Source organism: Microcaecilia unicolor, chromosome 7 (genome assembly GCF_901765095.1).
Source record: "Microcaecilia unicolor chromosome 7, aMicUni1.1, whole genome shotgun sequence".
In the NCBI taxonomy this organism is placed as follows: Eukaryota; Metazoa; Chordata; class Amphibia; order Gymnophiona; family Siphonopidae; genus Microcaecilia; species Microcaecilia unicolor.
In genome coordinates, this window is record NC_044037.1 from 304,829,778 (window position 1) to 305,118,135 (window position 288,358).

Sequence of the window (288,358 nt, forward strand, 5' to 3'; positions counted from 1 at the left end):
CGCTCCACCCACTTGTTTGGGGACATCTTTGATCAATTTAGCAAAATTTATTCCCTTCAACTCATATCCCAAATCTTTACTCCACGAGGAGGCCTGAGCGACATTAAAGCTCTATATAAGCTCGATATCGATACCTGTCCATATGCATCCCCCTCAAAAATTCACGCAGCCTATGGCCTAACCTCATGTCCAGAGCTGCCTGGTCTAGACTGAACCAATAATATATATATATAACTTACTAGAACTGCAAAGTGTTCCACCCTTGGTATATATATATATATTACACCAAGCAACAGGGTGGAACAATTTGCAGTTCTATTAAGTTTATTTGCAAAGGATGAAGTTAATGGCACTACCTATGTACATCTATGTTTATTATGTGTAAGTACATAAGTATTGCCACACTGGGACAGACCAAAGGTCCATCAAGCCCAGCATCCTGTTTCCAACAGTGGCAAATCCAGGTCACAAATATCTGGCAAGATCCCGAAAAAGTTCAATACATTTTATGCTGCTTGTCCCAGAAATAAGCAGTGGATTTTCCCCAAGTCAACTTAATAATGGTCTATGGACTTTTCCTTTAGGAAGCCATCCAGACCTTTTTTAAACTCGGCTAAGCTAAATGACTTTACCACATTCTCTGGCAACAAATTCCAGAGTTTAATTTGTTTTCATATACCCTGCCTAGGTGATAACTGGGCTATAAATATATTAAATAAATAATAATAAATAGAGAAACACTAGGATCCATATCTAAACTCTTGCATAAATGATCAAGAATGCTGATGGGGAATTTTCAATAAGGTACCTAGCTTAAAGGTAGGTGTATACTGCTAAGCCTGCTTAAAACAAGTTAGGAGATAGATTAATCAAATGCACTAATGTTAGTTATTAACGTGTTACTGCATAAATACATATTAATATATCTAGTATGTGATAACATGGGAGCGTTTTTCATAAATCTAGCCATTATTATAATCTATGTTGCATACATGTGGTCTGCCCATTTGAACACCCACCTGCATAGAACGTACCCATCAAACACTGGTGTGTCCAGAAACACGGCCTTTTGTGCATAAACGTGTCCATATATGTGGGTAATTGCATAAACTAAGCTTGCTTAGAGAATGAAAGTGTTAGTGGCTGGAAGCACCTCACTGACTTCCTTACTCCTCAGGCAGTATGAGGAAGAAGGGGGTGACTCAGGCAGCGGATTTCTTCCTCTGGCAGGACTTGAGCTACCCCACCAGACATTGAACAGGTACTGAACTTTGGAGGGTGCCCAGATCTACAAGGCCCCTCCCATCCCCTGTGGCTATGCCACTGATTAAAACCCAGCATCTCTCACTCCTTTCCTTCCCTTTATTCATAGGTCCATTATCTCTCTCTCCCTCTCTTCCCTCTCTCCAAACCCTCACCCCCCCCTCCCCCAACAAGTCTCTCTTTTTTCTTCCTTCCCTCCACCCCAGATACATTATCTCTCTGTCTCTGAGTCAAATATTTTTCCCTCTCTCTTCTCCCTCCACTTCCCTCCCTCCATCCTTCTCTCCCTCAATTTAGCATCCCTACCTATTTCCCCCTTCTCCCATGCACAGTCCAGCATCTCCCCCTCCTCATTTATCCCTGCCCACCGTTCTCTCTCTCCCCCCCCCCCCCCCCCCGGCCACACAAGATTCTCTCACAATTCCCCCCTCCTGCATTTCTCTCTTAATTCCCTACCCCCCACCGCTGCCTGCCTAAGGTTCTCCCTCCCCACCCCTTCCCACCTAGTTTACCTTTAGGTTTCTGCAAGTCTTCAGCCCTGAAGTAGTGGCAGCTGTACTGAAAGGTTGCCTGCACAGAGCCTTTCCCTCTGACCCGTCCCACTCCCTTCTAATGCAACTTGCTATTTTGGATGAGTCAGAGGGAAAGAAAGGCCTGGTGTAGGCCACAAGCAGCTTTTCAGTACAGCTGCCACTGCTGCAGAGCCGAAAACTTACAAACTATGAGCCATCGCAATTTTAGAGAATACCCTGTAGCTTGAAAATGGTCACTTACATATGTCTGTATCTGTATATGCATGAAAATGTCTAGAATACCAGCATGAACGCACATTCTTGCCGCCAGAAGGCAGCTCCTTACAGCATTATCTCCTTAATATGCATAAAGAACACAAGACAGCAAAATAACTTAATTGTAACCTCATCACCACAGAGAGGCATATGTAGATGTATGCATGTGTGTGAGTACAGATGTGTGACTGACAGCTGTTTACCTGTGAAGAAAAGATCCACTGAAAACTATTTCCCCCTTAATACAAATAAAAGTATGATGGCCGTAAAGGAAAGGAGGTTATTTATTTATTTTTTTATACTATGGATCTTAATATTTTCCGTGGTTTACATTAAAAACATAGACATCATAAAACACAAACAACATATGTGCCCAGGAATTTCACTTTGAAAGCCTGAGGGTGAAACCCCTGGACCCCTGATTCTGTGTTGCTGCTCCTGTACCTGATTATAATGCTCATGATGTCAGTGAGAAGTTGTTTCTGCTGGGCAGTTGGAGTACAGGGGAAGCTGGGTGGCAGACTGTCTTCTCCTCCTCCTCCTCCTCCTCCGGCACAGACTGTGTCTCCAGAACTGGCTTGTTTTTTTTCTCTTCCTAAAAGGGTGAAGAAGAGAGAGGGTGAGAGATGGAGTGTGTACATGCCATTTTTGAGATGGGAGTTCAGTGCAATGGATATAGCAGGACCTCCTGCCTGTAACTGAGAACTACTACTACTATTTAGCATTTCTATAGCGCTACAAGGCATACGCAGCGCTGCACAAACATAGAAGAAAGACAGTCCCTGCTCAACGAACTTACAATCTAATAGACAAAAAATAAAGTAATCAAATCAATTAATGTGAACGGGAAGGAGAGGAGGGTAGGTGGAGGCGAGTGGTTACAAGTGGTTACGAGTCAAAAGCAATGTTAAAGAGGTGGGCTTTCAGTCTAGATTTAAAGGTGGCCAAGGATGGGGCAAGACGTAGGGGCTCAGGAAGTTTATTCCAGGCGTAGGGTGCAGCGAGACAGAAGGCGCAAAGTCTACTACTATTGGAGATTCTAGATGGAATGTTGCTACTATTGAGATTCTGTTGCTACTATTTGAGATTCTACATGGAATGTTACTACTACTACTACTATTTAGCATTTCTATAGCGCTACAAGGCGTACGCAGCGCTGCACAAACATAGAAGAAAGACAGTCCCTGCTCAAAGAGCTTACAATCTAATTGACAATAAAGCAAGCAAATCAATTAATGTGTACAGGAGGAAGGAGGGTAGGTGGTGGAGGCGAGTGGTTACAAGTGGTTACGAGTCAAAAGCAATGTTAAAGAGGTGGGCTTTCAGTCTAGATTTAAAGGTGGCCAAGGATGGGGCAAGACGTAGGGGCTCAGGAAGAACAGCCCATTCTCCCACCACAAATTCACATCTTGAAGAGCAAAGTTACCAAAAGGTTTCAGGATCACATTTACTTTTCAGGCAAAAGTAGGAGAAAAAGCTGGCAAGGCATATCGTTTGCACAAGTATGAAATAGCGTTTTGTGTTTTGTTTTTCTTTACCTAACCGGGGGGGGGGGAGGTCTTTTACTAAAGAATTACCTTGAGTTATCTGCAGCAGGGCCGATTTATTCCTATGGGCCCTGCTGCAGACAACTCTAGCGAACCTTTAGTAAAAGACCCCCAATGTTTCTGAGGGCAGATCAGAAACATTATTTTTATTTGTTACATTTGTATCCACATTTTCCCACCTATTTGCAGGCTCTGAGAAGGGCGACGAAAATGATAAAGGGGATGGGACGACTTCCCTATGAGGAAAGGCTAAAGCGGCTGGGGCTCTTCAGCTTGGAGAAGAGACGGCTGAGGGAAGATATGATAGAGGTCTATAAAATAATGATGGACTTGAATGGGTAGATGTGAAGCATCTGTTCACGCTTTCCAAAAATACTAGGACTAGGGGGCATGCGATGAAGCTACAATGTAGTAAATTTAAAATGAATCGGAGAAAAGTTTTCTTCAACGTGTAATTAAACTCTGGAATTCGTTGCCAGAGAATATGGTAAAGGTGGTTAGCTTAGCGGAGTTTTAAAAATGTTTGGATGGCTTCCTAAAGGAAAAGTCCACAGAACATTATTAAATGGACTTGGGGAAAATCCACTATTTCTGGGATAAGCAGTATAAAATGTTTTTGTACTTTTTTGGGATCTTGCCAGGTATTTGTGACCTGGATTGGCCACTGTTGGAAACAGGATGCTGGGCTTGATGGACCTTTGGTCTTTCCCAGTATGGCAATACTTATGTACTTACTAGTAAAAAAGGCCCGTTTCCGAAACAAATGAAACGGCGCTAGCATGTAGTTTTTTTTTTTTTCTCCTGTAGTTTTTCCTTTGAAAGAAAAGCACTGTATGAAGCGGCGCTGTCTTTTCCCGGGGTGATTGAGGTCGGGGAATCCTTGAGGTGGGTTAGGGTTGCCTTATGCCGGGGATGTTTTTGTTGGTTGGCGGGAGAGCAGCACTGTCTGGGGCCATCGGTTTTAACGGATTTTGGTCCTTGTGGCAAGCAGCGGCGTCTTGTTTTGGGTGGTGTGGTTTTGGGAGAGTATGCCACTCTTTTGGTTTGTTATAGGGCAGCAGCGTAGGAACGATGCAGGAGGAATGCAGGACGAATGCGCAGCGGGAAGCAGCGCAGTGTGTGCATCCTCGAGGTGGGTGATGGGTTTTTTGAGGCGGGGGATGGTTTTGCACGTCCTGGGTTGCTTGGTTCGTGAGAAGGTGAAGGGGGGGTGTTCCAGTTATGTGCATGTGCGTGATAATGTTTTTTTTTTCTTTGTTGCCTCCGGTTTTGTATATTGAAGGAGTTAGCGGTTTTGTATATTCAAGCAGTTTGCCAGCCGTCTCTACCGAATCCTAGGCTGGGGAGGAGTAGGGAAGTTTCTCTACTCCTCCCCCCGCCTGGGTCAGTCTGTGATGCAGGCTAGGTCGGGTTTAATTTTTGCAGGTGGCGGCACATGTCGCAGATGGCGAGGGGCACGCTTCTTTTTTTTTTCTTTGTTGCCTCGGTTTTGTATATTGAAGGATTAGCGGTTTTGTATATTCAAGCAGTTTGCCAGCCAGTCTCTACCGAATCTAGGCTGGGGAGGAGTGAGTCATCTGTGATGCAGGCTAGGTCGGGTTTAATTTTTGCAGGTGGCGGCGCACGTTGCAGATGGCGAGGGGCACGCTGTACTCCTGTTTCCCCGGGTCCAACAACAATATTTGTGTACATACCCAGTGCTGGGATATTCTCTGTTTCCAGCGGCGTTCATCTGCTCTCTGTGCTGCTCAGACAATGAGGCATTCTACAGCTGAATGCTCCTCCCTTCTTCTGTTTTTTTTCTTCTGATAGGTGAGTTCTATGTCGCATTCCGTTGCCTGGTAACAGTTCTGCTTTGTTAGTGGGCAAGCCCCTTCTGATAGGTCCCTTCTGATAGGTCCCTTCTGATAGGTCTGTGTTATGTCGGATGGCTTCACCACCATGAAACCATGAACCCTTTATCATGTGCAGTGTTGCCAGGTGTTTTACCGGGCGGTTTTCCGCGACCCGCCGCGGGAAATTTTTGCCCGGGCGGGTTGCGGTTTTTTGGGCGGCTTTTTGGGTTTCTGTGCGGTTTTTTGGGCGGCTTTTTGCCTTTTTCGGCCGCGGGGGGCGGGGTTAGTGACGTTTTTTGGGCGGGGTTAGTGACGTGGGGGGCGGGCCGATGACGTGGGAGGCGGGGCCGATGACGGGGAGGCGGGCCGATGACGGGGAGGCGGGCCGGACGGGGAGGCGGGCCGGTGACGGCGGGGGCGGGGACGGCGGGGGCGGGGTGATGACGCGGGGGTGGGGGTGTCAGGGGCGGGGTTTGTGTTTGGGCGGTTTGGTGGTTTTGGGCTGGATTGGGCTAGAAAAAAATTTTCCACCTGGCAACCCTGATCATGTGCTGTGACTTCAGAATCTTTGTCCTCAGAATGTTCACGGTGCGTTTTATTATATTAGATGTACTAATCTCTACTCAAATCCTGCTGCAATGCCAGAGACCCCCACTGAGTTTTCTTCACTTCTTCCCCCCGAAGTTCTCTAGGTTTCTTCTAGAATTTTCTGAATTCTGTTAATGTTTTAAAGTATATCTTCCACCTCCTTTGGGAGGTTGCGCCTTTCATCTGCCACTTTTCCTGGAAAGAAATATTTTCTGATGACATTCTTGAGTTTGACTCCTCTGGAGCTTCATACCATGACCTCTTAATCCACTCACTGGAGAAAGGAAAGAAAAAGGTCGCTGACCTCTAACAAGAGGTTTCCACAGATACGTAAATGGGTGACGCCATCTTAATGGAGTCAGCACAAGTCTCTCAGAACTCGAAAATTCTACAGACTTATGACCATGCACAAGGATTCCCATATCTCCGCTACTCACACAACTCAGCAGTACAAACCAAGCTAATAGGACATTGAATCTGCAGGGGAGCGGAGTGAATTATTTTATTTATTTATTGCATTTGTATCCCACATTTTCCCACCTCTTTGCAGGCTCAATGTGGCTTACAATACTGCTGATATGAAGAACCCTGTTTACAACTAGGCAATCTCACTTTCTCTACTAATAAACAGGACAGAAAAGCAGCCATGCAACCGCTAAAGCTACTACCCATTTGGCAGGAGACTGTCCCTATGTCCTGTATATTTTGCACTGTCCGACCAAAAGAACTCTTCTTTGGACAATGATCAAGGCAACATTACATATTTCTTCTGCTGGCAGAGAGCAAAGTAGGTAGACGTAACTCTAATTTTGGTGCTTTCTAAACTTCAAAGTTGCAGACTTGTCTTTTCATAGCTACACAAACTGACAGCCTGACAAGTTAGATAAAGTTGTCTTAAGAACTGGTGATTCGAGTTTGTTGGGAGACTCAAAGTAGAAACAGCCAAGAGGCTTTTCTATGCTGTTTAGTGAACTCACTTTCAGTCTAATGGCTTCCTTCAATCCAGAGTGTGCAGGTCTTATTCTGCTTTGTTAGAAAGGGGTTTTGGGGAAACAAAGATGTAAGGATTATGGATTGATTAATATGCTGAAACTCTTTTAGCTAGGAATTTAAAAGGTGTATTCAGAGTACAGGGTATCCTGGACTAGAGCCTGCAGCTCAATAACCATCCTCACTCATTTAACTGCCACAAGAAAAGGCACTTCCAGGTTACAAACTTCAGGTGTGCCAACTCCATTGATTCCAACTGAGGGTGAGTGCTTTAGCAGGAGGTTTCTTGTTCCATAGCTCTTCTGTAAATTTTACCATCAATGGATGCGTGGAAAGTGTACTAAGGTCTGAGTTGGATTTTTTTAAAAAGAGGTAAAACAAGAAATTGAATGGGAGAGTGGAATGGGTCCAGTTGTTGAAAGGGAAAGGGACTTGATATACCGCCTTTCTGTGGTTACAATCAAAGTGGTTTACATATAATATCCAGGTACTTATTTTGGACCTGGGGCACTGGAAGGTTAAGTGACTCGGCCAAAGCCACAATGAGCTGCAGTGGGAATTGAATCCCATTCACCAGGATCAAAGCCTGCTGCACTAACCACTAGGCTAGGTTTGGAAAACTCTTCACCCTCCCTAAAGAAAAACAAAGTAGTCAATGATCCAGCCAAGGTAATTCTTTCTCACTTATCTGTCAATCAACCTGGGCAGCCTCTTCTGATGTGAACCAGGTACTGATGAAAGGCTGGTTATGCCAGATGCTTGGTTTAGACTGTACCGAGGCCCATGATTCTCCAGTCATTTCTCTCCTTGTCTTGTTCTTTTTTTGCAGTTGAGAGGAAGGTTATGACCAATAATTTTTGATCTAGAATATTGCTTATTAGACCTTCTTTGATAATACGATTGTTTTCTATAGGGCCTTTTGAGATTATTCTCCTGATGTTGATGACAAGCTTTGCAATGCTATGTAAAGATCCATGATCAAACCTACAGTTTCCAAATAGATTTTGCACCTTGTAGGCAGCTTGCATCTTGTCAGGCAAATCTTCATATAGCAGCAGACCGCTGTTCGCTTTCTTCTGCCTCTCTTTTAGATCACAGATGCTCATGTAGACCAAACAATTTGAACCAGGCCATTACCATGACCCCTCTTCATATGGTTGAGGTGCATGCAACCATCTCAGCAGCCCTCTATGCTAAACTAATATGATTCCATCCACATCCACAAGCTGTGATGAGAAGAGAGCCATCTGGTCCTGTGCTCGGTACTCTGTAGATATCTCCAGCTTTTCTGTACACTGGTGCATGTATTCCACCCTGTATAGCTGATAAGCTGCAATGTGACAGCTAAATATTGCAACTTGGAATACTGCCCCCTTGAGGTTTAAAAGATTTGAATCCTTAGCAGGTGGAATATTTAAATGCATCTTTGAATGTCTGGCTTTTTTCCCCTCAAATCTTCTGTATTAATTTTCACAGAAGAACAACTATTAAGCAACAAACACCTCTACAACCTATCCCTCCATTCCTCCCCCCCTCCAAAAAAAAGACCCTCCTTCCTCCCCTATTGAATGTTTGGCTTTTTAAGTGCAGACTTTATGGTCATAGACTGGTGTAAACGCTTGACGTGATCAAAGTCTGGACACAGCTCATTTTATAGTTAATCACTACCATCTTTCAAACAGGGTCATAACAAGTTGGAGATTGTCAGATATACAGCTGAAGCTCTTTCAGCAACTGGTAGATAGGTAATGCCATTGGGTCGAACACATGAAGGACTGAAGATATTAGCTCTAGGGTCCTCTTCCTTTTGTACTGAGTAAAAGGAACGGGATTTTTCATGTTCTTCAGGTTAAGAGTGTGTCCTGTTTATGACACTACTCCTGTAACCTTCTAAAGGGCACAATTTATGAGCCTTCTTAAGAGATGCATGGACGCCAGCTCTGTGGGTGCTTGAGCACCCCCAATATTGAACAAACGCCTTCACTGTGTCCAGGAAGGGGTAAGTTCCATTGAGTTTAGTACCCCCAGTCATTTTGAAAAGTTGACTCCTGTGTAGGGGTGAACTCACTTTTAGCAAGATATCTGACTTAAATAAGGTGAAGACTATTCTTGAAGTGCAGCTCTTGAATCCTGTAGTTCCTGTTTTCTGACATGTGGAGACATTATGCACAACTGGCAATGTCATGGTCTGGTCCCAGACTTTGTAACACAGCGAGTGCATGTTTCCAGCTGCAATTGCATTTCTTAAACCTGGTATTATGCAGGATTGTGATCCACTGTCTTTCTACTTCTCTTACTTCAAGTATTTGTGACTCTGGGTAAGTCCCTTAACCCGCCACTGCTTTAGGTACAATTTAGATTATAAGCCCTCTTAGGCAAGGTAATAAATTGTGTATCTGATTGTAACTTGCCTTGAATATGGATCTGGAAAAGATGAGTAATTCATCTAAAATTAAATCCAATGTGATAACTGTATGGCTATAAGAGCGGCATATTAAGTCCGAATAAACCATAAACATGATCACTGCAGCAGGAAAGAGGAAAACTATAAGCTTCACTAGTACGGTGCACCCCCCGAGATTCCACACACACAGTTCTGCCACTGCATCTCACTGCTGGGTGTTTGCTCCATGTGGGAAATGTTAAACCTAAGCAGTGCATCTTCCTTCTCTTACTGGTAAATGAAGTGTCTGGGGAAGTCTCCCTGGAAACCGTTGAGGAATTCATCAATGGGATGAGATCTGGCTGTCACCCCAGGTGGAGTGGAAAGGGATTGGGAGGTCTTGGTCTTATCCACATCCTGTAGGATCCTTTCCTCATCCTGTGTCGCATCTGATTATGACTGGCTGGTGGTCTGCTGATCCTGATGGTTTTGATGGGAGGAAGAGTCTGTGGGTGAGATAATTTTGTTTAATAGTTGCTATCAGATAAGAGCTTGGTTGTACACAGATCCATCACAACAAATAGGGTCAATCCCCCTTTCCCCCCACCACCACCAGTGCAGAATCCATGGGTCTGTATAGCTGGCTACAATGGTTGCATCACTTTAAACAGAGATACCTGCCATCCAGTATCAGTTGTGCCATTATGATGATGGCAGAAGTATGATATCAGGACATTTGCTCCAAGCATTGTTGTGTCCTATCAAACTTAAAGAAAATTTGCATCTGAAACCCGGAAGAAGATTCCAGGATCTCTTTAGCCTACACTAGGGGTTTCCAGGATCAGTCATCAAGGGCTACAAACAAGTCAGGTTTTCTGGATAGTCCTTTGAAATAGATCTGCGTGCATACTACCTTCGCCATATGCAAATCAGTCTCATGCATATTCAATAAGAACATCCTGAAAACCTAACCTGTGCGACCCCTGCAGTGTGTTTTTTCTAGCAAAAAAAGGTGCCGGTACTGAAATGCAAGGTCACCCTTCAGGGTGGGGTGATCACTGTGAGACCCACCCCACAACAGCCAGGCGGCCCCCTGCAACCAGTCACAGAAGCCTGAGCTCTTTCATTTTAAAATTGAAGGTCTTTGGGTCAATTTTAGCAGAAAACGGAAAAGGTGCCGGTACTCAGTACCCCCTCAAAAACAGCCCTGGACCCCTGAAGTTGGAGACCCCTGGCATCAACCAAATGCCCTGGGTTTGCCAGAGTTCATTGTGGTAAGCACCTTCATTCCTTGCACTACTTTTTGTTGGTATTTTCTTATTCTTCCCCCCCCCCCCTCCTTCTCTTCTATAGTTTAACCATTAGTGACCACCTTGACACTAGAGTTGCAGGTTACAGATCTCTTAGGAACTGTGCCAATCTCAAAAGCAAAAAACCAGCATCTCCTGTCTCATAGCACTGCCATTGGGCTACTCTGTGTTTCTTGCATATTTGGGTCCAGATCTGTAAATAGTGTATAAAAAATAGTTGCATCCAAAATAGCGCTATTCTATAAACTGCATCTAATTAAGCGTGGTTTATAGAATAGCACATAGGACCGGGGAACGCGCCTACATTTAGACATGGTCATTTATACCACTGAAAACCTGGTATAAATACCCAAACCTAAATGTAGGCATGTTCCCCCAAATTCTATAGCCATGCGCATAAATTTGAGTAACACCCCTCACACGCCAAACTCCTCCCATGGTCATGCTCCCTTTTCAGGTACGCATGTTTGAATTACACGCACCTCTTTTAGAATACACTTAAAAAGATATGCATGTTAATTCCAATTATTGCCATTTAGTGCTGACAATTGGTTGTTACTGGCCAATTATCATCACTGATGGCTTGTTACTCAATTAAGGTACCCATGCAAATTGGGCGCCTCACTGCACCTTATATAGAATCTGAGGGTTTGGGGGGAATTTGGAGCAGGTCACATTTTTGCTAGGGTATGCAAGGATTTCTGTTTGTATATACATGCAAAAGCTACATGGCAACCAGTACCTTACAGGGCTAAATTTAAAACTCTATGTTTGATTTTCAAGGTCCTCAGACAAAATGGGCCAGAGTACTTAAATAATAAGTTAGCCCTTTACACACCTTTAAGACTTGTAAGGTCCTCTCAAGGATCATCACTATCTGTACCCCAAGTCAAAAGAAATTGTACAATGTGATACCTGCCAATGAGCCTTCTCAGGAGTAGCCCTCATGCTCTGAAATTTACTCCCTGACGGGCCTACATCTAACTTGAGACTACCTCTACTTCAGGAAGCAGGTGAAATCCTGGCTTTTCCTCCCAAGCCTTTAGTACATAGGGTGACTGACTATACACTCACTCTGCACCTGGACTAGCATCCTTCACACACTATAACTTACATCAGTTCCTTATCGTTTGCTTAACTATACAATAAATTAAGTTTAACTAATCATTAAATATCCAACTCACTCTGTACCACACATCTTGTCCCCATCTATATATCTGGTTAGCTGTTATTGTTGGTTTGTTTCTTATCTAGGAGGAAGGGACTCCCTGTTCCTGATACGTGGAGTGACCTTTTAATTGATCATAAATTCTTTTGCTCTCATTAACAAGAGGTTTGGTCACCACACTCATTTAACTATAGACCGTACGTGACCCCTGACACAGGTGCTGTGCACCGAAACATGGCCTGTGTCGGGTCTTTATTGGAAAATTGTTTATTAAAGGAACTGTGTCCCGTTTCTGAAGGCTCTTGGTGCTTTTTTGCTTTAAGCTGTATTGTAGAAATCTTTAGCATCATATCTATTTTTAGTTGAATGTTCTAATGCTGCTTATTACGTGTATCATTATATATATAGAGAGAAAACTAACAACTTATAGCAGCAGCTTCAGAGAGCATTTTCCATCTCACAGATAGGCTGCAGAGAATACCTTCTCCTGCTTTAGACTTAGTCCACCCACCCTACCCCTCTACGCACCCACCCCTAGAGTGACATGTCTTATATAACCTCCCTATCAACCCACTCATTACTTTACCTCACCCATTTCTATTCTTCTATCACCTTCTCCCACTACTCCAACCAGAGTTACACCTAATCACACTGACCACCCTTCAACATCTTTAGTCCTTCTGACTGTTCTCTTGTGCTTGACTGCTTAAATATTAAATGCTTTACTTTTTGTCTATTTAGATTGTAAGCTCTTTGAGCAGGGGACTGTCTTTCTTCTGTGTTTGTACAGCGCTGCGTACACTTTGTAGCGCTCTAGAAATGTTAAATAGTAGTAGTATTATGCTAACCACGTATTATATCTCTGGCATTTCAATTCCAATGCTGTTAAATGTGTATGCTTTTGATACTATTTCACAGTTGGTTCTATTATTAGGTTTCAATATACTGTTTCAAGTTTACCTCCTTTATTGTATTTATGTTTTTTTTATTATTGTTATGCTGTTAAGAAAATTGTAAGTTTTATGTTAAAGTGTACCTACTGTACATCGCCTTGGGTGAATCTCTTCCTAAAGGCGGTTAATAAATCCCAATAAATAAAATACATTGTAGTCGGTTTTCTAACAGAAACTACCCTGACAGCTCATGGCTTAAGGAGTCCCTACTATCTGTACAGGCAGCACATTGGAGATAAAATAGGTTCTGTAGATTTTAGATGCAAATGTACATAGACTGTTTACTCTCTCAGCTTTACTACACTCCGGGAATGTCTCTTTCTAACCTAGGTGATGCCTGTGAGTACTTTTAGTCACTGAGAGGATTATTTATAACAGGACAATCTGCCTGAGGGAATACTCTTTACTAGACTAAATCCCTTTGGGAATCATTTTCTTTAAGAGTACTGCCCAGCACCTCTGTGTTCAAAGCAGCTTGTCATACCTATGACAAAACCCCAGAATCCACCAAGAAGGACAGCAGGCATGGAAAGAGTCATGGTTTCACATTTGGAAGGGTCAGAGCCCACCAATCTCAGTTTTTTTGAAAACAAAAAACATGTGCTTTCTTCCACCCATCAGGAGGAGGTAGGGGATGGGGAGGGGTCACAGGGCAGGGAACAGAGATAAGGAAGTGTGGTGGTGTGGTGGGGGGGGGGGTGGCTATATGTTTACCTTATATTTTCTGATCTCAGATACTTCATTGGATTTCCCAGTCCCCTGCCAGCTTTGAGAGGTCCTATATTTAGAAGAAATATAAGTTGTTCATTATTTACAGAATCAATTGAGGATCTTGTTTTCTTTCCTCGTCAGTCACACCACTGTGTAGGTTTATAAGTGTCATTTTCTCCCCTTATCACAAAGGTGCTCCATTAGCTACCCCTGCATAATAAAGCACGCTGAGACCCCCATTTTTCCAAACTTTAGAGCTCACACCTGAGAAAAGCTGCCATCTGCCCACACCCTTCACTTCTAGATCACCAGTGACAACTACTGTCACCCACTGCTTCACTAGTGCAGCAATTCACCTTTTCTGTACCAGTGAGCTGACAAACGTCAAAAACGTACATCTCATTGTCAGAATCTAACATACAGGCAAACTGCCCCCTCCACTGTGCCTTAGAAAACAAAATTATAGCATAACCACTATGGGCCCGATATTCAGCTGGCCGAAGGCAGCGCGTTTACTGTCTGCTGCTGACGTTAAACCCAGATTAATTCACTGCCAGGTCATATCAGGTGACCGGCATTCCAATATCCAGGTTTATTTTTGGTCTCTAAAAAATTAACCATATATGCCAATATTGGCACTAACCGGTTAACTTTTTAGCGGTCAAAAGAAGGCCTGCCATTTAAGCAGCCTATTCTGACTGCTCAACATAGCCGGTTTGGCAATGAATATCTGTGCCTAACCGGCTATCTCATGTGCTATAGTCAGTTAGCAGCTAGCCACTAGTCAGGATATTAAGCAGCAGATAACCGGTTATGTCCTGGTACATATCCGCAGTTAGGTGCTTAAACGCTATTTAACTGGCCAGGAAGCCGTTCCTGGCCAGTTAAATAGTTTTGAATATCGAGGGGTATGAAACTGACAGTATTTCCCATTACCCAAGATTTCCTGTTAAGGATAACATCTAATGTGACAGAGGGGGAAGAGCCAATTTCACTTGATATGCACAGGGCTACACTGGAGCATAAACCCACTAATTCTGCAACTCTTTCTGCCACAAAGTTCCTCAAAAGGACATTTAGGGGGGGAAGTTATCAATATGGACGACTGTTAAGATGTGCTATTTTAGTATTAACCCCAGTATTAGTAACTAGTTCTCAATGCATAAATGGGATCTGTGCTAAAATAGTGATAACACATCTTAACAGCAGGGGCGTAACTAGGTGGGGCCAATGGGGGCATGGGCCCCCGCAGATTTAGCCCTGGCCCCCTGCTTTCATCCCCCCACCGCCGACCCTCCCCCGCCACATTCGACCCCCCCTCCCGCCGCCAACCCTCCCCTGCTGCTGGACCCCCGCCAGCAAAAAGTCCTCTTCAGTGCCGGTCTCCGGCGCGTTGATGATCTGGATTCTGTTTCTGTGAGGTCTGACGTCCTGCATTAGGAACGTGCAGGACTCACCAGAAACAGAATCCAGATCAGCGAATGTGCGGGACTCGGAGACTGGCGCTGAAGGGACTTCAGCTGGTGGGGGTTGAGACCCCCCCACCAGCAAAGGTACCTGGCAGGGTTGAGGGAGGGTTGGCGGCGGCAGAAGGGGGGATCGAAAGGGACGGGAGAGGGGTGCCGGGGGTGGGGGGGTCAAAAGTGGTGGGGGAGGGGGGGGCTAAAATGTGTGCCCCTCACCTCAGGCTCTGGACCTCCCTCCCGCCGAAGTCTGGCTATGCCCCTGCTTAACAGTAACCCACATTGATAATTTCCCCCCTTAGTGTGAAGAGTTTCAGTTTCTGGCAACTAGAGCCGAAATTGTAATGTCATAATGCCTCATTCCACAATGCCTAGGAGCCGACCTCATCAGTGATGTCACAATGGCTTGATGGCCCTGTACTAGACTCACTTTATTACATATAGCAGGATTTAACCAGAGCTGATATTATGATCTCATAATGTCTCATTCCACCAATAAGAGCCAACCTCATCAGTGATGTCACAAAGGATTGCCCTGTACTGGACTTACTTTTATTACATATAGCAGTGATTTAACCAGAGCTGATATTATAATCTCATAATGTCTCATTCCACCAATAAGTGCCAACCTCATTAGTGATGTCACAAAGGCTTGATTGTCCTATACTGGATTCACTTTTATTACATACAGCTGTGATGTCCGTTTCTAGACATTTCTTTTTATTTCTTTAATTAAAAGGGGAAGTTATTTATTTATTGCATTTGTATCCCACATTTTCCCACCTATTTGCAGGCTCAATGTGGCTTACAGAGTTTTGTTATGATATAGTCAATGAAAATAGCATGTCTTAACAGTAGCCCTCATTGATAACTACACCCTTACACTTCAAAGAAGGTGTAGGCTAATATTCAGTAGTATAGCCCACATGTAAATTTTCACTATATACGACGCAGTTAATATTTAAACTCCACAATCAGCAATGAATATCCAGATATGATACCAACCACTGCTGACCAAAACAATGGAGGGACTAGTAGCACACCAATTAATGGAATACTTAATGCACTTCTCAGAGCTTCACAGCTCTCAATCAGGCTTCAGACCATGCTATAGCACTGAAACAGTCATAACCACCCTGATCACAAAATTCAGAATAATAAGCCAAGGCCAGTCAACACTACTACTACAATTTGATATGTCAAGCGCCTTCGACTTAGTAGATCACACAATACTAATGACCTTGCTCGACAACATAGGAATAACTGGAGCAGTAGCAGCCTGGTACCTGGCAAGATCCTAAAAAAGTACAATACATTTTATGCTGCTTATCCTAAAAATACTGTCAAAACGAATTAGGCGTTCTACTTGTTAAGTTATCAAAACTCAGCAAACATATGCAAAAAGTTGAAAAATAGAAAAGTGAGTGTCACACAGTACAATACTACATGAATTTTGGGGATGTCTCATAGATAATGATTTGGCTGTGTGTTATGACAAATACTCTTGTCTGTCAGCCATAGCAGTCTTTAATCATTGACCACCCCCTCCATCAAATTTTAGTGAAAATAAATATTCATATGAAGGTACTTAGGGCACACACTTATAATGGTAGGAAGGAAACTATTTAAACTACCACTTGATCAATTGTCAAAATAACTTATCTTATGTATCTTATGTATGTAATGAGGAGCATCCAGGAACCTTCGTTATCCCGACAGGACCTGTTTCGCCAGATGCTTTGTCAAGGGATAATCGGTTCCAGCTTCCTGGTATATCTTATGCCTCGCTTCCTTCCTACCATTATAAGTGTGTGCCCTAAGTACCTTTCATATGAATATTATTTTCACTAAAATTGGATGGAGGGGGTGGTCAATGATTAAAGACTGCTATGGCTGACAGACAAGGAGTATTTTGTCATAACACACAGCCAAATATATCTATGAGACATCCCCAAAATTCATGTAGTATTGTACTGTGTGACACTCACTTTTCTATTTTTCTACTTTTTGCATATCCTAAAAATAAGCAGTGGATTTTCCCCATCCATTTTAATAATGGTCTAGGGACTTTTCCTTTAGGAAGCCATCAAACCTTTTTTAAACTCTCCTCAAGCAAACTGCCTTTTACTATATCTCTGGCACGAATTCAGAACTTAATTACACATTGAGTGAAGATAAATATTCTCCAATTCATTTAAATTTACTACGTTGTAGCTTTATTTCATGCCCACTAGTCCTAGTATTTTTGGAAAGAGGTAAACAAGCGATTCACGTCTACCCGTTCACACTCCACTTCCAATCATTATTTATAGACCTCTATCATATCTCCTCTCAGCCGTCTGTTCTCCAAGCTGAGAGCCCTAGCTGCTTTAGCCTTTCCTCATAGGGAACTCGTCCCATCCTCTTTATCAGGTTTTCGTCACCCTTCTCTATACCTTTTCTAATTCCACCATATCTTTTTTGAGATGTGGTTACCAGAATTGAACACAATATTCAAGGTGTGGTCGCACCACGGAGTGATACAAAGCATTATAACATCTTCATTTTTGTTTTCCATTCCTTTCCTAATAATACCTAACATCTATTGGCTTTCTTAGCCGCTGCCGAACACTGACAGAGGGTTTCAACATATCATTAATGATGATGCCTAGATCCCTTTCCTGGTCAGTGACTCCTGATGTGGAACCTTGCATTACATAGCTATAATTCGGGTTCCTGTTTCCCATATGCATCGCTTTGCACTTGCTTACATTAAATGTAATCTGCCATTTAGATGCCCAGTCTCCCAATCTCGTAAGGTCCTCTTGTAATTTTTCACAATCCTCTTGCGATTTAACAACTTTGAATAACTTTGTGTCATCAGCAAATGTAATTACCTCACTAGTACTCCATCTCTAGATCACTTATAAATACGTTAAAAGCAGCAGTCCCAGCACAGACCCTGGGGAACCCCACTATCTACCCTTCTCCATTGAGAATACTGACCATTTAACCCTACTCTCTGTTTTCTATTATTTAACCAGTTTTTAATCCACAATAGGACACTGCCTCCTATCCCATGACTATCCAATTTCCTCTGGAATCTTTCATGAGGTACTTTGTCAAACACCTTTTGAAAATCCAGATACACAATACTGACTGGCTCACCTTTATCCACATGTTTGTTCACCCCTTCAAAGAAATATAATAGATTGGTGGGGCAAGATTTCCCTTCACTAAATCCATGTTGGCTTTGTCTCATTAATCCATGCCAGACTATTTTTCAAAACCAGAACAATCATCTTCAAAATACTATTTGGCATGTCACCGGACTACAAGCTAGACATGATCAAACTATTACCAAGAAATGCAAACCCAGGAACCACTTACTAGTTCACCTGCCCAACTGCAAAAACGTACTATACAAGTCCACCTACACGGCAGGATTTAGCTACCTGGGCTCAAAATGGTGGAACTCAATTCCCATAGTCATAGTGGAGGAGTAGCCTAGTGGTTAGTGCAGTGGACTTTGATCTTGGGGAACTGGGTTCGATTCCCACTGCAGCTCCTTGTGACTGTGGGCAAGTCACTTAACCCTCTATTGCCCCAGGTACAAAATAAGTACCTGTATATATGTAAACCACTTTGAATGTAGTTGCAAAATACTACAGAAAGGCGGTATATCGAGTCCCATTTCCATTCCATTCCATAAGAAGCATCACAAACTACCTCCAGTTCAGAAAAGACTTAAAGACAGTGGCGTAGGAAGGGGGGGGGGGCGGTGGGGTGGTCCGCCCCGGGTGCACGCCGCTGGGGGGGGGGGGTGTCGACTCGCTGGTTCCCTGCTCTTTCTGCCCCGGAACAGGTTACTTCCTGTTCTGGGGCAGAGAAAGCAGGGAAGCAGCAGAGCCGACGCAGCTCCCAGTGACGTGCACTGGGGGCGGACCGGCCCTCCCGCCTGCCCTCCACTGTAAGGTAAGGGTGCATTTCGGGGGGGGGGGGGGGGTGCGCTCCGGAGGGGAGGCGCCATGCCCTGCACCCGGGGGGGGGGGGGTGCAGCGGCGACCCGCCCCGGGTGTCAGGCACCCTCGCTATGGCACTGCTTAAAGACCTACCTCTTCAGGAAATTCTATGAGTAAAATATCCTCTCCCCCTATGTTCCCACCCGTAACCTCCGCTCTCAGGACAAATCACTCCTATCTGTACCCTTCTCCACCACCGCTAACTGCAGACTCCGTCCCTTCTGCCTCGCATCACCTTATGCCTGGAACAGACTCCCCGAGCCCATACGCCATGCGCCCTCCCTGCCCATCTTTAAGTCCTTACTCAAAACCCATCTCTTCTCCCTTGCTTTTGGCGCCTAACCACCTTCCCCATTCATGATACACTGACTACACTGACTACATAGTTTGTTACCTTTAGATTGTAAGCTCTCTTGAGCAGGGACTGTCCTTCCCCATGTTTTAACTTGTACAGCGCTGCGTAACCCTAGTAGCGCTATAGAAATGCTAAGTAGTAGTAGTAGTAGTAGTAAAATATGCTCTAATCATTCTGGAATGACACAACACAACCTCTAACTGTAACACATCTTTTTATATAAGAAATTAACTAAGACATATCTTCTCAAGAAACCCAATGACAATTCCATATACACTAATAGTTATCTTGCCAACCAATGTAAAACACAGAATAATTAAAATGTGCTAATAACCTTACCTAACTAAGGTGATACTAGAACACCGGGATTAGTATGTATGTTATGGAAAATTGCTCATAGATTAGTTCACAATATTTAATTTCTACTGTACATATAAGGAAGCAAATTATATAATACTCAGAATTCTCTTCTGTTTGATTTTCCGAGCCATAAAGACACCTTTGGGAAGAAACGTTTTATATGCTTGTTCGCGTATCAGGCGGCTAAATTCTGGAAATTTTTATCTACAAAATTATGGTCTTTATCATCTTATGATACATTTTAAGAAAGGCCTAAAGACGTTATTGTTTTCTCAATACATGGAAAGGAAATAGTTTGTTCTAATTCTGTTATACATTTTGAAAATGTTACATCCTAGACACTTTCAGGCTCATTTTCGAAAGAGAAGGACGCCCATCTTTCGACACAAATCGGAAGATGGGCGTCCTTCTCACAGGGTCGCCCAAATCGGTATAATCAAAAGCCGATTTTGGGCATCCCCAACTGCTTTCCGTCGCGGGGACGACCAAAGTTCACGGGGGAGTGTTGGAGGCGGGACTTGGGCGTGCCTAACACATGGACGTCCTCGACCCATAATGGAAAAAAAGGGCGTCCCTGACGAGCACTTGGACAACTTTACCTGGTCCTGTTTTTCTTACAACCAAGGCACAGAAAAGTGCCCGAACTGACCAGATGAACACCAGAGAGAATCGGGGATCACCTCCCCTTACTCCCCCAGTGGTCACAAACCCCCTCCCACCCTCAAAAAACATCTTTAAAAAATCAGAAATGACAAGTCTAGGGACGACCATCTCTAAGGACGAACTAAATATCAAGATTTGGGCGTCCCTGACCGTATTATCGAAACGAAAGATGGATATCCATCTTGTTTCCATAATACAGGTTTCCCCGCCCCTTCACCGGGATGTTTTGCGAGGACATCCTCAGCAAAATTTGGGTGTCCCTTTCGATTATGCCCCTCTTTGTGATCTAGTGCCTTTCTGTAATCTGCTTTAAGTAACATAGTAAATGACGGCAGATAAAGATCCGTACGGTCCATCCAGTCTGCCCAAAAAGATAAACTCATTATACATGATATGCAATACTTTATATGTATACTCGAGTTTGATTTCTGCTTGCCATTTACAGGGTACAGACAGTAGAAGTCTGCCCAGCACTTTTCTTGAACTAAAAAGTTCTGAAGCTAACATCGAAGCCCCTTAAAATTTACACTCAGCCCATCCATATCTATTCAGTTATGATCAGGGCATAGACCATAGACCATAGAAGTCTGCCCAGCACTGGTGTTTTGCTTCCCAATTACTGGTGATGCCACCCAATCTCTGATAAGATTCCATAGATCCATTCCTTCTAAACAGGATTCCTTTGTGTTTATCCCACGCATGTTTGAATTCCATTACCGTTTTCATCTCCACCACCTCTCGCGGGAGGGCATTCCATGTATCCACCACCCTATCCATGAAAAAATACTTCCTGAGATTACTCCTGAGTCTGCCCTTTTTCATCCTCAATTACCGCCTTCCTGTCTTCAGAAAAGGTTTGTTTGCAGATTAATACCTTTCAAATATTTGAACATCTGTATCATGTCACCCCTGTTTCTCCTTTCCCCCAAGGTATACACGTTCAGGTCAGCAAGTCTCTCCTTGTACAGTTTACAATGCAAATCCCATAACATTTTCGTAGCTTTTCTTTGCACCGCTTCCAGCCTTTTTACATATTTAGCAAGATATGGCCTCCAAAACTGAACACAATACTCCAAGTGGGGCTTCACCAATGACTTGTAGAGAGACATCAACACTTCATTTCTTCTTCTGGTTATACCCTTCTCTATGTAGCCCAGCAGCCTTCTGGCCATGGCCACCGCCTTGTTGCATTGTTTCTTCACCTTCAGATCCTCGGACACCATCACCCCAAGGTCTCTCTCCTGAGTCAAGCTTACTAATCTCTCCCCTCCTAATTGGTATCTTTCTTTTGGGTTTCTGCACCCCAAGTGCATCACTCTGCACTTCTTGGCATCAAATTTTAACCTCCAGACCCTCGACCATTCTTCTAATGTTTGGAGATCCCTTCTCATTGTTTCCACTCCCTCCACTCTATTGACTATCTTCATGCCATCCGCAAAAAGGCAAACCTTTCCTTCCAACCCTTCAGCAATATCTCTGACAAATATATTAAACAGAATTGGCCCAAGCACCGACCCCTGAGGAACTCCACTGCTCACCTTCCTTTCCTCCGAGCGGATTCCATTTACCACCACCCTCTGTCACCTGTTGGTCAACCAGTTTCCTATCCAGTTCACCACTTTTGGTCCTAAGTTCAGCCCTCTCAGCTTATTCACAAGTCTTCTGTGGGCGACCATATCAAAGGCTTTGCTGAAATCCAAGTAGATTACATCTAGCGCACGTCCCTCATCCAGTTCTTTGGCCACCCAGTCGAAGAAGTCAATGAGATTCATTTAGCAGGATTTTCCTTTGGTAAAGCCATATTGCCTCAGATCCTGTAACCTGTTGGCTTCAAGAGAGTTAACTATCCTTTCTTTCAGCAGTGACTCCATTAATTTTTCCTACCACCAATGTGAGACTTAACGGTCTGTAGTTTCCCACTTCTTCCTTGTCTCCACTTTTGTGAAGAGGGACCACATCCACTCGTCTCCAATCCCGAGGAACCTCTTCCGTCTTTAAAGATCTATTAAATAAATCTTTAAGAGGTCCCGCCAGGACTTCTCTGAGCTTCCTCAGTATCCTGGGATGTATCCCATCTGGCCACATAGCTTTGTCCACCTTCAAATTCTCAAGCTGTTTCTAAATTCTTTCTTACATAAAAGGTGCAATATCCACTCCATTCCCAGATATTCCCTTGGCAGCCAACCGCAGTCCTTCTCTAGGATTTTCCTCCGTGAACACCGAAGAGAAGTAATTGTTTAGCACATTCACTTTATTCTCATCACTCTCCACATAGCCATTCTCATTATCTTTCAGTCTTGCAATTCCATTTCAATCTTTTCTCCTTTCTCCAATATATCTGAAAAAGGTCTAGTCACCTCTCTTTACATCTTTAGCCATTTTTTCTTCCGCTTGTGTTTTCACTAACCGTATTTCCCTCTTACCTTCTTTGAATTTAATCCGATAACCTTTTCCGTTATCCTTTTGTTGCGTTCTTCTGTATTTATTGAACAAAGCCTCTTTTGCTCTTATTTTTTCAGCTACTTGTTTGGAGAACCGTATAGGCTTCCTGTTTCTCTCGTTTTTGTTTACTTTCCTTGCATTAAGATCAGTTGCAATATTTATGGCAGCCTTTAGCTTGGACCTCTTTTTTTCCACTTCTCCTATGCCTTCCCATACCAACAGCTCCTTCTTCAGGTGTTCCCCCATTTTATCAAAATCAGTACGTCTGAAATCCAGTACTTTGAGTTTTGTGCATCCGCATTCCGCCTTCGCCCTTATATCAAACCATATTGTGTGATGATCACTATTACATAAGTGGGCACCCACACGGAAAAAGCTGATATTCAAATCAAACCAACTGAAACAAAATAATGTCAGACTGGAAGCTGGACTTCATATTTTGTGCCAGAACTCTGTCACTCATACTGTCACTACTCTCTTCGCAAAATGCGCTTTAGAGCATCTGCAGCATTAAACCTAACTTTTCTGCCCATATTAATGTTATGTCTCTGCCTCAGTGGCATGCTCTCATTCAGCTCGCTCTCTAGTGGTCAGACCTGGTGGGTGCAATGGACTGTCTGTTTGTGGCTTTCCCAGTTTCAGAAGTCATGCCGGTCCGGTCCGGATTTTCTAGCCTGCCAGTTGGTCTTGAGACTTTTTGGAACTGAGCTGTTTCCGTACCTGGTGTACTCCCTGGCTGTTGGCCTTTATTAACCTCCTGGAAGCTTCCCTAGTTTGCCTTGCAACAGAGGTCTTCAGAGGTGTTTCTTCTGCGAGTGTTTGTTGCTGCGCTCCCTTTGCTACCCTCAGTATTCTGCTTTTAGAACTTTGCCTGGACTTGGAATTAGACTTAGACTTTGCTTGCCGCCTGCCTTTGGAACTTTTGCCTGGATCTGACTTTGCTTTTGCTCGCTGCCTGCCTTTTGAACTTTTGTCTGGACCTGACTACTGCTTTTGCTTGCCGCCTGCATAGAGACTTCTGCCTGGACCTGACTTTGCTTTTGTTTGCCGCCTGCCTTTTGAACTTTTGCCTGGACCTGACTTCTGCTTCGTCTTGTTGCCTGCCTAAGAGACCTTGCCAAATCCAGGTACGTCAGCTCTGCCTGTACTGGTGTGGGGTGAGTGTTCCTCCTGCCGCTGCCGTCCCTCGGCAGTGGCCCAAGGGCTCACTATCCAATGTTTTGTGTGAAGCGTGACAATTAAACATGAAGACTGCGCAATAAGTGACCACAGCACAGGTAAAACTCAAAGATATTATAATAAATGCTTTTTAATTCAAATAGCAATATGGGGTATGTAGGGATCCCAACAGAAATACAATTATATTTAAAAATATTTCTGCCTCAAAATGCATTCTAATAATAATGTTACAGTGAGTGGTAACTAGGCAAGAAATTGCTGAAATGCCACATGATTATTTGCTATAGCCCAACATGGGACCCCAGTCGGTCAGATTAGGGTTAATGCACTTGCATAAGGCCCCAGCATAGGTTCCCAATTATGTCCATCTGAGAGACCTTTACCACTTCGTTTGGGATCTCGTCTGCATTTGGATTTTGCTCTGTGATGGTGAATTCCACTTCCTGCCGGTCTTTCTCCTTCTCCCACTCCTGCAGCTCCTGTTCATAGCGAGTCAGAGCCTCCTGCATGAAAATCTGAGAAAGGGAAAGCAGGCTAAGAAACAGCAGGATGATGGAAGGCCTTTTCACCCCCATCCGTGTCTGTCCGCTATCAAATGTTTTCTATTCTTGTCTAATGCTGTATGCACAGAATCAACCAAATCAATTTTCAGCTCCAGGCAGATCTTTCAAGAATGTATAGGCTACATAAACAGCGACAAACTGTTGAGGCCAGATTAATATAATCACACATAATACAGCAGTTTCCCCTGATTTGTTTCAGGACTCCTGAGTGCTCTTGCGTGTACATAGAGAGTTCATGCACATGCTACACAAACATACTACACATATATACAAATACACCATTGTTACACTTGCTATGCACTCACTTACTACAACTACATCCACACTATCAAAATGCTTCATATGGTAAAATTATGCCTTACCTGCTGATAATTTTCTTTCCTTGAGTAGTAGCAGATGACTCCAAGAACTGGTGGGGTTGTGTCCATCTACCAGCAGGTGGAGATTAGAGATTACAAAGCTGAAGGCAGTGATACCAGATGGCCAAGCTCCTCCTTCACCTCAGTACATGTCTCATCACCAAGCAGAATCAGACAAGAAACCAGGAAGCCTTCCTCACCAACCATACAAAACAGAAACTTGTCAGTCTGACTTAAGAGAAACCACGACTGCGATGGAGTCCTCTTCAGTGGTTTCTGTTCTCTTTCCTCTTCTCCTTTTTTTTTTGGGAAACTAAAGACCAGAACAAGAACAGATAGGCAAAATAAGCGCGGCTGACAAAGGGCGGGATCCTGGATTCATCTGCTGCTACTAAAGGAAAGAAAATTATCAGAAGTAAAGGAATAATTTTATCTTCCTTAGAGTATATAGCAGATTAATCCAAGAACTGGTGGGCTGTACCAAAGCAATCCCTAAGTAGGGTGGGAAGTCGCCGCTCCCTGAGACAGAACCGCTGCTGCAAAGGCAGCATCTGAATAGTGAAAGCACACCTGTTCCGCCCAAGAAGTAGATAGCAAACTCGTGAAATGAGCCTGGAATGCCACCGGTGGAATGCAACCTTTCCAGAAAATCCACAAATTATCTGCAATCCAACGAGCAAAAAATCAAATCAGACCAGAGGCTGCCGTCCCACAGCAAGAACCAACGACAAAGACAAAAAGAAGATCTGAATGCTGAAAAACATGCAACATCTGCAAATACCGGAGAGCAATCTGATCATCCAGGAGACGAAGCGCCATGTACTCCATGTGAAAATCCCCCTCCCGAAAGAAGGGAAGAAAGAGAGGCTGAAAAAGAAAAGCCAAACCACAGCCAGAATAGAAAGAAGGAACCGAAAGCAAGGCCACTCCAGACTCAGCAAATTACAGAAAAAAACAGCTTGGAATGGCTGCATTAAAAATTCAGACACTCTGAGTGCCAACGAATTGACAACCAAGAACACTGCTTGTAAGTTCCTAAGTGAAGCATTCTGCAAAGGAACAAAAGGAGTCCGAAGCAATGCTCAGTAGACAAGAAACCCCAAGCTAGACTCGGAGAATACGAACGAGGTTTCAGGGAGAAGAAGGTCGCAGCAGCAGAGCAGCAAAGCACTGTGTCACGACTGTGATTTTATTCCATGCCTACACTCACCTTGCCTCCGGGTGACCGGGTCCTGTAGTTGCTGTGGACTGTTTTTTCCTGTTTCCCAGATGTCTTCCAGGTTCCATTCCGGTCCTGATGTTCCAGCTTTCCAGACTTGTCCCGGTGGTTCTGCTGTCAAGCCTCACCGGTGACATCACCTGTAATTGCCTTATTAAGCACCTGGGAACTTTCAAGCTTTGCCTTTGCAACAGAGGTCTTCAGATGTGCTTTTGTCTGAGAGTGTTTGTTGCTGCTCTAGCTCTGCTAGTATCTGCTTTGTGTGTCCTTAGCTTTAGTTTCTTTGGTTTGTTTTTGCCTTGTCTGTCTTTAACTTTAGTTCCTTGCTGCTGTATCTGCTCTGCCTAGCTCCAGTTCCTTATTGTGTCCCTGATCTGTCTTCTGCTATAGTTCCCTGACTGCTTGTTCCACCCTGGTTGTCCTTAGCTTTAGCCCTTCCCCGTTCGTGTCTGCCTTGCCTGAGTACTTCAATCTGGTTCCAGTCCAGCCAAGCCAAGTCCGCTCCAGCTTGTGGTTCCAGTCCAGTCAAGCCAAGTCCGCTCCAGCTTGTGGTTCCAGTCCAGCCAAGGCCGCTCCAGCTTTTGGTTCTGGTCCAGCCAAGCCGGGTCCGTTCCAGGTCTTGGTTCCAGTCCAGCCTGTTGGTGTTTGTCCGCGCTTCCCTGTTGGGTGGTCTTCCTGCTGTTGACAGTCTCTGGCAGCAGCCCAAGGGCTCACTACTCCAGATCACTTGCAGTGACATGACACTCTGCAAGAAATGCACCACCTCCGAGTGCAAGGCCAGGCCAGGCCCTTCTGCAACACATCCTGCAGAAAGAACTCAATCGCTGAGGAACAGACGCCCACAATGAAGACCAAGCATGGGCCGCAACCAGTCTCAAAAAATCCTCAACATCTGAGAATACGCGGTTGCAGTGGACCATGGACCACATACAAGATCACAACAGAACAATAACCATACCGCACAAAGAACTCTGTTCCTCAGAGTCGACCTCTCAAAACACCAGGCCGTAAGACCAAAGCGAGAGGGATCATCCACTCAGGAGCGGACCCAGAACGAAGAGCCCAGAGTCAAGCGGATCCAGAACGAAGAGCCCAGAGTCAAGCAGATCCAAAACGAAGGCACCACCAGGAGCCTCACTCTATCCACATACCAAGGGCACCATGGTTAATCTGGAGCTACCAGAATGACTCGACCCCGGTGGACAGCAATCTGAAAAGAACTTGGCCGCAGAGAGGCCACGGAGGAAACACTATCAAAGAATGCCCTCCGACCAAGCATGCAATAGAATGACCAGCCCTGCCAAATCACCCTCTCTCCGATGACAGAAGAAAGGAAGCACCTGGGCGTCCAGCCGGGACGCCATCAGATCTACCTATGGAGCTCTCTACCTGAGGCCATGTTGGAGAAGCACTGGTGCGGAATAACCATTCTGCCAAGACCAGAAGATGGCAGAAAAGAGAACTCACCGTAGGAAAAGCCCGCAAAGTGGGCCACATAGAAATGGAACACGAGGTCCTCTGCCCATTCCATCGGGGCGACACGCCCTGATGGCCACAGTCTGACTCCAAGTCCCACTCTGTCGAAGAAACAGCCACCGCCTCATCTTCTCCGACGACAGAAGCACCGCCTAGCCCGTAATGTGCCCTGAAGTGCTAGAAGACGAACAGCACCAAAAGCAGATCCAGGTGGGAGATCGGCTACACCGTCCCCTGTGCCATCCACCACCCCGGAGACAGAAGGAGGAGGCAAAGATCTTTCCAGTCCGAGAGACTCGCATCTGTGACCACCACAATCGACTGCGGAGGCACCAAGGCATCGCTTCCAAGGGAGGAATTGTGAAACCACCAGTTCATGCACCGGCGTACCAAGAACAGCCACGGAAGACACTACTGGCACTCCTGGAACACAGGAGACCACCCAACGAGAAGCAAGAACTGTAGATGTTGTCTATAAGCACCGCCCACAGCACTACCTCCAAAGTGTCTGCCACAGAGTCCAAGTCATGATTGTATAGCCAAGCCCGAGGAATCAGCACCCTGAGCAAACTGCGCACCCAAGTCTGAACCTGATCCTCCAGTCCTCGGTCAAGAAAAAAATCGTACCAGAGTACCAGAGCTGTCTGGAATGGGACGAGGTGGCTCATTTGAAGGGTGACCACCCAGTTCAAGGATTCCAAGAAGACCCGGGAAGATAAACTCTCGGATCTCATCTAGAGTAAGGTGCACTCTGATGCTGTCCTTGAGGAGAATGCCGCCAAATTCCCAAACCTAGGAAAAGGTGAATGGAGCCATAGCCATGCCGACAGGCAAAGCCTGGAACTGAACATGAGGGCTCAGAACGGCCAACCGCAGATGATGGGGCCAAAGAGGAAAGAAAAGAAATGCTTCCTAAGGGAGAAGTACAGGGAAAATTGAAGGAACTCTGAATATAGCTGCTGTCCAATATAAAGAAAAAGTGCAATAAAAGCCTTAGAGACACTACAACAAACAGCTAGCTAGAAGTGCCACAGATACAGTGGAAGCTGGAGCTGGAATGCAATAGTTTAATCAGTGTCAGACAGCAAAACTAGAAGAGTAGAGCTGCTGTGGGAAACCACCACTGCTAACCTTTGGCACTGTAGCCTAGTGTAAACTGTCCCAGCTACGAAAAGGGAAGTAAAATATGCCCCATAGAAAAGGAGCTGAGGGCCACAGTTTCTAATATGATGCACAAACCAGCCTTAAACCTGTGGCCTTCAGGCTGAAAGCCAACCATCTTCCAGAAAAAACATAACTATTTTGCTGAAGCTACTGCACCTGGAGCAAAAGCCCCCATGACATCAGCACTGAGGTTCCATGGTTACCATGCAGACCAGAGCACTAGCCCCAGAAAACAACAATACGTAACATTTCCCACAGAAAGGTGGCACCAAAAGCACTAAGCCTAGAAACTCCCACTTGTAATTGTAAAGGAGCAAAAGGTGCAGAAAAAAAAGGAAAACCTACTGCACCTGCTATTCCCAGGCAGTGGCATTCCTAGCGTGGATGGCACCCGGGGCGGATCACCAATGCGCCCCCCACGGGTGCACGCCGCTGGGGGGGGGTGCCGCAGCACGCGCCTGTGGGCTCCGACTTCGCAAACTTCGCTCGTTCGCTGCAGCTTCCTCTGCCCCGGAACAGGAAGTGTCTCTGGAGGAGAAGCAGAGTTCCACAGATGCAGCAGCCTGCTGCCTAACCAGCACACAGACTGAAAGCACAGCACTATGAATTGATTTGCACTTTTCTGACCACTGACAGGTCAGTTATGACCCATGAACTGCATAGCTAAAGGCTCAAACTTAAAATGCCTGAGTGCTGCATCTTTCTGCTGAAAGCTGTGAATTCGAGGTCATGCTGATCTACAGCAAGGAGCGCTCTTCCCCTCCCTGACAGAGTTGGTGCCACTGACTCTACATCACAAGGACACTAAAAATGTATACACAGTTTGAAAGCGAGAATGTGTTGAGGTTACTAGACAAAACAATGATAAGACCTGGGTCTTGGAGAAATTCCTGTGGCAAAATGACGGCTACAATCTCCTGTAAAAGAAACCTTGGACTTGTTATAAGATGCTGTGTTCCATAACATTCAGATAGTGTGTTCCATTCTATGTAAACAATGCAGTAAGACAGAAATAAGCTGAAGTTGCAAGCTGCAGGATTTGGGAGGGAATTGATGCCCAATCCATTGTACAAAAAGGTATATAAGTCACTGTTGTATTGTATTTAGGCAGAGGCTGAGATGATCAACAGTGAGTAAATCTTTACAGCGGTGGTCTCTCTCTCCCTCTCATAACAAATTGCTATTTGTTATTGGCTGTTTTCATTGTTATTATCTGGATTGGTAAGGAATAAAGACTTTCTCCTTGGAAGGAACATAGCCTCTGTCTTCTCTGCTACCCCATATCTTGGGGGTGGCTGGTCCTCTATATCTTGGGGCGGGTGTAAGGCAGAAACCCTATTGCCCCACTTGTCCAAATGGTATATTTCTTATGGTAAGTAGAAGGATCAGAGAAAGAATTCCCACATATTACAGCCTTCTCTGAGACTAGGTGGTTATCAGAGGGGACCATATAACCACAGACTCCACAGGAAACATCTAAGACAGGGAAACCCTGTACTGCCCGGTCCTGTCACAAATCTTCTGTTTCTTCTGGGGTTTTTTTTACTGGTGAGGAAGGCTAGAGCTCTAAAGACCGGGAGGCAAAGGGGGAAAGGGTGAATCAGGGACCCAGAAGACTGAGTATGCCCCCAAAGTCGGCACCACCAGCCAGACACCCCTAAACTCAACTGTCCCACAGGACCCAGGAGTATCCCCAACAGACAAATCCAGGAGCTGCTGAAGCGCCGTCCACCACCAGCTGGAGATAGAGCTGTACTGAGGTGAAGGAAGAGCTGGCCGTCAAGTATCACTGCCTTCAGCTTTGTAACCTCTATCTCCACCTGCTGGTAGATGGACCAGTTCTTGGATTCATCTGCTGCATACGCTAAGGAAACATATTACATAAACAAAAAAAGTACCCCTCCCCCATACTAGATGGACAAATACACTTTCCCACATATGCTATGTACTTTCATATGTATAGGACTTTGTTCAAAGACAGTTACCATAAGTCATGTCTCTCCTGGAGGGGGCGAGTAAAAATCTGAAATTCAAGAGTTAACCACATACATCCTTTTACCAAAACAAAAAACAAGCCCCAGAAGGAAAGGCATTCTTTCTGCTTTAAATCCATGAATTTTCTACTACGAGTACAGGTAAAATGCTTTGTCTCATGCCTGAATACCTGAGATTAGTAGCATGGAATCTTGTTGCTCTTTGGGGTTCTGCCAAGTACTGGTGACCTGGATTGGCCACTGTTGGAAGCAGGATACTAGGCTAGATGGACCACTGGTCTGACCCAGTATGGCTATTCTTATGTTCTTATCCTGCAGACCAGCTCCTTTGCTGGCACTCCAGGACTGAGTTACTTTTATATGAGCAAAATAAAAGACCAGGGTTGAAATCCTACCTCCCACTGACATTCTCAATCAGCAGGGAGGTCCTGTTCTCCCTAATGCATCAGATATGCTCATAGGCCTTGAGCCCTGCAGGGCAAGAACTTGTACTCGAATATCATTTATGTATTTCTTAGCATTTGGCTCACACATTTTTCAGTTGTAACATTCAAGTCCACTAGGTATTTCCCCGTCCTCAGAGGGTTTACAACCCAGGGGCCCTTTGATTAAATTTAGCATGCTCTAACGGAATTACTGCACAAGGCTTTAGTAAAAGGGCCCCTTACTTTGTACCTGAGGTAATGGAGGATGAAGTGACCTGCCAGGGTCACAAGGAGTGGAAGTGGGATTAACTAGGCTTGCCCTGGTTTTCAGCCTGCCTGCTGCTTTAAGTAAATGCTGAAATCAATGAAACAGAAAGAAGTACCCAAGAATGCCTGTGTGGTATAAGACCCCAAAAAGAGATTCTTCAGAGTAGGTGTGGGCAGCTCAAAACTTTCGTTTTGTGTAGTTTATGGGCATTTTTGTTATGCTTTGATTTTTAATTTTATTCACTTTAGGGGCAACCCCCCCCCCCCCCCCCCTCCAAAATATGTTTTTCCTGTTTTGGGCTGAAAATAACATGAAATATCTCCCATGTCCTTCAGATGAAATGCACATCCCACTGCAACGTCTCACCTCACAAATCAGATCAAGGCTGTAGAACATGGCATCCTCAGAAGCAGTCAGTGTCACAACACAGGGTATGCTCTCTCCAGGCTGTATGATTCCTGACTGTGGGCTGGTAACCAGGATCTGCAACAAAGAACAGGCCAGAGAATCAATGAGTCAGTCAATTAGTTCCCTGCCTTTCCAGAAGTGGCTGCACACTTTCTCTTTTAGGGGCCAATTCACTGAAACCATAAAAGTTTCATTGGACCACATTTTTTTAAAACTAGGAGTTGTATGAGGGAATAAAGAACCAAGAGGATGATATTCAGTGGGAGATCACTTGATTGTCAGCAGCACATAATCAGAAAATTCTGCTGAAAATCTAGCAAAACCAATATGGCACTTCCAGTTGGTGCTGGGGCAGTCCAGAGGGGCAGAGTCATTGCAAACCCAGAAAGTGATGCAGGCACCATTCAGTGCTGGTGCCTGGATAACCATCTGGGCAGGTAGGGCTACAAAAGTATTGGCTGGCACTCATAACTTCTGGTGGCCAGGCAAGACCCAGATATTCAGGGCAGTGTTCTGAACTCTATACATAAAGTCAACGGGCAACCTTCTTGTTTATACACAAAACAGAGAAAAGGGTCTCTCACATTCTCATTTTTTTGCCTGCACTGTCACAGTTTCCTTGGGTGGGTAGAGGTACTAGAGGATGTCCAAAGTTTCTGTCCTGGGTTCCTGCTCTGTCTCTAACTTAAATGCAACGGCTTCAGCCATTTCCCTGATAAAGTCAATGAAGGAGAGTTTCTCAGGTGTGGGATTTCTCCTTCCTCTTCACAGAACTGATAGCATGCTCAGTCTCAGACCCTAAGAAATATTGTAAAGGAGAAGTCTGGTCTCTGCTTGTCTTGATCTTTGTTCATCAGTTTGAATGGGCCTCAAATAAGACTTTTGAGACACCGATGTTCTTTTAAAAAGAATAGTATTCAGAAGTTTCCTAAAACTATCATAACTACTCAAATCCTCCAATTTTAAAGCAAGTAAGATCCAAATATTGGGAGCCTGAGACATCATCAACTGCTTAAAAAAGCCAAATCTTTTTATACATAGTAAACATAGTAGATGACGGCAGAAAAAGACCTGCATGGTCCATCCAGTCTTCCCAAGAAGATAAATTCATATGTGCTACTTTTTTTATTTGTACTGTCCTCTTCAGGGCACAGACCGTATAAGTCTGCCCAGCCCTATCCCCGCCTCCCAACCACCAACCCCGCCTCCCACCACCAGCTCTGGCACAGACTGTATGTCTGCCCAGCACTATCCCCGCCTCCCAACTACCAGTCCCGCCTCCCACCACCAGCTCTGGCACAGACCGTATAAGTCTGCCCAGCACTATCCCTGCCTCCCACCACCGGCTCTGGCACAGACCGTATAAGTCTGCCCAGCACTATCCCTGCCTCCCACCACTGGCTCTAGCACAGACCGTATAAGTCTGCCCAGCACTATCCCTGCCTCCCAACCAACCAGCTCTGCCACCCATTCATGCTATTAGGAGAAGGAACTGCAAAAGGAGAAGAATAGTATGATCTTGTACTTTTCCTAAGATCTATAAACTTCACTTGCTCTATCAAGTAGTTCGGAGAGTCTCCAGTTAGAATTTTAAACGAAATGCATGCAAATTTGAATAAAATTCTTGCTTCAATTGGCAACCAGTGCAATTGTAAACAGAACTGAATAATATGATCATGTTTTCTTAACAAAAAAAATTAATGTCACTGCTGTATTTTCTATAGATTGCAATCTACACAATTGATATTTAGGAGCACCCAACAGCAGAAGATTGCAATAATCTAGCTTAGATAAAACTAAAGACTGCACCCGCAACCCAAATTGAGAAATCTCAAAAAAATCTCCTAATGCGTCTCAATTTCCACAGTATACCAAAAGAACTCTATTATAGATGAAATTTGATAAGCCAATGTTAAAGCCTGATCAATATAAACACCTAGTAATTTAAGGGATATGACCACCATTTGGGTCTCCATAAGATCAAGTTTATAATCCAATGTGCTGTTCTCAACAACAAACCTTTTAAACAAACAGGTTATCCTCCAGCTGTCGAACAGCCAGCTCCGACCCCGGACAAGCCTACAGATGAGAAGGCCTAGGATGGTGAGGAGGAAGATCCCCGGAGGGACATGCCACCACTGGAGGGGGAAGAACAGGCAGACCAACAGCCTCCCTCCCCCAGGCATCAATGCAGCACCTGACTGCATATTGACCCCCACTGGAAACGGCTGCCATGCCCGTGGCAGAGCCCACCCTCACAGCCACCCTACGCCAGCTCCTGTTGCAGGTCACAGACCCATGCACAGATGTGCAGCAGGAGCTGGGAGACATAAAAATACTATAGGGGAAATGCTCAATGAGCCAAGGATGCTCCATGAGGAGCAGCAGCAACCTGAATAAAGGCCAGGGACTGATTTTGTTGCATGTAACATTGTTGGCATTTTTATTTAGGCTTAAAATACAATATTCCCAGTTATTTCCCTAAAAAGGTCTCTCCCTGTCTCAGGACTCCAATGCATTAATCAAATAAGCCACTACTCTGTTTTTTTGCCTTGGAGTGACCACTGCCACAAATTTGTTCAGCACAATGCTTCTGCTCCCTACCTCTCTCCCCTCCTGACCACTCCCCCCCCCCCAGCAACCCCCCTAAATTGTTAAAATTCCCTGGTGGTACTGACCCTGACCCATTGCACCCCACAAGTAACAAATCCCTGGTGGTCCGGTGGACCCCAAGGCCCCCCCAGCACCCCCTCCCGGGCCCCCCATGTAAGCAATCCCTGGTGGTCCAGTGAACCCCCGACCTCCTCTTGACCCCCCCCCAAGCAAGAATGGCCCTGGTGTTCTAGTGACCCTGACCCCGACCCCCCCCCCCCAAGGCAACAATGTCCCTGGTGGTCTAGTGACCCCCCTCCCCTCCTTCTTCTCCCTTCCTGTACCTGAAAAAAATGGAGGCAGGAGGGCTGGAGCAACACCTCCCATCCTCCTGTCTCAGGACTCACCCTGTACAAAGTGGCAGCGCCCAGCCCCGGCCTGATGAATCCTGGGATGTTCCAGCCTCCCTTTTGTGTATTGGTCACTGTTTGCGACTGGCTAAATTTTACAGAGGGAGCCATATTTTACGGCTGCCTTTGGGTATCAAGCCCTGAGAGGCAGAAGACAAGCAGGTAAGGTTTGAATGGGAGGTATTGGGGTATTGTGAGACACAGAGGTGGCAATGCAGGAAATGTGAGGGTCCAGACAGGGGTAATAAAACAAAGGTTACAGACCACTCAGCAACTCTCCACTCTTTTTCACAAATCAACAATTCCACCTCTCCATGCTCCAAAATGGGTTAAAAGACAAGTTTGGTCTTGAACTAGTCACTTTTAAAGCAAGTCTAATTCATGACGTTTTGTTATCTATCGCAAAAAAAACGATGTACACCATGTAAGACCACTCATGTCACACCCCCAAAATGCCCGATCTCAAAATGTTTTTCTTTCAGCAAATAGCAGGGGTTTTTTTTTGTTTGTTTGTTTGATTATATGGTTTCAAGGTAGAAACACGTCCATCTGCCCCTTGTGCCACTTTTTGCACGTTCTTTCCTTTTGAAAGTGTGCCCCCTGTGTCTATAAGAACATTTTTTCTCAGCTTTCCCTTTTGGCTGTAACTCCCTCTCCCTCAACCCCTGTCCATTCTCAAAATTGCCTACTGTAAACGTTAGCTACAACTGAACCAACTTTCAGTGTCATGTCAGTGGCTTAGAGCAGCTCGGGGTTAAGCTATCAATTCTGACAGCTGGTGACTATAGAATGTTGCATTACTATGGTGCCATCTGCTGGTTAATTTAATGTTTATAAAGAAAAGGGGTACGAGAAACTACAGCTCAAAGTAAATAAAGAAACTATTAACATGAAAAGATCCCTGTTTCACCACTAGATTGCACCATGCTAAGACAAAAAGATGGGCACCTTCCACTGGACATGCATTTCCCGTGTGTTAGGTACAAAGGACAACAGTCTCCTCTGGGAAGTCATCTTTTGAAATCTAAGTACACGATATGGCATACTGCTCTTGGCCAGGTACAGAAGACAACTTACCTCATAGATGTTAGAAGAACTTGAAAGCCAATTAAAATAGATGACATCATGTTCGGAAGTGTTGTTTAGGAAAATGAGACATCTGGATCTAGAAAGTACTGGAATGTTCCCAAAGTTAATGTTCTGCTTTGATAGGACGGCTACCTGAAGAAAGAAATGACACAAGGTAGGTTTATTACCACCAAAGTAAGAGATGTCCTAGACACAGAATCGTGACAAGTTGTGATATCACAGCTTGTATTTCAGTTCACATCAAGCCAAAGTTGCAAGAAAACAAAACACATTTGGCAAGAATGAAGAAGGACCCTGGGAGAGTGTTTTGGGGATCTACTAAACCTGACCCTTCCACCTCCCAAGCATCATCCAAACAACCCGTGTAAAATTGCAACAAAGATGTGAGGAAATATGAGCCTTCTGGGTTATAATCATAAATCCTTTCCGGATCACAATCAGAAACCTCACCCACTTATCCATAGCTTTTTATGTCATGAACAAAGTCTTGTCCATTTATCCACAGCCTTTTTGGACCATAATCACAAACTAATTCACTGAAGAAGCTTATGATCACATTCCAGAACTGTAATGTGTTTGAGTCAATCTCTACCTCACAATGCACTTTACAGCCTTCTGCATTCTCTACCTTACTTCTAGCACGTGAATCATGGTTCTCGAGATGAAAAAGGAGCCAGACCTTTCCAAATCTAGATTTTAATACAGTGTATATCCAAGAATTCCTCACCTGCCGAGGAACAATTGGCTTCCGAGCTCCTGTCGACAATCCTCCGCCTACAAAATCGTCAAAGGCTGCGGTGTCTCCCAAAATATGCTTATCATAGCCGATGCCTTCAAATGTGATGAAGGTAGAATCACCTCCAATGATATGTATAGGAATGTCTACCTGGTTTGCAGAGAACACAAGAGAATCAGTGACTGATCATTTCCTAATCATTAAAGAACTGTCAGAAGAAACAGACACTCAGTCTTTCGGGGCTCATTTGTGGCAGCGGTCAGAGATTTTTTAAATGCTGACCGCCACCAGTTGAATTTTGCCCTGATATTCAGAACTAGCACTGAATATCCGGACTCTGACCACACCCAGAACAGAACTGAGTCATGGGTCAATGATCAGAAACAAACATAGGCACTAGAGGCTGTTAGCGCCATACTAGCGCCTGCGTTGCTACCATCCCATGATCAGAGCCCCTGAGTGCATGAAATGCGTTTGCGGGCTCTGAACACAATTAGCATGCAAATGCATGCAAAACAGGGCTCTTAGTGCAAGCAGCATGCAAATGCATGCTAAATGTATTCCTCCCCAATGAACAGTGAGCAGCGCACCAAACACTGGCGTGCGGTCTGCGGTAAACCCTACGCTAGCTCAGAGCTGGCGTTAGGGTTTGCAGACCATTGGGGAGGAATTGTGAGCTCTGTCCAGCATGCATTTGCATGCTAGCATCCCCCCCCCCCCCGGCAGGAGCAGGCACCCCCCCCCCCCAGCAATATGGGGGCTGGAGGTCTGGTGGACTTCCAGTCCCCCCCCCCCCGAAACAAGTTCAGGGGGGCTGGAGATCCAGTGGTTCTCCAGCCCCCTAACCTCCCCTAGAATCCCCTCAAATAGAGCCCTGGTGGCCCAGTGGGCCGCGAATCAACCCCCCCCCCCCAACCTGGTGGTCTAGTGGCTCTCCTCCCCACCCCCTACCTTTGTTGGAGGAGGGAGGTGGCCTCCCATTGGCACCACCTCGAAAATGGCGGTGCCCAGCCCTGCCCAGTGCATCCTGGGATGCGCTGGGCAGGGCTTCACACTATAAGATTGTGCCTGAGCACATGCTAAGGCACAATCCTCCCGCACTTTACCCTATGATCAGAGATAATACCGCACATAAATTTGCATGCTATTATCGCAGATCATAGGGGTGGTAAAGCCCTGCACTGTTCCAGCACTATTTTTACAGCTCTGTTCAGAACAGCACGGGGCTTTCGATCATCTGCCCATCAGTGCGATATTTAGCGTGTTACTGATTAGATAACTGGGTTGTGGGCTGAATATCAGTTTGCTTTAAAATAAGCATATCCCCTCCCTCCTCCCCAACAGCAAAACCCCTTTCTGACCCCCGTCCAAAAGAAGCCCCCTCCCCTTTCTGAAATCCCCCTCAGCCTATCTTAGGCTCCCTGGTGATCTAGGGGGGTGGCTGAATAGAATCTAACCCCAATCGCTCCTGCATGTGTTAGAGGTTAGACTTCCATACAAGTTTCTTTTGAAACTACTGGTAACGGAATGACAGTAACAGAATTACAAACCCTTCCAGCTGAAATGTATCTCTCTGTAACCCCAATGTCATCCCTTGAAGAATCTAAATGGCCTTTGGTCATGTTTACTTATTGAAAAGGAACTTTTACGTTGTGGTGCCCCCTATTAATTCCCCCACACACAAATACACACACACAATATTCAGCCAGCGGCAGGCAGCGCAGTTAGCTGCCGCCACCGGTGCTGATCCTGAACATTTAATGCTGGGCCATATCTAGGGTTATTTTGGTTGGCTTTAACTGAACCGGCTATGTGGATATTCATCGCTGGCCGGTTAAGTTAACAGCAGGCAAAGACATAACTGCTATTTATGTGGTCCAATTTGCCCGCTAAACTTTGCTAGCCAGCACTTGATTATTTGCAGATAGCCGTCTATATCGCACAATATAGCCAGTTAGCCGCTAAGTGCTAATATTCAGCAGAGATAATCAGCTACCTTGCACTGAACATTAGCGCACTATTTAACTGGCCAGGAGTGCTGAATATCAGGCCCTTCATATTCTACTTTAAAGTGTTTTATTTTCCTACATTTTAGTTGTCAATTGACACAATGCTCACATCTTAGGAACAAATCTGTAGTGTGTTTAAGTCACGTTTTGTGCAATTTTCTCAATGTTTTATTTTGAAAATATGCTGCCTAGACTGACAGGATCACAAACCATGTGACACAGTTAAACAACTTAATATACTGCACATTTTATTTGGGTGACATTTTTTAAATGCTTATTGTATGATTTATTTATATGTTGCATTTTATATCATTTTAATACTGTTTCACTATATAAGTAATCAATTTCAGATTTATTTTTATGTTTATGTGATATTTTACATCATTTATATTTACGATTAGCACCTGAGGCAGCCCAAGAAGAACAAAACTTGGCCGAGTTGGGCATAGTTTATTATACCTCCCTCTTAGGACTTTCTGAGAAGCTCTGAGAAAAGAGGACATTTCTTTGAGTAAGTGAACATTTTTTGTACTCTGCACTCTGGTGATTTAAAGGTTGGGGGTTTAAAAAAGGTAAGATAGGTTTACTGATAAAGACAGAATTTTAAAAAGCAAATGTTAATTACTAGTTTCCATACCCTTTTTCCATAGCTTCTAAAACTTCAGCCACAGCATACAACATTAACAGATAGCTTCTAGAAGGCACAGCAAAGCCTAGTTCAGTCTCCATTCCTACCCACCCTCCCCAATTCCCACCCATCCCTAGCACTGCTCTTCATTATAGTCTTAACTAATAGTCAATTATTTTAATTAGTATAACAAGAAAGGAGTTTTCATTAGAGTTTAAATTACATGTAATTACTTTCTGAGAAGCAAACACTAAATAAATCACACAATATACCATATAATCTTAAGGTTCTTTATATTAATCTAATATCCCTAGTACCTTACAAAGTTTAAACAGCACAATAATAATAAGATGCAGACAACAGTCCAGCAGTAAGAGGGCTACTATCCAGTCTTTTGCACTGAGTGTCACATGTATGATTATCTCCCAGTTGGCAAGAGGTATGTGTGTTCTCGATGCAAAGAGCTCCTAGCTCTCAGAGAACAAGTATGTTCTCTTGAGGCTAGAGTAGCAGACTTGGAGGAGCTGAGGGAGACATAGAGGTACATAGACGAGGCCTAAAGTAAAAAAAGTCCCACTTCCAGTCTGGCAGTCCCTGTGCTGCCTTGGGGGAGGAAGGTCTCCTAGAAGGCCAGCATCACCCTGGTGAAGTAGGAAGTAATCCTGTAGCCAGGACCTGCCCAACAGGGGATGCAATATCCTCTCGCACTGAGAATGTGTCTCCAGGAGCTTCTGCCCAGGACGGAAGGATTACAACAGCTGTTGTAGTTGGTGATTCGATCATTAGGCATGTAGATAGCTGAGTGGCTAGTGGGGGTGAGGATCGCCTGGTCATTTAGGTGGCAGATCTCACACATCACCTAGATAAGATTTTAGATGCTTCTGGGGAGGAGTCTGCTATCTTGGTACATGTGGGTACCAATGACGTAGAAAGATGTGAGAGGAAAGTTCTAGAAGACAAATTTAGGCTCCTAGGTAGAAAGCTGAAATCCAGATCCTTCAAGGTAGCATTTTTGAAAATGTTCCCCATTCCACATGCAGGACCGAAGAGGCAGGCGGAGCTCCTCAGTCTCAATGCATGGTTGAGACAATGGTGTAAGGATGAGGGATTTAGATTTGTTAGGAACCAGACATTCTGGGGAAGGGGGAGCTTGTTCTGAAAGGATGGACTCCACCTTAAACGGGATGGAACCAAGTTGTTGGTGCTAACTTTTTAAAAGGAGATAGAGCAGTTTTAAACTAAAATAGGGATGGGGAAGCCAACAATCACCCAGGAGCACATGGTTCAGAGTGGAATATCCTCAAAGGATACTACTGAAACAGGACACTTAGAGAATTCCAACAGAGAGTTTTCAATAATGGTGAAAGAAAGCCAGGAGCGTTTAATGGGAGAACAGAGTAAAAGGATGTAAATTACCCCGTCAACTTCAAAGCAGCTTGTAGATGCTAGGAAAAAAAACACAATTTGAAGTGTCTATACACAAATGCTAGAAGCCTTAAAAAAATAAGATAGGAGAGTTGGAGTATATAGAACTAAATTAAGACGTAGATATAATAGGCATTTCAGAGACCTAGTGGAAGGACAATCAATGGGACTCTGTGTTATCAGGGTAAAAATTATAACGCAATGATAAAGTGGATCAAATTGGAGGGGGGTTGCCGCTATATGTTAAAGAGGACTGTGAATAGTGGAGTGCCGCAGGGATGTGTACTAGGACTGGTGCTATTTAACATATTTATAAATGATCTGGAAAATGGAACAATGAGTTAGGTGATTAAATTTGCAGATGACACAAAACTATTCAAAGTTGTCAAAACACATGCGTGCGGATTGTGAAAAATTGCAGGAAGACCTTAGGAAACTGGAAGACTCAGCATCTAAATGGCAGATGAAATTTAATGTGGACAAATGCAAAGTGATGCACATTGGGAAGAATAATCCAAATTATAGTGAACTGATGATGCTAGAGTCCACCTTGGGAGTTCGGAGTCGGCACCTAAGAAAAAGATCTAGGTGTCATTGTAGACAATATACTAAAATCTTCTGCCCAGTGTGTTGCAGCGGCCAAAAAAGCAAACAGGATGCTAGGAATTATTAGGAAATGGATGCAAAATAAGACCAAGAATATTATAATGCCTCTGTATTGCTCCATGGTGTGACATCACCTTGAGAACTGCGTTCAATTCTGGTTGCTGTATCTCAAGAAAGACATAGCAGAATTAGAAAAGGTTCAAAGAAGAGTGACCAAAATGTTAAAGGGGATGGAACTCCTCCCATATGAGGAAAGGCTAAAGAGGTTAGGGCTCTTCAACCTGGAAAACAGATGACTGAGGAGGGATATGATTGAGGTCTATATAAACCCTGAGTGGTGTAGAACTGGTAGAAGTGAATCGATTTTTCGTTCTTTCAAAAAGTACAAAGACTAGGGGAAACTCAATGAAACTACATGGAAACACTTTTAAAACAAATAAGAGGAAACATGTTTTCACTCAAAGAATAGTTAAGCTCTGGAACTCGTTGCCGGAGGATGTGATAATAGCAGTTAAAGTATCTAGGTTTAAAAAAGGTTTGGACAACTTTCTGGAGGAAAAGTCCATAGTCTGTTATTGAGACGGACATGGGGGATGTCACTGCTTAGCCCACAATTGGTAGCATGGAATGTTGCTACTAATTGGGTTTCTGTCAGGTAATTGTGACCTTGATTGGTCACTGTTAGAAATAGGATAATGGACTAGATGGATCATTGGCCTGACACAGTATGGCTATTCTTATGTTCTTAATTAATAAATTCTTCTTTATACTACTTTGGTTTGCTTTGGTCTGCTCACTTTTCTGCAAGTAAAGCTGTAGTACAGTTCTATAGAACATTACATTTCAAGTCAGATTTTAAATATAATAGTGAGAAGTTCATGTCGTAAGAAGGAGAAATTCTAGAGCAGGGATATGTTGTTCAAATGAAAGGAGGTTCTCATAAGTACATAAGTAATGCCACACTGGGAAAAGACCAAGGGTCCATCGAGCCCAGCATCCTGTCCACGACAGCAGCCAATCCAGGCCAAGGGCACCTGGCGAGCTTCCCAAATGTACAAACATTCTATACAATCAAGCCATTGTGACATCACTAATGAGGTTGGCTCTTATTGGTGGAATGAGCCACTATGACATCACAATAGGTTAAATCACTGCTCTATGTAATAAAAGTGAGCCAAGTAGAGGACATAAGTACATAAGTAATGCCACACTGGGAAAAGACCAAGGGTCTATTGAGCCCAGCATCCTGTCCACGACAGCGGCCAATCCAGGAATGTTTCTTGATGAAAATCCAACTTTGAAATTCGGTCATACAAAATTCTATTCACTAAGATCACAGTTCTTATACTTTAAGCAGGACACACCAGTGGCAGTGTGCCTATGCCACTACCATGAAAATTTCAACCTGTTAATATCTGAACTAGCAAACATATTAAGGAGATGCCAGCTGAGTTTCGTGACTTCTTTCAAAGCAGGAACAGCGCATGACTTCTGACTGTGAAAAGTATGCTGATAATTTCAAGAGGTATTTTCTTTTTTTTTTTGAGAAATTGGGAACCCTAAAGGACTGCTTCATCTGTCTTGAGAAGGAGCTACCATATTTTCATGAACACATGTTCATCAAAAAGCAGCAAAGTGACTTCTTCATATGGAGAAAAAAATGCAGAGTGTGAAAGTTTGGCAATTGTGCAAGTTGATTTTACTGAGAATTTCAATCTTCAGTCACAGGCTGAGATACAAAGTGCTCACTGGAGCCACAAACAAGTGACAACCTTCAGTGCATACTGTTGGCTTGGTGTGGGCCATGGTAAACGTTTTGCACTGCTGAGTGATGAACTTGAAAACAAGTATGCTATTGTGTATTCCTTGATCAAGACACACCATCCACAGTTAAAGCAGGTTGCATTCTCTAGTGATGGGTCAGCCGCACATTTCAAGCAGAAATTCTTCTGCAACCTCACACTTATAAAGGTAGCTTATTATTTAGATGTCCAGTGGCAGTTCTCTTCATTGGGAATGTGGAAAAGGGGGAGTCATGAAATGAAATTAGAAGTGGAAAACACATTGCTAATGCCGATACCTTTGCTCAGACTGCTGCCAAGAAAGCCTCTAATGTCACGTTTCTGAAGGTCATTGCAGAGGAAATACACAGCCAGTGAGATGCGCTGGATGGTATCAGGGCGGTCTGCGGCACAAAACGTACACAGTGTTTCATACCCACTGGTATCGTATTATAAGCAAGTGATATTACGACAGTATGAAGGGTGAAGCGTAGAAAGATGAAGTGACAGAGAAAATATAAGATGAACAGGAAAGAGAAGAGAAAGATGGGGGAAAAATGGAGAAAACAGTCAAGGCAATCGAGGAAAACTTGTACTTGTCAAATAATGTACAAGGAATCGAGAAAGATTTTATGGAAGACAGGTTGTTGCTGTTAGCACTAATGACAACATAATAGCGCTGTCATTCCTGTGTAAACAGGACACATTTCATTTCCCTCACAGTCAGCTTGACAGCTGTCAAGTTGTTGAGAAACTGCCTGGAACCATGTTTGCTTCATGTCACCAGTTGTTGCGGGATCATTATTGTGTAACAGTGTATACTTGCAGTCCTCTCTTTACTGGATTTTATTTAAAAACTAGTAAAAAAGGCCTGTTTCTGCCTCTGATGAAACGGGCGCTAGCGGGCACGGGAGTCCCTTCCCCTCCCCTTACGCTAGTCTCCCTGGTGGTCTAGAGGTACCTGTTCGGTCGGGGCAGGAAAGAAAGAGCCCCCTCTTTCCTGCCCGTAGCGGTGCTGCTAGCTGCCTTGCTGCATCGTGTGGGAGTCCGGCTCTCGGCGTTTCAAAATGGCCGCCGTGAGTTGAAGTCTCGCAAGGCAGCTTCAACTCTCGGCAGCCATTTTGAATCGTCGAGAACCGGACTCAGACACGATGCAGCCGGGCAGCTAGCAGCAGCACTCCGGGCAGGAAAGCGGGGGTTCCTTCATTCCTGCCCGAGCGAACAGGTACCGCTAGACCACCAGGGATAGTGGCGTAAGGGGAGGGGAGGTGACAGGGGGGAGGGAAGGTGATGAGGGGAAGAGTGTGCTACCGGGGGCGGGGCGGTACTTTGAAAGGGGCGGGGCGATTGGGCGAAAGGGGCCGGGGTGATGGGCACGTCGGCGGCGGCTGGGATTTCTTGGAAGGGGAGGAGTATACTGCTCCCCATGCGTTCATTTGCCTTGTTTTCTTGTTCCGCCCTCGACGTCATCACGTGTCGCGAGGGCGGGGCATGAAGACATGGTGAGTGTTGTGGCTTCACCACCATGAACTTACGAACCGGTGTGTGAGTGCCTGCAGTGACGTCAGTGTCCTCAGAACGTTGAGGGTGTGTTTTATTATAGTAGATTATCTGCAGCTTGAACATGATTTATGGTAGTTGTGGATTAGACAACTTTTCAGTTGCACCTGTTTGTCATTCCATTACTGTTCTTCAGTCAATTTGCTGCTATGATATTTGCATTTTGCAAATATTCTAATGTTCATACACATGTTATTGTTTTATTTGGGGGGGGGGATTACTTTGTATAGGCTGCGTAGTGCAGTTGCAAGTACTGGACTGACTTCTGCCATGTTCTAAACCCACTCTCTCAAGCTGATGTCCAAAATTTGTCATTCCGTTACCAGTGATGTTCCTGCTAGTTTCCTAAAAGCTACAACAGCCTAAAACAAACACAAAGCACTACAAGTAAGGCCAACTGCAATGTACAAAAACCATGTGTCAGTCTGTCCAGATATTCACTGATGTGTTAAAAGATTGTAGAAAGTTAGTCACTCTATTGTTCATGGAACAAACAGCTGAAATTAACCCCTATGTAAGAGTAAATTGGCAGTTGAGGGAATTGTTTGCATTAGTTCTAAGTTCTACAGTTTTTTGCAACCACATCCAAAGTGATTTATCTAGGGCAACGGAGGGTTAAGTGACTTTACCCAGAGTCACAAGGACCAGTTCCCCAGGACCAAAGTCCGCTGCACTAGCCACTAGGCTACTCCTCCACTCCAGGTTTCTAGTCCATGCAATCCTGAGGTGTGAAGCCTAGTCCTTCTATGAACGAATGTTAACCTTGTGCTGGATTGCTGTCCCTTACAGAATAAGTCTTGGCCTCCAGTGGGGAGAATATCCATTCTATGAGAGCACTAGTGCCTGGCAGGATCTCCCCTCGTGGGTTTAAGCACTGAAAAATAGGATGCTGGAAGTTCTGCAGCTGGATGTTCCTCAGTGGATCCAGCTGAACTTCATACACAACGTTCACTGCTCCTCCATTGTACAGCTCATAGATCTGCAGCCAAGACAAAGTTCATTGTTACTTATATACATGCAGTAGTTAGCAGTAGTCAATCAATTGCCAGGAAAACCAAGTTACTTACATATAACAGGTGTTCTCTGTAGATACTATCATAGGAAGTCCTCGCAATTGGGTGATGTCATCTGACACAGCCCGGCACAGGAAAAGAATCCCCTAGCTTTAGCTGAAGAGCTTTAGACTTGACAACACACAGAGGAACCTTAATACAACACCTGGTATAGGTAAGAAACTCAGTTTTCTCCTTGAATAAGCAAGACAGTAATTGCTCACTCACAAATGGGACTCCCTAGTTACAGGCTACCTTTAACATAAAAAGGAGAAACACAGGAAGAACAGACTGCCAACAGGTAGACAAGAAATATGTTTTTGTAAGCAACAGACCTTTTCAATGTTTGTGCTTTTTTTGGTTAATGAATGAAATGGCCCTTAGAAGAGATGAAGTTGGATTCTAAACCTCAAAGAAATTCCACAGAGCAGACTGACCAAACCTATTGTCTAAGGCCATAGCTAGCTATGTGTGGCTAGTGTGGGCCACACAGGATGAGGGCACCAAAATTGTGCCCCATCTGTTGGCTTTCCTTGCTGGCATAGGGTCGCCCAAATCGGCATAATTGAAAGCTGATTTTGGGCATCCTCAACTGGGTGGGAGGGGGTTAGTGACCACTGGGGGAGTCAGGGGAGGTCATCCCCGACTCCCTCCGGTGGTCATCTGGACAGTTCGGGCACCTTTGTGAAGCTTGGTAATAAGAAAAAATGGACCAAGTAAAGTCGGCCAAGTGCTCGTCAGGGACACCCTTCTTTTTTCCATTATCGCTCGAGGATGCCCATCGGTTAGGCACGCCCCAGTCCCGCCTTCGCTAAGCCTCCAACACGCCCCCAGGAACTTTGGTCGTCCCCGCGACAGGAAGCAGTAGGGGACGCCCAAAATCGGCTTTCGATTATGCCAATTTGGGCGACCCTGAGAGAAGGACACCAATCTCCCGATTTGTGTCGAAAGATGGGTGCCCTTCTCTTTCGAAAATAAGCCTGTAAGTCTAGGTTGGGACTGAGTCCTTCAGTTTTCTTCGTGACTAGCAAATACTTAGAATAAAATCCCCACCTTCTTTTCCCTGATGTAAAGGGCTTAATTGCGTTGGCCTCCAAGAGGAAGGTGTATTCCTTCATAAGTATTACCTGATGCTAAGACTTTGACCAAGATATTCTCCCTAGTTAATTTAAAAGGAATTTGAATAGATGTAATCCATATCCATTCTGAATATTCTTCCCAGCTGTCCAAGGTTACATTGGGTAAACATTTTCCCCCTAATTCTATATATAGCGCTCAAAATTGCATGCGCAAATTAAGCACACAATTTAATTGCTTAATGAGCAAATTCATTCTGATATTTTGGCACTAACATTGGCACTAATTGGCAATAATTTGAATTTACACACACATCTTTATAGTCGCTATTCTATAAAGATGTGAGCATAAAATTTTCCACGTGGATCCAAAAAGTGGGTGTGGTGATGGGAGGGGCATGGGTGGGTCAGGGGCATTTCTAGGATTTGCACACAGCGTTATAGAATTCAAAGGATGCATGTCTAATTTACGTGTGGGATTTAAACCAGGGTTCAATTGGTGTAAATCCTTATGCCCCAAACTGGGCGCAGATCCATACAGGTCCTTGACACCAATGCCATGCACTGAGCAGACATGAGAAAGCATCGACATTGGTCCTCATCAGAGAACGATGCTGTGAGCAGGGAGATTTTGGCTACTGACATCTGTTAGGCACCCACAAAGAGAAAACTGCTTGATCTCTTCAAACTTGAGAATATCATTCTCAAAGGGCCTGGGACTATTATATGCCTAACATGACCAAGGAAATATCTGCTGTAACCCATTACTACTACTACTATTTAAAATTTCTATAGCGCTACAAGGCGTACGCAGCGTTGCACAAACATAGAAGAAAGACAGTCCCTGCTCAAAGAGCTTACAATCTAATAGACAAGAAATAAAGTAAGCAAATCAAATCAATTAATGTGTACAGGAAGGAGGAGAGGAGGGTAGGTGGAGGCAAGTGGTTACGAGTCAAAAGCAATGTTAAAGAGGTGGGCTTTCAGTCTAGATTTAAAGGTGGCCAAGGATGGGGCAAGACGTAGGGGCTCAGGAAGTTTATTCCAGGCGTAGGGTGCAGCGAGATAGAAGGCGCGAAGTCTGGAGTTGGCAGTAGTGGAGAAGGGAACAGATAAGAAGGATTTATCCATGGAGCGGAGTGCACGGGAAGGGGTGTAGGGAAGGACGAGTGTGGAGAGATACTGGGGAGCAGCAGATTGAGTACATTTATAGGTTAGTAGAAGAAGCTTGAACAGGATGCGAAAACAGATAGGGAGCCAGTGAAGCGACTTGAGGAGAGGGGTAGTATGAGTAAAGCGACCCTAGCGGAAGATGAGACGGGCAGCAGATCATACCAGATATGATACTAGAAGTCCTCAAGGGGGAGCTGGATAGGAGGAGAGACATTTGTTTTGTCATCTGGCGACTCCTGCGGTTTCAGCATTCAGACAAATGGATGTCATGCCAGTTCTCAAAATTCATATGGTGCTTGGAAGTGACTGGTTGAGTGAAAGGCAACAGAGGGCAGTGGTAAATGGAGCTCATTCAGAGGAAAAGGATGTTACCAGTGGTGTGCCACAAGGTTCGGTTCTTTTTAACATTTTTGTAAGTGTAACCCAGGTCTTGCTCTACACTAGCTCAGTTCGCCTCAGGGGCTCAGACACCCCCAGCAGACCTGGGCCACAGGGATATGGTTTTCTCTCTCTTTCACAGTTTCTCTCCAACTCACACAGTCACAAAGATCCCCCTCCGAGCTTGGGCATGGGACAAGGCCGGAATAGAGAGCTGGAAAGTGATGGGGAATTAAGTGGGACTTCTCAATGGTACCCGGCCAGTCCGGAGAGCAAGCGTCCTCACTCCTGCTCCAAAGACCACACTGTACTACAAGGATTTAATATTATGCACAGTAAACTTTACTGAACTTTCTCAACAGGCAGGTAAACCTCTTTGTAAATTCTTATTTACACCAGGCATTTGTTTTTAAGTGATTCTTTCCTCCAATCAAGACAATGTACCACAGTCTCAGCCACGGCTCCAAAATTTCCAATATGAATATTAATTATGCACATATTCACAGCTCCCCCAGTCCTTTACCCATCCCTTTGGCCAAGTAATAATCTAAGGCTGCTCCTGATAATCCTGATCACAATCCGGTTCTCCTTCAGACACAGAACCTTTTGGCTGTCCTTCTTCCAGTGATGCACTTCTTAGAGCTGCACCCTGGACTTGAACAGGCTTCCTCTGCTCTGGTCCTTGCTTCCACCCAGAGCACCATACTCCTTCTCAGTTGCTACAGTTAGGAGTAGCAACTACACCATAATTCAGCCTTGGTTTATTCTGTCTATTCAAGACCTCCCTCTCTTCCAAGGGTCCCGACAGGGGTACAGGTAATCAAAAACCCTCATGCCTTGCACAATACTTACATTTATTAACTTTCAAACACCTCCCGGGCTAGATCACAGTCCACCCATTGAGCTCACTCCTTTCTCCCAGAAACTCTGGAGAGTCCTTGCATGTTCTGTTTAGTAATACCCATTTCAATGGGGTATTACATAAGTGATATTGCTAAAGGGCTGTCTGGTAATACCAAAATCTGCAATAGGGTAGACACCCCTGATGGAGTGGATAACATGAGGAAGGACTTAGCAAAGATAGAGGAATGGTCTGGAATTTGGCGGCCAAGATGTAATGCTAAAAAACGCAGGGTCATGCATTTGGGCTGCAAAAACCCAAAGGAACAGCGCAGTTTAGTGGGTGAAGAACTTTTGTGCATGAAAGAGGAGTGAGTCTTGGGTGTGATCGTATGGGATGACCTTAAGGTGGCCAAACGGGTAGAAAAGGTGAATGCAAAAGCTAGAAGAATGCTTGGGTGCATAGGGAGAGGAATGGCCAGTAAGAAAAAGGAGGTGATGATGCCCCTGTATAAGACTCTGGTGAGACCTCATTTAGAATATTGTGAACAATTCTGGAGACCTTATCTTCCAAAAGATATAAAGAGGATAGAGTTGGTCCAGAGGGTGGCTACTAAAATGGTCAGTTGTCTTTGTCATAAAGCACATGGGGCAGACTTAAAGATCTCAATGTGTATATTGTGAAAGAAAGGTGGGAGAGGGGAGATATGATAGAGATGCTTCAACTGAAAGGAAACTATGGAATGAGGGGACGTAGGATAAAGGTGAGAGGGGATAAACTCAGAAGTAACCTGATGAAAACAGTATCTGAATTTGAGAGAGCTTGGAACAAATACATAAGATCTCTAAGGGAGTGACAGTGGGAGTAGATGGCATGGATGAGCAGACTGGATAGGCCATATGGTCTTTTATCTGTTTCTATTGAGCAGTATTAATAGCACAAACCCCATAATCCCAACCACGATTAGGAATCATTTCTAAGCTAGAGGTCACTATCACTACACAGTCATGCTGTATTTGCCTGCTCAATCAGTAGCTTGCAATTAGTTATAAATTCATGTAGCAGTGAATGAGTGGCAGCCGGCCATCATGCTTTCATTTCCCTATCACTCTCACGACTCAAGATAACTCACCTGTTTAGGTGGACTGGTAGAGCCAATAACCACAGGTGTGAACTGGTGTCTGCTGGAGGTGAAATGAACATAGCGGCGATCCTTTGCCACCGTTCCTCCAATGAAATTCAACTGTGGGAAATGAGGCAAGAAGAATTATTCAAGCATGCAGGAGAGACAAGCAGGAAGCATGAGGAGAGAGAGACGGACGGAGAAAAGACAGAGTAAGAATGAGAAGACAGGGGAAGAACTGAATGATAGACTTTATAATATGTTTCTAAGATTTTTGCTAAGGTTTCCGAGAACTAAATGGTAGACCTTTATAATGTCTCCATCTGCTGGCAGGAGAGTATAAATTTATGCATCCAGACTGGTCTGGAGGATTGAAGAGGAGCTAATATTTTATAAAGAGAAGCAGGTGCCTACTTTTCCTCATAAATTAGCACCTAAGTAAGCACTCTGTTATAACATCACCCTCTAGAAAATATTTCTCACTGATCCTAGAAGGCTTACAATCTAAGGGGCCTATGTACTGATATGTGGTGCATAGTGTATTGTTGCTCTGTTATAGTGCAAGAAAACTGACTATGGAGTTCACTAATCTGCAATGCCTCAGAATAAATTTTTACCTGGATTATTTCATATTAACTAGGGATCAAAGGATCTGGGGTTGGTATGGGCTACTTCATATCAGTGGCGTAGCTACAGGTGGGCTTGGGTGTGCACAGGCCCACCCATTCTTGGCTCAGGCCCACCCAGTGGCAGAACTCCACATCAAAATCTCTCCTCCTCCCCGGCACCCCGGCATCTGTCTGCCCGCTGCTGAACCCTGTCCCTCACCGGTGTACCTTACAGGTGTCCCCAGCACCTGCAGTAATCCATTATTGCTGCCTGCGCTGGTCCCACAGGCTTCCATCAGCTGGGTCCAACCCTTGCTGATGTAATTTCCTGCTTCCTGTCTGGTGGGATCTGGCTCATAGAACCCTGTGAGATCTGCTCAAGCAGCAATAATGGATCACTGCAGGCGCCGGGGTCACTTGTAAAGTACACCGGGGAAGGATGGGGTTCAGAGGCCACGGAGAAGAGATGTTGATGAGGTAGGTGGAAAAAAAACCTACATTTTTTTTAGATCTCCGGGGGGTGGAGGGTATGGTATGGTGTGGAAGGGCCCATCCAAAATACTAGGTCTGGCTACGCCACTGCTTCATATTAATCAAGGATAGGTTTGGGGGGGTCAATTTTTACCACTGTGCCAGGAGCATCAGCTTGAGCAGGGGCTCTTAACCAAGTTCTAATGTAATGTCCCCTACCTCAACGCAAGCGGTGTCCTCGGGCTGCGCGGGGTCCCGTCGACACACACACTTGACTGACACTGCCCTGAGCCATGTGTTTGTAGTTCTTCTATGGGTTTGTTCAGAGAGCGGTGGTTGCAGGCTCCTTAATTGCTTTGCTTCCATGCACCTGTTTCTGCTCTCTCTCTCTCTCTCTCTCTCTCTCTCTCTCTCTGCCTGGCTTCCAGGCTCCTTGATTGCTTTGCTTCCATGCACCTGTTTCTGCTCTCTCTTTCTCTCTCTCTCTCTCTCTGCCTGGCTTCCAGGCTCCTTGATTGCTTTGCTTCCACCCACCTGGGTCTGCTCCCCCTCTGCCTGGCTTCCCTTGCTTCTCTCCTATTGGTCTTCCAGTTCCTCCTTCCCCTGCTCGTGTTCTATGGCTGTGCTCCTTCTCCCTGCTGGTTCCTGCTGATGTCATGCCAGCACTTTATCAGCTGAGCTCTTTCTGGACTCCATGCTTCGGCTTTTACTTTGGTAGGTGTTACTTGCTCAGTAGTTTGCTTCTTATCTACTTGTCCCTCGTTGCTGACTTTGCCTGTACCTGGATTACTCTTCTGCCTGCCGCCTGCCTACTGACTTTGCCTGTACCTGGATTACTCTGATGCCTGCCGCCTGCCTACTGACTTTCGCCTGTACCTGGATTACTCTCTTGCCTGCCTACTGACTGCCGCTTATACCTGGATTACTCTCTTGACCTGCTGCCTGCCTGGCTGATACATTCATCACCCCGCTTTCAGCTCCATCCTGTAAGTCCTGCAGGCTGCCCGCACCTAGGGGCTCAACCTCTGGGGAATGGCGGTCAGCGCAGGTGAAACTCGGAGCTGTCCAGCCGCCAAGCAGAACCTGGTCCGAGTACCGGGCTCAGCAGCGCTCTACTTGGTAAAAGAACTCAAAGTCTGACACCTAACCAGTCAGATTTTCAGGATACCCACAATGAACTGCATGAGAGAGATTTGCATACAATGAAGGAAGTGCATGCAAACCTCTCTCATGCATATTCAATCTGCCTGGCTGGGTATAGTGAAGTTTGTGTATTGAATTATTACTGTATGCTAATACTAATTGTATTGTACTTTTTGCAAATGTTTATTGTTAGCCACATTGAACTCAAACTTGTTTGGGATAATGCGGGATATAAATGTCATAATGTAAGTAAATAAATAAAATAATGCAGCTTTGCAACATTTAACACTTACTTCAGCGTGCATTTTATTATTATTTAATTATTGTTATTTATTTAGTTAAGATAGAGGAGCATTTTCGATATGACAACTAAGTCCGACTTTGGACATTTTGCTCAAATCATTCAGAATCAGAATAGCCATTGTCGAAACAGTAAAAAAAAGTTTGAAATGGCCACTTGCTAGATGTTTTTGTGCTCTGTGTGTTTATCTTTTTGGTCCACTTTCGGGAAAAAAAACCATCCACATGAAAAACGCACAAAATCAAGCCATTGGGATGTAGGAGGAGCCAGTATTCTTAGTAGACTGGCCACAGAGACATCCCAGTAGAGCAGCGGGACACCCTAGGACAAGATCTCTCTTATCTATCCTCTTCTCCTAACCACTGCTCACTTACCCTGTCCTTTTATCCTCACCTCTTTACTCCCTTACCCTTAATTGTTCTGTCTGTTTACCTGTCTTATCTAGATTGTCAGCTCTTTGAGCAGGGACTGTCTTTTTTGTGTATGGTGTACAGCGCTGCGTATGCCTTGTAGCACTATAGAAATGATAAGTAGTAGTAGTAGGATAGTACATTGAAGCACTGATCTAAAATCTTCAGGCGAAATCCTAGGCTTTTACCAATGAACATATCTGTGATGTAAAAGTTAATCGTGTATCGATAATCACACCAAGGCTTTGAACTTTGATCTACTATCTTTATTTCCTGATCTTGTATTTTAATCTGAGCAGGCACATCAAGTAAAGGGGGATCACATACTACCATCACTTCTGTTTTTCCAATATTAATCACCACTTTATTTTGTTTTAGCCACATCATGATGTTATTAATACAGAGCTCCTTTTACAAGGTGGTGCTACCAATTAGCTTGCGTGAATTTGAAGAAGCCCATGGGAATTGAATGGGCTTCTTCACATTCAGCGCATGCTAATCGGTAGCACCACTTTGTAAAAGGGAACATCAGCAATGGAAATTAGCAAGGACTCAGTACTATGTCCATTTCAAAAACCATATTGGAAAGGATCTAATACATTAGCCCTTTCCAAAAAAAAAAATCACATAATTGAAACAATACCACTTTCTCAATTATTTTAGCATAGCAGGTAACACTGACACTGGTCAATAATTAGCAACTCTAGTATTCAGCATGTTCTTTTTTTAGCAAAGTTTGAACAGTAGCTCATTTTAAAGAGTTAGGTAACAACCTCGATCCTAACAAAGGACTTACTTGACAAAGTATCACAGTTGAACACAAATCTTCAGAAGCCATAGAGGGATTAAGGGATTGTGATAACTTCCAAATCTCCTTCTCCCTGACCTTGTCAAATGAGTCCCAAACCAAATCAAAAGTAACACTTTGTTCATCTTTATCACATTCAAACTTATCAGCAATTTTCTTTGCAAAAGAAGGAACTAAACTCTTCTGGTGAGAAAAAGCCCAGGCTAGACACCTGTTGCTTGTCTTGAGTCAAATATTGTACCAATACTAAACAAGGTCTTAGGTCTATTTATCATTTTCCTTATCGTTCTCTGACAGTATTCATTCCTCACAGTGGACAAAACTAGTCTAAATTCTTCCAGTTTTAATTTATAAGATTCTGTATTTTCACCATCACTCTTTTCCTTCCATTTATGTTCCTCCTTTCTAAGTTCTTTCCTCAATTGACGTAAAGCAGAACTGAACCAAGAACAAGGACTGGTATAGGGTTAAAAGGAACGTCTTGTGCAGGTGCAGGTTTATCTAGAACAGATCTAAGTGAACTATTCCAAAAAGTCACAGTCAGAACAAGGAGTGCTTACCTCCAAACTTTCTTCACCCTTCAATGCCCAAATTCTGCCCTAAGCATTGCTCAACATCATGTGACATAGTTGGTTTGCTACCTCCATCACACAGCACCTTTGACACAGGGCTCCCAGTGAAAAGCACTGGTGCCCCAGTGACTTCACCAAGTGCATGGCTAGATGAGGAACAGTCCTGGGAGTTGACAACATGGAGAGACAGTTTAGCAGTTGAAAAGATGACACTCAGCATCGCACAGAGGTTCTTCTCTGGTGCAGGGCTCACAGTGAAAACCACTGGCACCTCAATGATGTCACCAGGAGCGTGGTTAAATAGTGAATAGTCCTGGAAATTTGCAGAGAATGATACCAAACAGAGGCTGCACAGTGTGGAGGATAATGAAGAACCTTGCAACACCTATCCTCAATGTGTACCAAGCCAATTACATTACATTGTACTGCACTTGTATCCTGCTAATACTGTGATTAATTCAAAGCAGGTCACAGGAAAATAACAAATGAACCATATCTTCAGAGGATACAAATCAGACATTTAAGCATTAAAAACTAATGAATTGGAAGCTCAAGATGATGCATTAAAAATATTTCTGAAATAGAAAAGCCTTTAATGATGTCCTAAAAAGTAAATAATTTCTCTTCATTCGAAGTTCTAACAGTAATAAATTCCAGAAAGATACTGCCTTGTAAGAAATAGAAGTTGGCAACAAACTCTTTAAACCTAACATCACGTACTGGCAGAAAACGTAACAGACATTCCAGCTTATTTTCGAAGGAGATCGCCGGCCATCTTCCGACACAAATTGGGAGATGGCCGGCCATCTCCTGAAGCCGGCGAAATCGGTATAATCGAAAGCCGATTTTGGGAGAGCCCAACTGCTTTCCATCGCCAGGACGGTCAAAGTTCCCGGGGGCGTGTCGGAAGGGTAGCGAAGGTGGGACAGGGGCGTGCTTAAGAGATGGACGCCCTCGACTGATAATGGAAAAAAGAAGGGTGTCCCTGGCAAGAATTTGGTCCACTTTATTGGTCCCTTTTTTTCAGGTCCAAGTCCCAAAAAGGTGCCCGAACTGACCAGATGACCACCAGAGGGAATCGGGGATCACCTCCCCTGACTCCCCCAGTGGTCACTAACCACCTCCCACCCTCAAAAAAACAACTTTAAAAGCTTTTTTTGCCAGCCTCTATGCCAGCCTCAAATGTCATACTCAGGTCCATCGCAGCAGTATATGGGTCCCTGGAGCAGTTTTAGTGGGTGCAGTGGATTTCAGGCAGGCGGACCCAGGCCCCCCCCCCCCCCCACCTGTTACACGTGGTGGAAAATGGGAGCCCTTCAAAACCCACCCAAACCCACTGTGCCCACATGTAGGTGCCCCCCTTCACCTCTTAGGGCTATGGTAGTGGTGTATAGTTGTGGGGAGTGGGTTTTGGGGGGCTCAGCACCCAAGGTAAGGGAGCTATGCACCTGGGAGCTATTTTTATTTTAATTTTTAGAAGTGCCCCCTTGGGTGCCGGGTGGTGTCCTGGCATGTGAGGGGGACCAGTGCACTACAAATGCTGGCTCCTCCCACGACAACATGCCTTGGATTTGGCCGGGTTTGAGATGGCCGGCCTCGGTTTCCATTACGGGCGAAAACCGATGCCGGCCATCTCAAACCCGGCCATCTCTGATATTTGGCCGGCCCCAACCGTATTATCGAAACGAAAGATGGCCGGCCATCTCGTTCGATAATACGGTCAGCCCCACCCCTTCGCGGCGCCATCCTCTGAGATGGGTGTCCCCGGTCGAAAATGCCCCTCATTGTCTCTTTAAATAGTCAGACTTATAACTACAGTAGTAGAAATACTGACCATTTTCACAAGACAGTATGGGGCTTCACCATGCAATATCCTGAAAATTAAAGTCCCTAATTTATTTTTTATTTTTATTATTTTACAATATATTTTCAGGCATAACATCCTGACAGAAAGTGAAATATTCCATAATATAAAAGGAAAAACTAACGTATTATATTCATAATATTTCAAAATTCACTCAAGTCCAACAACAAGGGGATCCAAAACTTAAACCAGAGGAATCTACAAAGAAATCATTAATACAAAAAAGAAAAAGGCTATCCGCGCAGGACTAGGTGATTAATTAAATTACTCCCGTTGTTGTCTTAGAAGCGATTAGTTTGGAGAGTTGAAGTGGATCGGTAAAGGTATATTTTACATTATCAAGCTTGCAGGGGTACCTAAAAAAAAAGGTCCCCCCCTGCTTGAATAACAGCAGTTTTCATCATGAGAAATCGTTTCCTTTTCTGCTGAGTTTCTCTGGCGAAGTCAGGAAACAGTGAAATTCGTAAACCAAGGAATGGCTTCTCCCTATGCCGGAAAAACATTTGGTAGAGCCATTGCTTGTCAGGAAATAGGGCCACTGTGGCAACCAAAGTTGCTGGCGTGGCCTGTTGGGTATCTGAGGTCTCCAGAAAAGCAGAAATATTTGATATTTGTTGCACATTTTGACTCAATACTTTTTGTGGAAGATAAAAGACCTTTGAAAATGGAGGTAAGTTGGCTTCAGGTATATTTAAATTCTCTATCAAGTATCTCTTCAGCATATCACCAGGCTTAACCATTGGTACACTAGGAAAATTAATAAAACGTAAATTCAAATTCCTGGCATAGTTCTCTAAATTTTCCGATTTAATTTTTAAATTGGTTAAATCCTTCATAAGCAAAAATTGAGTGTCCTCTAATTTTTTTACAGATTGCTCGATTTTCTCCATTCTAAGAGTCAACTTTTCAAGCTCTACCTTCTGTTTTTCAGTCTTTTCCTCCAAGTCATTAATTTTTAGGGATTGTTTAGTTGAAATTGCTAGAAACATCTGTCCCAAACGGGACATAAGATCCCATAATGAATCCATAGTTACCGTCTCGGGCTTGGTAATGAGGTCCAAAGAAAATGTAAATTCTTGTTCAATCTTCCCCGATCCAGTCGCTTGTAAATCCCCTGCCGTTTCTGGTTGGCGAGTTTCTCCTGGGGACAACAACTTCCCCTCCTCCGCTATCTGAAGCTGACTCTGGGTTTCCTTCGCCGAAGCTACTTCACCACTCAGCGAACCAGGAAGCGGGGAACTCGCTGCCATTGGCTGTGGGGGTGGGAGTCTCTGTTTGGGGCTGAGAGTTGTTTCCAGCTCAAGAGACACCGATATTTCCTCCAATTCGCCAGTGTCTCGCCTCAGAGCAGCCCCGGATTCCACACCAGTCCTCCGCTGCATGTACCGATCCAACGGTCCAGGTATTTGGGAGGAGGTCTGGGAAACTCGGGCAGCAGCTCTTCCTCTACGCTTAGGCATCTTAGAATAGCGTTACAGCAGCAGCAAGGTGCGTTAGCGTGCGGCCATCTTGGATCCTAAAGTCCCTAATTTAAACTGCACCCGCAGCTCCACCGGCAGCTAGTGTAGGTCATACAAATAAGAATTTATATGATCAGATTGACTAAGAGAATACATTTGTCCTTCTCTATAAAAACTTCTTGCTGTTGCAATGCTGCCAAGAAAGTTGGAAACTATCATAGTACGTTACATTCAGATTCTTAAAGTCCGCAATGACTTACACAGTTCTCTGCGAGTGGAACGATCCAGGAATTACATGAACATTAGCTGATAATCAATTCCTACATAACTACTAGATTGAAACAATTTAAAAATATATATGAGTAAGCTATTATCAGTTATTAGGCAACAAATATTTTTGAAACAAAAATGTCTCCACTGCTCTTCTAAATAGCACATACATTTTTTGTAGTCTAATTGAAGATGGCCACCAAATGTGGAAAAGAAGATGTTAGTAATCGCTGGTATCTGGCCTCATTAGCGGTTGGAAAGCATGGTATCATCTGATTACATTTCGTTCTTTAGATTGTAAGCTCCTTTGAGCAGGGACCGTCCTTCTTTGTTTCTTCTATGTTTGTGCAGCGCTGCGTATGCCTTGTAGCGCTATAGAAATGCTAAATAGTAGTAGTACTTTTCTATCTACACTTCTTCTCTTGGTTCATTAATCTCATCCCATGGCTTTTCCTACCATCTCTATGCTGATGACTCCCAAATCTACCTTTCTACCCCTGATATCTCACCTTGCATCCAAACCAAAGTTTCAGCGTGCTTGTCTGACATCGCTGTCTGGATGTCTCAACGCCACCTGAAATTAAATATGACCAAAACCGAGCTTCTCATTTTCCTCCCCAAACCCACCTCCCCGCTCCCCCCGTTTTCTATTTCTGTTGATGGCTCTCTCATTCTCCCTGTCTCCTCAGCTCGAAACCTTGGGGTCATCTTTGACTCTTCTCTCTCCTTCTCTGCTCATATACAGCAGACCGCCAAGACCTGTCGTTTCTTTCTTTACAACATCCGTAAAATCCGCCCCTTTCTTTCCGAGCACTCTACCAAAACCCTCATCCACACCCTTGTCACCTCTCGTTTAGACTACTGCAATCTGCTTCTTGCTGGCCTCCCACTTAGTCACCTCTCCCCTCTCCAGTCGGTTCAAAACTCTGCTGCCCGTCTCATCTTCCGCCAGGGTCGCTTTATTCATACTACCCCTCTCCTCAAGACCCTTCACTGGCTCCCTATCTGTTTTCGCATCCTGTTCAAACTTCTTCTACTAACCTATAAATGTATTCACTCTGCTGCTCCCCAGTATCTCTCCACACTCGTCCTTCCCTATACCCCTTCCCGTGCACTCCGCTCCATGGATAAATCCTTCTTATCTGTTCCCTTCTCCACTACTGCCAACTCCAGACTTCGCGCCTTCTGTGCACCCTACGCCTGGAATAAACTTCCTGAGCCCCTACGTCTTGCCCCATCCTTGGCCACCTTTAAATCTAGACTGAAAGCCCACCTCTTTAACATTGCTTTTGACTCGTAACCACTCGCCTCCACCTACCCTCCTCTCCTCCTTCCTGTACACATTAATTGATTTGCTTACTTTATTTTTTGTCTATTAGATTGTAAGCTCTTTGAGCAGGGACTGTCTTTCTACTATGTTTGTGCAGCGCTGCGTATGCCTTGTAGCGCTATAGAAATGCTAAATAGTAGTAGTAGTAGTAGTAGTAGTAGTAGTTTATGTTGTACAGCGCTGCGTAACCCTAGTAGCGCTCTAGAAATGTTAAGTAGTAGTAGTAGTAGTAGTATTTTAAAGAGAATGTGGTTTCCCCAATCCTGAGTTCTGTCAATCGCAGCTGAGATGATGGTCAAGGAACACCCTCAAGCCATATCCTGTGAACTGGGAATTTTTTTGATCCCATATGGCAGTGTTTCTATTAAACATCAGTCTGTGATCTCCTGTGACCAATGAGAAATTGCAGGTCCTAAAACACATATAGCCGATCCCTATTTTCCAATATTGCTGATACTGAAGCTTATAAACCTTGGTTTCAGGTCCTGTTAGGATAAAGTTAATGTGGTAGCCTTATAGGTCCACTTTCTTTGCTCCAAGGACCAGGAATCTTCCTCTTCTTTTTCCATGGTCAAGAGCTTACACTTCTGGCAAACCAATTCCTAAACAAACCTCGCCTTTCCGCTTTCTCACCTTAGTTTCAGCCCCCACCTTCCGTGTTCTACCCCTCCTCCTCTACATACTCTGCAATAAAAATTCTGGCATTAAGCTGCAGTCCCCTAAGTTTGCAGCTGAGACAACAGTGAGTGAAGAGACTTGCCCAAGTTACCCAGAGAGTCCGTGGAATTTGAACCCTGGCTTCCTTAGGACTAACCGCTCCTCCATTCCACTAATGCTTACTCCAAGGGATACTAGAAATGAACGACATAGCTTTGCAATGGATTTCTAGGAATCCTAACATTTCTTATAAGTGAATCACAGAGCTTTACATTGTATTTCCAGTGGCTTCCTCTAATTGTATTACAGACACAATGTTTTTTTTTTTAGTGGGGGGATTAAGATGAATTATCTCAACTCTAAATTGATGACCTAGTATACTGGCCCCCAACAGCTTATGAAGCTACACTTTCTCAATCAAGTCTATTGAAGATCATGGAACTTTAACACAGCCAGAGCGTGACAGAGAGAGGTCAGTGAGGTCTTACCAAAATCTCCCGACCATGAGAAACCTTCAGTAAGACTGGCAGTCGGTCAGTGCCGATGACGTCATGCCTTCCATGCAAGAAGAAAAAAAAAAGAGAGTATTAATTATTTCCACAATATTTAGAATTTCAAAAGAATCAAAACCTGGCATGTGGCCTACCTCTCTGTCACTACCTCCTGACTGACATGAGTTCTGATTTAAAGGCAGATAATCAAACTACTCAGGCAGTTTTGATCTGCAGGGTGTTTTGCTATAATAAAAGCAAAAATGTGTACAGGGTGGGCAATAATCAAAAAGTCCATTTAAGCAGGTAAAACTGGTCTCATTATTGCCCTTTGGAAGCTTCAGGGTACTCTGGTTCCCTTATATTGTACTAGTTTGGGAAGAACTGGCTGCCAGCGCATGTCTGAACTATTAATTTCTACTCCTTCCAGATCTCTTTTACATTATAAATAAAAGAAGGAAACCTCAGGGGAATACATGTAACAAAGACAGAAAACATTCAATGTCCTCACTGTATCTATCCCAGCTAAGACAATTCTATAGCTGCGGGCGTGAACTTACGCATGCCATGCGCCCAAAAGGGGCGAGATAACTGGCACGTAACTGCATGAGGGGCAAGGACGGGGCTCCCACTTCCATGTGTAATTTACAGTGCGTGACATGTAGCACTTAGATATGCCCAGTTATGCATGCCTACCTCTATGTGCACAAATGCAGGATTATGCTTCTATGCTGCCATTACAGAAGTGGCCCTCAGCACTTATGATCGTGGCACCTAACACGTGGTGCCCAGTTACAGAACTGCCCCCCAGACTTTATTCTGCGCAGTTTCTTTGTTCACTCTACTGTTATTTACAATACTTTGGTATGCACTTTGAACTATTTGGAAAGCTGTATTTAACCCATGTAAACAAATAGAGAAATAAAATTGGGATATCGAGGGCACGAAACATCGTAGGATCCAATGCCTCAGCCAGCTTCTTGAATCCAAACATAAAAACCTAGGACTAGATATCCCGCTCACAGATGCCCAGATCTAGAGGCCAGAAATGGGAATCTGGTTGGAATAAGAACAGACCATAACCAATGACTCAGAGGTGCTGGTGTTAAAAAGGAGGCAATGGCAAAATGGTAGAACTTTTGGTCTACAAGAAAATGTTTCCCTACCAAAGAGAAAGCATCTGAAGAAATCAGCCTAAAAATCTGACCAAACTTAATATGAATTCAGATGCAATGATAGCCGCAATCAGATTACATACACTTCTGCTGATATATAGTAAGTAATTAAACATTTCAGATGTGAAAGAGATGCCAGTCTTAGTGGTGTGCCACGTTAGGAGCTATCACTGTACCTGTATGTGAGCTGTAGGATCTGATGCTGCCCTGGGTTCAGGTTGCCCGATTTTGGAGAAATAGTGAACAGTTTACTGTCCTGGATTCTGAGATGCTGAAATTCATTGGGGTCATACTCTCCACTCTCTGCCCAGCACTCCATTTCGATCTGCTGGTCAACGGGGAAAAGAAAGGTCCTAGGAAGGCAGTAAGAAACCCTGGCTGAAACACACTTGTACTAAATCATAAAAAGGCCTAGTCACTAAGAAGCATTAGGTGTTTAAGATGGTTCTTCAAGTGCAGGAATCCTGTGCAGTAGGAATGGATCCTCAGAAGCTTAGCCGAAATTGGGTGGCAGAGCAGGTGGGGGAAGAGAGGTTGGTGGCTGGGAGGCGAGGATAGTGGAGGGCAGACTTATACGGTCCGTGCCAGAGCCGGTGATGGGAGGCGGGACTGGTGGTTGGGAGGCAGGAAATACTGCTGGGCAGACTTGTACGGTCTGTGCCCTGAAAAAGGCAGGTAAAAATCAAGGTAAGGTATACACATATGAGTTTATCTTGTTGGGCAGACTGGATGGACCATGCAGGTCTTTTTCTGCCGTCATCTACTATGTTACTATGTTACTATGTAGGTGTTTAAGATGGTTCTTCAAGTGCATTAAGTAGGTAACACACATTAAAATATCCTTAAGATGTAGGAAATACAGTTACTATGTGCTAAACCTAGATTAAATGTTAACGTCAGGAAGGGGGAAGGAAAGAGTGGAGAAAGGGCGGAAAGGCATGCACAGATATTAACGTGTGTTACCTGCAAGACAGGCTCCTAGCAAAGAGGTGCACTTAACTGCTTTCTATGGTAACAGCCCCTGACTTAACATGTGATAACTGTACATTAATGTTGCAGCTGCCTCCCCACATGCCAACACTCCCTTTCACTCAAAAACATTACCATGGAAGGTTTGCCATTAACACATGTCAAATTTTGTCATTAATCTGCATTAATTACTTTGCAAAGAGGCCCAAAGTAATGCAAAATAAAGAACCCATAAAAGGATGGCACTGAACATAAAACAATACTAGAATAAGTCCTGCATGTACTGCTGCTGATTTAGTGCCCACAGAATCATTAAACTAATGGAGCGACAGGACACCCATTCATACCAAATGGCTATTCGTTCTCCTACTGATGCCATTGGATTACTTTCTCTGGTTGCCATTAGACTTCTGTAGAACTGTATATGAAGTCTGGTGACCACATAGCTACTTACTAACCAAGTCTCTTTACCAAACCAGCTTTTATGTTATCTATTAAACACTGATTTCCCCCACATTGTACAAAATAGTGCAGAATAGCACACTGCAGAAAGAGCTCTCAGGAAATTTCTGGTTAGAGACCCAATCACAATAAGAACATAAGATCAGCTATACTGGGCCAGACCAATGGTCCATCTAGCCCAGTTTCCTGTTTCCAACAGTGGCCAAGCCAGGTCACAAGTACCTGGCAGAAACCCAAATCATGACAACATTTCATGCTACCAATCCCAGGGCAGGCAGTGGCTTCCTCATGACTGTCTCAATAGCAGACTATGGACTTTTCTTCCAGGAACTTGTCCAAACCTTTTATAAACCCAGATATGCTAACTGCTGTTACTAAATTCTCTGGCAAAAAGTTCCAGAGCTTAACTATTCGTTGAGTGGAAAAGTATTTCCTCCAATTTGTGTTAAAAATATTTCCATATATCTTCCTTGAGTGTCCCCTAGTCTTTGTACTTTTGTAACAAGTAAAAAAAAATCAATTTTCTTCTCGCTCTACACCACTCAGGATTTCGTAAACCTTAATCATATGTCCACTCAACTGTCTCCTTTTCCAAGTTGAAGAGCCCTAACCTCTACAGACTTTACTCATATGAGTGGCATTCCATCCTCTTTATCATTTTCATCGCTCTTCTTTGAAACTTTTCTAATTCCACTATATCTTTTTTGAGATACACCAACCAGAACTGAACGCAATAGTCAAGGTGAGGTCACACCATAGAGCGATACAGAGGCATTATAGTATTTTCGGTCTTATTCACCATCCCTTTCCTAATAATTCCTAGCATCCTGGTTGCTTTTTTGGCCGCCACCACACACTGAGCAGAAGATTTCAGCTATCTACAATGAAACTTAAAACTCTTTCTTGGTTGATGGCCCCCAAGGTGGATCCTAGTATCAGATAACTGTGATTTGGATTATTCTTTCCAACGTGCATCACCTTGCATTTTTCCACATTAAATTTCATCTGCCATTTGGACACCCAGTCTTCCAATTTCCTAAGGTCTTCCTAAAATATTTCACAGTCCGCACATATTTTAAACAACCTTGAATAGTTTTGTGTCATCTTCAAATTTAATCACCTCACTCGTCATTCCGATTTCCGTATCATTTATAAATGTGTTAAATAGCACCGATCCCAGTACAGATCCCAGCAGCAGATGGAAGCTAACGGATGAACTAGGGCTCAAGCACTGCGATCACACAGCTGAGTGAAAAAAAAAAAGGAACGTGAATAGAGATTGGGGGCTTCTAGCTGGCAACTAAATAAAAGGTTGGCCAAGAACACTGGCAGTGCAAAGGATACAGAACACGCACACCGGGACAGAAGATCATGAAAGGATTCTGGTGAGAATCACCACTGCAATGAAAAGACCAACAGAAGTTGAGACAAGGACTCAGTGTCCGTGCGAAATTCACTTGAATGCAATAGAAAACAAAAAATAGGACAGTTACTAGGTTCAAAATGGAGTGACTCAGCAATCTGAAATAAGAAACACCGAACCAGAACCCAAAGAGTAAAATCTTGAGAGAGAACGGTAAAGCAGGCAGCTAACAACACTCGCCTCTGCAGCAGACAAGGACTATTCAGGAAGAGGAGATGGAAGCGGAATCTCCATAACACACACGAAAGCAAGAGTGTGGAAATGAGAGACAACCCACTTTGAAGTGAAAAGTAGAGAGAATAGAAAAAGGATCCTTACACAAGGGAAAAGAGCACAAGGTTATCTCGGTGGCTGGAACCCAGGCGGCAAGCGCAAGAAGAGCGGTCACTCTCCTGGCACTGAGATAAACACCAATGCTGAGGCGGGGGAGGGGGTATTCCTTAGGATTTAACCCCCCCCCCCCAAAAAAAAAAAGAGGGACTGCAAAGAAGCAACCTGGGGGTTGAAAACACCTCCCAGGAGATGCAATGCAATAGAAATGCACCCCAAATGGACCTCTGAGCATCGTACGTGAGCAAGCTCTTCAATAGCCAACCAACCAGAAAGGAAAATACATTGTCTTACAGGTAGACACATAGTGAAAAGGAAGAGGTAAGATCCTGGAACTGCAGGTCTGCAATGAGCTTGCCGCACTGAGAGCAGAAGAAAGATGCTCTTAATGGTAATTTAGCAGCCTGGGCCTTGACCCGAAAAAAAGCAGCTCCCCTTCAACTGATTGGGCCTCCGTGATGGCGCTGGTCCAGCAGTCCAAATCTCCAGAGATAGTGACAAGCACATTCCTTGCCATGGATGGAGAGATATTCAGGATAAGGTACAGGCCACGAACGAGAACAAAAGTGCTGGAGTTGAGCCCAGTGAGACGCAGAAGAAATGGTGTACCCACTCCACCACAACCGGAGGGAGTGCTGCCCAAGTTGTTGACAAAAATCTCTGAGATAAAGAGGGCGGTATGTCTTTGAAAAGGTAGCACAGGTATCCATTTTCCCATTATAGAACTGTCAATGGAAAAAAAAAGTCAGGTAGCCATAAGGGTGAGCGTAGCCTCTCACTGATAGCTGAAACCATAATAAGGCACAGGACAAATGTCACTCGACCCAAATAAAAATACACTTGGTAGTGTCCGGCCAACTCACAAAATGGATGATCGATTTCAGCAAGGGAGAGAGGTTGGTAACCTAGGGTGACACATACCAGGCCACAGAAGAATACACTCATGGAGAACCGATATGGCTAAGGACTGAAGAACAGCCATCGAAATGAAGCTAAGGTGGCAGCGCGGTCAACTGGGGGGGCATATAGCCAAGTTGCTATAACCTCTAGCTCGCATATCCAATCACCATGGAGCGAGGCTGACAAATCTAGGTAAGCCACAAAGAGGTACAAAGATGCTCTATCCTTGGGGAGGAGGAGTAGTGACAGAAGGCACCTCCCAATCCTCTCAGAAACATCAGGGAGAGGTGAAGGAGGAGGTAGATTCCCCAGAAGGAGATTCAAAGTCCCAGGAGGTCAAATTGAGCTGTGGGTCAAACCTCCACATGGATAAGGGGGTAGGATGGCAGCTGCAATAACCTCTGCAGAAGGCAAGGTGCCACAGATGGATGGAGGTGAGAAGGTCAGATGGCATGCCTCAGGACGTCTGCTCAGAAGAACATCAGAGATCTTGTACTGATGTACCTGCGCATGTCATCGGTGTCAGGCAGGATCTGTCCTAGGGGGACTGAGACCAAAGATGCATCGGCCGAGATCACAGCTCTAATAGGGACGTCGAGGTAGTATTCCAGTCCCAAAGACGACTGTTGGTGCCGCAGGTTGCACCCAGTGGACTGACTCAAGAGGCATGGTGGACGCAAGCACCCACAACGTCGATGCCGTTAACAGGAACAAACGAAAAAATCCCAGTGTGCTGACGCAAACGCCAAGACCGTCGATCAACAAGGCAATTGATGCCGGTGCAGCATGCAATGGCACAGCAGGTCTCATCTGAGCCATGTGGACTGACTGAAGAGGCATGGCAGGCACAAGCACCCGTGACATCGATGCCCTTGTCGGGAACAAACGACAAAATCCCAGAGCATCGACACAGATGCCGTGACTGTCAATCGATGTGGCAATCGATGCCGGTACCGCATGCAAGAGCAGCACCACAGGTCTCATACGAGGCACAAGAACTAACTGAAGAGGCATGGTGGGTGCAAGCACCCACGGCATTGATGCCTTTGATAGGAATGAAAAACAAGCCCCAGAATGTCTATGCAGACACTGAGGCAAGCTGCAATAGCAGTAGGGCTACAGGCTGAGGGAAAAACCATTGAAAGGAGAAGCATGGCAGATGCAAGCACCCTGAATGCCCATGCACTCTGCAAAATCATATGCGCCCTGTAGGTAAAGCCCCGACAGGGCTAAGTGGAAAAGCATTGCTGATGCAAGCACCCTGGATGTCAATGTACTCCAAAGGACTTCGGACCCTCAGCTGCTTCTGCTTAGATGTTGTGTCATCGACAAGGTATCGAGATCTGATACAGTGCCTGGGAGACACTGATGCTTGATGCCTGAAGAGCTGGTATAGATGATGATCCTTGATGCCGAGGCATGAAAAACGACGTTGAAGCTATGTTTGATACCGACGACATCACTGCATTTCGGCACCAATCAGTCAGCACCAGCATATGAAACAAGTGGTTGGCTCCAGGGACCCCAATAGTGTTCACCGGCGACGTCAACACCAACATCACAAACACGATGTTGACATCGATGTTGAGCCGCTTTGACGTACTGGGTTCTTGTAAATATCAAAGACTCAGAGCCGTTAGAAGGCAAAAAGCCACACTGAAAGCAATTAGAAGAGGAGGTAAAATGACATAGGAAAATGTGGGAGAGAGGTTCTGGAAGCCAAATTTAGGCTCTTAGGTAGAAAGCTCAAATCCAGATCCTCTAGGGTAGCATTTTCTGAAATGCTACCTGTTCCACGTGCAGGGCCCAAGAGACAGGCAGAGCTCCAGAGTCTCAATGCGTGGATGAGACGATGGTGCAGGGAGGAGGGCTTTAGATTTGTTAGGAACTGGGCAACATTCTGGGGAAGGGGGAGCCTATTCCGAAAGGATGGGCTCCATCTTAACCAGAGTGGGACCAGACTGCTGGCATCGGCGTTTAAGAAGGAGATAGAGCAGCTTTTAAACTAGAAATGGGGGGAAGGCCGACAGTCACTCAAAAGAGCATGGTTCGGGATAAGGAATCTTTCAAAGATATCACCATAACAGGGAAGATAGAGTATCCTGATAGTGAGGTTGCAAAAGAGATTGTAGTAGATCGGGTATCCTTAAATAACAATAAAAATCAGACAAAAGATTGCCAATTAATACTGTCAAGTACTAAGCATGATGTACTTAGGAACAACAAACATAGTTTGAAATGTCTATATGCGAATGCCAGGAGCCTAAGAAATAAGATGGGGGAGTTAGAATATATTGCACTAAATGAAAAATTAGATATAATAGGCATCTCTGAGACCTGGTGGAAGGAGGATAACCAGTGGGACACTGTCATACCGGGGTACAAATTATATCGTAGTGATAGGGTGAATCGGATTGGTGGAGGGGTAGCATTGTATATTAACGAGAGCCTTGAATCAAATAGATTGAAAATTCTGCAGGAAACAAAACACTCCTTGGAATCACTGTGGATTGAAATTCCATGTGCAAAGGGGAAAAGGATAGTGATAGGAGTGTACTACCGTCCGCCTGGCCAGGACGAACAGACGGATGCGGAAATGTTAAAGGAAATCAGGGACGCAAACAAACTGGGCAACACAATAATAATGGGGGATTTCAATTACCCGCATATAGACTGGGTTAATGTAACATCTGTACACGCAAGGGACATAAGATTTCTTGATGAAATCAAGGACAGCTTCATGGAACAGCTAGTTCAGGAGCCGACAAGAGAAGGAAAAATACTAGACTTGGTCCTTAGTGGTGCTCATGATCTAGTGCAGGGGGTAACGGTACGAGGGCCGCTTGATAACAGTGATCATAATATGATCGGTTTTGATATTGGCATTGAAGGAAGTGAAACTAGGAAATCAAGTACGCTAGCGTTTAACTATAGAAAAGGTGATTACGACAAAATGAGAAAAATGGTGAAAAAAAGACTGAAAGGAGCAGCTCGCAGAGTAAAAAACTTGCGTCAGGCGTGGATGCTGTTTAAAAACACCATCCTGGAGGTTCAGGACAAATATATTCCACGTATTAGAAAAAAGGGAAAAAAGACTAAACGTCAGCCGGCGTGGCTAAACAGTAAGATAAAGGAAGTCATTAGAGCCAAAAAACAATCCTTCAGAAAGTGGAGAAGAGAACCAACTGAAAGTAACAGGATAGATCATAAGGAATGCCAAGCCAAATGCAAAGCGGAGATAAGGAGGGCAAAAAAGGACTTTGAGAAGAAATTAGCGTTGGAAGCAAAAATACATAGTAAAAATTTTTTTAGATACATTAAAAGCAGGAAACCGGCCAAAGAGTCGGTTGGGCCGCTGGACGAAAATGGTGTTAAAGGGGCGATCAGGGAGGACAAAGCCGTAGCGGAGAAATTAAATGAATTCTTTGCTTCGGTCTTCACCGAGGAGGATTTGGGGAGGACACCGGTGCCGGAAAGAATATTTGAAGCGGGGGAGTCGGAGAAACTAAACGAATTCTCTGTAACCTTGGAGGATGTAATGGGTCAGTTCAGCAAGCTGAAGAGTAGTAAATCACCGGGACCTGATGGTATTCATCCCAGAGTATTAATAGAACTAAAAAATGAACTTGCGGAGCTACTGTTAGAAATATGCAATCTGTCCCTAAAATCGAGTGTAATACCGGAAGACTGGAGGGTAGCCAATGTTACTCCGATTTTTAAGAAGGGTTCCAGAGGAGATCCGGGAAATTATAGACCGGTGAGTCTGACGTCGGTGCCGGGCAAGATGGTGGAGGCTATTATTAAGAATAAAATTGCAGAGCATATACAAAAACATGGACTGATGAGACAAAGTCAGCACGGATTTAGTGAAGGGAAGTCTTGCCTCACCAATCTAATGCATTTTTTTGAGGGGGTAAGCAAACATGTGGACAATGGGGAGCCGGTTGATATTGTATATCTGGATTTTCAGAAGGCGTTTGACAAAGTGCCGCACGAAAGACTCCTGAAGAAATTGCAGAGTCATGGAATCGGAGGTAGGGTATTATTATGGATTAAGAACTGGTTGAAAGATAGGAAGCAGAGAGTAGGATTGCATGGCCAGTATTCTCAGTGGAGGAGGGTAGTTAGTGGGGTCCCGCAGGGGTCTGTGCTGGGTCCGTTGCTTTTTAATGTATTTATAAATGACCTAGAGATGGGAATAACTAGTGAGGTAATTAAATTCGCCGATGACACAAAATTATTCAGGGTCGTCAAGCCGCAGGAGGAATGTGAACGATTACAGGAGGACCTTGCGAGACTGGGAGATTGGGCGTGCAAGTGGCAGATGAAGTTCAATGTTGACAAGTGCAAAGTGATGCATGTGGGTAAGAGGAACCCGAATTATAGCTACGTCTTGCAAGGTTCCGCGTTAGGAGTTACGGATCAAGAAAGGGATCTGGGTGTCGTCGTCGATGATACGCTGAAACCTTCTGCTCAGTGTGCTGCTGCGGCTAGGAAAGCGAATAGAATGTTGGGTGTTATTAGGAAGGGTATGGAGTCCAGGTGTGCGGATGTTATAATGCCGTTGTATCGCTCCATGGTGCGACCGCACCTGGAGTATTGTGTTCAGTACTGGTCTCCGTATCTCAAAAAAGATATAGTAGAATTGGAAAAGGTACAGCGAAGGGCGACGAAAATGATAGTGGGGATGGGACGACTTTCCTATGAAGAGAGGCTGAGAAGGCTAGGGCTTTTTAGCTTGGAGAAGAGACGGCTGAGGGGAGATATGATAGAAGTGTATAAAATAATGAGTGGAATGGATCGGGTGGATGTGAAGCGACTGTTCACGCTATCCAAAAATACTAGGACTAGAGGGCATGAGTTGAAGCTACAGTGTGGTAAATTTAAAACGAATCGGAGAAAATTTTTCTTCACCCAACGTGTAATTAGACTCTGGAATTCGTTGCCGGAGAACGTGGTACGGGCGGTTAGCTTGACGGAGTTTAAAAAGGGGTTAGATAGATTCCTAAAGGACAAGTCCATAGACCGCTATTAAATGGACTTGGAAAAATTCCGCATTTTTAGGTATAACTTGTCTGGAATGTTTTTACGTTTGGGGAGCGTGCCAGGTGCCCTTGACCTGGATTGGCCACTGTCGGTGACAGGATGCTGGGCTAGATGGACCTTTGGTCTTTCCCAGTATGGCACTACTTATGTACTTATGTACTTATGTACTTGATGGTGTCCCGTAAAACAAGGCACCAGAGAAAAAATAGAAGGAAAGCGAAAACGTGAAGAAAATAACCCTAACGAAGAAACAATTAAAAAAGGCACAAAAGAACTCAGGAGAGAACCGGACCGGTAGCTGTGAGGAGAGTGGAAAAAACACGTCCTCACCATGGAAAAAAGTAACTGATGTATTGCTCGTTGGACCCAACAGAGGCGGAAGAAATTCCTGGATATGAAGCAGGAATCTGTTAGCATAGGGGCTGTTTTCCAATTACGTTTCCCTTGTAAATGTATTTTGATATTCAAGGAGAAGAAATATATTTTTTTTGAACCTGAACAATTGAGATCATTCCTTGATATGAAAAGAGACTAGACCTTAATTCAAATAAGAGTCCCGTAAATGTATTAAATGGAACCACTGCTTGATTTTTGTTATATATTATTTCTTAATATACCAACTTCCTTTGGTTATGACCATCTTGAATCCACTTTTCTAGAGGACTATAAACCCAATTTGGAAAAGATTCTTTATGTAGCATATTTCCTTAATTCTATGTATCTAAAATGGGTGTATCTTTTCAAAGAATGTATCTTTGTATTCTTTAAAATGATAAAGAATTTAAAAAAAGAAAAAAGTAACTGATGTTCTTGCATTTGCGCGGCAGGCGGGAAGGTACTCGCGCAGGCACAGTGTAGATCCACTCACGCTCCAGAAGACTCTGTTTTTAAAAGCTTGTCACAAGCTCTGGACTGGACATGTGAGAATATTGGCCTGCTTGTCCTCGGAGAATAGCCTCTTTCACTTCACCTTTTAACCATGCTGGCTATTATTTTCTCTTCTTTCCACCTTTGCAAATACGTGGAATGAATCTGGTCTGGGCTTCCAAAATGGTATTTTTGAATAATGTCCACACCTGATTTAGTGTCCTAACCTTTGCAGCCGATCCTTTTAGCTTCTTTTTAACCATTTTCCTCATTTTATTATAGTTGCCCTTTCGAAAATTAAATGCAGCTACAGTAGACTTCCTTTGTGGGTTCATCCCAGATATTAGCTCAGACATGATCATGTTATGATCACTGTTTCCCAGAAGACCCAACACCGCCACCTCTTGCACTATGCCCTGCACTCCACCAAGGACCAGATCCAAAATGGCTCCCACTCTTGTCAGTTCCTGGACAAGTTGCTCCAAGAACCAGTCATTTATTACATCTAGATTTAAATTTAGATGTGTTATTTTTGCTCACCCTTATCCAGGGCGGGTTACAGTAAAACATTCATAAAATACAATAAACAAATACGAATTATGAAAGAACTCAACAACAGATCAAATGCAGCATCAATCTAATTGTAAAAGGCCCTAAGCAACAAAAAATCTTTCAAGCGTTTCTGAAATGTTGATTTACTGGTTTCACATTTAAGCCACAGTGGCAAACTGTTCCATTCAATGGGATCTCTGATAGAATAAGTACCCAACTTTGTGAATTCCAAATGTACATGCTGTAATACAGGAATTACAAGCAAATGCTGATGCTCAGAACGCAAGGATCAAGATGGCATATATCGCTGTATAATAGCTTTCAAGAAATTTAGAAATTTGATCTCCCTGGCACTCCCTAACACCGCCAACTCCAGGCTCCGCCCTTTCTGCCTCACCTCACCCCATGCTTGGAATAAACTCCCTGAGCCCATACGCCAGGCCCCCTCCCTGCCCATCTTCAAATCCTTGCTCAAAGCCCACCTCTTCAATGTTGCCTTCGGCACCTAACCACTACACCTCTATTCAGGAAATCTTGACCCTAGCAGCGCTCTAGAAATGTTAAGTAGTAGTAGTAGTAGTAACATTTATCCAGTCATATTGGGGCAATTGAAATCAACACTGCAAAGTTAGTTCTATATATACTTAACTTAGTATTCAAAGGCAAGTCTTGTGTATTTCAATGAAAGAATGGTGGAGAAAAAAAGACTTTAGTACTATCGGAGACAGTAGAACGTTGCACACAAGGTATAGATCCTTAGCGTCTGCAAGAAGCGAATCGCCATTTTGTAAAGTGCCACAAGAGACTAATTGGGTGGAGAATACATGCGATCTTGGATGTTTATTGATTGAAGAAGTTTTATCCCCTGAAGCAGCCTGATAAAGGAGAAACAGGGCTTCCCTGTTGGGATATCTGTGGATTATTACTACAATTAAAAGGGCATATGATAAGGAATACTTCTGCCATCCAAGATAAGTAACGATTTTTTCATGATACTATAAAATTGAGTCTCGTCCTTTTGGTATTCTTGAAAGGTGGTCTTGTTTTTGTTTCATGAATATCTATTTGGGAGTGGAGTTTTGTTTTGTAGACTTATGATTAAAAGGAGTCCTCTTTATTTATGAAGGTGTTTCATTCAAATTGAGGTGTCTCCGATAGGACTGAAGTCTTTTTTTCTCCACCATTCTTTCACTGAAATACACAAGACGTGCCTTCGAATACTAAGTTATGTATAACTAACTTTGCAGTGTTGGTTTTGAGTTCTACAGATTCCATTATTTTGAGGTAATTGAAATCACCCATTATTATAGCATTGCCCAATTTACCAGCTTTCCTAATTTCTGTAAACATTTCTTCATCTGTTCGTCCTGTCCCAGCAGACGGTAGTACAGTCCTACAAGAATACACCTTCCCTTCACACATGGAATTTCTTTCCATAATAAAACCCATCTGTTCAAGCAAGCCTACCCAAATGACCCAATTTAATCCTTTGACCCATTTACCCAATACATATCCAGGTGACATAGAGGCATATTTTCAAAGCACTTTGGGAGGCTAAGTTCCATAGGTTTCTATGGAACTTTGGGAGGCTAAGTGCTTTGAAAATGAGCCTCATAGACAATGACCCAGACTACATCTCCCACCAAATCTCCCTATGCTTATCCTTTGTCCCATCCCCTCTACCCCACCTCCAATGCTCAAATACCCCTTACTCATACCTCTCCTACTCCTCTCACCCTTGCCCATCTCTACCCACCTATCTCTTTTATTATTTTGCTATAAATATCTTACATTGTCTCTATCAATACTCTGTAATCCTTATTATTATGTAAGCCGCATTGAACCTACTTTGAGTGGGAAAGCGCGGGGTACAAATGTAATAATAAATAAAAATAATGATTCCACGCTGCTATCTGTTTCATGTGGAATGTTTATTTTATTTGAATCAATTTCCTCTTTAACATATAACACAATCCCCCCCACACACACAATTTGACCCTCTCTATCAATGTGATACAATTGGTACTCTGTTAACACAGTATCCCATTGATTGTCCTCTTTCCACCAAGTCTCTGAGATGCCTATTATATCTACCTCAAGATGGGAGAGTCAGAGTATATAGAAATAAATGATGCTCAGTGTACGTCAGGAGTGGCTATTATGCAGAATTCTACATGTTCATGAAACGCTGATCAGGAGCACTTACCAAGTAACAGGCACTACACCTCGGTTCTCCAGCATGAGAAGTACTATGGTGGGCTCCGAATCTACAGGGGCAGCCCCAAAGTTAAAATCCAGTATGGCCGGAGTGAAAACAGAAGGACATCTCCGAGTGCTTTTAGTGGAATGGAAAGAAGAAAGAGAGAAATATGAGTACACTATACATTGTGGTCAGGCCTTCTATTTTTATGGATTTATAAGTTGTAACTACATAAAATCAATGTTGATCAATGTTTTTGCAGGGCAGGTGCTATTGCTTGGGTACCTTTTTTTTTTTTTAATTTGAAAATGTTTATTGAACACAACATAATGAAAAAATACAATGCTTGCCAGTGCAGCCAACAGACTGCTCTGATATTCCAAACAATTAAAGTCCAACATCAACTGTTAATCACAATCATTTTTGAAACTTTTCCCCCCCCCCCCCTCCCTACCCACCCACCCTCCCACCTAAATCAACCCCCCGCTCCCCTTCTAGTTTTATATTCTTTTTTCATATTTAAATTTTAATTATGTCTGTAAATAAACAGTATACAACATCAAATTCAGCTTCCAACCAGCCTCAATTTTTTTGAAAATGCACAAAATGTCCTAACAGGTTTATATCCCCACAGGTCTTAGGGACACCGTCTGCTAGATTAATTATTACATCAACAACCTGGGTTCATCTTTTCCTCTATATATCCTACGAAGCTACCTTTAAGCATACATTCCACTGTATTCCAAACTATTGATAACTGCCTATCCTTTATCCTTAAAAAAAAACAAAAAACCCCCCCCCCCCCCCCCCAAACCCATGTACCAGTATTGCATCTCAATTGTCCCTCTTCCCCTCCCCCCCAATCCCCCCCACCCCTATATCCCCCCCCCCCCCCCCCCCCTTTTCCTTAGGACTTAATTTTCTCAAGGCTATTCAGCAGTCGGGACCAACTCCGCCCACGTCTCAACTCCCCATCTCGGCGATATGCCGTGAGGCGTTCCATATTTATAAGTGACTCCAACCTGTTCTTCCAATCTCCCATTGCTGGTGGGTCAGGAGAGCGCCGTCCGCGTGCTATAAGGCATTTTGCCGCGGCCAACCCCCATCGGAGTAACTTGCTCCGTTCCCAGGAGGTGCTCTTATTGTACAGTCCCAACAAACACGCTTGAGGACTACATTGCTTGGGTACCTTTGCCAGTTTATTTATGTTAGTAATTTACCTTATCTTACCTTGGGGGATTAATTACCCGCCTAATCCCTTAATAAGATTCAAAGCTGGTAACAAAAAAAAATTACTGGTACAGTAGCCAAGAATTACAATCTAATATAATCATCGCTAAAACAAAGAGAAAAACCTGTTACAAACACTTAGGAAATAAATATGATTTCATCAACTTTTGAAAATGAAAATAACACATAGAAGAGTAGATTTCATTTGGCAAGTTGTTCTAAAGTTTCACTGATAAATATGTAAATGAATTTGTTACTGACAATTTATATTTAACATTTTTAACAGAAATTATCCCAAAAGCAGATAATTACACTTATGACTTTCTATATATAAGCCCCACAAATTAATCAAAGAGACAAATCCATTGGAATAATGGCCTTCTAAGGTTTGGAAAATCAGACACACCACCTTAAAATATATTCGAGCCAGTGTATTTCTCTAAACAGTGGCGAGACATGGTCAAACTTAAACTTACAATAGAGCAACCTTGCAGTTATATTCTGAATAAACTAAATGTTATGTACTAATTAAGCAGAACTACCTAAAGAGAATTGCAGTAGTCAATTGGTGATGAAATTGACAGCTGGACAATGATTTTACTATGATCAGGAAAAAAACATGAACGCATTAAGCGTTAATTGTTCAAGTTTGAAAAAAGCTTTCTGGACCAAACTATTAACTTGAGGGGCCATCATTCCCAGGACCCTTGATGTTTTTTCTACACTAAATTAGGTTCCCTCAGGATCTGGAATAAACCTTAGCATATGATTCAAATTCGTATTAAGTTTAAGTCGAAAAGACAAAGACCATTTGCCAATGTTGTCAATGCAGATAATAATGTGAGGGTGAGGGTGTGTGTGCGCAGACATGCAGAAATGGTAAAAATCTGCCCCAGCACTATTTTGTAAATACACACATATCTTACACAGGGGTCTTTTTACTAAGCTGTGTTAGGTGTTAATGTATGCTTAACACAGCACAACATAGCCTAACATGGCATGCACTAAGGCGTCACAGGTTAGTTTTGGAATGTCTGCACGGTAACTGCATAGTAGAAATTTTTTTGAGGAGACGTGTCAGGGGCAGAGAGTGGGCATTCCTGCGCTAACCAGTTAGTGCATCGACATTGCCAGGAACTAACTGGTTAGCGCACTGGTAACACAAGAGCCCTTACTGCCTACAGAATAGGTGGTGGTTAGTGCTCCCACAGTAATTTTTAAAAATGGTTCCATGCTAATGGCAACATTAGTGCACAAACAAAAGGGATTCCCTAGTTGAGTACTACTACTACTACTTGACATTTCTAAAGCGCTACCAGGGTTACGCAGTAGTAAGCAATCTAGTGGAGATTAGATTACAAAAGGAGGAAAAAGCCTGGGATTCCTCCTCAATGCTCTGGGTCTCATCAGGGGATGGGTAACTGAAGAACCTTCTCCTTTTCCACTCACTACTTCTAACATTCTTTGCCCCACGCCTTAGGTAGGGGCCTAGTGGTTAGGGTGGTGGACTTTGGTCCTGGGGAACTGAGGAACTGAGTTGGATTCCCAGTTCAGGCACAGGCAGCTCCTTGTGACTCTGGGCAAGTCACTTAACCCTCCATTGCCCCATGTAAGCCGCATTGAGCCTGCCATGAGTGGGAAAGCGCAGGGTACAAATGTAACAAAAATAAAATAGATACTATTGGAGATTCTACATGGAATGTTGCTACTATTGGAGATTCTACATGGAATGTTGCTATTCCACTAGCAACATTCCATGTAGAAGGCTGCGCAGGCTTCTGTTTCACGTACGTGCAGGACGTCAGACTCACAGAAGCAGAAGCCTGCGCGGCCACATTGGTGATCTGCAAGGGCCGACTTCTACATGGAATGTTGCTAGTGGGACTCTGGGCAAGTCACTTAACCCTCCATTGCCCCATGTAAGCCGCATTGAGCCTGCCATGAGTGGGAAAGCACAGGGTACAAATGTAACAAAAGTAAAATAGATACTATTGGAGATTCTACATGGAATGTTGCTACTATTGGAGATTCTACATGGAATGTTGCTATTCCACTAGCAACATTCCATGTAGAATCTCCAATAGTAGCAACATTCCATGTAGAATCTCAAATAGTAGCAACAGTGGAGGAGTGGCCTAGTGGTTAGGGTGGTGGACTTTGGTCCTGGGGAACTGAGGAACTGAGTTAGATTCCCACTTCAGGCACAGGCAGCTCCTTGTGACTCTGGGCAAGTCACTTAACCCTCCATTGCCCCATGTAAGCCGCATTGAGCCTGCCATGAGTGGGAAAGCACGGGGTACAAATGTAACAAAAAAAATGTACCTCATTATCTCTTCCCATGAATATCACTACCCTTATAGTGACCTCCAAGAAACTCCCAGAGTTCTGCCCTGCAGCAGTGGGATTTCCAAGGGGGTTACACTCTTTTGATTGGTTTCTTGTTCTAAAGTCCTGATTCCTGCTCTTGATGTTTTACTCTTTTGTTCATGTTTATTGGTAATTTTATGAAATCGCCCTTAATTGCAAAGCAAATCAGAACAATTTACAATAAATCTAGTAAAATGAAGAGAACTCCATTAAATAAAAGGAAAGATACCAGACAGTCCAGAGATTAAGCACCCTAGCTGCCATGTTCTGAACTGTCTGGAGACACTTCAGTTCATCCTTAGTGATACCAGAATATACTATAATTCAATAGATCAGGCGAGATAAAGGGAAAGGGACTTGATATATTGCCTTTCTGAGGTTTTTGCAACTACATTCAAAGCGGTTTATATATATTCAGGTACTTATTTTGTACTAGGGGCAATGGAGGGTTAAGTGACTTGCCCAGAATCACAAGGAGCTGCAGTGGGAATTGAACTCAGTTCCCCAGTATCAAAGTCCGCTGCACTAACCACCAGGCTACTCCTAACAACGCAAGAAGGACTGAATGATCAAAATAAATCCACACTGATCTCAACTTGAGAAGAGCCATAAAGCCAGATTTAAGGACTGAAGAAATTTGTGAAGAGAATGTCAATTTGGAATCTAGGATCATGCCTAGGTACCTAAAACTATCTACTGGATGCACAGAAAGTCCAAAGAGAACCAGATTAGTGGATAGCAGAGAGGCTTGTCCTGTAAGCCAATAAGCAACTTTATTTTGTGGGTTAAGCACCAAGTGATTATTAGATAACCAACCTGCAACTCTATCCAGACATAGTTGTAACAAAGTCAAATCAGGTTGGTTATTAACAGTATAATAGACTATAAGGATGTCATCAGTGTACACATGAACACTTAGCCCCATTGACTGAATTAAACAAACCAGAGGACTGAGAAAAAAATGGAAATTTAATTGGAGATAACATGGATCCTTGAGGTATCCCACAGCAAAGGTTTTTGATAAATGATCATTAACAATTACCTTAAACATACGCTTATGAAAAAAAGATGCAAACCAACTGTAAACCGACCTTGAAATACCAACTGAAAGAAGTCTTCTAAGAAAGACCACAACAAAGGTAGCAGACAGATCAAGCGAGACTTCCAGAGCGATGTAACCATTGTCCAACTTACTACAGACCTTGCTCAACAATGCTGTTAGGACCATCTCTGCACTATAACCAACTCTAAAACCAGACTGATGAGGATGCAATGCTAATGCTGATTCTAAATGAGATTGCAATTGTTGGAACACTACCTTTTCAGTATTTTTGCTAGAAAGGGAAAGTTAGAGATTGGGTAGTAATGTGCTGGAACAGATAGATCAGAGTCAGGGTTTTTTTGAATATTCAGTGAATTATTGTTTTTTTTGTTAGTTTGGTGGTCTTTTATTAGACAACACCTTTGGTCTACAGGACTGAGGTCTGCGAATCAGAAAAATGTTGAAGTACCAACAGTGGTGGTGTTGCAAAAATCATCATCATAGGATTTTTCTTGCAAACCCTGACGCAGGTGCTTGGACGCCGTAACACGGCTCGTGTCGGGTATTTACAATAAAGATTACTTTTGACCTGTTCCTGGAGGCCAATTTGCGCTTTCTGATTTGGTTAAGTGAATCAGGGACAACACTATCATCCAATGAATGGGAAACCAGCTGGTGGACCAATGGCAACAAATCAAGAGAAGTCAATTTAAGCCAACTGGAGGGAACTGGATCTAAAGCACAGGTACTGATGTGCATACCAGTTAGGGATTTAGAAATAACCTCCTTCAAGGCCAAATTAAAAGAAGACCATTGAGTAGTTAGAAAAGAGACTTGGGTAATAAGGTCAGCACTGGCAAGAAAATATTGGGCCAAGGTATCAGCCGAAGAAATGTTAGCTAAGGTCGATGAGGAGCAAGGTTGTGTAAGGGTATTAAAAACTGAAAACAGTTTTTTATTGGAATCTAAAGCCTTCTTATGGCATTAGTAAAGAACATCTGTTTAGCTTTTTTCACTTGTGCTGTATAATAACACTGTTGAGTTTTACAGGCATGATGTGCTTCCAGCGTTCTATGCTTACGCCAGAAACATTCTGTATGTCATACATGGCGCTTAAAAAAAGTAAACCCACTATTATACCACGAATTATTTTTCCCAGTACCAATCTTGACAAAACAGAGAGGAGCAAGCTCACCAAGTTTATTTGATAAGAGAGAGTCCCACAGAGCAACCTGCTTATCAATAGGTAAGGTAGGAAAAAGCCTGGAGAGTGGTGATAGGGAGGAGAAATTGATGGAAGATAGTTTCCTTCTCCATTCACCAGGTTGTTGTACAAGAATAGTAGGAGAACAAATATCAAAAGAAAAAAGAACCAAAGAATGATCAGTCCAGGAAAATGGAACAGATTGAAAATTACCAAATAAAGAAGATAAAGAACCATTTGATTCAACTATGTATGTCCAGCAGACTTGGTGGGCAAGTTAACAAGCTGAAACAAGTTCAAGTCTGTAAGATATTTAAGAAAATGAGAAGAATGTGGTAGGGTAGGGATGTTAACATGAATATTGAAGTCCCCAAGGATTATTGGGTTAGAAAATTTAGTAGTAGCATCTGCTAAAGTTTGGAACACAAGGTCCCAATCAGCTATTTTCAAGGATGGTGGACAGTAGAACAACAAAATATTAGTAGGATAGTAACATAGTAGATGAAGGCAGATAAAGACCTGTACAGTCCATCCAGTCTGTCCAACAAGATAAACTTATTGTATTAGTTACTTTATATGTATAACTGACCTTGATTTGTCCTTGCTATTTTCAAGGCACAGACTGTAGAAGTCTGCCCAGCACTAGCTTTGCTTCCCAATTACTGGTGTTGCCACCCAATCTCCGCTAGGCTTCTGTAAATGACCTGATAGTTCTGCTACTAGAACCTCTGGATATGAAAAGGGATTTTGCCAGGTGGCTATTGTTGAAAACAAGATACTGGGCTTGACGGTCCTTCAGTCTGTCCCTGTATGGTGATACATGATAGACTCTAGGTCCTTATTACTGGTTGGCTTTTCACAAAGCCCACAAGGGCCTCATTCTTGGTAGCAGCTAGGTGTACTTGACACTTGGAATACTGCCCCTCTTACTACAGATAAGAATTCCTCCAGGAGTCCTTTCTCTGAAGGTAGTTTTATTTTTAAAGAAAAACCCTGCAAGAGGTTTCCGTTTGAAAATAAGTTGGAGTCCTATGGGCACAATGTACCTATGGAGTCTATTACCCCACTAATGGAAATTATCCACCGTATGGCCGTTGAGATTCTGACCGGAATAATCACTTTACCCTGTTTTGTTAGGTACTACTCCCTCCTCTCTATTCACCACAGGACCTTCAATGAGATGACTAGTTGTATCTTTTCCCAGTAGGAGTGATTCCCCCTTACCTGTGTCGCGTGGGAACCCGATAGATCAACTCTGGTGGTGTGGGATCACGTTCAAAGCATAAGTTTAGAGATTCCAAAGACATAAGCCTCCAGAGATGTCCTTTGCCAATGCCTCTTGCACTGCCAGCAGCGCAAGCATCTGTGATGGACAGCGTAGGGAACACACCTTGGGCTACTACGTGGCATAGCAGGGTCTTTTCAGGAAAGTCCTTGACATCCACCGCTGGAAAGAGAAACAGAACCGCTTAGGATGGGATGATGGGAGGCACAGCAAAGTGGCCTACCTCTAGCAAGTATATTCTCCATAAACAGCATGGGAATGCAGTCACATCAATTGATGATGTCACCTAGTATAGCACAGTTCCACATATATTCTACTAAACTTTTAATATTTTTTAAAAATTTATTCTTAAGCCTTGGATCCATGAAATTGAAAATGCATCATGACTCAACCTGTGAGGGGTTGGTCTTGTGAACAGAATATTTGACATTTTGAATTATCCTGAGGTGCAAATAAATCTTGTAAATAGATTTTGGATGACTGTGTGGTTGAGTGACCATTCATGCAGATCTAGACTGTGACTCAGTTTGTCACCTCTCTGATTTACATCAACAGATAGATAAACCACCTGAAGAGCTGCTTACACAGTGATAGTGAATTCCCAAATTTTGCCTGCCTCTTTGAATAACATTACTAGTTGGTTATCTGTTTGAATTAGAACAACTTCTCGGGAAATCTGTTGCTTGAATACCAGAAGGGCACAGTAATCAATCAACATTTTAGTTGATTAATGTGAAAAAGCTTCTCCACGCATGTCCAAAGTCCCTGAGTATATAGGTGAAGTAGTATGCCCCCCCCCCCCCCCAGCTTGCTGTGGATGCATCTGTGCCTAAGAAAGTTCGTGGAAGAAGATACTTTGCTTCACAACTTTGTTGTGCTTGAAGGTCACCCTTTAAAGGTACTTTTTTTTTTACTCCATACATTAAGAGCCATTTTAGACTCACTGGCTGTACATTCTCAGACTCCTGATGCAGGCAGTAACACCAAAGCACAGCATTGTGTCAAGCCTCAGAGAGGTTTTATCACAATAAACTCTTTATTTATTTGGATTTTATATCTCCTTGTTTTTGTGCTGAAAGTTAAATCGGATACTCTACTCTTCTGTTTTCCTGGCCTAACTTTGGGTGCCATTTACTGAATCCAGTCCTTAGCATGTATCATCCTGGCATTTAACTATGGGCACCCTATACTGAATGTCCTCATATATACTGTCCTATAAGACAAAGTTCAGTTCAATGCTATCTCCACCTGCTGGGAGAAGGTCATAACCCACAAGTCTCAGACTTCATCTGCTGCAGACACCAAGGAATGGGCAAGCCTAAAAGTATATCGCCATCGTTTTCTATCAGAGTGGCTCAAACATTAGTAACATAGTACATGACGGCAGAAAAAGACCTGCATGGTCCATCCAGTCTGCCCAAGATAAACTCATATGTGCTACTTTTTGTGTATACCTTACCTTGATTTGTACCTGTCCTTTTCAGGGCTCAGACTGTGTAAGTCTGCTCAGCACTAGCCCTGCCTCCCAACCACCAGCCCTACCTCCCACCACCGGCTCTGCCACCCAATCTCGGCTAAACTTTTGAGGATCCATTCCTTCTGAACAGGATTCCTTTATGTTTATCCCAAGCGTGCTTGAATTCTGTTACCATTTTCATTTCCACCACCTCCCGCAGGAGGGCATTCCAAGCATCCACTACTCTCTCCGTGAAAAAATACTTCCTGACATTTTTCTTGAGACTGCCCCCCCTTCAATCTCATTTCATGTCCTCTTGTTCTACCTCCTTCGCATCGCCAGAAAAGGTTCGTTTGTGGATTAATACTTTTCAAATATTTGAACGCCTGTATCATATACTACTACTACTACTACTTAACATTTCTAGAGCGCTACTAGGGTTACGCAGTGCTGTACAATTTAACAAAGAGAGACAGTCCCTGCTCAAAGAGCTTACAATCTAATAGACAAGTGAACGGTCGGTCCGATAGGGGCAGTCAAATTGGGGCAGTCTGGATTCACTGAATGGTAAGGGTTAGGTGCCGAACGCAGCATTGAAGAGGTGGGCTTTAAGCAAAGACTTGAAGATGGGCAGGGAGGGGGCTTGGCGTAAGTTTCTTCCAGAGTATACATGTTCAGGTCATCAAGTCTCTCCTCATACGTGTTGTAACGTAAATCCCTTACCATACTAAGGAACAATAAGCCGATTTAACGTTGTGTGAATCAGAGAGATCAGTATGCTGAATATGATCTGCTGATTCCCTGTCAATTTCTGAATCATCAGTTGAGTGCTGAATAGAGATAGGTTTACCTTTTACATTTTCTATTGTTGGATTATTATGCTATTCTGAATTGCTTTGTGATACCTTGTGAATAAGTTGCAGCAATCCACCAGTGCTCTAGTCTTGTATCTGAGGATTTAGGAGCGGTAGAGAAACACAGTGAAGATTCATCTGGCAAGGAATCATCATGTTGAATTTTTATTTCTGTGTTTATGAAACCTATTAGTAGGATTGTATCCAAGAAACTACTGCTTAAGGTGACCTTGGAGCTCATTTTCAAAAGAGAAAAATGTCCAAAAAGTGGCATAAATCTGCATTTGGATGTTTTTCTCACAAAAACGTCCAAATTGATGTTTTCAAAACCAATTTTTAGACGTTTTTCTATGAACTCCATCAGAAGTGTGTTCAAATTAAAATGGGACATGTCAGACCAGATGTTTTCCACATATTTACAAAGGTGGAAAGAAGAGAAAACGACAGCTAACATGGTTAAAAGGTGAAGTGAAAGAGGCTATTACAACCAAAAGGCAGTGTCTGAGTGTACAGGTGAGACAAACTGTAATAAACTACTAATTACCCTATAAACACCCCGGAAGACAGGTGAACGGTTGTACGTTGTAGGAGCGTACGTTTCCGGGATTGATCCTATCGGACATTTCTTTATCCAAATATTGGAGAGGAATATTTCTCGAGATAACTTCAGACTCCCCATACCCACAATGATCAGATTTGCTAATCTGACAACTGAAGAAAAATTGGGACTCGAAATGGGTTACCAGGAAAAAAAATGAATGGATGGCATAGGTAATTTATACTACTGGAGAAATGAACAAGTCTGACTGTGTGGCTTGTGCTAAGGCAAGACCTTCCTTAGGAACCATACCCTTCAGATTGGGTCTTGATGATCCTGAAGGATTGCAGTGCATGGTCCAGCTATATAACAGAAGTTATAGACCCAGCGGAACCTGCCTTATAATGTCGTTATCCTTTGATATTTTTTATAAGAATAAATACATTTTTTGGTATCCTAATTTGTTCTCCTCACTTTTTGTTACATACAAATGCAAAGTGATGCACATTGGAAAGAATAAACTGAATCATAGTTACCTGATGCTAGGGTCCACCTTATGTGTCAGCACCCAAAGAAAAAGATCTAGGTATCATAGATAATACATTGAAATTTCTCGCTCAGTGAGTGGCGGCAGCCAAAAAAGCAAACAGGATGCTAGGAATTATTAGAAAAGGGCTGGTAAATAAGACCAAAATACTGTAATGCCTCTACATCGTTCCATGGTGTGACCTCACCTTGAGTATTGCATTCAGTTCTGGTCACCATATCTCAGAAAAGATATAGCACAATTAGAAAAGGTTCAAAGAAGAGCAACCAAAATGATAAAAGAGATGGAACACCTCTCATATAAGGAAACATTAAAGAGGTTAAGGCTCTCTTTTTTTTGTTACATTTGTACCCCGCGCTTTCCCACTCATGGCAGGCTCAATGTGGCTTACATGGGGCAATGGAGGATTAAGTGACTTGCCCAGAGTCACAAGGAGCTGCCTGTGCCTGAAGTGGGAATCGAACTCAGTTCCTCAGGACCAAAGTCCACCACCCTAACCACTAGGCCACTCCTCTCTTCAGCTAGAAACGAGATGGATGAGGGGAAACATGATTGAGGTCTACAAAATCCTGATTGTGTAGAATGAGTAGAAGTGAATCCATTTTTTATTACTTCCAAAAGTACGAAGACTAGGGGACACTCAAGGAAGTTATACGGAAATACTTTTGAAACAAATAGGAGGAAATATTTTTCACTCAATGAATAGTTAAGCTCTGGAATTCTTTGTCAGAGGATGTAGTAACAGAGGTTGTCAGAGGATGTAGTAACAGAGGTTAGTGTATATGGGTTTAAAAAATGTTTGGAGAAGTTACTGGAGGAAAGTCCATAGTCTGTTATTGAGACAGACATGGGGAAGCTACTTCTCGCCCCAGGATTGGTAGTGCGGAATGTTGCCACTATTTGGGCTTCTGCCAGGTACTTGTGACCTGGCTTGGCCACTGTTGGAAACAGAATATTGGGCTAGATGGACCACTGGTCTGACCAGTATGGTTTTTCTTATTTTCTTAAGGGCAGGATCTGGGCGTTCCTAACACTTAGACGTTTTCAGCCATAATGGAACAAAATAAAAGTGTCCAGGACTAAAACTAAGACGTTTTGAGTTAGACCTGTTTTTATAACGAATAAGGCACAAAAGGGTGCCCTAAATGACCAGATGACCACTGAAGAGAATCAGGGATGACCCCCCCCAATACCCCCCAGTGGTCACTGACCCCCTCTCCCACCACCCACAATAGTGAGTACAAATATGATTTAGCAGCCTCTATGACAGCCTCAGATGTTAGAGCAAGGTCTATTAGAGCAGCATGCAGGTCCCTGGTGTAGTGTAGTGGTTAGTGCAGTGCACCATAGAGTGGGGGACTCTGGTCCCTATCTCCATCTACCTGTCACACTTGTGGTGGAAACTGTGAGCCCTCCAAACCTTACCAGAAACCCACTATACCCAGATAGAGGTGCCCCCTTCACCCATAAGGGCTATTGTGTACGGTTGTGGGCAGTGGGAGCAACGGTGAGATGTGTACCTGGGAACATGTTTATGAAGTCCACTGCAGTGCCCCTTAGGGTACCCCATTTATCTCCTGGGATGTCTGGGAGATCAGTCTACTAAAAATGCTGGCCCCTCCTACATCGCAATGGCTTGATTTTCTACGTTTTTCACATGGACGTTTTTTTTTTTTTTTGAAAATGGACCAAAAAACAAAACGTCCAAAGTACAAAACCTTGTTAGAAACAGTACTTTTGAAAACAAAAGATAGATGTTTTTCTTTTTGGAAAATTAAGTTCTTTCTTATTCAGATTTTGGATGGTTTTTGCAAAACGTCTAAAGTCGGACTTAGCTGTCATATTGAAAATGTCCCTTCACGACAGCAAGGTTTATCAATGGGAGGCAATCTGGGAGAACTCACTAGTTTGCTGAGGGAGGAGTCACAGTCTCAATGGAAGAAACTTATTTATTTATTTATGGCATTTATATCCCACATTATTCCCACCCATGGACAGGCTCAATGAGGCGTACAATAGTCTATTAAGCAACATTAATACAAAATACAGGAATTAGCGTCAGAGAAGGGAAAGAGGAACAACAGGAGGGAGAGGGAGAGAGGGGAAGGTGACAATTTGTCGATGTGGCTGCCGTGGCTCAGAGGGATGTAACACCAGGAGGGCCCACAGCATATGCTCTACCGAAAAGGAAGGTCTTGAGCCGCTTCTTAAAGGTCGGGTGATCTGGGGTGAATTTGACCACTTGGGGCAGTCCGTTCCAGGATTGAGTGCTGTGTTCATTGCTGTCAGTCGCTTTATGTTTTTTTAACTAACCTCCAGTCTTCATCTGGACTAGGAGAAGGAGTTGAAGAACTGCTGTCCTGGTGAGCCTCCTTGTTATGGTTCCTCGCCCTTTCTTCAGCTGATTTTGTGCCCAGGGGAGGGTTAGAGGTCTTTTTCACCTTTTTATGACCCACGAGTGCCTTATTTAGGCTTGCGTGGAAAATAATTATATCAGATCCATGCTAAGAACTCTTTTGGGTACCTCTCTCAGGTCCACTGAGAATTCATAGTTAAGCAGTTGTCTATCCTGCTTATTTTTGAATGAGAAGGGCCGGCCATCTTCCGACACAAATCGGGAGATGGCCGGCCTTCTCCTAAAGCCGGCCAAATCGGTTTAATCGAAAGCTGATTTTGGCCAGCTTCAACTGCCTTCCGTCGCAGGGCCAGCCAAAGTTCAAGGGGGTGTGTCAGCAGTGTACCGAAGGCGTGACGGGGCGTGGTTAAGAGATGGCCAGCCTCGACCGATAATGGAAAAAAGAAGGCTGGCCCTGACAAGCATTTGGCCGACTTTACTTGGTCCCTCGAAAAGGTGCCCAAACTGACCAGATGACCACCGGAGGGAATCGGGGGTCACTTCCTCTTACTCCCCCAGTGGTCACCAACCCCCTCCCACCCTAATAAAAAAAATTAATAAACATTTTTTCCAGCCTCTATGCCAGCCTCAAATGTCATACCCAGCTCCATCACAGCAGTATGCAGGTCCTTGGAGCAGTTTTTAGTGGGTACTGCAGTGCACTTCAGGCAGGCGGACCCAGGCCCATCCCCCCCCTACCTGTTACACTTGTGGTGGTAAATGGGAGCTCTCCAAAACCCACCCGAAACCCACTGTACCCGCATCTAGGTGCCCCCCAGTTACCCTTTAAGGGCTATGGTAGTGTTGTACAGTTGTGGGGAGTGGGTTTGGGGGGCTCAGCACACAAAGTAAGGGAGCTATGTACCTGGGAGCAATTTCTGAAGTCCACTGCAGTGCCCCCTAGGGTGCCCGGTTGGTGTACTGGCATGTGAGGGGGACCAGTGCACTATAAATGCTGGCTCCTCCCACAACCAAATGGGTTGGATTTGGTCAGGTTTGAGATGGCCGGCATTAGTTTCCATTATCAGCAAAAACCAATGCTGGCCATCTCTAACGCCAGCGATCTGTAAAGGCGGCCCAAATGTTGAGATTTGGCCAGCCCCGACCGTATTATCGAAACGGAAGATGGCCGGCCATCTTGTTTCGATAATACAGTTGGGTACGCCGCTTGACGGGGCCGCCCCCGTTCGATTATGCCCCTCTATGTTACTTCCATGGATTTCTGTGTCTGGTCCCACCACATGGATGATTAAGACTGGAACTTAACTGCCATCAGGAATGCTGGCACTTAATATTAAAGTCTTAGCAAAGGGTGTTTGTAAGTATGCCGTCCTCAAGTGACATCATCAAATTGTGTGACTGCATTCCCCCATTGTGTATGGAGTAAATAAAATAACCAGCCACAAGCGGTGATGGTGCAAACACAACAGGGTTTCTGACCAGAGTTATTAAACAGGGGCAATTGAGGGTGAAGTTACTTGCTCAAAGTCACAAGAAACATTGACAGGATTTGAACCAGACTTCCCTGGTTCTCAATCTGCTACTATTTATATTCTGCCACAGACTCTGTGCTACAGCCAATTTTAAAAGTCAGTTGATGAGTAGCAAATCTCTGAGGGTTCCTTTTACTAAGACGCAGTAGTGATTCGCGGCGCAGCAAATGCGCCGAAGCCCATTCAATTCTTCTGGGCTTCACTACATTTGCCGCACAGGAATCATTACTGTGGCTTAGTAAAAGGAGCTAACAAAGGTCAATTTGCTACCAGCCTTTAATTGTCACACCCACCACTATTTGCTAAGAAATATTTTTAATGGGTCTGATAATGGACTTCTGTAAAGAACAAGACACTGACCTTTCTCTCAAGGAGGTGTTGATAATAAGAACATAAGAATAGCCATACTGGGTCAGACCAATTGACCATCTAGCCCAGTATCCTGCTTTCAACAGTGGCCAATCCAGGTCACTGACAGAATCCCAAAGAGTAGCAACATTCCATGCTACCAATTCCATGGCAAGCAGTGGCTTCCCCATGTCTGTCTCAATAACAGACTATGGACTTTTTCTCCAGGAACTTGCCCAAACCTTTTTTAAACCCAGATACGCTAACTGCTATTACCACATCCTCTGGCAATGAGTTCCAGAGCTTAACTACTCTCTGAGTGAAAAAAATATTTCCTCCTATTTATTTTAGATCCAAACTGCTAAACCAAACTACAATGGCATTAATACAAATTACAGGCTAGTGATCTAGTCCTACTCTAGTACACCCGCATTTCCTATACCATTACGGGGATGATTGCGTCCAACCCATCGTTCCTATCTATCATTTAGAACCCTAACTGGGACATTCAAATCTCTAGAGTCATCTTCTATGTTCATTTGAATATTTTTCAAGTTTTCTTCCAAATATATCAGAAAATCCTCATTATTGGGAATCGCCATGTGTTTAGCTATAGTATTCTGTGAATGTTTCAATAATTTATTTACTACTTGATAATGTCCCCAGATGAGTTCTATGCACTAGCAAAAACATCCAGGCTCTTTTCTGAGGGAGTCTAAGAGAAGAGGACGTTTCTCTGGGTAAGTGGACATTATTTTGCTCTGTGCTTTGATGACTAAGTTTAGGATAGAAGAGAATTTGTAGGTTTATTGATAAAACCAGTTTAAATATCAACCTCATTTATTAAATTGTTTAAATAGTCTAAAACTCTTTTCCCCATAGTTTTAAATGTAACTGTTGCGTCCTAGAGCATTATAAGATAGTAGATAGCTGAGCCGGGCCTAGTTCTCATGCTGTGAGTATTTCTTCTTTCCCCTATGTCAGTAGTTCCCAAACCTGGTCCTTGAGGCACCCCAGCCAGTCATGGTTTTGGGATATCTACCATGAATATTCATGAGAGAGATTTGCATGTGCTGCCTCCACTGCATGCAAATCTCTCTCTCATGGTGGATATCCCAAAAACCTGACTGGCTGGGGTGCCTCCAGGACCAGGTTTGGGAACCACTGCCCCATGTATCACCTTATTGTAAACTCTATATACACCCTTTTCTCTCATACTGATTTTCTTATGTCTGTCCAATCCTCATTTCTCATTCTTTAGCAATAGTAGTTCTTTAGAGAACCATGATACACCTCTAATTTTCATATTCCTTCTTATGCATAAAGGCACAGTAGCATCAAAGGTAATACCAAATCCTTCGTTCCAGTCATCTACCAACTGCTGCATATTTAAATGCTCTGATACAGAAATTATTCCATCTATTTCTGGTTTATAACTTTTCATTCACCCTACCACTTATCCATATTCTAGTATGCCGTTCCTCTTACCTGTGTTTTTATTACCATCACAGTGGACTTATTCTATAGAATAAAAAGATGCAAGTGTACTTTGGATAGTTAAAGGTCATTCATTTAGTTCCCTAGAAATCTAAATTGTAACTCCAGATTTAGAGAACAGTCTGCAAACCCTATTCTTACCTTTTGGGGTAAGCATGGTGTAGCTAATTGACCAGGTATAGAAGAAGCGTCGAATAGGTCTGATAGTTGCTTTCACAATACATTTTGTCCTGGCAGGAATTGTCCCTTTGGAATATTCTATCTCTAAGGCTGAAAGAATAAACAGATTAGTGCTTGATTAAGCTCTGAGAACATAAATTCTCTATAACAAGTGGTGGGACTGTGAGAATATCTTCCTTCTCTATGTGTGAGGAATGGTAAGACTTTGAGAATGATCATTTATTAAACACTTACTATACTGCCTTGGTCACGTGAGCAAGTCTAAGTAGTTTACAAATACAAAAATCTAAAAAGAAGTTAAAAATTAAAAAGAAAAGATCATCATTATAAAATAGAAAAAAGCACACACAGAGAGAACATTCAATCACCACAGGTTCTTCTCCCCTGCACCTGAGTCAAGACACCTCTCAGGGGATTACCGACCCTCATAAGCAAACAGAAATAGCGAGTCTTAAGGTTTGATTGGAAAGCCTTGAGAGACGTCTCAGCATGGCACATAGGTGGCAAGTTGTTCCAGATGTAGGGGACCTAAAAAAAGAAAACCCTACTCCTGGCAAATTCTTATTTAGATTTTGATGGACCAGGGAGTACCAGTTGATGGTCATTGACTGAATGCAGTAATTGAGGGGGAAAGTAAGGTATCGCATGAGGCAAAACAGATAAATCAGGTTTCCAAAGTGCAAGACTTTAAAGGCTAGAACCAACATTTTGAATTAGATCCTGTGAGAATCTTTCCTCTCTGCCTGAAAGGCAGTGGGTCTAAGAAAAGGTCTCCTCTAAGTATGAGGCATGATGAGACTGTAAGAAAGCATCTTCATTGGAGGAGCAGTAAGACTGTAAACAACACTTTCCTTCTGCCTGAGTGGTGATATTATAAGAATATCTCATTGCCATCATCCCATCTCCACTTCTCCTCCTGCTCTTCTTCTCCTCCTTCTTTCAGCTCCTTTTCTTGCTTCATCTGTGCATCACAACCCATGAGCTTTCCAACCTTCTCTCTATCCCCTTCCTTCCTTCCTATCTCTTCTCTCCCTCTTCTCTTCTTTCTTGTAGAATGCCTGCCTTTGACAGAAACCTGACTTTCCTCTGCTTCTGTAGCTGCTCTTTGTCGAGGAAGCTTTCATTTTATCCACAAACAGTACTCAGTTGGTCATGCTAGCAGTATTGGGCTGCTATTCTCTTCCTCTTCTTGCAAGATTCAACCCTAACTTCCACCTCAAGTCCATTCATTCTCTTCATTTGAGGTCCACTGCATCCATCTTCTCATCCCACTTTCACTCCAGGCAGCTGTCATCTATCATCTCCCTGACAAGTCTCACCACCTTCTTTGTTCATTTTGATTCCTGGCTTTCCTTCTTCCTAGAACCATCTTACCCTTCCCTTATTTTAAAAGACTTTAACTTCTACTTGCCACAACTTCATTTGATTGGCAACTATGCTCTACTGCTCCCACTCACCAACATGACCACCGCTTTCACATAGTCCTTTCAACTGCTGGTAGGAGTTTAGAGCTTGGCCTGGGTTAGGTTAAAAAGTTAAATTCTCCTCAGCAACTTCCCCAAATTCCTGGGAACAGATAATGTCCAGCTTTCATTTCTATCCTGGAAGGGTCCAACAGTCATGGTAAGAGATCAGATTTGGAAACTTGGTGTGGAATTAAGACAATTCATTGTCAATTTAACCACAAATAAACATCTGTGGTTGTCTTGTTTTTTGTTTGGATTTTTTTTTGGGGGGAGGGTTCTCATTTATGTCAGCTGAGGAAGGCGGGAGGGTTTTATTAGATTATGTAGTGATCAGTACTCAACTTAACTACTGTAATCTTCTTTGTATGAGTTTGCCTAAGAAAAGTATATGCCATCTGCAGTTAATTCAAAAAACAGCACCATGAGTTTCAACGTGAGTTGCTATTTACATAAGAACATAAGTGTTGCCATATAGAGACAGCGCAATTTTTAAATTGCTGAGAATGAGAGAAGAGTGAAAGCGAAAAGAAGAGATGTAATCAATAAGGTATTTTTGTTCCAGGGTCATCTACAAGTTTTGTTTTGTTTTTTTTGCAAAAAGGTTTTGTTATTGATTTTGAACTAAATTCAAAAAACGAGCACTAAGCACTATTCTATAAACGGCACTAAACGATTTACAGAATAGCACTTTGGGCATGAGAATTTACACCAACTGAACCATGTATAAATCTACATGCCTAAATTAGTCATGGATCCCCTGAACTCTATAACACTACGAGCAAATCCTAGAAATGTCCCTGACCCACCCATGCCCCTCCCATGGCCACGCCTTTTTGGATCCACGCAGAAAAATTTATGTACGCATCTTTATAGAATAGCGACTATAAAGATGTGCGTGTAAATTCCCATTATTGCCAATAGCACCGATAATTGATTAGAGCCCAATTATCAGTGCTAATTGGCTCATTAAGCTGTCGGAGACGGAGTGCTGGGCTTGATGGATCTTTGGTCTTTTCCCAGCGTGGTGGTGCTTATGTGCTAAATTGCACACATGCTCAAATTTTTGCACGCAGTATTGAGTGTTATTTACAGAATTAGGGGGTTTGTGTCTCCTGCTCCAGGTAGCCATTTAACCCTGATGCAGATATATTGAAATGTGGATCCATGTTGGTTGCTGGCTCCTGGTTAATGCAGACAGAACTTTAAGAGATATAATTATTTTTGAATGAACACTTACTCAACATAATGCTTTGTAAACAATAAAGATTATTAAGTGCTACTGATTGTCCTAAGAGGAATTAAAGGCATCACAAGATCTTGGCCTCTGTTCCTGAGATGAATGCTATTGATGGTCCTTGAAGAAATATAATTCTATATTAGTAGATGGACTATGAAAGTTATTATTTTTCATTATATCTCCTACTATATAAGATTTTATTAGTTACAAGTTTGCCTTGGTTGTTTTATAAATTTGCATGTAAATCATGACTGCATCCAAATTCGTCCCTCTAAAGTCACATAAACTATGAACCTAATTGCCCCATGCATATGTTTGTGTCAGAAGTAATTTTACGTGCATAGACTGGCATAACCCTGTGAAAAATCCCTTAAATTCCTTTTTAAATGGGATGAACCCAAGGAACTTAGGGGACAAGCTACACAGGTATATCCCAGGGTACAGCTTTGTTGCAGATCCCAGGTATGAGTATGACTCGTTTGGTGATGGTGTGTGATTGTGCATTTTCAGTTATTCTAGTGGAATAACCTTCCCAGACTGGTGCATCAGTCCATAGATCTACTTTTCTATAGGCAGTGTTTTCACAAGTATTTATTTTGTATTTTTGAGTAAATGATATAGGTGCTAAGATGTGTGGTGTGGCTTTACTGCTGGGTTAATGCTGAGCTTGCCAAGTTACGGACACTGTTGTGATAACTGTTAGTCTTTGTATGTTTGTTATTTTATTTGTGTTTTATTGTAAACTGCCATGGGCTTTGTGTAAGGACTGGATAAACTACCAAATAAGTATGGTCCTAAAAATGTAAGATCCTTCAAGCTCTAAATTTGAACATCCACATATGTACGGAATTGCTATTGTAAAGTTAGCAAAATCATTGTCTGAGATTGTCGAGTGTTTGTACATACCAAGAGGATCACTGATTTCTTCATCTGGGTCATTGAGTCCTGTGATACTCTGCTCCACGAACAGCTCATAGTCTAGAGAACAGTTCCCACTGTTTATCAGCACCAGATTACATGACTGCAAGGTGCCAACCAGAATGTTCCCCAAATGTAGATTTTCCTGTTCAGCCTGGGAACACATGCAGAAGAGAGTAGAGTTGACCATATCCACACCAAGCCAGATGGTTATAGAAGCTGCACTTCAGCAACTAGAAGAAGGGTATTTCTTGGGAGAAGGAATATTCACTGGGTACTGGCTGCAGGGGAAAGAAGTGAGGCAATTTGGCTGTGACCTGGGTTGCCTGGGCCACCAAGGCTCCCACTGACATCATTGTAGGACATCTCCAGTACCATAAAAATGTGCATCGCTTGGCTCTTATCTTAATATTGTGCAAAAACACTTATCCAGCTCTTATCTCTATTAGAAAAAAGCTTTACTACATATCTTAAATCTGCCTTGCCAAAACAGCTGCAGCACAATCGTCAAACAGCTTTACCTTCCAATCTGACACTGCCAGCATTTTGTGGCTGACAAGCCGCTGCGTCAGAGAACTGTTAAAAGTGCTGCATCGCTCTCTTCATTTGGTAGTGGCATCCCTCTTCACTCTTTAGAAGATAAAACTCTTTCAAAACTGTACCTCACCTGTTTTGGCAAGGTGGATTTAAAAAAGAAAAAAAAAAAGGAGGTAGCTTTTTCTATAGTCCAAAGGATCCACTTATGCTCTGAGGCTTTTTGCTAGTCCAATAAATCTTTAGTAGGGAATTTGGAAAAAAAACTATAAAAAGATCATTATGACGTGGTGAATAGTAAAAAATGATTACAGTTAGTTCGGATGTAGTAGACGGAGTGATTGAATATTTGGGGTATCTCTATACCACTGGAGTATACAGAGGACTTCTTACCAGCTGGAAAGTGCCATATTCAGTTTCATGCACACAATATATCCACACATTAACCATCCTAGAGAAAAATGGCACAGGACCAAGCAGGACATTTCTGTAATGAAGTATACTGTCACATCTCTCGCCTACACTGAAAGGTGAGAAAAGGTGTCGTACAATTTTGTTTTGTTAAGTTTTATTTGGGAGCCGCTAAGTAATCGGAGTCAAAGGCACTGTTTTGAGGAGTCCTTACTGAAATGGTGCTACTGCAGCCTTCGCCGATAACCCTGATGGTGTAACGTTTTCTCTTTGTAGGCTCCGGGCCCTGGTGCTCCTGGACACCCCACACCAACACACTGGGTTTAAGCACATACTTTATCTGCTCTCGGGGAACAAATGACCATGTCTGGGCCTGCAAACAGAAAACAGAGGAATTCTTTTTTGGCAGATTCACACATAAAACCCATTGCCACATGTCATCATCCTAGAAATGGGATTGGTAGTACAGATATATATAATCTAGCTGCAGTTAAGGACTATAAGCTCAGCCTACTCAGCCCAATTTCATTCCTGGTAAATGCCACAGACTCCAGTAAATCTTTGGCTTTTCCTTTACTTTTTTACCACTATGAATCTAACCTTCTTCATCGAAAATACTGACCATTTAGCCCTACTCTCTGTTTTCTATCTTTTAACTAGTTTTTAATCCACAATGGGACACTACCTCCTATCCCATGACTTTCTAATTTCCTCAGGAGTTGCTCATGAGGTACTTTGTCAAATGCCTTTTGAAAATCCCCATGTTTATCTCAATAGTAGACTATGGACTTTTCCTCCAGGAACTCATCCAAACAACTGTAATCATATCCTCTGTCAACAAGTTCCAGAGCTTAACTATTCTTTGAGTAAAAAAATATTTCCTCATATTTGTTTTAAAGGTATTTCCATGTAATTTCATTGAGTGTCCCTTGGAGGGGCATAATCAAAAGGGACGCCCAAGTTTTGCTGAGGACGTCCTCGCAAAATATCCCAATGGAAGGGTGGGGAAACCTGTATTATCAAAACAAGATGGACGTCCATCTTTCGTTTTGATAATACGGTCGGGAACGCCCAAATTGCAAAATTTAGGTCGTCCTTACAGATGATCGTCCCTAGACTTGGTCGTTTCTGATTTTCGGCGATAATGGAAACCAAGGACGCCCATCTCAGAAACGACCAAATGCAAGCCCTTTGGTCATGGGAGGAGCCAGCATTCGTAGTGCACTGGTCCTCCTGACATGCCAGGATACCAACCAGGCACCCAAGGGGGCACTGCAGTGGACTTCATAAAATGCTCCCAGGAACATAGCTCCCTTACCATGTGTGCTCAGCCCCCACCAAATCCCCTCAAAACCCACTACCCACAACTGTACAACACTACCATAGCCCTTACGGGTGAAGGGGAGGACCTAGATGTGGGTATAGTGGGTTTCTGGTGGGTTTTGGAGGGCTTTCATTTACCACCACAAGTGTAACAGGTTGGGGGGGGGGGGGGGATGGGCCTGGGTCCACCTGCCTGCACCCACTAAAACTGCTCCAGGGACCTGCATATTGCTATCATGGAGCTGGGTATGATATTTGAGGCTGGCATAGAGGTTAGCAAAAAATATTTTAAAAAAAATTTTTTGAGGGTGGGAGGGGGTTAGTGACCACTGTGTGAGTAAGGGGAGGTCATCCCTGATTCTCTCCGGTTGTCATCTGGTCAGTTTGGGCACATTTTTGTGCCTTGGTCGTAAGAAAAATGCAACCAGGTAAAGTCATCCAAGTGCTCATCAGGGACGCCCTTTTTTCCATTATGGGTCGAGGACATCCATGTGTTAGGCACGCCTAACTCCCGCCTTCGCTACGCCTCCGACACGCTCCCATGAACTTTGGCCATCCCTATGACGGAAAGCAGTTGGGGACGGCCAAAATCGGCTTTCGATTATACCGATTTGGGCAACCCTGTGAGAAGGACGCCCATCTTCCGATTTATGTCGAAAGATGGGCGTCCTTCTCTTTCGAAAATAAACCTGCTAGTGTTTCTACTTTTTGAAAGAGTAAAAAATCGATTCACTTTTACCAGTTCTTCAACACTCAGGATTTTGTACACCTCTATCATAACCCCCTCAGTCATCTGTTTTCCAAGTTGCAGAGCCCTAACCTCTTTAGCCTTTCCTTATATGGGAGGAGTTCCATCCCCTTTATCATTTTGGTCGCACTTCTTTGAACCTTTTCTAATTCCACTATATCTTTTTTGAGATACGATGATCAGAATTAAGCACAATACTCAAGGTGAGGTCGCACCATAGAGTGATACAGAAGCATTATAACATTCTTCATCTTATTTTCCATCCCTTTCCTAATAATTCCTAGTACTCTAGCTGCTTTGTGATGTATGCTCAGTGCTGTGCTATGCTGTGCTTTTTGTAGGAGGGTTGAACTCACCACGGTGTCATTAGGCTGGATGATCCCTGTGGCAGGTCTGACTGACACCACCTCCCGGTCACAATGCTGGATTTTCCACTCAAAGTGCACAGGCACACGAGAGCAGTTCTTCACTGTGTAAGAGCGTTTTGAGACATTCCCCACACAAGTAGGTTTAAGGAGCAGTCTCCCTTCATTTCCAAGGAGCAGTTGTGGTTCTTCAACCCCACTCAGCAAGAGAATCACCTGGAGGGGTCAAATAAGAGAAGGACAATGTCACCTTTAACCTTCCAGGGCTAAAATACAGCCTTGTTTAGCTCTGTATTCATTAAAACAAAATACCCTGTTTTCCCGAAAGTAAGACATCCCCCGAAAATAAGACCTATTAGAGGTTTTCCTGAATTGGTAGATATAAGGCCTCCCCCGAAAGTAAGAGCTAGCAAATTTTTGTTTGAAAGCAGGGCCGCCGAGAGCTGGACAAGGCCGCCCCCCCACCCGAGGTCGCCGGGCCCCCCCTCCTTCGCTCCCGGAACTAACCTTAAATGCCTCCTTTCACCTTCGCAGCAAGCAGCAGCAGGGCAGACCTCTCCTTCCTTCCGTGCCCCGCCCTCGCGCACGTTACGTCAGGCGAGGGCGGGACACGGAACGAAGGAGTGGCCTGCCCTGCTGCTGCTTGCTGCGAAGGTGAAAGGAGGCATTTAAGGTTAGTTCCGGGAGCGACGGAGGGCGGGCGGGCCAACCCCGATCCAACCCCGATGTTTCCCCAAAAAATAAGACAGCCCCTGAAAATAAGATCTAGAGCATTTTGGGGGGCAAAAATTAATATAAGACAGTGTCTTATTTTCGGGGAAACACGGTAGTAAGTTTTGCTACAATTTTCAGCTAGAATGTAGCCCTAATGAAGTGGTTTATGAGAGTAAAAATATTTTATCTTTATTAATTGGCTATCTGAAATTTGCTCTCCCTTAATTCAGCTTAAAGCCTATTTAGTATTTGAAAACTGAAAACATGCCTACTATTAACTGCACTGAGAGGAAGCATTCCCAGGGAAGTGGGCATGATGGAAAGGAAAATAAAGTGCATAGATTGCATTTTCAACTCTAGGTACAGTATTTTCTGTGGAAAAAGCATGTGCAAATGTCCCCTGAAGCAAGTTTTGAAGAGAAAGTACATGCAGCACCCTCAGCACGGCGAAGGGAAGAGCAATGCTGAGGGCTCAAAGTAGCATCCTCCTCCAATGATGCCAAGAGGATACAAACAGGCTTATTTTCGAAAGAGAAGGGCACCCATCTTCCGACACAAATCGGGAGATGGGCGTCCTTCTCTCAGGGTCGCCCAAATTGGCATAATCGAAAGCCGATTTTGGGCACCCTCAACTGCTTTCCGTCGCGGGGACGACCAAAGTTCCTGGGGACGTGTCGGAGGCGTAGCAAAGGCGGGACTGGGGCGTGCTTAACGGATGGGCGTCCTCGGCCGATAATGGAAAAAAGAAGGGCGTCCCTGACGAGCACTTGGACGACTTTACTTGATCCATTTTCTTTCACGACCAAGCCACAAAAAGTGCCCGAACTGACCAGATGACCACTGGAGGGAATCGGGGATTACCTGCCCTTACTCCTCCAGTGGTCACCAACCCCCTCCCACCCTAAAAAAAAAAACTTAAACATTTTTTTTTTGCTAGCCCGTATGCCAGCTTCAAATGTCATACCCAGCTTCCTGACAGCAGTATGCAGGTCCCTGGAGCAGTTTTAGTGGGTGCAGTGCACTTCAGGTAGGCGGACCCAGGCCCATCCCCCTACTACCTGTTACCCTTGTGGTGGTAAATGGGAGCCCTTCAAAACCCACCAGAAACCCACTGTACCCACATCTGTGCCCCCCTTCACCCCTTAGGGCTATGGTAGTGTTGTACAGTTGTGGGGAATGGGTTTTGGGGGGGGGGGGTTGGGGGGCTCAGCACACAAGGTAAGGGAGCTATGCACCTGGGAGCAATTTGTGAAGTCCACTGCAGTGCCCCCTTGGGTGCCCGGTTGGTGTCCTGGCATGTCAGGTGGACCAGTGCACTACGAATGCTGGCTCCTCCCACGACCAAATGGCTTGGATTTGGTCGTTTCTGAGATGGGCGTCCTTGGTTTCCATTATTGCTGAAAACCGGGGACGACCATCTCTAAGGTCGACCTAAATGTTGGGATTTGGGCGTCCCCGACCATATTATCAAACCGAAAGATGGGCGCCCATCTTGTTTCGATAATACGGGTTTAACCACCCCTTCGCCAGGACTTCCTTAGAGATGGGCGCCCTTAGAGATGGTCGTCCCCGTTCGATTATGCCCCTCAAAGGGTGTCCCCTGATAATTACATGATCACTGACAGTCCCCTTGGTTCTGCACGGTGTACCCAGGCTGAGCAGTAGAAGCGGCAGGGTGAGGCTGCCTGTTACATCTGCCTCTTCTGATGGCTTTGAGTACGCACAGTCTATCTCTTTGAAAAATGGTGAATATAAAGAACCTTCAGACTTTTTCCCTGTGCAGATCATTTGAAAATTGCACTCCATGATATCACACTGCCATGATCTTCGCACTATAATCTACTGCTCTCAGCTTTATAGCTATAGCAATTCAGGAACAAGGACTTCTTTGATAGAAACTACAGAGATCCATATGTCTCTCACTTAAGCCGTGGAAGACAGGCAGTTTCTAATCCCCATTCATATCCTGTCTTTCTACATACAGACACCACATGCATAAGAAGTAACTTTATAAAAGATTTTTTTAAGAATATACGGAAAATGTGGTCTTACTGCTAATTTTCTTTCATTGAATCCTTCCAGACCAATCCAGAATGGTTATGCCCCTCAACCAGCAGATGGAGATAAAGAACAAAGACCTGTGAGCCCTGCCCGATAGAGGGCACTGTGCAGCCACTTATTCTTCAGTATCTCTAGAACAAAATTAAATGGAGGAAACAACATCCCCAGACCCCCATATGAAGGGGGGAATCCAGGGTTTCAAACATATAAACAACTGCTCACCTGAGAGACCCCAACTGAGCCCCTGGTAACTCATCCCACACTTAAATATGAGTAGAATATCCCTTCTACAAAACAGAATAAAAAAGAGCAGGACAGGACTCTGGCCTGGTCTTGTAGGGTTCAAGGAAAGAAAATTAACAGGTAAGACCAAATTGTTCCTTCCTTTTCATCTACCAGACTTCCCTTTAGACTGGGTAGGATTTTGCAACCCCTGCTCTAAGCACTCGTGTTTCAAAGACTGTGTCCTCCATGGCTATCATATCCAGTCTATAATACTTAGAATATGAATGCAAAGAAGATCATATCAAGACCCTACAAATCTCTTCAGGAAACCCCACTGTGCCTCTAGTTGAATATACACAGATGATTCTTTCAGCCAGCATGCAGCAATGGCAGTAGTAGCCAAACAGAACAGTGATGATTTGGGTCACTTTGAAGCAGACAAGAAACTGAAGCTGGTGAACAGCCATATGTCTCTATCACAACAGACTGCTGGTCATCCCATGGAAAAATTTTAATTGGAATGACTCTCTACTGGATTGATACAGTCTTTAGAGGAAGTCTGCATGTCTGGCCTTAAGGCTGAAAAGTTCCCATACATTTGACATTCTTGCATTAGTTCTCAAAGATATTCAGAGTTTGCCATCAGCCGAAAAATTCTTAAAACATCAGCAAATGATTCCAAATTTTTGAAAGCCTTCTTTGTAATTGGACAGCATGACGATGATGATGAAGATAAAGACACGCATGGTCCATGTATCCTGTCCAATGTTTTGATGTCATCCTGCGCTGTGATTGGCTGAGAGAGACCTGAAGGGGCATAATCAAAAGGGAGGAACATCCAAATAAGTGGAGCTGTGGCCAAGTGGTTAGAGCACCGGTCTTGTAAATATAGAGGTGGCCAGTTCAAATCCCACTGGTACCACTGAAAAAGCCGAGCAAAAATACTTTTGATTTAGGACGTCCCTGACGAGCACTTTGATTGTTTTGGGGGGGGGGGGGTGGGAGGGGATTGGTGACCACTGGGGGAGTAAGGGGAGGTCAACCCCGATTCCCTCCGGTGGTCATTTGGGGCTCCTTTTTGAAGCTTGGTCGGGGGGGGGGGGTGGGAGGGGATTGGTGACCACTGGGGGAGTAAGGGGAGGTCATCCCCGATTCCCTCCGGTGGTCATTTGGGGCTCCTTTTTGAAGCTTGGTCGTGAAAAAAAAGGGACCAAGTAAAGCCAGCGAAATGCTCGTCAAGTCTGGCTTTTTTTTTCCATTATTGGGCGAAGCCGGCCATCTCATGAGCACGCCCCCGTCCCATCTTCACTACCCTACCGACACGCCCCCTTGAAATTTTGCTGGCTCTGCAACGGAAAGCAGTTGAAGCCGGCCAAAATCGGCTTTCGATTATACCGATTTGGCCAGTTTCAGGAGATCGCCGGCAATCTTCCAATTTGTGTCGGAAGATCGCCGGCGATCTCTTTCGAAAATAAGCCTGATAGTTACACTGAGAACTGCACCATTCCAATTGTTTTCACATCACTCCTAGCACTCACTGACCAGTACTTTGCTGTGAAATTTAGCCCACTGCATCCAACACGCCTATTGTGACTTAGGTTTCCAGGGAACACTTCAGTGAGTTGCTGAAACTCGTTCCCAACATATTAAATTATTCAGCTGCAGCTCCCCTGAATGGTACTTGCCTTCTCAGCAGGAAGAAAAGCTTTTTTTTTTGGCTTGTTAAACAGAAGGAAGGGGAAGTTGGGGAGGGGGGGGGAGACAAAAGAAGAAAGGAAAACATCTTCTTTTGGCTTATGAGAGAATAGGACCTGGACTCCTCCAAGTGTCCCCTGATAGTTAGGCTGGCCCTGCAGAACCTTGAATAACTCCTGACCAACCTGCCTCAACTGGATGACCATGAGCAAAAAAACACCAGCTCCAGAACCCAGATGCACAATATGCTCATCACTATCTGCTGGAGACCAGGAATACTGAACAGCATGTGGCTGCACAGTGCCTGATATAAGGCATTGTTCACAAGCCTTTGTTTTCTGTCTCCAGTGCCTATGTATCTTTATAAAATAAGCTAAAAATAGGCAGCTAAGCGGCTTTCACACATAAGCGACCTGTTATAAAATTACCTCCTGTAAAACACAGAACATGATGGCAGAAAAATACCTATAGCTCATCTGGTCTGCTTATCCACATCACCAGTTCAGTTTTACGATCCCTCCCTCAAACATGTTTGTATACAATTAAATATAAAGGACACAATTTTGTAAATGGCACCCAAAATTGGGCATTAAAAAATGTGCGTTAAGTGCTATTCTATAAACGGTGCTCCAAATTGGGGGCCATTTATAGAACAGCACTTATTGCCTGGATCTGCACCCAATTTGGGGTGTGAGGATTTATACCCTGGTGGATTCCCTGAATTCTATAACACTGTGTGCAAAACCTAGAACCACCCCTGACCCGCCCATGCTCCTCCCTTGGCCACGCTCCATTTTCAGATCTGCTCAGAAACATTTATGCGCACATCTTTATAGAATAGCGACTATAAATATGCACACGTAAATTCCAATTATTGCCAATTAGCACCAATAATTAATTTTTAGAGACCAATTATTGGCACGAATTGGCTCATTAGGCAAATTGAGTGTGCGTCGAAATCAGCAGGAGCAATTTTGAGCGCTATTTATAGAATCAGGGGGAAATGTGGTTATAAAAATATTTTGACCCCTCAAAAATGACTTTAAGTAGGATCTATGACAGGGTTTAAATTACTTAATGCTTCTTCTCAAAACCACAAAAAGGCTGGTAGCATCTTACAGACTAACAAATTAATGAAGCCTGAACTTTCAAAGACAAAGGGAAAGGGAGATGGGACTTGATATACTGCTTTTCTGTGTTTTTTGCAACTAAATTCAAAGTGGTTTACAGGTACTTATTTGTACCTGGGGCAATGGACGGTTGAGTGACTTGCCCAAAATCGCAGGGAGGCACAGTGGGAATCAAACCCAGTTCCACAGGATCAGAGTCCACTGCATTAACCAATAGGCTACTCCTTGTGCTCAGATGCAGATGACAAGAGGGCAGGAGGAGGAAGATAAAGAAAGGACATGAAGAGATGCAGAGCAGAATAAGGGAAGGGAGTGATAATTTCAACATAGTTAAACTAGTTAACTCCAAATGGATGAATATGATTAGGGAAGCAGAGTAAGAGTTCAGTCTACCAACACCACTGACAATTTCTTTTTTTTAAGTTTTCATAGGTTTACCCTCTCACTTCAAAAGGTATTATGCAGTGGTGTGCTGGAGTCGGCTCGCACTGGCTCGCAAGAGTGCTTGTTAAATTTTGACAGCTCTTGCAAGCCGGCTGTTCTTCGGGGCGAGCCGGCTCCATTGCACGAAGTAAGCATGGCAGGAGGGCGCATCACAGGCCATGCTTACCTCCCCTCCCGCTCCCAAACATGTCCAGCGAAGTCCTTCGCCCCCACCCTCTCCTCCCGCTCCCATCCGTCAGTTTCTATTACCTCCCTCAAAGCGCCAAGTTATTTAAAGCCCTGCTGCCCGTCTCCAGCCTTCCCTGCTTGCTTCTGATGAGTTCGTGCCCTTAGTCCCGCCTTCTGACATAATTCTGACGGCATTTCCTTTTTCCGTGAAGGCGGGACTGAGGGAACGAACGAACTCATCAGAAGCAAGCAGGGAAAGCTAGAGACGGGCAGCAGGGCTTTAAATAACGTGGCGCTTCGACGGAGGTAATAGAAAAAGATGGATGGGAGCGGGAGGAGAGGGTGGGGGCGACGGAGAATCGCTGGACATGGATGGGAGCGGGAGGGCAGGGGAGGGAGGAGAATCGCTGGGCATGGATGGGTAGAGGGGGGCAGGGAAGAGAATTGCTGGGCATGGATGGGTAGAGGGGGGCAGGGGAGAGAATTGCTGGGCATGGATGGGTAGAGGGGGGCAGGGGAGAGAAAGTTTCAGGACATGGATGGAGGGGAGGGCAAGAGAAATTCTGGACATGGATGGAGGGGAGGGGAGGGGAGGGAGAGAGAAGAAATGCTGGACATGGAGGGAAGATAGAGGAAGGAGATTAGATGAGGGAAAAGGAAGTGAGGAGAGAAACTACACATGGATGGAGAAAATAGGCAGAAGCTGGATCCACTGTACAGTCAAGTCTGCGGAGGGCCAGAAATGAAGAAGAAAGGAGGAAAGAAAAGAAATAAATGGAAAGGAAGCCCTGGAAATGGAGTCAAGGGAACAGATAGAGAGCAGCAGAATCAGATACTGGGCCAACATGATCAGAGAAACAAAGAGGCATATTTTCAAAGCACTTGGACTTACAAAGCTCCATAGATTCTATGTAACTTTGTAAGTCTAAGTGCTTTGAAAATGAGCCTCAAAGTCACCAGACAACAAAGGTAGAAAAAATAATTTTATTTTCATTATAGTGTTTGGAATATGTCCACTTTGAGAATCAGGTGCTGAACATTAAAGTTTATATTTATTTACTTATTTATGGCATTTTATCCCATATTAAACATGAATTAGATTGGAATCTGGGATCATTTAATTTGTTTTCCCTTGAGAGAGTAATGCATTCCCCCCCCCCCCCCCGGCTATAGCCAGCTCTGCAATTTGGGGGGGGGGGGGCGCAGAGGTGGATGGGCGGGGCGCAATGGTGGACAGGGGGGCGCCGAGGTGGACCGGGGAGAGAGCCTGTTGTTAAAAATTTACCAGCACACCACTGGTATTATGCCTTGGAGAATAAGTAAGAACCTCAATACTCAATAAAACTGCCCTGTTTTTGTTTAAAAATGTTCTTTCTCCATCCCCTGATACAGAAAAATGATGCAGTCTTCTCCACCCCACTGACTGCATGTTCTCCCAATTCATGAACAAACCTGAGTATAATTTTCACAGGAATTGAACTGCAAAGACAGGGTTTGTCTCTCTATGGTCTTCTCCTTTGGACTGTTTCTTAGCAGAATGATCTGGTGAGCTCCAGGAAGGATGTAGCCAGAGGTGGGTTTGACCATGATGGAGGGGCAGCTGGCCTGGTTCAGAATGAAGGTCATAAGTAGTGTTCCAGTGTTCTGGAGAAGTAAGCTGCGCTGACAGACACTGTTCTCAATCACTGCGGGAAACAGCTAAAGAGGAGAGAAAGAGCTTCACATATCCAACAACTATCAAGCAAAACAAGTTTGAGTTCAATGTGGCTTACAATAAACAGTACAGGATACTTAGCAAAGAATAATGCATAAGAAAGTAATTTGTTGTAAGAATTCAATTTTACAATACAGTATCATAAACATACTGGGATAGCAATCGATGTTTAGCATTTAGAAAATCTATTATGAATGAGAAATATTGTACATGAAGCAAAGAGAAAGTTAATGGTAAATAGTGTAATAACCAATTCAGGTAATAATTAGTTGTCTGAGATATGGTTCCATATTCAAAGTAATTTAACTGGCCAGAAACGGCTCCTGGCTGGTTAGTTTGCTTGTTTGGGGATATCTGCTGATATTCAGTTACTGCTGCTCAATATCATCACAGACCACTATTCTGTGGGCAGTCCATGGACGGAGTCAGCACTTAACTGCCTAAGTAAAGCTGCCAAAAAGGGGAAAGGGAAATGGGACTTGATATACTGCCTTTCTGTGGTATTCTGCAACTACATTCAAAGGGATCAAAGTCCACTGCACAAACCACTAGGCTACTCCTGCACTCCCAGTCAGTCCTATCTTTATGTGGAAGATAGTTCTCGTGAAGAACACAGATTTATTGGTAAATTAAAAACTCCCAGGAGCTCAACATACACTGGCCATGTTTTTCCAGAAATACAGGCTGAGTCAGAGGCAATGGTTACCAGCTGGTGTAAAACTTCAAAAATCACCTTGGCTGGTCAACTGATAAAACCATGGCAAGCAATGCTTCTGTTCCTGGAAACGTTTGATATTCGGCACTGGATATCTAACGATAACAGCAGTGGCAGGCAAAAAAAATGCTCACTGCCACTGGTTGAATATTGACCCCCTTTTAGTGGCTAAACCCAACCAACTGTCGCTGTCCAATAAAGACAGATTTGGAAAGAAAAACTTGGTCAGGGACAGAGAGAAGCACACATGTCAAAAAGAGCAAATGTGCTTGGTGTAGGTATTTCTAACAGTGATGCTGGGAAGAACTGGAAAGCTGCAAAGTAGGTGCATTGCTTTATAAAATGCATGTGAACACACAGATACTACCTGCAGAAAACTACATCTATGCACTACTGGAGATGCAGGAGCCTAGTTCATAAAGGTGTATAGCTGTCCAAACTCTATCTGGATAACTATGCAGATAGCGGATTGGAGATTCCCACTATCCATTCTACAGATATTCAACGCTATTGAATACCTGTAATTTAATTTAATTTAAAATATTTATATCCTGTATGATTCCAATGTACTTGGCGGCTAACAAACATCTAATATAATAAAACGCACCGTGAACGTTCTAATGAGGACAACGTTCTGAAGCCAGTCACTCCCTGGTTCGTGGGGTTCGTGGGGTCCGTGGGGTTCGTGGAGTTCGTGGCGTTCGTGTTGTGAAGCCATCCAGCCGTCTCTGCCCCGCCCTCGCGCCTAAACAAGCAAATACGGAAGCGAAGCGTCAGGGAAGGAGGCGGCGCTCCCGACGTCTAGCCTTCCCTTCGCTGTGTTCCGCCTTCAAAACAAGGCGGAACACAGCGAAGGGAAAGCTACACGTCGGGAGCGCCGCCTCCTTCCCTGACGCTTCGCTGCACAAACCGCCACGGAGGTAAAGTTAAAAAGAATAAAAAAAAAAAAAGGGATGCATGGATGCGAAGGGGAGGGGGGCATGGATGCGAGGCATGGATGCGAAGGGGGGGGGAGGCATGGATGCGAACGGGGGGGGAGGGGGGAGAAGAGGGCGGGCCAGGCTGGGACATGGGAGAGAGAGTAGCATGGATGCGAGGGGAGGGGTCATGGAAGGGCGAGAGGGGACTTGCTGGAAAAGGATGAATGGAGGCGGCAGGGGACAGAGGAGCATGGATGGGTATGGATTAGGAGGGCAGGGCACAGGGAGAGAGGGGAATTACTGGAAATGGATGAATGGAGGGGGCAGGGGACAGAGGAGCATGGATGGGCATGGATTGGGAGGGCAGGACTCAGGGAGAGAGGGAAATTGCTGGATAGGGAAAAATGGAGGGGCCAGGTGACAGATGAGCATGGATGGGCATGGATTGGAAGGGCAGGACTCGAAGAGGGGAATTGCTGGATAGGGATGAATGGAGGGGACAGATGGGCATGGATGGATATGGGTAGCAGAGCAGGCCTCAGGCAGAGAGGGGAAATGCTGGATAGGGAAAAATGGAGGGGCCAGGTGACAGATGAGCATGGATGGGCATGGATTGGAAGGGCAGGACTCAGGGAGAGGGGAATTGCTGTATAGGGATGAATGGAGGGGACAGATGGGCATGGATGGATATGGATTGCAGAGCAGGCCTCAGGCAGAGAGGGGAAATGCTGGATAGGGAAAAATGGAGGGGACAGGTGACAGATGAGCATGGATGGGCATGGATTGGAAGGGCAGGACTCAGGGAGAGGGGAATTGCTGGATAGGGATGAATGGAGGGGACAGATGGGCATGGATGGATATGGATTGCAGAGCAGGCCTCAGGCAGAGAGGGGAAATGCTGGATAGGGAAAAATGGAGGGGCCAGGTGACAGAGGAGCATGGATGGGCATGGATTGGAAGGGCAGGACTCAGGGAGAGGGGAATTGCTGGATAGGGATGAATGGAGGGGACAGATGGGCATGGATGGATATGGATTGCAGAGCAGGCCTCAGGCAGAGAGGGAAAATGCTGGATAGGGAAAAATGGAGGGGGCAGGTGACAGACAAACATGGATGGCCATGGATTGGGAGGGCAGGGCTCAGGGACAGAGGGGAATTGCTGGAAAAGGATGAATGGAGGGGGCAGGGGACAGATGGCCATGGATTGGGAGGGCACGGCTCACACTGTCTCTCTCATATACAATGTCTTTCTGACTCTCACTCTCACACACTCTGTCTCACACAGTATCACATTCACTCTCTATGTGCCACACAGTCACTCACACACTCGCTTGGTGTCATACACTCACTCTCACAGAGAATCTGTGTCTCACACACACTCTGTCTCTTGCCCACACACACACACTCTCTCTCACACTGTGTCTCACATACACACTTGCACACACTCTCATTCTCACACACACTCTCTCACAAACACACTCACAACCAGAGTCACTCTCTCTCTCACACACTCACACTTTCACTCTGACTCTCAAACACTCACTCTCACATACACTCTCCCAAACATACACACTCCAAGGAAAACCTTGCTAGCGCCCGTTTCATTTGTGTCAGAAACGGGCCTTTTTTACTAGTCCTATATAATAAAACGCACCTCCAACATTCTGAAGCCGAGAAAGTAAAGCCTTCAAGCATTCCTGCAACGTTCCGGAACTACGTGTCGTCAGTTGAGGAGATGGAGCCTTACAGAGCGCACGAATGCTTCAAGGCTTCACTTTCTCACACACACTGTCTCTCTCTCTCACATACACACTCCATCTCAAATATACACACTCCGAGGAAAGGGGGGCATGGAACTCCGAGGGAAGGGGGCATGGAACTTGGAGCCCCACACACACACACACACTCTCAAAACATGCACACACAAACACTCTCTCTCTCTCTCAAACATGCACACACACACTCTCTCAAACATGCACACACACACTCAAACATGCACACTCCGAGGAAAACCTTGCTAGCGCCCGTTTCATTTGTGTCAGAAACGGGCCTGTTTTACTAGTTCATAATAAAATACATAATTAAAACATTTGTTTTGTCACCTGAGGCCAATGTTAACCTTTTCTGATTTTCGGAATGTAGTGCCAAATATGGTGATATCAAGGATTGACTGTTACAGTTTCCTGTATATGGGGGTTTCAAAAGCTAGAGTTAAAGCATCGTAGGTGGTGCAAAATACAGCTGTGAGGGTGTGTCAAAGTGGATGAAAATGACTCCTCTATTGAAACAGTTACATTGGCTGCCTGTGTGTTTTAGGATACAGTCCAAAGTTTTTGGCCTGCTTCATCACACTACCATGGTATTCATGGTCTAGGATAAGGGAAAGGTAAGAGAACTTGATATACTGCCTTTCTGAGGTTTTTGCTACTACATTCAAAGTGGTTTACATATTATATACAGGTACTTATTTGTACCTGGGGCAATGGAGGGTTAAGTGACTTGCCCAGAGTCACAAGAACTTGCGGTGGGAATTGAACCCAGTTCACCAGAATCAAAGCCTGCTGCACTAACTACTAGGCTTGTCCTCCACTCTGCTGGGGGTGGAGGGGGGGAGTAAGATCTGAAATTCATTGCCAGAGAATGTGGTAAAGGCGGTTTGCTTAGCGGAGTTTAACAAAGGTTTGGATGGCTTCCTAAAGGAAAAGTCCATATACCGTTATTAAATGGACTTCAGGAAAATCCACTATTTCTGGGATAGGCAGTATAAAATGTTTTGTACATTTTTGGGATCTTGCCGGGTATCTGTGACCTGGATTGGCCACTGTTGGAGACAGGGTGCTGGGTTCAACGGAACTTTGATCTTTCCCAGTATGGCAATACCTATGTACTTATGCGCCCAAATTGCACACCAGGATTTCTACCAGGTTTAAGCGGGTGCAAGTCCTCATGCTCAAAGTTGAGCACCAGCCAAATCCGGCACTCAACACTATTCTCTAAAGAGTGCTCATCCCGAAGTGTCCCTTATAGAATGGCGCCATTTATAGAATTTGAATAAAGGTAGGTACCAAGTTCTAGAATAAGGGGTTTCATGTTCCACCTCCACTTTAATGAGTATTGCATTGACATCCTACACTATAATATGTACTGTCATTTGAATATTTTTACCACCTACGTCTGAGCTATACATAGGGACGACTTTCCTATGAAGAGAGGCTGAGAAGGCTAGGGCTTTTCAGCTTGGAGAAGAGACGGCTGAGGGGAGATATGATAGAAGTGTATAAAATAATGAGTGGAATGGATCGGGTGGATGTGAAGCGACTGTTCACGCTATCCAAAAATACTAGGACTAGAGGGCATGAGTTGAAGCTACAGTGTGGTAAATTTAAAACGAATCGGAGAAAATTTTTCTTCACCCAACGTGTAATTAGACTCTGGAATTCGTTGCCGGAGAACGTGGTACGGGCGGTTAGCTTGACGGAGTTTAAAAAGGGGTTAGATAGATTCCTAAAGGACAAGTCCATAGACCGCTATTAAATGGACTTGGAAAAATTCCGCATTTTTAGGTATAACTTGTCTGGAATGTTTTTACGTTTGGGGAGCGTGCCAGGTGCCCTTGACCTGGATTGGCCACTGTCGGTGACAGGATGCTGGGCTAGATGGACCTTTGGTCTTTCCCAGTATGGCACTACTTATGTACTTATGTACTTATGTATACTTGCTGTACACTGCCTTCAAAAAGGCAGTAAGTCAATCCTAATAAACAAATGAGCACATACATGCATTCATTAAGCTCACCACTACTGCTGAAAATTAACCTGATAGTTTTCAAAACTAAAACATCTGATTTCATATTTCCGATCCCAAGCCTTCAAAAACTCCCAGCAAACATTTCATCAACTTCAGTTGAAAACAAATTTGAAAGTGTGAAAAACAATATTCCCTCTTTAAATTAAAACTGCTTTTTCTTTGTGGAGCTCCCGCTGTAAAAAGAGTTCTAAAGCAGGGCCATTCAACCAATCTAAGCTGCACTGCATCCTATTAACAGACTTTTGATATCTTTTCACACTTACCACCTTGGGAGAGTCGAGTATGTAACTGGGAATGGAATACTCGTGCCCTGCTTGGAACGTGTGACCTCTGGCCCAAACTGTCAAACACCAGGGAGGGCAGACGGCAACGTCCTCAACACTGCGGTAATCTCGCTGCACCTACATCGGCCAGTGTGTAGGAAGGAGAAGCATGGGCAAGAGATGGGGAACAGAGAAAACACAGTCATCTTATAAGAGACAGACCTGCAAATGGTGTCAAAATCTGCAGAAATACCCACCAGCTATCTAACTGGACTTTTCAATTGCTATTTTTAAAAGATTTCAAATATACTTCCAAGACAAACTAACAGATTCAATATAAACCTTTTATATCTTAATCTATAGATAGCTAGATAGATAGATAAAATCAACATAAGTTATTAAAGGCAAGGCCAAAAATACGGGGATTCGAGAAAGTCAATATTGAAAATGATTTATATATTTATTACATTTGTATCCCACATTTTCCCACCTATTTGCAGGCTCAATGTGGCTTACAGAATACCGTAAAGGCATTCGCCAAGTTCAGTAGGGGACAAGTACAAAAGAAGTTATGGTGATATAGGGAAGATAAGATTCAGTCACATGGGGTTAAAGGTAGGAGGGTTTGATAATGTTAATAGTAAATGACAGCTGAGATAGAACAATACGCACATAAAGTCTGCCTAAGAAACTTGTTGTAGTTGAACCTGTCACAGTACAGGGTATTTTCCCCATGCTTGTATTGTTGAGGGCTGTACCTGTCGCACAATAGAGATTACTTTTCCCACAATTTTACAGCTGAATTGCTCTATGCTTGGTTCACATTTTCTTGCCTTTTAGGATCCACTGTTTATATCCAACTTCTTTTTGAATTCCTGCATTACTTTTGCTTCCACACCCTCTTTAGGGAGGGGATTCCTGGCATCTACTATCCTTTCATGGAAACATTTTTCCTGACGTTGCTTTTAACTCTAATACCCTGTAACTTCATATCATGTTCTCTAGTTGTACGGCTTCTCTTCATTTGGAAAAAGATTTCTTTTTTGCAATAATTTAAAGGTCTGTTTGATATTCCCTCCTCTCCTTCACAGCCTGCACAGGGATTCCTCTCCCTTGATCAGTCTATGTTCTAGATAGCTAATGACATCATCAGTGGCTCTGCGTGTTCAACCTGGCTAATGGCAGCCACCTTGAGTCCTAATAGTTTGAGGACACTGGCTCATTTCTCTGCTGAGTTGTTCGAGTCTCTGGACTCTGTCATCTGTAGAAAAAGGTCTTGCTTTCCTGGTATTTATGCGTGCTCCTATGAAAAGTATTGTTTGTGAGAAAACAGGCATGTATTTCTCTTCATTAATTAGGAATCCTAGAGTTTAGAATGCAGACAGTTTCTTGCACAGACTGGCGGACTTGTTCTGATTCTCCAGATAAGAACAAGTCATATGGGTAGACACATGGGCCAATGTTCAGAAAGCGACAGTGCATTCTTTTAAACATTAACACCTGCTAAATTAACCCCTGGATATTCAATGCTAGGCCATGTGCAGGCACCAGCACTGAATATCAGGAGCTAATTGCATTAGTCCTGGCTGCCAAAACTTATGCAGGTCCTGGACAATATTACCACCACTACTACTACTAATCATTTCTATAGCACTACTAGACGTATGCAGTGCTGTACACATTATCTGCAGGTACTTTCTCTGTCCCTAGAGGGCTGATAATCTATGCTTTTTGTACCTGGGGCAATGGAGGGTTAAGTGACTTGCCCAAGGTCACAAGGAGCTTCAGTGCGAATTGAACCCAGGTTGCCAGGGTCAAAGCCTGATGCGCTAACCATTACTTTTTGCGTTACATGCTTGATATTGACTGAATGAAGGAAATACTGACATTTTGGCAAGATGGAGGACTAGTTACAGCTAAGCAGATGATATTTCTGTATTTCTTCCAATTCGTCATTATGCAGAGTATATTCAATTGAGACAAGGGATTGCATTCGACTTATTAAGATTTGGATAGGGAATCACTATCTTAAAGTAAACAAAGAAAAAACTAAATTCCTATTATCAAAATAATGTTTGGAAAAATAACATTCTAAAATTAAGCAATCTTAAATGTATCTTTGAAAACACCATTAAGGTATTAGGAGTTTCCTTGCCACGTTCACTCTCTTTAGATTCACAGACTAATACCCTGGTGAAAAATTTATTTTTACTTAAGAGGTAATTAAGAAGAATTCAGATTTTTGGATGTTTCAGCTTTTCAGTTTGTAGTAGAGTTTACTTCTTTCCATGCCATATTATTGTAGTGTCATTTATGTTGGCTGTCAAAAGAAGTATATAAGAAAAATCCAAACCGTACAAAGCACCACAGCAGGGCTATATATGGCAGAGTTACTACATTGTTAGTACATTTGCACTGACTACCAACAGAAGCGAGAATTAATCGTAAGATCTGTGTTATCTGTATGATATGATTCAATTATGCTCCAATGAATATCAACATAGGGATATGATGTTATTATGTTTTCCAAATCCACGAGAGTTAAAATATAAATCTGACTTTTTTTCATGCTTTGTTTCCTTTGATCTGGAACTCTCTGCCTTCTAATATAAGATATGAACCATGCTTCTCACTATTTAGACGGCTCTTAAAAAGATATTTCTTTAAGAAATTTCTACGTATGTGATTTTATTGTTACTTAAGTGCATTGTGTTTTTTCTTGGATTGTACAAATTACCAGGGACTTTACAGTCTTCTACTCTTACTGTAATCTGCATGAACTGTAAAGGTACCTGCGGAATGTAAAATTGATGCTATTGGACATAATGAAAACACAAAAGCTCCAGACAGAAGGCTTTAACCAACTGTCCACTGAGAACCCCTGTTACAGTTAAGCAACATTGCTTTATGGCCCAATGGCTTTTCCTTACATTGGTTTTTGTAAGTGGCTCAGCTTCCTTCCCCACCATCTGTTTGAGGTAGGACACCTGTGGAAAGCTTATTTTTGTTTGATTTTGCCTTGGTTGTAGCTTGGAGGGGCTGCTTGGGGAGGGGAGGAGGAAGGACTTTCTTTGCAGTCTGCAGTTGTGTAGGACATAATTCAGCTGTTCAGTTGAGTTACAAGACGTATGAGGAGAGACTTGCGGACCTGAACATGTATACCCTGGAGGAAAGGAGAAACAGGGGTGATATGTTAAAGACGTTCAAATATTTGAAAGATATTAATCCGCAAATGAACCTTTTCGGTAGATGTGAAGGCGGTAGAACTAGATGACATGATATGAGAGTGAAAGGGGGCAGACTCAAGAAAAATGTCAGGAAGTATTTTTTCATGGAGAGAGTGGTGGATACTTGGAATGCCCTCCCGCGGGAGGTGGTGGAGATGAAAACGGTAACGGAATTCAAAAATGCGTGGGATAAACATAAAGGAATCCTGTTCAGAAGGAATGGATCTCCAGAAGCTTAGCAGAGATTGGGTGGCAGAGCCGGTGGTGGGAGGCGGGGCTAGTGGTTGGGAGGCGGGGCTAGTGCTGGGCAGACTTCTACGGTCTGTGCCCTGAAAATGGCAGATACAAATCAATCATTGGAATTGAGAATTCAAGATTAATGAAATAGAAGCCGTATTAAGAATGACGGCGTGATCACTAAGTTTTAACATCACGTTCACACATCCATCAAAACACTGGCTACAACTGGGCAACAACTCGACAACAGTATAACAATTACGAGCAGCACCAGCCCGCAGCTAAGTATCCATTAATAAATGGTACAGCGTATCTTTATATATTCTAAAGATACAGGAGGCAAGGGAGGGCTGAAGTGCGATGATGCTTAAATAGACATATTATTATTCTCCAGTTGACTCACCAGAGTAATATGCATTTCACTGAGCACTTTTAATACTATAAAGCACAGTGTGTGTATGTTTTGATTCACAGCATAGTAAAAAAATTTTAAAAAGACAAGCGTAGAAAGAGTACAACGGTTTTTATGTATTATATAGATACAAATCAAAGTCAGGTATACACATAAAGCAGCACATATGAGTTTATCTTGTTGGGCTGACTGGATGGACCGTACAGGTCTTTCTCTGCCGTCATCTACTACGTTACTATGTAAGTGAGGGTGGAGCAGCAGCCTCAGTGCCACAGAAGCGGTGCCATTTGCAATACCTGCTGCCGTCAACATGAAATCAACCATTTGCTGATTCCTCTTTCTGCAGGAATTAGATAGGTTGATACTGGGATCTTTACTACTGTATACTCAAAGTCTGAGGAGAGAATACAAGCTGACTGCATCTGCCGATTGAGGGAAAGGAACCCCTGTGCAGGCTTATCTGAGCTGAAGGAGAGCTCCAGCACATTGGTTCCACTGGTGGCATTACCAAAAGGTGTGCCTGCATCCTCCTGCTTGTCTGTGGAGAATAATATTGATGTTTATGAGAGAAACAACACATGATTATAATGGATGTGCATTAAAACCCTGTGCACAGCTACAATGTTCTCGATACCAGCAATAGCATTACAACATATGCACATTACAAGCACATGCAACTCTGAGTGTTGATACAGTTTGAATTGAGGTAAATATTCAGCCAGCGGCAGTCAACGTTTTTTCCCATGTCCAGGAACCTAGTATGTGCGGCTGGCTCTCTCTTATCCAGTAAATGCGATATTCAGCACTTAACTGCATAAGTTAAACCAGATGAAGATAGAACTGTGCTTTATACGGTCCTATTTGTGCGGTTAAGTGCTGAATATTGGTACCAATTCAAAAAAATCCCGAATTTTAAGTACTCTGGCAATCTAAATTACTTAACAAAATACAAACCAGATACTATAAAAACGTGGATACCATGATGACAGTGGAAGCTTGACCTGGCATTCAGTTCAAACGCTGTAAAAATCAAACATTATTTCCATAATATAATATTTATTATGGAAGGTTCTCAGAGTATTAACTCACCCAATGTGTGACTGTATATCATACTAACATTCTCTACGGGTGGTTGAGCATCTCAATCATTGAACCCTTCAGTGGTTTTTTATTTTTTATTTCTATCGTGACTCAACCAAACCACTCTAAGGTGCTCTAAATATTATAAATCGTGAAGTCCACAGCGTTAAAACTTAATGGAGCTGTAAATAATGGAGCCGCTCATTCTGCCTCGCCTCACCCTATGCTTGGAACAACCTTCCTGAACCCTTACGCCAAGCCCCCTCCCTGCCCGTCTTCAAGTCTTTGCTTAAAGCCCACCTCTTCAATGCTGCGTTCGGCACCTAACCCTTACCGTTCAGTGAATCCAGACTGCCCCAATTTGACTGCCCCTATCGGACCGACCGTTCACTTGTCTATTAGATTGTAAGCTCTTTGAGCAGGGACTGTCTCTCTTTGTTAAATTGTACAGCGCTGCGTAACCCTAGTAGCGCTCTAGAAATGTTAAGTAGTAGTAGTAGTAAATACTATATTATGGAAATAATGGTTGATTTTTACAGCGTTTGAACTGAATGCCAGGTCAAGCTTCCACTGTCATCATGGTATCCATGTTTTTATAGTATCTGGTTTGTATTTTGTTGAATATTGGTACCAGCCACAGAATCACTGGTTTCAGGTATTGTGTTAGTGCTGGTAAATGCCATGGAAAAACTGCCTCTCCTACCTGGTTAAATCATTTTGTGTGAAAAATATAGCTGCTGCTAGCACAGACTCATGTGCACATGGATTCAGCACGCTCTCCCATATGTGTGTGCAACTTATTTGCATATTACATATTTAAAGTTATTTCACTGAGGGGCAAATGCAGATATTAAGAAACCATGAGCTGCACTTCAGCGCACGGTTCGAACACATGACTTTATCCACTGGCCCCTGAGAATGAAAGTCAGGTCTACAGACTTCCTTGCTTTGTATCTCTCCTCACTGCTTGCACTGACAGTTCTGAATGTTCTACTCACCTTATAGCAGACATAAACCTCCAGCTCAGCTGCATACACAGTGTTAAGCTGAGTAGGCTGGAAGGAGAGTCGAAAGGCCATGGATTTGAGAGGCGCAATATCTGAGGACTCTGGTATCACCCTGAATGGACCCTCAGGGTTAAAGATCCAGGTGATGGTGACTTTCCCTTTTGTGTGATTGGTCAGGGTCAGTGGAAGGGGTTCTACACACCGAGTATCTGCACAGCACCCAAAATTAAAGTCCCTGGTGCTGATTGAGATGTGAGGGGACAACATGGTGCTCTCACTGCTTATCTCAAAGAATTCCGACCCTTGGATAATGTATGGGTGGACTTCATGTAAGCGGTCTTCGGGATCCTAGAGGAAGGAAAAATATGATTCAAGACTACAAGTAAAAGTGAACAATGAAAACAAATAAACACACTAAGCCCATCCAACTCAGAATGATAAATGTGGGAATAGTTGACAAGTCAGATTGGCACCAGCATATGGGACAGTACTGACACTGCACTGTTAGGACAGTAAATCAGACTAAATTGAATAGTGCTGTTCAACATGTAGCTAAGAAAATAGGGTTACTGATCTGTGGCCTTGGTACTCAGAGGAAAGTCCTTACTGATTGGACTTAATGTATCTGGGAAAAGCACTCCACAGAATCTGCTGAGGATTGGTAGAGATGAGTGAAATGCAAAACATTTTAAAATAAATGTACTGGCATGCCAAGTCTCTTGGTTCCTGAAGTATTTTGACTGATTATCACATCAACCATGTCTGAGGTAGATATGGAATGAGGAACGGATGTGTGAGAACTGCTTCTCTAAAAACTGGCATTACACTTCAAGATCTTAAAAGGCAATATTCAAAGCCATATCACAGGTGAAACAACATTGTACTTGCAGAAATAGATTTTATGAAATCTGACCACCCTGAATGTGGACAATTATCCTGCATACTGTAGAAGCATTCCTAAGGAGCAGTTAGGTCAGGGGAGGCTTCAAAATGTGTCGTTTTGGATTTTTCAAACTATACAGCTAGTTCCTCTCTAATTGCCGAAGCCTATCATCTGCTTACACATAACAGCAATGCCAAGGCTCTCAATTATTACAGAAAAAACCTCTGCCTGATTGATTACTCCCTGCCACCTCTTGGAGCTAGACGATCCCTAATTTGGTAGCATAGAGTAACAATCATACTGGGTCAGACCAATGGCCTTTGAGCAAGCAGTGGTCAATTACCTGGAAGACCACTTCCCAGATGTAGAAGGCTGTCTATCTGATAAGTGTCCAAACCTTTTTTAGACCCAGCTGCTATCTGTCCCTTACTACTAATAATCATTTCTATAGCACTGCTAGACGTACGCAGCGCTGTAAACACTAAATGCAGGTATTTTCTCTGTTCATAGAGGGTTCATAATCTAAGTTTTTGTACCTGGGGCAAAGGAGGGTTAAGTGACTTGCCCAAGGTCACAAGGAGATGCAGTGGGAATTGAACCTAGGCCGCCATATTAACCACTAGGCTACTCCATACCACTAGGCATCTAATAGATGCACCAAGTAAACCACTCTTCAAAACAAAGCACTGAACACAGAACGTTTACTGCGTCAGCGGCTCGAATGGCATTCATCCATTCTTCCTTATATAACCCCAATCTGAAAATGAAAGCTGGGGTAACAGAAGGAAGAGTGGACGTGTGCCATTTGAGCTGCTGAAGCAGTTACATTTTCACATTCAGTGCTTTGTATTGAAGAGTGTTTTACTTTGTGCAGTACTGGTGCAGCTATAAATATTTTACCATACATCTCAATTATAGCTGAGAAAATGTTGGTACAGACTCCTGAGGTAGGCCCATACTCCTCACCCGGTTGGCCACGGATACGGTGTCAGGCTACTACTCTCACCCTCTTGTAGACTTCAGCCTCTTCTTCCACCTCAGTCTCACTGCTTTTCTTCATTTGAAGTCCATTCCACCCGTCTATTTACTCCTCCAGCTCTCCAAGTAGCTGTCATTTATCGACCCCCTTTCTTCCTTTTTCACTGACTTTGATGCTCAGCTTTCCTTCTTTCTTGAACCTTCATCTCCTTCCCTCATTCTTGGGGATTTTAACATTAATGCTAATGGTCCCTCTGACTCTTATGCTTCTCAGTTTCTCGCTTTAAGATCCTCCTTAAATCTTCAACTGTGCTCCACTAACCCTACTCACCAGAATGGCCACTGTCTTGATCTTATCTTCTTCTCAAACTGCTCACTCTCCAGTTTCTGAGCCTCAGCTCTTCCCCTCTTTGACCATCATCTGATAGCTTTCACACTTAAACACCCTCCCCAACAGTCCCATCCAATCTCCACCAATACATTTAGGAATCTTCATGCTATTGACTCTTCTACTCTGTCCTCCAGTGTTTCAAACCTCTTGTCAACCACTATTTATTTTATTTATTTATTTGGATTTTGCTCACACCTTTTTCAGTGGTAGCTCAAGGTGAGTTACATTCAGGTACACTGGATATTTCTCTGTCCCAGGAGGGCTCACAATCTGTTTGTACCTGAGGCAATGATATCCAAGTCTGTCAATGAGGCTGTCTCTTCCTATAAGACTATTCTCTCCTCTGCTCTGGATTATCTTGCTTCTCCAATTCCCCATTCTGTAAAGCGTACCAAATCCCAGCATTGGCTGAGCTGTAGAATCTGATACTTACATTTCTGTGCCCAATCTGCCAAACACCTTTGACTGAAATCCTGTGCCCATGCTGACTTCATACATTTCAAATTCCTGCTGACCTCCTTCCAGTCTGCCCTTTCACTTGCCAAACAAGACTACTACATCCAGTTGACAAACTCTTTTGCCTCAAACCCTCGGTGTCTCTTTGCCACACTAAACTCTCTCCTCAAAGTGCCTTCACCTCCATCTCCCCCTTCACTTTCTCCCCAGACTCTTACATTCTTAACCGTCATCCCCACTTCTCCTTCCCTCAGTCCATTCTCTCAACCCCTCTTCAACCCCTGCATCCTATTCCTTTTCTGAAATCCCTGAAGAGGAAACTGCACTTTTTCTTTCCTCCTCCAAACTGACTACCTGCTCCTCTGCTCCTATTCCTACCCATCTACTTAACACTATCTCTCCTACTGTCATCCCTTCTATCTGTCATATCCTCAATCTTTCATTTTCCACTGCAATTGTTCCTGATGCCTTCAAACATGCCACAGTTACACCACTCCTCAAAATACCTTCATTGAACCTAACCTATCTTTCTAATTATCGCCCCATCTCCCTCCTCCCTTTCCTATCCAAGATACTGGAACGTGCTATTCACCGCTGTTGTGTTGCCTTTTTTTCATCTCAAGCTATTATTGATCCACTTCAATCTGGCTTTTGTCCTCTTCACTCAACTGAAACAGCCCTTGTTAAAGTCTCCAGTGACCTGGTCTTGACCAGATCCAAAGGTCTCTATTCTATCCTCATCCTTCTTGATCTATCTGCTGCATTTGACAGTGTTGACCACTCCTTGATATACTGTCCTCACTTGGATTTCAGGGTTCTGTTCTTTCCTGGTTTTCTTCTTATCTCTCCTATCGCACAGTATTCATAATGGAGAAGGATAGTTAGTGGGGTTCCTCAGGGGTCTGTGCTAGGACCGCTGCTTTTTAATATATTTATAAATGATTTAGAGATGGGAGTAACTAGCGAGGTAATTAAATTTGCTGATGACACAAAGTTATTCAAAGTCGTTAATTCACGAGAGGATTGTGAAAAATTACAGAAGGACCTTACGAGACTGGGAGACTTGGCGGCTAAATGGCAGATGACGTTTAATGTGAGCAAGTGCAAGGTGATGCATGTGGGGAAAAAAGAACCTGAATTATAGCTACGTCATGCAAGGTTCCACGTTAGGAGTTACGGACCAAGAAAGGGATCTGGGTGTCGTCGTTGATAATACACTGAAATCTTCTGCTCAGTGTGCTGCTGCGGCTAGGAAAGCGAATAGAATGTTGGGCATTATTAGGAAAGGTATGGAAAACAGGTGTGAGGATGTTATAATGCCGTTGTATTGCTCCATGGTGCGACCACACCTTGAGTATTGTGTTCAAATCTGGTCACCACATGACGGTCAAGATGGCGTCAGGAACGGAAGTGAGGCACCTTAGCTCCTGAGACTCGAAAACGCTCTGGCGCGAGGACTGATCTTCCCGATTTTATTATGGGGAAGAGAAAGGGGAAAACGACGGCTCCTTCCTCCGTGGTTCCGCCGTCAACCCCCGCCACTCGCCAGATGACCTTGGAGAGCTTTCGAGTGGTGCCTCTTGGAGAACAAATGCCCACTTCGATTGGCTCGGTCTCTCACGGTACCAAGCACAGCATAGAAGGAGTGACGCTAAGTCCTCCTTCCTTCACTGCACCTCCACGACCCGGAGGCGATTCTTTGCTCGTGGGGTCACGACAACCTGAGGTTCTGGATTTACCCAGACCGGTGGTACTCGTAGAGGGAGGACCTATGAGCACTTCAACCCCGGGAAAGGAAACATCATTACAGGACTCAGTGCAGGCCGCTGTTCCTGTCTCTCGGGAGATTGCAGCCGCGTCTATCGGAGCTCTAAAGAGACCAGCAGTGGTAACTATGAATACACTTTGGGATGCCATTCAGGCAATGAACAATACTTTACTCTTGATGAATAACTCAGTTAAAAGTGATATAACGGACCTGAAACAGGCCAATCAAACATTGTTAGCTCAAACTCAGGAGCAGTAAGTTAAAATTATGAAAATAGAAGGAGAGGTTGAAAAACTACAGAATATTTCCTCAGTTTTGATTAAAGAAAGAGAAATCCAAGATAGAAAAATGGAATATCTTGATAACAATGCGCGCAGGAACAATTTGAGACTTTTGAATTTTCCGAAATCACCATTGATAAATCCTACAGATATGCTTAAGAAATATTGTACTGAGGTATTGGGGATTCCAGTGGAGGGGTTTCCCCCCATAACGAGAACCCAATACATAACTGGTAGATCTGCTCAATTAAACGAACAATCTCAAACAGCTCCTGGCACTACATTAAATTTAACAGAATTCTTGGAGAACTCTCTCAAACTGATATCTGAAAGAACTACATTGCTGGTAACTTTTGCCCTAGAGTTTGACCGAAACAATATTCTTCGGTTATATTTTCGACATATTAACGATTCTTTCATGGGACAAAAGATTCAAGTGTTCCCAGATTTAGCAAGGGTCACACAGAAGAGGAGAAAAGAAGTTCTTTTGTATAAATCTAGGGTGTTAAAATTAGGAGGCACATTGGTGCTGAGATTTCCCTGTAAATGTTGTATTTCAATTGATCTGGTGAACTATGTTTTCTTTACTCCCAAGAAGTTATTGGAGTTTATTGAATCAAGGGAAAAGGCTGTTCCTACCGTGGAGGCACTCCCTTAGTTTAAATATGCTGAATATCGGCTGTGTACATTTGTTGCTCCCATCTGTTAGTAAATTGTTAATTTACCATAATTTTCCATTTGAACTATTTCTTAGTATCTTGACCAAATAATTGTGGACAAATTATAGAACAATTTTTTCCTTATTTTGTTGAATGATATAAAGTATTATGTCATACATTTTATTATATTTCTGATATTTCAATACATTTATGTTTGATGATATAAATGTCAAAACTTATAAATAAAGAATTAAAAAAAAAATCTGGTCACCACATCTCAAGAAAGATATAGTATAATTGGAAAAGGTGCAACGAAGGGCGACTAAAATGATAGCTGGGATGGGACGACTTCCCTATGAAGAAAGACTAAGGAGGCTAGGGCTTTTCAGCTTGGAAAAGAGACGGCTGAGGGGAGACATGATAGAGGTATATAAAACCTGGAGTGGAGTGGAACAGGTAGATGTGAAGCGTCTGTTCACGCTTTCCAAAAATACTAGAACTAGGGAGCATGCGATGAAACTACAGTGTAGCAAATTTAAAACAAATTGGAGAAAATGTTTCTTCACCCAACGCATAATTAAACTCTGGAATTCGTTGCCGGAAAACGTGGTGAAGGCGGTTAGCTTGGCAGAGTTTAAAAAGGGGTTAGACAAGTCCATAAACCACTACTAAATGGACTTGGGAAAAATCCACAATTCCAGGAATAACATGTATAGAATGTTTGTACATTTGGGAAGCTTGCCAGGTGCCCTTGGCCTGCATTGGCCGCTGTCGGGGACAGGATGCTGGGCTCGATAGACCCTTGGTCTTTTCCCAGTGTGGCATTACTTATGTACTTACTCTGGCGGACCCTCCTCCACTTCCATCCCACTATCAGTTAGTGTACCTCATGGCTCTGTCTTGGGACCTCTTCTTTTTTCCATCTTCCCTTGGTGCTCTCCCATAGTTTTCAGTATCACCTTTATGCTGATGACTCCCAGATCTACCTCTCCACACCTGAAATCTCAGCAGGAATCGAGGCCCAAGTATCAGCCTGCCTATCTGACATTGCTGTCTGGATGTCTCACCGCTACCTGAAACTAGACATGACCAAGATTGAGCTTCTTGTCTTTCCCCCTAAACCCATCTCTCCTCTTCCCCCATTCTCTTTCTCTCTGCATAACACTCTCATCCTCCCTGTCTCATCAGCTCGTAACCTTAGGGGTCATCTTTGACTCCTCTCTCTCTTTCTCTACACATATCCAACAGACTGCTAAAACCTGACGTTTCTTTCTCTATAATATCACCAAAATTCATCCTTTCCTTTCTGAGCACACTACCAAAACCCTCATCCACACTCTTATCACCTCTCACTTAGACTATTGCAACTCGTTTCTCACAGGTCTCCCACTTAGTCATCTTTCTCCCCTTCAATCTATTCAAAACTCTGCTGTACGAATTATATTCCACCAGTGTCCCTACACTCAAATTAGCCCTCTCCTCAAGTCACTTCATTGGTTCCCTATCCATTTCCACATACAGTTCAAACTCCTCTTATTGACTTACAAGTGCATTCACTCTGAGGCTCCTCAGTACCTCTCCACTCTTATCTCTCCCTACACTCCACCACAGGAGGTGGTGGAGATGAAAGCGGTAACGGAATTCAAACATGCGTGGGATATGCATAAAGGAATCCTGTGCAGTAGGAATGGATCCTCAGAAGCTTAGCCAAAATTGGGTGGCGGAGCAGGTGGGGGAAGAGAGGTTGGTGGTTTGGAGGCAAGGATAGTGGAGGGCAGACTTATACGGTCTGTGCCGGAGCCAGTGATGGGAGGCGGGAAATACTGCTGGGCAGACTTATACGGTCTGTGCCCTGAAAAAGGCAGGTACAAATCAAGGTAAGGTATACACATATGAGTTTATCTTGTTGGGCAGACTGGATGGACCATGCAGGTCTTTTTCTGCCGTCATCTACTATGTTACTCCTCCCCAGGAACTCCATTCACTGGATAAATCTCTCTTATCTGCTCCCTTCTCCTCCACCGCTAACTCCAGACTCTGTTCCTTTTATCTTGCTGCACCATATGCCTGGAATAGACTTCCCGAGCCAGTATATCAAGCTCCATCTCTGGCCATCTTCAAATCTAGGCTAAAAGCCCAACTTTTTGATACTGCTTTTAACTCCTAACCCCTATTCACTTGTACAGTACCCGTGTATGTTTTATCTTTCCCACCTAATTAATTCCCTTATCCCTTACTTTGTTCCATTTATCTGTCCTGATTAGATTGTAAGCTCTTTCAAGCAGGGACTGTCTCTTCATGTTCAAGCGTACAGCGCTGCTTACGTCTAGTAGCGCTACAGAAATGATAAGTAATACTAGTAATAGTAGTAGTAGAAGCTATGCAAACAGGTAATAAAACATATCCAACAGACTGATATATCACGCAGTGCAGACTAAGAAGTCATTTGTACAAGGCATCACTATACCTGTTGAAGCAGCTGTAGGGCCCCATCTGCATCTGTCTGCAACTTGCCCTCCCGTCGCATGGTGCACAGGATATCTGGTGAGTAAAGAGTCAAGCCCCTTGCCACGTGGGTCCTATATAGGGAGATGTGCTTTGGATGCAGGATGGCTGGCTTGACCTTGATGGAGTGACAGGTACCAATCAAATCTAGGAAAAGGGCACCCTGGGAAGGTACAGAACATTGCAGATTCTCCATTACTATCTAGTCAATCTCTGACTACAAACTACCTAAAATCATAAAAAAGAAGAGCTGGAAGGAACTTCAAGTGACTGTCTACTTAATCCTCTCCTTAAAGACAGGATCTAATATAGTTAAGTAATCCCAGAGAGATGTATGTTTAACTAGCTCTTAAAAATCTCCATGTTTTCTCCAAGTTAAACACAACTTCGGGAATACTGGAAACTAATGGTTAGAGCAGTGGACTGAGAAGTAGGAAGCCAGGATTCAAATTCCACTGCCACTCTTGTGATCTTGGGTAAGTCGCTTAACCCTCAACCATCCACTGCCTCGGGTACAGATTCTGAGCACTCCAGAGACAAGAAAATACTTATCTTACCTAAATGTAACTCGCCTGAAAAAGGAATGAGCTAAATCCTAATCCAAACCAGGCAGTGGAGGACAATTTTCAGATAGGTCAATTTACCCAGGTAGATCATTATTTAACCAGGTAAATGTCTTGGAAAAGTGCCCTATCTATTCCACATCCAGTGCAAAAATTCAGCATATCAATGAGCGCCAAATATCACTGCGTGTCTGAAGGTAACTGTTATAAGTGTGTCCCACAGTGAATTTGAATCCCTGTAATGTTATATACTAGAGTTACTGCTGGAGGAATTCTGTGCAACGGAAAATTTATGCAGAACTCCCAACATCAGAGGTGGAGTATAAGCCTGGAGCTTGGGGAGAAGGTGGGGTGCATTGGGGGGGAACTCTGGGGACACACAGGATTGGGGTCTTGCTAGGAGATAGACCTGATAGCATGTAAGGCTGAGGGGTGGGGAGATAGAACTGCCACTGGAGCAAGAGAGAAAGTTGACTGTAAAGGTGATATCCAGACTTATGATGCAGCAATTCTGAACAAAAAAATGTAAAAATAAATTGAACAGAATTTTGCAGAATTTCAAAATATTATGTAGAATTGTCAAAATTATTGTACACAATTTTAAAATTTTTGTGCAGAATTTCACCAGGTATATAAAGCAATCAATGAACTCTCAAACCTCGGTGCAATGTAGATAAGATGTGCTAGAAAACATTCTGCAGTATTACCCTTGTACCCTTATTTCTCTGAAATGCATTAACTGCCTTTCCCTTTACCTGATGGTGGATGAGGCAGATCACTCTCCGGTAGTAACTGATGGGATGTTTGGGGTTGAAGGTCACTTTCAGGATCTGAGTAGAATTCCCCTTCAGAATCCCACAAGGCCAGTCTACACTGAAGACGCTCTCCTTGCAGTCAATAAGAAACTGGTAATATGCAGAGGCACTGGATGTATTGCTAATTTCCAGGGTGCGAATCTTCTGCTCCCCGAGATTTATGAGGCCAAAGTATACTACAGGATACTGCAGTGACACACATGGACCTGGAATAGCATGGAACGTAGGAGAGCTTTCTGAGTAGTGCTGTGCTAGTATCCCCAGGTGAACATTTACTAATGGACAGCCACCTCCTCCATAGGCTCTATAATCCATTTAATTTATTACCCAATAAACAACCTATGCAAGAAACAAGATACATAAAAATACAACATTTTACAGTCATAAATAAATGAACAAAACAAAACAAAACACATCCCATAGCCTCGTCCTCCTACAGAATGGAATTCCATGATGCCTTCCAGGGCCCTTCCCTCTAGCCCCACTCACACGACACCTTTCAAGGTCTGCCTTCCATGGCCCCTCCTCCCATTTCTAGCCTCCACACTTCACCTCACCTCTTTTGACTAGTAATAGGAAGGAAGATCAGCAACAGCCATATCAGGAAGTGTATGCTCATGATCCCCTGAAGTGGCCCCACTCCTTACAGTATATAAGTTTTCATGGTAACAGGAAGAGGAGGTTGGGCTGCCACCTGGCACACCTTACATTGGCTTTCTCTCCTATGACGAATGAGGGCGATCAACTGTTTAAGGGCAGTGGGTCCCCTTCCTTCTTGGATCCGGCACTGCAGGTGCGGAGCACCCCAATATTAAGCATCCTTCTTCACTGTGTCCAGGAAGGTTGTTTCGCATTCCCAATCATCTTGAATGTTGCTGTCTATGCGCTTGGGCAAAATTCAATTACTGCCTTACATCTGGCAACACTGATTCTATTTTGCTAACAACCTAATTTGTTATATGTGGAGGGGCATTTTCAATATGATGTCTAAATCTGATTTTGGACATTTTGTTGAAAACACCTAAAAATCAAGTGAACATGACAATTTTTGAACCAGAAAAATGTCTATGTTTTTGTTTCAAAAATGGCCATTTCCTAGACATTATGTACATGTTTTGTGCTCAGTGCATTTTTCTTTTGTGATCATTTTCGAAAACAAAAACATTCAAGGGAAGAACACACAAAAACAAGCAACTGGGATGTATGGGGAGTCAGCATTCTTAGTAGACTGGCCACACAGATATCCCAGCTCTATAGACATGGGAACAAAGGAGGTCGCCTTATGTCACGTCTTATAGCTGTTAAGAAAGGGCATTCAAGGATTTTGTCTATGAGAATGAGTCAGGGGATTCAGGTCCATACCGATCAAGAGATCTGTAACATATTCTATTCCTATTATCAACGGCTTTATGAGGCACCGGAAGAGGGGGGGTCTCCCTTGTGATCTAAATAATATTGAGGTACTGGGCCTGAGACAGGTAGATGGAGAGATGCTTAACCAACCTGTTGATACAGCAGAGTGCCCTGTCTAAGGCCCCGGGAGTGGATGGTTATAGAGCAGAATTTTATAAACTTATGAGAGAGTCCAGCCTCTGGTAAACATGTTTAATGTCTTAGTGGATAAGGAGCAACTGCCCTCGCATCTCAACACTGCTCGAATTATTGTAATCCCAAAACCAGGGAGGGACCCAGAATTAGCGGAATCATATCGACCTATCTCTTTATTGAACTTTGAAGTCAAGCTACTGGCTAAAATAATGGCAAATCATTTGGAACGGGTTCTCCCAAAGCTGTTACAGGATACTCAAGTGGGTTTTGTGCGTGGATGCACGGTGGAAAAACATATTCGAAATGCAACTTTAGCCAAGTACGGTTTTTTGGGGCGGCTTTTGTCGGCGGTGAGAGCCTTATACTTGTCCCCCAGGGCGCGAGATTCTGTTAATGAGACGGAGACGGATGATTTTCAGAGGAACTAGACAGGGGTGCCCCTTTTCGCCCCTTCTTTTTGTTCTAACGTTCGACCCCTTGTTGAGAGATACAATGAACGCACCGTCGGTGGGTGGAATAGCGATTGGAGCACTGTCTTTTAAAGTGGCGGCCTTCGCAGATGATATTTTGTACACCTGACACAGCCAGGAGAGTCATTGCAGGCCCTCTTAGAGATCTTTTCAGAGTATGGGGACTATGCTGGTCTGCATTTAAACCTGGGAAAGTCTGAGGCTTTTTTTGTTGTTGTTACATTTGTACCCCGCACTTTCCCACTCATGGCAGGCTCAATGCGGCTTACATGGGGCAATGGAGGGTTAAGTGACTTGCCCAGAGTCACAAGGAGCTGCCTGTGCCTGAAGTGGGAATTGAACTCAGTTCCTCAGGACCAAAGTCCACCACCTTAACCACTAGGCCACTCCTCCTCAAAGCAAGTGTTGAGAGATACAATGAACGCACCGTCGGTGGGTGGAATAGCGATTGGAGCACTGTCTTTTAAAGTGGCGGCCTTCGCAGATGATATTTTGTACACCTGACACAGCCAGGAGAGTCATTGCAGGCCCTCTTAGAGATCTTTTCAGAGTATGGGGACTATGCTGGTCTGCATTTAAACCTGGGAAAGTCAGAGGCTTTTTTTGTTGTTGTTACATTTGTACCCCGCACTTTCCCACTCATGGCAGGCTCAATGCGGCTTACATGGGACAATGGAGGGTTAAGTGACTTGCCCAGAGTCACAAGGAGCTGCCTGTGCCTGAAGTGGGAATTGAACTCAGTTCCTCAGGACCAAAGTCCACCACCTTAACCACTAGGCCACTCCTCCTCAGAGCAAGTGTTGGAGAATTGGAGTGAGCAGTTTCCTTTGCGCAGGGCAAGAAAGCTTTTTCGATACTTGGGTATATTGTTACCCATGGATGTGGGGCAGTTGTACCGACTAAATGTTTCACGGCTGCTAGAAGAGACCCGTAAGGTGCTTCAGGGCTGGAAAGATCTCCCTTTGTCTTTGTTAGGGAGAGTGAATTTAGTAAAAATGGTAGTGTTCCCCAAATGGTTGTATGTTTTGCAAACCTTGCCTCTCTGGTTGCTTTGGAGAGATCTGAAGGCCTTTTACATGTTAATCTCTCGGTTATGCTGGGCAGGCAAGAAACCCAAGGTTAAATTCTCGCACTTAATTGGGAGTTGGGGTCGGGATTGGTTGGGTGTCCCAGACATGGAGTTATACAACCAGGCCTGTCAATTGCATCACCTATGGGATTGGTGTTTATATCGCCAGATTTATACCCCGTAGATTTTGAGGGTGCTTATTATGCCCCTTACCAGTTGTTATCGTTGCTTCATCATAGCCCAATGCAGCTCCCCTCAAAGCTTCAGAAGAGTACGTTGTTGATTCCAATGTGGGCCGTGTGGAAAGTAATTATAAGGCACTTAGGAGGAGACCATGGTGTCACGGGATCTACTTACACTACAGGGTAATTGTGCCTTTCAGCCAGGGCTTACAAGTAAAAGTTTTGTAGACTGGGCCACCCAGGAGATTTCTCGCCTTGAGCACCTGCTGACAGAAGAGGGGAAGCCCATTTCAGCTGAGGAAGTGGTTATTCAAGTGGGAGACTCTTGGGGCAATAGGTTTGGAATAGGGCAAATGTGGCACTACATCTCTACATTATCGAGGAGCTCCCTGAGCGGGGGCGTATGGGGAACAAGCTTAGAGATTTTTTTAATTCTCTTAGAGAAGGGGAGATCTCAATATTGTTACTTTACAGAGCTTTGAACAAATGGAACCCCCCCCCAAGACCACATGGCTTTGAAAAACAAGTGGGAACAAGAGGTGGGGACCTCTTTAGCACACTGGGATTTATCTAAATCAGTAGCTTGTATACCTCTATTAGTTACAGATGCTCGCCTAAGAGAATGTGCATATCGCTTTATCTTCAGAGGATATATTACTCCCTCCCAGCTATTTCACATGGGAGGACTTTCTGAACCGTCTTGCTTAAAGTGTGGAGGGAATCAGGGATCGTTTTTACACGTTTTGGAGTTGCCCAACCTTGAGAATGTTCTGGGGATATATCCAGCACTTCCTAGACCTAGAGTTAGGGGTTCTCATTTTGGGGACGGTAGATCAAATGCTTTTAGATGTTCCAGGGGCATTTAGAGGTAGAAACAGATTTGAAAATTTGTTCCTACATAAGATGTGTCTGGTTGCCCGCAAATGCATCTTACAATACTGGACGTCATCTGAGCCCCCGACCTACTGGCACTGGAGGAACCAACTACACCTTTTAGTGTCTTGGGAAGCGAGAGACTCCCGGCTCTCGCCAAAAAGGAGGAAAAGCTTTCTCGCCATTTGGGGCCCATATCTACAGATTCTACACCCTTGAGGGAGTAGTTTACTTCTGAATGAAGGATGAATATATGCAGTTCTGTAAGCCTGGGAGGAATATCTAGTTCCTAGTAGGGGGGGATCGGGGGGAGAGAATTTGGAGTTTATGATGTTGGTGAAGCGGGGGGGGGGAGGGTTGGGGGGAGGACAGGGGAAGGTTAGGTCTCTCAGAATGGGGAGGGGAAGTAATATGGCTTTATACTATTTCTGGTTACATGGTTTATTGTTTTCTAATTGACAGTCGAATGGGGATGGAGGAGTCTTGTATATGGGGGGAAATGGGATATATGTTAAACTTTGATGACAGGGGAGATGGTTCGCAATGTAAAATGTCTTTTTGAAGTGTATATTGACCTATGTCATCAATAAAAATTCTTGAACATAAAAAGATAATTTTCAAACCAAAAAGATAGGCGTTTTTCAGGTTATAAAATGGCTATGTTCACCACTTGATTTTTGGATGTTTTTAGCAAAACATCCAAAATCGGACAGACTTTTTATCGAAAATGCCCCTTTAAATGTAATTTAGAAGGAAACTGAAGAGCAATTTATTTGGTAAAAATCTATTATGTCATGAAGAGAACTGAACTGTGAGAGCTTAGGTAGGCTTCAGCTTTGTTAGAAATTTAAATAAGGCCATCAAAGTTTAGTACAAGGCTTCTTTGGAGTTACTAAATGAGATATTATTTGTTGTTATTCCTGGTAAATGACTAGTTGTTTTTTTGTAATCCCCACAGAACTAAGTCTATAGTAGTTGCGGAATAGAAGAACTAAACTGTATTGTATTGTACCAATGACTTTGGTGCCTTGGTGCTCCCCATGTTGTGCTCTAATGAGGTGCGATATCAATGCACCCTGGCTTCAGCCTGGTGTTCAGCATCATAAGTAGTTGGTGTTGATGGAATCATTCCTCTTCTCATACTAAACTGGAGTCCTGATGGCCTCTATTGATGTTCAATGTCAAGGATGAATAGTGCACCAGCGATGCTGATGCATCCCCAGTGTCTGATGCAGCTCTGAAACTCATGGAAGCCAACACTTCCAATGCCAAAGTCAATGGACTGAACTTCTCAGCATAACTTATAACAAGAGGAATAGGTTATGAGTATCTCTAAAGGATATGATCCTGTTGCACTAAGTGCACATTTTAAAGCCACTGGGGGGGGGGGGGGGGGGGGGGGGGGCTTTTCTTCTGGGACATCTCATTTGGAAAAATAGCTGCTTCAAAATCAAATGACTTGATTTTAAATAAATGTACCTCAAGTGAGACCAGGCTATGTGAAAAACAAGAGGAACCTTGAAAATAATAAAAATATCTAGGTAAAATGGTAATGGGGGAAAAAGTACTTCATACCAGTGGCAGGACATTTATTTATTTATTTTAGTGTGGACACTTGAAATACCGCACCAAGGACCGGACGTAGACATCTAGGTGGTTTACAATAAACAAATGATTACATGAAAAACAGAGCCTACACAGAGGCCACTACATTATTTACATGAAAAGCATAACAGAAAGAAAGGAGAACAGGTAGAGGGAGAAAGATTAGGTGGAAGGTGGGAAACAGGTAGAGAAGAGGTGGATTTTAAGGACTTGTTTAGAAGCTGATAGGGAGGGTTGGTTCCTCATGAACAGTGGTAGGTTGTTCCAAAGCTTTGAACCAAGGTAACAGAAAAGAAAGAGGAAAGGCAAAGTTGCATGGGAGAGGGGAAAGACAGGAGATTATTATCTGCAAAGTGAAGGCAACAAAGATGTGAGAAGATTGTTGAGATAAGCAGAGTCAGAAGGAAATCTTGATTTATAAACTAGAAGTAAAATCTTGTATGTGTTACGAGCTGAAACAGGTAACCAGTGATCAGAACGGAGAAGGGGGGGGTGGTGACATGATTGAAATGGTGGGAATTCTGAAGAAGTTTAACCTCTGTGAACTGAACCAGTTGAAGACACTTCAGACAGGTGAGTGGGAGACCGGCATAGAGAGTTGCAGTAGTCTAGGTAAGAAATAACAAGGGCCAAGATAAGGGGACAAAGGTGAGAGGGCAAAAGAAAATGTAGTCTAGAGTATTCCTTCCCCTCCCTGAACCCCGACTCATCATCCACCTCAGAAGGACAAAAGGCAGGAGCAATGCCCACTCGATCCTGCCTCCAGTGCCACCATCATTCAAAACGGTGGTGCCTGACCTCTAGTAGTATCCATTCTTAATTGGTAGACTTACCACTAGCAATCTGGTAGACTTCTGAGGTGGGTGATGAGGGTCCACAGCGGTTTGGAGAAGGGAAGGGGGTACACTAGACTATAACAGATTTTTTTAAATGTTGGGGCAGGGGTTCAGGTTGGGAGAAGAAAGGGAAGCTGCTAGACTACCAGAGATTTTGTTTTTATGTCAGGGGCAAGGGGATCTATGGTTGGGGAACTGCTAGACTCTGGCAGTAAATGTCTTGTCTTGTGTTTGCCTTAAATTGTCATGTGTATTTCTCTGCACTGCCACAGAATAACTAATAGTCTCCTTACCATACATGTTACTATGCTATGTGTCAACATCTACTGCATAAGTTAATTTCTGTGCTGCACCACTTTCTGCATTGTATGCCTGGTAACATGCATGCAAACGACTTGTTAACTGCGTGCTTCTGCCCATAGTAGCTTTCTGCATGGGCTCCCCAGTAAGTGCATATCAATATCTCAATTTCTCACTGTGTACCCCTGCCTTTGATATCTACATACTTGTTTGCATTAAATCTTTACTGCTACGCACTGGTTCACTTCTCAAGTTTTCCCACATAATTTCTGCAAGTTTCTCTGAACTGGCACAGAACAGAACATATGATGCACTGAGATGCCTACAAGGAATCTGGCTTAACTTCACAATGATACCCAAAGAACTTCACCACAACTTATGAAAAACGCTTTTCAACTAACATCAAATGTGGTTTAAATTCCTTGTGTTACATCTAAATCAACACACCAATGAGGAAGAAGAAAAATGAATGAAGGAAAAAGTCTCTGTATATCTGCGGTACTTCCTTCTTTAGTAAAGTATAGTCACCAGCAGAACTTCAGTTCATCATTGGCTCGGACAAACCTCCATCCACTTTCATTACTTCACTCTTCTACTTTATTTCATGAAAGTGGATGGAGGTTTTATAGCCAACTAGTAAAAAAGCCCCGTTTCTGATGCAAATGAAACGGGGGCTAGCAATGTTTTCTTCTGTATGCATGTGGGAGTGTGTGTGTCCCTGCCCTCTGGCCTCTCTCCCCTCCCCCCTCTGAGTCCTTCACTGTTACAGAGCCAGCGATTTGATTTCGTACTCTGCTGTTTTCCTTCACTGACTGTGTTACAGAGAGGGCGGGGCAGACACTCATAGGGAAACCGGATATCTCGCCCCCTTCACACTTCCGGCTGGAGGCTTCATAGAACGTTGGTTTTGCCTTTTATATAGAGAGATGATGAACTGAAGTTCAGCTGGTGACTATACTTTACTAAAGAAGGAAGTACCGCAGATATACAGAGGCTTTTTCCTTCATTCATTTTTCTTCTTCCTCATTGGTGTGTTGATTTAGATGTAACACAAGGAGTTTAAACCACATTTGATGTTAGAACTGAGGAACTGAGTTTGATTCCCACTTCAGGCACAGGCAGCTCCTTGTGACTCTGGGCAAGTCACTTAACCCTCCATTGCCCCATGTAAGCCGCATTGAGCCTGCCATGAGTGGGAAAGCGCAGGGTACAAATGTAACAAAAAAAAAAAAAAAGATAACTTTACAGTGAACAATAATGAAGATGGCTGCCTACCTCTGACACACTCAGCTTCTTTATTATTATTTATTTTTTGAGTAGGATTTATTTAGCACGTTTTTGAAGAAATTCACCCAAGGCGGTATAATGCAAGAACAATCTGGACATAGGCAATAAATAATTTCAGCAGAAAAAAATATTCAAATAACAGTACATAGTATGACATCGAGGGGCATTTTCGAAAGAAACGTCTGTCGGAATTTGGACGTTTTACAAAGACGTCCAAATTCGGAGGCGGGGAGAAGGTCATTTTTTTAAAAAGATGGATGTCCATCTTTTGTTTCAAAAAATACCAAGGACGTCCTTAGATTTGGACGTCTTTGACTTTCGGTGATTTTCAAAACCAAAGACATCCAAGGCAAAAACGTCCAAATGCAAGCCATTTGGACGTGGGAGGAGCCAGCATTTGTAGTGCACTGGTCCCCTTGACATGCCAGGACACCAACCGGGCACCCTAGGGGGCACTGCAGTGGACTTCATAAAATGCTCCAAGGTACATAGCTCCCTTACCTTGTGTGCTGAACCCCCAACCCCCCCAAACCCACGACCCCCAACTGTACACCACTACCATAGCCCTTACGGGTGAAGGGGGGCACCTAGATGTGGGTACAGAGGGTTTCTGGTGGGTTTTGGGTGTCACTGTTTTCTCCACAAATGTAACAGGTAGGGGGGATATGGGCCTGAGTCTGCCTGTCTGAAGTGCACTGCATCCACTAAAACTATTCCAAGGACCTGCATGCACTGTCATAGACCTGAGTATGACATCTGAGGCAGGCATAGAGGCTGGTAAGTAATATTTTTAATAATGTTTTTTGAGGGTGGGAGGGGGTTAGTGACCACTGGGGGAGTAAGGGGAGGTCATCTCTGATTCCCTTCAGTGGTCATCTGGTCATTACGGGCACCTTTTCGTGCCTTATTCGTAATAAAAACAGGTGTGGGTGAAAATGTCCAAGTTTTACTCATAGACGTCCCTGCTTTTTTCCATTATGGGTCAAAGACATCCAAGTCTTAGGAACGCCCAAGTCCCGCCTTCATCACGCCTTCGATACGCCCCCTTGAAATCTTGACGTCCTTGCGAAGGACTTCAGTTAGAGACATCCAAAATCTGGTTTTGATTATACCGATTTGGACGTCTCAGATAGATGGACGTCCAAGTGCCGATTTCTGTCACTTTTTGGACGTCCATCTCTTTCGAAAATGAGCCTGATAGTATGCTACTTACAATGACAACACAATACACAGTAAAACATCTTAAAAGAAAGCATAAGCTGTAAGCAAACATATAAGATAGAGTAACAGGAGTTAGATAGAAAATACCGGTAACTAACTTAAGGAAAATTGCACACAAAGTCAGAAAGGTGCTTGAATATGATCCCAGCCAGGTTAGGAATGGATATCATTTCATAAATGAAATAAAACTGATCAGCCATGCAAATCTGAACCTATTTGTGAGGAATGAGTAAAAATTGGAAAGTTGAGTCTAGCTCTCTGCATCTATTTGTAAGTGAGAAATGAAGCAAGGTTGGAAAGCTGAGCATAACTCAAGTGAACTGCAGACGGCTCCATACCTTGGCATAATCCGGTCACCTTTAGCACAGATTTGGTGATGCCCCCAAGTGGAATCACAGTAAAGTAGTCTATACTCTCAACTCCCACTGTACGAGGTGTGTACTTCACTGGGATATGTAGCTTCCTATAAGCTGGTGCCACTGCCTGTACAATGTCGCAAAAAAACACATAGTCTTCAAGTGCAGTTGGCGGCTTTACTCTCTCGATGCAGAAACGAGCATTAACCTGTGGCACAAAAAGCATTTAAATCTCAGGATTTAGCAACAATGTGGGTCTTACAATCTAAACTAACGTTAGCTTGGATATATCGACATCATTCTCTGAAGCACACTGCACCAAAGATCAGGTATTTTTGCATAAACTTAAAGTACAATTTATGGTCCAGTACTTAAAAGAACTGTGCAGTCTGTGCCAGAGCCGGTGGTGGGAGGCGGGACTGGTGGTTGGGAGGCGAGGATAGTGCTGGGCAGACTTATACGGTCTGTGCCAGAGCTGGTGGCAGGGCTGGTGGTTGGGAGGCGGGGATAATGCTGGGCAGACTTATACTGTCTGTACCAGAGCCAGTGGTGGGAGGCGGGGCTGGTGGTTGGGAGGCAGGGATAGTGCTGGGCAGACTTATACGGTCTGTGCCAGAGCTGGTGGCAGGGCTGGTGGTTGGGAGGCGGGGATAATGCTGGGCAGACTTATACTGTCTGTACCAGAGCCAGTGGTGGGAGGCGGGGCTGGTGGTTGGGAGGCGAGGATAGTGCTCGGCAGACTTATATGGTCTGTGCCAGAGCCGGTGGTGGGAGGCGGGGCTGGTGGTTGGGAGGCAGGGATAGTGCTGGGCAGACTTATACGGTCTGTGCCAGAGCTGGTGGCAGGGCTGGTGGTTGGGAGGTGGGGATAGTGCTGGGCAGACTTATACTGTCTGTACCAGAAGCCAGTGGTGGGAGGCGGGGCTGGTGGTTGGGAGGCAGGGATAGTGCTGGGCAGACTTATACGGTCTGTGCCAGAGCTGGTGGCAGGGCTGGTGGTTGGGAGGCGGGGATAGTGCTGGGCAGACTTATACTGTCTGTACCAGAGCCAGTGGTGGGAGGCGGGGCTGGTGGTTGGGAGGCAGGGATAGTGCTGGGCAGACTTATACGGTCTGTGCCAGAGCTGGTGGCAGGGCTGGTGGTTGGGAGGCGGGGATAGTGCTGGGCAGACTTATACTGTCTGTACCAGAGCCAGTGGTGGGAGGCGGGGCTGGTGGTTGGGAGGCGAGGATAGTGCTGGGCAGACTTATACTGTCTGTACCAGAGCTAGTGGTGGGAGGCGGGGCTGGTGGTTGGGAGGCGGAGATAGTGTGGGGCAGACTTATACGGTCTGTGCCAGAGCCGGTGGTGGGAGGCGGGGCTGGTGGTTGGGAGGCAGGGATAGTGCTGGGCAGACTTATACGGTCTGTGCCAGAGCTGGTGGCAGGGCTGGTGGTTGGGAGGCGGGGATAGTGCTGGGCAGACTTATACTGTCTGTGCCAGAGCCAGTGGTGGGAGGCAGGGCTGGTGGTTGGGAAGTGGGGATAGTGCTGGGCAGACTTATACGGTCTGTGCCCTGAAGAGGACAGGTACAAATCAAAGTAGGGTATACACAAAATGTAGCACATATGAGTTTATCTTGTTGGGCAGACTGGATGGACCGTGCAGGTCTTTTTCTGCCGTCATCTACTATGTTACATTATTTTGGGTTTTTTTAAAGGGTTCCTCACCCAAGGAACAGCTAACTTTTGGAGGGTTTTGCATGAGTACTGCCTTTATGCTGATGGTTTTGTGGGGGTCTGACCTGTCGAATCAGAACTCCGTTCACTGGGTAAATCTCTCTTATCTGCACCCTTCTCCTCCACCGCTAACTCCAGAGTCCGTTCCTTTTATCTTGCTGCACCATATGCCTGGAATAAACTTCCTGAGCCGGTCTGTCAAGCTCCATCTCTGGCCGTCTTCAAATCTAGGCTAAAAGTCCACCTTTTTGATGCTGCTTTTAACTCCTAACCCCTACTCACTTGTTCAGTACCTTTATTTTATCATCCCCACCTCAGTAATTCCCTTATCTCTTATTTGTCCTGTTTGTCTGTCCTAATTAGATTGCAAGCTCTGTCGAGCAGGGACTGTCTCTTCATATTCAAGTGTACAGCGCTGCATACAGCTAGTAGCGCTATAGAAAAAGCCTTTCTTACTCTTTGATGTTGGCAGGTAGTACCAGCCATTATTTTTGAGAAATCTAATAGAGGGATAACAGTGCATTTATTGTTTGTATGTTTGTGATTATAATAATTATTATGTTTCTTTTTGTTAGCCGCTTAAGTTTAAGTGGGTTATAAGTTTTTAAAATAAATACATAAATAATAAAAATAATTAATATAGCTGCTGTATTCAATATTCAAAGTGATTTAAATCACTTGTCCAATGCTAATTGGGTATATTCAGCAGCTGAATATACCTAGTTAGCCCCTATGTGGCCCGGTCCAGGGCTGTAGTCAGCACTTACCTTGTTAAGTACTAATATTCATCACTTAGCCAGGTAAGTTAACTGGATAAACAGGACCGCATAAAACACAGTCCTATTTTAATCGGTTAAGTGCTGAATATCGAACTTAACTGGATAAGTGTTATTCTTTGTCTTTCAATTACCTGAACTGCTCAGCGTCCCTCCTCTTCCCCTCTCCATTGCCTGCATTAATGCCAAGTCTGCAACTTGAATAAAGAGAATTATCTGGTTTTGTAACTATGAGAGCTCTGTACTTGTAACCATAACTCAAACAGCAAACAAAGGACATTGACAATTCTATAACATGAGAGCTGCACTGTGGCCTATCGCATGCTCTAAACTCTCCCTTACTGCTACACAACTGATTATGGAAGAATGGCAGCTTGAAAGAGGAACCGTACCTAATAACAGCGAGTCATAGCATCATTTTAGAGTCTGCCACAATGGCACATCCACACCTCCTCACCTTATGAGCTCCTGTGACACCATGACCTCTCCTCACCATCGGTGGCTTCTACCCTCAGGGAGGACTCTGTTCTGAAGTCTTTAACAGCACACATTTAGGACTGACAAATGTGCTAAACCCAACTGACTTAAATTAGCTCCAAAAGCTTTCACATGCATTTGCCTAGCCCTTTTGAGTACATAGGGTGGCAACTTACCAGATAACTTAGTGCATAATCCTTTCCCCATAAACTATAATCTGTCTAGAAAACACTGTACTAAGAAACACCCTAACTGTAATGTCAGATACCTGCTAAACAATGCCAATATATACCATCAGAACACTACTATGGTTTTCAGACCAGAACCAAATAGCTAACATTTGACGGCCTAAAAAAAACTCATTACCTTTTGAAATTACCCAAACAAGTCTCCCCTTTGGAACACAAGTCTCAAATCACTCCTTTCCCCACCATTTATATCAATGCCAGGTCTGTGGGGAACAATGCTCTCGAACTCAGGGATCTGCTAGAATCTTCAGATCTGGGATTTCTGTTTATCTCAGAAACATGGCTCACAAAAGCTGATAGTCCAATATTGCCTCATACCTATCCACCAGGTTATGGTATTCTTCACTCTCCAAGACAGGGTAAAAAAAGGCTGTGGACTTGCTCTTAGTTTGACCACTTTCAACTGGATTTCACCATTGATATCTGTATGTCAAGCTTAACCACGCACAAGTCCTCTAAACTCATTTCCACCAGAGGTAAAATCAATTAGGTCACTTTCTGGTCTGAACTAACAGATTCCCTCATTCCTACACATAGTTTGATCAAATCCCGCTGGGATAACAAGGTGAAAGCCAATAAGTCCAATATGTACAATAAGTATTGCCACACTGAGACAGACTAAAGGTCCATCAAGCCCAGCATCCTGTTTCCAACAGTGGCCAATCCAGGTCACAAATACCCGGCAAGATCCCAAAAATAAGCAGTGAATTTTCCCCAAGTCAATTTAATAATGGTCTATGGACTTTTCCTTTAGGAAGCCATCCAGACCTTTTTTAAACCCCACTAAGCTGCCTTTACCACATTCTCTGGCAACGAACTCCAGAATTTAATTACACTTTGAGTGATAAAAAATTTTCTCCGATTCGTTTTAAATTTACTACTTTGTAGCTTTATCGCATGCCCCCTAGTCCTAGTATTTTTGGAAAGAGTAAACAACCGATTCATGTCTACCCATTCCACTCCACTCTTTATTTTATAGACCTCTAATATATCTCTCTTCAGCCGTCTTTTCTCCATGCTGAAGAACCCTAGATGCTTCAGCGTGTCCTCATATGGAAGTCGTCCCATCCCCTTTATCATTTTCATCGCCCTTCTCTGTACCTTTTCTAATTCCACTATATGTTTTTTGAGAAGCGGTGACCAAAATTGAACACAATATTCAAGCTGCGGTCGCACCATGGATCAATGCAAAGGCATTATAATGTCCTCACTTTTGTTTTCCATTCTTTTCCTAATAATACCTAACATTCTATTTGCTTAGCCGCCGCAGCACACTGAGCAGAGGGTTTCAATGTATCATCAACAACGACGCCAAGATCCCTTTCTTGGTCGGTGACTCCTACATGGAACCTTGCATGACGTAGCTATAGTTCGGGTTCCACTTTCCCATATGCATCATTTTGCACTTGCTCACATTAAATGTCATCTGCCATTTAGACGCCCAGCCTCCCAGTCTCGTAAGGTCCTCTTGTAATTTAACAACTTTGAATAACTTTGTGTCATCAGCAAATTTAATTACCTCACTAGTTACTCCCATCTCTAGATCATTAACAAATATGTTACAAAGAAGGGATCCCAGCAAAAATACTGAGAATACTGACCATTTAACTCTACTCTCTGTTTTCTATCTTTTAACAAGTTTTTAATCCACAATAGGACACTACCTCCTATCCCATAACTCTCCCATTTCTTCTGGAGTCTTTCATGAGGTAGTTTGTCAAACGCCGTTTAAAAATCCAGATACACAATATCACCCCTTCAAAGAAATGCGATTGGTGAGGCAAGATATCCCTTTATAAAATCTACAGTGGGGGAAATAAGTATTTGATCCCTTGCTGATTTTGTAAGTTTGCCCACTGACAAAGACATGAGCAGCCCATAATTGAAGGGTAGGTTATTGGTAACAGTGAGAGATAGCACATCACAAATTAAATCCGGAAAATCACATTGTGGAAAGTATATGAATTTATTTGCATTCTGCAGAGGGAAATAAGTATTTAATCCCTCTGGCAAACAAGACCTAATACTTGGTGGCAAAACCCTTGTTGGCAAGCACAGCGGTCAGACGTCTTCTGTAGTTGATGATGAGGTTTGCACACATGTCAGGAGGAATTTTGGTCCACTCCTCTTTGCAGATCATCTCTAAATCATTAAGAGTTCTGGGCTGTCGCTTGGCAACTCGCAGCTTCAGCTCCCTCCATAAGTTTTCAATGGGATTAAGGTCTGGTGACTGGCTAGGCCACTCCATGACCCTAATGTGCTTCTTCCTGAGCCACTCCTTTGTTGCCTTGGCTGTATGTTTTGGGTCATTGTCGTGCTGGAAGACCCAGCCACGACCCATTTTTAAGGCCCTGGCGGAGGGAAGGAGGTTGTCACTCAGAATTGTACGGTACATGGCCCCATCCATTCTCCCATTGATGCGGTGAAGTAGTCCTGTGCCCTTAGCAGAGAAACACCCCCAAAACATAACATTTCCACCTCCATGCTTGACAGTGGGGACGGTGTTCTTTGGGTCATAGGCAGCATTTCTCTTCCTCCAAACACGGCGAGTTGAGTTCATGCCAAAGAGCTCAATTTTTGTCTCATCTGACCACAGCACCTTCTCCCAACCACTCTCGGCATCATCCAGGTGTTCACTGGCAAACTTCAGACGGGCTGTCACATGTGCCTTCCGGAGCAGGGGGACCTTGCGGGCACTGCAGGATTGCAATCCGTTATGTCGTAATGTGTTACCAATGGTTTTCGTGGTGACAGTGGTCCCAGCTGCCTTGAGATCATTGACAAGTTCCCCCCTTGTAGTGGTAGGCTGATTTCTAACCTTCCTCATGATCAAGGATACCCCACGAGGTGAGATTTTGCGTGGAGCCCCAGATCTTTGTCGATTGACAGTCATTTTGTACTTCTTCCATTTTCTTACTATGGCACCAACAGTTGTCTCCTTCTCGCCCAGCGTCTTACTGATGGTTTTGTAGCCCATTCCAGCCTTGTGCAGGTGTATGATCTTGTCCCTGACATCCTTAGACAGCTCCTTGCTCTTGGCCATTTTGTAGAGGTTAGAGTCTGACTGATTCACTGAGTCTGTGGACAGGTGTCTTTCATACAGGTGACCATTGCCGACAGCTGTCTGTCATGCAGGTAACGAGTTGATTTGGAGCATCTACCTGGTCTGTAGGGGCCAGATCTCTTACTGGTTGGTGGGGGATCAAATACTTATTTCCCTCTGCAGAATGCAAATAAATTCATATACTTTCCACAATGTGATTTTCCGGATTTAATTTGTGATGTGCTATCTCTCACTGTTACCAATAACCTACCCTTCAATTATGGGCTGCTCATGTCTTTGTCAGTGGGCAAACTTACAAAATCAGCAAGGGATCAAATACTTATTTCCCCCACTGTATGTTGGCTTTGTCTCATTAATCCTTGTTTTTGAATATGTTCTGTAATTTTGTTCTTTATAATAGTCTCTACCATTTTGCCTGGCACCGACGTCATCACCATACTAGACAAAATTGTTCCATTTACCACTAAAAAGGTCAAGACGTCCAGAAATTCACCATGGTTTACAGAGGAACTATCCATCCTAAAAAGAGAATGTTGATGCCTTGAAAAGCAATGGAGAAAGAACAAAGATACTACTCATAAATCCAAATGGAAGTCAGTCTTCCAATACTACAAAAAAAAGGTAGCTGATTCAAAACGTCAGTACTATAGCAGCCTAATAGGTCAAGATGATCTTGACAACAAAACACTTTTCTCCTTAGTTAAAAAACTAGCTTCCACTAATGACAATGAACATTCACAGAAAGCATGTCCCACCACCCAAGACCTAGCTGATCATTTCGCCAATAAGCTACTCCAACAGAGGAAAATAGTCCAACTTGTAGTTCAGCCTCAATCACCGGAGAACCTACAATCCAAGGACTCAAAACTGACCAAAACTGGAAATCTTTTCAACCACTAACAGTTGGGGATGTAAGATCACTGCTGTTGAAATGCTACCGAGCCAACTGCTCCCTGGATCAATGCCCAAAATACCTACTCAAATCCATAAAATGTCATAAAATTCTTCATTTAGGCACACCACTCTACCTTAAAAAGGGTCTGGGCGGCTTCCTAAAGGAAAAGTCCATAGACCATTATTAAACTGACTTGGCAAAATCCACTGCTTATTTCTGGGATAAGCAGCATAAAATGTATTGAACTTTTTCGGGATTTTGCCAGGTATTTATGACCTGGATTGGCCACTGTTGGAGACAGGATACTGGGCTTGATGGACCTTTGGTCTGTCCCAGTGTGGCAATACTTATGTACTTATGTAATCATTTCTTATTCACCACTTCAATCACTACAATCCATGGATTCTACCGACTTGTTTTACCTTCCCCTTATTTGCATCTTATGAGTCAACCAGAAATCCTGCCTTTTATGTTTATGGCATCTAAACTGTGGTATAGTCTTCCTCCTTCTGTTAGATTAGAAATCTTCCTTTTGTAAATTTAACATTTTCTTAAAAACTAATATTTTTTGAACTAGTCTTTGAGGTCAGTTTACCAACTTAAGTTTCTCCACATGTGTCATGGCCACGAGTTCCACACTGGTACTGTTAGACTTTTATTGAATATATTCTTTCTTAGGTATGGATGTCGTCTGGCCTGTAACATACTGGCGTTCCTTTTAATTTTCTTATATTAGTTTTTATTGCTTTTTGTAACCCACCATGATCTGTGCGTCAGAAACGGCAGTATATCAAAAATGTTAGGTCAAATGTTGCATTCATTCAATAAGGTATTATTGAACTCTGCTGATACACAGTTCTCCAACTGAAGCAGGAGCCACTGTGCTCAACTGACACACAATTATCCAACTGTATGAGGAGCTATTGCCACCAGACCACACCAGGGCTCTACAATAAGGTAAGGAGGGAGGGGAGGGGTAGTGAATGGAGTCATATGGGTGAAGGGAGGCTGGAAAATTGGGGAGGGGATACACATGGGGGGAGAGGGAATCTGGCTTTCTTTGAGGGGGGGTCAAAGTGACAGTGGGCGGAGCAGGGTGTGACAAGGGTGGGCAGTGCGCCTTCTTTTTTCTTACGGCAAATATCCTAACTCTATCCAGAACAAACTGCCTTACCGCTGCAAAAAACAACACTAGGTCAGAGCACACATTAGGGTGTTGGAAAAGAGGATTTCCTATGATTCTCATGCTTTCTCGTGATTCTTTCTGCAAAATCTTCCAGTTTTGATTGCCTTTGGAAGGAGAAGAAAGCCCATGCAAGCCCTTAAGTGCTGGTTGTGAGAAACACATATTGGTGTTTGGTTCCTACATCTAAATTTAAAGCGTCCATGCTATAAAAAAAAATAAACGCACCCAAAGTGAAAACACACATTGGCATCCGTTTCCTGCATCTAAATATAAGAATCCAAGCTATTTTACCAGGGACATGCGCACAGGAGCTGAGCTTACTGCGGAACTCTTCTGCGCATACACCAAGCACAAGCCTCCCACCAAACTCCCTATCGTTCAACGCTAATGATAGTTGCATCTCATTAGCATTCAGTATTAGGGTGTTGTACTTCTATGGTGTTCTGGAGATATTTTTACAGTGCTATTTGGAACAGCGCTGGAGTTTTCAGCAAAGGGGCCTACGAGAGAGCTGCTGAAGTTAGAGTCAGGTTGGACACTACAGCCCAACCAAAAGCAGCCTCCCTGACTGAAGGCTGATCCAAGCACTTATGAGAAATGAAACTATAAAGTGAGGACCAATACACAGTTTTGCATTTTAGACATATAGATCCCAGCTTTGTAAAATAGGCATTTAGACATGTGTGCAATGTACACATCTAAATGCCGATTTATTCACACCTAAACTGTGAACAGTGCTTCTAAAATAAACACCATACTGTATTAGAGCAGTCCAAATGGCAGGATCCCACCACGTTGGGCACATACCGGGGACACGTTGACTATTTCCATGTATTTCTCTGCAGTGGTACCAACAGCAACGGGCCCAAAATGAAGCTCAGAGTGCTGCTGCCCTGCAGTGACAGATCCATCTTTCAATCCTTTAATCAAGAGATGTGAATATTTAGCTACAAAATATAATAAAAATATAAGTATTAGAGTGCAGAAAAATATCTATGGCTTCTGAGGTGCACACAATCCTTGATACAAAATACCTACTGATACTACTGCTAAGCTGGTTCTTCTAAATTCATGACTATTAATTAGAAAACCTGTCGCTTGTACATGCTGAAGATGTAACATAGAAATCATCATAAGTGGGTGTAGAATAGGTAGGGGCTGTGCCTTGTAGTTTACAGGGGAACGTTACCACGCATTAACTGCTAACACAGTAAAAACACTACTACTACTACTACTTATCATTTCTATAGCGCTACTAGGCGTACGCAGCGCTGTACACTTGAACATGAAGAGACAGTCCCTGCTCGACAGAGCTTACAATCTAATCAGGACAGACAAACAGGACAAATAAGGGATAAGGACAAAGAGTAGCAAGATTCCGGAATCCCAAAGAGTAGCAAGATTCCAGAATCCCAAAGACTAGCAAAGATTCCGGAATCCCAAAGACTAGCAAGATTCTGTGTAGAATCCTAAAGAGTAGCAACATTCCGGAATCCCAAAGACTACTACTACTAATCATTTCTATAGCGCTACTAGACGTATGCAGCGCTGTACACTTGAACATGAAGAGACAGTCCCTGCTCGACAGAGCTTACAATCTAATTAGGACAGACAAACAGGACAAACAAGAGATAAGGGAATATTAAAGTGAGGATGATAAAATAAGGGTGCTGAACAAAGTGAATAAGGGTTGGGAGTTAAAAGCAGCATCAAAAAGGCTGACACAATAGGTCGCAATAGCTATTTTGGGAAGGCAGTCGTAAGAGCAGGAGTGAGTAATGTGGAGGGGCATAATCGAACGGGGACGACCATCTCTAAGGGCGCCCATCTCTAAGGTTGGTGCCGCGAAGGGGCGGGGCAACCCGTATTATCGAAACACGATGGACGTTCATCTTTCATTTTGATAATACAGTCGGGGCCAGCCAAATCTCAACATTTGGGCCGACCTTCGAGATCACCGCCGTTGGTTTCCGCCGATAATGGAAACTAATGGCGGCCATCTCAAACCCGGCCAAATCCAAGCCATTTGGTCATGGGAGGAGCCAGCATTTATAGTGCACTGGTCTCCCTCACATGCCAGGACACCAACTGGGCACCCTAGGGGGCACTGCAGTGGACTTCACAAATTGATCCCAGGAGCATAGCTCCCTTACCTTGTATGCTGAGCCCCCCAAAAAACCCCAAACCCACTACCCACAACTGTACAACACTACCATAGCCCTTAAAGGGCAACGGGGGGCACCTAGATGTGGGTACAGTGGGTTTCAGGTGGGTTTTGGAGGGCTCCCATTTACTACCACAAGTGTAACAGGTGGGGGGGGGGGTGTGGGCCTGGGTCCGCCTGCCTGAAGTGCACTGCAGTACCCACTAAAAACTGCTCCAGAGACCTGCATAGTGCTGTGATGGAGCTGGGTATGACATTTGAGGTTGGCATAGAGGCTGGCAAAAAAATGTTTATATTTTTTGGGGGGTGGGAGGGGGTTGGTGACCACTGGGGGAGTAAGGGGAGGTGATCCCCTATTCCCTCCGGTGGTCATCTGGTAAGTTGGGGCACTTTTTTGAGGCTTGGTCCTAAAATTAAATGGACCAAGTAAAGCCAGCCAAGTGCTCATCAGATCGGGCCTTCTTTTTTCCATTATCGGCCGAAGCTGGCCATCTCGTAACCACGCCACTGTCCCGCCTTCGGTACCCTGCCAACAGGCCCCCTTGAACTTTGGCCGGCCATGCAATGGAAAGCAGTTGAAAACGGCCAAAATCGGCTTTTGATTACACCGATTTGGCCGGGTTTAGGAGAAGGCCGGCCATCTCCCGATTTGTGTCGGAAGAGGGCCAGCCTTCGTTCGAAAATAAGCAGGATAGTAACATAGTAGGTGACGGCAGAAAAAGACCTGCACGGTCCATCCAGTCTGCCCAACAAAATAAACTCATTTTACATGGTATGTGCTACTTTGTATACCTGACCTTGATTTGTATCTGTCATTTTCAGGGCACAGACCATAGAAGTCTGCCCAGCACGAGCCCCGCCTCTCAACTCCTCCTAACCACTGGTGCTGCCACCCAATCTCTGCTAAGCTTCTGAGGATCCATTTCTTCTGAACAGGATTCCTTTATGTTTATCCCACGCATTTTTGAATTCCGTTACCGTTTTCATCTCCACCATCTCCCACGGGAGGCTTCACTTTTGCCGCAACCGCACCATCAGGGGTTGCATGGTTGGGGGGAGGGGAGGAGGGCTTGGAGTCGCTTCAGTGAGGCGAGGGGGATCGGAATGAGAAACTGGGGGGAGGAGGGAAATCAGAGAGCTTCTGCAGTTTTTTGTTTAAATGCAGGTCCCAGCCGATATTCAGCTGGGGCCTGTATAACCGTCTTATGTGGGCCCTAGCTGAATACCGGTCAGGACCCGCTTTAGCTCAGGCAGCCAGCACTGGGACAATTAGCCCCGGATATTCAGTACCAGTACCCACACATGACCCAGCATTGAATATCCGAGGCTAATTTAGCCAGTGACAGTCAGTGTTTTAAAAAAATGCTGACTGCCGCCGGCTGAATATTGACTCGTTTCAGTTAACATCTTACCAATAGATGACAACTGGATGCTCTTTTCCAGGTCCCAGTTAACTCCATACTGACAGACTGCTTTCCCATCATATGGCACAGCCTTTTTGGGCTTGAAGACAACCTTTATCCTGCATTCCTTTTTTGGCTCCAGCATGCCAGTGGTTGGTGATAAAACAAAAGGTTCTGGTACTTCCAGCCTAAACTTTGTCTGCACATCACTGGAGAGGGAATTACAGATGGTTAGATTCCAGAAATGTAAGAAATAACAAAGGATGAATCACCCAACATCTTATGAACGGTTATGGATTGCACATGGCATTTTTCTCTTTCAGTACTTCACCCCCTAAGAGTCAAACACTATATCAGAACTTGGGGACGTTCCATGAAACTAACAGGTAGCAGATTTAAAGCAAATGTAACAGAGTATTTTTAGGCACCCTTCTACCAAACTGTGGTAAAAAGTGGCCTTAGCGCATCCTTACGCGGGTCATTCCCGCATGCTATGACCATTTTTACTGCTGGGGTAAAATGGCTGATATTTCCATTTTTGGTATTAATGGCCATGTGCTTATTTTCCCAGTGGCCATTAGCATATAAACCCCAACCGCCACCCATTATGAAGGAAGTTAGTGCATGGTAATGTAGCTGCGCTAAGTGATTAGCGCAGAACATGTGCACTCTCTACCTCAGACCCACTCTCAGCACTAAAAAAAATACATTTTATTTTTTAGCGCGGGGATAGTGTGCGCACATCCAAAAATGACTGCGGTAGTTAAACTCAAAAACAGGGGGGGTGGAATGCTTGGGTGCACTTAGGTGCTATTCTAGAACTGGGTGCTGAAGTGTTCTAGCGTGAAACTGCAAAGGACACGTTCCGATGTCAGGGGCATGGGAGGCCCATGTGCGTTCTATTTCAGGTGCACTTTACTGAATGCTGCATTTAGGCGCTCACACCTGCCACATAGCTAAATCTTGGTACCTAATTGTTGACTCAAACCAGCATTCTATAACACATTAAGAACACAAATTTACACTTATAGAACACTAGCTTAGTACCTAACTTTTAGCAGCTTTTCGTGAACTGGCCTCCTATAAGTGTTCACTTTTTTGTGCAATGTATCTCGCGTGGCATGAAAACACTGTTGTAAGGCTCCAGAAGCCTTCAGGCACTCACCCAGTGTTGTGTATGCTAAAGAAAGCCTCCGAGCGGTCACCGACTGCACAGATTGGCACATGGAGACTCTCTGGAATCTGCAGCTCACAGTGTGGCAAGGTGGCACACAGGGAAATAGTAAACCTGCCCTCTCTCATATGAAAACTAATGCAATCTTCATATGCTCGCTAGAAATGAAAGAAAAGAAGGGGTGTTAATAGGTCTTTCCCTACGTCACATTCATAGTGGACTGCCTAAACTACTAGCATGCATAACTACTCTGTTTATATCTTAGCATATATCTGTCAATCCACATTACTAGCAATCTGTCAAACGTGTCAACATGAAGGCTTACGACAGTAGTACAACTACGTCTGCTAGAATTAGAAAGGCCTCCAGTAACAACCTACAAAGGTCTATCAAGATCTGCATTAGCAGAACACATGCCCACCTCTTGAACACATTAAGCATTCTGCACAACACCCTCAGATATAGCGTACCCACAACTGTCATAAAGCCTTCATACTGCAGGATCCAAAACAGCAGCACTGACATTTCAGGACCTGCAGTGCTGGAGGGCTACATTTCAGCAAGACTGGACCATGAAAGCATAGACATATTTATTTACTTAATTAACTAAATGTATATGTTTATACAGTGGTGGAAATAAGTATTTGATCCCTTGCTGATTTTGTAAGTTTGCCCACTGACAAAGACATGAGCAGCCCATAATTGAAGGGTAGGTTATTGGTAACAGTGAGAGATAGCACATCACAAATTAAATCCGGAAAATCACATTGTGGAAAGTATATGAATTTATTTGCATTCTGCAGAGGGAAATAAGTATTTGATCCCCCACCAACCAGTAAGAGATCTGGCCCCTACAGACCAGGTAGATGCTCCAAATCAACTCGTTACCTGCATGACAGACAGCTGTCGGCAATGGTCACCTGTATGAAAGACACCTGTCCACAGACTCAGTGAATCAGTCAGACTCTAACCTCTACAAAATGGCCAAGAGCAAGGAGCTGTCTAAGGATGTCAGGGACAAGATCATACACCTGCACAAGGCTGGAATGGGCTACAAAACCATCAGTAAGACGCTGGGCAAGAAGGAGACAACTGTTGGTGCCATAGTAAGAAAATGGAAGAAGTACAAAATGACTGTCAATCGACAAAGATCTGGGGCTCCACGCAAAATCTCACCTCGTGGGGTATCCTTGATCATGAGGAAGGTTAGAAATCAGCCTACAACTACAAGGGGGGAACTTGTCAATGATCTCAAGGCAGCTGGGACCACTGTCACCACGAAAACCATTGGTAACACATTACGACATAACGGATTGCAATCCTGCAGTGCCCGCAAGGTCCCCCTGCTCCGGAAGGCACATGTGACGGCCTGTCTGAAGTTTGCCAGTGAACACCTGGATGATGCCGAGAGTGATTGGGAGAAGGTGCTGTGGTCAGATGAGACAAAAATTGAGCTCTTTGGCATGAACTCAACTCGCCGTGTTTGGAGGAAGAGAAATGCTGCCTATGACCCAAAGAACACCGTCCCCACTGTCAAGCATGGAGGTGGAAATGTTATGTTTTGGGGGTGTTTCTCTGCTAAGGGCACAGGACTACTTCACCGCATCAATGGGAGAATGGATGGGGCCATGTACCGTACAATTCTGAGTGACAACCTCCTTCCCTCCGCCAGGGCCTTAAAAATGGGTCGTGGCTGGGTCTTCCAGCACGACAATGACCCAAAACATACAGCCAAGGCAACAAAGGAGTGGCTCAGGAAGAAGCACATTAGGGTCATGGAGTGGCCTAGCCAGTCACCAGACCTTAATCCCATTGAAAACTTATGGAGGGAGCTGAAGCTGCGAGTTGCCAAGCGACAGCCCAGAACTCTTAATGATTTAGAGATGATCTGCAAAGAGGAGTGGACCAAAATTCCTCCTGACATGTGTGCAAACCTCATCATCAACTACAGAAGACGTCTGACCGCTGTGCTTGCCAACAAGGGTTTTGCCACCAAGTATTAGGTCTTGTTTGCCAGAGGGATTAAATACTTATTTCCCTCTGCAGAATGCAAATAAATTCATATACTTTCCACAATGTGATTTTCCGGATTTAATTTGTGATGTGCTATCTCTCACTGTTACCAATAACCTACCCTTCAATTATGGGCTGCTCATGTCTTTGTCAGTGGGCAAACTTACAAAATCAGCAAGGGATCAAATACTTATTTCCACCACTGTATGTATCTGGATTTTCAAAAAGCATTTGACAAACTATCTCTTGAAAGACTCCTGAGGAAATTAAAAAGTCATAGGAGAGGAGGCACTGTCCTATTGTGGGGAAAAGATAGAAAACAGAGAGTAGAGTTAAATGGTCAGTATTCTCAACGAAGAAGGGTAAATAGAAACAGGAAAGATGAGGAAGGTGATCACATTTGCCAATGAAACAAAGTTATTCAAACTTGATAAATCACAAGAGGATTGTGAGAAATGGCAAAAGGACATCGTGGGCGTGGACGATTGAGCATCCAAACAGCAGAAGCCATTTTCCCCCCTAATTCAATTATATAGCGCTCAAAATTGCATGTGTGCACAAACTGTGCACGCAGTTTAATTGCTTAACAGGCCGATTAGCACCTAGAATTGGATGCTAACAGTTATTGATGCTAATTGGTAATATTTGGAATTACACACGCATTTTTATAGTCGTAAATTCTTCCATGCAGATCTGAAAAGGGGCCGTGGCCATGAGAGGGGTATAGGTGGGTCAGGGGTGTTTCTAAGATTTGTGCGCCGTGTTATAGAATTCAGGGGATCGCCATCTAATTTAGGTGAATAGGGTTCAGCTGGTGTAAATCCTGGGGGCACGGATCCCAGCGCTAAGTACTAGTCTATAAACAGTGCCCGACTTGGAGAGCCATTTATAGAATGATGCCATTTACAGAACTGAGGCCCAGATGCACTAAACGTTTTTGCTTGTTAATTGAGCCTTTAACGAAGAATTTTCTACCCATTGAATGCACTAAAGCCCATTTTCCGACGATGGTAGCAGCTAACGAAAACGGAATGCAGATGAGCAATTAGTCTACAAACCCTATTGAAATGACATGCACTAACATTTTCCGATTAGTTTAACGCACGAAAAGTGAACAAAACACCGTGAAATCTAACGAGAGATCTGTACCTCTCGTTAGGGCTGTCCACTAAAAATTTTAATGTAAACCCCCCCCCCCCCCAAAAAAAAACGAGGGGGCGAAAACGCGCGTCAGGGGCATCCTTTATTGATGCCCTGGTCGCCGCTGCTCCCCTCTCCGTCTACACCAATATAAAGTACAAAAAAAAAGGATCGGGAGGGGGGCAAGGGCGCTTGTCTGGAGCGTCCAGTATGAACGGCCTTGCCCCCCCTCGCTGCTCCCCGCTTTCCGCCACTTCCCCCCCCCCCCCACGAAAAAGCGAAATTTTAGTAGCCCCGCTCCCCCTCCCTTCCCGTTCCTCTGTTTTGCCAAAGTTCCGCCTCCCGTCATTCCTCCACCCCTTGCCCCGCCCCCGCCGCCCCCCCTGAGGTCGACTACGCCGCTCCCCCTTCCATCGAGATCCCCCTCCGTATTACTAGCCCGAGCAGCGCCTCTCACCTCTTTCTGAAGGCGCTGCACGGGCAGGAAAAAGATCTGTTGCATCTGTTGTTGGTCGCAGAGTCTTCATGACGTCTCTTCTTCCCTGGATTAGGCCCACCTCCTTCTGACGTAAGGAGGCAAAACAAAGGAACAGGAAGGAAGGGGGACCGGGGCTACTAAAATTTCGCTTTTTTGTGGGGGGGGGTGAAGCGGTGGAAAGCGGGGAGCAGCGGGGGGGCAAGGCCGTCCATACGGGACGATCCGGATGAGCGCCCTTGCTCCCCTCCCGATCCTTTTTTTTTGTACTTATTGGTGCAGACCGGGTAGCCACGTGTATGTGTTGTGGCTTTTTTTTGTTTGTTTTGATGTTTGCGGCATGCGCAAAGCAGCCAGCATAACGCTTGGCTGCTCTACGCATGCTTTAGGGGCCGTTTAACGACGGGGATTGCGAATGTGTGATACATCCTTCTTTCCAATACCGCACCGAACATTTCTGAAGCGTTTTTTTTGAGCATTCTTCGTTTTTTCATATTCGTTAAGCACTTTTACGATTTTGATTTTTTAACGTTTGTTGATGCATCTGGGCCTGAGTACTTAGTGTGAAAACGTGCAAAGGAATGCATGTAAGGAAGAGGAACCCAGACTATAGCTAAGTGATGCAAGGTTCTACATTAGGGGCCCTGTTTACTAAGTTGCGTTAGCGTTTTTAGCGCATGCTAACTGTGTAAACGCCCATATGAATATTATGGCCATCTGCATGCCTCTAGTGCAGATTAATAAACAGGGCTCTTGGAGTCACCACCCAGGAAAAGGATCTAGGTGTCATCATTAATGATAACGTTGAAACCCTCTGCTCAGTTTGCAGCGATGGCTAAGAAAGTAAATAGAATCTTAGAAATTATTAGGAAAGGAGAATATTATAATGCCTTGGTATCGATCCATGGTGCAACTGAACCTCGAATATTGTGTGTAATTCTGGTCACCGCATCTCAAAAAACATATAGCGGAATTAGAAAAGGTACAGAGAAGGGCAATAAAAATGATAAAGGGAATGGGATGACTTTCCTGTGAGGAAAAGCTAAAGAGGTTAGGGCTCTTCAACTTAAAGAAGAGACAGCTGAGGGGGGATATGATAGAGGTCTATAAAATAATGAGTGGAGTGGAATGGGTAGACATGAATCACTTGTTTATTCTTTCCAAAAGTACAGACTAGGAGGCAGACAATGAAGTTACTAATTACTACATTTAGAACAAAACAGAAAAAAATATTTCTCCATTCAACATATAATTAAGCTCTGGAATTCACTGCCAGAAAATGTGGTACAAATGGTTAGCATAGCAGGGTTTTAAAAGTTCCTGGAAGAAAAGTTCATAAACAATTATTATGGTGGATTTGGGAAACATTCTCTGCTTCTTTCCCAAGATAAGCAGCATAGAAAGAATGTAAATCAGGAGGTATGTAAGGAAATTGTATTTACAGAAAGGGTGATTGATAAATACTTATGTATTTAACTGTTTCCCAGTTAAATACATAAGTCCATAAGTATTGCCATACTGGGACCGACTGAAGGCCCATCAAGCCCAGCATCCTGTTTCCAGCAGTGGCCAATCCAGGTCACAAGTACCTGTCAAGATCCCACAACAGTACATTTTATGCTGCTTATCCTAGAAATAAGCAGTGGAATTTCCCCAACTCCATTTTAATAATGGCTTATGGACTTTTCTTTTAGGAAGCTATCCAAACCTTGAGGTGGTAGAGATGAGGAAAGTATCTAAATTCAAGAAAGCATGGGATCGGAACAGAACGTCTGAAGGAGAGGAAGGGATTTGATTTTCTTTTTTTTTTTTTTTTTGGTAGCTCACACCTTTTCTAGTAGTAGATCAAGGCAAGTTAGAGTCAAGGGACTATAGAAACGAGCAGTTGATGTGGATGGGCCAGATTATTGTCAGTTTCACAAAAAGGTTAAGGCCTTTTTTTGCAGCTGCATTTCAATAATATCACATCTGATTGTGATGATCTCATTTTGTGAAAGATTAGAGTATGGGTAAATTAGAATAGAGTCACAGTTTTTTTTCTCAGTCTCCACCTGCTGGAAGGCATGCACAATCCATCAGTCACATTCTGGGCCGGGCCGGAGGGACGCTAAGGAAGTTGTTGGGTTTTTTTAAATTTTCTATTTTTACCCTCCTTCTCTTTTGATTCTCATGTATTTATCCCTTGGAGGGAGGTGTATATCTCCCCCAGAGTACATATGATTAGATCTTTAAGTCTGTCCCCATATGCTTTATGATGAAGACTGCTAACCTTTTTAGCAGCCACCCTCTTGGGAAATTCAACCCAGTTTATTTCCTTTTGAATCTCAGGTGTTTTACATTTTTACAGAAGATTTTCAAAATCCCAAGGGGGGGGGTGAGAAGGAGGATGGAATGGAATGGTAGAGGGAGGAGCAGAGGCAGGAGGAGAGGTGTGGAATACTAGGGGACAGAGAGAGGGGGCATGGTAGTGCAAAGAGGAAGGGAGGAGTGGAATAAGAATGTAAGGGGGAGGAGGATGGTAGTGGGCAGTGAGAGGTAGAAGGGTGAGGGGGTATGAAATGGAAGGGAAAGGAAGAAGGGGAGGGGAAGTGAAGGAGGATAGGGAGGAGGGTAGTGCAAGGAGAAGGGGATGCAAGATTGAGACAAGGGAGAAGAGTATATGGGGTGTTCAATGAGGGGAGGAGGGATGAAAGAGTACAAGGGAGGGAGAAGATAAGAATGAACATAAGGAGAGAGAGCAGTAATGAAAAGTTAAATACGAGGAAGGGAAGAGAGGGCTGAAAGAGATCAGCCTGTGCCGTTTTGAATCCAGCACCAGAAGGGGCAGGAGCTAATAAGGATTGCTTCTGTCCCCACTAGATACCAGGAAAATCCCCAGTACGATCCAGGAAAGGTCGGGAGAGAATGCCAACTTAATCAGAAGAGTGCAAGGAGGGGTTCAGATGGCTGATGGCTAATACTGATGTCACAGGGTGCAGGTATGGGAGGAGGGTTTTAAAAGCATCTGTGGGGATTTGGGGAGAACCAAATGCTCTTTTTCTCCATGTGCAACTTTAGAACATTATAGTATTTTATAAAATGCTCTGTGTTTGGCAGAGCCTTTTGTAAAATACCATTCCCATCTCACCGTTCTAAGTTAAATTGAGCTTCAGGTGTCTGTGTGCCCACTTTGGATGTACTTAAACACCCAGGCAATTTTATCAAAGCCCAGCTCAACTCCCCTATGTGGAGGGGTTAGATCACAGAGGAGAAAACTTCATACGTAGTTAGGAATATCAGTAGTTTTGGGCCCAAAAAGATTGATTTTCATGGTCCTCTAGGTAGAAAAGGGATGTCCAAGTCTGGGGGTGCACAATTTCCTTGTGTATTTTACAAACACTAAAGCACAGACAAACTGGATGTGGAATTACAAAAATCAATAAAGTCTGGAGTTTATCTTTTTACAAAGTGTGCACATTTGTGCCAGTTCTCAGTGGCATACACATGCAGAAAACGACTTCTGCCTCAAAGCAGGTGAAATTTGTACGGCAAATGTCAGGGAAACAAGTTTGTAAAGGCACGTAGGCATACCTCACCTTTATGTACCTACTGGAGGTGCCTTGTTATTAAATGACCCTCTTCACTGATCTTCTTTGCCATGGCAGCCTATTTCTGGAAGTCATTTCCCATTCACACAAGAGAAAGGTCCAAATCTCCCGTAGAATCAAAACAAACGAACCACAAAAAATGGCGGAAGATAAACCAAAACAGACCAGAAAACCAAGGGAGTAAGAGCACCAGAAAAGTTTAATGGGACCCTACACGGTCCGTGTTTCGGCCAACAGGCCTTCCTCAGGGGTCCTGAATCTGACGTTTACAGGTGCACCTCCAAGATACTCATGAAACAAAAAGCAAAATACGGTACCAGTGGCATCTACTCCTCCTGCAGCAATGCTTTAGCTCTCTTCCCTCCCTGCAGGAGGAGTAGGTGCCGCTGGTACCATATTTTGCTTTTTGTTTCATGAGTATCTCGGAGGTGCACCTGTAAACGTCAGATTCAGGACCCCTGAGGAAGGCCTGTTGGCCGAAACACGGACCGTGTAGGGTCCCATTAAACTTTTCTGGTGCTCTTACTCCCTTGGTTTTCTGGTCTGTTTTGGTTTATCTTCAGTCATTTCCCATTAACATTCAAGCAGAAAAGGCTCCTATGTCCTTTAGAAAAACAGTAAAGGCTTGGCAGTTTAATAAGGTTTATCTGGAATCTCTTGTTGAATGAGACAAATGATGGTTCTTTGGCCGTTTTGTAGCTTGTTGGTTTGTATAGCTCTTTTTTTTTTCCTGTCTGTTATATCATTTGCTTTGGTTGTTATTTTGAATGCTATATTTACAACTGTTGAACCCACAACAGCTGTCAGCAGCTTTTGATATGGTAGACGTTGACCTATTATTTCTTATGATCGAGGAGACTGGGATAGGTGATGACGTGTGGAATTGTTTTTTCCCCTTTTTAAAGTGTTTTTCAGATTCTTAGCAAGGAACAGAGCTCCGATGTTTTGCCAGTGTCTAGAGGGGGGGTCAGCTCTCTCTGCTTTGTTATTTAATATCTATATGTCATCTCTGGGTAAGTTTTTACAGACTTACAGGTTGAATTTCGGATTTATATGGATGATGTGACCTTTTTTTCTGGTGCAGGGAGGTATGACAGGGTTAACCATCAAGTTGAATCAATATATGAAGCTGTTCTGGGGTGAATGCATTCCCACAGTCTTGTCTTAGATTTGAATAAAATAGTATTAATGTTTTTTGGGAGGGAAGAGGCTTTGTTGCATTGTAAGTTTTTGTGGTTGGCTGAGTTTGATTTGGAAGTAAAAGATAGGATGAGAGTTCTGGGGCTGACCTTGGACTCTCAGTTGTCTATGCAAGATCAGATGTTGTCTCTGGTTCCATCTATTTCTTTCCAGCTTCACTTACTCACTAGGCTGAAACCAATGTTATTAAAGTGTGACTTTAGTCCTGTAGTACAGAGTATTGTGATCTCTCGTATTGACTTCTGCAATACCCTGTACCTGGGTATTGCTAAACCCAGAATACAGGCCATGCAGATGATTCAGAATGCAGCAGCGCAATTGTTAACTGGCATGTCTCGGTTCAAGAATGTCCCCCCCCCCACGCTCCGCTCATTGCATTGGCTACCTATTCAATTCAGGGTACCGTATAAGATAGCTTGCTTGATTCACCAGCCTCTAAACACTCCATCTGTTCCACGGTATCTCAAAGATGCTATTTCAGTATATCAGCCTTTACAGGCATTGAGGTCAGAGCATGCAATGTTGCTGGAAACTAGTGATTTGCGATCTGTGAAATATGCATGTACTCAGAAGGCAGCGTTTTCTATTGCAGATTTGGCATGCTTTACCTGGGGCTTTAAGACAGTGTAGTAGTATGGCGTTATTTCGAAAATTATTGAAGACGCAAATGTTTGTGCAGGCATGGGGCTGATATGTTAGCTTGTTGTCAGATGAGGTTTATCTGTTGAAGTTTTATTATAATCCGCTTAATTGTAGGTGGAATAGAAATGTGTAAATAAATAAATATACTATCAGGTGGCTTGTATCTTGCCTTGTTCAGCAGTGCTGTAAAGGTGGTTCAATAAATTAAAGAATGGATTTGTGTAGTCTCACAAGCATCAACTTATGTTGGTTCCCAGCCTACAAAGAGTCCAGTTTTTTCTCCAGGACTCGTGTGCTGCTAACACAGGTCCTGGTAGCTCTTCACTTTTCGTGGAAGTTCTGCATCCACTGAAATGGAGGCTCCGATGTGCTCCATGAAGCAACACTGAAAAGAGGCAGCTCCTCTTACCTTCTCCATGGGACGAAACGTGATGGGCAGCGAGAAGCTTGTGCCGGGACTCAGTAAAATCGACTGAGGGAGCATCGTAGTGAAGAAAATGGTGGTAGGAGGACTGAAAGAGAAATGAACAAGAAAACAGGGTGCTGGCAAGTTCTTTACCTTTCTTTGGTCTTTCAGCTCAGTCAAAACTAGCCTTTACCGGCACTATTACAGCACCAGAAGACCTCATGCACAACTCTCCATTTTTAACCCCTTTTTATCTCGCTCACCTATTACAACACTGAAACTCTGCCAAGTGCCATAAGCTGCAGCACTCTTCAAAACCTAGGTACGCATGCCTGTTCCCCCCTGAGCCTGGCTGAGTAATGTCTGGGACACCCAGCCTCCCCTTCCTGGGCACTGTGAATGCTGTCTCTCTTCTTCTCATTATTGAAAAAGTACCTCTGAAGCGGCTATATCTCAAAAGTACCCTGAATTACCTCCCGTAAGCTGAAAACAAGTCTGTTTTATTTTATATTGAATGTTTATAGACCTCCCTTAAGGCCCAAAATGTTCAGTTCATAGTGCCAGTAAAGTGGTTACAGCGTTCTTTTGAGAGATTGTTCCCAGAATCTTGAACCACTGCCCCTGACGCAGCCATTTTTATACTGGCGAAACATGGCCATGTCGGGCATTTTATGTCGAATATCTGGGAGCTTTTAATCTACTAATTTTTTTACAAGGTCTGCCTCATTGTTTTATCTTTTGTATTGGATTTGGCGAACTGACTGCCTTGTTGTTTTCTGACATATACCTAACTTCTATACTAATTTTACAAGAGGCCACTGACATGGAAAAACATTCTTTACAAAATTACCTTCATGATGGGCAATTCTAGGACCACGGTGCCCACACTTCCTTCTAAGTTACACGCATGTTTGTTTAGAATGTTAGCATTTACCTGGATATGTGCACGAGTGGTAGCAAGGCACCTAACCGGTTAACTTATACAGCGTGTATGTGCAAAAGGGTATTCAAAAGGGTGGGCAATGGACAGGATATAAGCGTGGCTCCCACTTACGTGCATAACTTACAGAATACAGTACTTAAGAACATAAGAATAGCAATACTGGGTCACACCAATGGTCCATCTAGCCCGGTATCCTGTTTCCAACAATGGCCAATACAAGCCACAAGTACATGGCAAAAACCCAAATAGTAGCACCATTCCATGCTACCGATCCCAGGGCAAGCAGTAGCTTTCCTCATTTCTGACTCAATAGCAGATTATGGACTTTTCTTCCAGGAAATTGTCCAAACCTTTTTTAAACCCAGATACGATAACCGTTGTTACTAAATCCTCTGGCAAAGAGTTCCAGAGCTTAACTATTCGTTGAGTGAAAAATATTTCCTCCTAAACTATTTCCATGTAACTTCATTGAGTGTTCCCTAGTCTTTGTACTTTTGGAAACAGTAAAAAAAAAATCAATTCACTTCTAGTCGTTCTACACCACTCAGGATTTTGTAGACCTCAATCATATCTCCCCTCAGCCATCTCTTTTCCAAGCTGAAGAGCCCTAACCTCTTTAGCCTTTCCTCATATGAGAGGAGTTCCATCCCCTTAATTGTTTTGATAGCTCTTCTTTGTACCTTTTCTAATTCTGCTATATCTTTTTTAAAATATGATGAACAGAATTGAACGTAATACTCAAGGTGAGGTCGTACCATAGAGCGATACAGAGGTATTATAGTATTCTGAGTCTTACTTACCATCCCTTTCCTAATAATTCCTAGCATCCTGTTTGCTTTTTTGGCGGCCGCCGCACACTGAGCAGAAGGTCATCTGCAAATTTAATCACCTCACTCGTTCCGATTTCCATATCATTTATAAATATGTTAAATAGCACCGGTCCCAGTACTGATCCCCGTGGCACTCCACTATTCACCCTCCTCCATTGAGCGAAATGACCATTTAATCCTACCTCTGTTTTCTGTCCAATAACCAATTCCTAATCCACACCAGGCCATTGCCTCCTATCCCATTACTCTAATTTTCTCAGGAGTCTCTCATGAGGATCTTTGTTAAAAGCTTTCTGAAAATCTAGATACACTACATCAACTGGCTCACCTTTATCCACGTTTATTCACGCCTTCAAAGAAATGAAGCAAATTGGTGAGGCAAGCCTTCCCTTGGCTGAGCCCATGCTGACTCTGTCCCATTAAACCATGTCTATTCATGTGTTCTGTAATTTTATTCTTTATAATAGTTTACACTATTTTACCCGGTACTGACGTCAGGTTTACTGGTCTGTAATTTCCCGATCATCCATGGAACCCTTTTTAAAAATCACATTACATTGGCCACCCTCCAGTGTTCAGGTACGACAGACAATTTTAATGACAGGTTACAGATTACTAACAGCAGATCAGCAATTTTTATTTATTTATTTATTTATTTTATTTGCTGCACTTGTATCCTACATTTTCCTACCTATGTGCAGGCTCAATGTGGCTCACAAAATGTTATAGCAACATGTACACATTATAGGATAAGAATTTCAAAATATAGATACAGATGAGTACGTAGAATATCAAAGCAATCATAATAACGGAATAATAATTTTACAATTATTACAAATAAGAGTGCATAAGTAAATCATATTGGATTGGAAGTGGATTGAAAGATCAACATAACATAACATAATGATATCAGGACAAGATATAATATTCAGTCGTGAGGATGTAATTAGGATGAACTTAATAGTTGTAATTGGAATAATTAGGAAGTCAGATCATTATGGGGAATCTTTATTGTACGCCTTTATGAATAAGTAGGTCTTTAATAACTTTCGGAATTTCATGCTTGAGTTCTTTGAGTACCCTTGGTTGTATGCCGTGTGGTTCAGGTGATTTAATAGTAGTTAATTTGTCGATTTGGCTCAGTACATCTTCCAGGATCACCGAGATTTCTTTCAGTTCCTCCGCATCATCACTGTTGAAAACCATTTCTGGTACAGGTAGATCTCATATATCTTCTTCTGTAAATATTGAAGCAAAGAATTCATTCAGTTTCTCCGCTATGGGTGTGTGTCCCCCCCCCCCCCCCCCCCCGAATTCCCCTTTTACTCGTTCATGATCTAACAGTCCCACAGATTCCCTCTCAGGCTTTGTGCTTTGATGTACCTGAAAAAATTGTTACTGTGAGTTTTAGCCTCAGTGACAAGTTTCTCTTCATATTCTTTTTTAGCCTTCTTTATCAGTGTTTTGCATCTGACTTGCCAGTGCTTATGTTGCTTCTTATTTTCTTCATTTGGGTTCTTTTTCCATTCTTTGAAGGACATTCTTTTGGCTGAAATAGCTTCTTCACTTCACCTTTGAACCACGCTGGTTGTCTTTTTCTCTTCTTTCCACCTTTGTAAATACGTGGAATGCATCTGGTTGGGCTTCTAAGATGGTATTTGTGAACAATATCCATGTCTGATTTAGTGTCCTAACCTTTGTAGCCGATCCTTTTAGCTTCTTTTTAACCATCTTCCTCATTTTATTATAGTCACCCTTTTGAAAATTAAATGCAGCTACACTCACACTTACACCGTGTCCATGTCTGTCCTAAGTGTGAGTGCCTAAATGTGAGGTATGTAAATAACCAGTTACAGTAGTGTTCTATAAAGGGAATAGGCTCCTATTGCACACCCTCCGAGCACCAACTTTCCTTACAGAATACTAGTGTAAATGGGTATTTTTAAGGAGACTCCTATTGCAAACCCTCCGAGTACCGACTTTCCTTTATAGAATACTAGAGTTACTGGATATTTTTAAGGAGGCTTCTTTCACACACCCTTCGAGAACAGACTTTCCTTTATAGAATACTAGTGTTACCTGATATTTTTAAGGAGGCTCCTATCGTACACCCTCCGAGCACCGACTTTCCTTTATAGAACACTAGTGTTACCAGGTATTTACACACAGAGTTCACGTAAGTGCAAGCATCTAACTGCAGCAGGAAGACGCATAACGTACAGTGTTACTCCAGTAAGTGGGAGCCCTGCATGTGTCTCACCCATGCTTTGCGTGTAAACACTAGTATTCTAAACATTTACACATGTAGCACATGCAAAAATGTGAGCACCTAGATAATAGAATTGGCCCTCTCAACGGAGAAATTTTGGCCCTGTCCAGAACATACTGCGCACTCCTTTTCATAAACAGAAAGACATCTACCCCCATGTTTACTAAACCACGCTAGCGGCTGCTGTGCGCTAGTGCTGACACAGTCTATTCACTTTGAATGGGCTGTGTCGGCATTGTTGTGTGGCTTAGTAAACAGGGGGGGCAAGTTGTTTGTCCAAAATATATTTGTTTTGCACACTGTAATATTCAAATGGCCAGCATTATTTTTATTGTTTGTTTTTCATGTTTATCAACTTGCTTCATTATAATTTGTTTGGGGCTTTGAATTATGAGCTTCATGGGTGTAATTTTATGGAAACTCTCAACCTGCCACTATTTTGGGTCCAATATTCGAAATGTTTTAAACAGACAGGAGAGGCTCCTGGTCGTTTAAATCGCCTGTCCATAGCTAACTGGATAGTGCTGCTGAAAATGCCCAGTTAGTGACCAAGCCGAAAGCAGCTACTTTGGCAGCTTTTCAGAGGCAGGGTCAGCACTTAGCCAGTTACATGCCAATATTCAGCACTGAACTGGCTATTACGACCACAAAAAAGCCAGTCCTGTTTTGATGCTATTCTTCATAGCCGTTAAGTGCTGAATATCTCACTTAACTAGCTATGTGTTCACTGGCTCTGTATACCTAGAAATGTAATACCAGAGCCTGGACATGGCCCGGCATTAAATTTGCAGGTATAATGTTGGCGGCAGTCAGCAAAACACTGATCATCGCCAGCTGAATATCAGGCCCTTTATGTCTAAAATTAGCTTCCCAGAACTATCAAACTACCCATCAGAGAGCCCAAATTGTCACACACAGACTTACACCTGCTCCGAGGCAGATGTAAGTGTCTGCTTGTACGCTACGTGTATACCCTCAGATTATATGCAATACACCCGTAGATCGCAACTCTGTTCTTGCTCTGCTGAAACCATGTGTAAATTTATATGCATACATTATTATTATGTAATTACTTATATACCACTTACTACTAAACTGTTTACAATAAAACATACATTAAAACATTGATTATATTTAATTCAGCAAAATGTTAATCAAGCATAGACAGGCACAGCCCTGCTAACTCAACAATTTCAGAGGTTAACTAACATATACCAATGATTCAAACTTCGACTGAAGGTAATCTCCCTCTAATGCTTTCTAACCGAAAAACCATGAAAACGTGAAGGAGATAGGTGGAGACTCAACTGGCTTGTATTCTAGTAGTAATTCATTAAACAAAGAGGTGAAGCCTCGAGAAGCCCCCGGCTCAACAATTACAGAGCTCACGGGAGGCTGGACTTCTTCATCATCGGCAAACACCCCACAGGTCTACTGCAAATGTTCTTACAGAATATTTATTTTACTTCATATCTCTCTTGTTTTCTTTTTTACATTTTTTAAGGTCAAAGATATATTACTTAGCTTTTTATCCAGGCTCTTAAGACGCTAGATAAGACCATGACCAACGGTGGCCAGCGTTTCGTCACCTGCCTCAGGGTCAAACGGTCTGCGTCAATCTTAGCCCATTGCTGAGTATCCATTTGGGCTAAGATTGACGCAGACCGTTTGACCCTGAGGCAGGTGACGAAACGCTGGCCACCGTTGGTCATGGTCTTATCTAGCGTCTTAAGAGCCTGGATAAAAAGCTAAGTAATATATCTTTGACCTTAAAAAATGTAAAAAAGAAAAAAAGAGAGATATGAAGTAAAATAAATATTCTGTAAGAACATTTGCAGTAGACCTGTGGGGTGTTTGCCGATGATGAAGAAGTCCAGCCTCCCGTGAGCTCTGTAATTGTTGAGCCGGGGGCTTCTCGAGGCTTCACCTCTTTGTTTAATGAATTACTACTAGAATACAAGCCAGTTGAGTCTCCACCTATCTCCTTCACGTTTTCATGGTAACTAACATATACCGCCATTCACTGCTTTACATTGTGTCAATTATTCTGCTCATTTCACAATTCCAGAAAATGTAAACTAAATACAGTATACCCCATCTTTCTTAGATTGATCTTTTACTCAATGCGGTATCATTGATTGCTGCTATTTAGCTGGGCTAGGTAAAGTCAACTGACTGGATCTTTCAAGTGTTAAAGACTTCCGTTTTATAAAAACCCTTTAGCACATGTAGAGAAAACTTTTCTGTGCTCCTTGCATATGCAAATGGTACAGTATTAGCACTTATAGGCACATGCGTCCGATACCTTATACCGATAGCATAAGTGCTACCAGGGCACTAAGCACCATTTTGCCATTACCCGCTTGACTTACACATGGGCGGAGCATGAGCAGCATTTAGGCACCTGCATTTACGCCATGTGTATGGCTGGTGTAAGCACAGGCAGGCCGATACCAGGGAATGCCCAATAGGCTCCTACCACATGTCTGTTCTAGAACTGCCTCCTATATGCTTAATGCATTTAAATACATGGAAGGAACTGTTAAAACATTTGAATGTGTTCTTGGTATGGCACTTGGTATATGACAATTTTCAAAAAGGCCATTTCAGTATAAATCCTTGTTTTTGAAAATCACCTCCGCAATGCTTGAACCATTGATTTATTCTAGATGTAAATTCGATCACATGACTCCTCTGCTTTCTGACAGTTGAAGCCCAAATTAAATTTAAAGACTTTTGTTTGATTTTCAAGACATTTGCTGGAGACATCCCTGATCATTTCCCTCTATTGATTAACGTTTTGGCTAATTTATCTAGGACTCGTAATAATGAGTACTTGGCTGTTATCCTTTCCAACTTATAAAGTCATATGTTATAAGAGATCGTATGCAGGGTCTTTTTGTTATTTTGCAGTTACACAATGGAATGCTTTACCTTTGCATATTCGACAGAGTTCATCTTATCTTGTATTTAGAAAGAGTTTGAAAACTTGGCTTTTTTGAAAGGTTAATGTTTTATGTGATGCATGCTATATGTTTTTATTATTTTTTGTTATTGCTGATGTCTGTAACCCACCTTGAACCTAACATTATAGTGATTTTGCAGGATATAAGACCTTAATAGCATAGCATAGCATGTTTGATATTATTATTGTTACCTGGGACTGTCTTCTCCTCAGAATATGTCTTGGACTTAATCCTAACTCCAGCTGAAAGGAAGCTCAAGGTTATTATTCTCTTCACCTCACACATACCTGAATTTGAGCTTCTTCGTTTTCAAATGAACATTTTTGAGAGTTAGCAGCTTGGTGATTTCTTTTCCCAGATCCCAGCCATGCCATTCAAGTGACTCCACCACTTCCACGCCTAGAAACGTGCCCTTCTCCTTAGTTTTTTTCTTCACTGGCACTTCAGGAGATGTCAATTCAAGTGTCTTTTTCTGAAAACAATAACACATAAGAATGAAAACCAGGCAACATAATCATAGAATGTAGGGGAGCAAATTGCAAGATGAGCAAAAAAAGCACAAGGAGCCTTCTAGAATGGGGAGGTGTCAAACCAGTGCTTTATTAAACAGACCTGACACGATCAGAACATTCCTATGGAGTCTCTCTTTGAAAATCTGAGGCCAGAGGACCATGTAAAGTGTGCATGGAAAACAAGAAGTAAAGATATTACAATAAAACCCCCAACCCTGGCCCTGCTGCCAGCTACTTTTCTCAGCACTGGGGGGAGGCATTTCTCAAAACACATTATTTAAGCAGGTAAACATGGTATCTACCCACATATAAAGAACCAATATTTACACTCGGTGGTCAATGTTTACTTAAGACTCCAACAAGTATCGCACCGCTAAATTCCAGGAAGAGTGGCGATATTTAAACCACTATCCAGATAGATAACCAGATACGTTTTTCTGTCCCAATGTTATCTGAGTAGATATGCAGATAGTGGTCTGACATTGATTAGATTGTAAGCTCATGTCGAGCAGGGACCGCCTTATATGTGTTTCATGCACAGTGATACATACCTCTAGCAGAGCTATAGAAACAGAAACATAACAACATGATGGCAAATAAGGGCCAAATGACCCATCCAGTCTGCCCTTCCTCAGTGACTATTAACTCCTCCTTTTCCTAAGTAGTAGTAGTGGTCTGAATATCGCTGCTCTCCGGATAACTTCCAGCTCCACCCTTGCTTCACCCAAGCACTGCCCCAGCACTCTGGGGACAATCTATAAGGATACTCAGCAGCAATATCTGGATAGTGCTACTGAAATCCATGGCCAAAGGAAATATCTGGATAAGAGCAGCAAATGGAAAAACATGAGATCTTGCAAGGAGTACAGGAAATGGGTTTGCTGGGCTAGATCTACCGTCAAGGTCTCCTCTCCACTTCAACTTCTTATACTTTAGAAGGCAAAGAAGGAGCTGCAATAGTAATCACTTGCAGCAGTGGAATGCTCTGGTAAAGGGTCAGGATGTCCCATCCAAAACTGGAATAAGAGCCCACATCACTCACCTGCCAGCTGACATTGCCCCTGCTGAGGTTTCGGAAAGTGTCAGAGTGCAAGGGGAATGAGGGCACCTGTGTCAGCATTTTACCCCTGGAAAAACAAAGAGAATCAGTGTAAAAGTGCAGTTTATTTCATCTTCATTAGCACTGGTGCCCTATGTCATTAAGGGTTAAGCCTGGCATGTAAGGTGACACCTCTATGGTATTTGCCTGCCTGCAGGAAGTCAGTCAGCACCTGTTTTGTTGAGCTTCAGTGTTTATTTTAGAGCATGGGGTCTTTCAGAGCACTTCCAGCTACTAGGCTCTTGGCCTCCTATAGAAGTCACTAGAAGCACAGCAACATGACCTCAGATAAGGGCCAAATGGCCCATCCAGTCAGCCCTTCCACAGTAACCACTATCTCCTCCTTTTCCTAAAGGATCTCACATACCTGTTCCACGCTTCCATAAATTCTGACACAGTCTTTGTCCCCACGACCTCCACCTTTTCCATGATAAAGTATTTTCTTAGATTCTTCCTAAATCTATTTCCTCTTACCTTCATCGTATCCCCCCTCATCCCAGAGTTTTCCTTAATTTGAAAAAGGCTCACCTCCTATACATTAACGACACTAAGGTATTTAAACGTCTCTATCTTATCTCCTCTCTCCTGCCTCTCTTCTAGCATATACATCTTGAGGTTCATGAGCCTATCACTATATGTTTTATGACCGAGACCCTCTGGACCGACTCCATCTGTCATGAAATGCCTAGCCACCTGCCTGGAGTTACCCCGCGACCACTTAGAGGATCTATCCCCAGCACAGCTCAGGTCCGCCTGCACCTGCCGCTTGTGATCTACACTAGCACCGACTGGGTCCCAACCGCTTCTGGGTGAGTCTCCCACTCTCAAATTATCCCCAGTGATTTCTAGGTTACTGGGGCCACACTTCCAGTGGTCCCACAGTCCCCATAAAGCATTCACAGACCCAACACACAAACCACCAGGATTCATTATCAGTCCAGTCAGGAACAGTCAACAAACTAAACAGGTTTATTGTCATACTGGAACAATGAACAAAAATAAATGTGCAATCAGCAAACAATTACAGGAACTAAAATATGGATCAATAATAACATTAACCAGACATTTGTATACTTTCTAAAAAGTACCTGGGGAGATCAGGACATGTTAATCACTGAGCCTCAGCAAAGAGATCGGTGGGGGGGGGGTTCTCCTGAGCTAAGACTGAAGCAACAGCCAGCAAAACTGCTGGGTAATTTCAAACTCCAGGTCAATCAGAGCCCAGTCAACACGTTTTAAAAGTATACTGCTCACAGTACAGTAGATAAAAGATGGCATGCACTTTTTTTTATAACAGCTTTAATATAAAACATGCATCACCTGCTGGCCACACTAGAGAAATGCACTTCAAGAGTTAATAAAGGCAATTTTACAGGTTTAAAACACACAGTTTCTTCACACCATCCTGTTTATATCTTTCTGTAGGTGCGGTCTCCGGAACTGATAATAAGGGAGAACCTTCTAAGAGATCTGCCTGGCCTTACCTTTTAACATAGTAGATGACAGCAGATAAAGACCTGTACAGTCCACCCAGTCTACCCTATACGATAAACTCATAGCATATGATGCAATTTAACATATATATTCTTGATCTGTGAGATATCACCAGACACTCTGCATTAAGCAAGGAATGCATTCACACTTCTTATCGTACTGGATGTGGCTGAGGAAGAGAGGAACAGAACAAAGTGACTGTTGTGCTCAGGCAGCAGGAACTTCAGCCCTTGGGTTCTGTCAGTTTTCTAACCGTGCTAAGAGTGGGCCTCATCACAGATATAGTCTCTTCTTTCTTGGCCAGCCTTCTTATACTTTATTCAACATGCACCAAAGACCCTTTGTTCTTCCCAACAATCCCTTACCTATCCCTTCTTTCCACCAAGTGTACCTGGCCACTAACAGGTCTTCCTGTGTTAGCATGATAGCCCCCACCTTTTGGAATAATCTCCCCTTCTATCTTAGGCTTGAATCTCCCTTCGATAAATTTAAGTCTCAAGGCGCACTGTTTCTCTCTTGCCTTCTCAAATTCTACTTCCATCTTCACTTTCCCTGGCCAGTACTCCTGCTAAACAAGAATGACCATGTAACCCCTCCTTCTATGCTTTTCCTGTTCCCTTTCCTTGCTTTAAATTTGTAACTACCCCTTCCCTACTTGCCTTCTTATGTATATCCATTCTTGTTGTCTACTGTCTATTGTGTGGTTGTGGTGTTTCATGTCTCCCCCCCCCCCCCACACCTTATATATTTTGGGCCTGATATTCAAAATGTTTTAAATGGCCAAGAGAGGCTCCTGGGCCTAACTAGACATTTTCAGCGGCACTTAATGGGATAGTGTCCGCTAAAAATTCCCGGTTAGCACCCAAGCCAAAACTGGTTATTTTGGGGGCGTTCTGGGGCAAAGATGGCACTTATCTGGTTAAGTGCTGATCTTCAGCACTTAATTGGCTAAAATAACCTCATAAATAAGCCTGCATAAAATACAGTCCTATTTTATGTGATTCTTCACAGCTGGGTAAGTGCTGAATATCACACTTAATTGGCTCTGTTATTCGCTGGCTCTGTATACCCAGAAATTCAATGCCAGAACTTGGATATAGCCCAGCATTGAATTTCTGGATATAATGTTGATAACTGTTAGCTGAATGTTGGACTCTTTATTTTTTAATTTGACTAAATAAACTGCTTAGACTTTCAAATGAAATAAACTGAACTTGAACCTGAGTGGTTTTCTACCAATTACCTCTGGATATTGGCTTATTTTAAATAAAATAGACACCATTCACAGCTTGAATTGGTTCCTGGAACTGGGTCCATAACATCTTCTCGTGATTTTCTTAGTCTGCTTCATTCAGTCTGTGACCATTTATTAAGTTTCATTTCATTTTCACCTGATGAAAGGATTCTCAGCATCTGAATGTTTTATTTCTTGACCTTTATGCCCAAGAGTTCAAATAACACGGTTAACCACATGACTTCCAAATCTGGGAAATGGACAGTTGTAGATATCCAAATTGGAGACTTGAGAATAAGACATTTTGGGGCTCATTTTCTAAGTACTTAAACTTACAGAGTTCCATACTGTACTATGAGGCATATTTTCAAAACACTTAGACTTACAAAGTTGTACAGCAACCTATGGAACTTTGTAAGTCTGAGTGTTTTGAAAATATGCCTCAGTTTGTATCCTTAATCTGAAAGCTGCCATCTGGAAAATCATGGACTTTGCATCTTCTGTAAGAGGGAAATTTTTCTGTCAGCCAAAAATGTATTGATTTCTGGAGAGAGGGGGTAATGTTGAAAGCATTTTCTGTGTGCAAAGTCTGTTCTGCATGAGGAAAGGGGAGGTAATTTTAAATATACACTAAGGTCCGACCCCTGCACCACACATTTGCACTTCCTCTGAACTTGGTTGAAAAGTACTCTATACATACATTCATTTTAGAAATGCTGTACACAAATGCCTACAAGCGGTAGACATAGAAGTAGATGCCATCTTGAGACATGTTTATCACTGCACAGGACAAACCTTCATAAAATTACCCCATAAAATACTGTGGACCTCACATTTAAGGGGCCCTTTTACAAAGCGGCGGTAAACCCAACATTGGTTTTGGACCAATGCAGCTGCTGGCGGTAGTTCCGGTGCTCGTGGAAGCTTTTTTTTAGTAGTATGGCACTAACCTGGTGGTAATTGGGCAGCATACACTGTTGGGTTACAGCGGGAGCCCTTTCTGCCACCTGGCCACACAATAAGAGTTATCTTACCATGTGGCCATTTGGGGGGGGGGCATTTCACCTGCTGCGGTAAAAAGGGCCCTTTTTCCGCAGCTTAGTAAAAGGACCCCAAGTGTGAAATTCAGCACTTAACCGGCTATGGGGCATGGCAAAAGATAGGACTGACTTTTTTGTGGTCCTATTTATGTGGTTACATTGAATATCAGCACTTAATGGGTCAGAATGCACACAAAATAGTTTTCAGTTCAGCAATAACTGAACATTTTCAGCAGCGCTAATTGAAAAATAGCAGTTAGGCCCAAACTAGCGATTCTGGCTGGTTAAATCACTTTGAATATTGTTATTATTATTATTTTGGCTTAATAGTTTCCTCCTGCTCCTTTGGGCTTCACTCTTCTGTTGAGTGAAGGCACTAAGAGCCTTTATTTGTAACAAGTCAGAGATTTTCCCATTTCATGAACCCTTCATGGATAATAGATTTTGCCACCTGCTCAAGCTTGATACTTCCTGAAATTGGCCACGAGATGTCACCGCTGAGCCATGGCTTAGGAATGTCTTCAGATAATATTCAATTGTTTTTCCCAGTTTTGGATTCCATAGACAAAAACTGTTCTATACTAGAAATTTCCTTTTCTCTTACTAACTCATGGATCAAATTAAAACTTAAACTGGAAAACAAAGAAATTGTTTATTGGATAGAAACATCTCTGCCTAGATCGGCGTGGACTTTAGAAGATACCTAGATGAAAGTCTCATACATAGTAACATAGTAGATGATGGAAGATAAAGACCTGTACAGTCCATCCAGTCTACCCAACAAGATACCATATGTAATGAGTTATGATGTGATACTTCATATGTATACCTGATCTTGATTTGTCCTTGCCAACTTCAGGGTATAGACCATAGAAGTCTGCCTGGTATTGTCCCTGTTCTAAATTTCTGAAGTTAACGAAGCCCCCCAAAAGCTCCACTGCAGCCTATACAAATCTATTCAGCCATGATCAAGGCATAAACCATAGAAATCTTGCCCAGCACTGGCTTTGCTTCCAATTAGCGGTGTTGCTACCCAATCAACTTTCTTTAGTCACCTTATTTTCTAACTCCTTCTTCTTTGCTTATACCCTCTGCTGTCTATTAAAATATTCTATTACATATTGTGTTGACATTGTAAGTAGTATACTACAGGGGCGAAGCCAGACAACAGATTTTGGGTGGGCCTAGGCAAGAATTGAGTGGGCACCAAGTGTTCCCCCCCCTCAAAAAAAAATCTCAGCTGGTGGGAAAACGCTTCTTTCCACCATGGCAGCAGGAATGCACTGAAAACTGAGCATGCGCAGGTGCCGGTGTCGTGGAGAGTAGCGTTTTTGTTACCATCAGGGGGAAAACTTCAGCTGGCGGAGCTTGGGATTCCCACCAGTTACCACTAAACATGTGCTACTGTTGGGTGGGCCTGAGCCATAAATGGGTGGGCCCTGGCCCACCCAAGCCCATCTGTGGCTACGCCACTGGTATACTATCAGGCTTATTTTCGAAAGAGAAGGACGCCCATCTTTCGACACAAATCGCAAGATGGGCATCCTTCTCACAGGGTTGAACCTACCCAGGAGTAGCCCCCGCACTATGAAACTCACTCCCAGCGGGGCCACATCTAACACAAGACTACTTCTACTTTATTTATTTATTTAAATTTATTTATTCATTCATTCTTGTACCTCACAATTATCCAAAAGCAAGTTTTAGTTCAATGTGGCTTACGTTTAATGGTTCAGGAGGTCTACATCGTTGTTCTGCGATTACAACACAGTGTGAAACATTTAAACATTCATGGGATATTACATTGTTGCTGCACAATTACAATATAGTGTAGTACATTTATTTGTTGTATGATTAGTCAAGAACTTTCTTGAAAAGGTACATTTTTAATACTTTTCTGAACTGGAGATTGTTGATGTTGCTTATGGCTCTGGGTATTGAGTTCCACCATTTGGAGCCCAAGTAGTTAAATCCTTAAATAGCTTTAGGAAGCTGGTGAAACCCTAGCTCTTCTCTCAAGCCTTTAATAGATGCTGCCATTGACTATCCACTCACTCTGCCCTGAGCTAGCTTACTGCACACCCTGTAGCTTAGCCCAGCTCCTTGTGTCTTATTCAGATGCACAAATAATTGGACTTCAATTTGTCCTGTCTATATATGTAAGCTGCACTTGACCCCTTATCTACCTATTAAGATATTTTACTCTACTGTATTGTACAAACAGCGTTAACATCATATCTCTGTTACTTGAATGTTCTATGCATGCTTATTAGGTGTTTCATTTTTACTGTGGTGACACCATGAGTCTCATATCTATGTTATCTGAATATTTCTCCATGCTGCCTAATATAATATCATTTTTATTGTACTGACATTTATCATGTTTCTGTTAATTCATTCACTTAAGTATTCATATACCGCTTAGACTTAAACGGTTTACAGCTTTCATTTTACAGGTACTAGGTCCATCTCCAGTGGGTTCATAATCTAAGTAGTACATTGTACTGCTATTGTACCTGGGGCAACGGAGGGTTAAGTGACTTGCCCAGGGTCACACGGCGCTGCAGAAGGAACTGAACCTGGTTCCCCAGGATCTCAACCCACTGCCGACCATCAGGCAGCAGCAGAAATCAAATCCAGTTCCCCAGGTCCACAAGAAGACAAATGCTTCCTGTATAAGAACATAAGAAAAACCATAGTGGATCAGACCAATGGTCCAACTAACCCAATAACCTGCTTCCAACAATGGCCAACCCAGGTTGCAAGTACCTGGCAGAAACCCAAATAATATCAACATCAAAAGTTTGACTAGTAACTTGCATGCCCCTCCACCACCAAAAAGCTCCCCACATAGCAACGGGCTTGTCTGGGAGCAAGAATCGTGTCCCACAACTGTATCACAAACCAGTTAAATTGTAACAATATCTACTATAATAAAACGCAGCCTCAACGTTCTGAGGACACTGACATCACTGAAGTCACTCACACACCGGTTCGTGGTTTCATGGTGGTGAAGCCACACAACATCTTCATGCCCCGCCCTCGCGTCACACGTGATGACGTCGAGGGCGCAACACGAAAACAAGGCTAATTAACGCACGGGGAGCAGTAGGGAAACACGCGGAGCGTGTTTCCCTACTCCTCCCCTTCCAAAAAATCCCAGCCGCCCAGGACGTCCACATCAACCCGGCCCCTTTCCCCACATAGCCCCGCCCCTTAGAAGTTACCGCCCCGCCCACGGTACCACACTCACCCTCAGCAACGTCCCTCCCCCCCTGTCACCTCCCCTCCCCTTCCCTTCCCTTCCGCCTGTCTCCCTGGTGGTCTAGAGGTACCTGTTCGGTGGGGGCAGGAAAGAAAGAACCCCCTCTTTCCTGCCCGTAGCGGTGGTGGTAGCATCCTTGCTACATCGTGTGGGAGTCCGGCTCTTGGCGTTTCAAAATGGCCGCCGAGAGTTCAAGCTGCATCGCGAGACTTCAACTCTCGGCGGCCATTTTGAAACACCGAGAGCCGGACTCCCACACGATGTAGCAAGGATGCTACCACCACCGCTACGGGCAGGAAAGAGGGGGCTCTTTCTTTCCTGCCCCTACCGAACAGGTACCTCTAGACCACCAGGGAGACACGCATAAGGGGAGGGGAAGGGAGTCCCCTGCCCGCTAGCGCCCGTTTCATCGCCACCAGAAACGGGCCATTTTTACTAGTAAATAATATATAATGATGAAAGAAATATGACAATTCAACATAATTGGACCCTGACTCAGAGCTACTCTCCCCCCTCCCATCTCCTCTGCTCATTATCTTATCACTGAAACCTGATCCAGTACTGATCTCAACAGCTTGAAAAGCAGACCCTCTTCCTAAGTCAGTGAAGAGAGGGAAGCAATGATCAGTAGCCCACAGCAAAAAGAAACCAAAATGAATGCCTTCAAACTACTCCTAATAATCTACTCCTTAACACTGATCCACTTAACACTAACCACCCCTCTTACAGAAAGTAACATTATATGCATACTATACAATCATCAACGATTGATCAAATAAACCACACCTCGACAAACTGACAAGAACAAAAACAAACGAAGACCACAAACATGCGGACAGCCACCACAGAATGCAAAGAAGGGTCCAAACAAACTCACCTCAACAAAGAAACAACAACTAATAAAAGTCCACACAATACCAAACGTAGAAGACCCATTCCAAACACTCCAAGTGGGCTACATCAACGCCAGATCCGCAGTAAACAAAACAGCAATATTAACAGACTGGATCTTGGCAGAAGACCTTAACCTACTCTTCATCAATGAAACCTGGATCCATGACCAAAAGGACCCCATAATCCTAGACCTATGCCCTACAAGATACAAAATCACACACTGGACCAGAAAGGAAAAGAGAGGTGGAGGCATAGCACAAATCTATCGATCCCACTTTACCACCGAAACAACTGCCGAGTCCATGACACCTCAACTTGAAATGGCCTCAATCAGAATCCACAACAAAACCCTTTGCGATCATTTGAATTGTGTCCTGTTTTACAGACCTCCAGGTAATTGGAACGAAGGCCAGATTAACTTCATGGACTTCATTTCAAACACATATGTAACCAATTCCAATGTACTAGTAATAGGAGACATCAACCTTCACCTAGAAGACCCAAACTCAATCAACGCACGAGAATGTAAGGAATTCCTCCAATTATGAGATCTCAAATGGCCACAAATGCAAGCAACCCATGTCAAAGGGCACACACTTGATCTCATCTCACACAAACTTTCAACAGACCAGAACTTAATAATAACAGATGTTAAATGGACAGAAATACCCTGGACTGATCACTACAAACTAAACTTATCCCTACACTGGTGGAAGAAGGGAGTACACCAAATACAAGAACACACATCCTACAGAACAAGAGGTCAAGTAGAAACGAAAACATTCTGGCAACAGATATATAACAATGACTGGAGAGCACAAACCGACTCCATACACTACCTCATGGAATGGGATAAAAGATGCAAATGCATACTAGATGAAATAGCACCCTTAAGAACAAGATCTTCATGTAAGCATAACTCGATACCATGGTTCAACGATGAACTGAAAAAGCTAAAAACACAATCCAGAAAACTTGAAGGATCATGGAAAAAAACAAAAGATGAACACACACTCAACACATGGAAACAATTTATTTATTTATTTTATTTATTTGTTACTAGTATCCCACATTTTCCCACTCATGCAGGCGCAATGTGTAAACCTATGCAAATACGCTATAAGACAGACCAAAAGATCATACTATAAAACTAAAATAGGACAGATTACAAAGAAATGAAGAAATTATACCAACTCGTGAACAAACTCCTAGGTACCAACCTGGTCACTACATCGAATACAGACATCCCATCTGCAGATGAACTTGCTAAGTATTTCAATGAACAATTGTAAACCTATGCAACACACTACCTCAGGACAACACTGACATCGAAAACTTCCTTAACGAGTTGGACCCAACCACTGGAGAATACCTGGCTGACCAAACCTGGTTAAATTTTGCCCTCCTCACCGTCGATACAGTTGCACGGGTGATCAGCAGGTTCTCCAACACTCACTGTAAACTGGATACCTGCCCCAACTACCTAATCAAATCCGTCCCTGACCGCTTCATAGTAGACCTCACATCCCACCTAAATTACATGCTACAGCAAGGTCTCTTCCCTAAGGAAAATGGCAATATCCTACTCACACCAATACCAAAACACCAAGAAAAAAACAAATGAAATCACTAACTACTGTCCAGTAGCATCCATCTCGTTGTCAGTCAAACTGATGAAAAGCATGGTGGCCAAACAACTTACAGAATATATAAACAAATTCTCAATATTACATGAAACACAGAACAGAAACAGTACTACTCACTCTCCTAGCCAAATTCAAGCAGGAAATAACAATAGGCAAAAATATCATTTTCCTCCAATTCGACATGTCTAGTGACATGCATCACTACCTACCACAGGGGCCCTTTTACTAAGGTGTGCCTAAATATGGCCTGTGCTGATGTAGGCACATGTTTTAGACATGTGCTGGTCCATTTCCTCAGCACGCATATAAAAAAGGCGCTTTTTTGTGCCAGAAAATGGATGTGCAGCAAAATTAAAACCAGCGCACATCCATTTTTGGCCTGAGACCTTACCGCCACCCAGGGCCGCCGAGAGACTAGGCCGGGCCCGGGGCAAGGCCACCCCACCCCCCCTTCACTCCCCCTGCTGCTTCCACCCCCTGTCGCTCCCCCCATCGCTGCAGTCCGTGGTCTCACCTGCCTGCCTCCACGGCTCCGGGCCCCCTTCATTCAAAGCAGCAGTCACAGATCGCATCTCTTCTGGCCTTCCCTCCCTGAGTCTCGCCCTCGTCTGATGTAACTTCCGGTTTACGCAAGGGCGGGGCACAGGGAGGGAAGGCCAGAAGACAGGCGATGTGCAACTGCCGCTTTGAATGAAGGGGGCCTGGAGCCGTGGAGGCAGGCAGGTGAGACCAGGGACTGCAGCGCCGGCGACCTGACCCCGGTGCCGGGCCCCCCTTGGAGGTCCAGGGAATTTTGCCGTCCCCCCCCCCCTCTCGGCAGCCCTGCTGCCACCCGTTGACCTAGTGGTAAGGTCTCACACGCTAACCAGGCAGTAAGCGTTCAATGCACATAAAATGACAATTACCGCCGGGTAAGCATCACGTGGTAGAAAATATTTTTCACTGCGTGTTTTGGGCACACGCCAAAAATGGAATTAGCGCCTAGGGCACGCGACAGTGGCATAGGAAGGGGGGGCGGTGGGGCGGTCCGCCTCGGGTGCATGCCGCTGGGGGGGGGGTGTCGGCTCCGCTGGTTCCCTGCTCTCTCTACCCTGGAACAGGTTACTTCCTGTTCCGGGGCAGAGATAGCGGGGAACCAGCGGAGCCGACGCAGCTCCCAGTGACATGCACTCGGGGCGGTTCGGCCCTCCCGCTCATCCCTCGCTGCTTTCCCATGTAAGTACGCGCTCCGGGGGGGGGTGCACTCTGGAGGGGGGAGGGTGCGCTGTGCTGCACCGGGGAGGGGGGTGCACAACGGTGACCCGCCCCGGGTGTCAGCTGCCCTCGCTATGGCACTGGCACGCGGTAGCTGGGCGGTAGTGCCAATTTGACGCGTGTTGGATGCACAGGGTTCCACAGCTTTAGTAAAAGTCCTCCCAAGTCAGGGAAACACAGCTTTTCAGCTAACAGGTGGATTTTACCTGGGGTTAAGTTTTCGTGTGGCTGGATATAGAGCGACCAAGGAAGGACAGAGGCAGCCGTACCCGCCCACAGGCGGTGTGACTGGGGGGCCAGTCCAGGTGTTAAGGACAGAAACCACAGCGGCCCCGGTCCAGGGTGCCCGGCTGGCGGTTACCAACTCCCTACACAGAGCGCCGCCATCTTGCCGTCTCCCTGACAACACACGACGCGGCGCTGTGCGTAACCACGGCAACGACGGCGGTTGCCGGGGGGGGGGAGTGAGAGACGACGCACGAAGCTCCAGTGTGCGCAGGCGCTCTTGGGTCTCGTAACGTAGCACCCGTGTGTACGCAGGCGCATTCGTGTCACGTGCAGAGCGAACGTCTGGAACGGAAGGGGGAAGTTGGAATGCGGCCAGTAAGTTATGGGCTTCAGGCGCGTCTCGAATGAGCTTCCCCTGCCAGTAAAAAAATAAATCACTATTTCACTCTGAAGTACATTTTCTAGTGTAAACAGAGGCAGGAGTTTATTAAACTAGATTAATTAAAATCATTAACTAAGGATTGAAAGCAATCACGGGGCATATTAGAAAATATACTTGAATCAATCAGGTTAGATTGAAAAAAGGACACGGTACGGCGCGACGCTATCTAGCCCGTTATAGTGGTTGAAGCCAGTAGGCGTGGCTTGCTGGCAGTAGGCGGAGTCACAAGTACACCCAAAACAATAGCAAACGTTCTCCGAGGAATCTGCCTTGGGAAGCCTGGTGTTACAGAGATTGGAAGTAAAATTAAACTCTCCTTTCATTGGGGAACATGGAATCACATCTGCACCTAATCTCTTTTGTACAAATGGACTTATTCTGTTTTGAGCATGTTTCAGGAACAAGCAGTTTTCATAAGTCAATAAAAATAAAATATTTTCTTTCATGCAGATCTTTCATTTGTTTAAACATAACTAAATGGGCTGTAAGCCGGGGTTACCATATGGCTCCAGAAAAAGGAGGACACATTGATCCAGTCCGGGTTTTGCTTCCATTGACAGCAATGGAAGTAAAACCCAGACTGGCTCAATCTGTCCTCCTTTTTCTGGAGCCATATGGTAGCCCTAGATAAGCCCCTAATGCAGTCCATTGGTTTTCTTATATTTTGGCCTTGTGTTGACTTGTACTGTGCCAAAACTGGAAATACAGTGACACAGATTAATAGAATTCAGTAACATCTAAAACTTATTAATTAACATTATAATTGTGTTGGCATTTGAGTAATAACTGCGAAAATGCTGTTGAAAGCTGACTTGAAGAAGAAATAATATATCACAAAACTGGAAAATGTTGGCACGTTTAGACTGGACTTCTGCATGAAGGTAGCTCTGCCTTCATTATTTAATATTTTTTAAAATAGTAGTAATAAACAATATTAAGTGCATTTTTATAATACACCACTGCATTCCACAAAACAAAAGAAGCAAGTTCCCACAAACCATCTTCTCTTGATCTTGGCACAGGAAAAAAAAAAAGAGAATTTAAATGCTCCCAGGTTTCAACCTAATTCATGTTTAATGTGGGATATATCTGCCCATAAATATGTAAATAAATAAATGGATAGAAACTCTGAATGTTAAGCACCTGATTCTCATAACATGATAACTGTTTTAGTGGCCCTTTACCAGGAAAACAAACACCTGCTAGGGTGTCCCTATATCCAGCCCCTCCAAGTGACACACGGATTATGATTTATAACAAATAACTTCTCTACATATGAAAAGTTATACCGTTATTATACTTCCTCTGCTGCACCCGAGGGGGGGATGACGCTGCACCCGGGAGGGAGGGTGCGCAGTGGCGACCCACCCCGGGTGGCAGCCGACCAAGGAACACCACAGATACAAAGGCATTACAATGTTCTCACTTTTGTTTTCCATTCCTTTCCTAATAATACCTAACATTCTATTTGCTTTCTTAGCCACAGCAGCACACTGAGCAGAGGGTTTTAATGTATCATCAACGACAACGCCTAGATCCCTTTCTTGGTCGGTGACTCCTAATGTGGAACCTTGCATTACCTAGCTATAATTCAGGTTCCTCTTTCCCACATGCATCACTTTGCACTTGCTCACCTTAAACATCATTTGCCATTTAAACGCCCAGTCTCCCAGTCTGGTAAGGTCCTCTTGTAATTTTTCACAATCCTTTTGCAACTTAACAACTTAGAATAATTTTGTGTCGTCAGCAAATTTAATTACCTCACTAGTTACTCCCATCTCTAGATCATTTATAAATATGTTAAAAAGCAGCGGTCCCAGCAGAGACCCCTGGAGAACCTCACTATCTACCCTTCTCATTGAGAATACTGACCATTTAACCCTACTCTCTCTTTTCTATCTTTTAACCAGTTTTTAATCCACAATGGGACACTACCTCATATCAACAACACAGAAGGTAGAATTGCTTGTGTGTTGTTGATATTGTATTCTACCTATTCCGGATATTTTCAGTAACACTACCTCATATCCCATGACTCTCCAATGTCCTCTGTAGTCTTTCATGAGGTACTTTGTCAAACGCCTTCTGAAAATCCAGATACACAATATGAACTGGCTCAACTTTATCCACATGCTTATTCACCCCTTCAAAGAAATGTAATAGATTGGTGAGGCAAGATTTCCCTTCACTAAATCCATGTTGGCTTTGTCTCATTAATCCATGATTTTGAATATGCTCTGTAGTTTTGTTCTTTTTAATAGTCTCTACCATTTTGCCCGGCACCAACGTAAGGCTCACCAGTCTATAATTTCCAGGATCCCCTCTGGAACCTTTTTTAAAAATTGGCATTACTTTGGCCACCCTCCAATCTTCCGGTACCATGCTTGATTTTAAATATAAATTACATATTACTGACAATAGTTCCGCAAGTTCATTTTTCAGTTCTATCAGTACTCTGGGATGGATACCGTCCGGTCCAGGAGATTTGCTACTCTTCAATTTGTCAAATTGCCCCATTACATCCTCCAGGTTTATAGAGATTTCATTCAGTTTCTCCAACTCTTCAGCTTTCAATACCATTTCTGGCACCAGTATCTCTCCCAATCTTCCTTGATGAAGACTGAAGCAAAGAATTCATTTAATCTCTCCGCTATGGCTTTGTCTTCCCTGATTGCCCCTTTTACCCCTCAGTCATCTAGGTAAGCAAAACGACGACTGCGTGGGGAAGGGGAAACATAGACTAACCTAATTGGCTTCAACTTTTTCATGTCATGCCTTAATCAAACCTCCTTGACAAGATCAATAGCTACTAACTGTATATTTTAAATAGTTCCAATTAATTTTAAATAACTTTAAATAAAGAAGGAAAAAGCCTCAGAAATTACTAGTAGCATAAATCTTTCTCAAAGCTACCCCATTTCTTCAATCATGGGCAAAAAAAAACAATCTTTTAGAAGTAGTGCAAAACCAAAGCAAGTGAAAAACTTATCTGTATTTAAAATTGAAGAGGTGCCAGAAAATGGATGTGCAACAAAATTAAAACCAGCGCACATCCATTTTTGGCCTGAGACCTTACCGCCACCCAGGGCTGCCAAGAGACTAGGCTGGGCCCGGGGCAAGGCCACCCCCCCCCCCCCATCGTTCCCCCTGCCGCTGCCACCCCCGTCGCTCCCCCCACCGCTGCAGTCCGTGGTTTCACCTGCCTGTCTCCACGGCTCCGGGCCCCCTTCATTCAAAGCGGCAGTTGCAGATCACCTCTCTTCTGGCCTTCCCTACCTGAGTCCCGCCCTCGTCTGATGTAACTTCCGGTTTCCGCGAGGGTGGGACACAGGGAGGGAAGGCAAGAAGAGAGGCAACCAATGACCTATTACTGGCTAAATCCAGAGGTCAATATTCCATCCTCATTCTTCTTGATCTTTCCGCTGCTTTTGACACTGTCGATCACAGCATACTTCTCGATACCCTGTCCTCACTTGGATTCCAGGGCTTTGTCCTTTCCTGGTTCTCTTCCTACCTCTCCCTCCGCACCTTTAGTGTTCACTCTGGTGGATCCTCTTCTACTTCTATCTCTCTGCCTGTCGGCGTACCTCAGGGTTCTGTTCTTGGGCCCCTCCTCTTTTCTATCTACACTTCTTCCCTTGGTTCATTAATCTCATCCCATGGCTTTTCCTACCATCTCTATGCTGATGACTCCCAAATCTACCTTTCTACCCCTGATATCTCACCTTGCATCCAAACCAAAGTTTCAGCGTGCTTGTCTGACATTGCTGTCTGGATGTCTCAACGCCACCTGAAATTAAACATGACCAAAACCGAGCTTCTCATTTTTCCCCACAAACCCACCTCCCCACCCCCCCCCCCCCCCCCCCCCCCCCCCCCCGTTTTCTATTTCTGTTGATGGCTCTCTCATTCTCCCTGTCTCCTCAGCTCGAAACCTTGGGGTCATCTTTGACTCTTCTCTCTCCTTCTCTGCTCATATCCAGCAGACCGCCAAGACCTGTCGTTTCTTTCTTTACAATTCCGTAAAATCCACCCCTTTCTTTCCAAGCACTCTACCAAAACCCTCATCCACACTCTTGTCACCTCTCGTTTAGACTACTGCAATCTGCTTCTTGCTGGCCTCCCACTTAGTCACCTCTCCCCTCTCCAATCGGTTCAAAACTCTGCTGCCCGTCTTGTCTTCCGCCAGGGTCACTTTACTCATACTACCCCTCTCCTCAAGTCGCTTCACTGGCTCCCTATCCGTTTTCGCATCCTGTTCAAACTTCTTCTACTAACCTATAAATGTACTCACTCTGCTGCTCCCCAGTATCTCTCCACACTCGTCCTTCCCTACACCCCTTCCCGTGCACTCCGCTCCATGGATAAATCCTTCTTATCTGTTCCCTTCTCCACTACTGCCAACTCCAGACTTCGCGCCTTCTGTCTCGCTGCACCCTACGCCTGGAATAAACTTCCTGAGCCCATACGTCTTGCCCCATCCTTGGCCACCTTTAAATCTAGACTGAAAGCCCACCTCTTTAACATTGCTTTTGACTTGTAACCACTTGTAACCACTCGCCTCCACCTACCCTCCTCTCTTCCTTCCCGTTCACATTAATTGATTTGATTTGCTTACTTTATTTATTTTTTGTCTATTAGATTGTAAGCTCTTTGAGCAGGGACTGTCTTTCTTCTATGTTTGTGCAGCACTGCGTACGCCTTGTAGCACTATAGAAATGCTAAATAGTAGTAGTAGTAGGTCACAAGTACCTGGTAGAAGCCCAAATAATTGCAACATTCCATGCTACCAATCCCAGGGCAAGCAGTAGCTACCCCATGTCTGTCTCAATAGCAGACTATGGACTTTTCCTCCAGGAACTTGTCCAAACCTTTCTTAAACCCAGATACGCTAACTGCTGTTACTACATCCTTCGGCAAAGAATTCCAGAGCTTAACTATAGTAGATGATGGCAGAAAAAGACCTGTACAGTCCAACCAGTCTGCCCAAGAAATGTGCCACTTTTTTGTGTATACCTTGATTTTTACCTGTCTTTTTCAGGGCACAGACCATATAAGTCTGCCCAGCACTATCCCCGCCTCCCAACCACCAGCCCCGCCTCCCACTACCGGCTCTGTTATCCAATCTCGGCTAAGCTCCTGAGGATCCATTTCTTCTGAACAGGATTCCTTTATGTTTATCCCACCCATGTTTGAATTCCGTTACTGTTTTCATCTCCACCACCTCCCGTGGGAGGGCATTCCAAGCTGTTTGTTGAGTGAATATATTTCCTCCTATTTGCTTTAAATGTATTTCCATGTAACTTCATTGAGTATCCCCTAGTCTTTTTACTTTTTGAAAGAGTAAAAAATCAATTCATTTCTTCTTCTTCTACACCACTCTGGATTTTGTAGACCTCAATCATATCTCCCCTCATCCATCTCTTTTCCAAGCTGAAGAGCCCTAACCTTTTTAGCATTTCCTCAAATGAGAGGAGTTTCATTGAGAGAAATGACCATTTAACCCTACCCTCTGTTTTCTGTCCACTAACCAATTCCTAATCCACACCAGAACCTTGCCTCCTATCCCATGACTCTTTAATTTTCTCAGGAGTCTCTCATGAGAAACTTTATCAAAAGCTTTCTGAAAATCTAGATACACTACATCAACTGGCTCACCATTATCCACATGTTTATTCACGCCTTCAAAGAAATGAAGTAAATTGGTGGGACAAGACTTTCCTTGGCTGAACCCATGCTGACTCTGTCCCTTTAAACCATGTTTGTCTATGTGGTCCATAATTTTATTCTTTATAATAGCTTCCACTATTTTCCCTGGCACTCATGTCAGGCTTACCGGTCCGTAATTTCCCAGATCAACCCTTGAACCCTTTTTAAAAATCGGCGTCACACTGGCCATCCTCCAATGTTCAGGAACTATCGATGATTATAACAACAGGTTACATATTACTAACAGCAGATCAGCAAGTTCTTTGAGTAACGTGGAGGGGTATTTTCGACAGGGACATCCATTTTCTCACAAAACGTCCCGATCTAGGGGCGGAGAAACCCGTATTTTCGAAACAAGATGGACGTCCATCTTTCATTTCGAAAATACCATCAAAGAAGTCCAAATCCTTAAATTTGGTCGTCCCTAGATTTGGTCATCCCTAGACTTGGCCGTTTCTGATTTTCGGTGATAATGGAAACCAAGGACGTCCATCTCAGAAAGGACCAAATGCAAGCCATTTGGTTGTGGGAGGAGCCAGCATTTGTAGTGCACTGGGCCCCCTGACATGCCAGGACACCAACCAGGCACCCTAGGGGGCACTGCAGTGGATTTCATAAATTGCTCCCAGGTACATAGCTCTGCTCCCTTACCTTGTGTGCTGAGCTCCCCAAAACCCACTACCCACAACTATACACCACTACCATAGCCCTTATGGGTGAAGGGGGCACCTAGATGTGGGTACAGTGGGTTTGTGGTGGGTTTTGGAGGGCTCACTGTTTCCTCCACAAATGTAACAGTTGGAGGGAATGGGCCTGGGTCCGCCTGCCTGAAGTGCATTGCAGTACCCACTAAAACTGCTCCAGGGACCTGCATACTGCTGTGATGGACCTGAGTACGACATACGAGGCTGGCAATCAATATTTTGAAAGATATTTTTGAGGGTGGGAGGGGGTTAGTGACCACTGGGGGGGGTAAGGGGAGGTCATCCCCGATTCTCTCTGATGGTCATCTGGTCATTTCGGGCAGATGTGCCTTGGTCGTAAGAAAAACACGACCAGGTAAAGTCATACAAGTGTTCGTCAGGGACGTCCTTGTTTCTTTCGATTATGGATCGAGGACGTCCAAGTGTTAGGCATGCCCAAGTACCGCCTTCGCTACGCCTCCAATACACCCCCTTGAACTTTGGCCGTCCCTGCAACGGAAAGCAGTTGGGGACATCCAAAATCAGCTTTCGATTATACCGATTTGGACGACCCTGTGAGAAGGACGCCCATCTTCCGATTTATGTCGAAAGATAGGCGTCCTTCTCTTTCGAAAATGAGCCCGATAGTAACATAGTAAATGATGGCAGATAAAAACCTGTATGGTCCATCCAGTCTGCCCAACAAGATAAACTCATTTTAACAAGATAAGAGTACCATTGAATGTATGCCATCTGGTCCAGGTGATTTAGTACTCTTTAATTTGTCGATTTGGCTCAGTACATCTTCCAAGTTCACAGAGATTTCTTCAGTTCCTCCACAACATCACCCTTGAGAACCATTTCTGGTACAGGTAGATCTCTTACATCTTCTTCCGTAAAGAGAGAAGCAAAGATTTTAATCAGTTTCTCTGCGTTGGCCTTGCCCTCCCTCAGTGCCCCTTTTGCTCCTTCATGATCGAATGGTCCCACAGATTCTCTCACAGGCTTTTTGCTTCTAATGTACCTGAAAAGTTGTTACTGTGAGTTTTAGCCTCTGCGGCAAGTTTCTCTTCATATTTTCTTTTTTAGCCTTCTTTATTAAGCTTTGCATCTGACTTGCCAGTGCTTATGTTGCTTCATATTGTCTTCATTTGGGTCCTTTTTCCATTCTTTGAAGGCCATTCTTTTGACTGTAATAGCCTGTTTCATTTCAGCTTTTAACCTGCTGGCTGTCGTTTTCTCTTCTTTCCACCTTTGCAAATACGTGGAATCTATCTGGTCTGGGCTTCCAAGATGGTATTTTTGAATAACGTCCATGCCTGATTTAGTGTCCCAACCTTTGTAGCCGATCCGTTTAGCTTCTTTTTAACCATTTTCCTCATTTTATTATAGTCGCTCTATCGAAAATTAAATGCAGCTACAATAGATTTCCTTTGTGGTTTCATCCCAGATAGTAGCTCAAACTTGATCTTGTTATGATCAGTGCTAGGGACCCAACACCACCACCAAGGATCAGATCCAACCCTCTTATCGGTTCCTGGACGAGTTGCTGCAAGAAACATTTGTTTATTACATCTAGAAATTTTATGTCCCTGGCACTCCCTGTCTCGTAGACAGTAGACATTGAGGAGAGGTCACAAGCTATTGCTGGAACTTGAAAACAGAGATAGAGAGGTTACAAAGCAGTAGCCTCAGCACAGCGTCAGGAAGGGCATTTTCTCTGGCAATGTCTGTGTCCTCCCCAGTGTGAGATCGGCAGTGCACAATGGCTAATGCAGAAGGAAGCTGTATAGCTTGCAGAAGGTCTCTTACTTTCATAGCTTGGGAAATAGGCTGTCTTGATGATGTCAGAAATCCACGCTCTTTCCAGACCATGGGTGTGTGGCAGATTCCAAATGCATACTTAGAGTCTGTATAAATGGTAGCAGATGCTCCTTGGGAGAGAATACACGCCCGAGTGTAGCACGAAAGATTCCTTTAAAGTGCAAGCGGGAGAGCTAGTAGAGAGGTTTAAACAAAAGGGGGTAACCCAGTGATCCATTCAGCCTACAAGCACGTGCCAGTAATGCCCACAGATGTTGGTTGATTAAGGACAGTCATGATCGACAGAAACCAGCATTGGGAATGCAATGTGTTCTTCCTTTTAGTATCCAAGGGACATCGGTAACACAAATTATTTGTAAGCACTTGCCCATACTTCAATATTATGATCAGTTTATAGAGTTACTTCGGATAGTATATACTAGAGCCTAGGGGACTTTTTGTCTGATCAAAGAAGGGAAAGCCAACAGATTCGAACAACAAGTGGGCACACCACCTGTCAGCACTGTGTATACTGTCGTTATGCTATGGTCACCCAATCGGTAAAGCATTTTATCTAAGGGACAATACAAATTGTGAAATGGATCAAGTTATATATGGAATAGCGTGTCCCTGTCCCAAGTGGTACATTGGACAAATCCGCTGTAGAATTAAACAATACGTAGGAGAACATCTAAGTAACCCTCAAAATCACAAAAAAGACGCCCCGCTGGTGGATCATTGGATGTCACAGAACCATTTGGCGGATGATTTACGATTTGAAGTATTGCTGAAAATTAGTTTGGATTGGGGGGGGGGGGGAAACGTGTCGGCCAGATTGATACAAATGGAACAACGTTTTATTTTTGATTGGGCAACGGTCGCCCCCAAAGGTCTAAACAAAGAAATTGAATGAGCATCCTGACAGATAGACAAGGAGCTTGAACCAATTAGGGCTTGAGGATTTGTTAGTTCATAAGCAGAAGAGTATATTAAGCTACTGCGCATATGCCGGTGTTTTTGGCATTGGAGAGCAAACTGAAGAACCATTCACCCAAGTAAACCGGGTTAATATACATCATAGAGTGGTATTACATAGATCTTTGCATAACATAATAAATGCTGAGTAAGGTGGATCTTTTAGAAAAAAAGAAAAAGATTAAATGAGAGCTCAACATACACTAATTGTGATATTGTATTGTAGATTATCGTTCTCCTGATGACGCCATTGACGGGCAAAACATGGCACCACATAGAGAACGTTCAGAGCGTTGTTAGCTTGAGAAAGTAAAGGGGAATATAATAAGTTATGAAATCACTGATCCACAGAGGAGCCGAGCATCAAGGCTATTGACCAGCCCCAAGGACTTTTAAAAAGCTAAGCAATTGTGTTGAGTATGCTTGTTGGAGTAAAGGTAATAACCAAGGAAGCTATATAAGTTCATCTTAAAATAATTGAAATAGAAAAATACGAATAATAACAGTACAAACAACAGTTGTTGCTCTAACAAGATACAGGAGGCAGGGGGTTGGGTCAATGATGGAACAAGTAGGTGACTGGACCTCATGTGGCATGCACTTATTTACACTGAGCACCACAATATTTAAAAATAAGATAGATATATTTTAGAAGTCAGTAGGAGATTTAAACACTGGTGACAAGTTTGAAATAGTTAAAACGTAATGCCAAGAAGGGCAGAGTAATGCACTTGGGGTGCAGAAATCCAAAAGAGATGTATGAGTTAGGAGGAGAGAGATTGAGAAGCACAGCTCAGGAAAGGGACCATAGGGTGATGGTGTCTGAAGATCTCAAGGTGACGAAACAATGCAACAAGGTGGTGGCCGTGGCCAGAAGGATGCTAGGCTGCATAGAGAGGGATATAACCAGCAAAAGAAAGGAGATGTTGATGCCCCTGTACAAGTCGTTGATGAGGCCCCACCTAGAGTCTTGTGTTCAATTTTGGAGGCCACATCTTGCCAAGGGCATGAAAAAGATTTGAAGTGGTTCAGAAAAAAAGCAACAAAAATGGTATTGGGTTTGCACCACAAGATGTATAAGAAGAGACGATGGCCTGAAGATGTATACCCCGGAGGAAAGGAGAGACAGGGGTGATATGATAGATGCATTCAAATATTTGAAGAGTAATAATCTACAAACAAACCTTTTCCAGAGGAGGGAAGGTGGTAAAACTAGAGGACATGAATTTAGATTGCAGGTGGACTCAGGAATAATGTCAGAAAGTATTTTTTTCACAGACAGGGTGGTAGATGCCTGGAATGTCCTCCCGTGGGAGGTGGTGAAGATGAAAACAGTAACAGAATTCAAATATGCGTGGGATAAACACAAAGGAATCCTGTATGGAAGGCATGGAACCAAACAAGCTTAGATATAATTAGATGGCAACCCCAGTATTTGAGAACCAAAGCCACTGCTGGGCAGACTTCTACAGTCTGTGCCCTGAAAATGATAAGGAAAAATCCAGATCAAGTATGCATATGTAATACTACATTGTACCTTATGCTATGAGTTTACCTTATAGGCAGACTGGATGCACTGCACAGGTCTTTATCTGCCATCATCTACTTTGTGACTATGTTCTGCAATAATGGAACAAAATGAAAATGTCTAGGGCCAAAATTAAGATGTTTTTGGCTAGACCTGTTTCAGCCATAACTAAGTGACCAAAAGGTGCTCTAAATGGCCAAAAGACCACAGAGGGATTAAGGCATAACCCCCCTTACTCCCCCAGTAGTCACTGACCCCCTCCTAGACCCCTAAGATGTGACAGTGACAGTACATACCAGCCTCTATGATAGCCTCAGATGTTATGGCCAGTCCTATTAGAGCAGCAAGCAGGTCCCAGGAGTAGCCTAGTGGTCAGTACTGTAAGCTGTAGAGAAGGAGACCCAGGCCCATACCCCACTCTAACTGTTACACTTGTGGTGGAAAGTGTGAACCCTCCAAAACCCACTGTACCCCCATACAGGTGACACCTGCAACCATAAGGGCTATTGTAGTGGTGTCCAGTTGGGTACAGTAGGTTTTTGTTTGGTTTTAGAGGGCTCACCATACAATGTAAGGGGGTAACGGTGAGATGTTTACCTGAGACCTTTTATGTGAAGTCCACTGCAGTGCCCCCTAGGAGATATGATACAGACATTCAAATATTTGAAAGGTATAAATCTACAAGCAAACCTTTTCCAGAGATGGGAAAGTGGTAGAACTAGAGGACATGAATTGAGGTTGCTGACTCGGGAATATCGTTCGAAAGTACTTTTTCACAGAGAGTGTGGTAGATACCTGGAATGCCCTCTGGCGGGAGGTGGTGGAAGTGAAAGTGGTAACGGAATTCAAAAATGTGTGGGATAAACACAAAGGAATTCTGTTTAGAAGGCTTGGAACCGAACAAGCTTAGCGGTGATTAGATGGCAACACCCATAATTGGGAAGTGAAGCCAGTGCTGGGCAGACTTCTACAGTCTGTGCCCTGAAAATAATAAGGAAAAATCCAGATCAAGTATGCATATGTAATACTACATTGTACCTTATGCTATGAGTTTACCTTATAGGTAGACTGGATGCACTGCACAGGTCTTTATCTGCCATCATCTACTTTGTTACTGTGTTCTGCAATAATGGAACAAAATGAAAATGTCTAGGGCCAAAATTAAGATGTTTTTGGCTAGACCTGTTTCAGTCATAACTAAGTGACCAAAAGGTGCTCTAAATGGCCAAAAGACCACAGAGGGATTAAGGCATAACCCCCCCTTACTCCCCCAGTAGTCACTGACCCCCTCCTAGCCCCCTAAAATGTGACAGTACATTCCAGCCTCTATGATAGCCTCAGATGTTATGGCCAGTCCTATTAGAGCAGCAAGCAGGTCCCAGGAGTAGCCTAGTGGTCAGTACTGTAAACCGTAGAGAAGGAGACCCAGGCCCATACCCCACTCTAACTGTTACACTTGTGGTGGAAAGTGTGAGCCCATCAAAAACCTACTGTATGCTTGGAATGCCCTCCCGAGGGAGGTGGTGGAAAAGAAAATAGTAACGGAATTCAAACATGCGTGGGATAAACATAAAGGAATCCTGTTCAGAAGGAATTGATCCTCAGGAGCTTAGCCGAGATTGGGAGGCGGGGCTGGTGGTTGGGAGGCAGGGATAGTGCTGGGCAGACTTATACGGTCTGTGCCAGAGCTGGTGGTGGGAGGTGGGGCTGGTGGTTGGGAGGCGGGGATAGTGCTGGGCAAACTTATATGGTCTGTGCCAGAGCCAATGGTGGGAGGCGGGGCTGGTGGTTGGGAGGCGGAGATAGTGCTGGGCAGACTTATATGGTCTGTGCCCTGAAAATGACATCAAGGTAAGGTATACACAAAAAGTAGCACATATGAGTTTATCTTGTTGGGCAGACTGGATGGACCATGCAGGTCTTTTTCTGCCATCATCTACTAATGTTACTATGTTACTGTACCCACATACAGGTGACACCAGCAGCCATAACGGCTATTGTAGTGGTGTCCAGTTGGGTACAGTAGGTTTTTGTTTGGTTTTAGAGGGCTCACCATACAATGTAAGGGGGTAACGGTGAGATGTTTACCTGAGACCTTTTATGTGAAGTCCACTGCAGTGCCCCCTAGGAGATATGATACAGCCATTCAAATATTTGAAACAGGGGCGTATCTGAAAGTCGGCGGTAGCGGGGGCCGAAGCCAGAGTGAGGGGGCACATTATAGCCCCCCCAGCCGCCGCCGCCGCCATTTCCGACCCCCCCCCCGCCGCCGTGGGTACCTTTGCTGGTGGGGGACCCCAACCCCCACCAGCCGAGGTCCGCTTCCTCCTGCCGCTGCGAGGTTTTTTAAGTTCTTCATCGGGATTCGTCCTCCGTCACTCTGTGCTGCTGTTCAAAGAAGCTGCTAGCTGAATGCAGTTTCGGACTGAGTCTGGCGTTGCTGCTGCACGTTGTACATGAGTCTGACGTCCTGCACGTACAACGTGCAGCAGCGACGTCAGACGCAGTCCGAAACTGCATTCAGCTAGCAGCTTCTTTGAACAGCAGCACAGAGTGACGGAGGACGAATCCCGATGAACTTAAAAAACCTCGCAGCGGCAGGAGGAAGCGGACCTCGACTGGTGGGGGTTGGGGTCCCCCACCAGCAAAGGTACCCACGGCGGCAGTAGGGGGGTCCAGGGCAAAATCTGCGGGGGTCCAGGCCCCTGTGGCCCCACGCAGATACGCCCCTGATTTGAAAGGTATAAATCTACAAGCAAACCTTTTCCAGAGATGGGAAAGTGGTAGAACTAGAGGACATGAATTGAGGTTGCTGACTCAGGAATATCGTTCGAAAGTACTTTTTCACAGAGAGTGTGGTAGATACCTGGAATGCCCTCTGGCGGGAGGTGGTGGAAGTGAAAGTGGTAACGGAATTCAAAAATGTGTGGGATAAACACAAAGGAATTCTGTTTAGAAGGCTTGGAACCGAACAAGCTTAGCGGTGATTAGATGGCAACACCCATAATTGGGAAGTGAAGCCAGTGCTGGGCAGACTTCTACAGTCTGTGCCCTGAAAATGAGATGTTCACATCATAGTTTGTTCAATTAATTATCTTGTTGGGCACAGTGGATGGAACATATCTGCCATCATATTACTATATTACTATGGTGTCCTACTGCTCTGCTGGGATGTCTGTGTGGCTGGTCTACTAGGAATGCTGCTCCCCCCCCCCCCCCCCATACATCCCAATGGCTTGTTTTTGTATGTTTTTCTCTTGTTATTTTATTGTTGTTTTTTCCAAAAATGGTCCTAAAAGATAGATGCACTGAGCGCAAAAAGGTCTAGCAAATGGCCATTTTTGAAGCAAAAGTTGGGCGTTTTTCTGGTTTGAAAATGGCCAAGTTCACTATTGGGTTTTTGGACGTTTAAATTGGATTTAGACATCATATACTACTACTACTACTTAACATTTCTAAAGCGCTACTAGGGTTACGCAGCGCTGTACAATTTAACATGGAAGGACAGTCCCTGCTCAAGGAGCTTACAGTCTAAGAGACAAACGTAAAGTCAATCTGATAGGTCAGGCAGATTGGGGCAGTCTATATGTTCGAAAGGTTAGGTTCCGAAAGCAGCATTGAAGAGGTGAGCCCCTCCACATGTTACACTGAATTTAGATTGGCAGGGAGAGACAGAGATGAAATATACCATGAAGAAGTAGAACCTGTGCAGAGTTCCAGATTCAACTCTGGCCACCTTGTTGGGCAGCCTGGGTAGACCGTGAGGTCTTTATCTGCCGACATTTACTATGTTACTATGAATTTGCTCAGCAACAGACTCTGGCATACTTATCCGTGCTGAAACCCAAACAGCTGAACCCTTAAATTCCTCAAATCTGATTGAATTTGTCGGATGGCTTCATGGTGAGCCAGTATGATTTCTGTAAGATGTGAGCAGTGAATCAGATGAAGAGGCTTTTACTTTTTCCCGTGCTGTTTTCTGTGGTACCATAGGATCAATCTTTGATCATTCAGGTGCAGTTTGGAGAGAAAACTGTGGTTTTGGTCTATTACCTTCTCCATGTTTATGAGGGATGCAAGTAATATTTGGAGGTTATAAATTGGCTATATTACGTTCCTCTGCAACTTCACCCCAGCCGTTTTGGTTGAGTCCTACAGCACCCCCACCCTTCCACATGCTGAGTCTGTGTCTTGAAAATTAGAGAATTACAAATTACTTCATACACACTAGGATTTGTAGTATGGAATGTTGCTACTCTTTGAGATTCTGCGTGGAATCTTGTTACTCTTTAGGATTCCAGCATCTTGCTATTCTTTGAGGTTCTACATGGAATGTTGCTACTATTTGAGTTTATGCATGGAATCTTGTCACTCTTTAGGATTCTGGAATCTTGCTGTTCTTTGGGCTTCTACATGGAATGTTGCTACTCTTTGAGATTCTGCATGGAATCTTGTCACTCTTTAGGATTCCGGAATCTTGCTGTTCTTTGAGGTTCTATATGGAATGTTGCTATTTGAGTTTCTGCATTGAATCTTGTCACTCTTTAGGATTCTGGAATCTTGCTGTTCTTTGGGCTTCTACGTGGAATGTTGCTACTCTTTGAGATTCTGCTTGGAATCTTGTCACTCTTTAGGATTCCAGAATCTTGCTATTCTTTGAGGTTCTACATGGAATGTTGCTACTATTTGAGTTTCTGCATGGAATCGTGTCACTCTTTAGGATTTCAGAATCTTGCTATTCTTTGGACTTCTACGTAGAATGTTGCTACTCTGAGATTCTGCATGGAATCTTGTCACTCTTTAGGATTCCAGAATCTTGCTATTCTTTGTGGTTCTACATGGAATGTTGCTACTCTTTGATTTTCTGCATGGAATCTTGTCACTCTTTAGGATTCCAGAATCTTGCTATTCTTTGGGGTTCTACTTGGAATGTTGCCATGATTTGGGTTTCTGCCAGGTACTTGTGACCTGGCTTGGCCACTGTTTGGAAAACAGGATACTGGACTAGATGGAACATTAGTCTGACCCAGTATGGCTACTCTTATGTTCACACAGGATCTGTTTGATCCATATCAGGCTTGATGATGTCACAAATTACATCACACACACACTTGGTGATGTGCTACATCCCATTTCTTGTTAGGTAATAATGATTGGTCCAGGGATTCCGGGGAATTGTAAGAATTTCTAAGCTGCTGATGTGGCAGTAAAATGCTTAATTCATAGAGGGTGATTAGTACTGTAGCCACGTGTGGGTCTGAAGTGCTGCACAGTACACAGCTGGCCGGCTTCTTTTAGAAAGTCATTTGATTGGCTGCTGCCTCAGGACCGATTTCTCTCCGAAAGTTAGACACATTCTCCTGGATGTCCTTGGTCTGACAGCCACTGCTTGTGCACCCTGACACCCAGCCTGCCAGGAGACCCAGGAGAGCAAGCAGGTTGTGGATGGAGGAGCGGGATAAATGGGGGATTAATGGCATTTGTCTGTGTTTACAGCGTGAGTCATGCTTCTAAACTGCTGTAAATCAGGCCCGCAGAGGGCCTGGGATGGGAGCCCGCATCCTGAAGAGGCAGCATCATAAATAAAAAGGCTGATGGCAAAGCTTTTTATAGCCTCCGCAGCCCCTAAACACAAGCAGCAGGAATTAGAGCACTGCATTTATCACTTTAATAGTTGTACTTTGGAAATTAAAGCTGTCACAGCCCATTGGGGTGCACATTTTACACTTGACATCCTGCTCCCCTCCCCCTCCCAATCTCTGTCATTCTCATGCCTTCACTTCTTTCATGCCACCTTGCCCTTCTTCTCTTCCTGTCTCTCCCTTTTTGTATATTGTATTCCCCTGTACTGGCTGTTCTTTCTTTCACTGGTCTCTTCTCCTTTTTTAATTGAGTTTTTCTGTTGTTCGTTTCAACTTCCAGCTCAGGCCAAATTGGCCTCTGTTGGTCTTCATTTGGAACTGAGTAGGATATGGTTCCCACTTTTGTAACCTTTCCCTATCTCGGGGCCCCTTTTACTAAGCCGCATAGGTGCCTGCACGTACCCAACGCACACCAAAATGGAGCAGGGGCATAGCTACGTGGGGCCACGGGAGCATGGGCCCCCACAGATTAAGCCCTGGCCCTCCACCAGCAGCCCCCCGCCCCGCCGCCGCATCAGGTACCTTGTTTGCTGGTGGGGGTCCCCAACCCCCGCCAGCCAAAGAGTCTTCAGCGCCGGTCGACTCCGGCGCCTTCGTTGTGTGATAATCTGTTTCTGACGCCTTACGTCCTGCACGGGGCTACATACAGGACGTGCACGGTGCAGGACGTCAGGAGTTCGAAACAGATCATCACACAGCGAAGGCGCCAGAGTCAACCGACGCTGAAGAAGACTCTTCAGCTGGCGGGGTTTGGGGACCCCCGCCAGCAAACACGGTACCTGGCGGCAATGGGGGAGGGTTTTAGCGGTGGCGGTGCTGGCGGGGGGGGGGTTGCGGTTGCGGCAGCGGGGAGGTCCAAAGTGCCGGCGAGGGGAGGCAGCTAAACAGCCCCCCCCCCCACCTCAGGCTCTGGCCCCCCTCCCGCCAAGGTCTGGCTATGCCCCTGAAATGGAGTTACCACCCGACTACCATGTGGCTCTTGTGCTAATTTCATTTTTGGCGTCTGTCCGCTACACGGGTCTGAAAGATATTTTTTATTTTCTGGTGTGCTTAGGGGACGCGCACAGGTCATTACTGCCCAAATTCTTTACCGCTAGGTCTATGGCTGGCGGTAAGGTCTCAGACCCAAAATGGACACGCAACAATTTTGATTTTGCTGCACGTCCATTTTCGGGAGGGAAAAAAGGCCTTTTTTACAGGTGCGCTGAAAAATGATTTTGTGCGTGCCCAATACCCTCACCTACACTACCGCAGGCCATTTTTCAGTGCGCCTTTGTAAAAGGACCCCTCAGAAGTCAGCAGCAGCTGCTCCTTCCAGATCCTGGTGCATGCATGCCCTGCTTCAAGCCAGTAGAGGTCGCTGTTCAGTGATGCCTGAGAACCCCTGCTCACCCCTGACTTGAAGCCACAAAAGCTGCCCCTGCATCATACCCAAGTATGAAAATCCCAGCCTCGGATCCAAGTACAGTGTTTCTTCATGAGTGACCTAAGTCCTCCAATAACAGCATTTCCCTGCCCCCCTTCCCCGCCTTTTACCTGCTCTCTGGCCTCTATTGTGCCCATATCACCTCTTCCTCATGAGATACGAGTATTAGACACCTTAGATTAGGACAAGGCAGAGCAAATGAGATATTCCAGTTCTATGAATGCTCTTTCTTGTTTTTTTCATTGCTAAGTGTGCCTCTGTGCCAGATTTAGCACTAAACGTTATTCTGATAGGATAAGGGTCTGTTATAGAGACACTTGGCCCAAATGATGCCTGTATGTACTCTGTGTTATATTGTCTTAGATTCAGATGATAACTCTAGAATGAGCAGCTGAAGTGACATCAGCAGTGGTAATTTATTTTCTAAGACTACGAGACCAGTAGGAGGCTCCACCTTCCACTCCAGCAGCAATGGGAAAAGGAAACAAGTTCTAAAAGCTTTGGGTCAGCAAGAAAATCGCTATTCTGGGAAAAGACACCCACTGTGCACAAAATCCTGAAAGGCAATGTCAAAAGCTTCTGTAACAACAGAAAACTCATTCTGCTAAAGGAGTGGCCTAGTGAGTGGAGGAGTGGCCTAGTGGTTAGGGTGGTGGACTTTGGTCCTGAGGAACTGAGTTTAATTCCCGGCACAGGCAGCTCTTTGTGACTCTAGGCAAGTCACTTAACCCTCCATTGCCTGCCGCATTGAGTCTGCCATGAGTGGGAAAGTGCGGGGTACAAATGTAACAAAAAACAAAAACCCTGTTATTGAAGGACCAGGAAGATCGAATGCCTACCAGGATTCTTGGCTAGCATAACATAGTAACATGGTAGATGACAGCAGATAAAGACCTGCACGGTCCATCCAGTCTGCCCAACATGCTAAACTTATTGTATATGATATTTTATATATATCTCTGACCTTGATTTGTCCTTGCCGTTTTCAGGGCACAGACCGTAGAAGTCTAACCAGCACTGGCTTTGCTTCCCAGTTACCGGTGTTGCTACCCAATCTCTGCTAAACTTCTGTGGATCAGTTCCTTCTAAACAGGATTCCTTTGTGTTTATCCCACGCAGTTTTGAATTCCGTTACCGTTTTCATCTAATTACTTTTACTACATTCTTTGTACATTTTCTAATTCCGCTGTATCATTTTGAGTTGTGGAAGCCAGAATTGCACTACACATAATACTCAAGATGTGATCTCACCATGGAGCGGTACAGAGGCATTATGGTATTCTCTGTTTTATTCTCCATTCTCTTCTGAATGATTCCAAACTTTGGATTTGCTTTTTTTTGTCTTCCACCTCACACTCAGCTGAGAATTTCAAAGATACTTCCCACAATCTGTTTCCTGGCTGGTGACTCCTAATGCAGAATCTAGCGCTGTATAATTTTAGCTAGGCTTAGTTTTGCCTATGTGCATTAATTTGCACTTGTTCACATTAAATTTCATCTGCTTTTTTGAGGTTCATTTTTCCAGTTTGGCATATCTGGAATGCATATAAATTACACCAATATGTTCCATTTTAAAGTGAAAGTACCTGAACATATTTAGACCTGCTATTGGTCATATATAAACATTGATACCAATGTTACTAATAGGGGGAAATTAATGCTATACCGGAGTCATACACCGTTGTCTTAACACACCAGAACTCCAGTAGATTTAACAAAAACACTTTTTAATACACCAATGTATCCTTACAAATCAGTTGATATAAATCATCTGATAGAAACGTTCATCCATCGCCATTCATTCACCACTCACCCATAATGCCTAGCAGTTTTTACTTTGAATATCAAATCAATAGAATCATGATATACATAAAAGATGACAGTATCTGGTTATCACAGTTCACAAAAGCCTACTAGGAGCCACTAATTAATATCATTGGGAGCAGAATTGAGTCCATGAATCACTGTTCAAATTCACATATCCAGCACTATAGAACTTATCTTGTGTTACTCGAGCCACTTAAAGTTCCTCTCGTCTTAAAATCTGCTGGAAAATCCTCCATGCTCGAACTGGATGCCAATCTAAGTCCCCAACCAAACGGGCTGCCAGATATCATCTATTGTAGTCAATTATAGGTCCTGGGTGAGAGGTTGCTGAAGCCTCCGCCAATGAACACCTACCCTTCCGAAAACTGTTGAAAACTTACCTCTTCAAACAAGCTTACCCAAATAACCCAACTTAATTCTCTAACCTAATTCACACTACCCATACTCCAATCCTCTCCCCCACATCTCTTCCCATTGTCCTACTCCTTAGAACTGGACCTTCTCTGTGATACTCTGTACCAGACTTTGTGTTATCTCTGTGATACTTTGTACCATACCTTGTACCATACTTTGTGTTACCTCTATGACTCTTTGTACCATACCTTGTAAGCTGCACTGAACCTGCTACCGAGCGGGGTATAAATGCTATAAATAAATAAACAAGCATACTCTTCTACTCATACTCAAAACGGTTCCCCAATGCTGGACCGCATTTTCGAATCACTTCCTCAGGAGGAACCACCGTTTCATTATTGTTCACATAAGCGCCTGCCTGCCAGAGAGGTACTCACCCCTGCGGGAGTCAGGAACTGCACCACTGAGCTCTATTGATTTGATATTCAAAGTAAAAACTGCTAGGCATTATGGGTGAGTGGTGAATGAATGGCGATGGATGAACATTTCTATCAGATGATTTATATCAACTGATTTGTAAGGATACATTGGTGTATTAAAAAGTGACTGGAGTTCTGGTGTGTTAACATATATAAACATGCCAGCTTATTTTACAGATATATGCAAATAGCACATAAAATATGCACATAAATGCAAACCCTGCCCAATCTCCATCCCCAGGAACACCTTTGGCCTTGGACAAAACTATGTGTATTTAGGGGTGTGCACAAGGCAAACATTTTTTGTTTGGTCTTTGATTTCCCAATGCTCAAATTTTCATTGGTTCATTTCACACATTTGTTCTAATAAATAATTTTTTAATGCATGATAGAACTTTTTAATGTACGCATTGATTAAGCGCACCTCGATTCATAGGTTAAAACACGTTACGTTGATTTAGTGTTCACTTAGAAGGGAATTCGTCACCTTTTACCGCACATTGATTGACCGCCGGGTTCAGCAACCTGCAGGATCTCAGTTCCACAGGTTGCTGAAGCTCATTTTTCAAGAATAACGCTGTTTATGACCCACATCATAAACAGCACTGTTCCCACGGCCCCATGTCCCAAGCTGGCAGAGCAGGGCCCCTGGCTGAAGCCCCCCTCCAACCCCTCCCCCCCCCACATCTCCCACATGTGAAAGACCCCCCTAAAGAGGTTACCTGTAAACTCATTAGTGGTCCAGGAAGTCTTTGGGCAGGAGCGATACCTAGTTGCTGCCGCCCAGTCCAATGCCTTTCTCATAATGGCATCCCTAGTAGTAGCTCTTGCACAACTCACTGTGAGACAAGAGTAACGGCGCATTTCTGTGCTGCTAAGAATCGGTACATGTGCCTTTCGTTTCTATGAGAAGAACTAATCCTGCTCCCAGTCTGCCCATTCTTTCCCTCTAGGAATTCCTGGATCTTAAGCATGTAAAAGCACTCTTCCTGCATGTGTAAGTGTGCACTTATAAAACTGCAGGGTTGGGTATCTGCACATAAAGTGCATATCTACAAAACAGCAAAGCAGGGGCAGGGCCCCCCCAACTTCTGCTCATAAGTTACAGAATATTGTAAGTTGTGTGCATCCGTGCCTCGGTGCCCGCTGTTCAGACCATACCACTCCATTATTAAAACTAGCATTAGTTACCCATTGAAAAAATGCATTATTTACAAAATAGATCTTCTAACATTTAAGGCTTTCGAGGACCCAGGTTGACGGGATTTCCAGCATGAGATTCAATCTTACTCTTACTCTAGGAGTGGAGGAATATCCTAGTGGTTAGTGCAGCAGACTTTGATCCTTGGGAACTGAGTTTGATTCCCACTGCAGCTCCTTGTGACTCTGGGCAAGTCACTTAACCCTCCATTGCCCCAGGTACTAAATAAGTACCTGAATATATGTAAACCACTTTGAATCTAATTGCAAAAACCTCAGAAAGGCGGTAGATCAAGTCCCATTTCCCTTTCCCCCTTTCCCTTATGACATCACAATATCAGAAGTGAGCCAAGTATCGGGCAATCAAGCCATTGTGACATCACTGATGAGGTTGGTTCTTATTGGTGGAATGAGTGGAGGAGTAGCTTAGTGGTTAGTGCAGTGGACTTTGATCCTGGGGAACTGAGTTCAATTCCCACTGCAGCTCCTTGTGACTCTGGGCAAGTCACTTAACCCTCCATTGCCCCAGGTACTAAATAAGTACCTGAATATATGTAAACTGCTTTGAATGTAGTTGCAAAAACCTCAGAAAGGCAGTATATCAAGTCCCATTTCCCTTTCCCTATTTGAGATTCAACATGGAATGTTGCTACTATTGGAGATTCTAGATGGAATGTTGCTATTCCACTAGCCTTGTAAGCCCACTACATCAAATGGATTTATTTTCGGAGGAAAAAGCCTCAAGAAGCACCTTTTCCGCTATGTAGGCAGAGAAAGGGCTAGGACTGCCCCTGGCATAAAACCTCCTGGTATCAAAACGATTGTCTTTTAGTAGTAATATTGATGAACAACAAAATTGGGAACTTAAACCTCACACCCCGTGCTAATCCTTCAGTACATTTTCACAGAAGTACTTACGTTTGGGGTCTTTTGATGTTCATCTAAGTTAGATGAACTTAGTTAACTTAGATGAACATCAAAAGACTCCAAACTTAAGTACTTCTGTGAAAATGTACTGAAGGATTAGCACGGGGTGTGAGGTTTAAGTTCCCAGGAGGTTTTATGCCAGGGGCAGTCCTAGCCCTTTCTCTGCCTACATAGCGGAAAAGGTGCTTATTGAGGCTTTTTCCTCCGAAAATAAATCCATTTGGTGTAGTGGGCTTACAAGACTTGTCTCTTTGGTTTATACTAAGAAGTGATCCTTGCAGTAGAGACTTGTACCCTAACGTATATATTATAGCTATTCCACTAGCAACATTCCATGTAGAAACCTGCCCTTGCAGATCAGCAAGGTGGCTGCTCAGGCTTCTGTTTCTGTGAGATTGATGTCCTGCACATACGTGCAGGATGTGAGACTCACAGAAACAGAAGCCTGCGCGGCCTCATTGGGGAACTGGGTTCGATTCCCACTGCAGCTCCTTGTGACTCTGGGCAAGTCACTTAACCCTTCATTGCCCCTGGTACAAAATAAGTACCTGAATATATGTAAACCGCTTTGAATGAAGTTGCAAAAACCTCAGAAAGGCAGTATACCAAGTCCCATTTCCCCTTTCTCTCTACCCACCTCTCTGCCTGTCCCTTTCCCCTGTTTTTTGTATGAATGATTATCTTTAGTATCGAAATTGGCTTTCCTTTCTTGATTTCTTGAAATTGTAGTTTTAGAAACCGCTCTGTTCTACCTGGACAGCTACAGCGGTATAGTAAGACTAAATAAATAAAACCGCAGAGTCCTAAATGTCAGTTGTGCTCATACTGTGCAAAACTAGTGTTTTATAATGTCACCTAGTTCCATTGTAGAATGGAAGGGCACCTTATAGAACTGCCCCTGTACATATAGGTATTCTGTTGCTAGTTAACTGCATGTCATAGCTTACATATCTAAGCAAACAGAGATCGTTTGCACTCGCCTTGGAGCGGGCGTAAATGTCTGTGTCGACATGTTATAAAGACACACGGGCACGTATGTTGCCTTTAGAACTGAATGCCCAGCCTTTCCTGCCTAGGCATTGGGTTATGAACTATGCTCCTTGGGTCCTGCAGTATGTAAGCTGAATCTTGTTCGTGCTTCCGTTAAGTGCACATGTGAATAAAACTTTATTTGCAATTGTGAATTTGAGTGTGGCTAAAAACTGCAGGAATTCCCCAAGATAGCCATAACCACTGAATACACTAAGAGACACATTCCGAGCCACAAAGGTATGTGGCATAGTTAATGCGCAAAACCATGAACCTTCATCGCTGTGGCTCCTGGAGCCAAGCATTTGCCCTCACTGCCCTCACTCAGGCTTATTGCAACCACTCGAGTCATCTTATAGGGCGCTGTGTACCCTGATAATTTGATATAAAAATAAAAACACAGTTTTCAAATCTAAGGTAAATGCCCACCTTTTTGATGCTGCTTTTAACTCCTAACCCTTATTCACTTGTTCAGAACCCTTATTTTATCATCCTCACTTTAATATTCCCTTATCTCTTGTTTGTCCTGCTTGTCTGTCCTAATCAGATTGTAAGCTCTGTCGAGCATGGACTGTCTCTTCATGTTCAAGTGTACAGCGCTGCGTACGTCTAGTAGCGCTATAGAAATGATAAATAGTAGTAGTCTTTGGGATTCCAGAATCTTGCTACTCTTTGGGATTCTGCATGGAATCTTGCTATTCTTTGGGATTCCGGAATCTTGCTACTCTTTGTCCTTATCTCTTATTTGTCCTGTTTGTCTGTCCTAATTAGATTGTAAGCTCTGTCAAGCAGGAACTGTCTCTTCATGTTCAAGTGTAGAGCGCTGCGTACGTCTAGTAGCGCTTTAGAAATGGTAAGTAGTAGTAGTAGTAGCAGTTTGGCTGACCAGAATAATCAGTACTGCTGCTTCACCAGTAGAGGGCCCCCCTTATACATCTCAGGCTGCTGGCTTAGCCTTAGTCTGGGGTTAGAGACCTGGCTGGACTCACAAGGGGTATCTCCACTTCATGGGGAATTCTCCTTCACGCAAAGGGGATTTAAGATCCTTTATTTCTACAGAATATTGATGGCAGGCAGAAAGGAAAAGCTAATGTTAATACCACTTTGCTGCTGATGTGCCCATGCTGTTTTGGACTCGGTATACAGTTTTTCTGTCTGAGGGTTTTTTTTTGTTTAGATTAGTTTTCTTTACCTTTTCTCTTACCTGCCCTGGCTTTAAGTAAGGGGACTTTTGACAGTGGTCCCTCCTGTGTAAGGTGCAGCACCTGACGTGGTGGTCAATGAATGCCACTTGTTTTGGTGGCTTGCCTATGGCCACAGCTGGGAAATGTCCCTGTGTCCAGTCCTTATCTTCCAGAGATACCTGGAAGTTCATTTTTGGTTTACCAGGTCCTCTATCAGCTGTGGGGAGCCTTGATTTTAAGGAAGTTCTTGTAACTACCCTCAGACAGCTCAGTGATGTGGAAGGTCAGTGTGGTGGTGTTATCTGTGCTGTGGGCACAGGCTGTCCCCTTCCTGTATGAGCTATATAATAAGGACATACCCAAGCAGTGGGTCCATGGCAGCTGATTGTGCCCTGGGGTCGTTATTGTATACTGAGTCTCTATTCTGATCTCGCACCAGAGTGTGTCAAACTTCCTTCGGTGGTAGAGGGATATTATCCTTTGGAACACTGGGTATGGCACAGTGCAATGCAGTATTCCCGAGGGAATATTCTGGGTTTCGCATTGTGCAGTGGTGCGCTGTTCCTGTGAAAAAAACACACTCTGGGTTTGGCACTCTGTAGTGTGATATTCCTGCGGGAACACTGCACTCTGGATCTGGGGTAGTAAAGTGTGTTATTCCCATGGGAACACTCTAGATGTAGCACACTGCAGTTGGTATTCCTGCGGGAATGCTCTGGATTAGGAACACAGCAACATCCCTCTGGATCTGGTACACTACACTTAGGATCTGGCACACTGCAGTGTCCTGGCATGACCATGGGATTCCTCTGGTTTTGGCACAGTGTCACGCAGTATTTCTCTGTGAGCACCCCAGGCTGGTTGCTGCTTATCACTATGGAGAACACGTCAGAGCATGTGAGTAAACTAACCAGTGTGTATCAGCTACAGAAAAGTCACCACTGCCCCTTGCTCGGATCTCAGCACTTTGCAATAGCGATGGCTGTAAACCATGCACCATCTCCTTTCTGAACACCTGCCCGTCACGCTTGCCTCTCTTCCCAGGTGCTGCGTAAACTCTGGAGTTTTGGAATTAACAGGCAGCATGGAGAACACAGATAGCAGGACCCTGCTTTATCTAACAGACATTGTACGCAGTCCGTCCACTGCTTCCCGTCAGTCCTTCCACATTTATCGTAGCTGAGTGAGACAGGAGCATGCACTGAGCAGTGGGTGTATTAGGGACAACAGCAGTGGAGGACGTCTGGCAGCCACGTGCAGTGAACACAGTAACTTCAAAGAAGGGGTCTAGTCCAACCACTCAAGGGCTGCAGGAGACCCTGCTTCCTCTTAGCTCTTTTGGCCATAGGAATCCTCTCCATGTCCTCACTGCGCTCTGACACTTTGCTTTTTTAAAATAGGTGTGCTTTGAGCTTGAAAAGGTCGGGGAAACACTCTCGTTAAGCACAGAGCCTTCTGTTACACTGTGTGGCAAGAAGCATCTTTATCCAGAAACAGCAGAAGCCATCAATAATCTCCCCCCATACACTAATACACATACTAATAATTGTGTTAAATAGACTCCATAGACACATAAATTAAATATTAATCCTCTAGTTTACAGTATCACTGCAGGCAGCTCCGAGCTCGTCGCTGTCCTACAAAGTCTGTGTGGCCCAGTGGGATGCGAGAGGTCTCTGACGTGGCATTGGAAGGGTGGGGCTCACATCTGCTTCCCCCAGGAGTCAGTCTGAACCCAATAAATAAACTTGTGGAAGTTCTTCACCTTTTCCTGCCGCTGCTTGTTCATAGGGTAGAGCCCCTCTTTCTGTCCATGAGGCTCAGCTCATCCTCGGAGCAGGAGGCTTCGGGGCTGTAGTCGTGCTGCACAGCCCGCTGCTGGAAGTCCCTGTCGGTGACATGGCCGTTCAGCTTGGCACCTCCATCCTCTTCCTCACTAACCCGGGGCTCTTTGGAAGCCTTCTCAGAGGTCCGGTTGACCCCTTTCTGTTTTTCCACTTCTGCTTGGGCCGCCTGCTCCTTGGCTTTCCTGCTCCGCTTCCACTTCATCCGCCTGTTCTGGAACCAGATTTTTACCTGCGGGAGAAGAATGATGAGTGAGCACTGGGAAATTCCTCTCAAGCGTCTGAAGCTGAAGCGTTTCAAGAGAGTCCGGTCTTTTCACAACACATATTGAAACATATGATAGCCCCGGCTATTCTAGACTTGTAGAGACTGCACTTTCCCTCCAATAAGTTTTGAGGCACTAATACCTATAGTTACAATACTTAGATGCGAGTGAATATAAGTTCTGGTCCACCTACTTATTTTCATATGTTTCAGTTCCAAGTTACTGCATTGCCCAACTACAGAATCAGACTATATTTAAAATCTATTTTTCAGAAAATCTTCCTCATCATACAATTGCAGTCAGGGCTCACCAGTAGCCCTTCCTGGATCCTCCAGTCAGCAGCAGGACCAGCAGAGCCCAGCAGGAGGCAGCCTTACAGGATATATGGAGGTGGAGATCTGGTGGCCCTATCAATAGGAGGAAGCATTGAGACGAAGAAAAGGGGACGAGAGGGACAATGAGTGAAAGAGAGGGGGAGAAAGAGAACAAACAGCAGAGGGAACAAAGGAGAGGGGAGAGAGGGACGATGAGTGAAAGGGAGGGGGAGAAAGAGAACAATCAGCAGAGGAAGCAGAGGGGAAAGGGAGTAAGGGAGTAAGGAGGGAGGAGGGTGAAAGAGGACAAACAGCAGCGTGAACACAGGAGAGGGGAGAGAGGGACGATGAGTGAAAGGGAGGGGGAGAAAGAGGATAACCAGCAGAGGAAGCAAAGGGGAAAGGGGAGGAAGGAGGGACAGAGAGTAGAAGGGAGGGGGAGAAAGGGTAAACAGCAGAGGGAACAAAGGAGAGGGGAGAGAGGGACGATGAGTGAAAGGGAGGGGGAGAAAGAGGACAACCAGCAGAGGAAGCAGAGGGGAAAGGGAGTAAGGGAGTAAGGAGGGAGGGGGGTGAAAGAGGACAAACAGCAGAGTGAACACAGGAGAGGGGAGAGAGGGACGATGAGTGAAAGGGAGGGGGAGAAAGAGGACAACAGCAGAGGAAGCAAAGGGGAGGAAGGAGGGACAGTGAGTAGAAGGGAGGGGGAGAAAGTAGAGGGGAGAGAGGGACGATGAGTGAAAGGGAGGGGGAGAAAGAGGACAACCAGCAGAGGAATCAAAGGGGAAAGGGGAGGAAGGAGGGACAGTGAGTAGAAGAGAGAGGAAGAAAGGGGAGGAAGAAAGGGGGGGGGAGAGAGGGATGATGAGTGAAAGGGAGGGGGAGAAAGAGGACAACCAGCAGAAGAGGGAAAGGGGAGGAAGGAGGGACAGTGAGTAGAAGGGAGGGGGAGAAAGGAGAGGGAAGAGAGGGACGATGAGTGAAAGGGAGGGGGAGAAAGGGAACAAACAGCAAAGGGAACAAAGGGGAGGAAGGATAGACAGTGAGTAGAAGGGAGGGGGAGAAAGAGAACAAACAGCAGAGGAAGCAAAGGGGAAAGGGGAGGAAGGAGGGACAGTGAGTAGAAGGGAGGGGGAGAAAGGAGAGGGGAGAGAGGGACGATGAGTGAAAGGGAGGGGGAGAAAGAGGACAACCAGCAGAGGAAGCAAAGGGGAGGAAGGAGGGACAGTGAGTAGAAGGGAGGGGGAGAAAGGAGAGGGGGGGAGAGGGATGATGAGTGAAAGTGAGGGGGAGAAAGAGGACAATCAGCAGAGGAAGCAAAGGGGAAGAGAAGGAAGGAATGGAAGAAGAGAGGAAGGGGAATCAGGACAGGCCAACGATCATAGCTTGCACCCCAATAAAATACAGAGGTAGCCTATAGAGCACTGAGAGCAAATGCATCGTAAGGTCCCTTTCTGAAGAGTTGATCATTCTGTAGGAACATGAAGGTTAAGTGAGTTACTGAAGGTCACAGACAGAGATGAGGCCATAAGCCTCAGATTTCTGGTATATAATCTGAGAACTATCCCACCAACCCCCTGTGTGACTTTTTGGAAGTGAATCAGTTGTAACTGAGGACTAGGCTCAGAGCAGCAGAACTCATTTTATTCATGAATCACTAATTTTAACTTTATGTCTTCTTTTCACTTATCTTCCCCACCTAAACACTGTACAGACACACACACACACTACATACCTCCATACACACACACACACACACACACACTCACACATACCTACATACCTGTGTCTCTGTCAGCATCAGTGATGTAGCCACCTCAAAGCGTTTGGGTCTGGACAGATACTTGTTGACTTTAAACTGGTTTTCTAGTTCCAGGAGCTGCTGACTGGTGAAGGCTGTGCGAGGTCGTCTGCATTTGCCCATAAGACCAGCCTGTGGTGAAGCTGAGGAGGAAAAAGAGAGATGAATCAGGCGGAGACCACAGGAAACACGGCAAGTGAGAGACAGGATAACGACGGCCACACCGCTTCACGTGGAATAAGAGTGTGTAAGTTAAGCATTTGAAGGTGGCATGCAAGCTTTGAAACCAGAGCTGTCCTGTCAAAAATTGAACCTACTGGCAGAGCTGAAAGTATCATGAATCAATTATATCTTGGGAATAATTAATCAAAATTGCAAGGCCTCCATCAATCCTCAATCAAACAACCTGAGGAAAACTTCAAGGTGGGGAAGGGGTTAGTGTGCAGCAGTACATCCTTCTGGTCCTCATTTACCGTCCTCCGGGAGCTTGGTCCAAGGCAGAACCTTGACTTATAGAGATTACTTCCTCTGCTATATCCCAATTTTTTTAGGATTATCTTCTTAGGAGACTTAAACCTACACTTGGAAAATGATGCAAACGCCTATGTCCACAATTTCAAATCATTCCTGAAGGACTGCGAACTAACGACATTCTCCGAGGGTGCAACTCACGAAAAAGGTCATACGTTAGACTTCATGACTTCCTATCCTAATATCTTGATTAGTTCATTCAAATGAAAGCCAGCACCATGGTCTGACCACTTCCAACTGAATTTCACCATTAATATCTGTATATCCACTTTAACCAGGCAGAAGTACTCCAAACTCATCCATTGCCTGCCCTGCCTAGCTGCAATGCAGTGGGTGGGGGTGGGAGCAATAGAGGGCTGCCTGATAGGGTTACCATTCGTCCGGATTTCCCCGGACATGTCCTCTTTTTGAGGGCATGTCCGGGGCGTCCGGCGGATTTTGCCCACGCCCACGTTTGTCCGGATTTCTGGACAAGCGCGGGCATGGGCAGGCGCGTGCGTGCGTGCAGTGGGCGTGGGCAGGCGATCGGAGCCATGGGTCTGGTCTCCCGTCCCCTCTTCCATCCCCACTTCCTTACCATGTTCCCTGGTGATCTAGTGACATCTTCGGGGCAGGAAAGAGCACCCTCTTTCCTGCACGGAGCACTGCCTCCCCTGTCCATCATCCTTCTCAGTCTGGCTGGGGATTCAAAATGGCCGCCGAGAGTTGAACTCTCGCGAGGCCGCTTCAACTCTCGGTGGCCATTTTGAATCCCCAGCCAGACCAAGGAGGATGCAGCAGGCAAGGGCAGGCAGCGCTCCGGGCAGGAAAGAGGGGGCTCTTTCCTGCCCCAAAGAGAAGACGCTACTAGACCACCAGGGCTAGATAGTAAGTGAGGGGGGGGGGGATGTGACGGGGGGGAGGGGACTATGTGACCGGGGGGGGGGCGGAACGAGGACCCGAAGGGGGCGTGGTGGGGCGGGGCATGAGGTGTGGCGGGGGCGGGGTAGGGGGGCGTGACATGTGTCCTCTTTTTCAGAGGACACAAAAAGGTAACCCTAGCTTGCGATGCTGCTTGGTCATCATGAAAGGCTGTGTTGTTTTTTCTTTAAATTAGCTCCTGTTCAGATGCATTCTGGGGTACGTAGTCCTTGCATGCAGTATGAGGTAGGGAAAACCCAGACCTGGCACCACCTGTTCGCCTCTGTTGTCATATCTCTCCTTAATGGTTTTACTGCTCCCTAGATATTAAAACTAAGAACAATTATCCCGGCCTTATTTAACTATTAAAATCAATTTTGTTAGCGGAACAGAACATCTTTATTAGTTTAAAGGTGTATTTCATTGCTCCCAGCTGCTCTGAGTCTGTGATAAGGGGAGAGGGGCTGCTATCTCTCATGGGCGGGAGTCCTAATCACCTGCCGCTTCTTTCTCTGTGCTGAATCAGGTCACAGAGCCAGTGAACAACAAAGGGAGCATTGAGCAAGCCAGGCATGGAAACTGAAGCAATTTCACCCGCCAAAGTTCATTTACTAGAGCTATAACAGCACTTAGAGTTTAATAGCACCTTGTACCAATCACCCTGCAGCTCAACTCTACTCTTTTATGGCTTTGCTCAGGCTCTACTTCCCCCACTGCTCTCCCAGATCAGAGAATGCCGACCCTGCTGGAGCACAGTTGCTGTGATGAAGGGCTTAAGGAACAAATTGACTTTGTGGGGGTGGGGTTGGGGATGAGGAAGTGATTGCCACTTAGTACTCAATGTCAGCTCAAGTGTGCCCCTTCTAGAAAGACCTTTGGGTCAAGCCGATGTATTGTGATACCAAAAGGGAGGTTTGAGTTTCATTTTTATTTTATGGTTTGTCACATTTGTATCCCACATTTTCCCGCGTATTAGTAGGCTCGATATGGCTTGCAGAGTTCTGGAGAGGTGAGTACAGACTCCGGTGGACAAATACAGAGTAGAAGTACAATTAATTAGAATTGGTGTGGATTGTCCCATGCCGTTTGTAAGAATGAGATCATATGGAAAGGAACTGAGTTCATTCCCTAATGGGCTGGTGAAAGCATTGATTATTGATAAGTCTTTAGTCGGAGCTTCATACAGCCGTAGTCACAGGGCGTCTTCAGGTGATCCATCCTGTATATGAGGACACTGAAAAACGATGAAAATCCCAGAGCACATTGGTTTTGTCAGTTCCTCACCAGAATATGTGGAGGGGCATTTTCGAAAGGGATGTCCATGTTTTGATATGGACGTCCTTGCTAAACGTCCCGATCTAGGAGCGGGGAAACCCGTATTTTCTAAACAAGATGGACGTCAGGGACGCCCAAATCCTTAAATTTGGTCATCCCTACACTTGGTTGTTTCTGGTTTTCATTGAAACCAAGGGCGTCCATCTCAGAAATGACCAAATGCAAGCCATTTGGTCATGGGAGGAACCAGCATTTGTAGTGCACTGGTCCCTCTGACATGCCAGGACACCAACCAGGCACCCTAGGGGGCACTGCAGTGGACTTCATAAAATGCTCCCAGGAACATAACTCTCTTACCTTGTGTGCTGAGCCCCACAAAACCCACTACCTACAACTGTACACCACTACCATAGCCCTTAGCCCTTATGGGTGAAGGGGGGCACCTAGATGTGGGTACAGTGAGTTTGTGGTGGGTTTTGGAGGGCTCGCTGTTTCCTCCACAAACATAAGTTTGGGGGGGATGGGCCTGGGTCCGCCTGCCTGTAGTGCACTGCAGTACCCACTAAAACTACTCCAGGGACCTGCATACTGCTGTGATGGACCTGAGTATGACATCTGAGGCTGGCAATCAATATTTTGAAAGATATTTTTTGAGGGTGGGAGGGGGTTAATGACCACTGGGAGAGTAAGGGGAGGTCATCCTCAATTCTCTCCGGTGGTCATCTGATCATTTTGGCCACCTTTTTGTGCCTTGGTTGTAAGAAAAACAGGTAAAGTCGTCCAAGTGTTCGTCAGGGACATCCTTGTTTCTTTTGATTATAGGTCGAGGACATCCAAGTGTTAGGCATGCCCAAGTCCCGCGTTCACTACGCCTCAGATACGCCCCCTTGAACTTTGGCCGTCCCTGTGACGGAAAGCAGTTGGGGATGTCCAAAATCGGCTTTCGATTATACCAATTTGGATGACCCAGTGAGAAGGACGCCCATCTTCCGATTTATGTCGAAAGATGGATGTCCTTCTCTTTCAAATATGAGCCCGTTAGAGTCACAAAGAATGCTGTTTTTTCTGCGGGGTGGAAAAACTCAAGTGGATTGTCACAGGGTTCTCCACTTTCCCCAATATCACTTACTTTGGGTTATGAATTGGAAAGTGGGGTTCCACCAGGTACTAGGCAAGATGGACCATGGGTCTGACCCAGTGTGGCTGTTCTTATGTTAAGTGTGGGGTTTTGTTCTTATATATATGCCGACGATATTACAGTAGGTTCTTCCCATAAGGGATTATTTGGTGGCATCTATTCCTCATTGAATCTTGTATGTCTAGGCACTTTGTTGAAACTTAACAAGGACAAAACTAAATTTCTGTTAGTAAATGAACAATCTGCTCATTTGAGTTTGAATATAATTAGAGTGAAAAATATAGAATACCAATTGGCTCCTATAATCAAAATTTTAGGAATCTTGTTTGTCAAGATACTATCATTAGAGAAAGACTTGGGAAAACTGGAGGAAAAAACTAAAGAAATGGATAATAAAGCTGACAAGGCTGAGCAAAGAATTGCAAAAATGGAAACATTACAACCTTTGATGATAAATGACTTGGCTAATCTTCGAAAAAAAATGGAAACATTTGACAATTATACTAAAAGCCATAACTTAAGATTTGTAAATTTTCCCAAGATACAGACAATACCTCCTCTTGATATGCTAAAGAGATATTTCCGTGAAGTTTTGAATGTATCAGATCAGAACTTGCCACCATTTACTTCTGTTTATTATGTCCCAGGAAAAGAACTGAATCCAATTCCTGAAACTCCAATAGATGTATCTCTTTTGCTTGAAACTTCTGATTCTGAATTAGCAACGGCCGCAACCTTGGTTGCTACCGTTGCTTTGTTGCCGGATAAGGGTTGGATCTTCCGTCTTTTCTTTCGTAACAGAGAAAAACCCTTTTTGGGCTATAAGATATTATTATTTCCTGATGTCTCTAAGGAGACAAGGAAACGGAGGAAACAATTTTTGCTCCTTAAGTCTGGCATAATACAGTTGGGGGGTACCTTCTTTTTAAGATACCCCTGCAAGTGTATAGTAAGACTTGATGGAAAGAAATATGTGTTTATAGAGCCTACGCATGCATCGGCTCTTATAGCCTCGAGAAAAAAGGACAACGCTTAATAAATAAGTAATACACCTCAATGGCACTTGCTTAATCCTGTTAATTTTTTTTAAAAATTTAATTATTCTCCTTGTATTCCTGAATCTTGGATTCTTAGTTTATGGACTTGAGTATTAATGATTTCTTTACAGATTGTTAATCTTTATTGTTATATGATATTTTTTGTTTTATGTTCTTTTCCGATCAAGATGTTTTCTTGAATGTTTGATGAAATGAATAAATAATAAAATAAATAAAAAATAAAAAAAAAGATACTATCATTAGAACCCCAGGTAAATCAACTTATTAAGAAATCAAGTTTAAATTTTTCTCTGTTCTTCATAAACTCCTATATCCCCCCTTCAGTCTGTTCAGAACTCTGCTGCACGTCTTATCTTCCGCCTGGACCGATTTACTCATATCACCCCTCTCCTCAAGTCACTTCACTGGCTTCCGATCAGGTACCGCATACAGTTCAAGCTTCTCCTACTAACCTACAAATGCACTCGATCTGCAGCCCCTCTTTACCTCTCTACCCTCATCTCCCCTTACGTTCCTACCCGTAACCTCCGCTCTCAAGACAAATCCCTCCTTTCGGTACCCTTCTCCACCACCGCCAACTCCAGGCTCCGCCCTTTCTGCCTCACCTCACCCCATGCTTGGAATAAACTCCCTGAACCCATACGCCAGGCCCCCTCCCTGCCCATCTTCAAATCCTTGCTCAAAGCCCGCCTCTTCAATGTCGCCTTCGGCACCTAACCATTTCACCTCTACTCAGGAAATCTAGACTGCCCCAACTTGACATTTCATCCTTTAGATTGTAAGCTCCTTTGAGCAGGGACTATCCTTCTTTGTTAAACTGTACAGCGCTGCGTAACCCTAGTAGCGCTCTAGAAATGTTAAGTAGTAGTAGTAAGTAGTAGTATATGGCACTGGCATATGTATATGTTGATTTCCAGAGATGGGTAGTAACAAAGTACTTGAGTACAATCAGCAGTACTTTTACTTGTAACAAGTTACATTTAAGCTGTACTTTTTTACTTAGTAACAAATTTGGAAAGTAGTTTTAAAAAAAAAAGTATTTTCCATCCTCTGCTTCTTCCCCTCAGTTGATTGGACCCGAAATTCCAGTTCCAAAAGCAGCTGAGCTCAGACCAGAAGTTTGGGCCCAATCAAATGCAAGCCAGGGTCTGATATCACTGGAAACCCTAGTCCCCACCAAGGAGATTTAATAAGACAGGAGACAGCATGTTCCCCCAGCAACCTGCATTTTGCTGTACCCAAAACAAACCCTTCAAAAACTCCCCAAACCCTCCTCCCCCATTCCCTTCCTAATAGAAAAAATGAAAAACCAAGGAGGTTTAAATAAAGCAATATAAACCTCACAAGTTTAGCATCTGCAAATGTTTGGGGTCACTCAATATGGCGGCAAGCTTCAGTCTACATAATGGGCCAGATAGGCTCATGCAGTCAGTCTCCTATCATATTCAACCTCGTTGGTCCCTGCCCTCTACACCTGCCCAGAACAGCTGTTGATTGGCTGTTACTTTGTTGTTGTCAGGCTCAGCTGCCTCCCTAGCCTGAACCGTACCTTCACTGCGTGCAGGGCCCACTCCTTCTCCCCTGCCATCCACTGCGGCCCTGCGGCACAGTCTTGCTCCCTCCCTCCCTTTGCACCTCTACTGGGATCACGTTAATAAACTACCATGGGAGACTAGTGGGACTTGGCTCTGTGCAGCGCCTCTACTTTTTCCTGCTCCAGGCCTGCCTCTTCTGATGTAAACTTCCGGGGCTGGTGCAGGAAGCATTAGTGGTGCTACACAGAGCCAAGTCCCGTGTCTCCTACGTTAGCGCAGGCCCGGCAGAGGTGAACAGGAGGAAGGGAGGGAGACTGTGCTGCAGGGCCGCAGTGGATGGGAGGGAGGAGAGAGAGAGGTGCTGGATAAAAGGGGGAAGACAGAGATTATGGGCTTGGGGAAGAGTGAAATTGGGCAAGATTGAATAGGTGGGAAGGAAGAGGGAAACAAGGCAAGACTGGATGGGAGGGGAAGGAGAGGGAGGGGAAGGAGATGACAGAGACTATGAGCTGGGGAGAGTGAGAGAAATTGGCAAGACTGGCTAGGTGGGGCCATAGGAGTCAACTTTTCAAAATGATTGGGGATGCTAAACGCAATAGAAATTATCCCATCCTGGACACAGTCAAAGGGTTTGCTCAATATTGGGGGTGCTCAAGCACCCACAGAGCTGGAACAAATCAGTGTTGGAGTTGGTTATAGCAGAAGAGAAAAAAATGACACATGGACAGGAGACTGTTGGAAAGAGTTAAAAGAAGAAAGCAGTAATCAGAGACTGGGACCAACACAATTAGAAAATTGAAATGGCCAGACAGCAAAGGTAGAAAAAAATGTTTTATTTTTAATTTAGGATGAAGTAATGTGGTGCCTGTGTTGGTCCACTGTAAAAGTTAATAAATATAAATAAAAGAAAAAAAAAAACAAAAAATAAGGTGACACCTTCATATTGGACTATATACAATTTTTGACTTACTTTCGGAGACCAAAGCCTACTTCTTTAGGTCGGGGCAGTATACTGCTGTAATAGTATGATTGTCCAGACTTAAGGAAGGAGGTTTTCGCCTCCAAAAAACTAGTCAAAAATGTAACGTTAGTCCAATAAAAAGGTATCACCTTATTTTTGTTTTATTTGTTAATTTGTAATGCAGTGATTGGAATATGTAAGCTTTGAAAATTTGCATCTGCTCTCTATCCTCCCTGTTTACTAAGCCATGCGGCAATGCCGACACGGCCCATTCAAATTGAGTGGGCTGTGCCAGCATTAGTGCACGACAGCTGCTAGTGCAGCTTAGTAAACAGGGGGGTACAAAGGGACGTGTCACTGTTTTTGGTTTTTGGTTTTGCAATGTATGCGGAGTATTTATTTATTAGTTACATTTGTATCCCACATTTTCCCACCTAATTGCAGGCTCAATGTGGCTTACATAGTACCGTAAAGACGTTCGCCAATTCCGGTATGAACAAATACAAACTTTAATAAAGTGATGTAGTGGTAGAATAAAGTTCATGTGTGACAGACGCATTAGGGAATCGTAAAGGGGAAGAGTTAATTTTTGTCCAGTACTAGCTTTGGTTTTGTTGTGTTGCAGTTGTTCAAGCATTTAAGTTGGGTCGGTAGGGTATGCCTTTTTGAACAGGTTGGTTTTTAGTAATTTCCAGAAGTTTAGGTGGTCATACGTTGTTTTCACGGCCTTAGGTAGTGCGTTCCACAGTTGTGTGCTTATGTAGGAAAAGCTGGATGCATATGTTGATTTGTATTTGAGTCCTTTGCAGCTTGGGTAGTGGAGATTTAGGTGTGTTCGTGTTGATCCTGTTGTGTTTCTAGGTGGGTAGGTCTGTGAGGTCTGTCATGTATCCCGGGGCTGCGCCGTAGATAATTTTATGAACCATAGTGCAGATTTTGAACGCGATTCATTCTTTGATTGGGAGCCAGTACAGTTGTTCTCGGAGGGGGTTGGCGCTTTCGAACCGCGTTTTTCCAAATATAAGCCTAGCTGCTGTGTTTTGGGCAGTTTGAAGTTTCTTTATGATTTGTTTTTTGCATCATAGATTCCATTGCTTAGTACCATAGTTTGTATCAAGTTACGAAATGTTTCCCTCGGGAAGAAAGGTTTCACGCGTTTGAGTTTCCACATTGAGTGGAACATTTTCTTTGTTGTAGATTTCACTTGGCTGTCTAGCGTGAGGTTTCGGTCGATTGTAACTCCGAGAATTTTCAAGCTGAGATTGGGAGGGTGTATAGTAAGTTCGGTTTAATTTTTGTCTACATATTTCTACTTTTAGTTTGTGGTTACTTATTCTATACTTCATGAGGTGCTACCTCTGTTTTCCAATAGGTGAATTAATGTTCTTCTGCTCACTGCAATGCTCAGGGTGTTGTTTTTTTTCTAGGAAGGACCTTGTGTGACCCCCCCCCCCCCCTAGAAGTTTACTTGTAAACATACTAAATTCAGTAGTCCAAGAATACTTTTTAATCTGTAGTAAAAAAAAAAAAGTAGTTTTAAAGTAGTCCATTAATCTTTAGGCCATGCATTGAAAAAGCTAGGTTTTTATTTTCATAGTTATGCAGATGACACAACAGTTCTGGTCCCAGTAACCTCTTTGGTTTCAGTTCATTCAGCTTTACTTGAAAACATCACCAACACCTTAGAATTGTGGATGAAAATGCAAAAGGTTGAGCTTAATGCGGAAAAAACTAAAGGTCCTGTTTACTGAGGAGCACTAAGGGCATGATTAGCACACGCTAAAGTCGCCCATAGAAACATATGGGCAACTGTAGCATTTAGCACGCTCTAAAAACTCTAGCGCACCTTAGTAAACAGGGGCCTAAATTCTTACTGCTCAGTCATTCTACAGATGTAGAGGAAAATAATGGGAGGATCAATCAGGTTAGTCACCAATTTTCATCTTCTACTAGTAAAAAAGGCTCGTTTCGGTAGGCAATGAAACGGGCGCTAGCAAGGTAATCCCCCACCCTTCCTCGCTCTATCCCCTCCGAGACCCACGCCTCCCTCCCTCCCTCCCTTCCTTCCGAGTTCCAGACCCCCCTCTCTCCCTTCCAGTTCAAGGCCCCCTCATGCCCCTCCCACCGAGTTACAAACTCCCCCCTCCCTCCGATTTCAACACCCCCCCCCACGTTACTGACGCCTGGACCCCCCTGCCACGACCCTCTTGACCCCCCCCTTTCCGCTGAAAACCCTCCTCCGCTGCGTACCTGTGCTGATGGGGGACCCCAACCCCCGACAGCCGAAGTCCTCTTCTCGTCTGCGCCAGCATTGTTTGCTGAATGGTCTGATCAAGTTTCTGTGCGTGCGTCTGATGTCAGAAGCACAAACAGAAACTTGATCAGATCATTTAGCAAGCAACGCCACGGCAGCCGAGAAGAGGACTTCGGCTGTCGGGGGTTGGGGTCCCCCGTCAGCACAAGTACGCGATGGAGTTGGCTCGCGCTGCTATGTTGTGATTGGGCACTGTCGCTGCTGACGCACCCAGAAGTGGGAGATGTCATCATTTCAGGAGATGGATACAGAAGCACGAATGCCTCAAGGCTTATGTCCACGCAGTCAGCTTCAGAACGTTGGAGGTGCGTTTTATTATATAGGATAAGAATATTGGGGGTTTAATTAGACACTAAGGGGCCCTTTTACTAAGCCATATAGGCACCTACGCTCGTCCAACGGGCATCAATTTGGAACTACCACCTGGCTACCAGTTGCCCAGTTTGTTAGCCTCCCTAATTTCCTTTAACATTTCCGCATCCGTCTGTTCGTCCTGGCCAGGCGGACGGTAGTACACTCCTATCACTATCCTTTTCCCCTTTGCACATGGAATTTCAATCCACAGTGATTCCAAGGAGTGTTTTGTTTCCTGCAGAATTTTCAATCTATTTGATTCAAGGCTCTCGTCAATATACAATGCTACCCCTCCACCAATTCGATCCACCCTATCACTACGATATAATTTGTACCCTGGTATGACAGTGTCCCACTGGTTATCCTCCTTCCACCAGGTCTCAGAGATGCCTATTATATCTAATTTTTCATTTAGTGCAATATATTCTAACTCTCCCATCTTATTTCTTAGGCTCCTGGCATTCGCATATAGACATTTCAAACTATGTTTGTTGTTCCTATTTACATCTTCCTCAGCAGTTGACAGTGTCAACTTGCAATCTTTTGTCTGCTTTTTATTTAAAGACATTTCGTCTACTATGGTCTATTGCAACCTCACTATTGGGATGCCCTATCTTCCCTGTTTTGGCGATATCTTTGAAACATACCTTGTTCTGAACCATGCGCTTTTGAATGACTGTCGGCCAGGGCCGTGGCAACGTGGTAAGCGAGGTAAGCGTGGCAGGGGGGCGCCGTCCTCTGGGGGGCGCCCTGCCGCACCATGCTTGCCTCGCCCTCCCGCTCCCATGTCCCAACTGCCCGCCCTCTTCTCCCCCCAACAAAATCTCTTTTAAATTTACCTCCATCCGGCTGGCAGGGCAGCGACCGGCGCAGCGTCAGTGAAGGAGGCGGCGCTCTACTGGTCTTCCCTTCGCTCAATGTCCCGCCTTCTTCTGACATCAAGGAAATGACGTCAGAAGAAGGCGGGAAGACCAGTAGAGACGTTGGGAGCGCCGCCTCCTTCACTGACGCTGCGCCATTCGCTGCCCTGCCAGCCGGACGGAGGTAAATTTAAAAGAGATTTTGTTGGGGGGAGAAGAGGGCGGGCAGTTGGGACATGGGAGCGGGAGGGCAGGGGAGAGAGGACAGCGATCATCTACACGGGGGGGGGGAGGTGGCGGCACCCGATCCCTTGCAGGGGGGCGCCACAGACCCTTGGCACGGCCCTGCTGTCGGCCTTCCCCCAGGTACTTCTTTAAAAGTTGATCTATCTCTATATGTGTAGCTGCACTAACAGATTTAGCTCATGCACCATGGGCTTCTCAGCATTTAGCACCAGCTGTTTTTTTTTAGTGCAAGTTAAAAATGCTACCGCAGCTTAGTAAAAGCCCTTCTAATGCAGGAATGTCCACTGCCACTCTGATACGCCCCCTGAAAAAAACATGGGGTTCTTTTACTATGCAGCTGGATCTCCAGCCCCCCCCCCCCCGAACTTGTGTCGTGGGGGTCAAGGGACACCATTTCACTTGGCTCGGGGTGGGGGTACTTGGAGTCTCTGGTGGTCCCATGGACCTCCAGCCCCTGTGTTTGACAAGTCTGGGCTTTTGACAGCCCAGACCTGTCAAACAAGTACAGGAGGATTGTGCCTGAGCATGTGCTCAGGCTCAGTCCTCCCGCACTTTATGATCAGAAAGAATAGCGTGCTTAAATTTGCGTGCTATTATCTCTGATCGTAGATGCTATTTTTAGAGCACTGTTTGGACCAGCGCAGGGCTTTCAATCATCTGCCCATGAGGCAGCTGGAGCCTTTCATGCAGGTGCTCCAGGAAGTCCTGGGCTCTCTGTCCTCTCCAGCTTGACCTCCAGAAACATTCTAAGTAGTTTGGCCATGAGCTTATACTGAGGAGAGGGCGGGGCACACATTCAGAGAAGGGATTTTCTGCTTCAAGTGTCCATGAACCCAATAAAACCAACAAACATTAATAGTGGGACCAGAGCCAGGTCCTTGTGTATAGAGTGAAAACTCCTCTGGGTAACGCCTTCCATTTACCATCACACACCCCCTACTCAGCACCAGATATCATGTACAGGGACAGGCCTCTTTCCTGGTCTGACCTCAGTCACTGCTTGCCTAGGGAAACTCACTCTATCTTCCTGTGCCTGAGTTCTAATCCCAGCTCTGTCACAGACTTTCTCTGTAACCCTGGGTCAGTCACTTTATCTCCTTGTGCCTGAGTTCTAATCCCAGCTCTGTCACAAACTTTCTGTGTGACTCTGGGCCAGTCGCTCTGTCACACACTTTCTGTGTGACTCTGGGTCAGTCGCTTTCAGACTTATTTTCAAAAGAGAAGAGCGCCCATCCTTCGACACAAATCGGGAGATGGGCATCCTTCTCCCAGGGTCGCCCAAATCGGCATAATCGAACGCCGATTTTGGGTGTCCTCAACTGCTTTCTATCTCGGGGACGACCAAACTTAACGGAGGCATGTCAAAAGCGTAGTGAAGGCGGGACTGGGGCGTGCCTAACACATGGGCAACCTCGACCGATAATGGAAAAAAGAAGGACGTCTCTGACGAGCACTTGGCCGACTTTACTTGGTCCATTTTTTTGTTACGACCAAGCCTCAAAAAGGTGCCCGAACTGACCAGATGACCACCAGAGGGAATCAGGGATGACCTCCCCTTACTCCCCCCAGTGGTCACTAACCCCCTCTCACCCTAAAAAAAAACTTTTTAAATATTTTTTGCCAGCCTCTATACCAGCCTCAAATGTAATACCCAGCTCCCTGACAGCAGTATTCAGGTCCCTGGAGCAGTTTTAGTAGGTGCAGTGCACTTCAGGCAGGCGGACCCAGGCCCACCCCCCCCCCTACCTGTTACACTTGTGGTGGTAAATGTGAGCCCTTCAAAACCCAGAAACCCACTGTACCCACATGTAGGTGCCCCCCTTCACCCCTTAGGGCTATGGTAGTGGTGTACAGTTGTGGGTAGTGGGTTTTGGGGGGGGGGGGTTGGGGGGCTCAGCACACAAGGTAAGGGAGCTATGTTCCTGGGAGTATTTTATAAAGTCCACTGCAGTGCCCCCTAGGGTGCTCAGTTGGTGTCCTAGCATGTCAGGGGGACCAGTGCACTACGAATGCTGGCTCCTCCCACGACCAAAGGGCTTGCATTTGGTCGTTTCTGAGATGGGCGTCCTCAGTTTTCATTATTGCTGAAAATCAGGGACGACCATCTCTAAGGTCGACCTAAATTTTGCGATTTGGGCGTCCCCGACCGTATTATCGAAACGAAAGATGGACGCCCATCTTGTTTCGATAATACGGGTTTCCCCGCCCCTTCGCCTGGACGTCCTCAGGAAAACTTGGGCGCCCCTTTCGATTATGCCCCTCCTAATCTCCCTATGTCTGAGTTCTAATCCCAGCTGTGTGACTTTCTGTGTGACCCTGGGTGAGTCATTTTATCTTCCTCTACCTCAATTCTAATCTCAGCTCTGTCACTGAATCTCTGTTCGACCCTGGGTTGAGTCACATCATTTTGCTGTGTCTCAGCTCTAATCCCAGCTGGGCTGCTTTCATTCTACTACTGTTTTGAAACATTTGTAGGAACACATTGTACCAGATAAATTGATACATTGTAACATAGGAGTTGTTGATGAAGGACCTCCAGCCACTGTTTCACCCCAGACTTTGCTTTATCTCTGCTTCTCTCTCTCTCTCTCCCTAGCCCTTACCCTGCCCTATCTACCCATCCCAGGGTTGCTTCAATTCTGTCCCTGCTGTGATGCTGCCACTGTACTGTGGCTTTTCCAGGAAGAGAGGATGAAACTCCAGGACAGCACAGCCTTTCACAGCAACAGAGTAGATTTCAGCAGATAGAGAGACCTGCCCGGTCCATCCTGTCTGCCCAGCAAGATAAACTCCTGCTATATGTGATATGCATATTTGACCTTGAGTTGTTATTACCGTTTTCAGGGCGCAGACCATAGAGGTCTGCCTGTCACTGGCTTATTTTTCAGTTACTGGAGCTGCTGTTGAAGCCCCCACTGCAGCCCAAGCAGATCTATTTAGCCATAATTTTATTTATTTATTTATTTGTAGCATTTGTATCCCACATTTTCCCACCAATTTGCAGGCTCAATGTGGCTTACATTTGCCGTAATGGCTGTTGCCATTTCTGGGTAGCAGAATTACAAATGGTATTGCATTAAGGTGCATACATACATGGTAACATACATGGAACAGATCATGGTATAAATATGTACCATGTACATATACAGTGGTGGAAATAAGTATTTGATCCCTTGCTGATTTTGTAAGTTTGCCCACTGACAAAGACATGAGCAGCCCATAATTGAAGGGTAGGTTATTGGTAACAGTGAGAGATAGCACATCACAAATTAAATCCGGAAAATCACATTGTGGAAAGTATATGAATTTATTTGCATTCTGCAGAGGGAAATAAGTATTTGATCCCCCACCAACCAGTAAGAGATCTGGCCCCTACAGACCAGGTAGATGCTCCAAATCAACTCGTTACCTGCATGACAGACAGCTGTCGGCAATGGTCACCTGTATGAAAGACACCTGTCCACAGACTCAGTGAATCAGTCAGACTCTAACCTCTACAAAATGGCCAAGAGCAAGGAGCTGTCTAAGGATGTCAGGGACAAGATCATACACCTGCACAAGGCTGGAATGGGCTACAAACCATCAGTAAGACGCTGGGCGAGAAGGAGACAACTGTTGGTGCCATAGTAAGAAAATGGAAGAAGTACAAAATGACTGTCAATCGACAAAGATCTGGGGCTCCACGCAAAATCTCACCTCGTGGGGTATCCTTGATCATGAGGAAGGTTAGAAATCAGCCTACAACGACAAGGGGGGAACTTGTCAATGATCTCAAGGCAGCTGGGACCACTGTCACCACGAAAACCATTGGTAACACATTACGACATAACGGATTGCAATCCTGCAGTGCCCGCAAGGTCCCCCTGCTCCGGAAGGCACATGTGACGGCCCGTCTGAAGTTTGCCAGTGAACACCTGGATGATGCCGAGAGTGATTGGGAGAAGGTGCTGTGGTCAGATGAGACAAAAATTGAGCTCTTTGGCATGAACTCAACTCGCCGTGTTTGGAGGAAGAGAAATGCTACCTATGACCCAAAGAACACCGTCCCCACTGTCAAGCATGGAGGTGGAAATGTTATGTTTTGGGGGTGTTTCTCTGCTAAGGGCACAGGACTACTTCACCGCATCAATGGGAGAATGGATGGGGCCATGTACCGTACAATTCTGAGTGACAACCTCCTTCCCTCCGCCAGGGCCTTAAAAATGGGTCGTGGCTGGGTCTTCCAGCACGACAATGACCCAAAACATACAGCCAAGGCAACAAAGGAGTGGCTCAGGAAGAAGCACATTAGGGTCATGGAGTGGCCTAGCCAGTCACCAGACCTTAATCCCATTGAAAACTTATGGAGGGAGCTGAAGCTGCGAGTTGCCAAGCGACAGCCCAGAACTCTTAATGATTTAGAGATGATCTGCAAAGAGGAGTGGACCAAAATTCCTCCTGACATGTGTGCAAACCTCATCATCAACTACAGAAGACGTCTGACCGCTGTGCTTGCCAACAAGGGTTTTGCCACCAAGTATTAGGTCTTGTTTGCCAGAGGGATCAAATACTTATTTCCCTCTGCAGAATGCAAATAAATTCATATACTTTCCACAATGTGATTTTCCGGATTTAATTTGTGATGTGCTATCTCTCACTGTTACCAATAACCTACCCTTCAATTATGGGCTGCTCATGTCTTTGTCAGTGGGCACACTTACAAAATCAGCAAGGGATCAAATACTTATTTCCACCACTGTATATACATGGTAAGGAAGAATACATTATGGTATTGCATGAAGGTTCCTGAGTACTAAATTGGATTGTAACATACATTAGTTCATCAACTATGGAGAGACCATAATCAGGACACAGATCGTAGAAATCTCCCCAGAACTAGCCTTTACTTCCCTACTACTAATATTTGCTGCCTAAATACAGCTTTGTTTTGATTTCATTCTCTTTCCATTGAGGAATCCTTTGTGCTTATTCCACACATTCTTCAATTCTGTTTTAAAAAATACACATAAGTACGTAAGTATTGCCATACTGGGAAAGGCCAAAGGTCCATCAAGCCCAGCATCCTGTTTCCAACAGTGGCCAATCCAGGTCACAAATACCCGGCAAGATCCCAAAAAAGTGCAAAACATTCTATACTGCTTATCCCAGAAATAGTGGATTTTTCCCAAATTCATTTAATAATGGTCTATGGACTTTTCTGTCCAAACATTTTTTAAACTCCGCTAAGCTAACCGCCTTTACCACATTCTCTGGCAACGAATTCCAGAGTTTAATTACACGTTGAATGAAGAAAAGGTTTATCCGATTTGTTTTAAATTTACTACATTGTAGCTCCATCGCATGCCCCCTAGTCCTAGTAGACACTTCACATCTACCCGTTCAACTCCACTCATTATTTTATAGACCTCTATCATATCTCCCCTCAGCTGCCTTTTCTCCAAGCTGAAGAGCCCTAGCCGCTTTAGCCTTTCCTCATAGGGAAGTCATCCCATCCCCTTTATCATTTTCGTCGTCCTTCTCTGCACCTTTTCTAATTCCACTATATCTTTTTTGAGATGCGGTGACCGGAATTGAACACAATATTCGAGGTACAGTCACACCATGGAGCGATACAAAGGCATTATAACATCCTCATTTTTGTTTTCCATTCCTTTCCTAATAACACCTAACATTCTATTTGCTTTCTTAGCTGCAGCAGCACACTGAGAAGGTTTCAACGTATCATCAACGACGACACCTACATCCCTTTCTTGGTCTGTGACTCCTAACATGGAACCTTGCATGACGTAGCTATAATTCGGGTTCCTCTTTACCATATGCATCACTTTGCACTTGCTCATATTAAACGTCATCTGCCATTTAGACGCCCAGTCTCCCAGTCTCGTAAGGTCCTCTTGTAATTTTTCACAATCCTCCCGCGATTTAACGACTTTGAATAACTTTGTGTCATCAGCAAATTTAATTACTTCACTAGTTACTCCCATCTCTAGGTCATTTATAAATATGTAAAAAAGCAGCACTCCCAGCACAGACCCCTGAGGAACCCCACTAACTTCCCTTCTCCATTGAGAATACTGACCATTTAACCCTACTCTCTGTTTTCTATCTTTTAACCATGACTCTCCAATTTCCTCTGGAGTCTTTCATGAGGTACTTTCTCAAACGCCTTCTGAAAATCCAGATACACAATATCAACCGGCTCCCCTTTATCCACATGTTTGTTCACCCCTTCAAATAAATGTAGTAGATTGGTAAGGCAAGATTTCCCTTCACTAAATCCATGTTGACTATGTCTCTTTAATCCATGCTTTTGAATATGCTCTGTTATTTTGTTCTTTATAATAGTCTCTACCATTTTGCCCGGCACCGACGTCAGACTCACCGGTCTATAATTTCCCAGATCTCCTCTGGAACCTTTTTTAAAAATCGGCGCTACATTGGCCACCCTCCAATCTTCCGGTACCATGCTCGATTTTAAGGATAAATTACATATTTCTAACAATAGCTCCGCAAGCTCATTTTTCAGTTCTGTCAGAACTCTGGAATGAATACCATCCGGTCCAGGAGATTTGCTACTCTTCAGTTTGTAGAGCTGCCCCATTACATCCTCCAGGTTTACAGAGAATTCATTCAGTTTCTCCAACTCATCAGTTTTGAATACCATTTCTGCAACCGGTATCCCACCCAAATCTTCCTCAGTGAAGACTGAAGCAAAGAATTCATTTAATCTCTCCATTACGACTTTGTCTTCCCTGATCGCCCCTTTTACTCATCTAGTGGTCCATCTAGTGGTCCAACCGATTCTTTTGCCGGCTTCCTGCTTTTAATATACCTAAAAAAAAATTTTACTATGTGTTTTTGCGTTCCCTTACAGTACTTGTCGACTATCAGCATCATGCCAATATTTAGGCTTAGATGGAGTTTACCACCCGCTTTGGGCTGCATTTCCAAACAACCCAACTCTGAGAAGACCAGACTGGGGGCAGCTAACACAGTCTTTGGGCTGGGTCTTGATCAGAAGGACTTGGGCCCCTCAGCAATCTTCAAAGTGACATGGAGACATCTGGGTACCTTAGTAGGGAAGGAGGAGAGAATAGGGACCAAGTTCTGACCCACTTCTGCTTTTTCACCTGTAGTTGCAGTTTCTGTAGGAGATGTAGGAGGAAAGACCCAAAGGTGCAGTGGGATGGAAGCAGAGAGGGATAAGATGGTTGGGATCAGATGGAAGAGAAAGAGTCAGGGAAGCAGCAAACCCCTTTCCCAGATCTGTGTGTGCACCAACTTGTGATACCCCTGGGGGGACAATGCGGGTGATTTTCCTCTGTAAAATCATTATTGCACACGCAGTGTGTGAATCTCAAGAATCGGCCCTCTGTGGCCAAATTCCTGCCTCTGGTGGCATTTTCTGGACAGCGAGGAACAAATATTAACCTGGCTCTGGTGTTCTGAGTTCAGAAAAAGTGAAATGGCTTCACCCCTGTGGCTGCTCAGAGATGTGGATTATGCAGCGGGGTCCCACCCCTGTTAGCTTTGTCATGGTGCCAGCAGCAGCAATGAACCAGTTCTGACCCGAGCTAGCAGGGACCAGCACAGATCCAAAAGCACCAGAGCAGAGGGGTGGCTCACCCTGTCTGTCTCCCGTGTCCGGGTGGAGCACAGATTTTTCCCAGCACACATGCAGTCTTTTTACTGGGCAGCAGTCTGCTCTTGCTTTTGTAATCAGGGCTGTCCCCAGGGCTTTGTGGGCAGTGGGTGCGCAGGACGCAAGGGGCATGAGTGCAAAAATCTCTCCTCATCCAGGGTCTCCCCTGCAGTGGCTGCAGCACAGTGGGTGGAGCATATCACAGGGTGTAATTCCAGCTCAGGACACTCCCAAGTGGTTTTTCATATGCAGTATAGTCTCCGTTATCGAACATACAGAGGACTGAGCTTATTGTCAGGTGAGTGAAAAGTCGGGTAATGCAGAAAACAACAGTAACCTCTTAAAAAATGCACAAGAAGCATACTTTATCCATAAAGAACAAGCATAGGGTATCGGTACTTAAAATAGAGAATTGTTTATCAGTGGTAGCCAGCAACGGCAATGAGAGGTGGATGAAGGCGTATCAACTGAAATGCATGGTTCCATTGTAGATAGGGTTACCATATTTTGTCCTCTCAAAAAAAGGACACATGTCCCGCCCCCTGCCCTGTCCCTTTTGTATCCTCGCCCCACCCCTGTCACATATTCACCTCCCCTCCCCATAATTACTATTTACTGCCGTGGTGGTCTAGTGACCTCTTCGGGGCAGGAAAGAGCCCCCAGTTTCCTGCCCGGAGCGCTGCCCTTGCCCTGCATCCTGTTGCTGTGATGGTCCCGGGATTCAAAATGGCCACCGAGAGTTGAAGTCTCGCAGGGCCGCTTCAACTCTCTTTCCTGCCCCGAAGAGGTCACTAGTCCACCAGGGCTACTACTACTACTACTACTATTTAGCATTTCTATAGCGCTACAAGGCGTACGCAGCGCTGCACAAACATAGAAGAAAGACAGTCCCTGCTCAAAGAGCTTACAATCTAATAGACAAAAAATAAAGTAAGCAAATCAAATCAATTAATGTGTACAGGAAGGAGGAGAGGAGGGTAGGTGGAGGCGAGTGGTTACAAGTGGTTACGAGTCAAAAGCAATGTTAAAGAGGTGGGCTTTCAGGCTAGATTTAAAGGTGGCCAAGGATGGGGCAAGACGAAGGGGCTCAGGAAGTTTATTCCAGGATGCTACTATTGAGATTCTGTTGCTACTATTTGAGATTCTACATGGAATGTTGAAACTATTTGTAGATTCTACATGGAATGTTGCTACTATTTGAGATTCTACATGGAATGTTACTACTACTACTACTATTTAGCATTTCTATAGCGCTACAAAGCATACGCAGCGCTGCACAAACATAGAAGAAAGACAGTCCCTGCTCAAAGAGTTTACAATCTAATAGACAAAAAATAAATAAAGTAAGCAAATCAAATCAATTAACGTGAACGGGAAGGAAGAGAGGAGGGTAGGTGGAGGCGAGTGGTTACAAGTGGTTACGAGTCAAAAGCAATGTTAAAGAGGTGGGCTTTCAGTCTAGATTTAAAGGTGGCCAAGAATGGGGCAAGACGTAGGGGCTCAGGAAGTTTATTCCAGGCGTAGGGTGCAGCGAGACAGAAGGCGCGAAGTCTGGAGTTGGCAGTAGTGGAGAAGGGAACAGATAAGAAGGATTTATCCATGGAGTGGAGTGCACGGGAAGGGGTGTAGGGAAGGACGAGTGTGGAGAGATACTGGGGAGCAGCAGAGTGAGTACATTTATAGGTTAGTAGAAGAAGTTTGAACAGGATGCGAAAACGGATAGGGAGCCAGTGAAGGGTCTTGAGGAGAGGGGTACTACTACTACTACTACTACTAGATCCTTAGGTCGCTGGTTCGTTTCCGGCTCGAAGGACCACAAATAGCCTTCAGCTGAAACGAGGTGAATCGTCTGCAAGGGAAGGGATTACTTCACTATCTGAAAAAGAGGAGAAATGGAACATCGGAGGAGGCTCGTTTCGAATATCCTCTATGTCCGATTTTGTGGGGAGTTGTTGTTTTAAAACTTCCCATGCTTCGTCTAATGGGGAGAGTCTAACCTTCGGTCGCTCCTTATTAGCTGGTTTGGCTGGGAGTACCAAGGGACGCATTGGCCGTGCACCTAACGTGTCCCATCTAGGAGGAATAGAACACTGAGGTTCTAGAATGGGCATTGAAGGGTTCACTGGAGCAGGGGGCGGTTTAATGAAACCCCGATCATAGAGTTCCTGACAAATAGCCCGTGTCTGTGTAGCAGGACTACATGGAATGAAACCCATTTGTCGTAATTGGGACAGGATAGACTGTAGGGGTTCAGCGGGCAAGGGACCAGTTTGGACAGAGGAGTCAAAATGTAGTGGTGGAGGTGATGTTTGAGTTGTGTGCCCCATATATGGGTAGGTAGTCGTTTGGGTGGTCATGTGTGAGGTCAATCCTGATCCTAGCCCAGGATAGATGGAGGTTTGGGCAGCCACGTCAATTTGACTGTTAGTAGGGTGCTGGATGGTGGCCAGAACCGATGGGTTCGGGACACAAGGATATTGCTCAATAATGGGGGGGGGTATCTCAATCTCATAGCCTCCAATAGTACGATATACATGAGGCGGTGGTGGGGTTAGCGTCTGGGTTGTTGCTTGCATCGTTGGAATAGTAGTAATAGTAGGCAATTGGGCGGTGGTCGTGACTACTGGGGTTGTTGGAGGGGTTAAGGGCGTCTGGGTTTGTACTGACCCCTGAGATATTGGAATTGGGTCCTTTTGTGATGAGGGAAGAGATAGATCAACTACACCGGCAATGTGTACGGTAGTAGGTGGGTCAAATCTGATAGGAGCGGGATGTACCGCAGGCAGCGAAGGTATCGCTGTCTGTGATTCTTGAGATGAGGAGGTCTGTGTCTGAGATCCCTGCGAAATCTGTAGCTGAAGTTTATCACAATATCCTGGGGGTATCGGGGTATATCCCACTGCACATGGTAGAAGCTTGGTAGTACCTGCAGCATCATAAGGTGGAGGGGCCGTAGGTGTTACTGGGTTTTGGTAAGGGGCTTGATCGGTATCGGATTTAGCTAGACTCCTATCGTGCTGGTTTTGAGCAATAAGTATGAACTTATTGATAGCAGCTAAATGCTTATCCCTAGATTTTCCTGTTCTACTTCATCCTAACTTCTTCTGCCTACCTCTTCCTATTAGTCCCCTGGGTCTATTCCTGCTCTTCTCTTTTCTGTAAAGTTTCTTTGATGTTCCTGTATCGGGGGAATTTTCTTTACTCTAGGAGAACAGCACGCTTTCAGATTGCTCCCTTCTAAAATCCTTCTGGTTTCTCTGTTCTTATTACCACTCTTCAAAACTGACAGCCCCCACCTTTTCACATCTGCTATTGCCTTCACTCTGTGGGTGCGACACATACTTTTGATCTTGTGCTGAAACAGTTATCCACGAGATTTTTTTTTTTTTTTGTAATGTCTCGGGACTGTCCCTTTTACTCTATTCCTCCTCATTCTTTCTGTTGGACTTCCTACAACTTTCTTTCCTATTCAGCTGAAAACAGTAATTACGGCGTTCAGCTTGGTAGCTGCTTACCGTCGTCCAACTGCTGCTTTCCCCTTATCTCTCTAAGTCTTACTGCACTTCCCAGAATATCCTTCCAAAGATTACCCTAATCTATTCTTTCAGTCCTCTGAACTATGCTTTCCCTTTAACAGCCCACAAAGCCCCCCCTTCTTCCTGTACTTTTCTCGGCTCTTTTTCTTAGCGCTGTATTACAACCTCTGATTTCCGTTTCTCCTTATGCCTGCGGGAAACTGTAGTGGATATCTCTGAGTGCTATCGTTTCAGCTGTTACACACATTTCCTGGTCTTGTATGAATAACTGCGTAGTATCTCTTATTTTTTTTTGTCAGTAGGAGTGTCCGCTTTTTTTCTTTTGCATCTTTTTGTATGTCTCTGCACTCCGTCTGATTTGGATTTTTGTGGTAACTATATTGTTCCGTCTCTGCTTTTCTTTATTTCTCATCTCTGTATGCCGTGGTCATACATGGCACCGGCTTCCACCTGTCAAAATCTGGCTTGGCTTTTTCACTTTGAAGCGCATTTCCTGTTCTTTATTATTTGCTGCGTAGTTCAACTGATTGCTCTTTTTCACAACTGCTCAGTTCTGTGCTCTCACCCCACCCCCATAGCCGTTCTTTTTCCCTTAAGTCCAATCTGAATCCCTTCCTTCACAACATTTTGTTCTTGTCCCCCTTTTTCTGCCACAATAATCCTCCCTGCCCTCCTCTCTGATGCTCTACCGACTGTTCGTGGTCCGTGTAAAATTTATAAGGGTGTGGCCCGCACGATACCAATTGGGGTAACTTAACACCTTACATACACCTTTTTGGCTTCCTGTGCAAACTAGAAATCATTTTTTTTTTGATTCCCTATAAAACTATCCCTTTTCCTTCTCAGTCCCATGTGGTGTGAGTCTTGATTATATACTCCCTCTTGGGCTTCGAATAAACTTGCCCGAAGAGCTGTAAGTTCTAAACCCCTTTTTCTCACATTTTTTTTTTTAATATCCTTATCCAGGCTTCCGAAACTGCCATTTCTTTCTGTAGCTTTTAGAGGTTTTCCCTAACAAGTGCTGTAGTTCACTATCTCAAGGACATGAGAATCTGGGAAGCTTGCCCACTTTAGCTGCCTTATCAGTCCAGCACTGCTTCGGCAGAGGAGGCTCTACAGTTCACTTTTAAAAGCTCGGAAAGTGATTTTTTTCCTCTCCCTTTTCCGTTCGTTTTTTTGTCCCTGTTCTATGTTGAAGTGGTACAAGTTAAACAGTCATTTACACAGGTATTCTTTTTAACCTCTCGCTGTCTATCCTCTGTCAACTGTATTGCTCCTAAATCCATCTAACTAACTCCCTCTCATATCTTTTTCATATCTTTCAACTCCGTTTTCCCCTCGACCTTGGTACAACTTTTTCTTCAACATATTCTCGACGGTGGACTTATGCAAGGGTCCTTCCCTTAACGCCGATGAGATTCTCTGGTATATTTCCTTAGCAGGTATCATAATTGTAAAATGACTTATCTTTTCATGCCTCATGCTGCCAAGTTCGTTATACGTACACCTCTGAGCATGTAAGAATGTACGGATGTATTCTTTTTCCTTCACTTTTAAAATTATGGCACTGCATCTTAGTCTTACTCTGCATTCTCCTTTTATCAGGGTATACTTTTTCCTCCTCTTTGGTGTCATGTTATTAGGACGTTGTCTCCCACTCCCCACAATTCTCTGCTCATACTGCTTTGACTTTTGGCCGTTGCCCTCTATTTCATTTCATCTCCCTTAAACAAATGCTTTCTCATTCTGTCTCTGAGCCGTGATTTCAACCCCAAGACAGGTTTCTTTATTTTTGCGCTGCTAGTGACAGCTTGATAGACCTAATTGTGCTACACCATGTGGTTATAAAATTTAACAGGGTATTTCACTTTCAAACACACATTACTTGACTTTCCCCTTTAAAAACCGGCGTTCTCCTTCTTTGTCCTAATGTGGCTTCCTATGATTATGTTACAATGTTTCTTTAATCTATTCTTGGTAATATGCTTATACTTTATTTACGTGGCCCCCCCCCCCATGATTTATACTTCATGATTTTGGTTTTTGAACTGTAAATGGTATTACTCATTTCCTAGCGGGGTAACATTTCTTTTGCCCTGTACAGATATATGTACAGATATATGTCTTAATAATCCACTATAATGTCACCTTACTATGATTAATACGCATGTATTTCTTGCTGAATGCTTAACCGGTAGTATTTTAGGAAGGCTGTTGCATATTTGGTTTTATTGTTAAAAAGCAAGTGTTTTTGTCCCATTTCAATGCTATCATATTGTGCTTTTGTTCTATAGGAAAAACGGTGTATAGTGTTGTTTCCAAAGTATTCTAGATACAGACTCTTTCCTGTATAAATATTTTGGCTCGGATCATCTTAAGTTTTACTTCCGTGATGGCAGTGCTGGTTCACTGCTCGCCTATAATCTTTACACGGTTATAGCACTAATCTTGTCAGCCATGAAAGAACATTTTAGGCTGTTTGTTTGATGATTTACAATGTCAAGTTTTTCTCTGGGTTTTTTGCTTTGCTCGTCTCGGATGATTGATTTTATACTGCCTGCCTTAGCTCCCTTCCTGTCAGCTGTCATGCTTGAGTGCTCTTCAGGGTTCCTGTCACAGTTGTCGGATTACTGTGCCTTACCCGAAGAGCTTACATGTTTTTTTTTCCTTTAAAATAAATTTTTTTGCTTGCTACTTCTGGATTAGGTTTCAGAAGTTCTTTCTAGGGACATGCCATATTTCTTATTTCTTTTTTCCCTTTATTTCAAAAAATTTTTTTACTTTCCTCTACTAGTGTCATGCTATAACTCTGATACCGATGTCTGGGACTTACATCCATCGAGGGGGATCCCTCAATGGATGACGGTATCTCGACTAGTAGGAGCAGACTTCCATTCCATTTTCGGAGTGGCCTGCGGTTTCGGCATTATTGCCCACCTATGAGTTACTTGTATAGATGAGCGCGGGGTTAATAAAGAGACGTCTAACGACTTTCGTTGCGATTGTGTACAGGTTGACTCGGGTATTTAAAATTGTTTAGAAATGGTTAGTTGTATACGCGGGAGAGCCTAACCTATAAAATTTTTATTTCACTGCGTGCGTTGTAGCCACTTAAGGTTCATTGGGGTGATTACGTTGTAGCTAATCAGCGGGACCCGTTGGACCGCTGCTCCTCGACTCAGAGGACCTTATTCGCAGGTTTTTTGAGTTCATTTTGGGAGTGTTTGCAATGTCCCTTTTTGGGGGCTCTATCATGGCGTTGGTGCCCATGGCCAATAATTACCAGTGTAGTTTTTGGCAGGCATGTTGTAGCTGTCTTTAGAAGCACACTCTGGGGAGTAGTTCTTATTAATTTGGGATAGAGTAGTATAAATATATAATAGCTGACACTAATCACCTTCTGCTCTATTTTCTTACACTCCCTTTTCACTTTTTTTGACTTTCAATTGTCTATTTATTTAACCTGCGGTAAAAGCATGGGGCTTTCCGCCAATTAGTAATTTATGTTTTAGGTTCCACTTCTGGGACGCTCTTGAAGACGCGTGAGTATATACGCATGATGCATGTTTTCCTTTGAATGATCTTCTTTTGCACCCTTTTATCTATATATATTTATAGAGGTACCTATTATAATTCTTTGAACTAGGATCCAATTTGAGATTTAATTTGCCATTTTACACTGCACACCGCCCCCTATGTGGATTGCTTTTCCCCTATTCCTAATTCCATTATGTCCACTCAGTCCTCCACTAGCCCCCTGGAAAGAGTTCTCAACTTTTTCCCCGCTGATAAAAAAGAACTTTCCCGTTTATGTCAGACCTGGCATTCCGTTTGGTCCGTCAAAGACCCGGGATTGGAATGGCCAACCAAGGGTTCATTTGATCAGGATAAGCTCCAAGCCTTGGTCTGCTACAATGAATCCAACAAAACAGGAAAATCTAGGGATAAGCATTTAGCTGCTATCAATAAGTTCATACTTATTGCTCAAAACCAGCACGATAGGAGTCTAGCTAAATCCGATACCGATCAAGCCCCTTACCAAAACCCAGTAACACCTACGGCCCCTCCACCTTATGATGCTGCAGGTACTACCAAGCTTCTACCATGTGCAGTGGGATATACCCCGATACCCCCAGGATATTGTGATAAACTTCAGCTACAGATTTCGCAGGGATCTCAGACACAGACCTCCTCATCTCAAGAATCACAGACAGCGATACCTTCGCTGCCTGCGGTACATCCCGCTCCTATCAGATTTGACCCACCTACTACCGTACACATTGCCGGTGTAGTTGATCTATCTCTTCCCTCATCACAAAAGGACCCAATTCCAATATCTCAGGGGTCAGTACAAACCCAGACGCCCTTAACCCCTCCAACAACCCCAGTAGTCACGACCACCGCCCAATTGCCTACTATTACTACTATTCCAACGATGCAAGCAACAACCCAGACGCTAACCCCACCACCGCCTCATGTATATCGTACTATTGGAGGCTATGAGATTGAGATACCCCCCCCCATTATTGAGCAATATCCTTGTGTCCCGAACCCATCGGTTCTGGCCACCATCCAGCACCCTACTAACAGTCAAATTGACGTGGCTGCCCAAACCTCCATCTATCCTGGGCTAGGATCAGGATTGACCTCACACATGACCACCCAAACGACTACCTACCCATATATGGGGCACACAACTCAAACATCACCTCCACCACTACATTTTGACTCCTCTGTCCAAACTGGTCCCTTGCCCGCTGAACCCCTACAGTCTATCCTGTCCCAATTACGACAAATGGGTTTCATTCCATGTAGTCCTGCTACACAGACACGGGCTATTTGTCAGGAACTCTATGATCGGGGTTTCATTAAACCGCCCCCTGCTCCAGTGAACCCTTCAATGCCCATTCTAGAACCTCAGTGTTCTATTCCTCCTAGATGGGACACGTTAGGTGCACGGCCAATGCGTCCCTTGGTACTCCCAGCCAAACCAGCTAATAAGGAGCGACCGAAGGTTAGACTCTCCCCATTAGACGAAGCATGGGAAGTTTTAAAACAACAACTCCCCACAAAATCGGACATAGAGGATATTCGAAACGAGCCTCCTCCGATGTTCCATTTCTCCTCTTTTTCAGATAGTGAAGTAATCCCTTCCCTTGCAGACGATTCACCTCGTTTCACGTTACCTAATACCCCAGTCCCCTCGGAAGAACAATACGATCACACATTGGCTAGTATGGGAGATGGCCTCGCGTTTGTTTCAGAAGGACTTCGTTCCTTACACAAGTCCCTGACAACGCAACCGCACCCTGATACCCCGGACACCGTGGTATCTGTTGCACCAAAATCTGATTTTCCTCAACACCATGATCTTATTTCTCATCATACCAGACAGCGCCATCCTCACAGTTATCTTACTGATGAAGGATCTAGCCGCTGCCTTGCAGTTATTGACAATTCCCCACACCCTACAAGTTTGAATATCAGTACAGACCCTATCTTATCTAGTCCGCCTAGCACACCTGCCCAATATGTGGCTTTGCATGAGAATTCATGGCATTACGTTCACCCATGGGTTGATAATCTCGCAGGATGGTCTGAGGCGCTCCAGCCCCAGTCCGCCCTTTTCCCACGTGAAGGATCCTTACGATCAGACAATCTCTCACTAGTGAGAGATCTTATTTATGACCACCCTGACCCCCATTGGGATCAGAACACAACCCTCTACCTAATTCAAGGTCTCCAAGTTTGGAAAAAATATGAGAATCATTTTCCCCCAACTGCCACAATAGATCTACTTAAATCATCATTGGTTAAACCCTCTGAGAAAGTGAAACTTTTTCCCCTGCTGAATAAAATGTCAGGTGGTGTCCCTCATACGGAATACACCCCACTTTCAGCTGTTGAATTGAATAGCCTCATACTACAGCTCCCGGATATTGCACTGGGAGGTAACCGATGGTTGAAGAAATTACAGGACATAACCCTGGGGACTACTCTATCAGTCGGCGATATGAAAGCGCTCCTTGGCAGAACCCCACACGCTAGTGTCACTGACATATTCACTCAATCGGGCTATGCAAAATTTGTTACAGATACCCAATATGATGGTAACCCTTTGACTGAAATTCAGACAAAAATATTTCAGGAAATCCGGACCATGTATCCGACCCTTAAAGACTTTTCGGTTATCACTTCCCAAAGATGGGAAATGGATTCAGAGCCTATTGAGGCTTATTTACTCAGACTCCAAGACCTCTATAAGGAAGAAACAGAGGAAAAATTTGACTCTGATAATGCCCTTCCAGTATTCTACCATTTACTGAAGGGAACCTTACCTTCAGAAATTAAACTGAAGTTGGAGAACACCGTAGGTCTCCAATTGGAAAAATGGCCTAAAATTCGTGAACACATCCTTCATCATTGCAGACGGCTTATTAAAAGCAAGCAAGATGAAGCCCAACATCGTAAGACAGTACACACTAACTTGGAGGTGCTACAGACTGAAGATCTCAAAGAGAAAAGAGCCTCTAAGAGCTCTGACACCAATACCAATACTCCTGACACTTCTCCCCCTGTTATTGTTATGTATGCTGATCAACGCTATGACAATAACACCCGAAATCAAGGCCCACGGCCCTACCGCCCAGACCGTAGAACTGATTACCCAGAAGAACGGGGTCGTCGCTCTCTACCCCAGCGAGGTCCCCCAAGGGGCCCTCTTGAGGATACTAGGCGACAACGAGACTATCGTTCCCGGCCTAGCCCTGATCGCTATCCTGATGTGCTCTGTTATCGCTGCCAACAATACGGTCATTATGCTGCTGAATGTCTTCAGACACAGCCATATAGATTTAGAAAATCGCAGGTCCGTCAAAATCCCCCTGAACGGCAGTCATTCCCTTTATGGAACCCGGATCAACACCGTCCGCAGTGACCACAGATTTAGGGATCAATATTACCCACCCCATAATGACTAGGCGTAATCCGAACACGATTTGATTTTGTTGCTCTCAGTTACTCAAAACTACTCAGCTCCTCATTTAGTATCCGGTAACCATTTCTCTGTATATGTGTTGGTTTGATGTTTCTGTTTCCATTACAGGTAACATGTCTTTATTTTATTTTTTCTAGGTTTAATTGCAAGTGTATATTTATGGTACCATACAAATGACCTAACTAAGTCAGCAAGTTATTTATTTGTTTCTATGCATACCTTCCCTGGGGAGTTCTTATCAACTGCAGGGGTGAGCGATCCCCAGAGGATGTTCATTTTATGTTTTTTTATATACCTGAACTGACTTATTTATGCCATTTTACTTTATACGAGATCCCTTTTAAATAAAAGCTGTATATTGCTCATTGTTAAAATGTTTTCTGCTTTAACTGTTGCGCTGTATAAATTGATGTGACATTCACTTCTTTAATTTTTTTTTATTAATATAAAGCCTTCATTTTTGAAATCTCTCTATGATATATGTGGCATCTGAAAGCTTTTCATTATTTCCTTGTCTAAGAAAGAAGAAATATTTAATAATCATTATCCGTTATATGGAATGAATGCGAGAAATATTCCCTTGAACTGGCCATTTGGGGGAGCATTTTGCGCTGATCATAGATTTTATAGTATTCTTGGACTGAGAATTGGTGAAGCTTTCAGACATAAATTGGGAAAATTATACACTCCACTTTCTGATTCCTTTCTATTTCAAAACAGGTTTTCACAATATGGCAACTATTACTCTTTTTATCTCTCTGTCTTTCACTGTGAGTGATTGTGAAAAGAACTGGTGTACATTATTTATGTGCAGCGGTCCTGGAATGTATGCTTTGTGTATTTAACTAACACCTTGCTTCAACTAACTCTTATCACGTGGTGGCTTTGTCTTAAAGCGATATGCTTCTCCCTACTTCTTTGATTGACTGAAAAGGGTTACTTAAACTCTATGTGAAGGTCAATCAAGTGGCTGCACTTTTTAATGTTTTTTTCTTCCATTTGTCTTTTTTGAGGAACCTTTTTCTTGCATTGCCGTCTGAATACGCCTTGCTGCAATTCAGATGTATAATATTTTGTTTTATTTTTATTTTTATATATTTTATCTTTTTTTGGGGGGATTTTTTATAATTTTTCATTTTCGATGCTTTGTTTCTTACCAAGCCTCTTTCCTGGCCCCCATTTATACCCATGACCCGCCTCCTAGCATTCTGACTTCTTTCAATAACTTAACCACATAAATTGCACTACTAGCCTGTTTAAGTTTTGCCTTTCCCCAGATGGATACAGGAATTCCGTTGACGTCCCTCACCGAGGAGACGACTGCTAGCAAAGAAGAACTACCCGATAATGTATCTGATCTGAAGGCTATGTTGCAGCAAAGAATCGCTAACTTAAAAGACAGATGCACAGACCCCAACATTACCTGGTGTGAGAAACGAGACATTATTCAGCGTGAGTTTCAACAGATGCGTCAATTGGTCCATGAGCAAAAGAGATAGGCTCTCCACTTACTGGAGTTACAAAAAGCTTTGGCCTCTACCTTTCTTTCTGAATCATCTAACTCGTAAGTCCTGCTGGCCTCCTGCAGCTGAGGGCTCAACCCTTGGTGAATGGTAGTCATCGTAGGTGAAGATTCCATATCTATTGGCGATAGATTGCAACGCATTGCCCTCCATACATCAATAATTGAACATTTACCATCATCTCTAAATTCTAATTGTTTTTTTGTAGATACAATTTCATATATACTATTGCTATTTATGTAAATTGGCTTTTCATTATTGAACCCTTCTGGTTTCCCTTTTTGCTTTTGCACTTAATTAGCACTGTTTTCTCCATGTTTACCTTGTCTTTCATGCCTATTCAATTCACACTGATTATGCCCACTAAGATATAGCTATGTGTCATTCAAGCATACAGTTATTTTGCTTATTCCTTTGCCAGCCTGATTCTTGATGGACTGATTATGATAGTGTATGCCTAGAATAAAGACATGAAAAGATCCCACTTTGTACACCACAAGTACGTCTTCAAGATCTATCCAGGCCCAAATGATGTTAGATCCCCCAAAGTTGTGGCAATGACCTTTACACCTTGCAAACTACTGGACCACAAGTTTTGGGTCCATGTGAAAGATATACAGATTTACTCAGCCGCAGAACCAGATGTTACAAGCCTAACCATCTCAAGACCGACAACTTCCTTCAGCAAGCCAGCCTGAAAACCCAGCCCTGTTAGATCTTCCAGATCTCCGTCCAGATTCTTCAGCGCTTCCACCGCCTCAACCATGATCGATGAAAGAGACTTTAGAACTGATACTTAATTTGAGAACTACTGTTACTGTTTATGGACATTATAGATTCATATTTTGTTTTATTTTCAGTTTAGCAGTAATCCTGTCTAGATATTGAAAAGGTTTTATTTTTATTTTCCTATTATTTCCTTTATTGTTCTTTATTGTTCTAATTGTTTTTCTAAGAGTTTCCTTGTTATTTCTGTTTAGGTAATTTAAAATTGAAGTTGATATTGCTCAGATACAAGGGTAACATCAAACCCTAATACTGGCTAAGATATCATAATGTAGATGTAAACTCTGTTAGTATCAACCAGTTATGCAATTGTTTAACTCTGGTGTAGGCATGTCTTTCTGTAGGTTTGACTAAGCTCCAAGTGGGGTAATGGATATATAAAATGCTTCCCATACTTCCAGGTCATTATGCATATGTCAAGATCCATGCATAACCTTTGTTACCATTTTTGCTGTATGAGGCAACCTCATACTTGCTATCCACTTATTAGTGCTCATGATTGGATGCCAATGATGAGTAATAGTAAGATCCAAGAATTCCGACCTGTTTAAGGATTCTGAATACCTACAACCTTAAACAGCCTGCAACCTGAATACTAACCACATATTTGTTGAGCCCATAACAATGCTTAATCAAAACCACTGTTCCTTCTCAAGACCACTAAGAAAGATACATTAGATTATCTCCCCATGTACTATGCAACAGATATAATAGAAGTCATAGCAAAACCTGAAAGTATTAGTATGATCCACCTGAAATTGCTATTACCCGTATACCTATACTTCATGGGATTTTGTAAATGAGCTCATGAATTAGTCCCATTCATAAAAACATTTCTCACTAAGTCTCAAGAGAGATGACATCAAGATTAAGCCCAAGGAGTTGGGTAATACAAAGGGAATTCCATATGCCCAGAAATATACCACCTACGAATGAAGTTTTCTGGCTGGCATAATATCTGCTAGCAACCCATAAGAGCAAAACTCCCCCTCTCGTTTGATAGCTTGCCACCTTCTGGAATGGATGATGACGAGCTTGACGAGCTTTGTGTCACCCCTCCTCAGAGGGGGTGACAAGTGGGGAATGTATAATTATACTACAGCAAGATGCCCACCGGAAGGGTGGAAGGCCAGATTTTAGGACTCAGGCTGTAAAAATACCAGCTAGGTCTAAGAATCTATGACTGGCTGCGCAAGGACTTGCTTTTCCTGTAAGTTAATATGTGTCCCCGCTTGGGATCCATCCACTGGAATAGTGATGGGTCAATTTACATACCTTTAACAGCTAAAACAACTGAAAAAGTACTGACTAGGCCAAACAACAAGTAAATGATTTAATATTTGACAATCTGCAAAAAGCAGGTCTGAACAATGGGTCCTGACACAAATTGGTACAATTTTTAAATCAAATACAGCACCTGTAATGAAAGAATGATGGATCAGATCAGATGAATAAAATGAAGCTTATTACTTTTGTAAAAAAAAAAACGATACAGAAGTCATACAGAGTTCATAAGATGGTGTGAAAGGTATTGCGACAGGGAGCTGTGAAACTGTTATCTCAGCGCTTCCCAAAACATGCTGATAAGACCGCATGGGAAAGTCTCATGGGAAAGTATCATCTCAGAAATTGAGAGCTAGGTATCCCACCATTTACTTCTATGGAGAGGTTAGGGTATAAAAGAGGGGAGATTTTTGCCTTAGTAGAGAACTCCTCTCCAACGCTTCTGTCAGACGGCGGAGCTCTGTGCGGTTGAAACCAGAATCTGATGTCTGTATTTGTACCAATTTGAAGACTTGTCTTTGGGTAAGAAATAAAATGTATCTATCTATCTAAACCTTTCTCTGTCTCTATTTTTATAGATTCTGTCTTCTCTTTACCTAACATTTAGCCTACAAGGTAGATCACATACAAGTGACACTCAGTCTTTAGAGAAACTTAGACAGATTTTTAATAAGCCTGGGATTGGGTGACAATGGAGGTCAGAGAAACTATACAGAACCTGTTATATGGAATAAGTACCTTTAGTCCCCCGTGTGAAGGAGTCAGATAGAGGTCTAGCAGAGAGGAAATTAAAAAGTAAGGGAAGGGGAGGCTAAGATAGGCCCACCGCCTGCCCGTTTATCCAGAAATCCGGACAAATGGGCGGACTGGCAAAACCCGTCCGGACGCCTAAACATGTCCTCCAAAAGAGGACATGTCCGGGTAAATCCGGACATATGGTAACCCTAATTGTAGAGAAGCATGGTCTTAGATCAAACACGGCTTCCTTTCAGCACATGAAGCTGGAAAAGAGGAAGAGAACCTGTGCACTTCCTAACAGCAGTGCGATGATGTCACCGGAGTGTCTGTCAGATATGCCAGATGGTCGGATTAGTGAAGGTGGTTTTTCAAAAACTTCTTTTCCAAATCACTTATTATTTACTTTCTTTATGTCGCATTTGGTATACTTTCCCTTGTAGGGTAAATGCATGAGAGAGTTGTAATAAGCAGTCTGAGATATATATAATTACCAGCAGAAAAGTTGGGAGGAGGGATTTGAAAATAGCAGAGCAATAAATATTCGAGACTTCATGAAACTATGAGATGAAGCAAAGAGAAAGACAAATTATCCCCCCCCCCCCCCCCCCCCGAATTCAGAAATGGATCAGCGACCAGAGAAAGAGAGTTCACATAAACAGGTTTGTAGACCAGATTGAATCGAGCCAAAGACAAACAGCAGACCTGATGCAAGTGGTGAAACCTTAGCTCCCTTGGGGGGAGGGGGGTAATTGCCTGTCTCTTTGCTCTTTCTCATAGTTTCATGAAGTCTCAGACATCTAAAGGTGCACAGGGACATGAGTAGGAGTAAAGGATCTAAGGAAACTGGAGCCAGGGCTGCCGCGAGGGGGGGTGCAGGGGGACAAAATTCCCCGGGCCTGGGCCTCCAAGGGGGTCCCAGCGCCGGGGTCAGGCCGCCGGCGCTGCAGTCCCCGGTCTCACCTGCCTGCCTCCTCGGCTCTGGGCCCCCTGCATTCAAAGCGGCAGTCATAGATCGCCTCCCTTCTGGCCTTCCCTCCCTGTGTCCTGCCCTCGCAGAAACCGGAAGTTACATCAGACGAGGGCGGGACACAGGGAGGGAAGGCCAGAAGGGAGGCGATCTATGACTGCCGCTTTGAATGCAGGAGGCCCAGAGCCGAGGAGGCAGGCAGGTGAGACCGGGGACTGCAGCAGCGGAGGGGAGCGGCAGGTGGGGCGGAGGCGGGGCGGCCTTACCCCGGGCCCGGCCTAGTCTCTCGGCGGCCCTGACTGGAGCCCATTGCCTAGAACTGGTAACCAGTGCTGTTCCTTCAGAAGAGATGTAACATAATCAAGGCGTTCGGCAGAAGTTGGAGTCGCTGCAAATGAACAGCAGGAATACAATAAACAAGTCTATTTATAACGAGCACATGGATCAGTATTTCCAGACTGGACATGTCCAGGGATGACCTAAGGGACTGAATCTTCCTGAAGACCATAGATGATTCTGGATCAGTGTATGAGTTGCCTAGTCAGGGCAGACACATTCTTTGTACATAAACTCTTGGATACTTTGTACATGCATTTTTGCATTGGATACTTTGTTAATATTTGTACATCCCTTCTTTTTCACAGACCATTTATACACTATTCGCCAGTATTTCTTATTCTGGATCATCATTAGCTGTCTACCTTAGTATTTAGGTTAGTTCTTTTTCGTATTTTTAAATTACGCCACATACATATATATTTTTTTTTCTTTACATATTTTTTCCTTTTTTTTTTCTTAATTATTTTTTTCCATTTTTCTTCTTTTTTGTTTTTTTCCTTTTTTCTACTTTTTCTTCTGCATAATGTTGCATAATGTTTTAAGAATTATTTCCCTACTGACACATTTTTTATTTTGTTTTGTTTTATTTGGTTTATTCGTTTTATTTATTCTCTCATACATATCTACATTCTTAATTGTTACGCATGTATTATTATTATTATTATGATTTTGCTGTTGTTCTGATCATTTGATATATATTTTGCATTTGTATTTGTATTTTTATTAATATTCTACATATTATTATAATGTTTTTATGTTGTTTTATATACATGTCTTATTTAGATTTATATATCAATTCATTTTTATGTTATGTTAAATGTCTATTTTTACTGTTTTTATTTGTAGACTCCTGATGCAGGCCTTTTGGCCGAAACACAACGGTTGTGTCAAGTCAAATATACTAATTAATAAAATTTGGTTTTAGCTTTACTGTGATCCAGTCTCTGGGACTCCTGGTTTTGTGCCCACTTTTCTGTTTGTCAGACACATACATGCACATGCCCCAATCCTTAGTAATCAGGGTGTGTGTGCATGTATTTGTCAGTAAGGATCAGGGTGAGTGCATGTATGTCAGTAATAATCGGCACATGTGCACATATGTGTCACTAAGGATCAGGGAGTGTGCACGTAAGTGCCCCAGGATCGGTAGCATGGAATGTTGCTAAAAAGTGAGCTTCCGCCAGGTACTTGTGGCCTGACTTGGCCACTGTTTGGAAACGGGATACTGGGCTGGATGGACCTTTGGTCTGACCCAGTATGGCAACACTTATGTTCTTATGATCATTGCGTGTGCACGTATGAATCAGTAATGATCAGCGCCTTTGCTTGTATTTTATAATTGCCCCAGGCCTGTCCCTGTTCTGCCCATTTTTAGTCTTCCAGGAATGCCTGTATGCACGTCATGTAAAAGTAGGCACCTATGGGCGATTCTATAAATAATTGCAAACTTTTCCGTGTGCAAAGAATTAGAAATCATATGTATGTACAGCATGCCACCTAAGTGCTATTCTGCAAATTGACGAAATAACTATCTTTCGCAAATACCCTATTAAATCCCTTCCTTCTCCTGTCTTCATTTAACTAATCCCTACACAATACTAATTGTACCTAACATACTACTACTACTACTACTAACTAACATTTCTAAAGCGCTACCAGGGTTACTCAGCGCTGTACAATTTAAACATAGAAGGACAGTCCCTGCTCAAAGAGCTTACAATCTAAAAGACAAGAGAACAATCTAAAGACAAGTGAACAATCTAGAGGACGAGTGAACAGTTAATCTGATAGGGTGGATAGATTGGGGCATTCTATATTTCTCAAGCGGTTAGGCGCCGAAGGCAGCATTGAAGAGGTGAGTTTTAAGCAGAGATTTGAAGATGGGTAGGGAGGGGGCTTGGCGTAGGGGTTGAGGAAGATTGTTCCAGGCATAGGGTGAGGCAAGGCAGAATGAGCGGAGCCTGGAGTTGGCAGTGGTGGAGAAGGGTACTGAAAGAAGGGCTTTGTCCTGTGAGCGGAGGTTACGGGCGGGAACATAGGGGGAGATGAGGGTGGAGAGGTAGTGAGGAGCCGCAGACTGAGTGCACTTGTAGGTAAGGAGGAGGAGCTTGAATTGTATGCGATATCTGATCGGAAGCCAATGAAGTGACTTGAGGAGAGGGGTGATATGAGTATATCGGTTTTGGCGGAATATAAGACGTGCCGCAGCGTTCTGAACTGATTGAAGGGGGGATAGATGGCTGAGTGGGATTGGGATAACCATATTAACAATACTATGTAAGCCACATTGAGACTGCAAATAGATGGGAAAATGTGGGATACAAATGCAATAAATAAAATAAATAAATACTTGCTGAATATTTACAAGGGAGGTGTACACAGGGGCAGAGCAAGGATGGGACCCAAACTTACGATGCTCAGAGAGACATTTTAGAAGGGATGTAAAAAACATGCTGAGACATGTCAGGTTCCACTATTATTTTGAAACAGGATCTGCCTATTTAGACCCTGTTGAAAAATACATCCAGGAACACATGTGCCTTTACTGATGTTACTTTTGTGGGCGGGAGAACAAGAAACACTAAAGGATTAAGAGGGTAACTCCTCTAATTCAACCAGTGCAACACTGTACAAAAAGAGAGAGCTTTCCTGAAACCTAGACATCCCGGGGGGGGGGGGGGGGGGGGGGGGAGGGTTGGACATATCCATGCATTCCTCTTCTGAAAATGGGAACACACATCTATTTTTGGCTTGCCCTAGTCCCACCCAAAACACACCCAGACCAAAAACCCCACTTCCATTTGCATGAGTTTGGATTTTAGCCATGTGTACCCTGCCTCTGTAAATGCTGGCTTTACATGTGTGTGTCTAAATGCCAGTTTATGCACATCTGTACCTGTGATTTTCAACCTCGTCTGCATAAACAGGAAGTTGCATCAGAAGGGGGTGGGTCACAGCAGAAAGGAGGCTCTGAGCAGGCCGCAAGCAGTGGCTGTGAATTTGTGCTAAGCCCAGTGGAAATAACCCCTCCCTGGACACGTTCAATGAATATTCTCTATATTGGGGGTGCTCAAGCACCCACAGAGTCGGCTCCTGTGCCACTCCTTGGAAACCTCTTTCGATGCGGTTTAAGATAGACCGGGCAGGGGGAAGGGAGGAGAGTTGGAGAAATTCTGGCTCACAAAGGGAGCAAAAATTTGTCTACTTGATACGGCACAAAGATGTGTGACTTGAAAGCTAACCATCCTTTTGCTATTTTAAGAATTGTGGTGATGAATAAACCAATATAATTACTACTGATTGTTTACTATGGATTATATTTGCAATGCATGCGTTAATGCTTCCATAATAAATCCATCTTCTTTCAATGAGTCATCCTCAGAGCTGTATTCAATATAGTCAAGCAATGATGATGTTTCTATATAATCCAGAAAAGCCTTGGGCAAAAGCCCCGCAGAAGGGCAGGAGTGGGTTAAGGTAGGTGAGGAGGTGCCAGATTTCAGGCAGAATAAGGTCGCCCGGCTCATCCAATGGAAACTGTATAAACACAGTAGCATCATTGTGCCAGAAAACACTGGGACCAAGCCCTTAAGAGAAGTGTGGAAAACGAAGAGGTTGTGATCCCTGGGATAGTCCAATTCCAACCAATAAAATGCTTGATACAAGAAACCCAGGGATATACTTCGTGTAAAACAGTAAAGCACGAACAGAGTTGGTAATGTGTCAGTACCAGGGGCCTAGCTATGGGGGGCCCACGGGGGCCTGGGCCCCCGGACATTTCATCCGGGCCCCTAGTTTGGCTGGCGGAGGTCCCCAACCCCGCCAGCCGAAGCCTTCTGCCTGCCCCCTGCTCTTCTTTCTTCTTGCTCCTCGTTCACACTGACGCTCAGCGGTCTCTGGCGCAGCATCAGTGGGCACAGGACTGCACTGAAGAAGGCATTGGCTGGTGGGGGTTGGGGACCCCTGCCAGCAAAGGTATTTGTTTGTGAAGGGGCGAGGCGTTGGGAGGCGAGGAGGCGAGGCGGTGGGGGGGTGAGGAGGCGAGGTGGTGGGGGGCAAGGAGACGAGGCGGTGGGGGGCAAGGAGGCAAGGCGGTGGGGGGGTGAGGAGGTGAGGCGGTGGGGGACAAGGAGGCGAGGCGGTGGGGGGCAAAGAGGTGAGGCGGTGAGGGGGCGAGGAGGCGAGGCATGGAGGGGAGGCAACACTTAAAATGTGCCCCCAACCTCAGGCTTTGGCCCCCTCCCACCATGAGGTTTGGCTACGCTCCTGGTCAGTACCAATTGATTATTCTGTACAATGACCTGAGAGTGAAGAGCAAGAGAAGAACCTCAAGTAACAGAAAGATTCAGTAATAGTTCCAATTCAGTGGCTTGGGGGCCCTTTTACTAAGCCGCGAAGGCGCCTATGCGCACCCAGCGTGCGTCAATTCAGAGTTACCGCCCGGCTGCCGTGTGGCCCGTGCGGTAATTTCATTTTTTTACGTGCGCCCGAAAAAATATTTTATTTGCTGGCACGTGGCAAAACTCTGGCAGTAACTCCAACTTCACGCGCAGAGGCGATTACCGCACAGATAATGCGAGAGACCTTACCACTAGGTCAATGGCTGGCGGTAAGGTCTCAGACCCAAAATGGACGTGCGGCCATTTTTATTTTGCCGCACGTGCAATTTCGGCACTGAAAAATGGATCTGTGCACGCCCAAAACCCGCGCCTACACTACCGCAGGACATTTTTCAGCGCACCTTAGTAAAAGGCTTGTATTTGCTTCCATGTCTTTGCAGGAAAAGTCCCTCCACTCCAGTTCTGGGAATAGAATGATGTGATGTAAAGCAGTGGCGTAGCCAGACTGCCAATTTTGGATGGGCCTGAACCCAAAGTGGGTGGGCACAAAATTTTCTCTCTACCCCCCTCCCCCAGCAAAATTTAGTCACGCTAATCAGATGCATTTGTCACACAGGGTAAAGTGCTGCTTTTCAGTGCATCAGATTTCAGAAAATGTATTTAATAGCCTTACACCCTTTTCAATGAGCTTTCAGAGGCCAAAACCTCCTGCCTCAGGTCAGTATAACGCTGTTACGGTATCCTCTCCTGACCTAAGGAAGGAAGTATTGGTCTCTGAAACTTTATTAACACCATATTACTTTATCCTAAATTAAAAATAAAATTATTTTCTTTACCTTTGTTGTATGGCCATTTACGTTTTCTCATTGTGTTGCTCCCAGTCTCTAGATTCTGCTTTCTTTCGTTTTCACTTAACTCTTCTGCCAGGGTTTCCTGGCCATTTGGCATTTTTCTCTCCTTTTTCTTTGCTTTCTTCAATATTTTTCTGCCTCTCTCTGTGTCTAGATTTAATTCATTCTTACTATCCATTCTTTAATTTCCTTCATCTACTTATGGCTTTTCATCTTTTTCTCACCCTTGTTCTCCCCATGCCCCTTCCTCTTCAGTCTTTCACTACTCTCCTTTTCCATCCAGCAGCTCTCTTCTTTCTCTCCCCATCCTTCCAGTCTCCCCTCTCTCTCCCCATCCTTCCAGTAGTCTCCCCTCTTTCTTTCTGCATCCTTCCGTCCAGTGTCACCTCTTTCTCCCTACCCTTCCATCCAGCGTCTTCCCTCTTTCTCTCCCCATCCTTCCATCCATCTATCCTCTCTCCTGATCCTTCCATCTAATGTCTCTCTCCCTCTTTCTAACCAGTGTCTCTGTATCACTCTACCCTTTTCTGTTCAGTGTCCCTTCTCTCTCCACATCCTTCCAGTCTCTCACCTTTCTCTCTGCATCCTTCCAGTCTCTCCCCTTTCTCTCCCCATCCTTCCATCCAGAGTCTCTCTCCCCATCCATCCATTTTCCCTCTTTCTCTCCCCATCCTTCCATCTGTTTTCCCTCTTTTCTCCCCATCCTTCCATGTTTTCCCTCTTTCTCCCCATCCTTCCATGTTTTCCTTCATTCTCTGCCATCCTTCCATCTGTTTTCCCTCTTTTTCTCCCCATCCTTCCATGTTTTCCCTCTTTCTCCCCATTCTTCCATCTGTTTTCCCTCTTTTTCTCCCCTTCCTTCCATGTTTTCCCTCTTTTCTTCGACGAGGCCCGCTCTGCATGCCAGCGCCAGCCCCAGCTCCCATTGCCGGCCACTGCTGCTTTTCCTGTTGAGCAGCAGGGCAGGCGCTACAAAAAGAAGAAGCGCTAATGGCGCTAAGGAGTAAGGACGAGAAATGTTAAAAAAAAAAAAAAAGCGCGGCACCGGCAGGCACTGTCTCGGCAGCCTTGAGGCATTGGCTGCTGAGGCATTGGCTGCTGGCTCGCAAGCTCCTCCCGCAGACGGAAGAGTTGCATTAAATTTTAACTGCCAGACCCTCGACCATTCTTCTAACTTTCGAAGATCCCTTCTCGTCGTTTCTACTCCCTCCAGGGTATCCACTCTATTGACTATCTTCGTGTCATCTGCAAAAAGGCAAAGTTTTCCTTCCAACCCTTCAGCAATATCTCTCACAAATATATTAAACAAAATGGGCCCCAGCACCAACCCCTGAGGAACCCCACTGCTCACCAACCTTTCCTCCGAGCAGATTCCATTTACCACCACCCTCTGCTACCTGGTCGTCAGAAATAGCTCAGTTGACCTTGGGCCAGACATTGGTTGCAACCTTATATTGTTTTAATGAACTGATTTTTCCTCTAAATTTTGGCCACATTGTGTAGGGCAGGAAAAGTGCAAGAGGACCTTAAAATGCAAAATATCACCCAGGCCAGGAGAACCCCATTTGTCTGCCAGAATTTGGGTGAGGATGTTTAGAAGATCCTCACCAAGAAGATGAGATGACCAAGCCTACGTCTACCGTGGATCTATTTTGTAACTCTTCAAGTTCCTGGGGAATGTCTGTAAGGATTTGCTTTCCATTCTCGTGTTCTGCGTATAAATACTCTCTCTTTCTCTTTCTCTTTCTCTCTCTCTCTCTCTCATAAGTACATAAGTATTGCCATACTGGGACAGACCGAAGGTCAATCAAGCCCATCATCCTGTTTCCAGCAGTGGCCAATCCAGGTCACAAGTATCTGGCAAGATCCCAGAACAGTACAATACACTTTATGTTGCTTATCCTACAAATAAGCCAGGGATTTTCCACAAGTCCATTTTATTAATGGTTTATGGACTTTTCTTTTAGGAAGTTAGCCAAACCTTTTTTAAACCCCGCTAAGCTAACTGCTTTTACCACATTCTCTGGCAATGAATTCCAGAGTTTAATTACACATTGAGTGAAGAAATATTTGTAGTTTCCTTGTGTGCCCACTAGTCCTAGTATTTTTGGAAAAAGTAAACAAGCGATTCACGTCTACCCGTTCCACTCCACTCATTATTTTATAGACTTCTATCATATCTCCCCTCAGCCACGTTTTCTCACAGTCACACATACATATACACTCAAACTCTCTCTCTCTTTCTGTCACACACAGTGCCAGCCTTACTGTCAGCGTGTCTACCCCAGACAGAGAAGAAGGGAAGGGATCTCCCCGGAGCACGGCACAAGGTGACCTTGCTCATAACTTCAGCAAACAGGCAAAAATAGTAAAATATGCCATCCGGCATTTTATAGAAGTGTAAACTTGTCCCTTGTTTTTCACGTCTCTACTAGAGAACAGAGGTTGTATTATATGATGCCTACGTATTCATGTTTATTATAATTTTATCTAAAAAGATAAAGTATATTAATATTTACAATTAAAAAGTAATTTCCCCTAAAGAGGAAAGTCTGTGGGCAGAGTACGATAGAGATAGTTAGCTGTCATGCAGATAATACTGTGTAAACAGTTATCTAAACTCCCTGTCTGGGCAGGCAGGGGCTATTGATTCTGCTCTTTCACAGTCCTCTATTAAGTGGAGCTGTTCCTAATTCTTTTCATTCGATCACTGCCTGCTGTTACTTTCCCAGGAAGAGGCTCCTGTGGGAGAATCCCCTGTGGAACCCCTCCAGTCAAGCTTAAATTTAATTACACAAATGTTTTCATTTAGCGAATTGCTTTTGGCCCACAGTTTAAAGACCCTGTTGAAGGAGTTAATTGATTGCTTCCCTTCTGGTCTTCTATCTGGGTCTCCTTTCTTTTTTTTTTCTTACTGCATTTTGAAGCTTATTTTTTAACAGGCTTTGGAACAAAATGTGGGCACCTGTTACTGTGGCCACATATTAACCCTTTGGTAAAAGAGACCATTTCTCTCTGCCCCACCCCCTTTTCCAAAAATACTAGGACTAGGGGGCACACAGTGAAGCTAAAAAGTAGTAAATTGAAAATAAATTGAAGAAAATATTTCTTCATTCAACATGTAATTAAACACCGGCATTCGTTGCCAGAGAATGTAGTAAAAGCAGTTGGCTTAGTGAGGTTTGAAAAAGGTTTAGATGGCTTCCTGAAAGAAAAGTCCATAAGCCATTATTAAGATGGACTTGGGGAAAATTCATTGCTTATTTCTACAATAAGCAGCATAAAATGTATTGTACTTTTATTGGATCTTGCCGGGTACTTGTAACCTGTATTGGCCACTGTTGGAAACAGGATGTTGGGCTTGATGGACCTTCGGACTGTCCCAGTATGGCAATACTTATGTACTTATGTACTTGGGATTCTAAATGGAATGTTGCTACTCTTTGGGGTTCTACATGGAATCCTTTCAGTACCCTTCTCCACCACCGCCAACTCCAGGCTCCGCCCTTTCTGCCTCGCCTCACCCCATGCTTGGAATAAACTCCCTGAACCCATTCGCCAGGCCCCCTCCCTGCCCATCTTCAAATCCTTGCTCAAAGCCCACCTCTTCAATGTCGCCTTCGGCACCTAACCACTATTCAAGAAATCTAGACTGCCCCAACTTGACATTTCGTCCTTTAGATTGTAAGCTCCTTTGAGCAGGGACTGTCCTTCTTTGTTAAACTGTACAGCGCTGCGTAACCCTAGTAGCACTCTAGAAATGTTAAGTAGTAGTTGTCTTTAGGATTCCGGAATCTTGCTATTCTTTGCAATTTTACATGGAATGTTGCTACTCTTTGGGTTTCTGCCAGGTACTTGTAACCTGGATTGGCCACTGTTGGAAACAGGATGCTGGGCTTGATGGACCTTTGGTCTGTCCCAGTGTGTGAATACTTCTGTACTTAATAACAAGCCCAATACTCAACCAGTGGTGATCAGCATTTTCCTGACAATCATCAGCATTATACCCGGATAGTCAATGCTGGACCCGGGTATATGAGCCAGCGAAAACATAGCCAGTTAAGCGAAATATTCATTGAAAATAGAACTGCCTTTATTTGGTCCTATTTATGCAGTTATCTTAGCCAGTTAAGTGCTGAATATGGACACCAGTGGCGTAGCTACGTGGGGCCAGGGGGGCCTGGGCCCCCCTCCCACCACAACCCTCCCCCACCATCGCCATGGGCTACCTTTGCTGGTGGGGGACCCCAATCCCTGCCAGCCGAGGAGGTCCTCTTCTTCCCACGAAGGCTTTGTTCTGTTTCTGATGTCCTGCACGTTGTACGTGCAGGACGTCAGACTCACAGAAACCAGTGTTGCTGGCTGATCTGCAAGGCTTCGTTCGGTTTCTGTGAGTCTGACGTCCTGCACGTACAACGTGCAGGACGTCAGAAATAGAATGAAGCCTTCGCGGGAAGAAGAGGACCTCCTCAGCTGGTAGGGATTGGGGTCCTCCGCCAGCAAAGGTAGGTGATGGTGGGGGAGGGTTGGCGGCGTGAGGTGGAGTCAAGAGGGTCGTCAGCAGGGGTCGTCAAAGTTGGCGGCAGCGGCAGGGGGGTCGTCAATGGTGGGGGGAGGTCATCATCAGGGGGGGTCGATAATAGCTGGGGGGGTGGGACGGTGGCGAAGTCTGGCTACGCCCCTGATGGACACATAACCGGCCAAATACCGACTCTGCCGAAAACTCCAGTTTTGGCTTGTGTGCCTCACTACCTGGTTAAATTCTGCTGAAAATGCTCAGTTAGCCCCGGACACATTAATGAAATGGCCAGGAGCCTCTCCTGGACGTTGACAACATTTTGCATACCGGACCCAATGCTTTTTTGGCTACTGCCACAAACTGAGCCAAAGATTTCAACATATTGTCCACAATGACACCTAAATCCTTTTCCTTGGTGTTGACTCCTAATGTGGAGCCTGGTATCACGTAGCTACAACTGGGATTATTCTTCCAAATGTACATCACTTTTTGCCTGTCCATATTACAATTTCATCTGCTTTTGGGTTGCCCAGTCTTCCAGCCTCCCAAGGTCCTCCTGCAATTTCTCACAATCCACATACGATGTAATAACTTTGAGTAGTTTTATGTCATTTGCAAATCTGGGGGCCCTTTTACTAAGCCGCATAAGCGTCTATGCGGGCCCAATGCACGCAAAAATGGAGTTACTGCCTGGCTACCCTGTGGGTCTTGTGGTAATTTCATTTTTTGCGTGCGTCCGATACGCGCGTCTGAAAAATTTTTTTCTTTTCGGACGTGCATATTGGACATGCGCCAAGTGGCATTTGATGCGTGTAGGTCATTACCAGCTGGTTACAGCATGAGACTTTACTGCTAGGTCAATGGCTGGTGGTAAGGTCTCAGACCCAGAATGGACGCACGGCAGTTTTCATTTTGCCGCATGTCCATTTTCGGGAAAAATTTTTAAAAGGCATTTTTTTACAGGTGCACTGAAAAAAATGGATCTGCGTGCACCCAAAATCCACGCCTACACTCAGGGCCGCTGAGAGACTGGGCCGGGCCCGGGGCAAGGCTACCCTGGGGCCCTGCCACCACCACCCCCCCCCCCAAGGTCGTCGTCGTCACCACCCCCGCCCTCCGTCCACCACCGGGCCGGGCCCCCCTGAATTCAAATCATAGCGCCTCACCTCGACCTCGCTCCGTGTGAAAGAAGCGCAGCAGCAGCAGTCTGCAGATCGACTCCCTTCGGGCCTTCCCTCCCTGTGTCCCGCCCTCATGCAAGTTATGTCAGATGAGGGCGGGACACAGGGAGGGATGGCCCGAAGGGAGGCGATCTGCAGACTGCGCTTCTTTCACACGGAGCGAGGTCAAGGTGAGGCGCTATGATTTGAATTCAGGGGGGGCCCGGCACGGTGGTGGATGGAAGGGGGCGGGTGGAGGGGACTGCGGCGCCCGGGGAATTTTGTCCCCCCCCCCGCCCCCCTCCTCTCGGTGGTCCTGCCTACACTACCGCATACCATTTTTCAGTGCACCTTAGTAAAAGGGCTCCTTGATGATCTCACTCATTGTTCCAATTTCCAGATCATTAATAAATATGTTTAAAAAGCACCGATCCCAGTACAGATCTGTGGGGCACTCCACTATTCCACTAAATTTGCTGATGACACAAAGTTATTCAAAGTCATTAATTCAAGGGAGGATTGAGAAAAATTACAAGAGGACCTTACGAGACTGGGAGACTGGGCGTCTAAATGGCAGATGACGTTTAATGTGAGCAAGTGCAATAAAGAGGAACCCAAATTATAGCTACGTCATGCAAGGTTCCACTTTAGGAGTCACAGACCAAGAAAGGGATCTAGATATTGTCGTTGATGATACGTTGAATCCTTCTGCTCAGTGTGCTGCTGCGGCTAAGAAAGCAAATAGAATGTTAGGTATTATTAGGAAAGGAACGGAAAACACTACTACTACTACTACTACTATTTAACATTTCTAAAGCGCTACTAGGGTTACGCAGCGCTGTACAATTCAACATAGGACAGTCCCTGCTCAAAGAGCTTACAATCTAAAGGACAAATGTACAGTTAGTCAAGTAGGAGTCATCAAATTGGGGCAGTCTAGATTTCCTGAAAGGTATAGAGGTTAAGTGCCGAAAGCAACATTGAAGAGGTGGGCTTTGAGTAAGGATTTGAAGATGGGTAGGGAGGTACCGCATACAGTTCAAGCTTCTCCTACTAACCTACAAATGCACTCGATCTGCGGCCCCTCCCTACCTCTCTACCGTCATCTCCCCCTACGTTCCTACCCGTAACCTCCGCTCTCAAGACAAATCCCTCCTTTCAGTACCCTTCTCCACCACCGCCAACTCCAGGCTCCGCCCTTTCTGCCTCGCCTCACCCCATGCTTGGAATAAACTCCCTGAGCCCATACGCCAGGCCCCCTCCCTGCCCATCTTCAAAGCCTTGCTCAAAGCCCACCTCTTCAATGTCGCCTTCGGCACATAACCACTACACCTCTATTCAGGAAATCTTGACTGCCCCAACTTGACATTTCGTCCTTTAGATTGTAAGCTCCTTCGAGCAGGGACTGGCCTTCTTTGTTAAACTGTACAGCACTGCCTAACCCTAGTAGCGCTCTAGAAATGTTAAGTAGTAGTAGTAGTACAATGCAGTAGATTTCCATAAGTGTTCTTCCTCCAGTTAGTAACTCAAATTTGATCCTGCTACCATCACTTGCCAAGTGGCTCCAACACCATTAGTTCTTGCACTAAATCCTGTGAACCATTAAGAACCAAGTCTAAAATAGTCCCCTCCTCTTGTCAGTTCCTGAACCAGGTGCTCCATGGAGCGGTCATTTATTTCATCTAACAACATTGCCTCCCTAGCATGTCCTGATTTGATATTTCCCAATCGATATTGGGGTAATTGAAAGCACCTCTTATTACCGTTTTGCCAAATTTGTAAGCTTTCCTTAATTTACATTAGCACAAACCGTAAAGCCCATTAAAATGGGCAAGATTTTTTGCTAATCTTCAAGATGAGTTACCATCGATTCTTATATGTTAATGCAAGCCGTTAAGCCCATTAAAACGGGCAACATTTTTTATTTGTGAAATGTAATTCCCTTATTGTTGTAATATTTGTGTGTGTGTGTGTGTGTGTGTGAGAGAGAGAGAGAGAGACAGCTGTAGATGAAATGTTTCATGCTGAAGAGATTGTACATGCAGGTGTGCTACCCCGAAGGAGGATCACTCTCCACCGGAGCCCAGACTCCCCTCGCTACCGGAGTTACCATACAGCACCTCTGCACAGGTCTTGTGAGCATGTACTGGGAACGTCCCCCCCTCCTTACTTCCATGTTATTAGCATCGGGCATTGGGAAGTTCTTTTTCTGCGCTGGAAGGATGGTATTTTCCGGTACTGTTTTGAACAGCACCAGAGTTATGAGAATCAGGTGACTGTCCTGGTGGGATCGTGCGCGAGCTGGCTCTTGATTTGCCCGGCAGGGTCGATCTGGTCCTGGCTGTAAGCAGATCAGGAGAGACCTGTGACGTGCCGCGCATGCGCAGAACAGTGTAGCTGTTCTGCGCATGCGCGGCACGTCGGTCACTCTTCATTTATGTAGTAGGATCTTGCTTAGCATAAGAACATAAGCATTGCCATACTGGGACAGACAGAAGGTCCATCAAGCACAGCATCCTGTTTCCAACAGTGGCCAATCCAGGTCGCAAGTACCTGGCAAGATCCCAAAACAGTAAAACAGATGTTATGCTGCTTATCCCTGTAATAAGTAGTGGATTTTCACGTCCATCTTAATAATGGCTTATGGACTTTTCTTTTAGGAAATTATCCAAACCTTTTTTTTAACCCTGCTAAGCTAACTGCTTTTACCACATTCTCTGGCAATGAATTCCAGAGTTTAATTACATGTTGAGTAAATAAATATTTTCTCTGATTTGTTTTTAATTTACTACTTAGTAGCTTCATTGCGTGCCCCCTAGTCCTTGTGTTTTTGGAAAGAGTAAACAAGCGATTCACTCTGTCTAATCTTCACTTAAAGGCTCCTGACTTTTGCCTTGCTGGCAACCTCTCTTATTTGAATGTCCTAACTTCCTTGTTTTGATAGCATCCTTTAGATACCTTACTTTGAACCATGGACTCATGAGCTCCAGTCGCCCCCCCCCCCAAAAAAAAATTCTAGTTTAAAAGACTGTCTATCCTCTTTTAAAACATAAAATTCAAAAGCCTAATGAAGGATTTTCTTTAACTGCCCACTCACTTTTGTGGGGGGAGGGCTATCGCTGGAGAGGAGTTGTACTTATTCTAATGCTTCCCTCTTGGGTATATGGTTAATTATTCATCTCGGAGGTGGACTGGCTTTTATCTATCCTTCCTCACTCAAGGCTAGGGATATCCCAGGACATGGCCTTCCCAACCCTGAGCTTCTTCAGCTGGAAATCAACACTTCAGTCACTTTTCATTTTCTTCTTTTCGATTGTGCCTCTTCGCTAAAGGCAGAAGACTGGGAACACATGTACCGATCCATAGTTGACGCTGCACTGAAGTTCCCCAATATAGTCTAGGGGACTTTAATACTCATCTCGATCTTACATCCACACTCTCTTTGTTTTTTGACCTTTTGTAGGTGACATGGAGGGGCATAATCGAATGAAAACGTCTATCTCCATGGGCGTTTATCTCCGAGAACGGGTCCGTGAAGGGGCGGACCGAACCGTATTTTCGAAAAAAAAAGACGTCCATGTTTTATTCAACAATGTGTGAGCTGGGCGTTTTTGTTTTTCAGCGATAATGGAAAATGAAAGCGCCCAGCTCAAAAACGAATAAATCCAAGGCATTTGTTCGTGGGAGGGGCCAGGATTCGTAGTGCACTGGTCCCCCTCACATGCCAGGACATCAACCGGGCACCCTAGGGGGCACTTTTACAAAACCAAACAAAAAGGTAAAAGAGCTCCCAGGTGCATAGCACCCTTCCCTTGTGTGTTGAGCCCCCCAAATCCCCCTCAAACCCCACTGCCCACAAGTCTACACCATTACTATAGCCCTAAGGGGTGAAGGGGGGCACCTACATGTGGGTACAGTGGGTTTGGGGGGGTTGGACGACTAATAAGCATTAAGCAGCACAATTGTAACAGGTAGGGGGGGGATGGACCTGGGTCCACCTGCCTGAAGTCCACAGCACCCCCTAACAACTGCTCCAGGGACCTGCATACTGCTGCTTGGGAGGAGGGTATGACATTTGAGGGTGAAAATAAAAAGTTGTGAAACTTCATTTTTTGTGGTGGGAGGGGGTTAGTGACCACTGGGGGAGTCAGGGGAGGTCATCCCCGATTCCCTCCAGTGGTCATCTGGTCATTTAGGGCACTTTTTGGGGCCTTATTCGTGAAAAAACAGGGTCCAGAAAAAGTGTCCTAAATTCTAGCTAAAAACGCATACTTTTTTCCCATTATCAGTGAAATGCGCCCATCTTTGTTCGGCAGATAACCACGCCCCAGTTCCGCCTTCACCACACCTCTGACACGCCCCCATCAACTTTGTCCGCATCCTCGACGGAGTGCAGTTGAAAACGTCCAAAAATCGCCTTTCGATTATACCGCTTTATTCGTTTTTGTGAGATAAACGTCCATCTCCCGATTTAGGTCGGAACTTGGGCGTTTTTCTCGTTCGATTATAAGCAGGATAGGAATAGCCCAATATGTTTCAGAGCCTACTCATGTGGCTGGCCACTCAGTGACCAACTCTCCACTTCTACTCTAACTTTCAAACTATACCAGTTTCTTGGTCTCGGCATCACTTTCTTCATTTTAAAACCTCAATTACCAAGCCAGCTCAGACCAATCTCGAGGTATTAAACGCCTAGACCTTCTCTCTTTTCCCTCTTTTTCTCAGTATTTTCTTTTGGATTTCTTAGACCAATCACTTGAGAAACAAATTTCTACTTGGAATAGCGTCTTATCAAATACTATGAATAGGAGAGCGCCTATAAAACCCAACAAAATCTCAGCCCTGGTATCATGCTGGATTCCGACTCTTCAAACAGCAAGTGCACAAAGCAGAACGTCAATGGCGTAAGTTCAGAACAGATGAGGCGACAAAGAAATGTAAAGACTCTCAGAACTATTATTTGACCCAATAAAGAGCAGTGAACAAAATCTTTCTTCTCTACCCTGATAGCACAGGCTTCTAATGCACCGAAGCAGCTCTTTTCTGTTTTGAGGAAGTTGACAACAACTCCAAAGGTAGAGTCTGCTGCATCTTATCTGGACTCTGACGTCCTGGCTACCTTGTTTGTTAGCAAAATAGATACTCTCAAAGCCACATTTACATCAGTCACACATGCTTTATGTGACATTGCAGGTCCCTAATCTGTCGAGTTCCTGGAACTCGTTTGATCTTCCCTCTATGGTATCATTTCAGAAACTATTATCCAACCTCTCTGCTACTTGGTGTCCCCTAGATCCAATACCCTCAAATCGGCTAAAGGTCCCTTCATTGGGGCTATGACCCCACCTTCATTCTATGGTGGTGAACAGCCTTAAGGAAGGTGTTGTTCCAACAGCTCTAAAACAAGCCATGATCAGACCCATTTTAAAAAAGAGTTCTCTTGACCCTGTGTCCCCTAGAAATTATCGCCCAGCCTCAAATCTGCCCTTTATGGCAAAAAATATTAGAAACTATTGTATTTTCGCAACTTCAATCTTTTTCAGAATCAATCCAGCTTATAATCGAACGAGAAAAATGCCCAAGTTCCGACCTAAATCGGGAGATGGGCGTTTTTCTCACAAAAACAAATAAAGCGGTATAATCGAAAGCCAAACTTTGGACGCTTTCAACTGCACTCCGTCGCGGATGCGGACAAAGTTGACGGGGGCATGTCGGAGGCGTGGTGAAGGCGGAACTGGGGCGTGGTTATCACCCGAACAGAGATGGACGCCTTTCGCCGATAATGGATGCGTTTGTAGCTAGAATTTAGGGCACTTTTCCTGGACCCTGTTTTTTCACGAATAAGGCCCCAAAAAGTGCCCTAAATGACCAGATGACCCCCAGAGGGAGTCGGGGATGACCTCCCCTGACTCCCCCAGTGGTCACTAACCCCCTCCCACCACAAAAAAATGATGTTTCACAACTTTTTACTTTCACCCTCAAATGTCATACCCTCCTCCCAAGCAGCAGTATGCAGGTCCCTGGAGCAGTTGTTAGGGGGTGCAGTGGACGTCAGGCAGGTGGACCCAGGCCCATCCCCCCCCTACCTGTTACAATTGTGCTGCTTAATGCTTAGTCGTCCAACCCCCCCAAACCCACTGTACCCACATGTAGGTGCCCCCCTTCACCTCTTAGGGCTATAGTAATGGTGTAGACTTGTGGGCAGTGGGTTTTGAGGGGGATTTGGGGGGCTCAACACCCAAGGGAAGGGTGCTATGCACCTGGGAGCTCTTTTACCTTTTTTTTTGTTTTTGTAAAAGTGCCCCCTAGGGTGCCCGGTTGGTGTCCTGGCATGTGAGGGGGACCAGTGCACTATGAATCCTGGCCCCTCCCACGAACAAATGCCTTGGATTTATTCGTTTTTGAGCTGGGCAATTTCATTTTCCATTATCGCTGAAAAGCAAAAATGCCCAGCTCACACCTTGGCGAATAAAACATGGGCGTCTATTTTTTTTTGAAAATACGGTTCACTCCGCCCCTTCACGGACCCGTTCTCGGAGATTAACGCCCATGGAGATAGGCGTTTCTGTTCGATTATGCCCCTCTATATTTCTCAATCTGCACTTCCCCAGCTGTAAAGGACTAAAATACAAGCTGATACACGCCACCACCTTCTCTTACATGAGCACGCAGTTGTGGAACGCATTACTTACAGCCCTGAAAACTATGGATGAAATAACTAACTTTCGCAAATCTCTGAAGACACATCTCTTCAACAAGGCCTACAAAGATAACCCATAGCCTTACAAAACTACCTCACCAACCCATCCAGTTATTAAAGTCCACCTTCTATGCTATCCTGCCTAACACCTTCCTTCTCTCTTCCCTTACTTAATCTCTGTACATTATCAATTGTATCTGATATCCTGGAATGACGATGTTATAACAAAACTCTGTAAGCCACATTGAGCCTGCAAATAGGTGGGAAAATGTGGGATACAAATGCAATAAATAAGCGGTCTTTACCCATGACAATCTGTTTTCCGAAAGGGATAGAGCACAGAGACTGTGATAACAGCCCTTTTAAGTGAACTACATCCAAGGTTAGAACAAGGCCATGTTGCTCTAGTCATCTCGTTAGACCTAACTGATCACCAACTTCTTCTTGATCATCTGTGCTCACTTGGTATCTCTGGTACTGTTTATAAATGGTTCTCTTTCCTATAGGAACGATCTTTTAAAGGACTACAGTCAGCCTCTACCTTGGTGTAGCCACAGGTGGGCCTGGGTGGGCTGGGGCCCACCCACTTAGGGCTCAAGCCCACCCAACAGTAGCACATGCTTAGCAGTAGCTGTGGGGATCCCAGGCTCTGCCAGCTGAAGACTTCCCCCTGATGGTAATGAAAATGCTGCTCTCCACGATACTGGCGCCTGTGCATGCTCAGTTTTCAGCGCATGCCTACTGCAGACTATCAAGGTGGAGAGAAGCATTTTCCCACCAGCTGAGATTTTTTGGTGGGGGGGGGGGGAACATTTGGTGCCCACCCGCTTCTTGCCTAGGCCCACCCAAATCTGCTGTCTGGCTACGCCCCTGCCTCACATTCCTCAGGGTTCAGTCCTTTCCCCTTTGCTGTTTATAAGCCCCCCCCCCCACCCCGGCACTGCTTATTCAGTCACTAGGGTTTCATTCATATTCCTATGCTGACGACTTCCTATTGATTCATTACACTAATCCATCTTCACCTGATCTGAAACCGATTCAGAACTGTCTTCGGGAGGTGGCAACTTGGCTTAACATACATCACGTGGTTCTAAATCCAGATAAAACGATAGCCTCCTGGGTAACAGGTCATAACCCTACACCAATATTAATTCATACCCTATTTGACAAATAGATCACTCCAGTTTCTTCGTTCAACTATCTTGGAGTAATCTTCGATTCAGCCCTCTCTGCTGTTGGGAAGAAATCGTTTTACTTTCTCCGACAGTTATGGTCAATTAGAAATTCAATAGATCAGAAATCATTATGCAACTCCATCATATGCTTATATTACTTACCTGCTTCAACTACTGTAATGTTATTTACACTGGTATCACTAAAGCTAACTTGAAACGGTTACAAACCATTCAAACCACTATCTCGTGTCATTTGTCGAGCCACTAAAGGTGATAGGATTACTTCTCTTCTCAATATCTCAGTGCATTTTTTCTAGCGAAAAAGGTGCCGGTACTCAAATGTCAGGCCACATTTCAGGGGTGGGGTGATCACAGAGGGACCCACCCCACAATAGCCAGACCCCCTGCAACCAGTCACAGAATCTATGACAAGGCAGAATTGATGTGTAGAGCCTGAACTCTTTCATTAAAACTTGGGGATCATGGGTCAATTTTAGCAGACAATGGAAAAGGTGCCGGTACTCAGTTCCCCCAAGTACCCCCTCAGAAAAAGCCCTGCTAAAGAGTGACAAGATTCCATGCAGAATTTCAAAGAGTAGCAACATTCCATCTAGAACCCCAAAGAATAGCAAGATTCTAGAATCCTAAAGAACAGTATCCAGCTTATAATCGAACGAGAATAACGCCCAAGTTCCGACCTAAATCGGGAGATGGGCGTTCTTCTCACAAAAACAAATAAAGCGGTATAATCGAAAGCCGAACTTTGGACGCTTTCAACTGCACTCCGTCGCGGGTGCGGACAAAGTTGACGGGGGCGTGTCGGAGGCGTGGTGAAGGCGGAACTGGGGCGTGGTTATCGGGCGAACAGAGATGGGCGCCCTTCGCCGATAATGGAACAGTTTTGAGCTAGAATTTAGGACACTTTTCCTGGACCCTGTTTTTTCACGAATAAGGCCCCCAAAAGTGCCCTAAATGACCAGATGACCCCCAGAGGGAGTCGGGGATGACCTCCCCTGACTCCCCCAGTGGTCACTAACCCCCTCCCACCACAACACATGATGTTTCACAACTTTTTACTTTCACCCTCAAATGTCATACCCTCCTCCCAAGCAGCAGTATGCAGGTCCCTGGAGCAGTTGTTAGGGGGTGCAGTGGACGTCAGGCAGGTGGACCCAGGCCCATCCCCCCCCTACCTGTTACAATTGTGCTGCTTAATGCTACTAGTCGTCCAACCCCCCAAACCCACTGTACCCACATGTAGGTGCCCCCCTTCACCTCTTAGGGCTATAGTAATGGTGTAGACTTGTGGGCAGTGGGTTTTGAGGGGGATTTGGGGGGCTCAACACCCAAGGGAAGGGTGCTATGCACCTGGGAGCTCTTTTACCTGTTTTTTTGGTTTTGTAAAAGTGCCCCCTAAGGTGCCCGGTTGGTGTCCTGGCATGTGAGGGGGACCAGTGCACTATGAATCCTGGCCCCTCCCACGAATAAATGTCTTGGATTTATTCGTTTTTGAGCTGGGCGATTTCATTTTCCATTATCGCTGAAAAGCAAAAACGCCCAGCTCACACCTTGACGAATAAAACATGGGCGTCTTTTTCTTTTAAAAAATACGATCCGCCCCGCCCCTTCACGGACCCGTTCTCGGAGATAAACGCCCATGGAGATAGGCGTTTCTGTTCGATTATGCCCCTCCACGTTTTTCCTAGCGAAAAAGGTGCTGGTACTCAAATGTCAGGCCACCCTTCAGGGGTGGGGTGATCACGGAGGGACCCACCCCACAATAGCCAGGTTCCCTGCAACTAGTCACAGAATCTATGACAAGGCAGAATTGTTATGTAGAGCCTGAGCTCTTTCATTAAAACTCGGGGACCATGGGTCATTTTTAGCAGACAGTGGAAAAGGTGCCGGTACTCAGTACCCCCAAGTACCCCCTCAAAAAAAGCCCTGCTAAAGAGTGACAAGATTCCATGCGGAATTTCAAAGAGAGGCAACATTCCATATAGAACCCCAAAGAATAGCAAGATTCTAGAATCCTAAAGAACAGTATGTTTTTTTCTAGCAAAAAAGGTGCTGGTACTCAAATGACAGGCCACCAGGGGTGGGGTGATCATGGAGGGACCCACCCCACAATAACCAGGCCCCCTGCAACCAGTCACAGAATCTATGACAAGGCAGAATTGGTGTGTAGAACCTGAGCTCTTTCATTAAAAGTTGGGGACCATGGGTCAATTTTAGCAGACAATGGAATGCACTACCTACAGTCCTGAAAACAATAGACGAAACAATTAACTTTCGCAAATCTCTGAAGACATATCTCTTCAACAAGGCCTACAAAGAGAACCCATAGCCTTACTAAACTACCTCGCCAACCTACCCAGTTATGAAAGGTCACCTTGAGGGGCATAATCGAACGAAAACGTCTATCTCCATGGGCGTTTATCTCCGAGAACGGGTCCGTGAAGGGGCGGACCGAACCGTATTATTGAAAAAAAATAGACGTCCATGTTTTATTCGACAATTTGTGAGCTGGGTGTTTTTGCTTTTCAGCGATAATGGAAAATGAAAGCGCCCAGCTCAAAAACGAATAACTCCAAGGCATTTGTTTGTGGGAGGGGCCAGGATTCGTAGTGCACTGGTCCCCCTCACATGCCAGGACACCAACCGGGCACCCTAGGGGGCACTTTTACAAAAACAAAAAAAAAGGTAAAAGAGCTCCCAGGTGCATAGCACCCTTCCCTTGGGTGTTGAGCCCCCCAAATCCCCCTCAAAACCCACCGCCCACAAGTCTACACCATTACTATAGCCCTAAGGGGTGAAGGGGGGCACCTACATGTGGGTACAGTGGGTTTGGGGGGCGGTTTGGAGGGCTCCCATTTACCAGCACAAGTGTAACAGGTGAGGGGGGATGGGCCTGGGTCCACCTGCCTGAAGTCCACTGCACCCCCTAACAACTGCTCCAGGGACCTGCATACTGCTGCCAGGGAGGTGGGTATGACATTTGAGGGTGAAAATAAAAAGTTGTGAAACATCATTTTTTGTGGTGGGAGGGGGTTAGTGACCACTGGGGGAGTCAGGTGAGGTCATCCCCGATTCCCTCTGGTGGTAATCTGGTCATTTAGGGCACTTTTTGGGGCCTTATTCGTGAAAAAACAGGGTCCAGGAAAAGTGGCCTAAATTCTAGCTACAAACGCATACTTTTTTTCCATTATCGATGAAAGGCGCCCATCTGTGTTCGGGGGATAACCATGCCCCAGTCCCGCCTTCACCAAGCCTCCGACACGCCCCCGTCAACTTTGTACGCTTCCGCGATGGAGTGCAGTTGAAAACGTCCAAGTTTGGCTTTCGATTATACCGTGTTATTCGTTTTTGTGAGATAAACGTCCATCTCCCGATTTAGGTCGGAACTTGGGCGTTTTTCTCGTTCGATTATAAGCAGGTTTCTATACTTACCCGCCTAACACTTTCCTTTTTTCCCTCACATACTTAAACTCTGTTCATTACTAATTGTATCTGATATTCTGGAATGACAATGTCATAACAAAACTCTGTAATCCACGTTGAGCCTGCAAAGAGGTGGGAAAATGTGGGATACAAATGCAATAAATAAACAATAAATAAATAAACGGTGCCGGTACTCAGTACCCCCAAGTACCCCCTCAAAAAAAGCCCTGCAATATCTTCACTGGATCCCTGTTGAATTTAGAGTTACATTCATACAAGGCACGTCACACCAACATCCCATCTTATCTTGTGGCCCTGACGATTCCATATACGCCAGGCCGTACTCTTCGCTCACTTACAGATAACAGACTGGTTCTAGGCCCATCATCTAGGGCCAGATGGGATTCCACTCGCTCGTGGGCTTTGTACTTTCTTTCCCCAGCATTGTGGAATTCCTTACCAAAGCAAATCAGACTGGAAGGGTCCTACTCCCCATTTCGTAAAGCGTTAAAAACCACATTTCTACCAACTGACTTTTTCCATCCAATGACGCGGGATCTCAATAGCTAGATCACACAGGAATCTGACATGTAACGCATGTCTCTGTGACATATGAATGTTACTTTGTGTTTGGTTGACCCACTATCCAGCTTATAATCGAACGAGAAAAATGCCCAAGTTCCGACCTAAATCGGGAGATGGGCGTCTTTCTCACAAAAACAAATAAAGCGGTATAATCGAAAGCCGAACTTTGGACGCTTTCAACTGCACTCCGTCGCGGATGCGGACAAAGTGGACGGGGGCGTGTCGGAGGCGTGGTGAAGGCGGAACTGGGGCGTGGTTATCACCCGAACAGAGATGGGCGCCTTTCGCCGATAATGGATGCGTTTGTAGCTAGAATTTAGGGCACTTTTCCTGGACCCTGTTTTTTTACGAATAAGGCCCCAAAAAGTGCCCTAAATGACCAGATGACCCCCCGAGGGAGTCGGGGATGACCTCCCCTGACTCCCCCAGTGGTCACTAACCCCCTCCCACCACAAAAAAATGATGTTTCACAACTTTTTACTTTCACCCTCATATGTCATACCCTCCTCCCAAGCAGCAGTATGTAGGTCCCTGGAGCAGTTGTTAGGGGGTGCAGTGGACGTCAGGCAGCTGGACCCAGGCCCATCCCCCCCCTACCTGTTACAATTGTGCTGCTTAATGCTTAGTCGTCCAACCCCCCCAAACCCACTGTACCCACATGTAGGTGCCCCCCTTCATCTCTTAGGGCTATAGTAATGGTGTAGACTTGTGGGCAGTGGGTTTTGAGGGGGATTTGGGGGGCTCAACACCCAAGGGAAGGGTGCTATGCACCTGGGAGCTCTTTTACCTGTTTTTTTGTTTTTGTAAAAGTGCCCCCTAGGGTGCCCGGTTGGTGTCCTGGCATGTGAGGGGGACCAGTGCACTATGAATCCTGGCCCCTCCCACGAACAAATGCCTTGGATTTATTCGTTTTTGAGCTGGGCGATTTCATTTTCCATTATCGCTGAAAAGCAAAAACGCCCAGCTCACACCTTGGCGAATAAAACATGGGCGTCTATTTTTTTATGAAAATACGGTTCACTCCGCCCCTTCACGGACCCGTTCTCGGAGATTAACGCCCATGGAGATAGGCGTTTCTGTTCCATTATGCCCCTCCATGTCGAGTGAGACTTGTCTTCATTTCTATCTTTTAAATGGAGTTTCTAAACATATATTTTAATTTTAATTTGGTTCCTAAACCGTTTCTGTTTGCAATAAGTAACGGTGTAGTGCAGTCTTGCACTGTATGCTGACCCCACAGAAACAGATTTCTTATTCCACACCTTGAAAACACGTCATCCTTCCTTTTGTGGGAACTTTTCCCCGATTTAAGTCGGTTTCTGTTAAATGTATATTGCTGGTCTCACTGCACAAGCCACTGCCCTGAAACCTTGGTTCCCTCCCAGCTTTGCCAATAAACTGACAACTACTGTAGAAAGTGGCTATTTTACTGCTTTTCAACCATAAATCCCGGAAAATCAGTTTATTTTCCTATTTAAGAACAGGAAATACTGGTCTATAAACCGTTGAAAGCAAAAGGGTAATATTAACAGAAGAAGGAGAAAGTGGTAACGAAACCTCTCCTCCCCACCTGTCCTTGGAATGTGTACGGACAACCTGCCTAAAATGAGAGAACGTTTAACTTTGCGCGTCTTCTGCCTTCCCATTTGTTGAAGCCAAATGTTACACGAGTCCATTAATTCCTCGAGAAATGGTTTTTAAAATAGTTTTGTTCTGTGTACTAGAAGTCACTATTTTTTTAAATCGGCTTCATTTTCCAAAGCATACTTTTCAGAGAAGTCCAGGATGATATAATACAGGCTTGTCATCCGGACACCATCCTTTGACAGGATTTTCAGCCATAGTCCAGCTCTCATCTGCCCCTTAAACCGAGCTGGGGACTCCTAAAATCCCAAATAGGCGTCTCGCACTTTACCTGGCCGGGTATTTTTCGCTTCTTTTGAAAATGTACCTGCGTGATATATCTACGTTGTTCATTGCTGTGCATAACAACCCAGAACGTTATAATAAGAATTAGATGATTTATGTACGTTTAGAAATTGTAAACGTTGAAATAGGCAGAATCATATATATTTTTAAGATTAATTTACAGCGGTATAAAATTATCAGTTAGTGTAAGTATGTTAATATAAGCAATAACTCTTAATGCATTCTTTCTAGGAATTATATCCGGCGGTGGGGTTTTAAAATAAATTCTTTATTTTAAAGAGTAGGACTATTTTAAACGTTAGACAATTTGAGATGAGCTGTACCTAGCTAGATCAAAAGTCACCTAAAATCTGCTACGTCTTATCCTACAGTTATAAAACCTGGAACATCTCAGTCCAGCCCACGAGCAATTAAAAGACGCGGGATTTCCCCTTCTGACATTTTATTTACACTTGGTGGGTTCTAAAAGTGAGCAAGAAAAGAATTCAGCCCAAACCCCAATGCGTTCAAATACCCCGAGAACCAACTGATGTTCAAATGTTTCCAAAACGGTGGGAAACTAATATCGAGCGCTGATCTGGATTAGTAAATTCTGGATCTTCCCTTGTATTTCGTTACCCAGACAGACCCATGCTGTCGACACTAAAACCATGAGTTACCTCACCAAAATCTGTGCTGGGGTGGGGGGGGGGGGGGGGTTAGTGTTGTTATTAATGTCGTGTTATGTTTACTACTTGCTCCTCTGTTTTGTACTGTGCTGAGAACTGAACAGGCGAAAAATATTTTTTTTAATTAAAAGAGCAGTTGATTAATTCCTAACCTTAGGAATGCACCTTGTTATTTGGGGGGGGGGGGGGGGAAGAGATCATTTTTTTCTTCTTGTTACAGTCTGACTGTGTGGTTGGTGATGAATCATTACCTCTTACTTTTCAGGGTTATCATACTGCTCTGTGTTGGAATTTAGTCCCAATGTCTGATAATCCCCACCCCCACCCCAACACACACTTTCTCTTTTAATTCACATTTATCAGCTCCCAAGACCTAAACCTGAGCCCCCTTTTCTAACCCAGACTTTTTCCAGAGTAACGCGGTCTGTTATGTTTTATGGCTGCTGAAGGACACGGGGTGAAAGGAAAGAAAATTAATTTCAGCAAGAGATCGCCCCAAAAACAGACCTTCCCCAGCCTTTCGCTTATTCCAGTTTATCAGTTAACCCAACCTGAGCCCTGAAAACAGGAGAGAGATGGAATAAATCCCCGAAGGATACACCACAGGAGTAACATACAACAACACACAAACTCTCCTGTATACACACACTGTAATATGCAGATGTGTGTTTGTGTGTGTGTGTGTGTGTGTGTGTGTGTGTGTGTGTGTGTATACACACACACACACACACACTGTGAAGTGCAACACACACACCTTTATCGGGTGTACATATACAGATTATGACACATGCACAAGTAACACACACACAACCCCTTTCTCTACGCCTCCCAGTGTAACACAATAGTATTTCAGTACACACACTGATCTACAAACACACGAATGATAAGGAGCTCTAGCTTGCACTGAAATTGAAAGAGAGGGAAAGAGACGAAGACTGGAGACCCCGAGAGAGTAACCCCCCTAGAGAAAAAAAGAGTGGAGACCCCCAAACTAAAAACAGAAATACACCCCCACTGTATTGTGCAAAATACGAAGATATCAGAAATGTACACTTTCCAAAGAGCCAAAAGAAAGAAATCACAGGTTTCCTCGAAAGAATGAGCAGGAGGGAGAGAGAAAATGCTGCTCTCAAGAGTTCAGTTTCCACAGAGCAGGGACGGTCTCTCCAATTATCTGCATACAATCACACAGACACAGCTACAAGCTCTTTTACATGGCCTGTGCTTGTCTCTGCTTTTCAGCACTTCCCTAGGTCTCACTTTTATTTCTGTCCCTCTTCTCCCACACACACATTCTCACACACACCCACACTTGTTGGACTATTGTGTCTAATGAGATTAGAAGATGCCCTCAGGGCCCGGAGCTCTTCACTTTGTCTAATGGGCCGTGAAATCTGTGCTGTCTGCAGCTCACAGGCAGAGTTTTTACAAGCTATTAGCACAAGAACAACTTCCCTTTCCAAGGGGGAGCAGGAGGGGGCATGTCCCTTCTCACCAGGAAACAGCTGAACCTTATTCTGAGACAGTTCCTCCCCAGATCCACCCTCCACCCAGGCACAGGTAGGTTCACTTGTCCTACACACAGAAATCAATCGCATCCCCATAAGGAAATGTGAGAGACTGAGGCCAAATTTAACATACCCTGGCTTAAGCGAAGTTCACTATTGTCACAGGATGTGAAAAGCACTAATCCTTGCGGATCCACTGTCCAGAGGGAACACAAAAAGACCCCGAGAGGCATCTAACTTTGCAGTAAGAATGTAAGCTTATGGAGTCAGGGAACTTGAAACTTTCTGGCATAACTTTTACTACTGTAGAACAAGTCATTTATTTATATAAGTGTATTTTTCTTAGATTTCATGCCAGCCCTCTCAAAAACCAGCTCAGAGCTACTTACAAGAAAATATGCATTACTGCTGCACACAGCCCTCCCTCCTGCTCCAGGGACAGGGGAGGGGGAGTACGTTAACCCATGCAGATCTGCAGTCTTTCCTAGCCTAGGATTTTATTTTCTCCATAACACTTTGAGGAACATTCTTCTGTGTAATTCTGTTAAGTGCTTGTAATGTTAATTTATCAATAGAAATCAAACAAAATAAAACATGGAAAAGAAAATAAGATGATACCTTTTTTTATTGGACATAACTTAATACATTTCTTGATTAGCTTTCGAAGGTTGCCCTTCTTCTACATGGAATCTTGCTACTCTTTGGGATTCTACATGGAATGTTGCTACTCTTTGGGGTTCTACATGTTAAATAGAGAGGTGTGGTAGCCGTGTTAGTCCACTCTTAAGGTTATCAATAGAAATCAAACAAAATAAAACATGGAAAAGAAAATAAGATGATACCTTTTTTATTGGACATAACTTAATACATTTCTGGATTAGCTTTCGAAGGTTGCCCTTCTTCTACATGGAATCTTGCTACTCTTTGGGATTCTACATGGAATGTTGCTACTCTTTGGGGTTCTACATGTTAAATAGAGAGGTGTGGTAGCCGTGTTAGTCCACTCTTAAGGTTATCAATAGAAATCAAACAAAATAAAACATGGAAAAGAAAATAAGATGATACCTTTTTTATTGGACATAACTTAATACATTTCTTGATTAGCTTTCGAAGGTTGCCCTTCTTCCTCAGATCGGAAATAAGCAAATTTAATGTTAATTTGAAACCTCTGGTTGGGGGCGGGTAGGTAACTGCTCACAGAGCAGCTGCTGTAATTCACAGGGGGGGGTGGGTAGAGGGCGACCCACCTTCTGCTCAGGCTTAAACATTCATTTTGCCCCTCTCCTAGGTATTTTCACTCCTAGTCCAGGAACCCCCTTCTCTGTATCGGTCCCACATGTCCGCATTTGCAAAGACATGGAAAATATCAACTCATGAACACAACACACACGAAAACATCATACAAGCAAAGCTACACTTTGTCAGACCAATGGTCCATCTAATCCAGTATCCTACTTCCAACAGTGGCCAAACCAGGTCACAAGTACCTGGCAGAAACCCAAGTAGCAGCAACGCTAAATGCTACCAATTCCAGGGCAAGCAGTGGTTTCCCCCATGTCCATCTCAATAACAGACTATGGACTTTTCCTCCAGTAACCTGTCCAAACCTTTTTTAAACCTCGCTACAATAACCACTGTTACCACATCCTCCGGCAGAGAATTCCAGAGCTTAACTATTCTTTGAGTGGAAAAATATTTTCTTCTATTTGTTTTAACAGTATTTCTATGTGATTTCATTGAGTGTCCCCTGGTCTTTGTACTTTTTGAAAGAGTTGTACGCTACTCAGGGTTTTCTAGACAATAACGTATCCCACTCCTTACATATTGTTAAAACTAGAAATTTAATATAAAAAGCAGAAACATTTGTGGTTTGGTTTTTTTGCCGTTAAAAGGGGTCCTTTTACAAAGCGGCTAGAAGGGAAGTACCGCTGGGCTACCGCAGCAGCCTGCCGGTACTTTCCGCCCCCCACTGCTCATCATATCTGGTGATAATTGTCACTTGCCCTGCGCTGCTGAGTTACCACTAGGTTAGCACTGGAGCCCTTTACCACCACCTCAAAGGGGGCCAGTAAACGCTGTCCCCCTAAAATGGCCACACGGCAATTGCTTTACTTGCCGCGTGGCCATTTCCTGAAAAATACAAAGACCTGGGGCCTCAGCGCACCTCAAAAACACATGCAGGCCCCCTTTTGCCGCAGCTTCGTAAAAGGGTCCAAGTGCCTACTCCTTCCACAAGGGGCAAACCAGTGCGCACGCTATTGGGAAAAGAGTGGGTATGTCCAGGGAACTCTCTTTCAAAGACATCTGCCCTGTACGACTAGTTACGTGACCCCCGGCACTTGTCACTTGCTCGTAACCTTTATTATTATTAGCATTTGTATAGCGCTACCAGATGCATGCAGCGCTGAACACCTGACATAGAGAGACAGTCCCTGCTCAATAGAGCTTACAATCTAAAAATACAGACAGACAAGACAATTAAGGGCGAGGGAAATACTGGGTCAGAAGGAACAAGGGGAGGCAATTGAGTAGTGCTAGGAGCCAAAAGCAGTGGTGAAAAGGTGGGTTTCAGCATAGATAGGTATCTTATTTTCTTTTCCATGTTTTATTTTGTTTGATTTCTATTGATAACAGCATAGATTTGAAAACAGGTAGAGATGGAGCCTTTCCCTATGTGTCCTTCTGTCTGTCCTACCCTTATCCCTTATTGGTCCTGTCTGTCTGTCCTGATTTAGATTGTAAGCTCTTTTGAGCAGGGACTGTCTTTTCTTCATGTTCAATTGTGAAGCGCTGCGTACGACTGGTAGTGCTATAGAAGTGATTTATAGTAGTAGTAGTATGACTTTGCTCCAATGACGTAAAACCAGCCACACAAAAAAGATCAAAACGAACATTCCTGGAAAGGACACGGAAAGAACATGGCAATACCCAGGCGTTAACTGATTAACACAGCTGTGCCCACTCTCTACCTCAAACACTCCCCCATGGTTCAAAAATGAATTTTATTTTTTGGGGGGTAGCTGCACCAATCCTGAAATTACCGTAGGATGCCTGAGCCGTAGCAAAAGGACCCCTAAATGTGTGGAGGTCACTGCTGACTCAAGATGAGACGAATGCTTAGACTCATAACTGGAAACTGTGCCCTCCAGTTGCCACCCGTCAAGAACTGAGACCCGAAATATCCAGTTCAAGGGATAATAGAACCAGGGGACATAAGATGAAGCTAGAATGTGGTAGATTTAAAACAAACAGGAGAAAGTTTTTCTTTACTCAGCGCGTAGTTGGACTCTGGAACTCGTTGCCGGAGAATGTAGTGACAGCAGCTGGCCTTACGGAGTTTAAAGGGGGTTTGGACAGATTCCTGAGGGAAAAGTCCATTGAACATTATTAATTTACATTTTTGTTTTGTTTTTGGGTTTTTGTGGGTTCTTGAGGCCTGGATTGGCCACTGTCGGAGACAGGATTCTGGGCTTGATGGACTCTTGGTCTTTTCCCAGTATGGTGGTGTTTATGTTCTTATGTAAGGATCAAAAGCACCTGAGCTGACCTGGGTCACAATTCCAACAGCTGCTGTTCCTCTGGGTGCAAAGATCAGTCCTTGTCTGAATGACTCCACCTTCAGGAGCGAATTCTGGCTGTTCCTACACCGGATTTCTGTTTAAACCGCTGCAGCAGGCCAGAATTACATGAGATCTCTTATGGACTGTCAAACTAGGAGTCTGTTTCTGTGCTAAAAAGACTGACATTGCTGAAAGCTGCCAGAAAAACTTTCTAAATGTATTTTCCAATTTCTGGAATCCTGGCCTCTAACTTTTACTTACTAAATCGTGACTATCTGCTGACAAAAGCCACAGGCTTTAACCGTTCAAGCAGTGGCTCAGGGTCCAGAAGTCTTCTGTAACTGGGGCATTTGGCCACAATGCAAAGCAGCAAGCCGGGGTATGTTCTCTCCTGCTCTTGTTAACACCTTCAGACAGTGTCAGAAATTTTACGTTTCAGGCTAGCATCATTCTTTTAGATCAGTTGACAATAATAATAAAAAAAAAGACCTCATGACATTAGTTCTGAAAGGTTTTGAAAGTCCCTCCTAATTAGCCATAAGTATATAAGTACATAAGTAATGCCACACTGGGAAAAGACCAAGGGTCCATCGAGCCCAGCATCCTGTCCACGACAGCGGCCAATCCAGGCCAAGGGCACCTGGCAAGCTTCCCAAACGTACAAACATTCTATACATGTTATTCCTGGAATTTTGGAGTTTTCCAAGTCCGTTTAGTAGCGGTTTATGGACTTGTCCTTTAGGAAACCGTCCAACCACTGTTTTAAACTCTGCTAAGCTAACCGCCTTCACCACTTTCTCCGGCAATGAATTCCAGAGTTTAATTACACGTTGGGTGAAGAAAAATTTTCTCCGATTTGTTTTAAATTTACTACACTGTAGTTTCATCGCATGCCCCCTAGTCCTAGTATTCTTGGAAAGCGTGAACAGACGCTTCACATCCACCTGTTCCACTCCACTCATTATTTTATATACCTCTACTATCATAAATGTCAGGGTGCAACTGTACTGATCATCATCAGACTCTCTGTAAACATAGTCCTGACACATGAATTCAGCATGAGCAGTGGAAGAATGGTTCATCCTCAAAGCTGAGAGAATGAACAGGCCTGGAACTTAGGGAATCTTGTCTCCTGCATTTCAGACCCTGCTTTCTCCTGGTCCATGTAAAAGCCTCCACTTTCTGCCTCCCCCTCCTCACATCTACTGAGGGCTTTGTGTCCCAGGTCTTAGACACTGGCCCCTCACCCCATAAGTGAATATGGGCTTGTTTTAATTACTATATGCTTTCAAAATATTTTCTTTTATGGTTATTCTGATTTTGTACATTCCATTGAATTGTCTTATTTATTTAGAAAAAAAAATCTTGATTCTTATCTTTAAAAAAATTTCACCACTGTGATAAAATAAGGCAGAACATGGAGGCAAAAAGTAAGTCATTTCACTTGAGACAAACCTAGCACTTTTTTGGGAGTTGCTTCTAATTTCCTAGAAGCTCTGTAGACCTCACACACCAAAAGGCTCTTCCAACCAGATTCAAGACATAATCCTAAAAGTGGAATCAAACTCCTGTTTAGCCCAGGTATTCCGCGCTTTGAAAATGTGATGCCTTATGCTGCTTATGGCTAAATTGGGTCTGGGGGGTGGGGGGGGGGGGAAGAGAAATTCCTCAGATACCAACAGATATAATCAGAGGCCGAGAAATGATCCTGATTAAAACGAATTTCCCAGACCATCTTGATATGTTTCCTGTGCCTATTACACCTCAGTGAAGTTCAGAAAAGGGTGAGGGGTGGGGGGTGCTGAATAAGCACCTGAGAGACTGAGCTCATCTCCGACATACCCTGGAATAAGAATGTCACGATATGCAGGAGGTTAAGCCTGAGACAGCAGATCAGGACAGACACCTATTGAAAAGTGGAGTTCTCATCCCCAGCAGGTAAGGCTGAATGTCAGCCCCCAGCCCCTGCTCCGTTCTTGAAAGTGCCCTTCCTCCAGCAGTCACTCCTGCTTCACATTACACAGTTAACCTTTCTAGGTGTGACCTGAGTGAGGGAAGCAGGTCTTGGCTTTGGGAGAGGGATATGACAGAGAGAGAGAGAGAGAGAGGAAGGTGCATTTGTAGCTGAGCTCCCCTGCCTCACCCTCTCTCACCTGCTGCTTTTCGGGACCTTGATGGAAAGCGTGGGTTTTCTCGCTGCGGACTGTCTTCATCTTTCCTGGGCCACCCCCCAGCCCCGCTCTCCGTACTTACCGTGGAAGTCGGGCAGTCTGGGGATCACGATTCCCGCTCGGATCCAGTGCTCCAGGGGGAAGGATGCGGCCACCGCAGCCGCCTTCAGGTGCTCCGGGCTGGGCTGGGGCAGCTGGGGGAAGCCGGGGTAGGTGAAAGCAGGGTGCTGGGCTGCCAGGGCCGGGATGGGGTAGACCGGGCCCGAGTACAAGGCTGGCAGCCCCCCCTGGCTCAGTGCTGTCAGTCCCGGGGGTTGAAGAGTCAGTAAGCCAGGCTTAGGGATGAGTCCTGTAGAAAGCTGTGCCCGAGATGAAGGGGTGTCGGGGCTCCCCGCTGAACTCGGGGGGCTCAGCCCTTGAGGGGAGATGCTGGGCATGGGCCGGGGGGAATCTTCAGCCAGAAGAGCATCGATTCGGAAGTTTTTCGATTTCTCCATTGATTTCTGCATGGACCGCTCCGGGGAGCCTCCCTGGATCCGCTTGGCTTGGAACTGGGGGTAGTGCAGGGGTCCCGTAATGGCCCCGCGGATTTGGTTGCCACTCCACAGCAGGGGACCGGGAGAGGGGGGGCCCAATGCAAGCTGAAAACCTTGGCACACCTGGCACCTGTGGTGGGCTTTGATGGGATCCTGTTGGCTGCTCCTTGATCTCTCGGTCTCCCCCCGGTCCCCCTCCTGCCGGTCTCCGTCTCCCCCTGATCCCCCTCCTGCCGGTCTCCTCTCCTTCCCCACACTGATACCCAGCCTTTTTTTTTTCTCCTCTAATGCTTCCTCTCCTCCACCTGCCCCTTGGTCCAAAATTTCTCATTGGCCGATTCCCCCCACCTCCAGCCAACTCCATGGCTCCCCCTCCCCCTCCCCCTATCGACAGCTCCTTAATTAAGTAATTACTCCCTCATTTCTGGCCAGCCCAGAGCAGAGACAGTGAAATATTCCTGTTCTCGGGTGACTTTTGGACGTGGGATGCAGGAAATCCGAGAGCCAGAAAAGTTATTGATTTTACACTTAAGTTTCCATAAATTTCAGGGGAAGAAGCCGTGTGAAGGAGGTTACAAGGAAAGAGCAGTGGGCACCTCACATACGATTAATCTCCAGGGCTCATTAAGGGAGAACTAGGACCCTGCTTCTCTTGACGGTGCAACTCGGAGCGAAATATCTGTATTTCAGAGGATGAAGGTCAAATATTTCCCGAGCCCTGAAGCTCTGCGGGCTCCTGATGACTTTACTCGTTTGAATAAATGCAAAAAAAAAAAAACATTTCTAACACTTCAAATAGTTCCCGTCTCCGTGCAAATTTTACTTTATTCGTAGTATTTTAATTAAAAGATTAATATATATCTTTATCATTATTATTATTTTGGGGTTTTTTTTGCACAACGTCGCTTTTTTTCTGGGGATTGGACTTATCTGCACTTTTCAAGTGCTGTTTGAATGCACAATTTTTAACGTTTATAAAACATTTTCTATTAGTTCTGCATTGCTAGGATAATACGTGGATCTGAAGAATATTTTTTAGTACATTCTTTGCTTGAAAAAATATAATTTAGTAGAGCCAGTGTTTGGTTCATATCGTAGATGATTTGCAGCGCAGATTTCCGTCTAAATTCTAAAAGATTTGACGACGTTTCTTCAATCAATGTGTCTAATTACTCTGTAAATGTTTTAAACTTCCGTTTTGTATAAAAACGCTTTGCATTTTGGTTTATCTACTTTTTAAAATGTAAATTATACATTTGTTTCTTTTGAAAATTTTCACGGGTCCTTATAATTTTTTTCGGGAAATCTGTAAATTCCGCAACTCCCCCTCCCCCCGTTTTATTTACTTATGATTAAATTTAAAAGCTACACAGTTACGTTGTATAAAAAGCGCATTAAAAAAACCTGTTGTCTTGCGTGACTAATTTATTTTTTGATATTTCTAGTTTAGGGCACAGACGTGTAACAACAACAACAACAAAAAATCTAATTTCTTTAAAACATTTCAGTGTTCTAAAAATAATCCTTTATTATTATTATTTTGCTTTTACAGGTTTTGATTTCAGGTTACCGTTCTCTTTGGATTTGATTTCTAAGAGGGAAAAGCAATAAAGAGCGGATTTCTTGAGAATAAAATATTTTAGCTGCGGTTGGTGGTGATAGAAAAATCCTGCAGAAGAAAGGAGGGGACGTCTGAATTCCGATTTTATCGGGGAGATCTTTGGACTCATTCCAACTAAAGCACCTACATTTCATTTCAACTTTCATTGTACAGGTCGCTGTTATAAATCCGAATTAAAGAAAGCACAAAGAAGTGAAAAACCTTGCAAAACTTTGGCTGGTCTTTCTCTTCTTCCCTAATTCTTTGCTCTGCGCTTCATCTTTATCTCATTTTCTCGCGCTCTTTTCTAACTTTCCTTTATCTGTCTATTTCGGGGGTTTTCCCCTCTGTTCCCGATTTTGTTTCTCTCTTTCTCTGTTTTTATTTCGATGTATCAGGTACATTTTCTCCCGCTCTCTTTCCTTTCTGTTCTCCCTCCTTCTCCGCTTTGGTTTTATTCACTTTCTTGCCTCTAACACTTCCCATCTTTATTGCATTTGATAAGTCCAAACAGATTCCAAGGAGCTGCTTGGAGACAGGCGAATTTTTGGAGATTTGAGAGTCGGATCTTTCCTTTCAGTCCTGTCTCCCTCCAATTCTGTTTAACTTTATTTTATTTTTGTATCTAGTCAACCCGTCCTTATGTGAAAGTTGTTACTGGTTGCAGGTCCTGCTGCAGGCTGTTGAATTTAATCTCTCATCCCAGAGGCTGTCTTGGTTGCAAAAGTTATAAAACCGTTTTACAATTGTTTAACAGATAAGAATGTGAATAATTAAAGCAAACTGGTGTTTGTTTCATTGCTGCTTTTCTCAGGAGAAGAATGATAAGAAATGAGAACCTGCTCTGAGATGTGATCCTTGGGCCATAAGACTTTAATGAAGTTTTTATTTGTTTGTTTGTTTGTTTGGGGGGGGGGCGTTGTTTTGTTTTGATTTACAGCCCTTAAAAAAATCCTTATGAAGGAAATGAGCATTTCACTCTGAGCTGGAAAACGGTGTTTGTGACAGAAAGCAGAACTAGATCGAGTGAAATAGAAGAGACTGGAAAACATCCTTCCTTACATAAGTACATAAGCGTTGCCATACTGGGAAAGACCAAAGGTCCATCGAGCCCAGCATCCTGTTTCCAACAGTGGCCAATCCAGGTCACAAATACCTGGCAAGATCCCAAAAAAGTGCAAAACATTTTATACTGCTTATCCCAGAAATAGTGGATTTTCCCCATGTCCATTTAATAATGGTCTATGGACTTTTCCTTTAGGAAGCCATCCAAACCTTTTTAAAACTCCGCTAAAGCTAAGCTAACGCCTTTACCACATTCTCTGGCAACGAGTTCCAGATTTGAATTACACGTTGAATGAAGATAAAGTTTCTCTGATTCGTTTTAAATTTTCTACATTGTAGCTTCATCACATGCCCCCTAGTCCTAGTATTTTTGGAAAGCGTAAACAGATTCCTTAGATCAGATCTGTCTAAATTTATTTATTCATTGTCAATTTCATAAACCACCCTTCCTTGTTGGACTACCAGACAATAAGAGAGAGAGAGAGATTTTAGCAGTAACCTGCTTGTTCCCAATCATGGCCTTGCTGGTTTAACTGGAAGCCTCTGATTTCCCTTGTCTGTCTGTCCGGACTAGACTGTAAGTTCACGGGCAGGGATGGTCCATTATTGTATAAGTACAAATACATCTGGTGCTATGTGATAATAACATAGCAGGTGATGTCATATAAAAAGCACTGGCCCACCCAGTCTGCCCAGTTCTTTCTAGCTGCATTGCAACGATCAACCCATTTGCTTCTCATGTCCAAGGGGCCAATACATAAAGCCCATATAACGCCAAAAGAATAGTGAAGCGAAGAAATCTTGTGCAAGTGATATGTGCAGTTACTCGGTGCTAACAAACTGAACACAAGAGGATCGTGCCTGGCACGTGCACACCAAGGGCTTGCAGTAAACGAGGTTCTTGTGCTCATAGCCAGACAAACCCAGAAGTGTACACACACACATCACCACTGTTCTTCTGCACTTTTAAATATGACCCTTTCAAAAATTGTTTGCAATGTAAATTTTTTTAAGAGCACAGAAAAACAGCTACTGGTATTTGTTTTCACTTCTGCTCTTGCTTGGACTCGTGCACTAAATTGGGGGGTCTTTTACTAAAGGAGGTGGTGGAAATGAAACCGGTAACAGAATTCAAGCATGCGTGGGATAAACATAAAGGAATCCTGTTCAGAAGGAATAGATCCTAAGGAGCTTAGCCGAGATTGGGTGGCAGAGCCAGTGGCGGGAGGCGGGGATGGTGCTGGGCAGACTTATACGGTCTGTGCCAGAGCCGGTGGTGGGAGGCAGGACTGGTGGTTGGGAGGCGGGGATGGTGCTGGGTAGACTTATACGGTCTGTGCCAGAGCCGGTGGTGGGAGGCGGGACTGGTGGTTGGGAGGCGGGGATAGTGCTGGGCAGACTTATACGGTCTGTGCCAGAGCCGGTGGTGGGAGGCGGGGATAGTGCTGGGCAGACATACGGTCTGTGCCCTGAAGAGGACAGGTACAAATCAAGGTAGGGTATACACAAAAAGTAGCACATATGAGCTATCTTGTTGGGCAGTCTGGATGGACCGTGCAGGTCTTTTTCTGCCGTCATCTACTATGTTACTATGTTAGCTCGAGTTATCTGCAACAGGTCCAATTTTATTCCTATGGGCCCTGCTACAGATAACTCAAGTTAATCTTTAGTAAAAGTCCCCCCTTGGTTCTCAGACTTGCATGGGCTTCCTTCCGCTTGCAAAAGAAAATTTTTAAAAAACTGCAGCGTAATGTGAAAAACTGACAAGAAATCTTGTCCTGAAAACCTTCTACACTGCCCCTTAGCCGGTGGTAAATTTTTTGTGCTATGGGCCATCATTTCCTTCTGCTTATTACAGCGTTTTCATTTGTGCATTGGGAAGAAATACTACCTGAGCAGATCAGAGGGAAACGTGAAACACAAATAATTGTGGCCTAGTAACAATGTAAAGGGCCACAGATGAAACAACAAAGCGGAGCTGAAATACTGAGGAAGCAAATTTATTTGAAGACCTGACACAGCCCGTGTTTGGGCTAATAGACAAACACGGTTTAATGGGTCAGAGTCAGCATGGGTTCAGCCAAGGGAAGTCTTGCCTTACCAATTTGCTTCATTTCTTTGAAGGCATAAATTAACATGTGGATAAAGGTGAGCCAGCTGATGTAGTGTATCTAGATTTTCAGAAAGCTAAAGTTCCTCATGAGAGACTCCTGAGAAAATTAAAGAGTCATGGGATAGGAGGCAAGGTTCTGGTGTGGATTAGGAATTGGTTATTGGACAGAAAACAGAGGGTAGAGTTAAATGGTCATTTCTCTCAATGGAGGAGGGTGAACAGTGGAGTGCCACAGGGATCTGTACTGGGACCGGTGCTATTTAACTTCTATATAAATCATTTGGAAATTAGAATGACGAGTGAGGTGATTAAATTTGCAGACAACACAAAACTATTCAAAGAAATTAGAATGCACATTGATTGTAAAAAATTGCAGGAAGTCTTTAGGACGTTGGAAGACTGGACATCCAAATTGCTGATGAAATTTAATGTGGACAAATGCAAAGTGATGCACATTGGGAAGAATAATGCAAATTATAGTTACTTGATGCTAAGATCCACCTTGGGAGTCAGCATCTCCCCCCCCCCCCCCCCCAAAAAAAAAAAATTATGTACAATCATAAATAATACACTGAAGTCTTCCGCTCAGTGTGCGGCAGGGCCAAAACAGCAAACAGGATGCTAGGAATTATTAGGAAAGGGATGATGAATAAGACCGAAAATACTATAATGCCTCTGTATCGCTCCATGGTGTGACCGAACCTCGAGCATTGCATATCTCAAAAAAGGTTCAGAGGAATTAGAAAAGGTTCAAAGAAGGGTGACCAAAATGATTAAGGGGATGGAACTCCTCTCATATGAAGAAAGGCTAAAGAGGTTGGAAAAGAGACCACTGAGGGGCAATGTTTCCTCAAAGGAGTGGCCTGGTATATGCAAATTTGTTTTCGTGTAAGCAACAAGTTTTAAAAACCAACAATTTTCGAGCACTAGTACATCACAGCAATCAAAGAACAGAACGGATCTCAGTCAACATTCAAAAATGACAAACTTTATTAAAAATAACCCAATGCAAGAGGCTGCATCAGGGGATTTACTTGACACTACTAGGGTCCCTATTGGCACATACATCGAGTAGTGGTTAGTGTCTAGCAGAACTGAATCACTCTCAGCTGCTGCACAAGTTCTTGATAATCAGAGTAGGAGAAGGTTTTTTTTTTCTTCACTTTGATTATCAAGAATTTGTGCAGCAGCTGAGAGTGATTCAGTTCTGCTAGACACTAACCACTACTCGATGTATGTGCCAATAGGGACCCTAGTAGTGTCAAGTAAATCCCCTGATGCAGCCTCTTGGGAGGCGAAATGTGGCCACGTTGGTTTATTTTGGATTTTAAAAGGTTTGGACAAGTTCCTGGAGGAAAGGTCCACAGTATGCTATTGAGATACACATGGGGTAAGCAACTGCTTGCCCTGGGAGTGGTAGAATGGAATGTTGCTGCTATTTGGCATTCTAGAATCTTGTTACTCTTTGGGATTCTAGAATGTTTCTACTATTTGGGTTTCTGCCAGGTACTTGTGACCTGGTTTGGCCACTGTTGGAAACAGGATACCGGGCTAGATGGACCATTGGTCTGACCCAGTATGGCTATTCTTATGTTTGTTCTTAAGGGCAGAGAAGATGTCCATTTGGAGCCTATGCTGTAAAAGAAAATACGTGCCTACTTGTGGAGCAACACAAAAGTACATAAGTACATAAGTGTTGCCATAATGGTACAGATTGAAGGTCCATCAAGCCCAGTATCCTGTTTCCAACAGTGGCCAATGAGGTTCACAAGTACCTGGCAGAAACCCAAATAGTAGCAACATTCCATGTAGAACCTCAAAGAATAGCAAGATTCTAGAATTCTAAAGAATAACAAGATTCCATGCAGAATTTCAAAGTGTAGCAACATTCCATGTAGAATCCCAAAAAGTAGCAACATTCCATTCAGAATCTCAAAGAATAGCAAGATTCTGGAATCCCAAAGAGTAGCAACATTCCATGCTACTGATCCCAGGGACAGCAGTGGCTTCCCCCATGTCCATCTCAATAACAGACTATGGGTTTAAGAGCATAGGAACATAAGTGTTGCCATACTGGGACACACTGAAGGTCCATCTAGCCCAGTATCCTGTTTCCAACAGTGGCCAATCCAGGTCACAAGTACCTGGCAAGATCCCAAAACAGTACAATACATTTTATGCTGCTTATCCTAGAAATAAGCAGTGAATTTCCCCCATCTTAATAATGGCCTATGTTAGGTATGACCACTTTACCCCAGCTGCAGAACTGCACTGAGATTGCTAAGAAACAGGCAGAAATTGTAGTATTCCATAATGTATGTTTGTAATTGTGTGCCCAGACTCTGCTCGCTTTTAAACTATGCCATTTTATAGAACAGCCCTGATGTGCGGGTCTTCTGTCATTTACATGCATTCATTGCTTCCTCTGTTAAAGCGCAGCACCACCCATTAATTCCAAAATGAAAAAGCAGTACTGCAATGACTGTTATCAAACGGCATTACCAAGCATACACTGCTCTGTAGATAAGGAGATGCAGGGTGTTCCACTGCTTCAGGCGACTTTAACTGTGTCTCTTTACTAACCATGTCAGCCCTTAATGCCCCATAGATACCTCCTTAGCTGTAAGCTGCTGTCCCCACCCCTTCCCCCAGTTACAGTTAACACGCATCAGTAACTGTTCACCATGGGGGTAATTCTCAAAAGGATCCTTAATGTAGGCACTAGGATAGAATGCACCAATTAATCTCCACTGCATCTCTCAAAATATTTGTACAATTACAGCAAGAGTTGTAGCAGTGGTTAGTGTATCTGGGTTTAGAAAAGGTTTGGACAAATTCCTGGAGGAAAAGTCCATAGTCTGCTATTGAGACAGACATGGGAAGCAAGTGCTTGCCCTGGGATTTGTAGTATGGAATGTTCCTACTCTGAGATTCTGCATGGAATCTTGTCACTCTTTAGGATTCCAGAATCTTTCTATTCTTTGGGGTTCTACATGGAATGTTGCTACTATTAGAGTTTCTGCATGGAATCGTGTCACTCTTTAGGATTCCAGAATCTTGCTTTTCTTTGGGATTCTGCATGGAATCTTGTCACTCGTTAGGATTCCAGAATCTTTTTTTTTTGTTTACATTTGTACCCCGCGCTTTCCCACTCATGGCAGGCTCAATGCAGCAGGCAATGGAGGGTTAAGTGACTTGCCCAGAGTCACAAGGAGCTGCCTGTGCCGGGAATCAAACTCAGTTCCTCAGTTCCCCAGGATCAAAGTCCACCACCCTAAACACTAGGCCACTCCTCCACTCTGGTTCTGCATGGAATCTTGTCACTCTTTAGAATTCCAGAATCTTGCTATTCTTTGGGGTTCTACATGGAATGTTGCCACGATTTGGGTTTCTGCTAGATACTTGTGACCTGGCTTGGCCACTGTTTAGAAAACAGGATACTGGTCTGGATGGACCATTGGTCTGACCCAATATGACTACTCTTACGTTCTTATGTTCTTCCTTAAAATATAGGAGCCAATTAAACATTTTTGCTCTAATGATTCTAGATAGATGGTTCCAGCATTATACTTTATTCTGTTTCATATTTATTTCTATTCCAGTATCATTTCTGCACATGCTCAATATTATTGGACTTCTCTATCATTGACCACTTAGGGGCCCTTTTGCAAAGCGGTGGTAAGCCCAATGAAGGCTTACTGCTCACTAACAGGGAACATCCGCCGAGCTACGGCAGCAGCCTGGCGGTGGTTCCCACCCCCGAGCGTGCCCCATTTTGTAGCACTGGTGTGTACCCAGCGGTAATTGGGCAGTGTCGCTTGCAGTCCGATTACCACTGGGGTAGTGCAGGAGCCCTTACCAATGGGCGAGTGGCACTTCCCGCACGTCCATTTCTTTTTGTTATAGAAAACCTGCCTTTTATCCGCTCTGGTAAAAGGGGGCCTCGGCACACGGCAAAAGCATGTGCCGACACCAGCCCAGGCCCCCTTTTGCTGCAGCTTCATAAAAGGACCCCTTTCTGCAGTAATCTCTAAGCCATGCATTAATATTTTTAACGCGCGTTAACCATGTACGCACGTTTACTGTGTACGCGGCTACAATATCCCTATAGGCACCTACACAGTTAGCGTGCATGCTAATTGTAGGAACGTTAAAAATGCTAACAGCACCCTCATTATCATTTCTTTAACATTTGTAGATGGGTCACCCTTCCAGGACCCAGCTAAGCTCGACCCTGCTTAGCTGCCTTCTTCTTCACACGGCTGCTGCCTCCCTTCACAGCAATCTGGCTGCTTTGAGCCTCAGCTCTAGGCCCTGAGAACTTCCAGGACTCCTTCCTCCCTCCGTTCCTTTCACAGAGGCACATTCAAAGCACAACGTTTATAAGTAAGGGCTTTTATTTTCTTGCTTCAGGTCAACATAAACGCCCAGGCACACCTTAACTCCAGGTTGTTTAGGGCTTGCTACCCAAAGCACCAGTCAGGTTCAAAACAGTCCATATAACTTCACTTGACCTAAGATTACTTCTCTTAGGGAACAGTACATTATCAGAAAGAAAACACAGTAGCTTGGTAGGTTGTAGCCCAGACCTTTTCAGTAGGAAACAGTTTACACAGTCTTTCTTGCACCTCCTTACAGCACAGTAACACAGCTTGGTTCCCACCTGGTTCAGGCTGGGGTTTCAATTGTGCCCAGCCCTCTTTCTCTCCCAGGGGCTGCACCTGTTTCCTCTTTAGTAGAGATCTCCCCCAGTGCCTCAGTCTCTCTCCTCTGGTCTTCCACCAGTCTCTCCAAGGCACAGCTAGCCACCCTCTTACAACAGCTTTTCGGGTTTGAGCCAGAGCTCCAATCTCCATCTGTTCCTCCTCTAGCCCTTCAGTAATCTCCATTTTATCCTCCTCTTCACCTTCCCCCGCCCCCAATCTATCCAGCTGGCCCTCATCACCTTCCTCAGAGACCATTTCCCAATCTTCTATCTCCTCCCCTAACTTTTGCACAGCCGGGTAGGGAAAGAGAAGGATTCTGGGACTGGTAGTTCCTCCCCTTCTGCCTTAACCCAGCCAACCTCTCTGCCTCCAGTAGCCCAGCTTTCTGAATGTGGGTGTTGTGCCCTGTTGGGATTCCCCGGCTCCCTGCACCCCCTTTCTTCATGCCTTCCCGGATCCCCTTTCACCTGCACTCTCACACATTGTATCATAATTTTGGTTATATAATTACTGAAGTATGACAAGATGTCTTGTATATATATCTACATTTATATTATTGTACTATTTGTTAAGCTCTCTATGCATTTAGTTGTTTGTTGTATAACTGTTTTTATAAAATTTCTCAATAAAAATGATTTGAACTTAAAAACAAAACAGATTTTATGCCACTTATCCCAGGACTAAGCACTGGATTTTACCAACTCCATTTTAATAATAGTTTATAGACTTTTCTTTTAGGAAAGTATCCAAATCTTTTTTAAACCCTGCTAAGCTAACTGCTTTTACCACATTCTCTACCAAGGAATTCCAAAGTTTAATTATACATTGAATAAAGAAATATTTTCTCTGATTTGTTTTACATTTACTACCTAGTAGCTTCATTGGAAAGAATAAACAAGTGATTCACATCTACCCATTCCACTTCACTCAGGGCCCCTTTTACCAAGCTGCAGCAAAAGGGGGCCTGTGCTGGCATTGGTGCATGTTTTTCACGCCGACTGAGGCCCCCTTTAGTGCAGCGGGTAAAAGGGAAGTCTCTCTTTCCTGCAGGAAATGGCCGTGCAGCAAGTAAAGCATTTGCAGTGCAGCCATTTGGGGGGGGGGGGAAGAACAGTATTGGAAGAATGAGGAAGACTTCTGCTGGCAGGGCTTGGGGCCCCTTGCCAACCAAGATATGAGGAGTTGTGGCAAGAGAAAGGGAGGTGGGGCAAAATGTGCCCCCCTCCACTTTGGGCTCTGACCCCCCCATTTTTGTATCTAACTACGCAGCGGTCCGGGGGGGGGGAGGTGGCAGTGGAAATCCTGTGAGGGCCCCATCAGCAGCAGTCCTGGGAAAGGCCCCAGCAGCGGCGGTCCTGGAGGGGGGGGGGGTCCAGCAGCAGCAGCTCTGCCCCAGGCCCGGCTCAGTCTCTCGGTAGCCCTGATATGCTTATGCATTCTGCCACTGAAACTGGCAGAATTCAAGCCAACAGGGAGGGGCCACAGAAGGCAGGAGCAACCGGACAGGCTGGTTGGTCCATGAGGTCCTTGTTTGTCCTCAAAGGCAGCGGAAGAAATTTGCCCAATGCAGGGCCGCTGAAATGGGGGTTAGGAAGTGGGGGCGGGCAAAATTCCCCAGGCCCAGCCTCTAAGGTTTTTTTAACCCAGTAATCAGGATACACCCAGCCAGTCTGGTTTTCAGGATATCCACAATGAATATGCATGAGAGAGATTTGCATGCACTGGGGAATTAAGGAGGTGTCATGCCTTAATCCCTCCAGTGGAGAGCTACATAACTAAAGCACCTTTCTGTAACCTGGACATGCCAAGTGCAGGGTCTAAATAACAACATCCCTCCTTTTGGACATAAACATCCCCTTCCCCTTCTGAAATCTGATTGGGACATCCTATTAGGGCCCCTTCCTAGTCCCGCCCAAAACACACCCCCTTGCCTTATGACAAACTGCAGCTTGATAAAATAGGGATTTGGAAGGCTATGCAATCTGCCAGTTTTCGGATGTCCAAAGCATGAATAAAGCTTCGAATGTAACACCATAGCCTGCCAAGGGCTGTGTATGACCATTGTCCTCTATTAGACATTTTTTAATATAAGAACCATGAAGTACCT

General features: G+C 44.3%; 2 protein-coding genes and 1 long non-coding RNA gene across 3 annotated transcripts in view; all 3 read right to left on the reverse strand.

The window, feature by feature from the left end:
- Positions 1-2,508: 2,508 nt before the first annotated feature.
- CFAP65 (cilia and flagella associated protein 65) lies at positions 2,509-179,322 on the reverse strand. The gene is given in 32 exon segments (XM_030210891.1): positions 2,509-2,646; positions 9,602-9,768; positions 9,771-9,900; positions 13,540-13,584; positions 21,317-21,334; positions 24,377-24,514; positions 31,834-31,950; positions 35,955-36,098; positions 36,694-36,852; positions 45,499-45,690; positions 50,364-50,474; positions 60,737-60,803; positions 62,091-62,267; positions 74,670-74,798; positions 81,731-81,953; positions 91,061-91,189; positions 94,709-94,874; positions 95,880-96,038; positions 98,093-98,317; positions 105,991-106,236; positions 111,957-112,094; positions 117,911-118,267; positions 125,803-126,003; positions 127,159-127,424; positions 136,948-137,173; positions 146,137-146,276; positions 148,906-149,105; positions 150,062-150,228; positions 159,537-159,639; positions 166,829-167,013; positions 168,096-168,180; positions 179,186-179,322. Coding segments are annotated over 31 exon segments (4,941 nt in total). The 5' UTR covers positions 168,174-168,180; positions 179,186-179,322.
- Positions 179,323-206,200: 26,878 nt separating this feature from the next.
- Positions 206,201-276,740, reverse strand: LOC115474934 (motor neuron and pancreas homeobox protein 1-like). Its single transcript, XM_030210645.1, has 3 exons — positions 276,314-276,740; positions 208,623-208,783; positions 206,201-206,491 (listed from the first exon to the last, which is right to left on the reverse strand). The coding sequence occupies exons 1-3, from the start codon at positions 276,738-276,740 to the stop codon at positions 206,201-206,203; spliced, it is 879 nt and encodes a 292-aa protein (XP_030066505.1).
- An 8,717-nt stretch (positions 276,741-285,457) lies between these two features.
- LOC115474757 overlaps positions 285,458-288,358 on the reverse strand; it is a 7,917-nt gene continuing 5,016 nt past the window's right edge. The window contains exon 3 of the long non-coding RNA XR_003942900.1: positions 285,458-285,559. This is a non-coding gene — a long non-coding RNA (uncharacterized LOC115474757). The remainder of the gene's footprint in view (positions 285,560-288,358) is intronic.

Bases quoted from the DNA above. Each gene is read 5' to 3' on its own strand.
- LOC115474934 (XM_030210645.1), bottom strand. From the start codon at position 276,740: ATGCAGAAATCAATGGAGAAATCGAAAAACTTCCGAATCGATGCTCTT. The intron at 208,784-276,313 runs GTAAGTACGGAG...TTTCCTCCTCAG, and splicing joins CAGACTGCCCGACTTCCACG to CTTCACCACAGGCTGGTCTT. The intron at 206,492-208,622 runs GTATGTAGGTAT...CTTCTCCCGCAG, and splicing joins TGATGCTGACAGAGACACAG to GTAAAAATCTGGTTCCAGAA.